This window comes from Hemitrygon akajei, chromosome 11 (genome assembly GCF_048418815.1).
Source record: "Hemitrygon akajei chromosome 11, sHemAka1.3, whole genome shotgun sequence".
In the NCBI taxonomy this organism is placed as follows: Eukaryota; Metazoa; Chordata; class Chondrichthyes; order Myliobatiformes; family Dasyatidae; genus Hemitrygon; species Hemitrygon akajei.
The window spans coordinates 144,813,890-145,102,247 of record NC_133134.1 but is presented as its reverse complement, the minus strand read 5'-3'; the positions used below and the strand labels follow the sequence as shown (position 1 = coordinate 145,102,247).

At 39.4% G+C, this 288,358-nt stretch overlaps 2 protein-coding genes across 10 annotated transcripts; one reads left to right on the top strand and one right to left on the bottom strand.

Moving 5' to 3' along the window:
- The first annotated feature begins 60,158 nt into the window (after window positions 1–60,158).
- plagl2 (pleiomorphic adenoma gene-like 2) lies at window positions 60,159–192,018 on the top strand. Of its 9 annotated transcripts, none has more exons than XM_073061875.1 (5): window positions 60,159–60,309; window positions 149,858–149,984; window positions 150,556–150,593; window positions 169,593–169,653; window positions 186,274–192,018. In XM_073061875.1, the coding sequence occupies exon 5, from the start codon at window positions 186,278–186,280 to the stop codon at window positions 187,529–187,531; it is 1,254 nt and encodes a 417-aa protein (XP_072917976.1). In that variant the 5' UTR covers window positions 60,159–60,309; window positions 149,858–149,984; window positions 150,556–150,593; window positions 169,593–169,653; window positions 186,274–186,277; the 3' UTR covers window positions 187,532–192,018. The 9 variants fall into 9 exon arrangements, with proteins under 9 accessions (XP_072917976.1, XP_072917971.1, XP_072917970.1 ...); XM_073061870.1 differs by having other exon boundaries at window positions 169,593–170,029; XM_073061869.1 differs by having other exon boundaries at window positions 150,556–150,612; window positions 169,593–170,029.
- Window positions 192,019–193,029: 1,011 nt separating this feature from the next.
- Window positions 193,030–256,380, bottom strand: tm9sf4 (transmembrane 9 superfamily protein member 4). The gene is made up of 18 exons (XM_073061866.1): window positions 256,148–256,380; window positions 233,869–233,982; window positions 232,242–232,341; window positions 231,545–231,713; window positions 229,677–229,806; window positions 228,777–228,900; window positions 221,514–221,632; window positions 220,646–220,757; window positions 213,994–214,064; window positions 209,976–210,108; window positions 209,804–209,885; window positions 206,912–206,987; window positions 204,046–204,129; window positions 202,769–202,944; window positions 199,451–199,514; window positions 197,795–197,914; window positions 195,377–195,466; window positions 193,030–195,286 (listed from the first exon to the last, which is right to left on the bottom strand). The coding sequence occupies exons 1-18, from the start codon at window positions 256,160–256,162 to the stop codon at window positions 195,137–195,139; spliced, it is 1,929 nt and encodes a 642-aa protein (XP_072917967.1). The 5' UTR covers window positions 256,163–256,380; the 3' UTR covers window positions 193,030–195,136.
- Window positions 256,381–288,358: the final 31,978 nt, after the last annotated feature.

Sequence of the window (288,358 nt, the reverse complement as noted above, 5' to 3'; positions counted from 1 at the left end):
TTTGTATTTCACGAGAAGTTTTGTAAAGTTTGAAAATATAGTGCAAGAATCATTAGTTTCAACTTGCGGCTAGAATCTTGGAAAAGAAGCTTTATTGAAATACTGGCTTATTCAGCCTTCTTGATATCCTGCTAAACAGAGATTGGTTTACGATTCAGGATTGGTTGAGGATGAATTTTGTAAATTTGTTGAGTTAACCCTGATTGATTGTCAGCAGACAAAGTGGGGATGTCACACTGGCCCTTGCAAATTGTAAGCTACCAGATATATCATAGAGAATGCTCCAAAACTTGTTAGGTATAGAGGGATTTTGTAGTCTATTGCTGCAACCTATAAGCTACAGGATGATTCATACTGCTTTGTCCAGCAGTAAAATTATTGCAGATGAAGTTCAATTTGAAATGCCGCCCAAGTGTTCAGTGTGATCAACTGTAAACTCACAACATATTCAGAGGCTCTTTCAGTTTCCATCTACATACCAAGTCTTCAGATTGTACAGCAAGGTGGTGGGCAGCACTGTAGTGTAGTGGCTAGCTAATGCTTTACAGCACCAGCAATCAGGGTTCAATTACCCCCATGTCTATATGGAGTTTGTACCTTTGCCCAATGACTACATGGGTTTTCTCTGGGTGCTCTGGCCTCCTCCCACCTTCCAAAGACACATGGCTTAATAAGGGTTAATAAGTTATGGGCATGCTATGTTGGTGCCGGAATAGTGATGCTTGCAGGCTGCCCCTAACACATCCTCAAACTGGGTTGATCGTTAACACATATAACATATTGGACTGTATGTTTTGATACTTTAATGTGACAAGTAAAGCTAACCTTTAAAAAAATGATATTTTAGAAAACATAGGAACAATTTACACTTGATATTGTCTGTTCTTGCTTGTCCTAGTAAGAAAAGAAATGTTATGCGAATGTGAAATCTTTGCATTATTTAGTCTTTTGCTATTTTGGGCTGGTGTAGGAGGCTCCTGCACAATTTAAACTCCTCTGTCCAAATGTTGGGCATACCAATTAGGTTTACAGATTCATTCCTCATTTCAGTCACTCATGTAAATTATCTTAGAAAGTTTGTTAATATTTTTTTGCTAATCATATGACCATGCTAATAACATCTTGCATTTTCCTTAGCAATTTCTGCTATGTGTAATAATTAAGCCATCATTTGCTTTGTGCTGAGGTATCGGTGTGGTCTGAGCCTACACATGTGAAATCAATTCAGGGAAAATAATTCCAAAATTAATGACTTCTGTGAAAACAACATTTCACAGAAAACCCTCAGATTAAAATTATGATTGATTGTATGCCATTTGATTCTTCTGTAGGGAAAATAATCATGCATCAGGAATGTTTTGCTCTTGAAACAGCACATATAGAATCCACAACCATCTATTCTAAAATCACAACCATAGTAAACAACAAAACTTCAATGAACTTCAACTGTTTTCTCAATTTATGAAGTTGGTACAAACTCATAACTTCCATTTCATTGTCTCCTGACAGTGAACTATTCTTTTGTGAAGAGCCTAACTTGATCAACTTCAAAAGAGGTACTTGAGGAGTATAAGAAATGCAAGAGAACACTTAAGAAGGAAAACAGGAGGGTTAAAAGAAGACATGAGGTTGCTCTAGCAGACAAGGTGAAGGACAATTAGAAGGGTTTCTACATTTATATTATGAACAAAAAGATAGGAAGGAACAAATTTGGTCCTCTGGAAGATCGGAGTGGTAATCTATGCGTGGAGCTGAAAGAGATAGGGTAGATTTTAAATAGACTTTTTGCAGATGGAGACAGAGAGAGTTTATAGATGTGAGGCATTGTGTCAGCTAGGTCATGGACCCTATACAAATTACAGAGGAAGAGGTGTTTGCTAACATGAGGCAAATTAGAATGGATAAATCCCCAGGGCCAAACAAGATGTTCCCCTGGATCCTGTGGGAGGCTGGTGCAGAAATTGCAGGGAACTTAGTAGAAATATTGAAAACATTATTAGTGACAGGTGAGGTGCCAAAAGATAGGAGGCTAGCCAATGTTGTTCTATTGTCTTTGATTGGGGGTGTAGTGGACAGTAAGGAAGACTATCAAAGCTTACAGCAGGACCTGGACCAGCTTGGAAAAATGGTCTGAAAAGTGGCTGTGAAATTTCACACAGATAAGTGTGAGGAGGACCATCCAGGGTAGGTCTTACATGGTGCGCTAGGGAACTGAAGAGTGCAGGAGAACAGAGGGATCTGTGAAAATAGATCCATAATTCCTTGAAAGTAGTGTCACAGGTAGACAGGGTCAAAAAGAAAGCTTTTGGCACATTGGCCTTCATAAATCACTATATTGAGGTGGGATATCGTGCTAAAATTGTGTAAGATGCTGGTGAAGCCAAATTTGGAGTATTGAGTTCAGTTTTGGTCATCTACCTACAGGAAAGATGTAAATAAGATTGAAAGAGAGCAGAGAAATTCTATGAGGATTTTCCTGGAACTGGAGGACCTGAGTTATAAGGAAAGATTGAATAAGTTAGGACTTTATTCCTTGGAACATAGAATATTGAAAGGAGTTTTAATGGAAGTACAGACTACAAAGTTATGAGGGGCATAAATGCAAGCAGGCTCTTTCCACTCAGATTGGGTGAGACTACAACCAGAGGGAATGTGTTAAGGTTGAAAGATGAAATGTTTAAGGGGAACATGAGGGGGAACTTCTTCACACAGAGGGTGGTGAGAGTGTGGAATGAGCTGCCTGTGCAAGTGCTGGATGTGAGCTCAATTTCAACATTTAAGAGAAATTTGGCTAAGTACATGGATGGGAGGGGTATAGAGGGCTATGGGCGATGTGGCTAGGCAGATTAATGGTCCATTATGGGGCAGATGGGCTAAAGGTCCTGTCTCTGTGCTGCAGGGTTCTATGTTTCCATGACTCTATGACAAATCATAGTGATTTCCTACCACAAAATCCAAATCGTATGAAAATTTATGGCTCAAGTTGGTACTTTAGTTGCTATTTTTATGACTGTTTTGTTAAAATAAATGTTGATGTAATGAGCAAACTACTGGCTTGTGGTGATTGTTATAGTGATTGACAGTTGGCTCAAAGGACCTAAATGAATCAGTGTAACTGCAAAGATGTACATCTGACTCATCATAATTTAACAGCTATTTACATCCACTAATAATATGTAATTTAGACCTTATTAGTAGTCCAATTATTGGTGTGTTAACCAATATATGAAATTTTAAATGTAGTTGAATGAATCACAAAGTTGATATCAATGTTAATCAAGATTGAATTTAGAGAAAGCATATCATGTAATGGTAAACACATTTATTTCGACTTTACTAAGTTTTAGGCAATGAGGAAAAGCCCCTTGCACCAGAAACAGAATTGACTTTGCAACAAAATAGTGGGTTTGTATATAGTACAATTCCCCGACACTGTAAATGCAGGTAGATAAATCTACAAATAAAGGCATTTTTAAGTTCATTCCCTGTAAGATAAAATGCAAAAACAATTGGCCATCAGAGTTGTATAAAATGGCCAAGTCATTGGCTTTATTTATCAGTACTTGAGATCTGTGAGTTGTTTTCAAAACCCACTCTCTTCTTCTCCAGTCCTTTCAGAATCACAAAGTTATGTGCAAAACAACCTGTGACAATAGAAAACAAATGACCAATTATATTTGATTCAAATAACATCAACTTCCTGTAAGTCAATACAGCAAGACTTCAGTCATCATCACTCTTTTGCAATCACACTTGTGTCATCAACCAATTTTGACTTCATTTTCTCAACTTCAAATTATCAATGTATCAAGAACAAAGCACTGTTTAAGTAGCACATATAAAATTATTAGTATCAGAATTAGAATCAAGTTTATTATCACAGTCTTATATTTTGTGCAAAAAGAAAGGAATTATGAGGTCGTCTTCATGAGTTTATGGACCACTCAGAAATCTAATGGCCAAGGGGAAGAAGTTGTATCTAACATAGAAAACAGACAGCTCAATACAGGCCCTTCGGCCCACAAAGCTGTGCCAAACATGTCCCTACCTTAGAGCTATCTAGGCATACCCATAGCCCTCTATTTTTCTAAGCTCCATGTAGTCATCCAGGAGTCTCTTAAAAGACCCTATAGTTTCTGCCTCCACCACCGCCACTGGCAGCTCACCACTCTCTGCGTAAAAAACTTACCCCTGACATCTCCTCTGTACCTACTTCCAAGCACCTTAAATCTATGCCCTCTCGTGCTAGCCATTTCAGCCCTGGGGGAAAAGCCTCTGTCTATCCACATGATCAATGACTCTCATTATATTGTATACCTCTATCAAGTCACCTCTCATCCTCCATCGCTCTAAGGAGAAAAGGCCAAGTTCACTCAACATATTCTCATAAGGCATGCTCCCCAATCCAGGCAACATCCTTGTAAATCTCCTCTACCACCTTTTTATGGTTTCCATGTCCTTCCTATAGTGAGGTGACCAGAATTGAGCACAGTACTCCAAGTGGGGTCTGACCAGGGTCCTGTATAGCTGCAACATTGCCTCCCAGCTCTTAAATTCAACCCCACGATTGATAAAGGCCAATGCACCGTACGCCTTCTTAACCACAGAGTCAAACTGCACAGCAGTTCTGAGCACCCTATGGACTCAGACCCCAAGATCCCTCTGATCCTCCACACTGCCAAGAGTCTTACCATTAATACTATATTCTGCCATCCTATTTGACCTACCAAACTGAACCACCTCACACTTATCTGGGTTGAACTCCATCTGCCACTTCTCAGCCCAGTTTTGCATCCTATCAGTGTCCCGCTGTAACCTCTGACAGCCCTCCACACTATCCACAACACCCCCACCAAGAGCCCATTCTTCTCCACCAAGAGCCCATTGTGACTGCTCTGTGTACCATTTACAAAATGCACTGCAGTTACTTATCTAAGCTGTCCAAACAGCACCTGTAAACACCACAATTTGTAGGTTCTGTTCCAAGTCATGCACCATAATCACTTGGAAATGCACTTTATTGCTTCTTTGTTTCTAAATCCTGAAGCTTCCTCCAACACACTGAGGAGAAAACTTCTCCAAAGGGGCTGCACCAGTTCAAGAAGATGGCTCATCACCACTTTCTCAGATGACAATTAAAGAAATAAATATTAGCACTGCCAGCAGTACCCACAAGCCTTAATATATGTATTTTTAAAAATCAGCATTTGCTGCTAGGACGCTGTGGAATGGCACAACATTCTGAATTGTTCAGTTGAGAAAATGAGTTACAACAAACCTACAACACAAATTTTAAATAAATTCCTGCTTTTGTTTCCAAGAAGACTCCTAAAGCACGTGAAACAAAAGCCCCACAGGGACTTAAGCTAATATTATTTTTGTAACTGTATGTGCTATCATAACTATATGTGTTGTGTGCTATGTATGACCATATGTTCTGTGTTTTGCACCTTGGCCCCAGAGGAACGCTGTTTCATCTTAGCTGTATGCCTGTATATGATTGAATGACAATTAAACTTGAACTATAATTCAGGAGAAGGCTATGAAGAATTTTGTGTAACTGTTAGTTCATTGTTAAGACAATCGAAAGCCCATTTCACTGCCCAGATTCTCCACAGAACATTTTAATTCTCACCTTCATTATTTTTTCAAACGTACCCTTTAAAGGTGTAGTGATTCCAAACAGATCTACCTTGTGGGGCAAAATTTATTTGTTTAGAGATACAGTGCAGAACAGGCTCTTCTAGCCCTTCAAGCTGTACTGCCCAGCAACCCCCAATTTAACCCTAACCTAATCATGGCTCAACTTACAACGACCAATTAACCTACTATCTGGTATGTTATTGGACTGTGGGGGGGAGAGCTGGAACACCCAGAGGAAAACCACATATTCCACAGCGAGAATGTACAACTCCTCACAGAGGATGCTGGGATTGAACTCTGAACTCCAATGTCCCAAGATGTGATAGCGTCGTGCTAACCACTGCCCTACCATGATCTACTTAGATAAATATTTATCGTACCTTTAGTGCCTCAATAACAATTTAACATTCATAATTATTTATCATTTTCTTAAAATGCCTTATGGTGGATATAAAATCATTGGTAGAGATAATCAGTTACCAGCCACACAAACTTTAAATAGTCACATATTCCTTCATTCTTAACAATTGTCAATGCACAGGTCTTCACGAACTTCATAAGTAAGCATGATTATGTTCACGTGCATTTGATAGTTGACAGTGGCACTACAGTCCTGATGTATTCACAAAATTTAATCCATTAAACACTGATAATATACTTTTTAAATACATTGGCGCTAGATATAGTAAAATATAACAACTATTCATTTATTTAGCAACACTTGAGCAATAGTATTACACCACATCGCATTGTTATTGTGGTTGTCTCGTGAGTTAGAAACATTATCATCAGGCCAGCAGAGAGCTTGGGTCTCACTCAAACATATAGAGGCACAGGACTATCTGCCTACAGTAGAAATGGAAATACAACACCTCAGATTTGGGGGAAGGACTATTCCTGCTGTCTAAGCATGCAAGGAGCAATAGACTGTTTTAAGAACCAACCAAGAGTCCCAACACATTTCCTGGGGGTATTATACAGGTATATACAGTATATATGTCAAAATGGTTGTGATGTGTCTAGTGTGGTAGTGATGTGCATGGTGCTTGTTGCTCTCACTTTCAGCTTCCACCGCTGGCTTGTGATCTTGTGAAAAGGAGAGCTGAATGTGCAAGCCTCTCCAACAGCAAGCCTCATGTAGTGTCTCCTCGCTGGCAACGCATGAAAACTGAACTCCTTTCGGACTCAGGCTGAACTGCAGCGAGCAGGGAGGAGGTCTGGACCCGGCACATGTAGCATACAGGCCCCACCAGTGTGTGGACATACCCCGGTGCTTGTGAACCAGACACTCCCCCCCCCCCCCCCCCCCCACTATGGGTAAATAGCCCCACTGCCTTGAGGGTAGCTTTGGGAGAAATGAAGGCTATGGGAGTAAACACAGACAGCAAATCTGGAGTTCAGCTTCTCAGGCAGCTGGGCTTAATTGAACATCTTCAGGCAGCTCCTGCAGCCAAGCTGATGCTTCATAAGCTTTCCTTTGGAGTATACCAGTGAGACCGAGAGGGGGAAGTTGACGACTGGGGATCTCAGGATCTCCATGCCTTCTGACCAGGCTTGTGATGATGATCATCCTCACCCATTGTCCTCCGAGACAGACGGATGCCAACCACCACTGTGTATATATATATAGTGTGTGTTGGTGTGAAAGTAGCAAGAGGTAATCCACAGTGCGGGAAATAAGAGCTGGGTTCTCGAAATAGAAATAGAAGGCTGTGGATGTGGCAATTACACTGTGTGTATGTCCATGATCATCTGCTGCTATAGCCCACTCACCTCAAGATTCAACAGTCTGTGTGTTCAGGATGCTCTTCTGCAAACCACTGTTGTAAAGCGTGATTATCTGAGTTACTGTTGCCTTCCTGTCAGCTTGAACCAGTCTGGCCTTTCTCCTCTGATCTCTCTCATCAACAAGCTGCTTTCACCCAGAAAACTGCCACCCATTAGATTTTTTTTGTTTTTGCATCTTTCTTTGTAAACTTTCAAGATGGTTGCATGTGAAAATCCCAGAAGATCAGCCATTTCTGAGATACTCAAACCACCCTGTTTGGCACCAACAATCATTCCACGATGAAAGCAACTTAGATCATATTTCTCAGTATTCTGATATTTGGGCTGAACAACAACTGAATCTCTCGACCATGTCTGCATGCTTTTATACATTGAGTTGCTGCCACATGATTGGCTGATTACATATTTCCAGACAAACAAGAGAAAATCTGGAGACGCTGGAAATCAAAGTAATATACATAAAACATTGGAGAAACTCAGCAGGCCAGGCAGCATCTATGGAAAAGAATAAACAATTAACATTTTGGTCTGAGACCCTTCATCAGGACTGGAAAAAAAAGATTAGAAGTCAGAGTAATAAGGTGGAGGGAGGAGAGGAAGAGATACAAGGTAGTAGGTGAGAGGTAAAACTGGGAGAAGTAAAGAGCTGGGAAGTCAATTGGTGAAAGTGACTAAGGGCTGGAGAAGGGGGAATCTGATAGGAGAGGACAGAAGGCCATGGGAGAAAGGGAAGAGGGAGAAGCACCAGAGGGCAGGTAAGGAGATCAGATGAGAGAGGAAATGGGAATGGGGCGTGGGGAGGAAGAGAGGTGGGGAGCCAACTGGAAGTTCAAGAAATTGATGTTCATGCCATCAGGTTGGAGGCTACCCAGACTGAATATAAGGTGTTACTCCTCCAACCAGAGCGTGGCCTCATCACGGACTGACATGTCGAAATGGCAATGGGATGTAGAATTGAAATGGGTGACAATTCTGGTGGATGGAGCATATGCGCTCGGTAAAACGGTGTCCCAATCTACATCAGGACTCACCAATATACAGCAGGCCACACTGGGAGCACTGGATACAGTAGATGAACTCAACAGGCTCACAGGTGAAATGTCATCTCACCTGGAAGGACTGTTTGGGGTCCTGAATGGCAGTGAGGGAGGAGAGGTAGGACAGGTGTAGCACTTGTTCTGCTTGCAGGGATAAGGGCCGAGTGGGACACATGGTCAAGGGAGTCACACAGGGAGTGATCACTGCAGAAAGTGGAAAGTGAGGGGGAGGAGAAGATGTATTTGGTGGAGGGATCCCGATTGAGAAGGTGGAAGTTACAGAGAATTATGTGCTGGACTCAGAGGCTGGTGAAGCGGTAGGTTAGGACAGGAGGAACCCTTTCCCTGGTGGGGTGGCGGGTGGATTCAGTAAGGGATGGTGATGTGCGTGAAATGCAAGAGATGCGGATGATGGTAGTATTGATATTGAAAGCCCTTTTCTTTGAAGAAGGAGGATTTCTCATAATTTCTGGAATGAAAAGCCTCAATCTGAGAGCAGATGCTGCAGAGATGTAGGAATTGAGAGAAGGGGATAGCATTTTTAGTGGGAAAAAGTATAATCCAGATATTTGCATCAATGAGCAGGTGTAGAGGTGTATCTATTAAAAAGGGCACTGAGTGTACGTTAGTGACCTGGAAAATTATGAAAGGCTGGAAAAGTTATAGGGCCTTAGACAGTGATCGTGGAAGGATGATATCCTTGCAATATATGTTCAAGAGCACACAATTTTTCAATTTCCATCAGGTGTGCTCATTGCATGGCTGTGTAGATCTGTCAAGAAGACGGCTGTTACTAAGTACAGTAATCCTTCTCAGTATTGTGTGGATGGGGACTAAAGGATAGATCAATCCCAATGGAGTGCCATTGATGTGCTGGATTCCGAGAGGAAAGAGCCAAGATTGGGTTTGTAAACTGGAATTTACTGCACACGTGCAGAGGGAGTTACTAGCAAAACATTAGTGCCCTCCTTTTCAACTGAGGACTCCATGATCTACAAACTGTAAAGCAAAATTCTGAAAATTCTGGAAATCTCTGCTTTTATTGCATTTTATTTATCTTTAACACTTGCCTTTCGGCCTCCTTACCTCCAGTGAAAATAAATTCAGGCTATCCATTGTCTTCCCATAATAAAGTCCTTCAAGTTCTTCAATGAGTTGGGAGGGCTGATAAGGAGTTTACCATCCTGCAATATTAAAAGCATTCTAAGACTGCTTTTTGAAAATTCGATACTCATGAATTTATTAATGTACCTACTTCACTGCATGGCAGCAAGTAAAACAAAAGCTGCAGTACCATAGATGTGAAATATTTGGGCAGAAGGTGTCTTCTATTGAACAGGTAGGGAGGGAAAGTTAATAGAACAACATCGAAGAGACCAGTAGTGCAGACCAAGCTGACAGACATCTTAATGACTATATGTAGAAACATAGAAAATAGGTGCAGGAGTAGGCCATTTGGCCCTTCGAGCCTGCACCGCCATTCAGTATGACCATGGCTGATCATCCAACTCAGAACACTGTACCTGCTTTCTCTCCATACCCCCTGATCTTTTTAGCCACAAGGGCCATATCTAACTTCCTCTTAAATATAGCCAATGAACCGGCTTCAACTGTTTCCTGTGGCAGAGAATTCCACAGATTCACCACTCTCTGTGTGAAGAAGTTTTTCCTCATCTCGGTCCTAAAAGGCTTCCCCATTACCCTTAAACTGTGACCCCTCGTTCTGGACTTCCCCAACATCGGAAACAATCTTCCTGCATCTAGCCTGTCCAATCCCTTTAGAATTTTATATGTTTCAATAAGATCCCCCCTCAATCTTGTAAATTCCAGTGAGTATAAGCCTAGTCGATCCAGTCTTTCTTCATATGAAAGTCCTGCCATCCCAGGAATCAATCTGATGAACCTTCTCTGTACTCCCTCTGTGGCAAGAATGTCTTTCCTCAGATTAGGGGACCAAAACTGCACACGATATTCTAGGTGCGGTCTCACCAAGGCCTTGTACAACTGCAGTAGAACCTCCCTGCTCCTGTACTCAAATCCTTTTGCTATGAATGCCAACATACCTTTTTCACCGCCTGATGTACCTGCATGCCCACCTTCAATGACTGGTGTACAATGACACCCAGGTCTCGTTGCATCTCCCCTTTTCCTAATCGGCCACCGTTCAGATAATAATCTGTTTTCCTGTTCTTGCAACCAAAGTGGATAACCTCACATTTATCCACATTAAATTGCATCTGCCATGAATTTGCCCACTCACCTAACCTATCCAAGTCACCCTGCATCCTCTTAGCATCCTCCTCACAGCTAATACCATCACCCAGCTTCGTGTCATCCGCAAACTTGGAGATGCTGCATTTAATTCCCTTGTCTAAATCATTAATATATATTGTAAACAACTGGGGTCCCAGCACTGAGCCTTGCGGTACCCCACTAGTCACTGCCTGCCGTTCTGAAAAGGTCCCGTTTATTCCCACTCTTTGCTTCCTGTCTGCCAACCAATTCTCTATCCACATCAATACCATACCCCCAATACCGTGTGCTTTAAGTTTGCACACTAATCTCCTGTGTGGGACCTTGTCAAAAGCCTTTTGAAAACCAAATATACCACATCCACTAGCTCTCCCCTATCCACTCTACTAGTTACATCTTCAAAAAATTCTATAAGATTCGTCAGACATGATTTTCCTTTCACAAATCCATGCTGACTTTGTCCGATGATTTCACCTCTTTCCAAATGTGCTGTTATCACATCTTTGATAACCAACTCTAGCATTTTCCCCACCACCAATGTCAGACTAACCGGTCTATAATTCCCCGGTTTCTCTCTCCCTCCTTTTTTAAAAAGTGGGGTTACATTAGCCACCCTCCAATCCTCAGGAACTAATCCAGAATCTAAGGAGTTTTGAAAAATTATCACTAATGCATCCACTATTTCTTGGGCTACTTCCTTAAGCACTCTGGGATGCAGACCATCTGGCCCTGGGGATTTATCTGCCTTTAATCCCTTCAATTTACCTAACACCACCTCCCTACTAACATGTATTTCCCTCAGTTCCTCCATCTCACTAGACCCCCAGTCCCTTACTATTTCCGGAAGATTATTTATGTCCTCCTTAGTGAAGACAGAACCAAATATATGTAGGTAGTTACTATTGTAATACTACAACATATACTACAAACTGTAGTATATGTATGTAGTTACTACTACCTACATATATGTAGGTAGTTACATATGTAGGTAGTTACTACTGGTTTGTTATGATGAGAAAAGCAGTGTAGTATATACAGTGAATGTTTAATTTTAAGACCATAAGACTTTAGAAGCAGAATTAGACCTTTTGAACAATTGAGTCTGCTCCATCATTTCATTATGGCTGATCCATTTCCCTCTCAGCCCCAATCTCCTTTCCTCTCTTCATAACCCTTCATGCCCCGACTATCAGCTTCTGCCTTGACTACACCAATGACTTGGCCTCCACAGCCACAAGTGGCTTCGAATTCCACAGAGTCCTCACTCTCTGACTGAAGAAATTCCTTCTCATCTCAGTGAACTTCTCGCTCATCTCATTTTAAGAACTATTCTTAATATGAAGTATGACTGTCGATTCACTGTTGCACTAACGCTGAGAAATTATAAACTAAACTTGTCCAAAGATGCATGAGAATGACATGTCCAGGAGTCTTACCTTGAACTCACTCTATGGTTACCGGTAATTATGTTCTGATTCAAACCAGTGTCTTTGCAAAACTATATGCAGACATTGAACTTGCAGTGTAAATGCACCAAAAGAGAAATGACCAACATTTCAGGGAAGCTAATTACCTTTTTCCCCTATATTCCCTGGCATGATGGATCTGTCCTCAGAAGTATCATTTAGGTTACTGAATGATACTTCCTGCCCCGCTGGATTTCTTTTTTTCCCAACCTCTGGTCCATCTTTTCTTTTAAAAAAAATTATGGCAACCACAAACATTTAAACATTTAAAATTTAACTGCACAGAAAGAAGTCTTGCACAGGAAAATGTTTAAAGTGAAACATATCCTACAAAAATATTGTCTGGGCTCTGCAATAAAAATTTTAAGTGAAAATTCGAAAGCATTTTATTAAAGAAATTATACGTCTTTTACAACCTCTGTATCAGGTTTCACTTCATGGTCTACATACTTCTGGGGAATCTGTTGCCCTAAAATTACTATACAATGGATTATCCAATTTTAATCAATTTTATAATTAGCACACCCTATTTTATGTTAATAGAAATAAACAGTAGATTTATCCAGTGAGAAAATATAAAATAACCAAAAGAAGAAAGAGAATTCAATGAATAGTTAGATGTGATAACTGCTGCCAATGATTTCCAAACTGAGATAATTGATTCTTTTTGTTTCATCAGTACATTGTAAGTTATTTGCAAAAACATTTTAACATGATTGAATATGGAATTCTTTAAAAAAAAAAACTGGATAGCCAGTAGTTCATAAAATTAGGGATTGGTGGTTGAAACTTGGATTCATACTGAAGTTAAAATTGTGTGGTCCAATACAGCTTTCACTTTCCTTTTTCTTGTTTGTCTTGGCTCTGTGATGTATAAGTTCTGACATTCAGAAAACCCCAAATATTCATCCACAGCATACAAAACTGAAACTGGAGAACTATATAGTCACATCATCAAGATGCTTTTTAATGCAAAGAATAGGATTTGAATGGAAAGAGATGTGAATTTGTCAAGTCCCTTCTGCCCTTCATTTCCAAACTATTAAGATCTTTTTGCATTGTAGATATCTGTGTGACTGTATGACCATAAGACAAAAGGAGATAGGAGCAGAATTAGACCACTTGGCCCATCGAGTCTGCTCTACCATTCCATCATGGCTGATTTATTATCCCTCTCAACCCCAGTCTCCTGCATTCTCCCTGTAACCTTTGACACCAAGAATGACTAACCAAGAATCTATCAACCTCTGTTTTAAATATACACAATGGCTTGGCCTCCACAACCATTTGTGGCAATGAATTCCACAGATACACCACCCTTTGGCTAAAGAAATTTCTTTTAATCTCTGTTCTAAATAGATATCCCTCTATTCTGAGGCTGTGCCCTCTGTTCCTAGGCTGTCCTATGATAAGAAACATCCTCTCCAAATCCTCTCTGTTTAGGCCTCTAAGTATACAATAGGCTTCAATGAGATAGCCCCTCATTCTTCAGCGAGCACAGGCTTAGCATGATCAAATGCCTCTCATACATTAATCCTTTCATTCCTGGAATAATTCCTGTAAATCTCCTCTGGACTATCTCCAATGCCAGCACATCTTTTCATAGGTAAGGGCACAAAGCTGCTCACAATACTCCCAAGTGTGGTCTGACCAATGCCTTACAAAGCCTCAGTGTTACATCCTTGTTCTTATATACTAATCCTCTCAAAATGAACGCTAAAATTGTATTTGCCTTTTTTTACCACAATGTCAACCTGTAAGTTAACCTTTAGGGAATCCTGTATGAAGACTCCCAAGTCCCTTTGCACCTCTGATTTTTGAATTTTCTCCGTTTAGAAACTATGTCTTTATTCCTTCTACCAAAGTGCATGACCATACACTTCCCTAAACTATATTACATCTACCACTTCTTTGCCTATTCTCCCAATCTGTCTCAGTCCTTCTGCATACTCATTGCTTCTTCAACACCACCTGCCCTTCAACATATCTTTGGATTGTCTGCAAACTTGGCCACAAAGCCATCAATTCTATCATCAAAATCGCTGCCTTATTGATGCACTATCAATAACTCCAAAAGGCTGGAAGTAGAATAAATACTGAAAGGCTTTTATTAGCAGTAAAACAGAGCACGTCCATGCCGGATGACTGCCCTGGACTGTGGGAGGAGCAGTGACACAATCACCTTTATACCGGGGTCTGTGGGAGGAGCCACAGGAGCAGTCAGCAGAGGGGTGTGTCCAGACAGGTATACATGGTTTACCACACAAGTGGTTCCAATACCAGCCCCCATGGAACACCACTTGTCACCAGCAGCCAACGAGAATAGGTCCCCTTTATTCCAACATTTTGCCTTCTGTCAATCAGCCAATCCTCTATCCATGCTACTACCTTTTCTGTAATACCATGGGTTCTTATCTTGTTAAGCAGCCTCATGTGCAGCACCTTATCAAAGGCCTTCTGAAAATCCAAGTAAACAATGTCCACTGACTCTCCTTGGTTTATCCTGCCTGATACTTCTTCAAAGAATTCCATCAGATTTGTCAGGCAAGATGTCCCTTTAAGGAAACCGTGCTGATCCTGGCTTACTTTACTATGTGCCTCCAAATACCCCAAAACCTCATCCTCAATCAGCGAGTCCAACATCTTCACAACCACTGGTTAAGGCTAACTGTCCTATAATTTTCTTTATTTTGCCTCTCTGTCTTCTGAAAGAGTGGAGTGACTTTTGCAATTTTTCAGTCCTCCAGAACAATTCCAGAAATCATTGCTACTTGGAAGATCATTATTAGTGCCTCCACAATCTCTTCAGGTACGTCTTTCAGCAACCTGAGGTGTAGTCCATTTGGCCCAGGAACCTCTTCAGACCTTTCAGCTTCCCAAGCACCGTTTCCTGAATGATAACAGCTATACTTACTTCAGCTCACTTCTGCTCTGACATACTGGCATACTGCTAGTGTCTTCTGAAAGTACTTGTTAAGTCCATTTATGATTTCTTTGACATTCATCACTACCTCTCCAGCATCATTTTCCAGCAGTCCAATATCCACTCATACCTCTCTTTTACTCTTTATCGGAAATATTATTTGCTATCTGCTTTGACATTTTTGACTAGCTTACCTTCATATTTCATCTTTTCTCTCTTTTTCAATTTTAGTTGCCTTCTGTTGGTTTTTAAAAGTTTCCCAATCCTCTATCTTCCCAGTGCTTTTTGCCATATTATATGCTCTCTCTTTTGCTTTTATGCTATCATTGACCTCCCTTGTCAGTCACAGTTGCCTCATCCTCCTCTTTAGAAAATACTTCTTCATCTTTGGGATGTATCTTTCCTATGCCTTCTGAATTTTCACCATCAACACTGGACATTGCTGTTCTGCTGTCATCCTGCTAACGTCCTCTTCCAATCGACTTTGGCCAGTTCCTCTCTCATGCCTCTGCAATTTCATTTACTCTGTTATAATACTGGTACATCTGACTTCAGCTTCTCTCTCTCTCAAACTCAGGGTGAACTCAGTCATATTATGATCAACGTCTCCCAAGTGTATTTTTTTTTACTGTAGGCTCCCTAATTAAATCTGGTTCATTACACAAAATCCAATCCAGAGTTACCTTTCCCCAAGTGGGCTCAACCACATGTTGCTCTGAAAAGCCATCTCATAGGCATTCTATAAAATCCCTCTCTCGGGATCCTGCACCAACCTGATTTTCCCAATCTACCTGCCTAATGAAATCCCCATGACTATCATAACACTTCCTTTTTTACATGCCTTTTCTAATCTCCTGTTGTAATTGGTATATTAATCCCATCAGGGTCTTTTTTTACCCTTGCAGTTTCTTAATTCTACCCACTCTATCCTATGTCATTCCTTTCCAAGGATTTGATTTCAATTTTACCTACAAAGCCACCCACCCCTTCTGCCTATCTGTCTGTCTTTTCAATACAAGGTACATGATATCCTTCGTTGTTAAGCTCCCAACAGTGATCTTCTTTCAGCCACGACACAGTGATGCCCACACAGCCATACCTGCCAATCTCTAACTATGCTACAAGACCATCCATTTTATTCTATATGAGTGTGCATTCAAATATAACACCTCCAGTCCTATATTCATCATCCTTTTCGATTTTACCCCGATATTGCATTTTACCTCATTCCACTGACTGTAGTTTTCCCTTAGCATCTGCCTGTCCATCCTCACTGTCTCAGTACACACTGCTTCGACTTGTATACCAAGTAGCTGGTCATTATAATCATTGTAAACATCATCATCACAATTTGCAGGAAAATTCAATGGAAAATGCAGAAAGCACAGCAGAGTACCATTAATATCATAACCTTCCATGTTTTTTCATTCATCATCAAGCATTACGGAGTTGGGTGCAGAATATGAGAAATAAAAGGACATCATAGACACTAAAATGTGGCTAAATTGATATATATATTAGCCAAATGGAGATCATGAGTATGAATTTTGATTTGGTATGCGGATTTCTTGGAAAGAGATTTGCAACAATCTTCTTGCCATATATGGTGGTTTGCAGTGATATGCTGACAGATACAACAGCCTTAAGAATGATAACTGTTAATATCACACATCATTAACTTGTATTGTCTTATTTCACATTGTAGAATCATTTGTTTGGACAATTCATAAAAAAAACTTTAAAATATTTTTTTTTTATTCAGTAGACTCTCTTTTCTGCCATACAATTTGATGCATATGTTAACACACAGGTTAATATGTATTGCATTTTGGATCCTTTACAATAATATCCTGAAGGTGGTTAGTTCACTTTTATGTTGGGATTGTGCCAATTGACCAATTCAAATGATTCAACATTGACTCAGTGATGATGGCAATTTCACTTGCTTTTGAGAAACTTGGACAAAGACATCTTGGGCAGTGACAAACAGGGAGCTAGCTGTATGAAATTATTTTGTGAGATCTGGATAGAGCTGCACCTTCTGTGAGAATCATCCTGCGATACCACAGGCACTTCCTCACAACAAGCCCTGTGCCAGAAATATCTCCCTTGCCCACTTAGGCTACAGTGACTCATTGATTTCAGACCTCTGGCTCAATTGCTTCCTCACATAGTTCTGTCCTTATGAATCTTCTTTGATATTGTTGTCCTACTGCAGAGTTTAGTCCAATCATATGCTTATCAATGTTAAGCTCCACATTTTACTCTACAATTATGGTTCAAGGATTCATCACTCTCACTCAGCCAAGAGAGATAGCAATCATGTTATTTTCCATCCTGACTTGTTAAATATCACATCACAGAGGAGTGAATGTGCTACATTGTGGTGAGGCTCCCAATGACAAATTTGCTCTCTTTTTCAATATTCAGGACATGCTCTTTGCTCATTACTACCATCAAGGAGGTACAGGGGCATGAAGGCACACACTCAACATTTTAGGGAACAACTTCTTCCCCTCCACCGTCAGATTGCTGAACAGACCATGAACCCATGAACATTACCTCACTATTTGGCTCTCTTATACTTATTTATTTTCATGTACTGCTGCTGCGAAATAATAAACTTCACGACATATGTAAGTGATAACAAACCTAATTCTGATTCAGATTCACTTGAGGATGAGTTGCAACTGCTTTAGTTCATTGAGTTCTGAGGTGAGCTGTAGAGACTGTTGTAAGATGCACAGATAATGCCCCAGTGGGCCCAGTGATGTTTGACTGCGTGGGTGCATGCCATGTTCTATTGTCCTGATACTGTTTGTGCCTGGCCTCTGCATGTTTCTATGCCAGCGATTAGAGAAGCTCAGTGCTTCGTCTCCATACTGAGAGCATGGAAGTCAATGTGGGTTTTTCAATGGGGTTGAGAATGGCCTTGAAAGAGTTTCTATGTATTCTTAGCAGTTTTTTGCTGTAATGCAGCTCAGAGCACAGGGCTTATTTCAGAAATACTGGTGGGCATGCAGATAATATGACCCAGCCATCAGACCTGGGTTTAATATACTCAATGTGACAGATGCTAGGTATGTTGGCCTGATAGTGGCTCACATTGTTTCACACTGACCTGGTATTGAAACACGAATGCCCTTGAATGGAAAATACTACAAAATGTAGTGGGAACAGCCCAGTCCATCACCGGTAAAGCCCTCCCAACCATTGAGCACATCGACATGAAACGTTGTTACAGGAAAGAAGTATCCATTATCAGCGACCCCCACTACCCGGGACTGGTTCTCTACTTGCTGCTTCCCTTGGGAAGAAAGTACACGAGCCTCAGGACTCACACCACCACGTTCAGGAACAGTTACTACCCCTCGACCATCAGGCTCTTGAACCAAAGGGGATAACTTCACTCAACTTCTTTTGCCCCATCATTGAAATGTTCCCACAACTGATGTACTCACTTTCTAGAACTCTTCACCTCATGTTCTTGATATTTATTGCTTATTTATTTATTATTATGATTTCTTTCTTTTGCACAGTGTTCTGCATTCTGGTTGAAGACCCAAGTTGGTCGATCTTTCATTGATTCTGTTATGGTTATTATTCTATGGATTTATTGTGTATTCCCACAAGACAATAAATCTCAGGGTTGCATATAGTGTCATATATGTACTTTGAGAACAAATTTATTTTGAACTTTGATATCCTGCCAATCAATCTGGAGTAATTGGCACAGAGCGTTTCAACAATACCTTTCCAATTCTTTGAGGTATCTGATACAAATTTCTATGTGTCTGAAGCTTAGAAAAGATTGAAGATCACTCATGCTCAGTTGAACTTGAGCTCATTACTTGGTTTGAGATTAATTTTCAAACACACTTCTTCACAATCGGATAAAGGTCTCGCTGACGCATGGATTTGCTGGAAAATGTCATCCTTGAAGTGTGCCTTCACTGACCAATTCTGATGGAAAGTTATCAATACTTTGGAGAAGCTCTTTGTGGGTTTTAATTATAAGGGACGTTACTGTACAGTCTGGATAAGTTAATAGATGATCTTTGTCTTCCAAATGTTCAGCATAATACACTTTTACTTGCTTGCTTCAAAGTTCTTAAGTTCAAAGTTGAAAGTAAAGTAAATATATGTCACTGTATACAACCCTGAGTTTCACTTTCCTTTGGGCATTCACAGTAAGTACAAGAAACACAATAGAATCATTGAAAGACTGGATCCAGCAGGACTGACAAACAACTAATGTGCAAAAACCAACAAACTATGCAAATACAAAAAGAAAGAAAAAAATAATGACAAGACTACGTCTCAAACTTAGCAAAGAGCTGGGCTTCCATTGTAAGTGGGTTGGTGAGGAGTCACAGCATCGTACAAGAAAAGTTAGAGAAGTATCATACACATGAACAGCACAATAGTTGGCACAATGCACCTTATGGCTAATGACTGGACCTGAGCTGTGCTATATTAGGTAGTGCTCATTAGCCCACTGTTGTACATTTAAGACTAATGCCCTGGAGAATGGATGCCCAAGTCTTTTCAGACCCATGAGAGTAGAATCTGTATAAGGGAAGATTGTAGGTAAACAAACCAAGGACCCTGACGTACTTACTGCTGCTGAGCCAGATTTAGGCAAGCTGGTCTTCTGTCACTCAGAAGATGATTATAAGCTGGCACCTTCCATTGAAGACGAGGTCTTCCTTTGAATCATGAACAAAGAGTTCAGCAAAGACTAGTCAAACAATTGGGTAGTTCCCCATGCATTTTGCTTACCACGACAACTCCTACCAAACAACAGAGAACAGTTGACTCATGTTCCTTAGTCACACATTGAGAACAAAACAGAAATGAGAGATCATTATGTGGAATTTACGAAGAGACTCTTCTAGAACAATCCATCAGATCCCTACAGAGAGAACTGCTATTTGCCCAATTTTGGCGTTTACCTCCCCCAGAAACCTGAACAAATATGAATTGCCTTTGATTCAAGTGTGCTGTCCAAAGGCATATCACTGAACAATGTGCTCTTGCTGGGTCCAGGTCTCAATAACAGTCTGCTCGATGGTCCTCATGCACTTCAGAACTGATTCTATCACAGTGATGGCACACATTGAACAAATATTTCACAGCTTCCTAGTGAGAGAGGATCATCGAGACTACCCCAGATTCTTGTGGTTTCATGGCTACCAACTGGATAAAGAGATTCTGGAGCACAGCATGAGAGTTCATGTATTTGATTACTGTCCATCAACAGCAATTACCTTAAGAGAACAGCTATCAAAGGAGAGAAGGATTTCAGCACTTGATGAAGTCTAATCTCAGACTGCATCCAACAGGGCTGAGGTCATGCAACGTTTCCCATCCGAAGATCTGGCCAAAGGTCTACAGAATCTTGACCTTGGACAGGACCTCCCTTCTATATAGTGCAGTCTGTGACTTGGATAGGACCTTGTTACTGACACTCAGGTCACTGATACTGAAAGACTCTTTACATGTCATGGCATGCTATTGACTATCAACAGCCTATTTGACCCTCTTGGATTTTCTGGTCCAGTCAGTATGCAGGGACACTTTATGTTAAGAGAGTTGACCTTGGACACTTATGGATGGGACATCTCACTCCCAAAACAGAAACTTAAGTAGAGGTGGCAGTGGTATTCTTTCCTTCAGGACCTTAAAGGCTTGAAAATTCCAAGAACCTATACAACAATTCTACTGTCTACAGCTCAGAAGAATGAGATGGGCATCTTCTGTGATATGTCAACTGAAGCAATTGCTGCTGTTACATACCTGAAGATCACAGACACTGCAGAATAGTGAAGTTGGATTCATCCTGGGCAAGACAAAAGCTTGGTCCTAAACCAGACCTCACGATAACAAGGCTTGAACTCGGTGCTGTTGCTCCAGCAGTTAAGATGGCAGAGATGATAACCAAAGAGGTGGTGATCATGATATCAGAACTACATGATATCAAGTTCTTTACAGACAGTTATGTGGTGCTTGGTTATACATTTCATGAAACAGGGAAATTCTTTGTTTATGTACATAATAGGATCCAGTGTACCAGGCAATCAACTCAGAGAGTTGAGATGGCTTTTAGAGACAGACAGACGACCATACTTTATTGATCCCGAGGGAAATTGGGTTTCATTACAGTCGCACCAACCAAGAATAGTGTATAAATATAGCAATATAAAACCAGAAATAATTAAATAATAATAGGTAAATTATGCCAAGTGGAAATAAGTCCAGGACCAGCCTATTGGCTCAGGGTGTCTGACACTCCGAGGGAGGAGTTGTAAAGTTTGATGGTCACAGGCAGGAATAACTTCCTATGCTGCTCAGTGTTACATCTCAGTGGAATGAGTCTCTGGCTGAATGTACTCCTATGCCTAACCAGTACATTACTGAGTGGATGGGAGACATTGTCCAAGATGGCATGCAACTTGGACAGCATCCTCTTTTCAGACACCACCTTCAGAGAGTCCAGTTCCACCCCCACAACATCACTGGCCTTACAAATGAGTCTGTTGATTCTGTTGGTGTCTGGTACCCTCAGCCTGCTGCCCCAGCACACAACAGCAAACATGATAGCACTGGCCACCACAGACTTGTAGAACATCCTCAGCATCGTCCGGCAGATGTTATAGGACCTCAGTCTCCTCAGGAGGTAGAGATGTCTCTGACCCTTCTTGTAAACAGCCTCAGTGTTCGTTGACCAGTCCAGTTTATTTGTCCAGTCCAGTATAGAGAGCAGGAAACTCTCTACTTAGCCAATCCTGAGGCAGATGCAGAAATACAACCTCAAGTATTGACCAATATCTAAAAACACAAAATGTTGGCAGAACTCAGCAGGCTGGACAGCATCTATGGGAGGAGGTAGTGACGATGTTTCGGGCCGAAACCCTTCATCCTGAGTTCTGCCAGCATTTTCTGTTTTTATTTATTTTCAACATCTGCAGATTCACTCATGTTGCTATTGACCAATATGACTCATTTATCACTGCCCCAATGTAGCAGTGTGTGCTTTGAGTGTTTTTCAAGCTGGAAGTTGCTTGCCAGAGCAATTGCCCAGCTCTCACATATTGCATGAGCAAGTATGTCATCAAGGCTGCCATTTTCAAAGTGAGAGTGGTTAAAGACTGTGTAGTAAGACTGCTTTCAAGACCAGTCTCTGGGACTACCTTTTACCAAAGATTTAATGATCATAGACACAAAAGCAGCTGCTGGAAATCTCGAGCAATACACACAATTTGCTGGAGGAGATAATCAGGGCAGGCAGGATCTATGAATGGGAATAAACAGTCAACATTTTGGTCCAGGACCATTCATCAAGACTGGAAAGGAAGAGGGAAGAAATGATCACTTGATTTTTAGTTTCAGTACTTTGGTTTGACATTCTATGGATGCCAGGCAGGAGTGTTCTGGCCTCTAGAGGTACAGTTCATTTTGTATGGACATCACTTCTAAGAAGTAAGCTGGTTTTTTTGCATCATTTCCTGCACAGGTTAGTTTTGATTTAATTTGAAGCACAGGGTGGAAAGACACACGTCCTTATTGACCTTTTATTGCCCTTGAAACAGCAAAATCTGAGAGCCTTAAGTTTTTATTAACATTGGTAAACATTTAGTATATTTTGAAGGAAGCATTATGTTTAAATTTATCATTGCCCCTTGTGTTTACGCATTTACACTGTGCAGTTATGGAGTGTTGCGTAAGTGTATAACCTTGGTCAACACCAGTAGTGAAAATTATCGACAGTATTAGTATTTCAGGTGCATGACAATTCCGCATTGAATTGAATACACATTTGAATTAACTTCCTAGTGTTTTACAAGTAAAATCCCATTAAAAACTCTGGGGAAAACTTCTGCATCGGGTGATTTTTGAGAAGTTGTTTAAATCGCTGCATGGCTGTGTACATATGCACTGAGAGGGCAGTAGAATACTCATCGAACCTCTCAAAAGATGGATTCTGCATTGTGACTCCAGGGGGTTGGTGCTTGATGCGTGTTCTTGCTAATAGTTTGCCCTCTGTAACTATTACAAATGGACTCGTCTTCTTTGGCATCTCTGAGATGCCAAACACTGTGTGTAGGAGTTCAAGTTTAGAAAGGAGATCTGCTGATATTTTTTTCCTAAGTTCAGTGCAATGTGCTCCTAGCTTTCTGGTGACTATTTGATAAAAATGTTAAGTTACATCAAACTATCGAGTTTATGTCAATAAGGGAGGAAACGTGTGATACCCAGCTTTAATGTAAACAGGTATGCAATCGAGAAAAGATAAGAATCAAGCACACTAACACGAATTATGTATGTAAATGCTCAGGCAATTTCCTTAAGGGGAAGATTTTTCTTGGAAATGATTGATAACACCTTCTAATTTGGGTTAGAGGCTTAATTTGAGCATGAAGAACAGACTTGAATGAATCCCATTTTTAGTATCTGATTTCTCTCTTAAGCATCTACTGCAGTCAGCAAAAAATAAAATCACAGCAAAAACATAAAAAAGGATCAATGCACAAAAGAAACTGTAAAAACTTTAAATTCTTTGGTGTTTTCATTGCCAGCTGGTAAAACAAGAAGTACGCGCATAGCCAAGCATTTTCAATTGTGAGGAATTTTCAGACTATTCTAGTGGTGTTTAGTATTGTGGCTTTTTGAAGATTTACATAGATATTACTGCGCAGCCCTATTACGTAGTGCCTTTGGGATGACACCAGTTGTAGATACTGCTATTGGGACAATGCCTACCTTGTTCAGGTTCCAAAGTATTTCTATTTCCTCTTTTAATTCAGTATATTTCTGGTGATTTTCACTTATTAATTTTTGTGTTATGTGTGTTTGGAATGGCTATATCTATTAAATAAGTTGTTAATGCTATTTATTCTATATTACTATATCCAGATGGTAATTATGGATTGTCCTATTTGTAATAAATGATCAGTCATAATATATTCTGATTCCGATTCTTTAAAACTGGATGAGGCTTGTATTTATAATAAGGTGTGATTTCATTTATGAGTTTGTGTTTTAAGGCAAGATTTTGATGAAAGACGTTTGTCACTTCATTGTGCCTGTGTAAGTAATCAGATTGAGTTAAACTGCTACAGGATCCTGTAATGTGTTGGATTGTTCATGGCTTTTGTTTTAGCATTTTCTACATTTATCATATTAAATTTGTTGGTCTTTTATTATGTATTTTTGATCATTTTTGATGTTAATCACCTGGTCCTTTATTGGCCCAAGGAACCCTTCCATTTCTTGGAAGAGGTCTCCAATTCTGAGCCAGGTATTCAATGTTTTCTGGCCCACATCTAGTCTTCTCAGATTGTGGGGATGTCTTCCATGGAGGGTCATGCTCTTCCATTAGCTTTTACTTCAATAGTGATAATGTCTTCATTTTTCTGGGTTGTGGTCTCATTTAAGTTTAGTGGTGTATAGTTCTTAACAGAATTGATGAAAGTATATCCGACTGTTGAGTAGATTTTTAAAGTCTGTTATTCCTCTTCCCCCTTCTGTTCGAGGTAGTGTTAATCTAAGCCCATTCGAGGGCACATATTGTTTTCTGAAATTTGTCATTTTTCTTATTTTTCTTTGTAAATTTTCCAGATCAGTTTTGAACCAAGACATTGTGCCAAAAGAATACATTAATATAGGTACGGCGAAAGTATTTATTGCCTTTATTAAATTTTTACTGTTGAGCTTTGTTTTTCAGATTTTCTTAAGCTTTGAAGTATATTCCGTCAGAAGTTTTTCCTTTATCACACTATGATCTATTTTCTTTCCTGGTTGATATCGCAGATACTTGTATGTTTCATATTCATCCATTGGGTGTATTGTATCCTTCATTATTTTGTTTGATTTTTTCTTTTAGTATTTGCACAGTTTGTTTCCTTTGTTGGTCCATCTTGTTGTTTATGGTTTTTCATTGATTCTATTGTGTTTCTTTGTATTTACTCTGATTGCCTGCAAGAAAATGAATGACATATGTGGTGACATATATGTACTTTGATGATAAATTTACTTTGAACTTTGACTTCAGTTTAAAATCACTAAAGACCCAGCTTCAAAGATTACAAGATTGAACTAAAAAATCTTGCAAGTGGAATGTGAGACTCAGAGTGGTACAATTGACTACATCTGCATCAACTATATAGCTATGGTGCCTGTAAGCAGCAGGGTATCATATTAAATCAACTCTTATCAAGGTCTTTCTGCCTTATGAACTCACAAGTCATGAACATTAATGGAATTCCCTTCATTTTCTCAAATGAGCTCAGACTCAACACCAATCAAGAATTTCAACATCATAGAGGACAGCTCATTCAATATTTCATCCACCCCTTCCATCAGGAAGGACTGCAGTTGCAATATCTTCTCCTTAAGCATTACCTTAGAATTGACGATGACTTGCTTCCACTTAAGTTGTATTGTAGCTCAGGGGAACAGTAGAATACTCCATAGCCAAGGTAGGAGATGGCTAACATGGCTGATAGAGTGAACTTTAGTTGGAATTCTAGTGATTGGACAGGATGGTGCCTTCAGAATCAGAATTAGGTTTAATATCACCAGCATTTGCTGTGAAATTTGTTGTTTTGTGGCAGCAGTACATTGCAATACATACTGTAAAATTAAAGACTATAAATCACAATATATATTAAGAAATAAATTAAATAAGTAGTACAAAAAGTGAGGGGGAAATACTGAGGAAGTGTCCATGGATTCATTGTCCATTCAGGAATGTGATGGCAGAGGGGAAGAAGCTGTTGCTGAAATGTTGAGCTTGTGGCTTCAGACTCCTGTACCTCCTCCCTGATGGCAGTAATCAGAAGAGGCATGACCTGGGGGATGGGGGGCCTTAATGATGGATGCCACCTTCTAAATGTGTCCTGCATGCTGGGGAGGCTAGTGCCCATGATGGACGGCTGTTTTTCCAACTTTTTCCAACTGTAGCTTTTTCCAATCCTTTTAGTTACCCTTCCATAGTAGATGGTGATGCAACCAGTTAGAACGTTCTCCATGGCACATCTGTAGAAATTTGTGACCGTCTTTGGTGACATACCAATTCTCCTCAAACTCCTGAAGAAATATAGCCACTGTCATACTTTCTTTGGAATTGCATCAATACGTTAGGCCCAAAATGTTAGACGTTGACACCTAGGAGCCTGAAGCTGCTCACCCTTTTCTCTTCTGATCCCCAGATGAGAACCGGTGTGTGTTCTCTCAAGATATCCTTCCTGAAATCCACAACCAATCCCTTGGTGTTACTGATGTTGAGTATAAGGTGTTGCTGTAACACCATTCAATCAACCAGCAGATCTATCTCACTCCTGTACACCGTCTCGTCACCATCTGAAATTTTGCCAAAAGTAGTTGTGTCATCGGTAAAGTTATAGACGTCATTTGACAGTGCCTAGTCACACAGTCATGGATGTAGAAAGAGTAGTCGGCTAAGCACACGTCCTTGAGGTGTGCCTGCATTGATTATCGGCGATGAGGAGATGTCATTTCTGATCCACACACACTATAGTCTCCCGGTGAGGAAGTCAAGGATCCAGTTGCAGAGGAAGGTACTGAGGGCCAGGTTTTGGACCTTTTTGATTAGAATTGAGGGTATGATTGTGTTGATTGCTAAGCTGTATCAATAAACAGCAGGCTGACATAAGTATTACTATTGTTCATGTGATCCAAGGCTAAGTGGAGAGCTAATGAGATTGCATTTGCTGTAGACCTATTGTGGCGATGGGCAAATTGCAGTGGGTCCAGGTACTTGCTTAGGCAGGAGTTGATTCTAACAATGACCAATCTTTCAAAGCACTTCATCACAGTCGAGGTGATTGCCACTAGGCAATAGTCATTGAGGCAGTTCACCCAGCTCTTCTTGGGCACTGGTATAATTGTCACCCTTTTGAAGATGGGGATGTCAGTGAGAGATTGAAGATGTCCTTGAACAGCTATGCCAATTGGTTGGCACAGGTTTTCAGAGCCCTACCAAGTACACCATCAGGACCAGACACCTTGTGATGGTTCACCCTCTTGAAAGATGCTATAACGTCGGCCTCCGAGATGTAGATCATAGGGTCATCAGATACTGCAGGGATTCACATAGATGTAGTTTTATTCTCCCTTTCAAAGCATTTATGATGTTAGGTTTTGCTTTGTAGGAAGTAATGGCCTGCAAACCCTGTCAGAGTTGAAATGCATTCGATGCCGTCATTAACCTCAATTGGAATTTCACCTTCTGTGGGTCATACCTGGCCCTCTTGTACAGTTCTGGATCATCAGTCTTGAATGTTGCAGATCCAGCCCTCAGCAGACTATGAATTTCCTGGTTCATCCATGGCTTTTTATTTGTGTATGTCCCAGATGTCCTTGAAGGCACACATTCATTTACACAGGTTTTTTTGAAGTCTATGACAACTGTGGTGTGTTCATTCAGACTCAGATGGATCCCTGAACATTGTCCAGTCCACCGACTCAAAGCAGTCCTATAAGTACACCTCCACTTCCCTTGACCATACCTGTTGGTCCTCACCAGTGGTGCTGTGGTCTTTAGTCTCTGCCGATATGCTGAGAGTAGAAGTATAGCCAGGTGATCAAACTTTCCGGTTTGGGTGTGGGATGACACAATTAGCATTCTTGATGGTAGTATAGCAGTAGTCAAGTGTGCTGGCTTCTCTCGTTTCACAGGTGATGTAATTGTGGTAATTGTTGAGAGACTTCTTCAAGCTGGCCTGGTTAAAACCTCTCGTAGTGATAGGGAAGGCATCAAGGTGTGTTGTTTTGTGACTGCTGATTACGTTGCTCAGCTCCTCCAAAGCCTGTCTGACATTGGCCTGAGTTGGAATATACACCCGTATCAGGATCAGGACGATGCTGGAAAACTCCTTCGGCATATAAAATGGATGACATTTCACCTCAGAACGTCCCAGGTCTTGACACAGCACAAATAAGTTTTCTGTCGCCCATCAAATGAGTGTTTAAAAAACCTGGGCAAAGAACAGCACAAAACAGAAGCTTCAAGGATTGGCTTTATCTGCCATATATGTTTTCAAGAATTCGGAATCTGCAGTGGTGTGTTAGCACAACAAGCAGCAAAAAGCAACATTCAACAATTATAAAGAATAAAGAATTAAATAAAAAAACAAAGTTAGAGGTTAAAGCATGATTAGTGAATAAAATGTTTATAAATACCAGCATGTATTTACAAACCTTGTGTGTTTATCACATGTAAACAGTGATGTAGTGTTTACTGTGCAGTGCAATAGATGAGGCAATAGAGGGAAATGTGGAGACTGACTAGAAGGGTTGATCAGATTAACTGCCTGGGGATAAAAAGTTGTTAGATGGCCATATTTTTTCACATGAAGTAATCCTATGGTGCCTGATGATAGCCCCACTTGCCCTTGCATGAAAAAAGATAATAAAAATAAATTACTGTAAAAAATGCATGACAACTTATTGAAATTGTTAGTTTGTGAATGTCAGTGCAAGAAATCGAATGATCTGGGACATGTGTGAACAGCATAGGCAACTAAGAATCTCTGTGGAATAAACAGTACAGGGACTAAGGAAGAGGTGTAAGTCGTACTGGCTGATTTCACTGTTAAGTCAGATAAGAAACAACTAAAGATCAGAAGAGAAATATTAGATTAAGAGAATAAGAAAACAAGTAAGGAAAACTTAAACAACAAGTTGTTTTCAAATTTTTGTTTTGTCCCAATAGTAATTAAATACTTAATTATTAAATTAATTCTAAGATCAATAAATCTTACAAAGCACATTATTAGAAAAGTACTTAGAAAATGGACAAGATAATTGCCTATGGTTAGTTATGTCTGTATTTTTGTCATAAATATACCAACTTCACACCACTAAAATAAATTGAAGAAGTTGGTTTCCATGAAGCTCATAGAAGTAAACTGCATCTCAAACAGAAATAATTGGACTTCTGCTTTTAGTCAACTATCAGTGTTTCCCTGAAGTTGCTATAATGTTTCCTCATAAATAACAGCAGGTTTTCTTCAATATCCAAAGCCTGGACTGACACCTTACCCTATTGTCCTGTTTATTATTTATTGTAATGCCTGCACTGTTTTTGTGCACTTTATGTAGTCCTGTGTAGGTCTGTAGTCTAGTGTAGCTTTCTCTGTGTTGTTGTTTTTTTTACGTAGTTCAGTCTAGTTTTTGTACTGTGTCATGTAACACCATGGTCCTGAAAAACGTTGTCTCATTTTTACTATGTACTATACCAGCAGTTATGGTCGAAATGACAATAAAAGTGAATTGACTTGACTTCTTGACAGAAATTTTTTGTGATGAATTTTTGCTTTCTAGGTCTCTTGCATGTTTGCTAAATTTGCTCTCTAAACACAGCAGCTGCAACTTGTAATATTTTTATTTTAAAATCTTTTTTATTAATTATTATTGAAGATTAACGAAAAAAGATACATTAAGTCAATATATCATAATGTACAATAAGGAATTAAATTAGCAAATAACTGATTAACAAAGATAAGCAATATATCAATAATAATAAGAGAAAATAAAGTGTTAAGAATTTTTTTGAAAGAAAAAGAAGGAAAAAAAAGAACCCCTACTAACTAAAAAAAATCCCCTACTAACTGGAAAAAAAAGCAAACAAAAAAAAAACCCATTGAGAGCGCACATCATACAAGCTTCTATATAAAAAAAACATCAATCCGCCAACTCAAATCCACTTAAAGAAAAAAATCGGCAGGAAACCATATTAATTAACTCAAATCAGATAATAGCAGCCGGTGAATGAACCCCAGCTTTACTCAAAATCAAATCGAGGATCAAAAATTCAACTTCTGATTTTCTCCAAACTGAGACATAACATTACCTGAGAAAACCATTGTATCAAAGTAGGAGCAGAAACATCTTTCCTTTTCAACAAAATAGCCCTTCTGGCCAATAATGTAACAAATGCAATTCAATGTTGGTCTAATGGAGAAATACCATGAATATATTGAGGGATTATACCAAATAAAACTGTCAATTTATTAGGTTGTAAATTAATTTTTAAAACTTTAGAAATTGTAGAGAAAATAGACTTCCAAAAATGTTTCAGTACATAACACGACCAAAACATATGTGTCAATGTGGCTGTCTTGGTTTTACATCTGTCACATTAGGAAACATTTTAGACAGTCTCTCCTTTGTCAAATAGTAATGATGTACAATTTTAAATTGAATTAGAAAGTGATTGGCACAGATTGAAAAAGAGTTAACCAACTTCAAAATCCGCAACCAATCTTCTGTTATCAGGGTCATGTTAAGCTCTCTCTCCCAATCTTGCTTAATCTTAAGTGAAGGGTAATTATGCTGTTGTAACAATAAATTATAACTTTTCCCAATAGAACCCTTCACTAAAGGATTTATTTTAAAAATAATATCTAACAGGTCAGAATCTTGTATATATGGAAAATTACTTAAGTATTTTTGTAAGAAGTGTCTGACCTGAAGATATTGCAGGAAATATGAATACGAGAGAGAGTATTTAGTTACTAATTTCTCAAAGGACATCAATTGGCCATCTTGGAACAGATCTGTGAAGGAATGAATTCCCTTATCCCTCCAAAGAAGAAAGTTAGGTTCAAATAAATAATTTTGATAAATTAAACTAAAAAGTTTAAGCTTTTTGAGATTAAAAAAATTATGAAACTGGAACGAAATTCGTAACGACTGCTTAATCACAGGATATAAATTTAAATTAGTAATTTTGGCCAGTTGTACAGGTAGAGTAGCTCCTAATAATGAGGTTAAGTGAAACTGTTTCACAGCATTCAATTCCAAATCAGCCCAAGGAGGTCGTTCATTTCTATCACCTCAATATAACCAAAAACACACATAACGTATATTAACAGCCCAATAATACATTCTTAAATTAGGCCAAGCAAGACCTCCATCTTTTTTTAATTTTTGTAAATGATATTTACCAATTCTTGGTCTTTTATTATTCCAAACAAAAGATGAAATAATAGAGTCAACCTGATCGAAAAACTTCTTAGTTAAAAGGATATTTTGAAATACATATAAAAATTTTGGTAAAATCATCATTTTAACTGCATAAATTCGGCCGACTAACGAAAGTGTAAGTGGATTCCATCTACAAAATAATTGCTTCATAAAATCCATTAAAGGAACCAAATTAGCTTTATAAAGGTCTTTATGATTTTTAGTGATAATAATACCTAAATATTTAAATGAGTCGGTAACTCTAAAAGGAATGCCATCATATATAGAAGCAGAATCATTTAGGGGAAATAATTCACTCTTATAAAGGTTTAGTTTATATCCCAAAATCTTTCCAAAATCGTTTAATAGTTTCAATAAACTAGGAATGAATTCTTCGGGATTTGAAATATAAACTAAAAGATCATCAGCATAAAGGGAGATCTTATGAACAGTCCTATTTATAAGAATTCCATGAATATCTTTAGCTTCACAAAGTGCAATAGCCAAGGGTTCCAGCATCAAATTAAATAACAAAGGACATTACAGACATCCTTGTCTCGTACCCTGTGGAAGCTGAAAAAAAGGAGATCTGCAATTATTAGTAATAACAGTAGCAATAGGTCTTTTATATATCATTCTAATCTACTCATTAAAATTAATACCAAAGCCGAATTTCTCTAAAGCATTAAATAAGTATTTCCACTCAACTCTGTCAAATGCCTTTTCAGCATCAAGAGAGGCAACACATTGGGGAGTCTTGGAAAAGGATGAATATATAACATTTAACAGTCTCCAAACATTAGAGACGGAATGACAGCCCTTTACAAAACCTGTTTGGTCTTGAGAGATAATTTTAGCTAGAACATTCTCCAGCCGATTAGCCATTATATTTGAAAGAATTTTAGCATCATTTAATAATGAAATAGGTCTATATGAAGCACAGTCAGTAGAGTCCTTATCTTTCTTAAGAATTAAAGAAATAGAAGCTTCATAAAATGTGGGAGGTAACTCTCCTATCAAAAAAGAATCTTTAAGTGTCTCCAACATATATGAAGAGAGCAATGTATCATATTTTTATAAAATCCTACAGAATAACCATCCAGTCCAGGAGCTTTACTAGATTGCATTGAAAAAATAGCTTTCTGAATTTTGTTTTCAGTAATAGGAGCATCAAGAGTTTGTTGATCTTCAACAGAAATTCGAGGAAAATCAATCTTTTGGAAAAAGGCATTCATTTTAGAAGAATCAACTGAAAACTGAGATTTATAAAGTTCAATATAAAAGTCTTGAAAAATTTTATTAATATCTTCATAATTACATGCTAAACTACCATCTCCCTTACAAATTTTTAAAATTTGTCTTTTAGCTCTAGCTGCTTTTAATTGAGATGCTGACAGCTTATTATTTTTATCTCCAAATGCATAAAATTGACTTTTCAATTTAAGCAAATTTCTTTCAAGAGGATAAGTTAATAATAAATTATATTGTGATTGGTGTTCAACTCTTTGTTTAAATAAATCTATGTTAGGAGAGATTGCATAAATATTATCCAAGTCTTTAATTTGTTTGGAAATCTTATCTAACTCTGTTTTTGTCTATTTCTTAAGCTTAGCTAAATAGGAGATTATCTGACCGCGCAAAAATGCTTTAAATGTATCCCATATAATCAATTTTGACCCATCTCCCGTACTATTAAAAAGAAAAAAATCTTATATCTGAGTCTCAATATACTTTACAAAGTCCGGACTTAGTAATAAATTTTCTGGAAAATGCCAAGGCAAATTTGCAATAATGACATCATTCAATTCAAAAGCTAAACTTAAAGGTGCATGATCCGAGAGAACTATAGCATCATATTCACATTTCTGGATCTTGGACAAAAATCGGGGATCAACTATAAAGTAATGAATTCTCAAATATTTTTTGTGAATGTGTGAAAAAAAGAATAATCTCTATCATTAGGATGTAAATGTCTCCAAATTTCAACCAGGCCAAAATCAATTAAAAAAGAGTTAATAAGTGATGCAGAACAACTTGGAAGCTGCTGATTGGTCAAACTCTTGTCAATCAAAGGATTTAAACAACAGTTGAAATCACCACCCATTAACAACATATTTCTTTAAAATCTGGCAATAAAGCAAATCCATTTTTAAAAAAGAATCATCTACATTAGGTCCATATAGGTTAACAAGAACAATTTTTCTATTACAAATTGTTCCTTTAACAATTAAAAATCTACTATTAATATCTGACACAATGTCTTCTTGGATAAATAAAATATTAGATCTAATAAAAATAGATAGTCCCTTTGTTTTATTTTGACAAGTAGCGTGAAATTGAAGGCCCTTCCACATTTAAAAAAATCTATTTTGATTGCCCGTTTTGATATGTGTTTCTTGAGCAAAAATTATATTGGGTTGGAATCCATTAATAATTTTAAAAGTCTTCTTTCGCTTAATAGGATGATTCCAATCACATACATTCCAACTTATAACATTTATCTGTTTAATTGCCATAAAAAGTTATTTTACTTAACACATAAATACACGCATACCAGCAAAGGCCAATCAAACTGGCAGTGTTAAGTATAACCATATACAAAATACGTCTGCTCCGGAACTCCATAATGGGAAAAAAATACAAAAAAGAAAACTAAAATTAATCTTACAATTAATCCAATAAATCAAAACTAACCCCAATCCTCCCACCACCCCAAAAACCCGAAATTCGGCAAAAAAAAGCTGAAATGCCTCCCCATATTGTAAAAAAAGAGAGACTCTGCAAGCTACCCATTTTATAATAGTGGTTTTAAAAAGCTTTCCTTAATTCCTCCCCACAGTTACAAAAAAAAGATAACATACGGCACATGGTGGATTGGATAGTGGACTACTTGACAGATAGACCTCAGTATGTGCGGTTGGGAGACTGTAGGTCTGACACAGTGGTCAGCAGCACAGGAGCGCCACAGGGAACCGTACTCTCTCCGGTCCTGTTCACCCTGTACACATCTGACTTCCAATATAACTCGGAGTCCTGCCATGTGCAGAAGTTCGCTGATGACACGGCCATAGTGGGGTGTGTCAGGAATGGACAGGAGGAGGAGTATAGGAAACTGATACAGGACTTTGTGATATGGTGCAACTCAAACTACCTGCGTCTCAATGTCACCAAGACCAAGGAGATGGTGGTGGACTTTAGGAGATCTAGGCCTCATATGGAGCCAGTGATCATTAATGGAGAATGTGTGGAGCAGGTTAAGACCTACAAGTATCTGGGAGTACAGTTGGACGAGAAGCTAGACTGGACTGCCAACACAGATGCCTTGTGCAGGAAGGCACAGAGTCGACTGTACTTCCTTAGAAGGTTGGCGTCATTCAATGTCTGCAGTGAGATGCTGATGATGTTCTATAGGTCAGTTGTTGAGAGCGCCCTCTTCTTTGTGGTGGCGTGTTGGGGAGGAAGCATTAAGAAGAAGGACGCCTCACGTCTTAATAAGCTGATAAGGAAGGCGGGCTCTGTCGTGGGCAAAGTACTGGAGAGTTTAACATCGGTAGCTGAGCGAAGGGCGCTGAGTAGGCTACGGTCAATTATGGAAAACCCTGAACATCCTCTACATAGCACCATCCAGAGACAGAGAAGCAGTTTCAGCGACAGGTTACTGTCGATGCAATGCTCCTCAGACAGGATGAAGAGGTCAATACTCCCCAATGCCATTAGGCTTTACAATTCAACTGCCAGGACTTAAGAACTTTTTTTTTTTAAAGCTATTATTAATGCTTTTTGAGTTAGTGATTTAGATGCATATCATATTATTACTGAGTTAAGTATTGTATGTAATGAGTTTTTGCTACAACAAGTGTATGGGACATTGGAAAAAATGTTGAATTTCCCCATGGGGATGAATAAAGTATCTATCTATCTATCTATCTATCTAAAATAGAAAAGTCCTGCAAAGGAAAGAAAAATATTTTGTTAAATATAAAAAGCCAAACACTACAAAGCAAAACACCACCATATCAAATCATGTTAACTGGTTCTCCTGCCCACTTACTGGCCTTGCTTCTAACTGATATATATATGCAATTTAAATATAATTTGCTTTAATGCCTTCCATTACTTTACAGGGCATTATTGTGCTGGAACAATGGATACTGGGTGAGGCTGGGTAATCATTAAAACATGGAACAGATTCCCAGCTGAAATGGTTAATACATGAGGGCACAATTTTATAGTGATCAGAAGAAAGTATAGGGATCTCAGGGATGTTTTTTTCCCTAGACCAGTGGGTCCATGGAAAGATCTGCCATGGGTAGTTATAGAGGCAGACACAACAAGTACATTCAAGAAACTCCTAAATAGGCTCATAGTAAAAGACAAATAGAATTATCTACTTGTAATATCACAAACAGTAGTAAGTAAACTTCCAACCAATATTGTTTTGTTTAACTTCTTGTCATAAAAGGGAGTCAAACTTCAGTTCAGAAACTGTAAATGGAAAGCAGTAATCTGATTCAAGCTCAAACAAATGATTGTCTACAAAGCAGCTTTGCAGATAACCTGTCTGTAAAAGTAAGATTTTACTCACTGCACCTAGTTTATTACTGCCTGAGATGCAGTATAAGACAATGGGTTATTTTATTTGGTTTGTCTCAAATAGACAAGCTGACTCTGAGTTTCTTAGTTCAAGAAGGGTTGCAGTTCAGATAGATCATAGCATTTAGCATATCAATAACTGATTTATTAATATTGGAAGGTTTATGTACTCAATTAAGTTAGCTTCTCAGCACTTACAGTTTTAGCTGATGTCTCTCTATGTCTCCAAGATGCTTTAAGACTGTTAGTGTAAAGAGGGTATCTGAGGGAATATCATATGTGTGTGAAGTCACCCAAGTAGAAGAAAATGTGTATAGAAGTGTATAAATGAAGAAGAAGAAGAAGAAGAAGAAGCAATGAAGAAACACTGGGTGAACTAGAATCCATGGCTCTTGTGTCAGCTTCTATGATGAGTGATTTGTTAATTTGCATCTTTGGTATATCTTTTTAGTTTCTAGTATTGTCCCTATGTTTTGGAAATCTTTTATTATTTGGAAATGTTCAAGATAAAAATCCTCTGTGAGTTTTAAAGCTGTTTTAAGAATATAGTTTATATTTAAATATGTATCACTGAAAATAAATGAACTGTGTTTTAAACTAATTTGTTCGCTGGTTTGTATCTTTTCCTTGGTAGGGAGAGGTGATCCACTGCTCGAATAGTGGGCATTGGCAGCTAAACTCACCCTGGAGAATAAACGGGGAAGTGAACTAGTCTTCGAAGATTCAGTAGTTACACTATAATCTCCCTCTAATGAGAGTACTCGTGGCTATTTACATAAATCCAATCGGGTTTAAGGTCTTCATTTGAGGTTTAGATTTTATGTAGAGCAAACCCAATACCATCACATTAAAATTTAATAGGTTTTTTTTGGAAAAAGTGCAGATAGTGAAACCACTTTCTCTTACATGACCTTTTGATGTATTTGCTAAAGCTGCTTATGGAAATGGAGTTGTGATTTTGACAAAGGGATGATCAACAGCAACTCCGAAACTAGAAACAAAGCAGAAGATCAAAGTATGTTAATGAGGCTAAAATATTTTCCAACCCATAACGTTTTCATTTCTTTAGGTACTTCAGAGAGTATTTACTTTTACACATGTGAATCATATAACTTTTGTTCATTTTCAACTAAATCTTAACGCAATAACCTACAATAATTTATTTCTGGATGATATAAAATGTTCTCAAAAAGAAGTCAGATTGCCCTGGAGAATATGATTTCCATTGATCATTGGCGCCAATGTACAAAAACCTGATCTTTGAAAATCGACTCTCAAATTGCAGTGTCCCAAAGTATGATAACTTGGTTTCCTTTCAATAAATTATTGATTATTCTATTGTTAGGTCCTCTTTCAATAAATTTTTAATAGAATCAGAACTTTGTAAAATATTCAGAGTCAGAATCAGAATCAGGTTTATTATCACCGGCATGTGACGTGAAATTTGTTAACTTAGTAGCAGCAGTTCAATACAATATGTAATCTAGCAGAGAGAGAGAGAGAAAAAATAATAATAATAAATAAAATAAAACATAATAATAAATAAACAAGTAAATCAATTACGTATATTGAATAGGTTTAAAAAATGTGCAAAATCAGAAATACTGTACATTAAAAAAGTGAGGTAGTGTACAAAGCTTCAACGTCCATTTAGGAATTGGATGGCAGAGGGGAAGAAGCTGTTTCTGAATCACTGAGTGTGTGCCTTCAGGCTTCTTTACCTCCTACCTGATGGTAACAGTGAGAAAAGGGCATGCTCTGGGTGCTGGAGGCCCTTAATAATGGACACTGCCTTTCTGAGACACCACTCCCTGAAGATGTCCTGGGTACTTTGTAGGCTAGTGCTCAAGATGGGGCTGGCTAGATTTACAACCTTCTGCAGCTTCTTTTGGTCCTGTGCAGTAGCCCCTCCATACCAGACAGTGATGCAGCCTGGCAGAATGGTCTCCACAGTACAACTAAAGAAGTTTTTGACATGCCAAATCCCTTCAAACTCCTAATAAAGTATAACCGCTGTCATGCCTTCTTTATAACTACATCGATATGTTGCGACCAGGTTAGATCCTCAGAGATCTTGACACCGACGAATTTGAAGCTGTTCACTCTCTCCAATTCTGATCCCTCTATGAGGATTGGTGTGTGCTCTTTCGTCTTACCCTTCCTGAAATTTATCCTTACACTGTACATTCAACCTAATTTTTTATTGTTTTGCTTCCAAGATTATGACTTTCCTCACCCTCAGAAAACACATTAGACAGCAAAGCGATTTTAATGATCACATTTGAAGTTTGAAATATTTTAACATAATTTTCCGTCACTGAAGTTGTTTTGAACAAACCCCCAAGTTGAAAATATCCCTACACAATAAATGACATAAAAATAAGATACATTGGGAAAAAAAGTTTATAACTTGAATAGAAATAGGCTGAACCATTGTGTTGAATTTGTAATTTATTTTGTTTACCTTTGGGTTTAGTTTCATCCAGATGTCTAATGTTGCATTTTTAAAGAGACAGCCTGAAAACATGCTTTGATGGCAGTTTTGGTCCCTAAGCTATGAAGATCAGCCAGAAATCACTTAAGATTAGGCAAATTAATGAATGCTCTTTCATCAATTGAAGCAGGCCCAAGAAAAGAGCTGTTGGGGGACCCACTAGGTCAGCATCTGCAGAGTGAAATGGACTGTCAACTTTCTAGGTTGAGAGCCTTCATCTGTACTGGAAGAGTAGTGGGGAAGTGGACTGAGAAGGAAGATGGGGGAAGAATCTGGTAAGGGATAGGTAGATCCAGGTCAGGAGAGTTGATCCAGGTGTGGAGGGATTGAGGGAGAGATATTTCTATCCTTCCCTCCCCCACCTGCCTCCATCTTCTAATCAACCATTCTGACCTGGATCTCCCTCTAGAAATTGGTGGCCATTGAAAATGCATTCCATATTCACCTTTTGCCTGTCTCTCCACGTCTGCTTGAGCAAACAGCACTCAGCTGAGTACAACTGTTAAACTTGGAGTGGCCTTCTAATTTCTGTGTCTCTAACCTTAAGTGTACACTTGGTTTTTGTTGCATTATGTCATTTCTCAATTCATACAGTGAAAAAAGTATCCAGGTTATTTCTATTTTCTGAAGTTTCTTAATGTTTGGCAGATTAATATTCTTTCATCAGCTGGAATAGGACCAAAAAACGAACTGCTGGAAGACCTGGTAGGTAAAAGTTGAGGGGGAAATGGAATTAGATGTATTTTTTGATGGAACTTGGCAGCTTATCTATTTTTGTTTTAATGGTTATACATCATACCATAAATTCTGTAACCAGAAAATACTGAAATAAAGAAAAATCTTTTTCAAGTTATTCAGTGAAGCATTATTGCACTAAATGAGCATATCTCTTATTTATTTGTTGCAATATTATGTATTTGCATCTTATGTGTGTATTTCAATCATCCAAAATGAAAACTTTTAATAAATCTTTCAAAAAGATTCCATAGTAATCAGAAAACAATATAATCAAACAATATAACTGTCATATCAGATTGCACAAAATGACATTTGATTTCATGAAAATGAATTAAGCAATGTTATATTGCTCACTGTTGAAAATAGATTAAATGAAAAATAAACACAAATTACTGGCAGAATGTAAACTTCTAGAGAGAAATATTTTACAATACTATATTTATAAAAATATAAACATATTTTTACTTCTTATATTTGCAATTTCCTTATGCTTTATTCTTTTTTCCACAACTTCCAATTGCATTTTCTCCAAGAATTGCTATTTTTATTCAGTAGTTTAGTTTTATTTTTCAGAAATGGTATTTTCTTTGCTACCTCTAAGATACTAATACCTTCAGTACAGTACATGCATCATTTTATTTTTACATTTATAACCTTTACAACCATTCTTCTCTTACTTGTTTGATTCCATGTTGACAATCTAGTATGAGTAATGTCATATAAAGTTGTCCAGTAAAATATACAATTGGATATTGATCCTAGTTATTTTGATACCGAGTTCGAGTTTGATATTTTGTTCAGCCTTGAACTTGATAACAGGCTCTGGTGCTAGACTGGTATGCATTTCTGCTGAATAGCCCAACTAATGCTTTTAAGGGAAGGAACTTGTCCCCTCTCCATTCTCATGTTAGGTAGCTCTATCTTGATACCTTCTGGGCAAGTGAAAAAGAACAGCTCACATCCACGGAATAAGTCATTCAATTCTTAAACACTAATAAGTGGAAGAGAAGTGGAAATGATTGATGTCCATTCTATGACGTGGCGTAGTTAAAGCTGTGGAGCTGAAATGGTGATAGTGCAACAAGCATGGCATAGAGCCAGTCATAAAACACAATTCATTATCATTTCTGAAGCACTGCTGGTTTGTAGAGTGGCACCAGAAGCATGCACCTTTGCAAATTTGGAATTCGTCGATCCTTGTGGAAAATGAATCTCAGGGTAGTGTATAGTGACATATACTGTACATACTTTGATAATAAGTTTGCTTTGAACCTTGAACTTTGATTTTATTTCACCCCGTGTTTCTCCTGCTATTGTGTGAGAAAACAGTAAGAGGTAGAAGCAGGAGGACAAAGGAGAGGACAAAGAGGGAATGAGGGAAGGGACAGAGGGAAATGAGTAACTGAAGCATGAAGGTCAAACCAAACCAAGATAAAACACATGGATTAAAATAATTAACAATGAAAACTATGAGGTACAAAAAAAATGAAGGAAAATGAAGGAAAAGTGCAAGAGATATACAGTGGGAATTATGCAAAAAAGTAAAGGGAAATAAAAGAAGGAAACAATGAACAAATGTATGTTAATCTTAAAATTTAATAACCTACTCATGTCTTAAGGTACTCATGGCTGATAAAGTACTTTCATTTCTTGCAATATAAAACAGTAGATAAGAGATTGGCAACTGGGAGAAGTTGACTGCAAAAACAGTCTTTGAGAACCACGAACAGATTCACAGCAGTGGTACATAGACAGATGTTATCTAAGAAATATTTGGGTAATTATTACTAAATTCTTTTTATGTATTGCTACAATTAGTATACAGTATTAGACATCATTATTTAATAATTAGAATTATTCGATGTGGCATACTAGCATCAAGGTTTTTATTATTGGCTTATTGCTAACTGATTGAATTTTCTTCTCATATCCAGACTGGCAATGCAAGATGAGTTTTGAGTGGTAACATTACTTTTCATTTAATTACTATCATAAGACTGCTTCTGGTGGGATGCACATTTTATATTGCTTCCAAAAGACCTGAAGAACAATATATATATATATATTTTTAATTGGCTAAGTATTATTGACAGAATCTATATAGCTCTCAATGCCTTTGATAACAAGATCTACTCTTGCAACTTGTCTCCTTTCCTACTTCCACCCAGTTTTTCCCACAGAAAGGAAAGGCTTGCTTTCTTTCTATTAAAGAGTGGTTAGTATGCTAACTCTCCTTATCTTCCCAGGAAACTGCTACACGTTTGTCATGGAACAATTTAGCATACATTTCTTGTTCTCTCTAAGACATGAACTGGTACTTCAGGGAGCGCAAAGTGCAGAATCAAATATTGCTGTGATGGTTATACGCTCTAGTATTGTTTGGTGACAATAAAGTATAATGGTTAATAAAAATGAATTGGAATGGGTAAAGGATCTGTATAAGTTCAGCAGAATGAAGTGTAGTTTGCAATGAATGAAAGTGTATGTAAAGGTGCATCAAAAGGGTCATCAGCAAGGCAAACAGAGACCCATGAGAAACATTAGCTATAAACACAAATTATATTGGTCAGAGTTTCCTCCATTGCTTCAAATTTTAGGGGGAAAGTAGTTAAAGAAAGGATGGTAGCCATATCATATACAAGCAGGGTTGAAATGAAGAATCACAGAATTACAAGAAAAACTGTCTACTTACTCCAGGTAGAAGATGGGATATTATGAGGACCATGCTTATACCCACCTGTCCAGATAAAATGAGTAACTTGGACACAGGAAAGTTGGCACTCAGAGACAAAATGGCTCAAAAACAATAAATCAGAAGGACTGGAGAGTGTTTATCCCAAAATGCTAAGAGACTGTCAGTGTTAAAACCAATCCAAAGAAAAACCAAAAGGCTGTTTCCTTGGACAAAAGTCTACAGTTATTAGAAACATGAACACATTCAGTTTTTAAACAATGTATTGGAGGTATGATATTGTAGAAACATCCAAATTAGTAAGAAGTATAAAGAAAGTAAAGCCAGGAAATAAACTACATTATGAGGGAAAGGCAGAAGTCAAGATTCAAAGTAGAAAAACATACAATTAGGATTGTTGGAATTTTTTTTTACACAGACGGTATTTATTGGATGAAATGGGCTTCTGGTTAGGAGTGCAGATTAAAGAAATAAAGGAGACCTCTAAGAATTAAATAAAGAGACTTCAGAATTAATGAATTTGGAAAAGCTGAGTTAAAATTAGAGAAGCATTCTACAGTTGAAAGGTAGAGATTTGACTAAATGTTAACACGATAGACAAAACTGACAACACACTTGCCACAATATACACTTCAAAATTTGCAAAAGTTTATATTTTTTATTTTTACTGAGGAGCAACATCCAGTTGTGTTACAATATGTAACTTGAAGCTTATTTGATAATAGTTAAACACAAAACAATGATAAGTTTTAACACACTCAAAAATGCTGGAGGTCAGGCAGTATCTATGAAGAGAAATAAAGAGCTGACATTTCATGCTGAGACCATCAGCCCTGATGAAGGTGCTCAGCCTGCAACATTGCCTCTTTATTCCTCTACACAGTTGCTGCCTGACATGCTGATTTCCTCCAGAACTGTGTGTGTTTTACTCTGGATTTTTAGCATCCGCAGAATCACTTGTGTGAATGATGTTTTAGCTGATTTATTACCAATGAAGTTTTATTTAATTATTTATAATTAAAAGCTACATTAAGCTGCAAGAGGGTTATAAGATAACATGATCTTATGAATTCTTTGCCATTGAATTTAAGTTGCTGAATGATGTGTAATGTAATTAATATTTTGTACATCAATTTTGTAACTGCATAAACCATTCATTGTAGAGGTTTTTAATTGCAGAACTTAAGACTTGGATATGTTACACACCCTTGTTCAAAAAAGGGTGGGAGGTATACTCAGAGACTTTAGTCCAATAAGATTAATTTGTTAATGAAAGATAAAATTAGTTGTCACTTGGAAAAATGAACATTGAGTTAGAAAAGTCAGAATAGATTAGATAAGTGAAATAATGTTCAGATGCATTAAATCTCCTCTTCTGCCATGATGAGGACACTTTCAGGTTGAAGGAAAATCACCTCATTTTCCGTCTTGGTAGACTCCAACCTAACGGCGTGAATATTTATTTCTCCAACTTCCAGCAATGCTGTTTTTTCTCCTTCTCCTTCCCTCTTCTTCATTTCACTACTCTGGCCCCTTAGCTCTTCTCCTCACCTGCTCATCATCTCCCTCTGGTGCCCCTCCTCCTTCCTCTTCTCCTATGATCCACTCTCCTCTCCCATCAGATTCCTTCTTCTCCAGCTCTTTGCCCTTTCCACTTATCACCTCCCCTACCCACCTTGCTTCACCTATCCCCTTCTAGCTTGTCCTTCTCCAGCTCCACTCACCTATTTGTTCTGGCATCTTTCCCTTTCCTTTTCAATCCTAAAGAAGGGTCTTGGCCCAAAATATTGCCTGCTTATTCACTTCCATAGCTGCTGTTGACCTGCTAAGTTCTTCCAGTGTTTTGTGTATGTTACATTAAAAAGAGCAAAGAATTTCTGATGAATATTTAGAAGATTATGGTTTGGTTACAGGAGGTGTACTGTGTCTAGTTAAGAACACAAGATCATCAGAAAGATCATCATTTGCATCAGAAAGCAAATATGAAAGAGGTTGAGAGGTGACTGACTTGAGTTATTTTAAATTAACAAGTGTAGATAGAGAATAATTGTTACCATCGGCAACAGAATGAGGAACTAAAGGATAGATTGGAGGTCATTGGCAAAAGAATGACTAGTGAAATGAGGACAGACTTACTTTTGTAATGAGTGGTTTGGAATTTAGTGTCAATATTTTGCTACACAGTCGATTCCGGTTAATTGGGACACATTGGGACCAGTACATTTTGGCCCAATTAAGTGGCTGCCCCAATTAGCTGAAGTTCCATGAAAATAGTTAAAAGAGTACAGTATATAAAAAAAGACAAACTCCCTTTTAACTGAGTAACAAATTATGTTTTTAAATGAAATACATAACAAATTACAACACTACAAACATTACTACACTATTATAAAATGGTGTACTAGTTCCTAATAATTATCAATGGTGTATTCTATTGATTGACTATAAATAAACAATTTCAGTGTAGAATTCTAGTGCAAATAATGGACTATCTTCATGTAATGCTTTCAACAATTGCATCCCCCAAATCTTCTTTTTCATTGCAACATTCAAGACGATTCTCGATACCTTCAAATTTTTCATAGTTCCTAACTTGTTAAAGTAGTGACATCCTTTCTTTTTCACTCCTGCCAATTGCTGGCATCTCCAAGCCTGTGAGCAAAGCAGTTCTAAATTGTCTTACTGCTTATTTCCTGCCATCTATCAGTGACAGAAATCACTGCTTTTTGAAGACAAACACTTGCAAATGACACTATTTAAAAACTGTTAAGTCTAAGTATGGTGTGGTGTCTAATGTCTAACACACGAGTGCAGTTGACTGACACTATTAGAGACTGTTCAGCAACAGTCTACTGCCCAATTAAGTGGCATAGTGTCCCAAATAAACGAGGGGAATCCAGGTATTTTCTCAATTATTTTTGTTCTTTAAGAGTTGTCCTATGTAAGCGACTGCCCAGATTTAGCAATGGCTCAATTAACCAGAATCCACTGTATTATGGTAATGTTACATATTCAGCCTTTCATAATAACTATTTTAAAAAATCAATCTTGTACTTTCACCTTGGTAGTATTCTTAAATACCTGACTTTTGGGTAAATAGCTGTTAAGTTTAAATATCAGATTAACTGTGAAATGCTATTAATTTTTAATCAGTAGTTTTTAATACCGAGAAAATTTATACATCAAGTAATATTCAAATAAGTAAATGACTTCATGTGTAAAACTACTTGATGGTATTTTCTATTTCCTGTATTTTTCATGATTTAACACAGTTCATGCAGCCAGATGTCTTTCACTTTTGCTCAATCACTCTATTTATTCCATAGTTTCTCCATTCTGGCAATATTGTTTACTGAATGTTGTAACATATACCTGAATGGTACTTTATCATATTCACAACATTCATTATTGAATAGTTTAGCACAACATGAATAGATTTTAATATATTCAGTGTATTTAATTATTGTGCTTAACCTACAAGATTATGATAGAGTTACATGTATTAAGTACAAACTAAAATTACTGGGAGAGAACCGAAGGGTTAACATTTCACATTGACCTTCCACCAGAGCTGGGAAAAGTTAAGGAGTTGAACTGGTTTGAAGATGGAGGTTTGGAGTGATTAGGTATAGAGAGAAAAAAGGGATGATCTGAGAATGGGTGGAGTTAGATTATTACCATCAGAGATTACAATGTGAATTTCTCCGCATTTAAGATTGGTTGATTACTTTCCAAAGCACCTCTGTTCAATACACAGGAGTGACACTGAGTTCTGGTTACTCATCATTCTAATTCTCCTTTCCATACCCAGTCTGACTTTTCTGAATTTGATCTCATACTTGTAACAGAGTATAAGGTAAGTTCTACAAACAACATGCATCGAAGTGCAGAGACTTGTCTCTTGGCATCTTAGAGGCTTTCAGATTCAAAATAAAATTCAAATTATCTAGTTTGTTTGAAACTGACCAGTCCTTGTGAAAGGTCATCAATCTAATACATTCACTCTGTTTTTCTCTCTGCAGATGCTACCTTACCTGTAGGGTCTTTCTGGAATATTTTTAATCTCAAGTTTCCAGCAACTGCAGAGTTTTATATCGCACATTTTCAGTATTCTTTTCTCTCCTCTCTCTTCTCATTCTGCCAATTCTATTGATACCTCCTCCTCAATTGGCAATGATTAATATGTCTGCATCACCCTCTCTCATCTGGTATAACCAACTCTGCCTCATCTATTCTCTCTTGTTTTCCACCCTATCACATACATTCCCTTTGTTCTCTTCACCATTCCAGTACATTTTAAGTCATTTCAGATTTCCTGAATATGCAGTTGTTTTTTTCTTTTTATATACTGTGTCCACTTAATTAGGTATCTCCTATACTAAGTGTATATTTGTGGTCTTCTGTTGCTGTTGCCCATCCACTTCAAGGTCCACCATGTGTTGTGCATTCAGAGATGCTCTTCTGCACACCACTGTTGTTATATGTGGTTACTTGTCACCTTTTTGTCAGCTTGAACCAGTCTGGCTTTTCTCCACTGACCTCTCTTGTTCACAAGGCATTCTTGCCCACTGAACTGCTTCTCATTGGATGTTTTTTTTTTGTTTTCTCTCACCATCTTCTGTAAACTCTAGGAACTGTTGTGTGTGAAAATCCCAGGAGATCACCAGTTTCTGAGATACTGACAAACCACTCATCTGGCACCAATGATCATTCCAGAGTCAAAATCACTTTGATCACATCTCTTCCCTGTTCTGATGTTTGGTCTGATAAACAGCTGAATATCTTGACCACCTTCACATGCTTTTATGCATTAAGTTGCTGCCATATGATTGGCTGATTACATATTTGCATTAATGAGCAGGTATATAGCTGTACCCAATAAAGTGGCCACTGATTGCATATTTTGAATGTTTTCAACTTTTTAATGAATCCAGTATTTAGTACTTCCATGCTAATTGAACTAACATGGATAAGGCTGAATAATGGAAATAAAAAGCAATGCTGGTTTATGTATCTGTTCATCTCACAGCTGTTACATGCCTTTATCTGTCATTAAGAAGACACATAATATGCTCAGTTTTATGATGATAAGATTTGACTACAAGGCAAAAGATGTCTAACGGCAATTTATGTTCTCAGCTGGAGAATTGTGGTTGCTTTTGGTCTCTTGCCTTAACAAAGATGGGGTATGGTGAAGATTTATGAGGCTGGTTGCAGGGATGGTGAATTTGAGAGATTTCAAATAGATGAGACCCCTCTACTCAAAAATGGGAGGAAATCTCTTTGAAACCCTCAACGTTTTAACATTGTTCTGCAAACTAAATACAGAGAAGGATGAATCCTCTGCTTGAAGAGACTATATCAGCACAGGAAAAACTACCTCAGAATCATGGTTAGGTTATTTGGGAGTGAGATGAGCAGAGATTTCTTTACTCAGAGGGAGGTGAATCTTTATAATTCCCAACTCTGCAGGGCTGTGGAGACGTACTTAGAAAGTTCATTCAATCAAAGAGATCAATATATTTCAAAACATATGTGGTTTGTGCAGGATGGTGGCATTGAGTTAGAAGATAAAGCATGATCTTAATGTATCACAGAACCATGGAAGGACCAACTAGCCTGCTCTTTTTTTCTTATCTTTTTACTTTTGGCTCACATAATTTTCTGGATCTATTTGTTTTGAATTAAGAAACAACAGAGATGTAATTACACAATTGGGATTATTCTACAGGTCACCAACTAATGGGAAAGAAATTACAGAGCAAATTTGCAGAGAATTGCAGTGGTGTGTTAAAGACTAACTGTATTGATAACAGCAGATTTTATCCGAATACAGACCGAAATCGGCACTACTTAATGGGAAAAGTGTAGGGGGAGTTTCTGAGGTATGTTCAGGAGAACTTTCCAGATCGATGTGATTCTGGCACAAGGAAGGCAGCATTGTTGGACTTGTTTCTGGGAAATAAGCCAGACTGAGTGACATCAAGGAAACAGTGATCATAACACCAAAAGCTTTGCTGAAGCTATGGAAAAGAATATAGGGAAGGCAACACCAGTTGACACTAATTGGAATCAGAGGCTGGTAAGCAAAAATTTAATTGAATAATGGGATGCCTTTTAATTACAGATGATACAGCAGAGATCTCAGTGCACTTTTATAATAGCACAGAAATAAAAACTTAGGAATGACGTTAAAAAAAATAAAAAGTAGAAAAGAGCAGAAAAGAACAGCAAAAGACAATTGAAACTTGTTAACACAAGTGAGTTCAGAAAGTTTGAGGCAGAACGAGTTTAAAAAATGGAAACAGAAGGTGCAAAGGGACAGCATAAAAATTGAAAAATACATTCCAGGTAAATGACCAGGAGGAGAGTTGTAACAGGAGAAATTTTGCACATTGGAGACCAAAAACACAATAATTTACTCATGGAGTCAGAAGGCACGGCTGAGGTGCTAAATGAATACTTTGCTTGTTTACTACTTCGTGAAGATGTCATTGAGATTCTGAAATGGATAAGAACTGTGAAAAAGGTTAGGAAAGGCTAACTGTACTTAAAAAGGGGCAAACAACCTGGTGTGGCACCTTTTTCAAAACAGTAAGGAAGATTAAATTCAGAATCACAAAGCAATTAGTTCAACCTCAATTGTGGGGTAAGTTCAAGAAAATATAACCAGAGTCAGAACTAGCAGTTACCTGGATCAATATGGATTGATTAGAGAAATTGAGTAGCCAGCCAGTGGTATAGAGGCATCAGCACCGGACTACGAGGCAAACCTGGTCCCATGTTTGAATCTGGCTGGCTCCTTGCACGCCTTCCATCTGTGCTGGGCTGAGAGTTGAGCTAGCAACTTGGCCTCATTAAAGAAAACAGGCAAAATGCTAAAGAAATGGTAAGGTTGCCGCTCGATGCAGAGCGGAATAACAAAAACGACAGAGAAATTAAGCAAGGAAAAGGGAAGGCGAAGTAAATAAAAACCAAACTGCTGAACGAACTCAATGGGTTATCAGCATCTGTGGAGGCAAAAGGATAGTCAATGTTTCAGGTCAAGACCTTGCTTCACAACAGAAAGCCAGTATAAAGAGATGAGACAGAGGCTGGCACGTAATAGGTGGAAAACCAGGTGGGGAGGGGGATAAAGCCAGGAGGGGGAGTGGTAGAGCTGGGAGATAATGCGTAGAGAAGTATAAGGAGATAAAAAGATGGAGCCAGGTTGGGGGGGGGGGGAGGGTTGGTGGGGGAATGTACAGACAGAGATGGAGTTGGGGGGGGAATTGGAGGCATAAAAGACTGTCGATGTTGCAATCTGTGAAATAAAGATTGCAATAAGAAGAGCCAGGTAAGGGAGGGATGATCGGCAAATGGAGCCAGTTGTGGGTGGTATAGAATGTACTTGATTGGCAGGTGGAACCAGGAAGGGTAGGGGATTGAAACAAGGTCAGGAGTGGGTGCTCTGGAAGAAGCACTGTGAATCAGAAACAGAAAGAAATACAGGGGTGTGAGTTCGCTGAAATTGGGGAATTCAATGTTTGTACGATTCGACAGTAGACCACACAAGTGAAATACAGTGCTGTTCTGCTAGTTTATGTTTCCTGCACCCAGGCCTTGGAGAAGGTTAAGGACAGAGAGATCATTGTGGCAGTGGGGAGTCGTAGTAGAATGCAACTGGAAGGGCAAGATGGACACTGTGGACAGAGTGCAACACAGCCACCTAGTCTATGTCTGGTCTTGTTGATGTCACATCAAGAGCACCAAGGTCAGAGGAGGTGCATGTGAGCCTTTGCCTGACCTGCTGACTTGGAAGGGCTGTTTAGGTCCCTGGATGGTGGTATGGAAGGAGGTGTTAGGACAAGAGTTTTCTGTGGTTGCAGGGGAAAGTACCGGGGGGGGGGGGGGTGGGCGGAGGAGAGGGGGGGGGGTGCTGGGAAGTGTTGACGGAAAAATTGATAAGCAGGAGAGTCACCGTGAAATGTTATACAGTAATTTTAGACTGTTGGTGGAATTGATTGAACTTGATTGTAAGGGGGAACATTTTCAAATTTGTAGGGGTATAGCAAACTGTGAGCAGGATAAAGGCAATTTATCTACCCATTCCATCAGCCTGGTTTCTTTCCACAAAGTGTATTACTCTCTTTGCTCACAGTTTATTATGTAATAAGTCCAGTTCTAAAAAAGGTTCTGTTGAGAAATGTTAAGTATTATATGTTTGTAGGAAGACTAAGACGAGCAATATAAATGGATGATAAATTCTCTAAGGTTCTCCCTGGGTTCCAGGCATCTGACTTTTAAGCATCTTGTACATACAAATGAGCAGCTGGGGGACTCTCTCAACCAATTTAGTAGGGTAATGCTTTAATGGCATTATGTGTAATTGGTATCTATTCTGACAGATCATGGATATATCTGAGACTTTTTTTTTGTCACTCTCCAATACCACATTCTAATTTTTGTCCTGTCTAACTTGGTATTTGGGAATACAGTACCTTTTTTTTTTCCTATTGGGTATTTAATGTGTTCCAGCAAATTGCAAAACGCGGAATAAAAATTATGTTGAAATTCTGCTTTTCATATTTGGCATGGCATTTGCATTCTTTTCAAAAGTTTGAACCATGCCCTCAATATATTGTGCTATTTGATACCATATTTCATTCCTGTTATTGCAATTTGATATTATATTTTCTACTGAATATTTGGTACTCATCAAATTCTGTGTAGGATCTTACACTGAGGACCAATTCTATTGTAGGTATTGGGATTCTATGTTTAGCATTCATGACATGCTAGTGCCATTGATCAGATATGCACCCTTCCAGGCATTTAATACCTCACACTAATTAATAACACTCTAAAACCAATTACTATTCTATATCATACATACTTTGCACCAGATTTGCACTAATGACCTTTGGGATTCAGAGAAAATAATCCAGGATCTTGTTTCTCTTATTAACTCTTCTTTTTCTTTGGGTCCACAAGGGTAATGTGTGACTGTGGGGAAGCTGAGACTTGTGATAGGATGATGATGGTACTGTTACATTTTTGGACAGACTTCAAGGACTATTTGGCCTTTTCACCTTTTCATGCCATTTTAAGTGTTTGGTACGGATCTCAGACTAGTTTACAAAAGAGTAGCTCTAAAGCACTTTAGATCAGATAAAGAAGAGGTTATACCTTGATGAGAAAATGGGTAGACCATTGCCATGAGTAGGATTAACACTCAACATCCAACTAACAAGTCTTGAATAAAATTTAATGGAAGGCAAATGTGATGAAAAGCTTGCTCTTTATTTAACTACCAACTCTGCTACTTTTAGACCTGCTTGTTAATACATTCACAGACTCCTTTTTTAAAAAACTGGAGCATTTTAGAGAAAAAAAATCAAATCCAATTCAGTTCTGAATGCCCTTCATTATGTTCCAAGTTTACGTATCTTGTTTTTATTCCACATCACACCACATTCAATTCTGCACACTTCGACATCTTAATATGTTCTCACAATTTGAAGATATTTGATATTACAGTTAGTATGATAGTTGCTATCAGTTTGAACTGGATTTGAAACCACTTCCTAAGGATGATAAGTTAACTCAAACACAACTTGGTTTCCACCTCATGTATTTGATTATTGCTGCTTATATTTTGTCCTCCATTTTATCTTGATTGAATATTTCATATCTACTTATATCTTGATCCAGTTGGTGTTCTGCATCATTTCTCATTAGTAGTTTCAGGTATGTCTACATTTTGTATTTGAAATATTCCTATAATCAATACTTAGGATGTTCCAATTCTATTTTCAATTTTTACTGTGTTATAAAACATTTCTGTATCAATTTACACTCCTGTTCAAATTCTGTATAATAACTTGGATTTATTTGTTAATAATCAATATAGCCTACCAGTATTTTAAGCTGTTGTGTGTTGGAACCATCTTATTAATATGCGTTGAACATTGGTACCATATTTCAATGGCATTACGGTCATTGCTTGTATATACCAGTTGTTATATTTTCAGTGTCTTATACCACTGAGGGCATTCTGTGCTTTTGATGTGGAAATTGCCCTACAAAATATTTGGTGATTTGATCTTAGTCTGATCAACATGTTAATTGTGCTCTGGGTAGTCAATGCCGTATAAATCCTGATACACTGTATTAATTTTGGTGCTCCAGCTTTGTTTTGGACAATTTACAATGGAATAAATTCCATAGAAATAACACAGGAAAACAGAGGGTGAATAACATGAGAAACTAAGGATGAACGCATTGCTGGCTGCAGGATAGAAATCAAAGTGGAGGTAAAGGGTAGTAATTTCTTGTGGATGAAAGTAGGTGTTCCACAAGAACTAGTTCTGTTCACAATTTACATTATTAATTTTAATTTTGGGATTAGAAAGGCAAATTTCTAAACTTGCAGCTGACACCAAATTTAAGTGGAGGGGGTGTTTGACACTGAAAAGAATTGTAATTGATTATATTAATAAACTTACAGAATGGACAAATAATTGGCAAATGAAGTTCTGCACTGGTAGAAGGAGGTTGAATGCCTTGATCAGGAGGAAGGTGAGGTCAGTTTACTTGGAAGGTGTACTTTGTCCAAGTGGGACAAAGGAACAAAGATTTCCAGTCACAGAAGGCTGCACCACAGGTTAGTGAAACAAAACAGCGGGGGTTATTTCTGGAGGGCCAGGATTGAAATATAGGAAAATTATTTTAAACCTTGGTTATTTCTTTTCAGCCCACTTGAGAGAAGTGTGTCCAATTCTGTTCACCAGTAACATTTGACAGTGTGCACAGAAGATTTACAACAACAATACCAGCAAAGCAAAGGTGTACATATCAGGAGGGTAAAGAGTAACTCTGGAAAAATCTTTGTAATTCCTAAAGATTTTGATCAGATGCATCCAAGATGGAATATTTCTGCTTGTGGGAAAGGCATTGCTAAACACCATCAATACAAGATGATCTTCAATAAATCTACTTATGAAATTTGAATAAACTTCTTTACCTAAAGTGTAAACATTTGCAGATGATCAAATTGAAGGAGAGGGTTGTTCCATACTGTAAAAAACTGTGGCAAATTATACGAATAAACTAACAGAATGGGTAATTCATAGTGCATACCCACCAAGATGTGGGTACTCACATCAGTTCAGGAGAATAGCATAGGTTAAGGGAAGGCTAGAGAAGTTATTGGGGGGGGGGGGGGGAAGGGAAGAAAGATTTACACTGATAAATTTAGATGAAGCAAAATGGAAGAAACCTCAGCAGATCATAAATTTTGGCATTGGCTGATTAAACTTAATAGCATGCACCCATACTGTAAGCTCTTTAAGAGGTAAATATACATCTTCCAGTTCTGTTGCAAAATTTAACTTTACACTGAAGTTGCATTGGGTATCTATTCCATTGTTCATCTTCTGATAGGGTTATGTTTTGTAAATCATCCTAATCTTGAATCTGACCATATAATCTGCTTTTACTGTGGGTGTCTTGATATTTGTTCACATCGGTCTTCCAAATTAGCTGTGTGCATTGTGACGAGATTATATTTGGGCTGTGGGTGTATCTTTGCTATCTTCTATTTTCCTCAAGGGCATTCTGACTTTGATGTTGGAGTAGTTCCACGTTTTTGTTCTTCCAATATATATTGTAGAAGTCTTTAATGTTTTTCATGCCTACCTGGTGCAATGTTTGGAGTCCGTTATGGGTATGAGTCACTGTATCTTGATTCATTGGTGATTTCTTTTTTCAAGTGGTCAAATTCAAAAGTAGCTGCAGGGCTTTTAGTCCTTTGGGTAAATTTGGCACAATTTTCATTTGGTTATCAGACTGAATCACTGTCTTAAAATGAGAATTAGTTGTTTTTAAACAGCAGTACGGTGTAAAGACACAAAACCACTGTAATGCAGGAAATAAATAAATAGTGCAAAAAAGGGATAAGAAGGTAGTGTTCATGGACCATTCAGTTATCTAATGGCTGAGGGGAAGAAGCTGTTTCTGAACTGTTGAGTGTGGGTCTTCAGTACCTTCTCCCTGGTGGTGTAGTATTGCTATTCTGGGGATATCTAGGATTTCTGATAATTTGTTCTTTAGTTCTGCTGTGGATCCTTGCTGTTATTTATATCCTGATTCCAATGTAGATATTTGGTATGAGAATTCCATTGTTTAACATTTATTGTAAAGTTTTTATTATCACTCAATATCACTCACATATTTTGAGTTAGATGCACTTTCCATTTATGCTGTGAGGGATTAGTATTATACACTGATATGGTCAAGGATTTAATAAATTATTCCAATTTTATAGAATAAGGAATTCTAATTCAGATGTGGATTCTGAGTGTAACATTTCGATTCTTGTCCGGATATTAAATATCACATTGGTATTCAGCGCTGTTTTGTAACCTTTCATGGGAATTTGGTATCATTTTTCAATTTTATTTTGTACATTTGGTGTTATTTTCCATTTCTTCTGTGTATATTTAATATTTTATTCAGTTTTTTCCATGCATATTTAGGACCACTTCCAAATCATTTGTGTATATTTAGGGAAAAATTCTGATTCTCTTGTGCATTTAAAGCACCATATTCATATTCTGTAGAAACATTTAATAACATTTCTAGTTCTTTTGTGGCTAATTTGCATCCTTACTTGATTCCAATGTATTTACTTAGCATTGTGTTCCATTTCTGTCATGCATACTTCTGATTCTATAGAGACCTTTTTGTATAATTCTTCAATTCTGTTGTAGATAGGTAGAATCATATTCTGATACTGTCATGATTTTTATACAATATTCAAAATCTGTTGTGGATACTTAGCTGTATATGTTGATTCTGTTGTAGCTTCTTGGTAGCTCCCCATTCGTTAGTATTTGTATAATATTCTAATTGTGCTGTGAATACTTAATACCAAATGGTCTTCCATTTCTGTCATAAAAATTGTAAGCTCTTCTCGCTTCATTGTGTGCATTTAATATCATATTTCAGTTTCACTGTGGATATACTGTACCTAATTTCTAATCTCTTGAGGATGCATGCATCATACATTGATTCCATAAGGAATGCTTAATGTCACATCTCCTGTGCATATTTCCATTTTGTTTCTCAATACGGGTGTGCATATCTACTACAATATCTGAAGCTATGAGGATATCATATGCCATCTTTTGATTCAATTATAGAAAACTAGTATTGCATTTTAATTCTCCTATATATATTTAATTTAGCATTATGTTCCCTTTCTGTCATGCACATTTATAATCCTTTTTCAATTCTACTGTAAAACATAAGCATCATATTCTGCCATATTTAGTAGAACATTCTCATTTGCTAAGTGATGTATAAAATCACTTTTCAATTCACGAGTTAACAAATTTCATGTCACATGTCAGTGATAATAAACCTGATTCTGACTCTTTGTCATTACCCTATGATTCGATTGTGTTAATTTAGAACAGTTTTTGTGATTGTGTTGAAGATCTATCATACCATTCTCCATCCAATTGCAGATTTGCAATGTTACTTTCGGATTCCACATAGGATATTTTGTACAACATTGTGTTTCCATTAAGAGCTGCAGCTCCAGTTCTTCTGTAGATATTCTGGTGATGTTGCACAAACATCGGGTTGCTGTTGCAGCCATGTAATTAAATTTCTGAGAGATTTAGTACTATATTCTGATACTGTTGTAAATAGTTAAAATCATATTCCAATCCTGTAATGTATATTTGGCATTATGCTGTATTGTATGTGTATTTAGTATAATGTACTAACTCTTTAGTATATATTCTAATTTTGAACAATTTTATGATATTTAGTGTAGTATTCTGATGCTGTTGTGTTGTAGCACTATAGTCCAAAAACACAATGGATAATATAGTCCAGTTCTATCATGCTCATTTCACTCTATATTCCAATTTTATTATGCATAGCCATCACTGAAATTTGATTAAGTTCTGGATAATTGATACAATATTCTGATATTGTGGATATTTAGTCTCATATTTCAATTTTATTATGGGTATTTACTGACATTTGGTATAATTTTTCGTTCCATGGAATACACATAGAATCATGTTCTGTGCATTTCATATCTTATTCCATTTCTGACTTGCAGATTCAATTCCATATTCCGTGCTGGAAATTTTAAACCAAATCAGATTCTGGTGTTGATATTTAGCATAGTACTCTCATTCTGTAGTGATTATTTTGTATCATATTCTTGTGGTGTATATTCAGTACCATATCCAATGAAATCATGAATTAGATTCTGGTTTTATGTACAGTACCAGCTTTTTCTGATTCTGTTGAGTTTTTTTTAAACTATACGCTGAATTTGTATTTGGTTTAGTAATGCAAAAGGATTTGGTCATAATTTACTCTCTTATCCTGATTTATTTTGTGAATATTTAATACAACATTCTAATTGTGTTTTGGACATGTAATGCTTTTTTGCCTGTTCTATTTTCAATCCTGTGTCAATCTTCCTGCAGTTATTTACAGCAATGTTCTGATAACAGTGGTTCTTTAATGTCATATTCCATTTCTTTTTTGTTTACTTAATGCTACAGTGGATTCTGGTTAAATGGGCCATCAGTTAATTAGGTTAGTCAGCCGCTTATTTGGGTAACTCTTAAAGAATAAAAACTGATCACAAAAATAGCTTGGATTCCCTTTGTTTATTTGGGACACTATGTGCTGAATTGGGGCAGGAGACTGTTGCCTAACAGCTTCCAAATAGTGTCAGCTGTGTGCACTTGCATGGGCATTAGACACAACACAGCGCTTCGAGTGAGCAGTTTTAAAATAATTAGTTTTGTGTTTGTGTTCAAAAAAGCAGTAATTTTTGTCACTGATAGTTGGCAGTAAGATAATTCAGAACTGTTTGACCACTTTGGTTTCAAGCATTCAGGCTTGAAGATGGCCAGGAGTGAAAATGATAAAAATTCACTACTTAAAGAAATGAGAAACTAGTGCAAAAATTGAAGGTATTGACAAACATCTTGAAAGTTACAATGAAAATGAAGATTTGGAGGATACATCATCGATAGCATTGTATGACAGCAGTCCATTCTCTACACTATGTGTCTGTGCAGATTTACAGTTCACTTAACAGTCAAAAGATTATAATGCGGATAAATTCCTCTGTTGATAAGTATTAGTAACTAATATAAAGTTTTAGAGTACTGCAGTAGTATTAGCATTCTCATTTGTTCTGTATTTCATTTACATAAATGATTTGTTACTCAGTAAAATGGTCGTTTGTCTTATACCTTTTAAACTATTTCCTTGAAACATTGCCTAATTGGGGCAAGTGCTTAATTGGACCAGAATGTGCATGGAAACGGGCATTTAATATCTTACTGAGTTCATTTTTGTAAATTTTTAATCTTATTTTCAATTCTGCTTTCGGTATTTTGTGTCATGTTTTAACTCTAGCATGGATGATTATGTTGTGGATTCAAAGGAGCACATCTAAATAAATAGTGCATTTGAAACATATATAATTGGTACAACATTGTGTTTTAATTATGAGTCCTTAGAGCTAGTATGCACATTTGACAGCAAGTTCTGATAAAACTATTTACTATTTTTTGTTTGATCTTGTTTATTAGCCCTATCTATGTAGTGTCTTCATGAATTTTTATTTAATTTTATTGCAATTTTTACTCTATTTCCAGATTCTGAAGTGTGTATTGGATATTTTGTTCCAATTTTCAATAAGGCATTCTTTTTATCTGTGAATAGTTCGGATATTTTCCCCCTAAACTTATTTATTTTGACATATTTTCTTACTCGGTTTTGATGTCATTTCCATTTCGATCGTGTGTTTGGAGCCATCCTCTGATTTCCTTTTATAACATCTGATCCACTTTTTCGTTTCTGTTCCTAGAATTTTGAAGATGTCATTTAAATTTGGTTCTATTTAGGATATTTGGATAATTTTTTGAGTGTATTTCAAAAATATAAATTCTGTTTAAGATATCAGTGTCTCAGGCATTGTCCTAATTAGGTTGTAAAAGTTTGGTACTGTGGGCTAAACAATGCTGAGTATTAAGTACATCTCTTTAAAATTTGAAATGTATTTGGTTTTATATTCTGATACATTATCTGATCTTTCTTTCTGTTGCTATTCAGTAAAACATTCTAATTCCTTCAATGTATTGGAAGTGTTTTGTAACAATTCTGTGTGTGTGGGAAGATCTTTCTCCCCATGCAGGAATATAGTTGACCAAATTGCATATTACACAACAAAAATACATATTTAAATTCTGTTATTAATATTTGATACTATACTTGTATACTCTGGATTTTTAAACCATACTCTGAATGTCTTCTGGTATTTGAAAATACACTGCATTTCTATTAATTAACTATGATATTCATTGCTGAATATTTGATACTCTGAATTTTCTTGTAAGATCTTATACCATAGATTAATTTTGTTGTAGTTTTGGGATGCTGTGTTTGGCATTTAGTCCTAACTTCTTTGCTTCTGTTGCAGGAAACTGGTATCTCACATTGATTACGTTGTTATATTTAAGATTAAAGATTATTCTACCGAATTAATTAAATTTACTGGGAGATACACATTTCAATTTGTTTGAACAAACATTTTTGAACAACATCATCAGTATTAAAAAAGTCTTTTTAAAAATGAATGTAATTTTAATCAGCTTGTTTCAATTCTTGATTGCAAAGTCTAGTATATTCCCACAGTCATAATTCAGTAAGTTTAGTATTTGATTTTCCTCAGTTCAACGTGTTTTACATTCATACTGCTGACTGCTTCTTAGATGAACAAATTCAACTCAAGCAACTAAGTTTATTAAGGATCTTGGAACAATAACAAATAATAATGTTGTATAATACTTCTGTTTTCTTTACACATTATTTAAATCATTAAAAAATTTTGCTTGTTGCCTAAAATGGAATATGCTAACAAAAATTTGTTTGTTAAAATTTTTTTGTTACTATCTTTGTGCCATTTCATTTGAGTCTTCTCAAATGAAAATATTGGTGAGCTCTGTGTTACAGTTTGCTCTCCAGTATCTGACCCTCAGCATCTATTTCTAAATTAAGAGAAACACTGAATAAAAGCATCTGGAACACAATATAGTAGAAAACAACAAAGGCATCATCTACAACATTTATCTATTGACAAGCTGCGTGTAGAGAAGAATGTCTGAATACAAATTTGTAAACCACAGCTCTGAAGACAAGATAGTCACGTGCAAGAGAGACTGAATCTCTAAATTTCTGTTCAGTAGTTCTTTGGTCAGTTTTCAATAGACTCATACATTTAATTTCAATGACCCACATAGTTTTAACAATTATTTTCTTTATTATTAGGCAAAAATCAGCAACGATATGACTGTGGAATCAATGGAGTATGACTATCACATTCTCTTATTATTTTCTATATTACATTTCAAACATACAGCAAATTTAAATTATATAGGAAATGCTTTTAATTGTACCACTTTCAAAAATGGTTAGTTGATTTCAGTGCCTTGAACTGCCAGATGCCATTTAACAATTTAACAAGAGAACAAAATCTGCCTTAATTTAAACAAATATGAATCATTTATTGTTATTGCATTATTATACAATGTAAAAGACCAGCAATAACTCAGTACTTCACTGCTTGTTCACGCTAAGTCTTCACCTACCCAAGTTTTTCAAGTACCATCAACTAATGCCAAGGGGGAGGGGAGGGAAACACAATAAGCATAGTGAAATCTGGAGTACTCAGCAGGTCAGGCAGCAGCTGTGAACAGAGAAGACAGTAAACATTTCAGGTTAGTTCCCAAGCTAAAACATTGATTTGTTTACTGTCTCACATATGCTCTTCGACTTGTGTGCTTCCAGCACCTGCAGTTTTCGTTTGGAAGAAATAGGCTTCTATCAGATTTCATTAGAGATGAAAAACAATTTCCTCCAATGAGGATAATTCAGCACTATTGACCATTGCTTTGTAATGAAACATCTTCTATCTACTCAGCGGCAATGATAATCCAGGTCTTACCTGAACTGTTCGTTCTTATTAATGAAGGTAACATCCACCTATCATTCCAGTTGATATGCTTGCCTTAAAGAATGAGCGTGGAGAGATGTCCATCTGATGGAGCAGTTGCAGATGACTGCAACCTTCACCGGCCATCGGTCCGGATCCAACCAAGAGAGAGGCAGGACTGAGCAACTTGCATTCACAAATCCATGCGCCCGGTTGGCACGGTGCGGGGTGGTCAGTTAATTGAGATTGTACTTTGCTCTCCCAACATCACACCCCACCCCACTACCCCACATCCTTCTCTCTCTGCACACACACACACAAGAGGGGGAAGGAAGGACAGGGCGAGGCAGCATCGTGCCATTTAAAGGGACCCGTGCACGCTGGCAGCGAGCAGCTGGTGTGCGCGGCCGGACCGATGGATGGATGGATGGATGGATGGGGTTGCAGTAGTCCACCTCCTATCTCCTGGACGCCAGCAGCAGCAGCAGCCTCCAATGTTGCGAAACCCCCTGACGTCACTCCCAGCATTCTCCGCACAATGGCTTCTGAAAAGAAGCTGGGGAAAGAATTTTTTTTAGGCCGTGAAAAATAGAGAAAAATAATTTCCAAAATTTGGAAAGTGCAGCTCGCGTGCAAAAACTTACCGGAAAGAAATGCCGAGTCAACGGCGGTGAGTTTGTGCTAAGTGCAGGAACGAATGGTGCGAGTTGTCGGGATGAAATTGACTAGTGAAGTGCTGGGAAGTTTTGCTGGGAGTTTGTGTGTGTGTGTGTGTGTGTATGTGTGTGTGTGTAGGGGAGAGAGGAGAGGGAGCTCGCGTTTATTATATTATACACACAGCCCTTTCTCCCCCCGCGGGGTTGCCAATTAAATTGCCCTCCCCTTCAACCCACTTTAAGACATTAAAAAATCTGGACTGTAGTAAGCTTTCAAAATTTGCAAGAATTCATTTCTTCCTCTTTGCCAGTTCTTCATTTCTTGGGTGATTTTTTTTTAAAAAAATTACGCGATCAAAAAAAGTTTTCAGGGAGTGAGTTTCGTGTTTGCAATAGTGTCCCTCCTGATGCTCTCGCCGCGCAGTTGAAATGCCTTCTGAGTTGTTTTTGAGGGGGAGCGTGTTTCAAAGAGTGAATTTTCTTGAGATCATGAATTGGAAGCCTCTAAACTTGTGAATTTCGTTTGGGAGACGGTGCCGAGAAGTGGGTAAATAGTTCGGAATCGGACAGTTTCCCAGAAGTATTTTGGTATTTATTCCCTCTTCCCTTATAAAAGTTGCACGCTATGAAGTTGGTTCACGGTATTTTTGTGGTGGCTCGTATCATGGTTTTGTTGCTGTGAGTCAGGAGTTGGGAGGTGGTCACGCTGCTGGGCTGTGACAAAATACATGGAGATAACTCGTCGTTCACAAAAATATCGTTTTGTTTTAGAACGTCTAACTATTGCACTTGTTTACTCCCGGGTTGTTTGGCGCCAGCGCCTCGTTGAGTTTCATCGACCATTACACTTAAGAGATACAAATATTGCCCAGTGTTTTATGAAAAAAAAACTTTTGTCTTTACCCCAGTATGTGCAGCAACACGTGAGCTCGTTGATTTGTTTGGGGGAACTGTGAGAAATGAATATTTAAAGATAACAGTTCTGTCTCTTTAAAAAGTTGAAAAGTTCTATGTATATCACAAATACTGATCAACCTCATTGGGAATTGTGTTGTGCTGGCATTAAGTTATAAAGATTAAAGGAATCTATTAATATAGTAAATAATATTTAACTATAGATGAACAATTAATAAATTTCTAATAGTGTGCAACTTTAGTTCAGTACTATAATTTCAACATGTTAACTTTGAAATAGGACAAGTAGATTTGCATTTGCTAAGCTATATTTAAAGTATTAACCTCACAGTTCAGATTCTGTGGTAGTATGTTTATTTCTGAATTTGCATATGACCAACACTATCAGAAATTTATTGCTCACATAAATGTGAAGTGTGAGATTTCCATGATTTGTTTGTAACCAAAGATGGGACATCTCTAAAAGGAGTAAAACATGTTTACCTGGCAGTCTATTATATGGAGGTTATAGTAAACAAAATAGTGATTAAATGTCTGTTCTGTTACAAGAGGAGTTATGTGGTTACTATTTCATGTTGCTGACAAACTAGTTCAGAATGTTTGTATCATATGTTTATTCTTTGAGTAAGGAGCATTTGATGTTATTTATGTAATTCATGAGCAAGAAATACTGTATGTTAATATTGGAATCAAGTAGAGATGGTAATATTAAATATATGAACCTCAGAAGTAAACAGACCTTGATCTTTTTGAGTGTTACTCGCTTTTAAATATCTGAATTGTCATTCTTCGTAAAAAATTGAGATTTATCGAAGTGTTGCTTAAAATAATGGACATAAAAGCAGCTTCTTTGAAACTTGATAGTTATAAAATAACTAAACATATCACAATATAATGTTTAAACTGTAGAGATTCAGTAAAATCAAATTAGATAGAAAATATGATTTGGTTTGTTTGGTCTTTTAATGATGGTTATTTTGGACATTTAATCATTTAAATGATGCTCTTCGTTCTGTTGCTGTAGTGCATTTGTAAAATTGCAATATCGGAATACCTAGGAAGCTTAAATTTGTTCCAGCATTAATTAATCCTTCTGACTTTGTGTCTGAAATGTTGGATTTGATCTGTTTCAGAATGTTCTATCCTTTTTCTCTGTTAAATATTACAAAGTGTAGATAATTAGAAATATTTTTGACAGGTTTATGTATTGGGGAAAACATTTGAAAGATGTTCTTTTGCTTATATTTAATTTAACAAAATTGTTGAGATTTCGATAGCAAAGTAATTTGTTTGAAGCATCGAATTTCTCAAGTGTTTGGAATAATTGTTGAATTGCATGCCAGTTGTATATTTCAAAGTAGTTTTAAAATGAAAATTTGATCAATGCTTTGGTGCAAATTGTAAAGAAATAGATTGTGGAATTGGGTATCCTTCAAAATATTGTCAAGATTGCATTGAAGTAATTTGAGTGAAATGTATAACAAATCTATGGAACAATCAGATTTTAATGTGATATTTTTGACTTCAAATTTGTTAAAATCTTGCATTTGAGTATTAATGATAAAATTCAAACTTTTGGTGTTAAATATTTGTTAAAACATTTACAAATGTTATGCTGTTCCTGGTCAAACAAAGTGGAAATTTGTTGAATGCTATCTTGGGGAATAAGCTCAATCAAATACATGACATTTTGTTTTAAATTATTGTGAATAGAAATACATTCCATAAAGCATTCTATTTAAATTTTGTTCTTCTGATTAATTCTAACATTTGACATTTGCCTATCACTTTTGATACTTTGCTCATTCTAACATTGAAGTAAGAAATCTAAATTGTGTTGATAGGAAAATTAATCAATTGAAGGTGACCTAAAATTGGTAAATAAATAAATGTTTAGACTTAAAATAGTTTTGCAGTAATGAAAAAGGTGTACACAATTAAAAAGTTATCTGTGAATTGCTATCCTGTTACATAAAATAACTATAGAAACAGAGGTGTGTTGTGCATTTTTTCTGAAGTTCTTATTGTCACTTTTTCCATTTGTAACATGAAATGGAGGGAAGGATAAGGATACTTGTTTCTTTAGAATATTTGTACCGGATTTTGTAATCTTTTAGCCATTTTGTTAGTCTAAAAGATTCAAGGAAACACTTGCAAAATTCTGAGAAAGCTAATGGGGAAATGTTCACTTGTAAGGTTAGTAATTTGTTCATTGTCAAACAATGTGTAGGAGAACCAGTTTTATTGAGATAATGTGGTGCCCTATTTGTAACTTTTTTTGTAAATTTTGAAGTTAAATTTAACTCTTTCAATTTTCTAGTTTTCTTTTTAAATAGTTTCTGTTTGCTATTGGTGATAAATGTAGAAACTGAAGTTCTTGAAAACAATCTAAATAAATTGCAGAATGAAATTAATTTTGCAAATGTATATCAAGCAACAATTTCTGTAAGATCATTTGGACAAGTAAATTTTCTTTACCTTTAATTGGAGACTTCAAACTTATTCAAGATTTGCTGAATAGTTTCAAATACTTTATCATAATTTCATAAATTTAAAATCTGCTTTGAAGTTTTAAAAACAAAGGATATCTTATTTGTATTTTGCATTTCCCCAATTCATTTTTAATTGAAAGATCTTGTAACTTTTTTCCTTTAACCTTAGAAAATGAATATGTTGGAATTAAAATTTAAAGGGGGTCTTGAAAGATGACACAATTGTTTTGAAGTATATTTGAAATTCTTTTTGAATGAGCTTGTGCAGTTTTAAATCTGTTGCATTTAGAACCAAATTTCCAGAACTTGTAGTGGTCTATGGCTAATATGTTACATTTAAAATATGGTTCTGGCAATACTTGTGATATCAACAAGGAATCATGGCATCCAGTATATGCCTTGATGGGGAAAAAAGGTGTTAGAAACAGGCTTTTGATAAGAACTGAACAAGTGAGAGTGACTTGTGTTTCCCCTCACTCTCCAATGCTATAATTTAGATCATCACTAATCAGGTTATACTTATCTATAAAAACAGTTCGTTATCACTGATCAATCATGATTTGTAAGAGTAATACTGTATCTATTGAGACTATTGCCTTCAAATTCTCAAGATTAGTATTAACTAATTTTTGTATTTCATGGATTCTACAAGATTAGTATCCTAGATTTTTTAGGTGTGCGTTGTGGCAGGTCATTTTGCTCAAAATTGGCTGGAAATGCTGTTAGCTGAATTATCATAACATGCAGAATTGCAAGTGTAAATTTGTTTATATCAATATCAATGGCTGACATTAAAGCAATTTATTCAATTGAAATTGTTTCCTTTTTTCCCCCCTTTGAGTAATGTTAATTTGATAACCTTCATGCTTTTCATTAGCTGATAGGCAAAGGAATTCTGAAACTTATGGTGGTCCTCTAGGTGAATTACTTTTGTGCTATCATTTATATGAAGTTGAGCAATTAAACAACCATAACCAACTTGTACCAAACTTTGCTCCTGGTCCAGTAACTTCAAAAGGAGAATGGTACTAAATGGATTTTGCAAATTAAAATTTCAGTGGTATAGGAAACTACTTGAAAACTCAATGCAATATCTTACTTTCCACAATAACCAAGTGTTTAGTACATGCTTTGGGAAGCACCTTGAACTTTGTTTAAAAGATGCCATACATTTCTTGAGGTATAGATCTGTTCATCTTTTCACAATATGTAGCAATGGTGTAGTGGGAGTTGATTTCTGTAGCTCAAAATTTGCACAACATCATTGTTCTGCACCTTTAAAACTTTTAAATTTGACTCTAGAGATTTATTGAAAGTAACCTTTTTAAAATTTGGGATCTTCAATTACAAATTATGGTGGGAAACTGGGGGAAAAGACTTTGGAAGGACATGTTGCATGGAAATCATCAATTTTACTGGTTGTATTTAACTGAAATTTGACAGCCAGATGTATGCAGTAAATACAAAAGAATAAACGATAGATTAGTGCCTGGGAGAGGGGATTTAATTGAAAATGATGAAATGGACTTCATTAGTGATTTAACAGGATGGATTTGTGTTGTTGTAACAATCCAGTTACCTAAAGATTTGCATACCAAGTTTTGAAGTATTGATGTTTACATAACTTTTTGAAATATTGTGGTTTTAAACAAAAGAAATAGGAAGTCATAACCAAGTCACTGGTGGAGGGAAGTCTTTGTTTATCCTTAATTTGTTAGGAATCTAAAGTGTTAGGAAAATTGTAGAAGTCTGTTAATTTGTTTTGGTTTGTAAGCTACTTATTTAAGGTGAAGACTTCAAAAGTGAAGTATGGTCAACTTTGGAGAATACGATTTTATGTTAATGAGTATACCTGCTTTCAAGTATTTTTACAGTTCATTGTAAACTCACTGTTGTGGAGAAATGACTGGTAATTAAATATTGGATGAATGTAATTTCCCTTCAATTCTATTCTTTGTCAACAACAGTCATGTTGGTGAAAAGGCTTTCTTGGAGTAGCTTGTATTTACTTTTTCTCCTCTGGTTTCCACAGTTAGTTGTATATGTTGTATTTGCAATTATAAAAAGCAGTTTAGTTGCTGATACAGAATTTACTTCCTCAGTTCAATCTTGATTACTTATGTTTAAACCACAAGTTATTATACATGTTATATACATAATATACATGTTATTTATGTATATTTATTCAGTTTGCTGGGCATCACCTTGTCAAAGATGATAGAAAATTGGAATTGTAGGTAAAAGATATGATGATCAATATGTATCAATCTAAGTATATTGTATCAGGTCTGCAATTCATTGATTTCCCAAGGTCTAATGCAGTTTAGGATTGGCCAATAGTAGTTTCCCAACTAAATTTTCCAGAAATAAACTCAGAAATATACGAAGAGAGTATGGAGCAAGGCTGATGCACATCTTGTTTGGAATGCAGCACAATTTTCCTGACTGGTTAACACTTTGCTGTGTGGAGTTGTGGTTTGTGGTGCTATTGATTTTGGTATTGACGTGGTTGTAAATTTTATCCCCTATTTCAGGGCATTCAAAAAATTATTTATTTTTAAACCTGTAAAGTCTGTAATTCATAGAATCTGAAGGAGAAATATCATCTTGACTCTTTTGAACGTTTTTGCTTCAATTGTTCCTGTCAGGACTGTTATGTATGATTGCAGCTGAGTTTCTGTTAGACTCTGAGTGACAGTGGTCAAGTTGTTATTACTTATTTAACATGGGCTAAGAAAACACAATTGAATAGCTATTCCCTCTTTTCATTTGCATCTATAGTTTAAACAGCTTGTAAATTTGTAATATAGGTCATGTATAAAAATATCCAAAGGGTAAAGTTAACTACGTTAGGTCAAGGTGAGACTTAACAGTCCTAACGTTTATAAACCTAAGAGTTTGAACTGATGAAAAGCTAGAACAAAAATGGGGTAAATCCAGTGAAAGGGCAGAGATTCTTTGAGATTTTGCAGAGATTTGTGGTAGTGATGTTTTGTCCAATAAAGTAAATAATTTTATTGCATACCCAAAGTTTGGTTTAAAAGGAATGCCAACCACTGAGGTTATAATAATAATGTTATTCATGTAGGCACTGTAGCATGAAGGATGAGGGCAGAATGTAAAAATGGCTTGAGTTATTGCTTACTATATAGGTTGATATTTTAGACAAGACTGAATCGTTTAGGTTCACACAATTGTGTTGATATGAACTCAACTATGAAGATCCACTGTAATTCTTTTTTCCCCATACTTTTCTGGCTTTCATTTAATAAGCCAACTTCCCTTGAAATGATAGCAACCTTGACAGTAAATGCCTAAATGAGAAACTCTACTTTGCTTGTAAGAAGAGACAGGTATATATACATTTTCAGTGGGACACGTATGAAATGAAAATCAAAAAGAATGCCTGTGGTGGAAATCTGAAATAAAATACTGGCAATACTGATCAGGTCAGAGAGCACCAGTAGGTCTGAGTCCCTTCGTCAGAATTTGTGAGGAAATGTCTAAGTTTTCTTCTCTTGGTTTGCAGAGCCCTAGAGAGGTTGTTTTTGTTAGGTTAGTTGGGTTATAGTTTCTGCCCGTAAAAGCCATCTGTAGTAATGCACAAATGTTTCAATCATCTTGTTTGATGGAAAAATTAAGCTAATTTCCCCCCATTGTTCCTTCTAACCTATGGAACAAACTTTCTTGTAAGTTTTCTTTAAAGTGATTTTTTTTTGAACATTTTCTATTTCCCATTTGTGTTCCATAGAAGTCTTTAATTACAGGTGTTCCCCCCTCCCTTTACAATGGTAGAACGTTCCTATGAAACCTTTCTTAAGCTGACATAGTGTAAAGCAAAGAACCATTAATTTATATGGGAAAAATTTTCTTAAAAGCTTAAATCCTCTTTGTAATGCGAAAACAGGTTGCTCATGTAGGTCTTTTGTAAAAGCGAAGCGGTGTAAAGCGAACGTTCGTAAAGTGGGGGACACCTGTACAACTGATTGGTGTTAAGATCTTAATCATGGCTTTCTTCCATATTAGTGATTTAAGTGCGATATTTTGCAGTAAATTTTTTGTGTCCAACTCTGGGTTGAGTTTGGTAGATGGGCACTTCAACTTTTTAATATTAATGTTGATAATTTATTTCATTTACGTAAAATTATGCAGATGCTGGAACTCAGCAGGTCAAGCAGCATTTATGGTGGGAAATGAACAGCGGACATTTTGGGCTGAGACCTCTCATTAGGATTGTCAGTATCTGCATCTATAATATTGTAATTGTTTTAGAAAATAATACTTCCCAGAGAGTTTCATATTTTAAATATTTTGAAAGATTTTTATATATCTACCATTGACTTCTTCTTAAGTTAAAAGTATGATACTATCGATACTGCGTAGAATAAGTATGATATTGTCAAAGAAATTCAAAGAATACCAATAGGATAAAGGACTTCAACTCACCTGGGACCTTCAATTTATTAAGATTACATTGAACAAGGTGGTCCAAATGTGAGTGACTATTTGCAAAGTTAGAAGTGTACCTCTACCTCCCAATTTTATAATAAGAATTACTTCATTTGGGAACTGTTTGTCTGCCAATTCCATCAATCACCAGTGTTGTAAACCATATTTAATTATAATTTTTTTTGGATTTGCTTAAATGTGGTTACTTTAAAAAAAATTGTGTACTGTGCTCCAAGTTTCTCCAATCTGTTTTATGTTTTTATATTTTGCCATTTTCATTTTGTTTTAAAATGATCAAATAGAAATGCACAATGTTTTGTTATTTGTTCTGCAGATGTCTTGTTGTGATATCATGCAAAAGTCACTGGACACTTTAGAGTTTTCATGTAGATTCTATTTTAAACCTGTATGTGTTATGATTTGCCACATTACAGGTCTCATGAAAGGCCAGCATTATGAGAGGCATATACAAGAAGGGTGTGCCTCTGTATTCTTGCATGTCTTATTTATTAGGTATATTTTTGCTTCCCAGAATTATGAAGTTCTCTGCACAGTGTGACAACGTTTCAATATTGTAATTGTGTTGCTTTGTCTAGAATTCCAAAGCCTATGGGTGATTGTGTACAGTCACCTGCTTTCAGAACCGAATGCAAACACACTGAATTAATGCACTGACCCCAGGCATTCCATGAGGTTGATCAGAGTTTTGGATTGAATCTCAAGATCCAAGATCATAAAATCTCTTGAAACTGATTCACTTTTTGAAAAGACAGTGGAATTGTGTGTGTATTTTCTTCCTTGGGGAATTGAACTTAAATATAATGCATTGGGGGCCATTTGACTCATAAGTTGATGCTTGCTCCCAACAGACAAATGCTATAAATTCTATTTCTCGATTATTTATATTTAAATGTGCAACTTGCCTTCTGCGACATGCTTCTCAACAAATCTTCTTCATGCCTTCTCTTCACTTTGATTCTTTTGCATTGGTATAATATATAGAGAACCCAATTAAAATGCCAGCAGGTCTTTGGGATGTGGTGCACAAACCAATGAATTTCTAGAGGAATGTACAAAGTCCACTCGGATAAACCAGAGGTTAGATCCCGAATCAGTGGTGTTGCAGCTGAGAGCCATATTAAATTGAGGATCTATTAGCTGCTTAATGATATGGATCCCAGACCAAATGTGTACAAATATGGCATTGATGTAATCTGTGTTTCACAGTAAATGGTTGATGTATAAGTGCAATGTAAACCTGAACTTTTGGCATGGCATTACAGTAAAATAATCTAGAAGTAAGCAGAAGATAAGCTTTGTCCTTCCTCTTATTGATAGCTAGTCCAGTTTTAATGTTAACTTCATGCAAAACTGCTTTTGTACTCATTAAATGCAACCTCAGCAACAGGAACAAAATGCTGAGTTCTTCCTGCATTTTGATTGTCGCTTTGGATTTCCAGCATCTGTAGATTTCCTTGTGTTTGAAATGTATCCCCAGATAGCTTGCCTAAGGAGATTCTTGCTGCTCAGAAGTTGCTAATGCTTCTGTCTATGATTGTTACTGTAGAAAAGGTTTGGATAAAGTATCTTTACCAAGTACAGCTGGAGGATGAAGTTCTCAACACAAAGTATACTTTGAAAAGGAATAATAGTTATCTGTAAAAGAGTAATATTGCATAGAGAATGAGCTAAAGGCTGGGGTTAGAAAATATTGGTTAAATGTGAAAAGAAAGTCAGCAGAAAGGGTTTAGTGCGACCAATAGCCAGTGTCTCTGCATCCGTGCTCTATAATTGGGCATGTTTTTCTGGTCATTAAAATAAGTTATGCAACATTAGCATTGAGTCAACTATAACTGTAATTTGAAATGGGGTGAAATGTTGAATGAGATTGTCCTTGAGAACCAATTATAGTTGAATTATGAGCAGTTTTTGCATAGCATGTTCATTCCATTAGTTTGTACAGAAGTGGGTGGAAACTGGCAAAAATAATATTGTCCATATAATGCCACGCTGTAATGAAATTAAACCCGATGCCAAAAGGAAAAGAACAGTGATTGTATCCAGTACTGTACACTTTTGATCATATTTCTCCTCTAATTCAATAAAATATTATAGAAACAAAAGCAGTATCAGCACTTTTTTTTGAAGGAATGTAAGGACTTTGAGAGTAGATCAGTCATACTTTAATAAAGAATAACCATGATAATCGAAGGATAGATCTTCATTTAATCAGTTACAATGTTTGAAGCTGCTTTGTTGATATGGTATACTGTTCATGTTATACATGATTTAAACATCAAAAAATGGATCCACCAGAGAGTAAACTGAGTAGGGCATTTTGGGACTACTGTTTGTCTCCCATGCCATTCAGCCCATTGCTCCAACTACCATAATTTATTTCTTTTCTCTTTTCTGCTGCTTATTATTTTCTTGTTTTTCCAATGGAGGGCTTCATGATTGTGTCTGTAGTCCATGTGATCACTTCTAAAAGTGAGGGTTGTGAATAGATATTTGCAGAACAGAAGCTTGAGGTTCAATATTCCGCCGCACGTGAATTGTTATATCATACTATCAGATCTACAGAAAATCTTCGTTAATGGAGGAACTAAATATACTAACTTGAACCATCTCTTTGTAAGATGATTAAGAGACTGAAGATGAAGTTAATAGATTTATCCCCAGTTCATTTATTTTGTTGAAACATTTTCACTTTTTTAAAATGTAGTTTTAATAGAATTAGTGCCTCTGCAAAACCTTGACAGTACATGATCTTTTCTGAGTTAAAGTAGTCTAGACTCTTTGAGGAATACCAGAATATAAATTTTAAGTGCAAATTAACATAATATATTCCATCAAGTCAACTAACAGCTGCTCATATGACACAGACTGTTTTCATGTAGTTCAGTGTAGTTTTTGTACTGTTTCATGTAGCACCATGGTCCTGAAAAACATTGTCCCGTTTTTACTGCGTACTGTACCAGCAGTTATGGTCGAAATGACAATAAAAAGTGACTTGACTTGAGACTGATGATTAAACTATGAACTTAATTGTGTCCTGTCCTAGAATTGTTACTTGTACCTGCTGCTCTGATTATTGCTAACTTTGTGGATTCCATATTTTTCTTTCTACTTGCCATCAGTGTGTTTGCTGGCCTCACAATTAAATCGCAAAAATTTGACCCAGGGTTGGGGGCTCCAGTAAACATTTTATATTTTTCTTCAAAACTTCATTTTATATTTTTCTTCAAAACTTCATTTTGTCTTGATATCCAATGTTTAAAAAAAAAAATTTGTGGTTCAGACTGAGTAGGTGGACAACTTAAAGTTAAAGTGCCTGTACTGACACTCTGCTAGAGTGAACCGAATCTTTTCATGGCCCAGTTCTCTATCTTGATGTTGTGTGTTTATGCTGTGATAGGCTTCTATCCATTGAGGAGATTATTCTTTGTCTGAATGACTGGGTGGCAAAGCAGAACATTCCATACCCCTACTCCCTTGAAGAAATTTCTCTTTTGCCCTTCCCCCCCTTTGTTACAATTCATAAATTGATTCCCTATTGGACTTGTAATTTGACTGTTAAAAGCTGACCTTGTTGTCTGTCCTTTTATCACATGCTTGAATTGGGATCAGGTTTTACTATTTCCTAGATCTTATAAATAATGCATATTGATTGTTTTCAACATCCACTTCTAGAGTACACAATGCCCATTTCTGTAGCCCGAACCTTGTCCTTTGTTCCCCCTTGGTTTTGATCTATACTTTTATTTAAATACTGTATGATAATTTTAATAGTAATATTTTTTCAGATTGCATTATGTAATACAGAAAGTTAAATATAACAGGAAAGAACTGTCCAATAAATACACTTATTGAATTAGTCTATAGGGAGTCCCAACTCTTCCTGCAGCTTGAGTTGCTGGGTTTCTGTTGTGTTGCATTAGGCAGTTCATGATGTTATGATATCATGAGTTTTTGATTTTCCTGTTTTGAATTTCCACATAACATGGTGAATCAGAAGCTGGCTGATGAGGTTAATTCTAAACAATTAACCCATTTGTGAAGGCTCTATCCAGATAGAAGGGAAGCTGCAGTGGATAGTCTTCACCTCTGCTATAGTGTTGTTGACTCACCACCAGTTATTATACATCTCGCTTGGTCTTTCACCTTGAACATTACTTCCAAAACATCCTCAAAATTGGTATCACATTCATCAACCTTTGTGTTTGATGTGGCGCTGCTGGAAAGCATGGTATTTGCAAAAGTTCTTCTGTCTTTTGTCATGTGACTGGCTGCTCTGTGCTGTGTGGCCATTTCTTAGTTATCTTGTGTTTTGCATTTGTGTTAGTTTCTCCTTTTTCTTCATCAGCCATTTATGCCTGTAACTGTTCTGAGAAAAAGTGCTTGTCCTAATGGCTGTACACCTTGTGTTTGTCAGAGGCTGGAAAGGACAAAGAAAGCTTGTAGACTCTGGATTTGTTAGAAATGGCAGTGGATATCTGCATGAAGGTTCCAACCAAGTCTCTCTAATTCTCAGATTTAATTTCTTCCTTTCCCCCCCCCCCCCCCACCACCACCAATCGTAAAGCAGAGTCCATCCCAACATCACTTTCTGCAGGGAGAAATTATAGATGTCTTCTTCAATCCTTCCTGGTTATGGCACTCTAGTGTACTTGAATTTCTCATAACCATCTTCAAAAATCTACTGCAAAGAGCAAGGGTTTAACGAACTGGGTGTGAAAACCTCCAAAGAAAGTGCTGTGGATTGGCATTGACCCTCCAAATAGCAGGTGTTAAATCCTCAGTGGGTTCTTGCTCCTGCTAACAAATGTATTGACACCCAGTTAAATTCTGCAGTACAGGTTGTCATGAGAATCCTGAACTTGACACTTTAATACTTGCTGGTCCTGACCATAATTGTTCCTCCAGGTATGTACTGTAACAAAGCTACCTCCAGAGAGGCTGTTCATATGAATGATTGCCCAGACTTCCCCATCAATAGGACTTGAATAAGCCTCTGTTTGCCACCTGTGCTCAATCCTGTTCTTGAGATGTTTTGTTATTGCATTCTTCGTTACAGATTCCTGCATTTTCCTCCTCATGGCTGTTATGCCAGGAGGTTGATAGTTCCCTGTTTTCTCTCTTTCCTCCTGAATAGTGGGGTTACATTTGTCATCTGCAATCCACAGGAACAATTCCAGAATCTACAGAACAATGGAAAGTGATAATCAGAACAATCGGAACTCAAAAGCCAGTTCTTTCAATGCTCCAGGATATAAATAATTGGATCTTTAAAATTTATTAGCAACTTATTTTGTATTTTTTGACAAGTTAGTTTGTTCCATTATTTGGAGTGAGCTTTTGTAAAGAAGAACATGACCTGCTGAGTATTTATAGCCCTTACAGTTTTATTTCATTTCAACAGCTATACTTCTGCACTGCTGTCAGTTTAAAAAATGTATATACAACTTCTATTTTCAATTCCTCCTAGATACAAATCTTGTGTAAGTCGAGCACATTTTGTTTTTGCAGTTTGCAGTGAGTCTTCATTTTGGAATCTATTGTCACATGATGAGCTGAAAAGCATCAATATATCTACCTCTTCCTCTTAATCTAAACCTTGATCTTTTTCAGAGTTCATGTGCTCATTCCTTTTTCTCCCCCTCTTGGTCTTTTGTGTTTCTTCAAGGACTAGGAGATCACAGAAGTTACACCCTATCATCCCAGCTGTGTCTTTTACCACTGCCAAACATTGTTTTCTATTAAAATAATCTGTTTTTATTTAAGATTTAAACCATTTCTCTGTACTTAAATAACATGGAGCGTATTGGAGGTTCTGTCCAATCTCTACTAAACTACTTCAAATTGATTTCCTTGTTGGTTACTGTTTACAGAAAAGGTTTCATCAGCGTTTCAGTTTTATTTTGTCTCAATTATTAGCCATGTTTAGAAAAACGGCAAGTTTTTTTAAATATCGCATAATTTTCATCCTTCCACGTTGTGTCCTATCTTCCTGTAAAATTTAGCCCAAATAACTTGCATCCATAACAATTTTTTTTACAATTCAAATGCTCTCATTTTATCTCTTGTGTTTGGTGCAATTCTCTCTCATGCTAAAGTGGTTTCGACTTTAAAGTCTTTGTTGTTCAAAGACTTTAAAGTTCAAATATTAACTCGTGATTCCTGCAAAGCTAAGTGTTGTTAGTTTACTGAACAGCTTTTAATGCTATCATAAGGATGTGTGTACAGTTCTTGATGAGAACCAAGGGGATGAGATTGGCCTTGTCTTGACTGATGAAAATGTGTATTTAAATCTTGCCGAGGAGCCTTTTGACTTGCTTGAAAAGTTCAGAAGGGCATGTCTTGCAAGCAGGGAATGAATTTTTAGGAGAAGCAGGATGCTTATGCAGAAGTATCAAGAATGGACTGGAGTAGGACTGTCCCTAAGTGCTTGTTTAAAAGACTGAAATAGTTTGAGCTCAATGTCCAACCTTTGACTTCCTTTCTACATGTTAAACAGGATCTTTTTATTAACGTATATTAAAAAAAATCTCTGCTCAGATTGGTTAAGAGATTAATTTTTATATGTAGTTCTGCTCACTCAGTGAAGATCATTGGTTGTCAGCTACTGACTTTAAAAGACCTGTTCATCATAAGAGCAAAGAGTTGGAAAAATTACTGCTGACTCCACCCACCCACCCACCCACCCAAGCTGTCACCTATTCATCAAATTGGGAGATGCTACAAGTCCATCACCACCAGGACTACAAGTCACCTCTGAAGCTTCATTCTTGTAGCTACGCAGTTTCTTAAATAAACTCACTCAGGCGTAATACTGTCCCTGCATAACACCTGCTTAAATGGTCTTTCCTCTTCCCTTGTTCTGTTGATAATTATTTAGTCTGTTAATATGTTCACATATATTCAAGTTTGATGACATTTGCACTAATAGTTCATGGCTGCCTGCACTATCCTCTAAGAACATTATTGGTTGCTGTTGTGTTGTCTGTTATGGTATTGTCCTGTGTTTTTTGCTTGGCACCGAACCGCAATCAATTCTGGTGAGTTTCACACAGTAAAAAATAAAGTGATTCTGTTTCTGCTCTTGACACATTCATTGTTCTGAACTGTCAGTAGGCAAAATCATTTGAGATTGATCGATAATTGCACAAAATTAAAGCCTCAATTTTAGCACTACCCTGCAAATTCATGTTTTCTTGTACAGCTGCTGGTGAGAAATGTTTAAACCTTTTTAATTGAAGTATTTTGGAATCCCTTGATTTCAGCTTGTCCTAATGTTTTGTTTTACTGAAGTTGTTGCCTCAGTCTGGAGTTCAGTGTCCCAGTGACTTGCAGCTTTCCTGTACCTGAATCCTGTCCGCAATTCTCTGTGAATGGATTTGACCAGTTACTGACTGCAAGTGGAAAATTTGTCAGTGAACCTTTGTCAAAGCTATTTCTATATTTATTTTTGTATTATTCTTCTATTTATTTTTATTGACTAATCATGCATTGAGTACTTTCTGATGGCTGGTTGTTGGGATAGGAACCTGGCTGGCATTCTGATGGAGATGAAAGGTACTGAGTGGCAGTTGTTCAATTAAGGATCATCTGATTTGGCACAGACAAGCAATTCAGTGAAGAGTTCTGATTACTTTGGTAGCCACAGAATCTAAATCACTTGGCAAGTAAAATAGCCTTTGTTTCTTAATATCAGCAAAGACTAAGTTTTGTGATTGGTATGATGGAAATTTAGTTTTAAAACAATGAAATTGAGTACCTTAATGCCGACACACAGGTGCTCTCCCCATCCAGGATTTTGCACTGTTGGTTTGAATTTTAATTTTAATCCATTTGTGCAATAGTCGATGTTTTGAACACTGCAAGGTGCTTAAGCACTTTTGCTTATATTAAAGTCAAAGTTGATTTCTGAAGCTTGGATGTGAAGAATCTAGCCTTCTGCCTCCACTGTGTAGACAACTGACTATTAAAAATGGTTGTTGCTTTGTTAAATGTACCGTAATCAGTCAATGAAAGATAGGTGTTTGTTGTTCTGCATTGCACAATTTTACCAAGTTGAATTTAATTGCCCTTGTAATGGAGTTCTGAGATTTTGATAAAAAGGATGAAAAGTGTGATTACAATGCCAAGTCAAATTGTAGTGCAGAAGTAAACATTTATGACAAATTGGTATATGTCAGCCGGATCTAAGTCCACTGGTCTGAGAGGAATAATAGGACATTTAGAAATTATAAAAAACTTTCAAATCTAGAGTATGTTTGTTACCAAAAGGTGATTTTTTTTTTGGCAGGGTGAGGTTTGCTTGTCAAGCATTTAGTCTAGCTGTGATGCCTTACTTAATGGTCTTGTAAACAAATACTGAGAATGAACAAATTTGCCAATATCATTCAATGCTTACTGTGATAGCTGCTTCAGAACCAGCTTAGCCTGGCTGTCAGAGTACTGATCCATCAACCACTATTTGCTCTGGCTTTCCTCCACCAAGAACTTCAATGACTGTATGCCCTAAAAACAAAGTGTCCTAAAACAAAATCAAAAGTCCTGTTGTCTATTAATTAAAACGGCGACTATATTTGTAAATTCTGAAAGTAAAGGTACAGACCGCAGTCAATGAATACTTTTAAGTTCTCTTTGGGCAACTTTTTTTGTTTTGACATCATGATCCTTCTCCATTTTTACTAGTCATTTTAAAAGTAGTTTTAACTTTTACGTCTTAACAGTTATTCCTAATCAGTTTAGTTGAAACAATTTGAAGCAAAGGTGTGTATATGTTAATGCTAAGAAATTTTGTTTCGAAGAATTATTCTTCAGTCTTTCAGAGATGCTGGTTTGTTTCTTAAAGTTGGTTTGTGCTTTATTTTGCTGTGATAGTGCTGGTTCCTTCAATTAGAAGTTTCAGTTTTTAAAAAAAATTAATGCCTTGAAGCAATTGCCTCAAATCTAGGAAAGATTAACTGTTCTACTTAGATAATTACTGAACATTTTGCTTCTTTACTGAACAATATTTTTATTAGATTGCAATGTGTTTGTTGAAAGGCATCCTTAAACCTACAAGATTAGTTTGTTTCTTAACAGAAATCAGTAGAAACCAGTTGTGGATATTTGGGTTTATCTTCTGCACTGACCAAAGATAAGAGGAAATTATACAAGATTAATGTAAGTTTGAAAACAATAATCGGTTATTTAGGCAAATCAGTTATCTGGTTATGAAAAGAGACTTGAGAATTAGTGGGAGAGGTTAGAATTAATTTTCCAAGTGTAATTATCTACTACAAAATAGTACTGAGGCAGAAAGCACAATCATTAAATAACCTTTGAGTGAAAGCAAGAAAAAAAGTGAATATTTTTGGATTGATGGCAAATCTTGATGAGCCAATAGAATATTTCTCAGTTAGAATGCTTTCTGATGCTATAAATGAACTGCTGGTTTTTGACGGTATTAAGAAATTATGAATATGAAAAGAATATATATAATGTAAGCTGTTCTATTTTATTAATCAGACTGTGCTTTGTAGAACTTGATTGCTGCTACCAGTTATTGATATTTGTAAGAGAGGGCTGAAGAGGAAATAGTTGCCCCTTTTGTGCCTGTTAACATAAATGTCACCAATTATAAAATTCCTTTCTCCATCTTAAGACAATCGGAGAGTGATTAGTAATGCATTTTGTCTGTTCTTGTTTAAATGATGAGCACTCATGTGGCTATGCAGGCAGGAAGAAAGTGAATTATTGACCTTAGTTATCTGAAACTGAATTAATAACGGAAGAAGTTAACTGAAAGGTTCTTGATTGCTATTGACGATATCATCAAGTAAGTATGTTTATTTTGCATATCTTTGCTTATTTAAGGGATGTTCATTCATTTATATGAAATAATTTAACATCTATGAAAATAGTTGCTGGTCCACACTTGCATATTAACAATATCCACAAAAATTTCAAGGCTATAATCATCGATCCAGAGAAAACTTTAGTTAGAAAACTAAAGCTGACTTCAATCTGTAGCATTAGTTCCTTACACATTCAGAAAAGGACTTGAAGGTCCTACAAAATATTAAAAAGGGCTGTGCTGCGTACTCCTTGCTAGTCATTCAATCATCTCCTTCACTGTTCCTTTAATTCTGTTTCTTCACCCAGTCTGGATTTGGAGTTGCTCCCAGACTTCTGTCTGAAAGGTTGATTCTTTAGTGTTGTACCAGTGCTACAGACCTGCACTTACCCAAGTTGGATTTGGAGAGGTTGGCTGCAGGGCAGATATGGGGCAGCAAGGCTGAGCTGGGATGTAGTATACCAGGTTAGAACTGTAACAAATCTTAGTGGTTTTGCTTTTGGCTTTAAGCCAGGTGCACCTGTCCTGTGTTAGAGGAAACTGAAACCAGCTTTGTTTTTATGCAAGGTGAGTGTAATTGGTGTCCTTAATACTAATTTATTAATATCTCTAATTACATCATTAAGTTTCAAAATAATCCCAGGAGTTAGTTTGAAGTTTGTTTGTGGCATGCAAACCTTTTGACACTTGATCTGAAATATTAACAGATTGTGCTATTTTAGCAGAGGGATATGGTCCACAATAAAATATGGGTTAATTATATTCATCTAAATTCTGCAGAATTCTTAGGACACTTTTAAGGCCCTGCTTTTTGCTATAACAAGAATCGGTGACCTAATTAAACTTTTCATCCTCAATGTTGAGATAGGTGTATTATTTTGTTTTGAAAATGCTGAACTATTTCCTTTCTTCATTAGACTAATGAAAGATGCGACTGGTTGTCGAATCCAATTCCTTTTTCCTGTCGTATTGAGTAAAGGTTATACAATGTCAACGTTTGAAGACTCTGACATTTCACTTATTGATTGTTAGCACCATCTAGCTTCTCTGCCAAGTGTTGGAGCTGTTTGTGTAGCTCTGCCCTCTACTGCATGTCTGTGTCCAGCGTGACTTAATCACAGGTCTGCATTGTTGCTGATGTGTTCTTTGGGATTCAAAAGATTTCTTCAAAACTTTTTCACTGGTTGCGACACTAATAACTGTACGTTTTATTAAATTAGACTTCATTTCAAAGTAGTTTGGTATAGCCATTGTGTTCCAGAGCCTTTTCAGTGTCAGTGCATTTGAAACTTTTCCTGTTTAAGTACGTACAGTACAATGATCTGACAAACTAAATACAAAGGCTAGAGTGATCAAATTGAATGAATAAGGCTCCTCAACTAAAAAGCAATGAGATTTGTTGTAATGGACAAACACTCCTGTATCCCTCTTGAGGAGTAAAACAGCTGCCAAACATTTGCAAACAGTACTCTTTTGCTGAAAGACAAAGCTCGAGTGACAACTATGAACTGCTTTGAGGTACGGTGTTGGTAAGGTTTGCTGTCTGATTGAAGGCTCTTTTCTGCTGAGCTTGGTGTGAACACAGACTTAATTGAATGATAAATGCATTGAGAGAGACGATGAATAATAGTGAACAATACTGACCCTGTGTGTGGTAGTGGCATCTTGGTCTGTGTCCAATGGTTGCTGCCCTTCTCCAAGAGACTTGTATTATTTTCTGTCTGCCAGGCGGTCGGATGACCCTATCTCGCCAATAAGCTGCAAGAAGACAGTGATACAAGTTAGCAGTCCTGTGTGCTTTGAATTGTTTCAAGTTGGTCAACCTAATTCCGTTGCCTTTATGTAGGTTTGCAACTGGCAGAAGCAATGCAGCAATTTTTTAGTTTGAGTGGCTTTATGCCATTTTATTGCGAGCTTATGCTCTTGCCTAGAGAAGCCTTCATTATCCATTATTGATATGGAGCTGACTCTCTTGGAGGAGTGCCTGTTGGCAGTATGCCTAAGGTTGTACAATCATTGCTCAAGCACATCTGTCGTTGTGTTTCCCTTCTGAGGAGGGATTCCCAGCTTACTGCAGTAGATTAACCAAGTGGGTTACAGTGACTTGTTTAGAAAATGTAATGGATTTGTTCTAGGGGATGAATTTTAATTAATACCAGTTTCATTTATAATTTTGTAATGAATGCAAAGTTTAATGAACAGTAAACCATTATGATGGGACAATAAAATTTCTATTGAAATGCCTCCAGAATTGGTGATGGTGAAAGTGAATGAAATTCAGTTTTACAAGTTGACTAAATTAATATAACAGGAAGATAGTTACAAGTCAATAGAATAAATTATGGCTATCATATGTGTATGTCCAAATACAGTAGATTCCATTTAATTCAGCCATTGGTTAATCAGGTTGGGACAAATCTTAAAGAACAAAAACTAGTTGAGAAAATAGCTGGGATTCCCAGTGTTTATTTGGGGCATTATGTCACTCGGTCGGAAGAGTGTTGCCAAGCAGTTTCTTACTAGCTTCAGTTGCATGCACTTGCATGACCGTTAAACTCTACACCATACTTAGATCAATCAGTTTTTAAATAGTCAGTTGTGGGTGTTTGTGTTCAAAAAGCAGTGATTTTTGTCACTGATAGTTGGCGAGAAATGAATATTAAGACAATTCTGAGCTGTTGCTCACTGTGGTTTCAAGCATTCAGGCTTGGCGATGCCATAAATCAGGGGTTCTCACCCTGGGGTCCATGGACCCCTCGGTTAATGGCAGTGGTCCGTGGCATAAGAAGGCTGTAAATGGCTGTGAATAGAACTGAAATAATTCCAATGCTTCAAGAAAGAAATTGAATACATTGGCAATCATCTTGAATATTACAATGAAAATGAAGATTTGGAAGATGCAGTTCTTGAAAGCTTTACTTGAAGGAAGTCCATGATCTGCACTGAGTTTGTTCATTTACAGTCAATCAAAAAATGGCAGTGCACACTGGATGAATTTCTCCGACAACTTTTAGGAACCAACACGGTTTTATCGTACTAAAGTAGTATTGGCAGCGTCCTAATTTGTTCAATATTTCATTTAACTATATAATTTCTTGCCCAGTTAAATGTTAGTTTGTATTTTTTAATATTTTTTAACTATTTCCATGAAATTTTGGCTAATTGTGGCCGCCATTTAATTGTGCCAAAATGTACAGGTCCCAATGTTGTCCTAATTAACTGCAGCCCACTATATTTGTGTGTGTGTGTGTGGTTTGTTTTGAGAATTGCTGCTTCCTTTATATACTTAGCTCCATTTTAAAGGGCTTCTCACAGCATCCTTGGCACTGTAGTTAGGAATGTATACTGAGTTGCAATTTAGGATAGATGGGAAGAATAAGGTAAGTCAGCATACTTTGTTTTCCTAATGCTGCTTCCTGTGTGTGAAGGTGAAATATTGTGAAGTCAGATAAGTAGAATGGGTCTACTCCAATTTCCACGTGAATGATTTCACATATCTTAAGGTTAGTATTCACAGTCCAAATAGCCAAGGAGAATTTTTGCTACCCTGCTATTAGAAATGAGGACCAGTGCATTTGTTTTAAAAGGGCATCATTCATATCAATGTCCAAGAGGAGCAGCATGAACTACCTTAATGTCTTCTGCCCAATTACACTTACAAACGGTGTGATGAAGTGCTTTCAGAGGTTGGTCATGGCCAGAATTAACTTGTATCTAAGCAAGGACCTAGACCCACTGCAATTTGTTTACTGCCACTGTAGGTCTCACTGGCTCTCCACTTGGCCTTGGACAGCAGCAATACCTGTATCAGGCTGCTGTTTATTGATTACAGCTTAGCATTCAACACCATCATACTCTCAGTGCTAATTAACAAGCTTCAAAACTTGTACCTCGCTCTGCAACTGGATCCTTGACTTCCTCGTTGGGAGACATCAGATTCAGATCTATATCATTGGCATATGTTGTGAAATTTGTTAACTTTATGGCAGCAGTACATTGAAATACATAAATTTAGAAAGAAACAATTATAGTAAGTATATATGGCTATTAAATATTAAATTAAAATAGTAGTGTGGATTGGGAATAACATCTCCTCCTCACTGACAGCGAACGCAGGCACACATCAAGAATGTGTGTTTAGCCCACTGCTCTACTCTCTACACCCATGACTGTGTGGCTGGGTATAGCACAAATGCCATCTATAAATTTGCCAATGACGCAACTGTTGGTGATGTAATCTCAGATGGTGCCAAGGTGGCATACAGGAATGAGAAAATGTGGCTGCTTGAGTAGTGTTGCTATATCAATCTTGTACTCAACGTCAGTAAGACCAAGGAATTGATTGTGAACTTCAGGAAGGGGAAGTTGAGGGAATACATACTAATTCTCATTGAAGTGTCGTAGTGGAAAGTGTGAGCAGTTTCAAGTTCCTGCATGTCAACATCTCCGTATCTATTCTGGGCCCAACATATTGAAGAATGGTCAAGTGGTAACTGACGTGTTCTGGTCTGGAAGTTGAGTAGATATAGATGAGAGTTGAAGAATTGTGGGAAAAGAAAGATTGGCATTGGAAGTGGACTGCAGTTGTGGTTTAAAGGAGCATAAGAAATAAATAGACATGTTTTTGTTCCTTTGGGTCTGAACCTACACTTAATAATGTAATGAAAGCATGCTGTTTTCTTATACTAACCCATGTCTCTCAATTCTCAAAATATCTAAAAATCATCTATCAATTTGAATATGCTTGGCATTTGAGTCTCAATGTTCCTCTTGGTAATAAATGTCAAGAATTCACTAGAAACTGGATGAACCAGTTTCCTCTAGTCATTTTTTCTGAAATGACCTGTCCCTTATTTTGAGATCGTGGTGCATTTTTCTTGACATCAGAGCCGAGAGAAATCATCCTTGCATCTATACTTTGAAAGCCCAAGGAATACTTTGTAGATTTCAATTAGGTAACTTTGTATTCTTTGAAACACCGAATGAAGAACTCAGTTTATCCTGTGATTTTGTAGATTTGGTGATGGTAGTTGAGAACTGCCTTAAAGGCCAATGCAAGTTTTTTTCTGATTTTCACTAATTAGCAGGAAGATGTTGTGGTATTCTAAAGAGGCATTGGCTGGGTGTTGTCCACATCCAAAGCCAAAAACAGCTATGTCTATATCTTTTAGCCCAGAAAACTGCAACTGGTTAGATAATGAATTATGAAAATGAGCACGTGTAGACATTTAGCCTTCGAACACTGAGGGTTAGATTGATATTTGGCCTGAAGGATATGGTTGAGACATAAGTGAATAGAAATGGAATAATCCATTATGGTTGCCAACAGTCTTACATTTGGATGCTTTCTGCCTTATCTGATCTTTATCTAAAGCACTATTTGTATAAATTAAATATTTTTTAAAATAATCTTGTGTTAAGTAAAAGTGACATGGAAGTACTCTGGAGTGGCATGAGACAACCGTGCTGAGGGGCTGTTGCATTGAGCCCTTCACCCTTGTTGTGGATCCTGCTATACTTATGAAGAGCAAGGAATTTCATAAGTATCTTCAATACTCTTCAAAAAAGACCATGCAAGATTTAATTTATTGCTGTGTCAAACTTTTTTTTTGTTTGCAACAAAGATACCCCATTGACCTACAGTGCAATAACTCCGATAAGCTAATGCATAGCTTACAAAGCACTGAAAGGAGTTATGGGTTTGGTATAAATGTTGTTTATAAAATAGGAGATCAGATTTGAGTTGTCACTGCTGTAATTTCTATAAAACTGTAAGTTTGCATGTGTAATGGAAACATTCTGTAATGAAGTTTCATGGTGTTGTGAATTTAGTACATCTTTTGTCGTAGTGTAGAAAGAAATGTATTGCGGGACCTCAAACAGTACTTGAAATAACCACGTTTTTTTTAACCCCTCACTCCCTTCTCATAGCCACAGCTTTTGTAATGGCACAGAATAGATTGAGAATTCAGTGGTAAGATTTTACAATGTTTCGCTGATGTTGTATAAAATGGCAAAGGAAATTAATACAAGAGTCATGGTCCAGAAATGTATTAGTGACTGTGCTAATAGAATTTCAGTTTAATGTTTTAACTAGATGCATATGTTAAGAAACGCCAATGGATTGTGCTTGTGTATTAAAATAATGCACTTGTCAAAGTCCTTTTTGCCATACCAACTCAATTTACTTCACTAATTAGCTTTCTTGGGGTATGTAAAGTTGAATATAGACAATTACTGCAAAAATAGTAATTGTTTTATTGGGCTGATGCCCAGGAGGGATTGGATGAGGACTTCCCAAACCAATTTTCACACAAGACCTACCGGTATTTAGCCAGGCTGAATTTGAACTCCGGTTCTTCGAGGTGGGTACCTAATTGGTCTTTACTTTTCAAAAGTTAAACAAATTTGTTGATTGCATTTTTTATTTTGATATTCTCTTTGCATAATTTATTGCCTATGTGCAGGTGAATAAAAAAATGTTAAAATTATTCTTGCCTGCCTTTTCTCAAATGCATTTATTTGGTGGCTTGATGAGCCACAATTTGGCCATGATTCTAGGTCTAATTTCTAATCTGAAATGGGCAAATAGAAGTTGATTTAAGAGAGAGAGAGAGAGAATAGTAGTCTGAAACATTAGTGCTTATTATTACCCAATAAATCGTTCTAGAGGTGTATATTGTCATTGTACAATGAGAAGATGGCTGTGGTTGTAAGAACTTATAAAATGGTCACACTTTTAAGTTAAGATCTTTCAGCAAAGGGGGCAGTTTTACATGCATTTAAATTAACTTTAGTTGTAATATGTATTCAAATCTGCTAACTTTGATGCTCAAAACTGTTCAAGTTAATGCCATAACCTTCACAAAGATCTGGCTGAATTTCGCGACGTCGGCTTGCTGAGGGGAACGGGCCTACATTCCTTGGACTTGCGTGATGCTGGTAGCTGGAGACGGACGTCGAAAGCGATGTGCAAGGAAGCAGAAGTGAGGCAAACGAGTAGGGGTCCGTGCCAGGCTAAAAGCAAACCCCATCTGGCCGGCTCTCCAGTCCATTCTGCGCTCCAATGTCCGCTCCCTGGACAATAAAATGGACAACATCCGACTCCAACGTAATACTCGGCGGGAGTACAGAGTTTGCTCCGCGTTTGTCTTCACAGAGACATGGCTCACTGATGGGATTTCAGACGCTGCCATCCAGCTAGACAGGCTAGTTTTGTTTCGTTCGGACAAAGATGCAGCCGTCTCCGGTAAGGCTCGCGGTGGTGGTGTCTGTGTTTACATCGACACGGAATGGTGTAAGAACTCTGTGCTGGTTTCCAGACACTGCTCATCGTTAGTGGAGTTTGTGGCAGTTTGACACAGACCATTTTATTTGCCACGGGAATTCACCTCTGTCCTTATATTCGGTGTCTACATTCCCCCCAGCGCTAAATCTAAGGAGGCACTCTGTGAACTGTACGGGGCTATTAGCGAACTGCAGAACGCACATCCTGATGGTCTGTTTATTGTCGCCGGTGATTTTAACCACGTGAACCTTAAGTCAGTGCTCTCCAAATTCCATCAGTATGTGGACTTTGCAACGAGGCGGGAGAACGCATTGGACCTGGTTTACACAAACATCCCCGACGCGTACCGGGCAGAGCCCTGCCCCCACCTCGGATACTCAGACCACATCTCTGTTATGCTAATCCCAGCATACAGACCGCTCGACAGGCACTTCAGACCAGTTCAGAAGCAGGTGAAAACCTGGCCAGCAGGAGCCATCTCTGCTCTTCAAGAACTGTTTTGAGCACACTGACTGGCACGTGTTCAGGGAGGCTGCAACCAATGGCGACTCTACCAACTTAGAGGAGTACACAGCATCAGTGACCAGCTACATCAGCAAGTGCATTGATGATGTTACTCTGTCCAAAACCATCACTATAGGCGCTAACCAGAAGTCATGGATGACCGCAGAGGTGCGTGCGCTGCTGAGGTCCCGCGACTCCACCTTCAGAGCAGGCGACAAGGCAACTCTAACAACAGCAAGGGCCAAACTGTCCCGAGCCATCAGAGGGGCAAAGTGTGCACATGTCCAGCTTAATCCACAGTCACTTCCAGGACAGCAGTGACATGTGGCGCATGTGGAAGGGCATCCAGGACATCACCAATTACAAGACAACATCACCTGACTCTGCAGGTGATGCCTCCCTCCCAAATGCGCTGAATACCTTCTACGCCCGGTTTGAGGCGGAAAATGACGTGGCGGCGGGGACGTCCACCCCTCCTACAAATGACCAGGTGCTGTGTCTCTCCATGGCAACGTGAGAAGATCCCTGTGCAGGGTCAACCCACAGAAGGTTGCTGGACCAGACAACATCCCTGGTAGAGTGCTCAGAGGATGTGCAGACCAGCTAGCAGATGTTCTCACTGACATCTTCAACATCTCCCTGAGCAGCGCCACCATTCCAACGTGCTTCAAGGCTGCCACCATTGTCCCCCTGCCGAAGAAGTCTTCAGTGTCCTGCCTAAATGACCACCGTCCCGTTGCACTTACATCCATCATCATGAAGTGTTTCGAGAGGCTCGTCATGAGGCATATCAAGACCCTGCTGCCCCTCTCACTGGACCCCCTGCAGTATGCGTACCGTCCCAACCGTTCAACAGATGACGCCATTGCCACCACCCTCCACCTGGACAAAAAAGACACGTACGTTCGGATGCTGTTCATAGACTTCAGTTCAGTATTCAACACAATCATCCCTCAGAAACTGATTGGAAAGCAGAGCCTACTGGGCCTGAACACCTCCCTCTGCAACTGGATCCTAGACTTCCTGACTGGGAGACCTCAGTCAGACCGGATCGGGAGCAGCATCTCCCGACACCATCACACTGAGCACGGGGGCTCCCCAGGGTTGCGTGCTCAGTCCACTGCTGTTCACTCTGCTGACCCACAACTGTGCTGCAACACACAGCTCGAATCACATCATCAAGTTCGCCGATGACATGACCGTGGTGAGTCTCATCAGCAAGAACGATGAGTCAGCTTACAGAGAGGAGGTGCAGCGGCTAACGGACTGGTGCAGAGCCAACAACCTGTCTCTTAAAGTGAACAAAACAAAAGAGATGGTTGTTGACTTCAGGAGGGCACGGAGCGACCACTCCCCGCTGAACATTGACAGCTCTTCGGTAGAGATCGTAAAGAGCACCATATTTCTTGGTATTCACCTGGTGGAGAATCTCACCTGGTCCCTCAACACCAGCTCCATAGCAAAGAAAGCCCAGCAGTGTCTCTACTTTTTGCGAAGGCTGAGGAAAGTCCATCTCCCACCCCCATCCTCATCACATTCTACAGGAGTTGTATTGAGAGCATCCTGAGCAGCTGCATCACTGCCTGGTTCAGAAATTGCACCATCTCGGTTCGCAAGACCCTGTAGCGGATAGTGAGGTCAGCTGAGAAGATCATCGAGGTCTTTCTTCCTGCTATCACGGACATTTACACTACACGCTGCATCCACAAAGGAAACAGCATTATGAAGGACCCCATGCACCCCTCATACAAACTCTTCTCCCTCCTGCCGTCTGGGAAAAGGCTCCGAAGCATTCGGGCTCTCACGGCCAGACTATGTAACAGTTTCTTCCCCCAAGCTATCAGACTCCTCAATACCCGAATCCTGGACTCACAGCTTGCCCTATTGCCCTGTTTATTATTTACTGTAATGCCTGCACTGTTTTTGTGCACTTTATGCAGTCCTGTGTAGGTCTGTAGTCTAGTGTAGCTTTCTCTGTGTTGTTCTTTTTTTATGTAGTTCAGTCTAGTTTTTGTACTGTGTCATGTAACACCATGGTCCTGAAAAACATTGTCTCATTTTTACTATGCACTGTACAAACAGTTACGGTCAAAATGACAATAAAAGTAGACTTGATAAAACATCAGCATTTCCAAACATCTGAAAGCTACGGAATTTTACCTTGTGATTATTTGATGGTTTATCCACAGTCATGTAGTTGACTGTGTTTTTAACCTGTAGCAGCTAGGAAGCAGATTTGTCTGGTTGGGTTTCATGATTAATGGGGGGAAACCACTATTGCACCTTGGAACACAAAAATACTATTAAGTGCTTAAACTGCTGCCAGAAACAACACAGTCTCTGGAATGCTATTAATCTGTTTTTAGGTTTTGGTTGTTATTTGTGGAATTGGCATAAACTCATGTCAATATGTGTTCTGAGCTGTCTTTTTTTTGTGTAGAGCAAAAGCACAGAACAGACAATATTCGATCATAAGCATGAGAAATTCTGCAGATGCTGGAAATTCAAAGCGCACACAAAATACTGAAAGAACTCAGCAAGTCAGACAGTATCCATGGAAATGAATAAACAATTGATGTTTTGGGCTGAGACCTTTCATCAGAACTGGAAAGGAAGGGGGAAGACTAGAATAAAAAATTGTGGCGGGGAGAAGGATAGCTGGGTGATGGGTGAAGCCAGGTGGGCAGGAAAGGTAAAAGGGTAGAAGTGGAAGGAATCTAATAGGAGAGGAGAATGGATTGTAGGAGAAAGAGAAGAAGGAGGTGATAAGCAGTTTAGAAGAGGAAAGGGGCCAGAGTGGGGAATAAAGAAGGGGAGGAGGATTTTTTTTTACCCCAGAAGGAGAAATTGATATTCATGCCATCAGGTTGGAGTCGACCCAGACAGAATACAAGGTGTTGCTCCTCCACATTTTCAATCATGTTAGTGTATTTAAAGACCTTTTTTCTCCCACAAGTGTTTCACAATACAGAACAAGACTGGAAAACAAGCCAGTCAAGTCAATTTTATTGTCAAATGCACAAGTATGTTGAGGTTCAGTATGATGGAAGGCTTGTAGTAGCATTATGGGCACATAGGTACATACAATGCACAGAATGCAATTTCTACATAAAGAATTATTCCATAAACTAACAACAGACTTCCTGCTTTGCACACTTTATGCAGCCACACAACAAAGGCACAATTGAAGACATCCATTGAGTGCATAAGAAATTTTACCTTGCAAATAATCTCTCACTAGTCTGATTTTAGCTATTTCCATTTTTGCATTGCAAATCATACTTGATTTAGATGCTGAATCTTTATTATTCCAGAGGCTAAGTCATCAGATTCAGTTCTCTAAATGCTGGCCTGTAGATCTAATAGGCTATTTTCCCTAAACTGGTCAAGTTCTGTATATATTTGTAAATTCAGAAGACTGGAGATAAGTCCCCAAAATTAGCAGTTGCTGATAGAAATTATGCTCCAAACTGATTTTAATAGATGAAAATCTTTAAAATAAATTTTAAATACTTGAATCTTGTTTCCTGAAGCTTTTTAATGGTATGCATTAAAACTTCCAACAGAATTATTCATCAATATGAACTTTACCAGAAGTAATAAACTTTAAATCTCATTGCTTCAACTGAGAGGACATTCTAAATAGTCTCTCAGATGCTTTCCATTGCTAAAGTAAGTTTTATCACAACCTGTTTTTTGAGAAGGTTAAAGTGCTTGAGTGCAATGATATGCAGGACCTGAATTAACAAATATAATTGCAAAAACATGATCATTTTTGTTTAGCTCCAGTGATTGGGCCACCTTGCATTAAGGTGTTCCAGATACAAGCTAGTTTTATCTGAAGAGTATCCCGTGACTGTATTTCAGTCTTTGTCATGGAATAATTTCTACTGATGCTCAGGGTATGGAATCTAGATGTTACTTGAATTCTTTTGATTATGTCTACAGTTTGTTTGTCCCATTAGTGAGTCATTTTGGAACGATGTGCCATCTGCAAATAACACTGGCATTACTATTGGTAATGAGGCAAGAATAGTTATTCTTTTTGAATATGACAAAAACCCTGCATTTGTATCGATACTTTTGTGTTTCTAGAATGGCAGCTTTTTTTTTGGGAGCGCTTCCAAAGCAGGATACAAAAAATGAGACTGCTCTGTTCTTGTTGAATTGAAGAACTGCTGTTAACAGTGATACTGGGCAAGGTCTGCACTTAGGTTCAAGAACCTATTTTAAACTTAAAATTCCCCTAAAGATTTGACTTGAGCTTGCTGTTTGCAAGAAGGCAAACTTTGATTCCTTCTGAACAAATGCTAATGTAGTTGTACTGACAATTAGGAAAGGAACTTGAAGCTTCTGCTTCTGACCCTGACCTTTTACATAGTTTTAATGGATATAGGAAATTTGATAATAGTTTAGATTGCTGTATTAGTAGACACCAATATGAAAGATGCAAAGTAATGTATACCATCTTTTTTATGATTCTCAAACTTGCACCATATAAATTGCCCTTTATCATTGCGGTATGATTTGTGACTCTTCTTCCATGTCGCTTGCCTCATTGTTAGAAGATAGTCAGTTGACATTAGAGTTAGGTGATTTAGTTCAATATTATAAGGCATATTTCATTGGAGTGCTGTACCTCAAATAAGATGTTAATATAAACATCTGTTTGCCTGTTCCAATTAATGTATTCTATCCTGTGACATATTTATGAAAAAGCTGTTAAAACCCTTGATATTGTGGTGTACTTCCCTTCCTGAAATTCAAGTTAACCAATGCTAGGCAAGGGGTTCAAAATTATGAATTCTCTAATGTTGAAGTAGTTTAATAATTTTGTAATTATCAAGTTAATAATTTATTCATCTTTCGGATAATATGTAAAACAATCCTTTTGAAAGCATGAGAAGTGCACCACGAGTGAATTTAGGGAAAGTTGTAGTAGGTTGCTGTTGGGGCACTTATTCTAACCTATTTTGAAAATGCCACTTTCTAAATGTTTTCTTCTTGACATAAATTCAGAAAATATTGTCACATTATATGCAGCTTTGAAGAAAATGCCGTAAGGTTAACACTAACCTAGATTTGAGCATGTGCTACAACAGTCATATTTCTTGATGAAGGGTCTTGGCCCGAAACGGCAACTGTTTACTGTTTTCCATAGATGTTGTCTGACCTGCTGAGTTACTCCAGTATTTTGTGTGTGTTGCTTGGATTTCCAGCAACTGTAGATTTTCTTGTATTTGTAACAGTCGTATTTTCCTTGTTTGTATAATTCCATCTGTGTGATTCTTTGAATAAATAGCATGTAATTTCGGAACAGTTTAAGAAGTGACCTTTAAAAACAAAGTGTAATTATAACAGTTAATTATCAAATTAGGGTCCAGCGTAGGTGCTTATTTTTGATATTCATGAATTGGCATATTGATGTCATTGGGAAATGATTCCCCCCCCCCCCCCCACCCCCGACAGTCATTTTGTCATTTCAGAATTTGCACTTTAATTTGTGCAACAAATACAAAAGAGTAAAACTTTTGGAGGAATTGCTGAAACCTGTGAAGGGACATGCTATATAAATTTTGTATCAAACTGTTGCTTAATCTACAAATAATAATTGTTAATTAAGTTTGAGCTGGTGAGTGGGGAGATGGGAAATACCAAACAATAGTTGATTTTTTTTTCGCAGTGGGTCTTCTGTTTAATCACTTATTTCGAGTACAGAGTCTCATTAGAGCTTTACAAATCGGAATGATGTTAACATCTCTTGGCAGTTTTCAGTGTCTCAAAATGCCCATCACTTAAATGAAGAAGCAAGGGAATTTTAGGTTTATTACTCAGCACAATAGTGTGGGATTCCAGTATCCCTGGGGCAAGGAAACATCATCAGTCCTGATCTCGTTCCACAGTTTCTGATCACAGGTTTTTATGTAGCATGAACTAGAGCAATTCAAGAAAATATCTGAGAACAATCTGCTTAAAAAGACCAATAATATTAATATTGAAGCCCAATAATATTGAATTTATTTTAAATTCATTTGAAGTTTGCTTTCCAAAACGAATTTAAAATAAAAACCTTTTTGTGTTGCATTCAAAGTTTGTATAGTAATTTAACTCAAAGTAGATGGTAGCATGTAGAAGTGAGGGCAGATAGTCAAACTGCTGGTCTTAGAAGGAGCATAATCGGGATCTAAGTTTTTTAAGGTCAGCTTGCTTTATTGTAAGGAATTAAAATGGCATTGTATAATGCTGGAGTTTAGGCTGTAATAAAAACATTGGCGTTGTGAATTTCAAATGGTCTGATCTGACAATAACTGAAAAGGCTTCTTCATGCATTAACACCAGTGAAAAATTGCAGCTTTTCAGTAGGTACAAAGGATGCAGCAAAGGGGTTAAATTCAGGTTCAGAAAATCAAGTGTCTAAAGTTAATGGCAGAAGGCCTGCAGTACAGTGCAAATAGCTTTACATTTCACCATGGAAACAGAATCTTGCAACATTGCATGAGAAGGCCTTGGATCTTTTCACTCAACAGACAGTGATGTCAAGTTGGTAACACAAGTCATTTCTGGGTCTTGGTGCTAGCAGAGTGTCCTTGCAGTTGCCCTTGTTGAGTGATGGTGACTAAGGTTATTAAGTAGGTGCATTATGTAGGAGTTTATAAGTTGAGTTGGCTTGATTAATAATGAGGTTTAAAAAGCACTTTCTGTGTGCAAGTTTTGATGTTGAATTGTTATATTTGCCCTATCTTGCCCTTAAAGGCATAACATTTGTGGAGGCACTGTAGCACAGTGGTTCGCACACCGCTTTACAGTGCAGGCAGCCCAGGTTCAATTCCCGCCACTGCCTGAGAGGAGTTCATACGTTCTCCCGTGACTGTGTTTCCTACGGGTACTCCTGTATCCTCCCACAGTCCAAAGACGTACAACCTGGTAAGTTAACTGATTAGGCTAGGGTTAAATCAGGTTCAGAGGACCAGAGGGGTCTATTCCATATTGTATCTCAATAATTAAATAAAATAAATTTGAGGTAAATTATCAACCCTGTGGGTGATTGCAGAAAGAAGTTGTTGTCAACATCAAAGTTTCTACGACAGATGAAAAGGTAAGTGTTAATGCTGAATATATTCTGATGTCTGAGATGGAATTTCAATTCTTATTAGTACTTTTAAATTTATTAAATCATCTATATGATTGAACCAAAGAATAGTAGTGATAAAGTAAAGAAGTGGACCCTTTGACCCAACAAGACTATATCACGTATTTTAATTCTGCACTAATCCTGTTTCCCCGACATTATTTCCAACTGTCCCTATATCCTTCACACTAGGAGCAATATACAGGTGCCAGTTAACTTACAAATCTTTGGTGTAAGGGAGCAAAAAGAGAACACCGAGCGGACACCCCCACAACCACAGGGAGAGCATGAAAACTCCAAAACGGATAACACTGGAGGTCGGGATGTTGCTGTGAGACTGCGACTTGGTATTGATATGTCTAATTTTGTGAAAGTATTTTGGATTCTAAATGAATACCTCTCGGCCTCTATTTCCAGTATTTAACCTTATTTTTTGGCCAATGTGAATGTTAGGATGGATTCCCTTAATGGAAAGCACCTGTGTGGGATTTTGTTTAACATGGGGAGGCTGATGTACAGGAGGCCACCACCCACTCCTTAACAGATTGGGGTGAGAATCTAGTAGTATGGAGTACTGAATACAGGTTTCCCCTGCTATTCGAAGGTAGAGTGTTCCTATGAAATGGTTCGTAAGCCGGAATGTCGTAAAGTGAAGAGGCAATTACCATTTACTTATATGGGCAAAATTTGTGAGTGTTCGCAGACCCCAAAAAATAACCTACCAAATCATGCCAAACAACATATAAAACCTAAAATAACAGTAACATGTAGTAAAAGCAGAAATGATCTGATAAATACACAGCCTATATAATGTAGGAATACCTTTTTGCAATTATTGCTTTTCCAATACCTTAGAACTCATCTTGCTAACGGATGCACAAAATAAATCGACATAAAACACAAATGCTCACAGGCACATGTTTAAGCAACGCCGGCTAGAATGCAGTTCCGGGGGAGGAGCTTGGCTGCTTGGCCAGTGAGGTGTCGTAAAGCGAACGTTCAAAAAACGGGGGACACCTGTACTCCATCTTGAAGAACATTCAACTTCAACTAAAAAGTATTTGAACTTGCATAATTTCTGATTACTTGATTACATTACACGCATTTTCAAAACTCTTGTTGTCATCATTTGTCATGTAATTTTCTCGGCTTAGAGCGGCCAGTTTCCAAGTAGGTTAACCCAGAAGTTAAAGCAGCCAAGCATGCGTGGCACTGCTGGTAGTTTTAATTGGTCAAGCTCCAGTCAGCTTATCCCCATTTTGAGCAGTAGGAAATGTGCAACCGGGCAGCCAGTAGGACCACTTGACTATCTTGGAAATCTTTTAGGGTTATAAAAGATGTCATTAGACATTTTGTCTCTGGAGTTGGTGAGAGAGAGATTGAGAAAGGGGTGTCAGAAATGGACAAAGTGGAATTAGATAGATAGATAGATACTTTATTCATCCCCATGGGGAAATTCAACTTTTTTTCCAATGTCCCATACACTTGTAGCAAAACTAATAACATACAATACTTAACTCAGTAAAAAAATATGATATGCATCTAAATCACTATCTCAAAAAGCATTAATAATAACTTTTTAAAAAGTTCTTAAGTCCTGGCGGTTGAATTGTAAAGCCTAATGGCATTGGGGAGTATTGACCTCTTCATCCTGTCTGAGGAGCATTGCATCGATAGTAACCTGTCGCTGAAACTGCTTCTCTGTCTCTGGATGGTGCTATGTAGAGGATGTTCAGAGTTTTCCATAATTGACCGTAGCCTACTCAGCGCCCTTCGCTCAGCTACCGGTGTTAAACTCTCCAGTACTTTGCCCACGACAGAGCCCGCCTTCCTTACCAGCTTATTAAGACGTGAGGCGTCCCTCTTCTTAATGCTTCCTCCCCAACACGCCACCACAAAGAAGAGGGCGCTCTCCACAACTGACCTATAGAACATCTTCAGCATCTCACTACAGACATTGAATGACGCCAACCTTCTTAGGAAGTACAGTCGACTCTGTGCCTTCCTGCACAAGGCATCTGTGTTGGCAGTCCAGTCTAGCTTCTCGTCTAACTGTACTCCCAGATTACTGACAAGGGTGGAAGTTGGAGGCAAAGTTGGTGGAATTGACGAGCTCAGCATGGGTACCTGGAGCTGCACCAATTCAGTTGTCAATGTAGCACAGGAAGATTTGTGAAGCATTACCAGGGAAGGCGTGGAACATGGACTGTTCTATCTTGCCATTGAAGAGCAGGCATAGCTGGGGCTTGTGCATTTCCCTGTGGCTGCCCCTTGAGTTTGGAGAATGTGGGAGGAACTGGAGGAGAAATTGTTGAGGGTGAGGACCAGTTCTGCCAGATTGAAGAGGGTGGTGGTGGAGGGGAACTGGTTGGTTCTTTTGTAGAGAAAGAAACAGTGAGCTTTAAGACCTGGAGAGTTAATGTTTCAGGGTGAGAGGAAAGGAGGGGATGAAAGATTAAATGAGGCAGGAGATTTTTGAATGATAAAAGGGTGTACTGCTAAATACAATGGAACCCATGTAAAAAATGATGTCTGGAGAAAGTGTAAATAGGCCATGGTGAATCAGTGGCTCAAATTTAAATTCTGATTAACAAAAATTCTGGAAACATTCAATTGGTTAGTTAATTTCCCTGGAAAGTAATTTAATGTTCTAGGTCATAGGAATCAGAGAAGTATGGAAACTTGTTTTTAAAAGATCTGTTCTTCTGAAGAAAGTTGCCTAATTTGCCTGATTTCAGTTTTTTATTTATTTACGATTCCACGGGTTGACCATTTCAGCTTTTGCAGCATTACTTATTACTGCTGAAGTTATATTCTGAGCCACTAGGTGGCTGTACAGCTGAATGGTCATTTCTTCCACTTGACTCGAAAGAGCTTCCATTTATCACTGAACAATAGTCATATAAATTATGCAAACATTAAATTTTAGTTTTGGGCCATTTTAAATAACAAAGCTCACGTAACTGATATTCTCCCTTGAAACTTCCCTTTTTGGCTGGATTCGGTGTGAATATTATTCAGCCTCAAGGAGCATCTCTGGTTTCTGATCACTTAAAGCAATGTGCTGTGTGTCCACAGCTCCACTTCATCCTCTTCACACTCATGTTTTCTCAGAAAATGTCTGACCCTTTAAACTAAAATGTTGGCACATTTGTGAGCAGTTTGTTCTGCATCCTCACTTGTCTAAGAAGCCAGGTTCATCCCTGAATTGAATCACCATCTTTACAAAATTTGCACATTCCCTCTGTGATTTTTGTGAATATTCACCAGATACTCCAGTGCCCCTCAAATTCCAAAAATATGCAGGGCATTTAACTGATGAAGCACTCAGGCAACAGTTGTTCTCTGCACAGTCTCTCCCATCTCAGCAATTGAAGCTTGTAACTCCTCCAGAGTTGTCGTAGGTCTCTTGGTGACCTCCCTCACTCGTCCCCTTCTTGCACGGTCACTCAGTTTGTGAGGACTACCTGCTCTAGGAAGATTTACAGTTCTGCCAGACTCTTTCCATTTCTTGATGATTGACTTAACTGTACTCCAAGGGATATTCAGTGAGTTGGAAATTTTAATATATCCAATCTCTTGACTTGTGCTTTTCAATAACCTTTTTGCAGAGTTGCATGGAGTATTCTTTTGTCGTCTTGGTGCAGTTTTTGCCAGGATACTGACTCACCAGCAATTGGACCTTCCAGATAGAGGTGTATTTTTACATCTTGATTGCACACAGAGATCTCCATTTAACTAATATTGTGTGTTTTAAAACCAATTGGCTGCACCAATGACAATTTCATGTGTCATATTAAAGGGGGTGAATGCTTAGGCAATTAATTATTTTGTCTTTTATATTTGTAATTAATTTAGATCACTTTGTAGACATCTGTTCTCACTGTGACATGTAGATCAAAAATAATCAATAGAGAGCTAATGGGCATGTTTGACAGAATATTTTGTGAGAGTATAGAAAAACATTTAGAGAGGAATGGAGCGAATAGGATTCCATTTCTGAGTACTAGCATTTGCCCAATGAGTCAAAAGGCTGCCTCCCATTTTGCTATGTATAGGATAAGGAAAAGACACAAATGATCAATTCACAAGCTACCACCCGCCCCCATGTCAGTCTCGTAACACCAAAGAGAGATTTCAGCAGCATTGTGCAGATATTATGCTCTAACTCTTCCTCTAATTTCTTAACCCTCATGGAATTTTCAGGAAGAGATGCATCATGTGTGGAAAGAAAAATAGTTAGAATTAATCAAAAGTCAATGACCTGAGACATCAAATACGTTTTTCTCTCCCTTCTCTCCGGTAGTTGGTAGGAAGTGAGCAGTAAGACAATTCAGAACTGGTTTGCTCACTGTGGTTTCAAGCATTCAGACTAGGAGATGCCAGGAATAACCATAAGGAAAGTGAAATTATTTCACTACTTCAAGTTAGGAACTACGAAGAATCAACAAGTGAAGATATCGGTAGTCATCTTGAATGTTACAATGAAAATGAAGATTTGGGGGGTGCAGTAATCAATAGCATTGTGTGAAGGCAGTCCATTATACACACTAGGTGTCTGTGCTGATTTTGTTCATTTACAGTCAATGAAAAGAATGTGCACTGGATAAATTCCTTAGTTGATAACTATTACGAACAAATGCAGAGTTTTGTAGTACTGTAGTAGTAGTAATTTGTTACTTGGTTAAATAGTAGTTTGTCTTTATTTTTATACCTTTTTAACCATTTCCATGAAACTTCAGCTAATTGAGGCAGCCACTTAATTGGGCCAACATGTACTGGCCCGGATGTGTCCCAATTAACTGGAATCCACAGCATACTCTGTTCAGCAGACAATGTCAATCTCTTCCAGCCTCAATCCTGTTTTCCTGCCCTGTCCTTCCCACCTCTCTGTAAAACTGCTTAGATTGAAAACTCGGTTTTTGGTCTTGACTCCCAATGGCAAATATATATCCATTATCACATACCTCTTTTAGATTAGATTAGATTCAACTTTATTGTCATTGTGCCAAGTACAGATAGAAAGCCAATGGAATGCAATTAGCATCTAACCAGAAATGCAAAGAATAGTGTTATTTACAAAATAACTGCAAATAAAAAGTGTTATAGTATACAAATATAAAAGTAATGAGACAGTACTATATAGATGCAATACTGCTTAGCGCTGGATGTGAGGTTCAGCAGGGTCACAGCCTCAGGGAAGAAGCTCTTCCTGTGCCTGCTGGTGCGGGAGCGGAGGCTCCTGTAGCGCCTACCAAATGGGAGGAGAGTAAAAAGTCCATGGTTAGGGTGGGATGCATTTTTGATAATGCTTTTTGCCCTGCCCACGCAGCGTTTATGGTAAATGTTCTCAACGGTGGGCAATTAGGTGCCAGTAATCCGCTGGGTAGTTTTCACCACCCATTGGAGTGCTTTGCGGTCTGATACGGGACAATTGCCATACCACACAGGGATGCAGTTGGTGAGTATGCTCTCAGTGGTACAGCAGTAAAAGTCTGTCAGTATCCTGGGACAGAAGTGAGCTTTCTTGATGCTTCTCAGGAAATAAAGGTGCTGTTGCACCTTTTTGATCAGGATGGAGGAGTTCAGGGACCAGGTGAGATCATTGGAAACGTGGACACCAAGGAATTTGAAGCTTGATACACACTCCACTACAGCTCCGTTAATGTAGATGGGGACGTGAGTGTGGCTTCAATCATTGTGGACTTCAGGCATGCTCTCCTTGGTCTTCCGGGTGTTAAGGGCTAGGTTGTTGTCAGCACACCATGGGGCCAGGTGCTGGACCTGGTCGCTGTAGGCCGTCTCATCATCCCCTCTGATCAGACCAACCTCCGTGGTGTTGTCTGCGAACTTGATTATGGAGTTAGAACCATATACAGGAACACAGTTATAGGAGAAAAGGGAGTACAGAAGAGAGCTCAGCACACAGCCTTGAGGCACGCCGTTCAGGGTGAATGTGGAGGAGGAGAGGTTGTCTAATTTAACAGATTGGGGTCTGTTAGTCAGAAAGTCCAAGGTCCATTTGCAGAGGGATGAGCTGATACCAAGCTGGCGAAGTTTGGTGATCAGCTTGGAGAGGATCACAGTATTGAATGCCGAACTAAAGTCAATGAACAGCATTCTGACGTAAGAGTTGGGGCTGTCCAGGTGGGTCAGGGCAGAATGAAGTGCCGTGGAGACGGCATCCTCTGTTGACCTGGTGGTGCGATAGGCAAATTGATTGGGGTCCAGGATAGTGGGCAGACAGGATTTCAGATGTGATAGAACCAGTTTCTCAAAGCACTTTACAGTGATGGGGGTGAGTGCAACTGTGCGGAAGTCGTTCAGGCCCGTGGCAGTGGAATGCTTCGGCACTGGCACGATGGTGGCGATCTTGAAGCTAGTGGGGACAACTGCCTGGTAAGTGAGTTACTTTCAAGCTATGCAGTCATTAAAATTCAATTTGGAATAAACTCGAGCAATCCTTGAAGCAAATTTTATGAAGTATTTGGTGTTTTATTTCAGATGTGTCAATTTTATTTAATTAAACTATGGCTTAATAGATGGGGCACAGGTGTGTTCATTTAGCCCATAAGGAGTTGAATATTTATTACATAAGAATGAACAGCAGAGCTGAAAGATTAGACTGTATGAAGGATATTTTAATGAAGTGAATTTCCTTGAATGACATCACTGAATACAATAAACCCATTGTTGCAATACATGCACTATGCTTTATTCTCTATCAGGTCTCCTGACAAAGGATTTGGCCCTACAAAATTGGTATCAGGAAGTTATTAATGCCAATAGCTACAACTCAGTGGGATTAGTGATTCAGTAGAGTCATTGTATAAATAGTAGCTTCATTACTACTGCTTGTAACTCTGGTTAAAGTCATCAGTGGCATGAATGTAATTGCTCGTTTGCATTGCTGGTTCAAAGATCGCTGTGTTACAGTTGGATGGAATGGTGGTGCTTTTAATTTGTTCTCTCATTGAGCTGAAATTAGGCATGCAGCTGCTCTTGAATAGAAGTCAAATTTACATAAGTGCATTTAAAATATACTTGGTTTATAACTTAGTTGCTTGTATGACTTAAATTTAGAATTGCAAGTATTCCAGAGATTTCACTCAACTCTGATCTCTTACCAATTTTCACCATTTACTAAGTGTATCTGAAAGTTCAAAGTGCATATTATTGTCGAAGTACGTATAAATTATACTGCCTAAAGATTTGTCTGCTTAACAGGCAGCCACAAAACAAGAAACCCGAAAGAACCCAATTTTAAAAAAAGACCAACACCTAATGTGCAGAGAGAGGGAAAAAAACCAGATCAAATCATTGAACAGTAAAGCATTGTGGCCATCCATATGCTCATATGTACAGTATCTAATTGGATGTGTACAGATTTCACAAAGCATTAAGGTATTGTGGCATTAACCCGGTAAGCAGCTATCTCTGAACACTGAATGTCAGCCCTATTATATTTGATGCAAACTAATTGTAATAAATATTTTATAATTAAGTCATGAATAAAAGAGCTAACCTGAATGCTTAACAAACTGTTGCTGCAGATTTCATGTATGTTTTTTTTGTATATTAGTGTAATTAGCCGAGCAGGTACAATGCAGATTAAATACTGATGGCTGCTGGCGTTGTGCATTCCGTGATTAGCTTTGTTCTTCCTTGGAGCACTGCAGTTTGGTTTATTTTTTTTTGTGTGTGTTTGACCTTGGCAACAATATTGGTTAATACCTCATATGGAACTTGCACGAGGCATTAAACGACAAAAGAGTAAGTGAGCAGGGTGATTGCATTGTTTAGGTTGGCATTGTGTGCAAAGTAAATTTCTAAGTGCTGCAATTAAACCTTTACACGCCAGCAGTTGCTAAACATCGTGGGATTTCCCAGTTCATGGTTGCTTGCAAGCAACCATTTCCGTATGAAATTAGAGACTTCAAAGGGCTCAAATGCATAGAAATCCTTGCACCTGACTTGTCAGATACAGTCTCTTGGCCTTAAGGAAATAAAACGATTCAGAAAGGAAATAGAAATATTTTTGTCATTGAGCTGTACAGTTATGAAGATGGTGTTGGACAGAATCCAGTCAATGACATGCATCAAAATTGATAGCTTAGTAATGAATGAAAAATATCACCGTCTAAAGTAGTGCCTAGCTATGTAATCACAAACTCAATCAGCTGTACGCAGCACAAACAGTATTATGCTGTCAAAAATAATAGCATTCGCTCGCCCTGTTTTTTTTTGCATGCTTTGTTAAAACTATTTTGTATCTATTGAAGGATAGATACAAAATAGTTTTAACAAAGAAATTGAACCAGCATTGTGCTAAAAGCTGTGGCTAATACATTACTATCACATTTCTGTTCTTCCTCCTAATTCTTGTAGTCAATGGAAATCTGTTTGGCTCAAGCCTTCTCCCAAGCGAATTAGTCACTTTTTGCTGATGCATCTAATTGCCTCTTGGCACACAAGCATTTTAACTGTATAATCAATGAGCTTCCTGTATGACTTGCAAATATATTGTTTATTTATTTGATGTATACAAAATTGCTTTGAATGTTGTCAGCCACTTTTAAACAAAACAAATGACTGCAATCTTCAAATATTAGAACAGATTGAAAAAACATTCATCATTCAACTTCTTCTTTGAGTACAATTAAACCTCCTGAAAATTTTACAACAATGACATCAGGATCTTCCATAAATTTCCTGAGTACTAATGTAAATAAAAATATACCAAAAGGGAAAATTCAAAAAAATTGATAGAAGATGTTTATTTAGCAATAAAATTGGATAGATTTCCCATGGTAGGTTTGGCCTCACCAATTCACGAGATGAAGTAGGGGTAATGAGTTGTCCTTTTTTATTCAGGAAAATCCTGTATTCTTACTCTTCTCTAACTTTTTTGAATTTACTTAATGGGTTATTAATATCCTCTTGAAAACTATTGTTGATTTATCTACTGCTCTCGTCCCGCTTTCTCTTTGGAAATTTGATAATCAAAACTAATGTGATTTGTAATTGGGCTTTTGCACTTAAATCATCTTATTGAACCAGGTTTGAGTCATTGTTTGGTCTTCTCTTTCTTGTGTCATGGCAGATTTCTTATGTCCTATCTATACTTGCTCAGTAGCACTGAATAGTGATCAAAAATGGTCTAAAGCACAGACCTGCTTGGTAACCAAATATTAGCATGATGATTTTGTAACTGCTTAATACTAAAGCCTGTGGATTATCTGAGATGACTGGATCCACCGGGTCCAACAGTCTACTTTTCTAGAACTCTTGGTGTCCTTCTGAGTCAAATGTTTTATAAAATAAGGCATTTCTTCATTTTGGTGTTTCAAGTTATATTTTGCTCTGCGAATATTAAGTCTGTAGTGACAAACAGTGAATGGTAGTATCTGAGGTGGCGATTACAACATTCCCTGATGCCATCTGCCTCCGATGCTCATTCAAAGTGATTGACATAGGTGCAGGAGTAGGCCCTTCGGCCCTTCGAGCCAGCACCGCCATTCAATGTGATCATGGCCTATCATCCACAATCAGTACCCTGTTCCTGCCTTCTCCCCATATCCCCTGACCCCGCTATCTTTAAGAGCTCTATCTAACTCTTTCTTGAAAGCATACAGAGACTTGGCCTCCACTGCCTTCTGAGGCAGAGCATTCCATACATCCACAACTCTCTGGCTGAAAAAGTTTTTCCTGAACTCCATTGTTACCATTTATGTGCTATTGGATAAAGCCATTGCCATTTCATGCCACTGTGTTTGTGGATTCTTATTCCCTGGATTTAAAAGCTGTCCCAGTTATGAACATTTGACCTATCACCATCCCTCCGTACGAACAAGTTCCTATAATGTTAAGTTCAGAAGTCCAACGTACATTCATGCCTATGAATTAGATAAATTTCCACTCTCCAATTTTAGTAATAGTTCTTTCTTATCAGTCATGTTTTTTTTTATGCCGTTCATTACAATATTGTGGCAGTATAGTCAGTCACTTTTTCTGCCCTTTATGCTGCTGGTGTTCAGGGCAGCAGTGAAGGTCCATTGTACACAGATAGAAGAATTCTTCATTGCTGTTACCATAACAATACTTCTTGACCAGGCAGGGTTATTAGCTCTAAGCTGAACTCCTGAACCTGGAGGACAGGTGGACCACTCTTAGCCTGGCCTCTACACTTTGACCTGTTTGGCATAGGTGACCCTACCAAGAGCCAAAACACAAGCCCCTGACTCCAGACAACATAGCTCTCTGGGACATTTGAGGCATGCAAGCCTCCAAACTCTACCGAGGTTGTGGTCTGCTTGGAGAATAGTTAATGTATCAAATGATTTTTGTGCATTTACAGATGTTTGTTTTTTAAACAGAAAAACAAAGCTTGGTTAATTAACCAAGATGGTGTGTAGAATTGATGCCATCGCACACTTAATTCTGGGGTGGCAATCATAAACCTCTGACAGAAAAGTGGTTCATGTCATTTGATAGCTTTCCTATTAATTTAGAAGTATTTAAAGATACAAGCTGTAATAGTACTTCACTGAAGCAGCATTTCCCTGATTGGGTATCTCAACGTTCAAAGGAAAAGTTATTATCAAACAGAGTATATGTTACCATATACTATCTTGTGATTCATTTTCTTACAGCATTAACAGGAAAAAATTGCAAAAGATTTTTTTATAAAATTCTACATAATCTGACTATACAAACAATAGAAAAAAACTGCATGCAGGCAAACAACGTGAAAAAGATGAACTGTGCAAATAAAAATACCGTGAATATGAGTTGTAAAGGATCCTTGAAAGTGTGTCCACAGATGGTAGAATTAGTTCAGAGTGCAGTCGGCCCTCCTTATCCGTGGGGGATTGGTTCCGGGACCCCTCGTTGATACTCAAGTCCCTTATTCAACCTGTCTCAATCCGGTGGACCTTAGGACCCAGTGGAACCCCAGAATTTATTTAACCTGTCTCAGAGCGGTGGACGTTTGGACCAGAGCTTTGAATGCGCAGTGTTTCTGTTCACGAAAATAATCACGATTGAGAATAAAGTGGAAATAATAAAAAGATCGGAAAGAGTTGAAACGCCATCGGTCATTGGAAAAACGTTAGGCTAGGTCGGTCAACGATGGGAACAATTTTAAAGGATAAAGTGAGAAAGGCTGTGCCCCGATGAAAGCTACAATTATTACTCAGCAACTCAGTGGTTTAATTATTGGGTTTTGGGGTTTTGAGTTTTTGATCCTGCACATCAACCCGGCACGGTGGAGAGCGCACTAGGGAGCGATCTGTCATGAGTCCCGAGAACTTCCGTTCCTGAGCCTGGGGCTGAAACATACGTTCTTAAGTGTTTTATATGCACAGAAAGGTAAAATATATACTATATTCTAGGACAAACGTTTGACTAACTGACGCTAAATAATACCGGATGTACCTGTTCCGACTTAATTAGTAAGAGAACTTGTGATTTTTTTGGATTCCGATGCACGATAACCCATGCACATCCTCCCGTATACTTTAAATCATCTCTAGATTACTTATAATACCTAATACAATTTAAATACTATGTAAAATGGTTGTTATACTGCATTGTTTAGGGGATAATGACAAGAAAAAGAAGTCTGTACATGCTCGAACAACAAGTGCTGCAAGAGCACTTCCGGGTTTTTGTGATTCGCGGTTGGTTGAATTCACGGATGCGGAATCCGTGGATAAGGAGGGCCGACTGTAGTTGTAAATGAAGTTATACATGTTGATTCAGGAGCCTGATGGTTGTTGGGTGATCTGGGGCTTAGGGTGGTGAGAAGCAGGACTAACCTGCATGGTTGAGAGTCTTTGATGGGTGATGTCTTGTGGCAGCACTCCATGTAAGTGTGGTCAGTGGTGGAGAGGGCTTTACCTGTGATGAACTGGGCTAGACCCAGCCTTTTCCATTCCTGGATACTGGTATTTTGATACCAGGTCGTGATGCAACCAGTTCGGATAGTCTTCGCTGTGCATCTATAGAGGTTTTAAAAAGTTTTTTGTAACATGCCAAATCTACACAAACTTTTGAAGAAAGAAGAGCCACTGTTGTGCTGCATTGTGATGACAATTCAGTAGTGGTCCAGGGCAGTTCCACTGATATCTTAAAACCAGGGAATTTAAAGCTACAGATCGTCACCACCTCTGATTCCCTAACAAGGACTGGCTCGCGGACTGATGCCTTCTTCATTCTGTAGTGGATAATCAGCTCCCTGGTTTTGCTGATGTTGAATAAAGAGGTTGTTGTTGTGGCAGCACTCAATCAGATTTTCATTCTCCCTCCTATAATGCCCATTTGTTGCCAGCTTTGGTTCTGCCTACAACAGTGCAAGATGCTAACCAAAGCTATTTTTCAAATTGCACGGGAATTCAAGAAACCTTTGAAAGATTGGCCAATATTCTTGCTTCAATCAGCCCAACGAAAGCAATTCGTAATCATCAGGGGAAGGATATTAATAGGTTTTTTTAAAAAAAAGATTTTGTTTTGCTTCAGTGAGTTCCACATCCTTAATTGACTCTTGGTAGGCAAATCCTTACTCTTGTGAGCTGATCCTTCACATGCTTAAAGTTAGTCCTCACAAAATTGTTCTTTTTTTTGTGTGGTCTATGTGTACCTTGGTTATTATTGAACTTGATCTTATAATGAGTAGGGGAGTCAGAAACTATTGAACAGTTAAAATTACTGATAATTTATTTTAAATATTATGCAAATCTTTACAACTTCTCCTGTATTAATCTGTGCTGTTAGAATTTATATTACATGTTTTTTGAATGCCCTTGCATAAAGTGGAGAGATCCAGCATAAAGCAGGACTCCAATGTCTGTTCTGTTTTGCTGTCATGAGGATGCTTCAATTGAACTGTACTAATGCAAAAACTTAATCAAAAATGCCCTGTACATATGGCAGCAGCTGGAAAGAACAGGGCTCACATTTACATTGACTATGATTCATCGGAACTGGGAATGAAAGCAAGCTGCTTTGTTTTAAGTTGCAGCAAAATAGGAGAGTGATGGATAAGACGAAGAGAATATCTCTAGCAGGGCAACACCAGGGTTGCTGTGGAAGTGAGCTATACATGGAGTCATCTGGGTGAGGTGTAAAAAAGAGTGGTTCGAACAAACAGAAGTAGAAAGTAAAACCTGTAAACTGCAGAGATGTCGGACATATCCAGTACCTGGGCCACGCTGGTGATGAGAGAAAATACTTAGCCAATATTTTTCTTAGTCCTGACGAAGGGTCTCAGCCCGAAACGTCGACAGTGCTTCTCCCTATAGATGCTGCCTGGCCTGCTGTGTTCCACCAGCATTTTGTGTGTGTAGCCAATATTATTGATGACTTGTAGCAGAATTAGCTAGGTCTGCTACATCTTATTTTAAGATTCTACAACTGTGTACTGTTACAATGTGCAGAGGAAAATTTGAATAATGCTTACAATATCAATAGCAAACTGGGGCAGATTTGATTTCCATCTGAAGCAAGAGCATATACAAAGGCCACTGTCAGGTGAGGACGAGGTGCCCAGACAGAACCTGAGGTGCTGTTACATGTTTGTATTGAGCCTTGTTGAACAACGCAGGAGTCCACGTACATTAGAACGCGATGGACAAACAAATAGCAGGCAGCCGAAAGCTCAGTGTACCTCTTGCAGGCTGAATTGTGCTTCACAGAGCTATCACTCAAAAGTGTGCTTGGTTTCTCTAATGTAGACAGCATTAAGACCACCTAAAGGAGGACACACAATTGGAAGCGATACATGCATCTCCCTCCTCCTTCACCTGGAAGGACTGTTAATTACTTAATCAGGTGCTGAACCACACTTTGATTCTCAAGTATCATTGACTTCTCTAAGGCTACGTCCACACTACGCCGGATAAATCCGTAACTGAAGCCTTTTCTCTTCGTTTTTACCCTCTGTCCACACTAAAACGGCATTTTTGTCCCCCAAAACTGGAGCTTTTCAAAAATATTTTCCAGGATGGGCATTTTTGAAAACGCTGCTCGGGCAGATCAGTGTGGACGGGGTAACCGGAGACTTCTGAAAACGCTATCAGGCGGTAGCGCGCTATTTCATTGTTTTCTTGAATGCAACCTAACAATTTTAGAACAGAGGGCAACAAAACTGACGCCAGAAGAGTTAGAAATGTACTCACCAAATACTCTGACCCATAACTTACTGAATAAATAAGTATACTCTCTTTGCCTTGTTTTCTGTCCTTGCTTGTAAGAAGGTGGTTTACCTATTTATGCAAGTACTTCTCTGACAATAGATGTGTAACAGCCTGATGTAACATTGTACGGAAATACAAGATAACACTGATGCAGACATGTTTTATACATTTAACAAGGTGCTTTATTAATGCAACACAGTTAGTCAGTTTTTCAATGTTCGTCGTCAGCCGGGTCAATCTGTCCATGAACTCCCTGTCTGTTGCCTCCATATGCTTCAATATTTGTTTTTTTTTACTTTTAAGTTCACCTGCGCGAGAGCCAACAGCTATCCGTTGTTTTAAGTTTTTCTAGTCTGTAACTACACAAACGCGCACTTTCACACCGAGATTCGATAACCAAACACGTCACTTGTTTTCGGTAGATGTGTCCTGCGCATGCGCAGGTGGAGGAGATTTGCCGAAATCTCCGTTTCACTGTAGACAGAGATACTTTTAAAAATGCATAATGTGGACGCCTATCGTTTTTACACAAAACCGGCGTTTTTAAAATTATCCGGGCTAGTGTGGATGTATTTGATGTAGTGTGGATAATTTTGAAAACGCCGGTTTCGCGTAAAAACGATAGGTATCCACACTATGAGTTTTTAAAAATATCTCTCTCCACATTGAAACGGAGATTTCGGCGAATCTCCTCCACCTGCGCATGCGCAGGACACCTCTACCGAAAACAAGCGACGTGTTTGGTGTCGAATCTCGGTGTGAAAGTGCGCGTTTGTGTAGTTACAGACTAGTAAAACTTAAAACAACGGATAGCTGTTGGCTGTCGCGCAGGTGAACTTAAAAGTAAAAAAAAACAAATATTGAAGCATATGGAGGCAACAGACAGGGAGTTCATGGACAGATTGACCCGGCTGACGACGAACATTGAAAAACTGACTAACTGTTGCATTAATAAAGCACTTTGTTAAATGTATAAAACATGTCTGCATCAGTGTTATCTTGTATTTCCGTACAATGTTACATTAGGCTGTTACACATCTATTGTCAGAGAAGTACTTGCACAAATAGGTAAACCACCTTCATACGAGCAAGGACAAAAAACAGGGCAAAGAGAGTATACTTATTTATTCAGTAAGTTATGGGTCAGAGTATTTGGTGAGTACATTTCTAACTCTTCTGGCGTCAGTTTTGTTGCCGTCTGTTCTGAAATTGTTAGGTTGCGTTCAAGAAAACAATGAAATAGCGCGCTGCCATCTGATAGTGTTTTCTAAAGTCTCCTGTTATCCCGTCCACACTGATCCGGCCAATCTGGCGTTTTCAACAATACATACTTTGGAAAGCATTTCTGAAAAGCTCCAGTTTCGGGGGAACGAAAACGCCGTTTTAGTGTGGATGAAAGGTAAAAATGAAGAGATGAAGCTTCGGTTACAGATTTATCCGGTGTAGTGTGTATGTAGCCTAAGGCTCAATCCATGATTTAACTACATGTGTTCGAAGGATGAGAAAAAAAAACTTGGTCTGGTGTGATAACCCCATTAGCTGAAAAGCCTGTTCGTATTGCACTGGTGGGCACCCAGAGTGAGCACTTTGGGCAGCAGCAGTTTTCTAAAATAGCCAGGGCCAGTACATCTGTAGGAAGCAGTGTGGCATGTTTTGTCCCACAGCGATCGGCAGGATGTAGGTCGGAGTGAGGCACTCTATGGTGTCTACAAAATATAAATAAATCATGCAAAGGATTTATCACTTATGATTTTTTTTTGCTCCAGTAAGATATACTAATGTATTTCCTTCCTGAATCCCAAATCTATTGCCAGTGTGCGATTAGTCACTGTGGAACTTGGGACTGGAGGTGTTTTGCTGAATCATCTGGAGTATTAATACTTGGTGCAATGTGTGACTTGAATCAAGTCTTTCTAAAATGAAATAACCTTTATTTCTTAAGTTAATGCTGGGGGACATCCATCAATGCTTTTAACTTTTGGAAAAGTTGGTTCATGATGTTGGCAGGCAATTTGATTGGATCTCAAATTATAGTTTCTATTTTTGAATTTGCAAAGAAAGGACATAGTAAATTGGATTTCCTCTGAAATTATACTCTGGGACATCCTGAATCATCATGATATTTAGCACATGAATCAGTTTATTGATATATAGTCTAATGTAAATACAGTCATGACCAAAAGATGAGTCTGTTCCTGTTTTATCTTTACTTTTACAAACCAAGAAGAATTTTGTATTTTTCTCAGATCCACTTCCACCATGTTTTTTTCCTCTCACCCCAGGCCACCCAGTGCCTCTATTCATCTGTTTAATTCTCCCACCCCTTGCTTTTTATTAACTAGACTTTGTATTCCCTCCCACCTTGTAATGTCTGTGTATCAGCCACATATTTATCTATGTGGATTTTTTCCTCCCCTTGGTTCAGCTTTTCTAACCCCTCCCCATTCTGATTCCACCTACCTTGATTTTTTTTTAATGTTTCCATTCAATACCTACCAGCTTCTGTCTCATCTCTCCTATGTATTGGCTATCTTCCCTCTACAATTTCAGTCTTGATGCAGGGCCACGACCTGTAATGTTGATTTATCCCTTTTCTTGAACAGATCCCACTTGACCCACTTGTTTTCTACCAGCTGTATGTTTTTGCTTTGGATTCCATCATCTGCGGTCTTCTTGTGTCTTCTGATAATTTTATTGTCTCCAATTAAAGTTCAAGCGTTATTCTTTTTAACTTCATATCTGAAAGGTATTTTTCAAAAATATGTTTACAGCCCTGTTGGACGCAAGTTCAAGAAGACTGTTAAAGGAATACATTGGTCAATGTGAGAGCTTCATTCTTACATTAATTCGATGGGGGTGTCTGTTGTTTGCTCTGATAGCAACCAGCTAAGAAAGCAAAAATTCTCTTTAAATTGATGACATTGACGAATATCTTTGATTACTGTATTTCAAGTGCAGGGAGGAAGTTCTAATACCACTTTGAAGAAGTCCATATATATAGTGTATTTAAAGCCCTACACTCAATTTACTTCTTTGAAAGAGATAAAAGCACCTTAAGCAATGGCAACTGTGGTGACCATGATTCCACCTGACGTTTTTTCTCCTCTTGGTCTTTACTTCAACTGACTGGTTGTGTTTGCTATATTTCTTGTTTCATTTCATCACTTCTTCACTTCAATTCTTTAACGTATTTGACAACTAATAGTCTTTCATTTACTAATTCTATTTGTTTTTATGAATGATTCTTCATATTGGCGATTTCTTAGAACTAGATGTTTTGAAGATTGAAAATAAAATGATCATCCAGTTCAGTATGTCATCAGCCTTTCACTCTGTCACTGAGATTTCACGTTTTGAAGCAGGTTTTATGTACTGATACTACATTGGTGTATTCTCTTGATTTTAATGGTGATTAGTAATTAATGCTTTTTTTTATTTTCTAATCTATTTACAGCAGGGATTCTTGCTTAATTGTAGTGATCCGTGGCATAAAAAGGTTGGGAACCCCTGCTCTGCAGATACTATAAATTGGTTTATCTCATGTTCTCTTTGAATTAATGTCTAAAGCATCAGCTTATCTGTACTACTCAGCTTCTGCCTGACCTGAATATTTTGCATGTTTAATCTTTCAGACCAGCATTAGATTAGTCCTGTATATATTGTATTTTAAGCATTCCTTTGAGATTATGATGACTTTTCCCCACTCTAGTTTTGTGCATTCTCAGATAATTGAGGCTACAGTGCAGACTGCAGACTCCTCCACTTTTGGGATCTGATTTGGTTGGCGAGTATGCAGTTTATGAGATGTTGCCCTCCTGCTTGCCCTGGTGTTCCTGATTCATGTATGATTCCCGGTACCATCATGAATACTCCTGCCATTTGATTGGGCTGAAGACAGGGATTTCCCTGAATCAGAATCAGGGAATATTGCTAACTTTACGATGTGAAATTTGTTTGAAGCAGCAAAGACATAAATCACTATAAATTACAAAATTAAATAGTGTAAATAAAAGAATAATGAGATAGTGTACAGTGGGTTATTCAGAACTCTGATGGTAGAAGTGAAGGAGCTGTTTTGAAATTGTTCCTCCTCCTGACTATAGTATTGAGAAGAGAACATGGTGAGGATCATTAGCATGTCACTGTCTTACAAAATTTACAAGAGTCTTTGGTAACATACCAAATTTGAAATTCTCTATAAAATAGAGATGGTGCTCTTTCTTCATTTCTCATTAATGTGTTGGGCTCAGGATAGATACTGTGAGATGTTGATGCCTAAATACTTGACGCTGGTCACTCTTTCTACTGCTGAACCCTCAAAGGGGACTGGGTTGTTTTCTTCTGACTTTCCCTTTATGAATTTTACCATCAGTTCCAATGTCTTGCTGATGTTGAGGGTGAGGTTATTGTGATGCCAGTCAACCAGCTGATCTAGCTCACTCCTGTATGCAGTCTCATTGCAAATTTAAAGACGCTTTTGTGAGCTGTCCTTAGTCACACAACTGTCAGTGTGATGAGAGTAAAATAGTGAGCTAGTCATGCACATCTGAAGCATGCCTGTCTTTCTTGTTAGTGAAAAGGAGATGTTGTTATTGCTCCACACTGACTGTGGAATGATATTCTGAATTTCCTCAAACTCCTAATGAAGTAGAGCCACTGGCATGCTGCCTTTGTGATCACGTCAATGTGTTGGGCCCAGGATAGGTCCTCTGAGATGTTAAATCTGGCTCTAAATCTGAGATTCTCAGATGTTGATGTTGGCAATGTTAGCCTGGAAGATGGCACTGACATTGGGTTTGATTTTTACTTGCAGTGAATTTGGAGCATTTTTCTAATCTTTGTGTGTGATGCCCTTCCTGTGTCTTCGAGTTCTTGCCTGAGGCAATTTGGGTCTCAAAACCATATGCAGAGGAGGCTCACTTTTGTCCAGTAGATTGAGTGTCAAACCTCTGCTTCCAGTTCCTCTTCTGCCATCACCCTGACAACCAAAGTCCGTGCAGGGCGTTGCAAATGATGGTGAATTTCATAATTTCTTCAGTTCAGCATAAATAACAAGATACAATAGTTTTAATATTAATTATGCTTGTCTCATTAATTTGCTGGATTCTTTATCTTTCATTGAACTTCCTTACCAATATGTATACTTAACTCAAATAGTTACAAGTTTTGTTTCGAGGTTATGAAGGCCTACCTGCCAAATTTATGATTTGCTGCTGCACATTACCGAATGCTGGTGCTGTACTTTGATAGTTTCTTGGTGATGGTTTCTGATTCATCAGTTGGGTCTTCACCTCTTGGTCCTGGGCCCATTAAGATGAGGCACTGGCTAAATTTCAGAACTTTCAAGTTAGTGCAGTAGGATCCATGTCAGTAACTGAGGAATCTTGGTGGGTTCTCTTTATATACGGTACTAGTTATCTTGTTTTCTTCTGAATCAGTGCCTTTAACAATTGATCAACAGCTTGTTCATTTTGTTCATGCTTTTTGTGGGTCAAATTATGGTTTTTACTTGTCTGCATTAATGGAGTTCACAGTTATAATTTTCCAGAAACACTGCGCAGACTATTCTATAAATGCAAATGTGTTTTGAATTAGTGGTTAAGAGTGCTAAATGGTGAGTAATTACACGTGCAATTTCTTGGATTTGAAGTATTATGTCTGCAGGCATATGTTGTGCATGCATAATAGTAGGATTTTGATGTGAGGGAAACATAGCTTATTAATTCGACAGATAAACTCTTCTATTGCTTGAGACGGTGGTTAATATTATTTAACATAATGTATTCGCCATTCCATTGTGAGTGAGCCTTGCATCGAAGAGTTTAACTTAAATGATGTAATTGTAGTATAAAACACTACCATTTGTCACTCTATGACTATCAACTAAGCAGCATATTTGGTTTCTATTGTATTTAAGAATGTACCTTTGATGATGATGCTTTAGAAAAGTCAAAGATTTAAACTCCTAGTGGTAGAGTGTCACAAAGTGGTAAGATAATTTGTGTCAAAGATAATTAGGGTGGGGAAGGATGGATCATGTACAATTACCGTAGATTCCGGACTACAGAGCGCACCTGATTAAAAGCCGCTGGCTCTAATTTTAGAAATAAAATCAATTTTTTACTTGTAAAGGCCGCACCGGATTTTCGGCCGCAGGTGTCCCACGTTGTAATATGAGATATTTACACAGAAAGATATTACACGTGAGGATTTTTTAACTTTTAATTAAATCCATATGGTAACAAAAACAAATACATATTGCAAATGCTTTTTTTCGAACCGTGCCCGTAACGCGGCTACTTTTAAATATACGTTGAGTATACTTCTTTACTGAACAACATTCCAATATCTCCTAACGACTGGTAAAAAATATATATACTGCAGCCTACCAGGAAAAGTTATTGATCGCCTTTAACTTAAAAGCAGCGTTCGCTCAGATCCAATGCCGCTCGCGTAATGCGCTCCCCCCTCCTTTCCGTTTATCGCAAACGGCATTTTTCCCACAAGACGCGGCGAAACCGGGTGTGACGTCATAGCATCCCGCGATGTAGTACAGAAAACAAATATAGTTAAAACTCTTCTAACTTTAACTAGAAAATGAATTACTAAGCGAAAATATTATAAACTAAATAACTGCCATAAAGGCAGCACAATGCTTTTCTTCGAGTGTTTTCCATGTTGATGAGGGTGAGTACAAATGACTGATTTACAATAATTTAATTGTGAAAGTGCGCTTGATTTATCGTACAATTTCATTGGACCTCTGTGAACTACTCATCAATTTTGTTGGTCTACTGTTATGAGGCAAAATGTTTACGAGGCGGCATGAAAAAAATCATGTATTAGCCGCTCCGTTTTAAAGGCCGCAAAGTTCAAAGCTGTTCAAAATGTGGGAAAAAAGTAGCGGCTTAAAATCCGGAATCTACGGTAATTGGATTTTTGGGACTGAAGTAGTAGTTATGTGTTGTTATGCAAAACTGGGCTGAGAAGTGGCATATGGAGTTGAACTCAGATAAGTGCGAGGTGGTTCACTTTGATAGGTCAAATATGATGGCACAATATAGTATTAATGGTAAGAGTCTTGGCAGTGTGGAGGATCAGAGGGATCTTGGGGTCCGAGTCCATAGGACACTCAAAGCTGCATGTGCAGGTTGACTCTGTGGTTAAGAAGGTATATGGTGCTTTGGCCTTCATCAATCGTGGGATTGAGTTTAAGAGTCGAGAGGTAATATTGCAGCTATATAGGACCCTGGTCAGACCCCACTTGGAGTACTGTGCTCAATTCTGGTCACCTCACTATAGGAAGGACGTGGAAACCATAGAAAGGGTGCAGAGGAGAATTACAAGGATGTTGTCTGGATTGGGGAGCATGCCTTATGAGAACAGGTTGAGTGAACTTGGCCTTTTCTCCTGGGAGCAATGGAGGATTAGAGGTGTACAAAACAATGGGAGGCATTGATCGTGTGAATAGTCAGAGACTTTTTCTCAGGGCTGAAAATGGTTGCCACAAGAAGACACAGGTTTAAGGTGCTGGGAGTAGGTAAGTTTTTTACTCAGAGAATGGTGAGTGCATGGAATGGGCTGCAGTGGTGGAGGTGGAAACAATAGGGTCTTTTAAGAGATTCCTGGACAGAAACATGGAGCTTAGAAAAAGAGGGCTATGGGTAAGCCTAGGTAGTTCTAAGGTAAGGACATGTTCGGCCCAGCTTTGTGGGCCGAAGGGCCTCTATTGTGCTGTATGTTTTCTATGTTTCTGTGTTTCACTGTGATGACTAGCTCAGCAGAAGTTCCTCTCACAAGTTCCTAAATGTGCATGTGGAATAGCCCTGTCGCTTCCAGCCATAAGCCTGTGGTTCAATTGACATCTATAAACTGTTGGGAGAGTTTTGTTTTCATGCCTCACAATGCCATTTGATTGACTTTATTACATGACAGCCTAGCAATTTTCCTTTACTATCACTCCATGAGTATTTGGGTACAATCAGCAACCGCAGATCAGGAAAACCCGTAAGTTCTCTCTCCAGCACTCATTGTTTGAGCATGTACAGACTTTTTTTTTCTCATCATTATTCCCTAAGCAATACAGTATAACAACTAGTTTACATAGCATTTACATTGTATTAGGTATTATAAGTAATCTAGAAATGACTTAAAAGTACAGGTAGTCCCTGGGTTATGAATGAGTTCTGTTCCTGAGTCCGACTTTAAGTCGGATTCGAAGTTGGAACAGGTACATCCGGTATCATTTAGCGTTAGTTAGTCAAACGTTTTTCTTAGTATATAGTACATATTTTACCTTTCTATGCATATAAAACACTTAAGAAACATATGTTTTTCAATAATTAAACCACTGCATTGCTTAGTAATAATTGTAGCTTCACATGCTCTATTAAAATTGTTCCGATCGTTGACCGACTGTAGCCTAGTGCTTTTCCAATGACTGATGGCGTTTCACCTCTTTCCGATCGCCTTATTATTTCCACTTTATTTTCAATCGTGATCGTGATTATTTTCGTGAACACTGCGAACACCGCGAACACTCTGAACACTGTGGATTCAGAGCAGTACCGCTGGGTCCTAATGTCCACCGCATTGAAACAGGTTAAATAAAGTCCGGGATTCCGCTGGGTCCTAAAGATCACCGCACTGAAACAGGTTAAATAAGGGACTTGAGCATCCGTGTTTTTTTGGTATCCGCGGGGGTGGGGGGGGGGGGGGGAGAGGTCCCGGAACCAATCCCCCACAGATAAGGAGGGCCGACTGTATTAAAAACCTGCTGAACCAGATTCTAGCTTTTACCCTAAAATAAAGGCATTCTTTTTCACACAATGAATGTTGAGATTTAAGAAGCATCTTGCACAACTAAATACGTTGTGGAAAGAAGGAGGTGAAAGGTGATGTGATTAATAATTGATGATCTAAACATGGAAATTCAGGAACAGAAATTTATTACATGGTTTTGCTGCAGGTAACGAATGTTGGCCTGCTAAGTAGCCTGTGCTTGCTATTATAATTGAGCTGAAATTTTCTTTGCAGTGTTGGTGTGATTATATTTGTCTTGACATTTCAAGTGGAATCATTCATTCTTTGACAATCCCTTGTTGTCGAAGAGGATTACCTCAAGAGAACTGATTAGACCAGTCTAAGAATTGCTGCAACATTGGCACATTAATGACCAAGATATGTGTGCCTGGTTGGTTGATTCATCCACATTATTTCTGCTACTTTTCTATTTGATGCCATTGATTCAAAGTATTGAAGTTCTTGCAATGAGCTTTTTTATTACTCATTTAGGGTAGTCCTGAGTCTCCCATTGGTCGGTGTCCCTGTGGCATTAATTCACATACCAGCTGAAGAATGGTACTGATAGATCTGATAGAAGATGGTGTATGTGTTTTCATTTGGTTCTTGCAAATTTTTTTTGTTTTTGGTGCCATTGAAATTCCAATCGTATATATTTCTTTAAAGCTGCCATAGATGAATCAAAATGGATCTTCTTTTCCTTAAATAGCTGAGCAGGTGGGTGATAATGTATAATGTGCAATGTATTAGATGTTGGATTCCTGAAACTACTATTTATAATTGTACTTCATGCAAAAAAATTTGGAGCCTGTAATAAATTTGCGCATGTTTTAAATACATTTGCTACAGATTTGCAAGGTCTCCTGTGCGCTGTGCATTTCTATCTGATAATGTGTGTATCTTTCACCAGTGGTATTCCAAATGAACAGTTTCCTTTTAGAAAGGATTAATTCTAGCATGAATCAAGTCTTCGGTGCTCCTTGAACCAAGGAGTTACACTGGCAATGCTCATGAGATGTCAATATCACTTCACAAATTGATCAGTGGCAATGTGTCCCATTTTGGTATAGGAGGAAAAATGTAATCAAGACACACATTTTAATCTTTTACTGTTGTGTGGCAACAGTACTAATGACTACAAAAGTAACGGAATTATGGGAACCAGAAATAAGGTAGGTGGTGGTGGCACAATAAGACCGTACTGTTGTACAGAAGGATCCTTTGGAACTTTTGTTCTTGTGCTGACTCTCCAAGGAGCAAGTGCAATTTGTCCCATACCTTTTCTCATTCTGTCTTTTCAAGTGGAATACTCCACATGCCCAAGTAACTGCTAGACTTCCTCTTCAAGTTCAGTGCTGCCTTTTATAGCAGAGAGTTTCAGATCTTGGCAACTCCTGAATGAAAAGTTTTACATATAGACCACTTGCCAATTGTTTTATAAATCTGAATTTAACTCACTTACTGGAGGAATGGAGTTTTTTTTTAGTTCTGTAAATCCCTCAACACTTAACATCAATCCAAATTTGTTTCTTAGTCTTGTGTGCTTGAGGATGAAAATTGCCATCAGAATCATTTCTACAAGGAATCATGTTGTGTTTATTTAAAACCTTTCACACCTGATCAAGAAATGCTGGTCACTTGATGGAGAAAACTCTGCATCAGCTGTGGGAATGCTTGAATCAAGCATTAGGCATAGAAAGATTTAACAACTTGGTATGTCTTGGCTTTCTGATACTGTACTGAATATTCTCTGTGGTTGTTTGATAGAGTTCTTCCACAGAATACTTAACGCAAATTGGCAACTTCTTCAACAAATACTGAATTTAAAAATACCTGTCATTGAAGCAAGGTAGTAATGATTGATCTTGTACTCACAGGATGTCAAGTGATGAAAACTCAAGTCCTTATAAGGTGTTTGTATTAAATATTTGAATATATGTGAATGAATATTGTAACATTGTAGCAATATGCAGACACTTGCAGCTATACACAAGTTTACTATTTCATTTGTATGTGTAGTTTTGCTTTGAAACAATTTCTGGTGAACCTTTCAAGTTTATTTTAGACAAGGGAAATCAGTAGGCTATTGCATTTTGATTATTTTCAAACATATACAGTTGCAAGAAAAAGTTTGTGAACCCTTTGCAATTAACTGGTTTTCTGCATTAATTTCTCATAAAATGTGGTCTGATCTTCATCTAGTCACAATAGTAGATAAACACAGTCTGCCTAAAGTAATAACACAAACAATTGTACTTTTCATGTCTTCATTGAACTCATTGTTTAATTATTCACAGTCCAGGCTGGAAAAAGTATGTGAACCTTTGTACCTAGTAACTGGTAGAACCTCACTTAGCAGCAATAATTCCCACCAAACATTTCCTGTAGCTGCTGATCAGACTTGCACAATGGTGAGGAGGAATTTTAAATCATTCCTCCATTCAAAACTGTTTCAGTTCTTCAATATTTCTGGGATACCTTGCATGAACAGCCCTTTTCATGTCATACCACGACATCACAATTGGATTAAGGTCTGGGCTTTGACTTGCCCATTCCTAACACTTTTTTTTCCTTTTTAAACCATTCTGTTGTTGATTTACTCTTGTGTTTTGGATCATTTTCGTGTTGCATCATTCAACTTCTAATAAATTTCAGGTGACTGACTGCTACCCTGGCATTCTCCTGTAAAATGTCTTGATACAATTTTGAATTCATTGTTCCCACAATGATTGCAAGCAGTCCAGACCCTGAGGCAGAAAAGCCACCTCAAACCATGATGCACCTTCACCATGCTTCACATTTGGGGTGCGGCTTTGGTGTTGGTGTGCAGTGCCCTTTTCCCTCCAAACATAGCAGTGTGCATTTCTGCCAAAAAGTTCAAGTTTTGTCTCATCTGTCCACAGAACATGCGGCAGAAGCGCTGTTGAACATCCAAGTGGTCTTTTGCAAACTTGAGATGTGCAGTGATTTTTTTTTGGGGAGAGCAGTGGTTTACTGTATGGTGCCTTCCATGAACACCATTCTTGTTCAGTGTTTTTCTTATAGTGGACACATGAACAGAGACTTGAGCAAGTTCTAGAGATTTCTGTAGGTCTTTTGCTGTTACCCTTGTGTTCTTTTTCACCTCCTTCGTTATTGCATGTTCTGCTCTTGATGTGATCTTTGTAGGATGCCCATTCCTTGGGAGATTAGCAGTCGTTCTGAGTTTCCTCCATTTGTAGACAATTTCTCTTTCTGTGGACTGATGAACTCTCAAATCTTTAGAAATGCCTTTTCCAGCTTCATGCATCTCTACAGTTCTTCTTCGAAGGTCCTCTGAAAGTTGTTTTGATTGAGACATGGTGCACATGAACCCATCTTCCTTGAGAAGCGCAGGCTCTGTCAGTAACCTGACTTTTTTTATAGGGTAGGGCACCTCCACAACCTCCAGTCTCATCTCACTGATTGGAACACCTGACTCCAAATAGCTTTTGTAGAACCCAGAGGTTCACGTACCTTTTTAAACCTAGACTGTGATTGTTTAAATAGTGTACTCAGTATTGATAAGAAGCAGTACAATTGTTTGTTATTAGTTTAAGCAGATTGTGTTTGTCTGATATGGTGACTTAGATGAAGATCAGACCACATTTTATGAGTAATGCAGAAAACCAGGTTAATGCAAAGGGTTCACAAATTCTTTCTTGCAGCTGTATCTGTCGCCATATAGCATGCACACTCAGTAAATCTAAGAAACTTAGTATGATCAATGAAAGACTGCACCCAACAGGATGGACAAACAACCAATGTGCAAAACATGACCAACTGCAATACAAAAAATAAACATAATAAATAAGCAAACAATGAATATTGAAAATATGAGATGAAGAGTCATTGAAAGTGTTGTGGGAACAGCTCAGCGATGGGGCAAGTGAAGTTTTTCCTATTGGTTCAAGAGCCTGATGGATAATAACTGTCCCTGAATCTGGTGAACCTCCTGTACTACCTTTCTGATGGCAGCAGCAGCAGCGAGGAGAGGGCATGGCATGGGTGGTGCAGGTCCTTAATGATGGGTGCTGCTTTCCCGTGACAGTGCTCCATGTAGATATGCTCAATAGTGGGGAGAGCTTTACCTGGATTGTGTATGGCATCTGTTAGTCTTGCGAGACCATGGATCTGTGCCTGGAAAGTCTTCTCCAGGGCGCAGGCCTGGGTAAGGTTGTATGGAAGACTCGGTGTTGCCCATGCAGCAAGTCTCCTTCTCTACGCTACTGATACTGTCCAAGGGAAGGGCAAGGGCTGATGCAGCTTGTCCTCAGGGTTTCACTCCCGAAGCCTTTCCTATGAGTGGCTATGGCCGCAAGGCAGTGGAGGTTTGAAATCAGAGTTTTCCCTCTCTTAGATGGTCTGCCTTCCCAGGCTGACGAGCTCCATCTGGAGTCGGATTGTAGTATTTTACTTTCAAGGGCATAGGTGCTTCCATACCAGGCTATAACTGTTGTTTAGTATTGCTAAAAGGTTCGTTTTTCCCTTTGGACCAAGTGATTTCAGAATTTCAGTGGTAATCTTACCTTCACTGGCTGCCTTTCTGACTTTGACTCCAAATCGCACTTTCCATCTCTGAGATCAATATTTTAGGTTGATTAGTCATTTGATTTAATTGTGGTAAATCCTCAATCCTCCTATCTTCAAATAATTCCGAGATGTACTCAACCCATCTGAGACCCATGATCTCTTTTTCATAGCATGGATTATCACTACCGTCTTTGATATACCCAGCTGATGGCACAGTCCTCTTTAATTTTGTCGTATCCTTTGCCTTTTGGTGAAGGTCTCTATAATCATGACTTCGTTCTTACTGCTCAGTTTCTTCGCACTGTTCATTCATCCAATTCTCTTTCGCTTCCTTGCATTTTCTTTGAATCAAGCGGTGTAGGGCTTTGTAGTGTTCATTATCCCGATGTTTTACCTTTCCTCTTTCTTTACTTAACTTTCTCAACTTATCAATGAACCAAGGTTTATGCCTTTTGCTCTTTTTCCAATAACCAAAGTCAGGAAATCTTCCGGAGGACTTTCTCAAATCAGTATTGTCTTACCAAAAAAGCCAAAGACGATAAAATGTAACGAACACAGGATGATAAGCATAATGTCTCACTGCGTCAAGTTACTGTTTAAAATAGTGTTCGGCAGAATGGAAGGTACAATCAGCGATGAAATTGAAGAAACAGTTTGGTTTTCGTCAAGGCTCAGGAACAAGGGAAGGAATATTTGTGGTGAGGCACAAAAGACCATCTACTTGTGCTTTATTGACTATGAAAAGGCTTTTGATAAAGTAAGACATGAGAAAGTAATAGAGGTGCTGAACAAGTACAGTCTGGGATGGGAGAATGTGCAGATAATAAGGAACTTGTATTGGAAACAGAAAGCAGCGATCAGGGTAGAAAATGAGCTATCACCATGGGCATGTATTAAACGAGGCGTAAGGCAAGGCTGTGTTAGCTCACTGGATTTGTTCAACCTCTGTGGAGAATGGATTTTTCAGGAATGTGACCATCAAGAGACAGGTATTCCAATTGGAGGCCGGAAGGTGGATAACATTAGGTATGCGGATGACACTGTGTTGTTAGCTGACAGCGAATGTGAACTGCAAATTATGCTGAATAAAGTGAATGAGAAAAGCTTTGAACACGGACTAAAAATCATCCCTAAGAAAACAAAATTGATGGTAGTAAGCAAAACAAACACTAAAGACTCATTCATGAAGGTATCGTTACAAGTGAATGGACAAGACATTGAACAGGTGCAAAAGTTTGAATATCTTGGCAGTTGTCTGACACAGTGGTTCCCAACCTTTTTTTGGCCATGCCCCACCTAATCACCTCTAAAATCCTGATGCCCCCTGTGGTGATATATAATTCTTATTATTCAAAAAGTGAACTCCTATTCACCTGGAGGAAGCCTAAAAGACCATTAACTTGGCTTAAACAAGCTTCCAAAGAACATGGCATTCATGAAAGAGAAAAATAAAAGAACCAAAGGATTGTTGAAGTTCTGAGGAAGAAATTACTAAGAAATTGTAAAAAAAAGAACATTAAGTGATATTAAAATAATAATAATAAATAAATAAAACAATGCCAATTCGTTTCTACAGCATACAAAGACAGATACACCGTTTAAGAGAGATAACGCAATGTACACACCTTCACACCACCAAGAACCGAAAGCTACTGCAAAAAGCAACATTGGCGCGACCTCGTACGAGTTTCTTACGCGTTTGGACTTGTTCATTCGTTCCTTCCTACATCAGTCAATTCATTAATTTAATTATGAATGCCATTTGATGGTTGTAATGATGGTGATACACTATATATACTGTACATACGCAATTACACATGTACATACACACAAGTATTTTTATGTATGCATACTGTATATACACATGTATTAACTCGCACACACTCATACTCACACAGACTTACTAGAAAAAATTCACTGTTAATAACTCATTCTCGAATTGCCCCCCTTAAAAATCAAATTACCCCCCTGTGGGGCGTACGCCCCACGTTGGGAACCACTGGTCTGACAGATGATGGGCAAGGTGAAGTTGAGATCAGAAGGAGAGTAGGTATGGCTAAGACCCAGTTCATGAAGCTAAAAGATCTACTATGCAATTGGAAGGTAGACATCCAAAGTAGAACCCGCTTTCTTGAGTGTTACGTATGGTCAGTGCTAAGGTATGGATCAGGAACATGGACCCTGAAGAAGGATGACATGAAACGAATTAATGCTTTTGAAATGTGGTGTTATCGATGAATGTTGAAGATCAGCTGGGTAGAGAAAGTTTCAAATGAGAGAGTTTTGTCTGAAGTTGATAGACCACGGATATTGCTGGAGAAGATCATGAAGTTAAAAGTTGCGTATTGTGGATACGTTACGCAGAGAGATGACATCTTGTTGGACTTGCTATATGGAAAGGTGGAGGGAAAGAAAGGAAGTGGAAGGCAAAGAACAACGTGGCTGGATAACATCAAGGCTTGGACCAAGCTGGACAAGACTAGGGATGTTGTGGACAAGTGTCGGGACAGAGCGGCATGGAGGGAAATCGTCCGCCAACTAGAAATTCCAGATGCGACCTAACTTCGACGATACTAGGCTCTGATTTAACCAGTCAATGTACTCTCCAGCATACTTGTCAAAATGTTATATGCCGCACTAAATTTTTGCAAACTTTTAAGGAAGTAGAGGTGTTGCCATGCTTTCTTCATAAGTGCTAGGCCCAGGACATATCCTCTGAAATGATAACTATGTTGACCCTCTTTGCCTCTGAAACCCCAATGAGGACTGGCTCAAAGACCTCCAGTTTCGGACTCTGAACCTAGGCAAGTTTATAAATACCAATTGTATTCTGACAAAGTGAGGAACTGTCACATTTTATCAAATGCTGCAGGAAAGGCTTTGAAGTATAACAAATATTTTAAAAGATTTTGTGTAGTTATTACTACTTTGAACGTCCATTATTTAGCATTTAATTCCCTGAAAAATCTGATGTATTTCAAATCACTTCCAAAGACTTATGTGCGGTTTGTTTGCAGATAGCAAAGGAACTTACTCTGCTGGCAATGAAATTACAACTTGCATGGTTGGAAAAGGCTTCCACATTTTGTGTATTTGTTTTTGATAAAACTGAGTTAAATTGCAAGCAGCTAGCTGCCGAAGGAAGCTACAGGATTGCTTTTATTGGAATTTCTGAAATAACTTCAATATTCACTCCGTCACCATGGAAATGTGATGATGGTAAAACTAGATTAGAAATAATAAGGCAGGACGTGTTCAAACTTGTTTTGACACAAGTGCAGACTTATTCTTTCAGATCCGTTGATGTTGACTTGCAGCCTGAATGCACCCTGATTCTACAAACGTTTGTAAATACTGAGGTTTTGTGGTGAAAGGGGTCTTGCATGGCATAATGCCACCAAGCCAGGCCAATCAACAAATGAGGAAAATTTTGATAGTCAACTAATTCATGCTCGCAAGCCTACCCAACCATAGTAACTTTTAAGGATTTTGAGTGCTATTTTTCTCAGTTCATTTCCATTAAAATAAATGGACCCATTTTTCTTGCGGTGGCTAATTTGGCCCAGATTCAGCAGATGTTACTTTGTGTGAGAATTAGGGAATTTATAGGAAGTTTGTGTCCTACGTCTGTCCTCAGGGAGTCCAGAGCTGTTCACACTTAGCAAAGTTCCAGCAGAGAGAAAGTAGCCAGTAAATTTGATGCAGTTCAGAATGCACATGCCAGCATTTCCCAGTTGGTTCTGCAGCAATTTGTCATTTATAAGATTCTTACTGTGCCATTGATGATGTGCAACTTTTGCAATGCTGAACATTGTGGAGGGCAGAGGTCATGAGGCCAGGAAGCCAGCAGGTTACGTCGAGTGCCACATATGACTTTTCTGATTGGACTGGGCACTGTTGACGTCTAGGCGCAGACCGAAGTTGGGATGTCAAATGCCATTGTAAAACTTCGCCAATTCTTGTATTGCAGTTGGCTTGATTGGTTTGTAGAAGGGCTGATATCAGTAGCGAGGTTAATGGAAATTTTCATACAGATGGAAAATAATGGCTTTGGGTTTTCAGTGTTTAAACCGAATGGTTATGACACATCTTGACCGTGGATGTTGGATACACAAGCTGACTCACTATTAACTAGACAAATTATGGTTTATCTAGCTGCAGCCCTGACGCACAGTCTGGCAATTTTTCTTTTCCTCAATTGACAAGGCTTTTTCCAGTTTTAATAGAAAATGGTCAGTTTTCAGGGATGATAATTCAAACGGTGATTTAATAAGGCAAAAGATAATATTTCACTTCTAATCACGGTAAAGGGCAGGAGCATTGGATAAGTGCTACTGTTAGTCAAATTAAATGCTCAGTAAAAATTGTGGGCTGGATGATCTACTATAATTTCTAAATTATCTTTCACTAAATTAATAACTGAAAAGCACTGTCAGCCCTGAGCTGATCAGAAACAGTATTTTACCATTTGTACAAGGGATATTGGTCCAATAAACCTAGTTAAATCTGCTCTCTCACTCTTCAGTCAGAGGTGGTTTTCTGTAAATACAGTGCTTGAAATGGTTCTAGCCTAGCAATATAACCCATCACATTTTTATGTAGTCAGATTTTGAGCTTACCCTTTTTTTCTGATCTTGCACTAGATCTGCTCAGACTTTCAACAAAAGTAGACACTTCCATCGATGCAGATATGAACTAGCGGTTGCATGTAGTAAAGTCTAATTCAGACAATGCAGACATCAGGTTTTAGCAGTGTAAAATGCCATGCTGTGTAAACTTTTTTTAAATTTTAAAAACATGACTGAAAAATTTCAAATATCAAAATGTAAACTATAGTGTCCTTTACATCCATGCTAACCTTCTGTTTCACATTCTTAGTAGCTGTAATTCATGAACAGATTTTATCCATTAAGTTGGAAATTAAGTTGTTCTCAGACAACTACCTGTGCAGACTGGATTAGTGGAGCTTCAGTTCCTGAGGAGATTGGAATCTTATTGTGGTCCACCATTCATAAAATATTTGGGTTGTGTACAACTTTTTGCAGCACATTTTCTTTGATTCATTTCTGAGTTTACCTTCGACATTGTTATGCTTCAAAGATAAAGAAACTCCATAGCTATGCGCCAGCATGTTAACAGTTTCCGAATTGGTGTTATTGTAAGAAGTATAATTTCCCAACACTTCTTATCTTGCATTTCTACTAACATTAAGAAATGTCTGAGTTGCCATGGGCAATATCATTGGAGATCCATATACAGTTTCACTCCGGCTTACGTTTGCCCAAGTTATATACAGAAGTACGTCCGTTGGAGTGCTTAGGGTACTGGCACATTTGCTAGCTGTTCTGGGGTCTGCAGCCTCCTTCTGCCAGGTGGGAACACTGTTTGCATTTGCATTTCCAATTTGTGAACTGCTCAAGTTACAAACAAATCACAAGACAGAACTGTGCTGTACAAAGTGTAAGTGAAAGTAATGCGATCAGCTATGCTTTATGCTAATTGAAGTTATTTGAATGAAATAATAAATGAAACTTTACAGAAGAGTGGATTTTCATGGCCAGAAGTTGTACAGATGTAGCAAATCAAAACCAATCTTATTTCTTCTACTCATCAGTTTCATGATTACAGATTAATCCGAAAGTTATTATTAAGCTTGCATCAATCTTTGTCTTTTGTTTCCAAATGTCTGACTGACTCTCAAAAACTGGACCCTGCAGTTGGTTATTTTTTTCCAGATTGAAATCTTGTCGGATTCAGGGATTTATGAATTAAAACTGAATCTGCAGTTCTTCAGATGCCAGTTTCTGGTCGTGCGCATTAATGTGACATTTCGGGATTCGGATCAAATGAGGAAGGAAAATTTAAGTGCAATGCTTATTACCCATCGTAATTACTCTCGAGGAGATGGTGCTGAGGTGCCTTGAATGCAGTGGCCCCATTTTTGGATGATTGGAGGAAAAACTGATGTTTAAATTGTCATGAAATGAATGAGAGCTGGTTAGAAATTATTCATTATTCTCTCCCAAAGCCTTCAAAGTCTACTGGCAGGAAAAGGAGAATTAATCTGAGGACAGCACACACGAAATGCTGGTGGAACACAGCAGGCCAGGCAGCATCTACAGGGAGAAGCGCTGTCGATGTTTCAGGCCGAGACCCTTTGTCAGGATTAATCTGAGGTCAACACGTGCAGCACCAAAAGGCACTTGTTAAACTGTCTGCTCCAGTGGGCGTAGTACGTTGTTGACATGCCTGAGACTAGACTTGAAATAGTCATTGAGCTCCAACTCTGTCACAGTTTGTCAGAGGAAATGATTTAATAATATAAAGATGTTTTTAAAGCCTTTGGTTGGGAGTGGAGGAGAGGGGTTGGGTGCAGGGAAGGGATAAGGAGAAAGTAATGCTTCCGCTACATTGTGTGAATTTCTTCTCCACGATTGCTCAAAGTGGAAAAGGAACATTTGGTATGGCAACGAGGACTTCCAGTCCTTTTGTCAGGAGAATACAAAACACTGCATAAGCTACAAAATAAATGCACCACCTCCTGAATTCCCTTGTTACCTGCTGCTCACATGTTGCTGAAACTACAGATCCCACATTGACCTGTTCAACACATTAAAATCCACAGAACCAGCATGGAAACAAGTCATCCCTGATCCCATGTTTGCTTGTCAGGGAAGTTGATGGTAGCTTGCTTAATATGCTATTTAAATTAAACATATTTCAGCTGTTTTTGTGAGAAATAGAACAACATCTGCACAAGTGTTCTGCTTAGTAGCAGAAACTATTTGCTATGAATGCATAAAATGTTTTCAAATCCAAATCTTTGGAGGCAAAGAATAGAAGTGTATCCATGAGCCACAAACGTAAGAGTCGGTATTTCTTCAATAAGGTCAGTATTCTGTCACTTGGTGCAGAGCAACCGTAGTACAATTTTATCCACTGTAATTAGCTCTAAAACATTTAGCATTTAACATGTGGACAGAGAAAGTTGAAATCTGTCAACTACTTTGATCATTGGAAAAGCTAATCTCTTGCATTACCTAGAGTGTGAAATCTTGTGTATAAATTATGAGAAAGTTCTACAATGTACATGTTTGAGGGATAGAGTGCAAATTCCTTTTTGGCTTAAAATGTAGTTTTGAGAGAGACACATTGTTCTAAAAAGATTGAAAGAATCAGGTTTAATATCACTGGCATAGATTGAGGTATTTGTTAACTCTGTGACAGTGGTACAATGCAATACATAATAATAGAAAAAAGTTAAATAAGTGGTGCAAAATAGAAATTTAAAAATGCAATGAGGTAGTGTTCATAGTTTCAATGTCCATTCAGAAATATGATGGCAGAAAGGAAGAAGCTGTTCCTGAATCATTGATTTTATGCCTTCAGCCTCCTATATCTCCTTCCTGATGGTAGTAACAAGAACAAGGCATGACCTGGGTGATCGGGGTCCTTAATGATGGACACTGCCTTTTTGAGGCATCATTCTTTGAAGATGTCCTGGATACTACAGATGCTAGTGCTCATGATGGAGCTGACTGAGTTTACAACTCCGCAGTTTATTTCAATCCTCCCCCCACCCCCACCAATACCAGACAGTGATGCAGCCAATTAGAATGCTCTCCACAGTACATCTGTAGAAACTTCTGAGTGTATTTGATGGCTTACCAAATCTCCTCAGACTCTGAATGAAATATAGTCGCGATTGTAATAAAATAAGAGACTTGTGCAATGTTATGGGCTCCATGGGTAAATGACATGAATCCCTTTGCCAGAACCACCAAAGCTGATGAACTGACTATCCATACAACAGTTTGTAGATCTTGGTTTTGCTTGTATCTGTTGATATATTTCTCATTTAGCAATAATGGCAGTTCAAAAGAAATTTAATTGCTATTCACTAATGATAAGGTTATAAATGTCCTTTAAATTTTCTTATTTTTATAATGTCGTACTACTACTGAAATTGTGGATTTTTTTTCTCTCTGTTGTTTTTATAAGTTGATTGTTTCTTTAATTTGCATTATAAAGGTACGTGCTATTCTTAGGAGGGGTGCGGAGATGGGTAGAAGAAAAAGGTGATATGGCAATTACAGGCCAACAAACTACTCAATAAGGTTTTGACTCGTTTCTGTTGATGTGGTGTGGAAGAATTCAAGGGGAATATGCAAGTGCAGCTGCTCACTCTACCTCTCCCATGGCATGTTAAAGCTGCAGCATCTGGTGTCCGATCATCTGTATGTACCACATGGTTTTAGGATGAATTAATAGGAATTGCTATTTTCCAGTTCCAGGAGGGAAATGAACACAATCAAAAGGCATGAGTAACTTGAAGTGAAACCAGTTCTCAGAGGAGACTGAGCAAACTGGTGAGACTTGGGCATGAGTGTACAATAACTTAATTTCTTTTGGTACACAAGCCAAAAAGACAATCAGGAGGAAGCTGCACACTGCATCATGAAGTATAGATTTACTTTAAGACTGGGTATTCTAAACTTTCATTTATTAATATTAGCACTATTCCAAGGCTAGTAATTCTGTTTAAACTAATTAAATCTCCTGAAACAGCAGCGGAGTTCATCATGCATGAGACACTGCAGCTGGGAGCAGTTCATGATTATAAATGATCTTTGCTGTTGATTTTGTGAATTTAAATCTTACAAAAAAGTGCTTATTTTTATTGGTACTGGCTCAAATTGGGGGTAACTTTATTTAGCAATGTTTTTAAGAGTAATATCTGCAGTGATTACTATTGGCCTAGATAATGGTGAAGCAATATTTGCCAGCAGTACACCATGTAATTGATAGTGATGTGAACTACATTAATCACGAATTTAGATAATGTCACTGATCCTCCCACACCGAGCAATTCCCCACTTTAAAAATAAGTAAATCAATATGGCTTAGCACAATTTCTAAACATGAGAAATTTTGTAGATGCTGGAAATCCAAAGCAACACACAGAAAATGCTGGAGGAACTCGGTAGTCAGGCAGCATCTATGGAAATGAATAAACCGTTGATGTATCAGGTTTAGGCTCTCCTTCAGGTCTGGAAAGGAAGGGTGGGGTGGGGAAAGGAAACGTAGGGGTAGGGAAAGGAGGGTAGCTAGAAGGTGATGGGTGAAGCCAGGTGGGTAGGAAGAGTAAAGGGCTGGAGAGGAAAGAATCTGATAGGAGAAGAAAGCAGACCTTGGGAGAAAGGGAAGGAGGAAATGACCCAGGTGGATATGATAGGCAGGTGAGAAGAGGTAAAATGCCAGAGTGGGGAAATAAAAGAAGAGGGGATGAGGAGGGATTTTTTTTTACCGGAAGGAGAAATTGATATTCATGCCATTTATACAGAGTATTTTAAAAATAAAATCCTTGGTTCTAGTGTTTAATTTGTTCAAAAAATTCAGTCACTTTTTATTTTTTGGAATACAGTATTCTTTGGTTCTTGAACGAACGTGATTGGATGCTGTGCCAGCTTGATGATGTTGCCTTTGTGGACATGGAGATATGTTGGAATCGTACCTGATAGCAAGGGACAGTAGTGAAAGGGAAGTGCAAATGTTGCTGGAACTTCACATTGAGAATTCAAGATTTTTTTAATTGTCATTGTTCAGTACACAAGCGCAAAGGAGATCAGAATTATTTTTTACTCTGGTTCTGATGCAGCATAACTAAACAGAATAAACCTTTTTTTAAAAAAAAACAACAGATATAAGTTGTGCCTGTGGCGACACAGATTAGCTCATATATATTGATTGTATGTCCATGAAGTGACACGAGGTGCAGGGGTATTTGTATGTAAAGTGCATGCAACCTAGAGATTGTAGCAAGTGCTCATTTTATCACAGGTGGGAAGAGACGATAATTCAACAACTAGGTCTATGATTTCTGATACTGCAAGCTTTCAAATTAAAACATAGTAAGAACATGTTATGGTAATGTGGAAATATGTTTATTTAATTTATCCAGCGATTCACAGTCAGCCTTGGAGTTTATTCAGTTGCCATTGATTTACAAATAGATAATAGGTATTGAGAGCAGTGATGGTCTTCTGTAGTATGTTAGTGCATAATTAAATATTTTTTCTTAAAATATTATAAAATAATGCTTAAGCACAACTTATTGTGTCACTTGCCATTCATTAACCTCTTCATTAAAGACCAATCTAATTTATGCATCTTAGAGCCCCAAAACATGAAATACATATGGAAGACTTCCATGCAATAAGTTTAAAAGGAAAGTTGTATCAAGAATTTTTTAATTTGGTATGTCATTGGACATTGTGGCTTGGTATAAGCTGTGTGAGTGTGAGAAGAGTCGGTGTCAATTGGGAAGATGGATTTTGCATTTGTAAGAACATATCAAAGAATTGATGCCAATTGATCCTCTTCTGTGATGCACTGGGAATAGGCTAATCTCTGACCTAGTTCTACGTACTGTATGTGTCTTTATTCAACATCCCTTAAAATCACTGGTAATGAAGCTTTGCGTGTTTGTAGATGGATGTTACTGGACAGCAATATTTCAAACTCTGAATGTATGCTTCTGAGAACTGACTAGCTCGAACCTTAGCCTCAACACTGGAAAAATATCACTTTTTCCAAGTTCACTAGAAAAACATGTGAATCAATATTTTTGTTCTCTCCCAGGTCAACATTCTCAACAGGTGAAGCCCTAGTTTTGCTTAACCAGCTAATTCAGACAGGGCTTATCATTTGCGTGCTTGAAACCAAATTCTAGAAATAATAGGTATTTGGACCACTTTACCAAGAGGACAGAGGAAAAAAATCCAAGGGTTTTCAAAAAGGTGCCGGTAGCACTCATCAGGTCTGACAGCAGCTGTGAAATTTGGAATACAAGTTAGCATTTCAGGTTGAAGACCTCTGTCATAGGAATGAGAGAAAACAAGTTGCAGGGAAGATGAAAGGAGCGAATAGGACAAAGGGAATAGCATTCATAGGCTGAGACCTGGGTTTTTAAAATAAGTGGCGTAAGTCAAGCGGCCCAGGGTAATGGAGAGAATTGGAAGGAAATACGTGGTACAAAAATATGAGATGAGGGCATTTGGAGAAAGAGAAGACAGGTAGATGAGTATGAAGAGGTGCAAAATGCAGTCAGATTTGCCCAGCAGGTCAGGCCATTTGAATGGATAAAGATGGAGACAGATGGCTTCCAACAGAGATGGATGGTTGTGGTGTGGAGAGTTGTAGAATTTGACTTCAAGACTGAAATGCACCTAGAAGATGAGGTATTGTTCACATACTTATTTTGGGCATCATGTGGAGAGCTCAGACAGGTCAGAGTGAATGGAGACCCAGCAGAATGTTTCCGGCATTTTTTATTTTAAATTCAGGTTTCCAGCGCCTGTACTATGAAATTTTCAAAACAAAATGCATGAAAATTTTCTAAGCTTCCTTTTCTTGAAGAAATGCAACATCCCTAATGACCTTGAGGGATCTCAGGCCATAACTGAACAAATATGAATGGCATTGAGAGTCTAGGGTTCGTTCATACATCAGGCATAGAACTCTTGTAGTTCAAAGTTGAAAGTAAATTTATTATCAAAGTGTGTATGCAGTGGTGCTAGAAACTTTGAACCCTGTGGAATTTTCTCTCTTTCTGCATAGAATGACCTAAAATGTGATTAGATCATCACACAAGTCCTGAAGCTAGATAAGGAGAACCCAATTAAATAAATAACACGAAAACCATTATACTTATTTATTGAGAAAAATTGTCCAATATTACATGTATTTGTTTGAAAAAGTATGTGAACCTTTGCTTTCAGTAACTGCTGTGAACCCCTTATACAGCAGTAACTTCAGTCAAACATTTCCTGGAACTGTTGATCAGTCCTGCACATCTGCTTGAATGTATTCTCAGCCATTCCTCCTTAAAAAAAACTGCTGCCACTCTAGGATGTTGGTAGGTTTCCTTGCACGAACTGGATGCTTCAAGTCTTTTCACAACATTTTATATGTTTAAGGTCAAGACTTTCACTCGGCCATTCCAAAATGTGAATTTTCTTCTTTTAAAATAATTCTGTTGTTGATTTGTTCTTGTCTTTCGAATCATTGTCTTGTTGCATTATCCAACTTCTACTGAGCTTCAGGTGACAGACTGCTACCCTGACATTGTCCTGTAAGAAGTCTTGATGCGATTTTGAATTCATTGTTTCCTCAACGACTGCAAGCTGTCCAGACTCTGAGGCAGCAAAGCAGCCCCAAACCATGATGCTCCTTCCACTATGCTTCACAGTTGGAATGAGGTTTTGGTGTTGGTGTGCAGAGCCCTTTTTCCTCCAAACATAGCAATGTGAATTTCTGCCATAAAGTTCAACTTTCTTTTTCCTCACCTGTCCACAGAATATTGTCCCAGAAATGTGTGGAACATCCAGGTGGTCTTTGCAAACTTGATGTGTGGCATTGGGTTTTTTTTTGGAGAGCAGTGATTTACTCCATGGTGTCCTTCCACAAACACCATTTTTGTTCACTGTTTTTCTTATAGTGGACACATGAACAGAGACTTGAGCAAGTTCAAGAGATTTCTGTAGGGCTTTTGCTGTTACCCTTGTGTTCTTTTTCACCTCCTTCGGCATGGCACCCTGTTCTCTTGGAATGATCTTCGCAGGATGCGCACCCAGGAGATTAGCAACAGTACCGAGTTTCCTCCATTTATAAACAATTTCTCTTACAGTGGATTGATGAACACTTAGGTCTTTAGAAATGCTTTTGTAGTCTTTTCCAGCTTCATGCATCTCTCCAGTTCTTCTTCTAAGATCCTCTGAAAGTTGTTTTGATTGAGGCCTGGTGCACAAACAAATCTTTCTTGAGGAGAGCAGACTCTGTCAGTAACCTGACTTTGTGCGTCTTTTTTTGTAGGGCGGAGTACCTCTACAACACAGACCTCCAATCTTATTGATTGGAACACCTGACTCCAAATGTCTTTTGTAGAGGTTCACATACTTTTTCCAACAAATATGTGTAATATCATTTTTCTCAATAAATAAATGAGCAGGTATAATGTTTTTTGAGTTATTTATTTAATTGGTTTCGCTTTATCTAGTTTTAGGACTGTGTGAAGATCTGATCTCATTTTAGGTCATATTTATGGAGAAATAGAGAAAATTCTACAGTGTTCACAGACTTTCTACCACCACTGTATGTCACCATCTACTTCCTTAGGGATCATTTTCTTGCAGGCATTCACAGCAGAACAAAGAAGCACAATATAATCAATGAAAAACTACCCACGCAAAAAAGACTGGCAGGCGATAATGTGCAAAAGACGACTGTGCAAATACAAAACAAAAAGGAATGGGTGCACAATTACATGCAAGCATCCAAATTTGTCACTTATTTTCCCATTTGTAGAAGGGTCTGTAGTTAGAAACATAGAAAATAGGTGCAGGAGTAGGCCATTCGGCCCTTCGAGCCTCTACTGCCATTCAGTATAATCATGGCAGATCATCCAACTCAGAACCCTGTACCTGCTTTCTCTCCATATCCCCTGTTCCCTTTAGCCACAAGGGCCATACCTAACTTCCTCTTAAATATAGCCAATGAACCGGCCTCAACTGTTTCCTGTGGCAGAGAATTCCACAGATTCACCACTCTCTGTAAAGAAGTTTTTCCTCATCTCGGTCGTAAAAGGCTTCCCCTTTATCCTTAAACTGTGACCCCTCATTCTGGACTTCCCCAACATCGGAAACAATCTTCCTGCATCTAGCCTGACCAATCCCTTTAGAATTTTATACGTTTCAATAAGATCCCTCCTCAATCTTCTAAATTCCAGTGAGTATAAGCCCAGTCAATCCAATCTTTCTTCATATGAAAGTCCTGCCATCCCAGGAATCAATCCGGTGAACCTTCTCTGTACTCCCTCTATGGCAAGAATGTCTTTCCTCAGATTAGGGGACCAAAACTGCACACAATACTCTAGGTGCAGTCTCACCAAGGCCTTGTACAACTGCAGTAGAACCTCCCTGCTCCTGTATTCAAATCCTTTTGCTAGGAATGCCAACATACCATTTGCCTTTTTCACTGCCTGCTGTACCTGTATGCCCACCTTCAATGACTGGTGTACAATGACACCCAGGTCTTGTTGCACCTCCCCTTTTCCTAATCGGCCACCATTCAGATAATAATCTGTTTTCCTGTTCTTGCAACCAAAGTGGATAACCTCACATTTATCCACATTAAATTGCATCTGCCTTGAATTTTCCCACTCACCTAACCTATCCAAGTCACCCTGCATCCTCTTAGCATCCTCCTCACAGCTAATACCGCCGCCCAGCTTCATGTCATCCGCAAACTAGGAGATGCTGCATTTAATTCCCTCGTCTAAATCATTCTTGCATTGGACTTGTTGTTCACCTGCAACCCTCATCCCTGTTACTAATCCTTGGGAGAAGAAAACTTAAGTTTGGAGAAAACCCTGTGTATGTGTTCCGTCTTTCCTTTTATCTCTGATGTTTTGTTTGAACTTCTGATACTGTTCTTTAGCTCTTTTCATAGTGTACCAAGTTCTTGTAGCACAGAACTTGTTTCTGATATTTTTGAATTACAACCTGCTAGAGCAGGGGTGCCAATGCTGTACGTCAGGTGAGAACCTAGTGGTTTACATATTTCTCACAGAACCATCAAAATCAATAGCGAGTTTGGTAATTGGATCAACTTGATTTTATTCTTTCCCTCAGTCCTCCAAATGGTGTTTCTATGTTCACCATTTTGTTGATAACAAGAATTAAATGAAGCTCTGCCTCATTAGGTGTTCACTGAAACTTAGTTCAGTGGAACATGATATCTTGGATTTATAAAGTTGTCTTCTTGCAAATAAAATGACATTACATTTTCACAGGGTGGAGAACACAAAAATAGGGATATTGAGGAACTGATTTGTACTTTTATTGTGTGTGATGCAATACTGGCTTAAGGTGACAGATTTGGCAAAGAAATGTATATTAGGCATTTTTACAAATGTTCCATTCACCCTTGCTGCCATTCTGATTTTTCTGGACATTACTTCATACAGTAGGTACTGTGTTCTCGGAAACCTTAGTTGAGAATGAGAATTTAAAGTTGGCTTTAATCTTTAAAGTGGACATTCTCCCATTGTCATTCCAGGGCAGCACCATCAAGAAATAAAACTCAGCACTTAATTATCATTCATTGTACTGAGAGATTTCTGCATGGTAGTTATCACATAGTGACTGTATAACAAAGGTGATTGATTATGTATGTTAGCTATATAGTTGGATTAACTCGGGGCACATTGTGGTTGGCATAGGCTTGCTGGGCCGAAGGGCTGTATCACCAAGTATTGCTATCAGAATGACACTGATACGGAGATCTTGCAGGAATACGAAGGTGCTATTTAAATGTGCAGTTGCCCTCAGGTACCTTAAGATTTCAGAATTGGATTATTTAGCAAAGTGTATGATGAATTTTGCAGAAATGCTCACATGTTTGTATAACTTAAGCTTGCTTTCATTTTGCTCATTTGAAAATATAGTGAATACTAAGACCATAAGATATAGGAGCAGAAGTAGGCCATTCAGCCCATCAAGTCTGCTCTGCCATTCAATCACGGCCTGATCCAATTCTTCCAGTCATCCCCACGCCCCTGCCTTCACCCCATATCCTTTGATGCCCTGGCTAATCAAGAACCCATCTATCTTTGCCTTAAATGCACCCAGTGACTTGGCCTCCACAGCTGCTCGTGGCAACAAATTCCACAGATTTACCACCCTCTGACTAAAGTAATTTCTCTGCATCGCTGTTCTAAATGGACGTCCTTCAATCCTGAAGTTGTGCCCTCTTGTCCTTGACTCCCCTACCATGGGAAATAACTTTGCCATATCTAATCTGTTCAAGCCTTTTAATATTCAGAATGTTTCTATGAGATCCCCCTTCATTCTCCTGAACTCCAGGGAATACAGCCCAAGAGCTGCTAGACATTCTTCATACTGTAACCCTTTTATTCCTGGAATCTTTCTTCGAATCATTCTTGTGAATCTTCTCTGAACGCTTTCCATTGTCAGTATATTGTTTCTAAAATAAGGAGCCCAAATCTGCACACAATACTCCGTGTGGTCTCACGAGTGCCTTATAGAGCCTCAACATCACATCCCTGCTCTTATATTCTATACCTCTAGAAATGAATGCCAACATGGCATTTGCCTTCTTCACCACTGACTCATCCTGGAGGTTAACCTTTAGGGTATCCTGCACAGCGACTCCCAAGTCCCTTTGTATCTCTGCATTTTGAATTCTGTCCCCATCTAAATAATATTCTGTTCGTTTATTTCTTCCACTAAAGTGCATGACAACATTGTATTTCATTTGTCACTTCTTTACCCATTCCCCTAAACTATCTAATTCTCTCTGCAAGCTCTCTGTTTCCTCAACACTACCCGCTCCCTCACCTATATTTGTATCATCGGTAAATTTAGCCACAAATACATTAATCCCATAGTCCATATCATTGACATACATGGTAAAAAGCAGTGGTCCCAACACCGACTCTTGTGGAACTCCACTGGTAACCAGCAGCCAGCCAGAATAGGATCCCTTTATTCCCACTTTCTGTTTTCTGCTGATCAGCCAATGTTCCACCCATGCCAGTAACTCCTCTGTATTTTGCTGTAGGTTTTCAATGTTCTCTGTTCTTTATAACTTCCTAATCACTGATGTCAGGCTAACAGGCCAGTAGTTTCCTTTCTGCTGCCTCCCACTCTTCTTAAGTAGCAGAGTAACATTTGCAATTTTCCAGTCATCCAGTACAATGCCAGAATCTATTGATTCTTGAAAGATCATTGTTAATGCCTCAGTAATCTCTCCAGCTACATCCTTCAGAACCTGAGGGTGCTTTCCATCAGGTCCAGGAGATTTATCCACCCTCAGATCATTAAGCTTCCTGAGCACCTTTCAGTCATAATTTCCACTGCACCTACATCACTTCCCTGATACTCTTGAATGTCCCATATACTGCAGATGTCTTCCACTGTGAAGACTGATGCAAAATACATATTCAGTTCCTCTGCCATCTCTGCCTCTCTCATTACAATGTTATTTTCTATTGGTCCTATATCTACCCTCAACTCTCTTTTACCTTTTATATACTTTTAAAAAAAGCTTTTAGTATCTTCTTTGATATTAGTCACCAGCTTCCTTTCGTAATTCATCTTTCCCTTACTAATGACCCTTTTAGTTTCCTTCTGCAAGTTTTTAAAAGCTTCCCAATCCTCTGTCTTCCCACTAGCTTTGACTTCCTTGTATGCCCTCTCTTTTGCTTATACTTTGGCTTAACTTCACTTGTCAGCCACAGTAGTGTCCTTCCATTCGAAAATTTCTTATTTGGAATATATCTGTCTTGCACTTCCCTCATTTTTCACAGAAACTCCAGCCATTGCTGCTCTGCTGTCCTTCCTGCTAGTGTCACTTTCCACTCAGTTTTGGTCAGTTCCCCTTTGGCTTGGTTATAAATGAGTTCTTCATTTATCTTTGTATCTAAGCTTTTTGGAAACATTTGAATGTTAGCAATCTTATTAAGTTGGTACTTTTAAACTTGTCCAGTGCTGCAAGGTTTGATTGCTTCAGTAACTTGTGGATATGGACTCTCTTTCAGCTGTGGTTTAATGTCTAACGTCCTTAGTGCTGAACTTACTTTATTATTTGCGTGGTTTGATCGAGGCGCTTTGGTGCAGAACTGGATATGTAGCTGTGGTCTGCAACCATCGACACAGTGCTGAACTGAGTGACTCAGTGGCCATTGGCTTCTGGGCTGTCTTCACTCGCGGCAGTGACTCCTGACTGTGGACTCATTTTTGAGGATTCTGCAGTTTGATGTTTAATTTTTTTGTGTGTTATTTGGTTTTTTTTTTGGGGTGAAAGTTTCTTTTTTTCACACCTTTGGTCTTGTGTGAGGTTTTCCTTTAAGGAGTATGGTATTTCTTTGTTTTGTGGCTGCGTGCAAGAAGGTTCAAAGGTTCATTTATTATTGAAGTATACAACTCTGAATTTTTTCTTCTCCATTTGGCCCATGAAACCAAGAAAGAAAAGAGTGGTAGCATGATGATCGACCCCCAAATCACTCTTCCTGTGCAAAAAAAAAATGAACAAAACAGAACAGGCACATTGACCCTCAAATCCCCCTGCCTACACAAGAAAAACGAGAAAGATTTTGTAAAAAAATACAGAATATTAAAAAAAACTTTAAGACTGAAAAAAGTCTGTCGTCCAAAACACTCTTCCGAGCACAGCAACAGGCTCTGCCCTCTCCAGTACAGAGTGATCAAAAGACAGACAGCCGGTGCTCACCCTCTGCACTTGCCTCGATGCTTCATTCTCCTTCAGTGCTTCAGTTGGTGAAATGGAGTCAAACATCAGCTTGTGCCCATCCCGCAGTCTGCCCGCCATGAGGTTTTGCACATGCTGCCTCTGCTTCCCTGAATCCTCGGAGACTGCAGAGCGCTGGAGCATCCGGACAATCTCCAAATAGCAAACCACAGACTCCAACAGTTCCAGAATCACATCCAAGATGAAGAAACTAATGTAAAAGACAAATATGAAGTGAAATGTATGGTTTCATGATCTATCCAGAAGATGTTGAGCAAAGGAGCGTTATACGCAGGCACCATCTTGACCAGACGAATTTCAAGGTTGCATACTGCATACGATCTTTAATAAATGCACTTTAAACTTCAAATTCACATTTTCTGTTCAAGTTGACCAGCCAGTAATGTTTGCAGAGTCAAGTTTCATTTTCAAACTGAGACAGACATGTGGCTGGTTGCATCAGTCCAATTCGACATTAGGATTTACTTTTAAATGATGTAGGCATAATCCTGAATATCCAGTGTTTTACCCTTCTACTTTTCTTTGTTGATCTTTGTTCTTAAGCGTTGGCATAATCAGGTTTTCAGCATGGTAAATGTTTGAAAGATATTTGGTCACATCTGGTTAGTAACCGTGAGCCTGAACTAGGTCAGAGTTTTGTATAATTTATTCTGGGTTTTACAGAGGTTATCTTTCAGTGTCAGGATTTATCATTTGATCTGATAATGATAATCTGATCGGTAGCATTTTTATGTTTGAATATGTGCCCCTTTTTGATTCTTCAACTAAAATGTCAATAGATTGATCCTGATTCCATTAGCAGAATTTCAATCAGATTATCATACTCCACTAATGGCAGCCATACGTTTCATTGTGCCTCGGATGTACTCTGAAAGACAAAGCAATTACTCTCCTCTGAAAAGGCCACTAATCAACAATTACATCCTTTGATGCCCTGCTTTGATTGTCTTTTATGTTTCTTGAGTAGTTAAGTGCTGCTTATTTTGACTTATTATGTGCCAAACCAAGTTCCTGGTTGCTATTGACTTGACTGTTTGCATGGCTTGAGGGCCTTTGTTCTGGACTCAGTCCAGGCCATTTTACTCTATTGCCTTTGGCAGGAATTGGTATGCCAGAATAACATCTTTTTCACTTCCTTGTGATTGGTCAAAACTAGAATTATTGTTACTTGCCTTAAGATGAACAGGAATCTCACTCCACAAATTTGAATCTGTCCTGTATACTTACTGTGTCCTATTCCAGATTCCTTGCTTTCCCTTTGCTTTTTAAAAATTGGTTTTCATGAGATGAATAAGTACACAATTTCATTTTTTATAAATACTCCCTTTTCAATATTATGCCAACCTTCAATTTGTCACATCTCCGGTGACAGCATTCATGTATGAACTGGGTACAAAAAGAACATGTTAGGTTCCCCCCCCCCCCCCTGTAATATTTCTGTAAACAAAGAATTCTAGAATAACTAATCTGTAACCCGTGCATTCTCAGAGGGTGGTCTTGAAGTTATATCAACAAGTACTTGTGATTGCTTGGAAGCAAGCTTTACCTTCAGAAAAATTCACAACTTCGAAGGATTGAAAATCATAATTTGATAAGATGTTAAAAGCAGAGTGAAAATTGTTAACATCAATGAAAAAGATGATTTTTGCTTTGTTTGTAGTTTGGGCATGAGGATTTTATGTTACTATAATAACTGCTTGTCAGAGATGAACCCTTTACTTTGTTCCTCATTGATGTTCCTGTTTAAAATCAGTTTCTTGCATCTTTGGAGGAATTTTAGACCCTACAGGAAGTGATGTTGCTGCAGTAGCATAAGGAGTTTGATTTCAATTATGTAATTTCCTATGTCTTTCGTTTGCTCATCCAACTTCATGTGATTTTTATCTGGATTAATGGTGATTATTAATGCAATTGGATTTCTTTGCAGTTTGTGTGTGAGCAAAATGTTGATTGTTACCTGTGTTGTGGCTGATTTGAAGAATGTGTAACACAGCCTGAAAGTACTGCCAAATTATTGGTGTAGGGTATGTGTTGCCTTTGTGAATTTGCTTCTAGGTTCTGAGACTACTACAGTCTCTGAATGGCTGAATTCAAGGCATTAGCGTAGATAACTTAGCTGAAGAACTTGAAATGATGCATTAGATCAGTTAAGGTTTTGTTTCTAAGAATATGTTCTGGTTTGTGGAAGTGGGAACTGAACGTATGGTAGAAGGTTCAAACAGCATGAGAAAAATTAATCCTCCTACTAAGCAAAATGGAGGGCCAATAATTAACTTGCAATTAAAGGGCAAATAGTATAAACTTGTACAAAATCTGAAATATTCTGCTTTTGTTGTAGTTACAATATGAAAGGTAACATATGAGATTGTGATGTCTAATGAGGCCAAGAAAATGGAGGTATTTAAGCTCTTAACTGCATGATAACTTGCTCAAACAATCAGAGCTTCTTAGTCCAAATGAAGAATTGTAGTACAGTTTGTGAGGTAAACTGACAGTGTGATTGTCTAAAGAGCCCCTCATGAAATAGTTCAGTGACTATGCTGTTAACTGAAAGACTGAACAGTATTTCCAGCCTGAAATGTTGTTTTGTAAGTCGGTTGTGGTCTTCTGGTTACTCCAGAAGTTTGTACTAAGTTGTGGATTGTGGCACTTTTGCAATCATAAAATCAGGACCTTCTACAGATTATCAAATAGGCTTTTCTTTGTTGCCTGCTGCGATTGCAGGGTAACAATTCCAGGATTTAGTTCTGAATCAGTAATACTGATAAAAGGTAATTAAACTTCCATTTGTGTTCAGTGGTGTCAAAACTGCTCACATTGTGAGCAGTCCACTGTTCTTTAATGCTGATTGATGGCACCTGAAGTATAAATTTGTCTTCACGCTCTATTCAGGATACCTTCTGTATATAACATAATTCTAACAAGGGAATGAGATGATATGCTTTTGGTGTTGATGGATGGGAGTGGAATCTTGTTTGTGGCATTGTTTTCTGTGCTATTTTAACGAATAATCACATGAATGAGCAAAGATGGCACATTTCATAGATTCATATTTGAATTACAATATTTTCAGAATGACTTTGGGGAAGGAGAGAACAATCTAGATTAGAATGTCCAAATGTAGTGGATTTTGGTTCATTGGGCCTTCGATTAATTGGGCAAGTGCTTATTTGGGATAATGCTTAACAAAAAAAAATCCAGAAAATGATTCCCTTGGTTCATTTGGGACACTATGCTGCTTAATTGGGACAGGAAGCTGTGGCCAAGTAGTTTCTAACTAGCATCATTTATGTGCATTCGGGTGGCTGTTAGACACTACACCATGCTTAGAGCAAACAGATTTTAAATAGCATCAGTTGTATGTTTGTGTTCAAAAAGCAATGATTTTTGTCACTGACAGTTGACAAGAAATGCACAGTAAGACAATTCTGAACCGTAGTGCTCACTGCAGTTTCAAGCATTCAGGTTTGGAGATGCCAGTAATGTCCAGGAGTGAAAATGAAGCAATTTCATTACTTAAATAAGTTAGGAACTATGAAGAATTTGAAGGTATTGAAAATCATCTTGAATGTTACAATGAAAATGAGTATTTGAAATTCGTAACTATTGATGACACTCTAGGAAGAAAATCCACTCTTTACACTTGCTGTCTGTGCTGATTTTGTTCATTCATAATCAATCAAAAGAACACGGCAGCATACACTGGATGAATTCCCCGATGACTGTCAGGGGATAATACACAGTTTTATAGTATTATAGTCGTATTAGTAGTGCTCCAATATTTTTATGTATTTCATTTAAACACATAAATTGGTATTCTATTAAAAGGTAGTTTGTCTTTTTTTTATATATTTTGAAACTATTTCCATAAAACTTCAGCTAATTGGGGCAGCTGCTTAATTGGGCCAGAAGGTACTGGTCCTGATGTGTCCCAATTAGCCAGAATCCACTGTACTTCAGCATAGAGAGGGTCATTTTCAGCTTGGAACAAATAACTATGTGCTAAACTTTTCATTTTTGGACTTCTCAGTACACAAGTAATTAATGCATAAAGAGCTGCTGGCTGCCACACTTACAAACCAATGAGTGTACACTGACAAGTTTTGAACTGAGATTTGATTTGCTGACTACCAAAGAATCCAAGGTGTGTGTCTTCGGCTGGATAGTTCTGCCCATCGTACCTTGACTACTGATCTCTTCAAGAATTATCCCAATCATTTGCTTAATCTTCCCCCTCCCCATCAACTTCATACAAATGCTTTTCTTCTCGTGCCCCCAACCCCCCCCCCCCCCCCCCCACACACACACACACACAATCCTCTGTGCATTGTGGAGATCTTGGAGGAAAATCTTTTATAACTGTTTGTGTGACATATGCCAGTGATATTAAACCTGATTCAGAATCAAGTTTATTATCACCGGCATTTAATGTGAAATTTGTTAACTTAGCAGTAGGAGCAGCAGTTCAATGCAATATGTAATCTAGCAGAGAGAAAAGAAATGTTAATAACAAATAAAATCAAAATAATAATAACAAATAAGCAAGTAAATCAATTACAACATGAGTGAATCTGCTGATGCTGGAAATAAATAAAAACACAAAACGCTGGCAGAACTCAGCAGGCCAGACAGCATCTATGATGAAGGGTTTCTTATCTCCTGATGAAGGGTTTCGGCCCGAAGCGTCATCACTACCTCCTCCCATAGATGCTGTCTGGCCTGCTGAGTTCTGCCAGTATTTTCAGTTTTTAAGTAAATCAATTACGTGTATTGAATAGGTTTTTTAAAAAGTTCAAAAACAGAAATACTATATGTTTAAAAAAAATGTGAGGTAGTTTCCAAAGATTCAATGTCCAGTTAGGAATCGAATGGCAGAGGGGAAGAAGCTGTTCCTGAATCACTGAGTGTGTGCCTTCTAGCTTCTGTACCTCCTACCTGATGGTAACAGTGAGGAAAGGGCATGCCCTTGGTGTTGGGAGGTCCTTAACAATGGACGCTGCCTTTCTGAGACACCGTTCCTTGAAGATGTCCTGGGTACTTTGTAGGCTAGTATCCAAGATGGAGCTGACTAGATCTACAACCTTCTGCAGCTTCTTTCGGTCCTGTGCAGTAGCCCCTCCATACCAGATAGTGATGCAGCCTGTCAGAATGCTCTCCACGGTGCAACTATAGAAGTTTGTGAGTGTATTTATTGATAAGCCAAATCTCTTCAAACTTCTAATAAGGTATAGCTGTGCTCTTGCCTTCTTTATAACTACATCAATATGTTGGGACCAGGTTAGATCCTCAGAGATCTTGACACCCAGGAACTTGAAGCTGCTCACTTTCTCCACTCCTGATCCCTCATGAGGTAAGATGAGGGATCTATGAGGGATCCTTCATCTTACCCTTCCTGAAGTCCACAATCAACTCTTTCATCTTACTGACGTTGAGTGCCAGGTTGTTGCTGTGGCACCACTCCACTGGTTGGCATATCTCACTCCTGTACGCCCTCTCGTCACCACCTGAGATTCTGCCATGGTTGTATCGTCAGCAAATTTGTAGATGGTATTTGAGCTATGCCTAGCCGCACAAGTTATGTGTATATCGAGAGTGGAGCAGTGGGCTAAGCACACACCCCTGAGATGCATCAGTGTTGAACATCAGCGAGGGGGATATGTTATCACCAATCCATGCAGATTGTGGTCTTCCAGTTAGGAAGTCGAGGAATTGATTTGCAGAGGGGCTGGTTCTGCAACTCCTCAATCAGGATTGTGGGAATGATGGTATTAAATGCTGAGCTACAGTCGATGAACAGCATCCTGACATAGGTGTTTGTGTTGTCCAGATGTTCTAAAGCCATGTGGAGAGCCATTGAGATTGCATCTGCCGTTGACCTATTGTGGCGATAGGCAAATTGCAATGGGTCCAGTTCCTTGCTGAGGCAGGAGTTCAGTCTAGTTATGAAGAACTTCTCAGAACATTTCATCACTGTCGATATAAGTGCTGCCAGGTGACATTAGGATGCTGTTCATTCTGATGGTAACATGGCAGATCTCCTTGCCACTAGTGCAAGTCTGTGTGGTCGCGGGGCTGCAGAACCCACATGCTTACAGAACCAGTGCCCTGGCATCATTGACCTTAATTTGGAGTGGAAGCAAGTCTCCTTGACCACAAGATCATCCATGCTCAGACTCTTAGTGCAAAAAACACTTAAACTGAATGTATGACTGGCTTTTATGGAAATCTGAAATTGTATAATACTTGTACAGTGCCATTAATCATGTTGTAATGTGTTTTATATTTTAAAACATACTCAAACTATCTTGAATAATGCAGCATGTATATGTTGAAATACAGTATTTGGTGACTTAGAATTTGTGCTGAATTTGTTCACTGTTGACCTCCGAAATAAAGTTCTGCACAACGGTCTGGTGATCTGTCACAAATGCTTCCCCTTTTCCAAAAGGAAACATTTATTCATTTTAGAATATAATGCAGAACACAATAACTGATCAGCAAAGATAGTAATGTACCATTGCAGTAGATGAATTATCATAAATGCAAAAATAAAATTTTTCATGTTAATGCACTACATACACTTTGGAGAGCAAATAGTTATGCTGAACTACAAATGATATTTTGCCATTGAAATCTTGCTTGGATTAGACTGAACAGTGTCAGGTTTTCAGGATATTTCTGCTTTGATCTACTTTCCAGACAGAAATTCACATCAGCCAAAGTAATTTCAACTCATTACATTGAAGAAAAGTGTAAAGAGTCCTGCCTAGGAAGTCATGCTGAATCGTTGACAACATCCTTGAGATTTTTATATTGTACAGTTTAATGGAAATATTCTGCAATTTCTTCATCAAGTAATGATGGTGAACACCAATAGCTTTCCTGTTAATTCTATATGCAAATCTGGTCTAAATGCACTACATTCTTGCCAGTTTACAATGATCAACTGCCCATTTTGCTATGCCCGCTTTGCTTTTCAATTAGCATTTGAGTAATGTGCAAATACAATGAAGTAGTCTGATTTTTCAACTGGCTGAACGAGTTCTTTTGCTGAGCATACAACATGTAACAATTTGCAGATATTTTCATACACATATTTTCCAAATACTGTATACTATGACTGTAATCTCTCTGCCTTTCACAACTATTGCTGTGTATTAGCTGAAAACCAAGTGTTATATATGATACAATTGTGAATGTATGTGTATAGTTATTTGAAGGAGGATCTTGTATTTGTATACTGCCTTTCCCATAGTAAATGAGCCAGGAATTTCCACAGAGATGTCGTGCAAAGTTTAGCATTGAGAATATGGGATAGTGAGCTAGCTAAAGCTTATCCAAAAAAGATAGTTTCTAAAATAGTAAAGGAGAAAGTAGAGAAGGAGGGATTGACGAAGAGAATTTCTAACTCTGGGACATAAGTTAACTAAGGCATGATCATTGGTATCAGAATGAGGACATTGGGAATGAGCAGGTGGTCAGGTGCAGATGTACTTGATTTTTGTATGTTTAACCCGACTATGCATGTAGTTGTATCTTTTATGGGTGAACAGAGACCTTTAGTGAAATAACTTTTATCCTTATTACATCTGTTCAGTCTTTCTACCACCTAGTGGAGAAAATATATAATTAACACAAATGGAAAATGTATTCTGTGTACTTGGCACATCTTTAGGAAATGTCTTGAAAATATATATTTTGAAATTTAACAAGCCAAATGCGCTGTGAATGCCTTTTAAAATTTGGTTCGCAAATAGTTGTTCTGTGTGGAAAATTTTTAATATTGCTTTACTCCTTAAAACTGACTTATTTGAAATTAACTTATTGATCAAAATAATTTCAGAAGTGATTCATTGAAATTCCAAATGACTTGAACTTCATCCATTGGTGCTCATCATTGAACAGTAATATCTTTTGTTAATAGTATTGAATATCTGTATTTGTGGGAAGAGGTGTAATGTAGTTGAATCTTCTTAACTTAAGACTCTCCATTATGAACAAATTCCTGCTCTTTTGAGTTCAGTTAGTTACCTCATCATAAATTGAAACCACTAATGAACACAGCAGTTTATTGGTGTATGTACAAAAGTAACATTAGAGAGCAGATTGAATGTATCCTGCAAATATTTGGAGTAATTCTGAATGCTTTGTGGTGACATTCAGCTCAACTCCAACCCCATCATTTCCCCCCTTACAGATGAGGGAACTCACTGTCTCATCCTTGCCCACAATCATGCAGCAACAAGGCCTCAAATGGTGTACTGCAGAAGTTTTGATCCTTTGGTGCCTGAACGGCCATTGATCCTGGGTAAGGCTTGGAACTAGCAGATGGCATGAAGGTTGATCACGTTGTAAATAGTGCAGAAGGTTGTTGACTGTTACAACAGAATATAGACAGGAGAAGTGGTAGGTAGTGTTAAATCTGGGAAAATGTGAAGTGACAAACTTTGGAAAATTCAGCTTGAAGGCAGTAAAAGGTTAAATGGCAATATTCTTAGTGTGGAGGAGCAGAGGGATTTTGGGGTCAAGTTCATAGATCCCTCAAAGTTGTGTTGCAAATTGATGGGCTGATTAATAAAGCATGTGGTGCACTGCCTTTTTGTTAGTTAGGGGGAATTGAGTTCAAGAGCCACGATGTAATGTTGCAGCTCTATAAAACTCTGGTTAGACCACACTGAAATGGGGAGAGAGAGAGAGAGCCTGTGGTATGTTGAATTACTGGGTGAACGAGTAGTCTTTAGGGTATTGCAAGTCTGTGACTTCATTGATGCTTTGCTGCACACTTGAATGCTTAGTGTGGGGTGCCGATGCTTTTTTCTTGCTGGTGGGGGAGGGAGGATTGTTGCTTTGCTGCTAACATGTGGGAGGGGGGAGCTGGGGAGGTGCTTTGGGGTTCTAATATGTAATTGTTATTCATTCTTTGGGGCACTCTTTTTTTTGTCTGGTTGTGAAGAAAAAGAATTTCAGGATGTATATTGTCTGTATTTCTCTGACATTAAATGTACTTTTGAAACTTGGATTATTGTGCAAACACGAGGAAATCTGCAGATGCTGGAAATCCAAGCAACACACACAAAACGCTGGTGGAAAGCAGCAGGTCAGGCAGCGTCTATAGGGAGAAGCGCTGTCGATGTTTTGGGCGGAGACCCTTCGTCCTGTTACTTGGATTATTGTGCTTGGTTCTGCTCGCTTCATTATTGGAACAAAGTGGACGATTTAGTGAGGGTGCAGAGGAGATATATGAGGCTGTTGCCGGGATTAGAGAACATCTTTTAAGAAGAAGGTTGAGCGAGGTAGGTCTTTTATCTTTGGAGCAACTTAATATGAGAGGTGACTTGATAAAGGTGTGTAAGATTGAGCGGCATGGATAGAGTGGACACACAGCACCTTTTACCCAGGATGATGAGTGGGAGGAAAGTTTAAGAGAGGTGTCAGAGGTTTTTTTAAAAGAGTTGTAACTGTAAAAGAAAGCCGGGGGTAGAGGCTAATATAATAGGGGCATGTAAAAGACTCTTAGATAAGCATGGACATAAGAAAAATATAGGTTTATGGGTTTTGTAGATGGGAACAATTATACTGATCATAGGGTAGGTTTTTAAGAGGTTGGCTCAACATAGAGCCTGTACTGTGCTGTACTGTTCTATGTTTTATGACTAATTATGTAAAAATTATCTGCTAATACTTAAGCATTGAAAATCCATTAAATCAATTTTAATAGAGTAAATACATTTTTTTAAAAAATTGTTAATCAAAAGTAAAATAAAAGCTGACGGACCTGTTCCAAAACAAGAGAAAATCTGCAGATGCTGCAAATCCAAGCAACACAAATTGCTGGAGGAACTCAGCAGGCCAGGCAGCATCTGTAGAAATGAATAGGCAGTCGACACTTTGGGCTGAGACCCTTTGGCAGGACCTGTTCCCGTGCTGTATGACTAGGACTCTTTTTTTTCTTAAAGAAAAGAGCTTACTTTAATTTCTAGCTGTGAAGTCCTATTCAGATAAATGGGGATTCTGGTCCCCATGAGGTATGGGTTGTTGGGTGTGAGATTTCAGGGGCAGATTTCCCAAGATGATGCTGAGGAATCCCAACGTGTGTTCCAGCTCCACCAGTACCCTCCATTTGGCAAATATCATTCAGTTCATCCTGGCCAGAAGCCAATGAATGCTGGAGGGATTTGACCCAGTGTATCCATTAATGATTTTGAATCTTACTGTTTGCATTTTCCCAATTAAATGCTGCCTATTAGCTATTAGCCGCACCACACATTGTTCTTATTAATGTAGTAATTTGATTTAAGCTGCTAATGGTGATCCATTGTGCTCCATTGAACAAAATGTTCCATTTCGTGAAAACTGTATTTGTCAGGCTAACATAGTAACAAAGTAATTTTGCATTGTAGGGGAATTAAGGATTATGAGAAAAAGGCAGGTAGGTGGAGATGAGTCCATGGCCAGATCAGCCATGATCTTACTGAATGCCGGAGCAGGCTTGATGGGCCAGATGGCCTGTAACAAAATCACTGGTCACTGCATGGAAGAAAATTGTTCTTTGTGTCAAGTCCAAACAACTCTCATATCAGCAATCAAGTCCTATACTCCCCTGACTCTGATCCGTAGTATTAAAAGTTCTCTCCTTTAAAGTGCTCATTCAGATCTCCCTTGAATGCTACAGTAGGATTTACTTGTACTTAATTTTATAAGTTTCCATTGAAACAAGTTGTAGATATTGGTCACTGGTGATTATCCTTGCATTTGAAAAAAGTTCACTGAATAATGACAGGTAATTCTTTACAAATGGTCATACTTGAAATTAATTAATTATGGAGATCTGAATCCTTTGTGACAACGGAAACCATTTGGCAAGTTTGTTCTTTCCCTTCCAGAAATCTTTCTTGGTAATAAGGGTATATAAAAACTTTGAAATTTAGCCGTTTGGTTCAGACTGTGTCATTAAAGTTATAGCTGCTTTTCTTCATTAAAGAATGCTGCTTACTGAAATTAATGTGATGCTTCTTATTTGATTTGTTTTTTTTATGCAGGTCCGTAAAGATGTACAGCAACACTTTCTGGTCTCCTCCAACAAGAATTGTTGGAACTGGCTGAAAAGGGATTGTTTGTGTAGAACTGGAAGAGACTAATGCACATGTGGAACAAATCATGCCAAAGGTAAATCTGTTACTGTTCTAGATGTTCTTTATAGAGTACATGGTGGAATTGAAGAAAATGAAGTTAATTTTTAGCAGTGGTATGATCTCATGATGACCTAGAATTCAGAAATCCCAGTAGTTACAGGTTTTTTGATGGTACAAGTCTGCCAGTAAGATAAATGGATTGGTACACGTACAATAATGAACATTTGCCTCTTAGAGTTGCCTAACTGGTGACGGCATTTCCAGTGAGTGTGAATCTCAGGGCAGTATATGGTGACATATACGTAATTAGAAAATAAATTTACCTTGAACTTTGGTACCTCTACTATTATCAATCTGCTCTTCAGCTGAGATAAAGTAGAAGTCCCGTTGGGCGATCTTTGACCGCCTGACAGTACTTCCATTCAGGGGTGATCCTGTTTTGTTTTATTTTATCAAATGTGTTCATTTTGAGAATGTTGTTTATTTCTTCCACACCATTAAAAAGAAATTGAAAGGCCAAACCAAGTGAAATTGGGTGTAGAGCATAGGATGTTTAATTGCTTTGTGCGAGGCAGATTGAAATCTCTGTGTTTTACCCTGTGCAGGTTTCGTTGGGCCAGGCGTCTCCTGTGACAGAGAGAAGGTGTGCAGTTGCTTCCCAGGTCTCTGCTGATTCCATTTATCAGTGGTTGTTCAGAAGTGTAGAGCTGTGGCCTGCCCCACATTCTCTGCCTTTTTAGGTAGATAATAAGTGCAGGTCAAATATTTACCACAGAGTTATGACTGAGAACGGGATAAATTTGCAGGGGTGAATTTGAACCACTGTCCTTCATGACGTCTCCATGCTGTAAGTTTTACTGTTATCCTCTCACAGTCACTTATCCTAACAATATTTTGTCAGCTTAAGGACACTGGAACACTGGAAGCTTTACATTTAAAGGCACAGATCCAGCTAAAGTGAGGATTGTGGTCAGTACATTTCCACCACCTCTTTCAGATCGTATGTAACATTTTTTGGAAAAACACTTGAGGATAAGGTACCATGATACCATGTTGTATTCAATATTCAGTCATCATAGGTACAACCACTGTAGGTATGACTTGAAGCATTCCTTTTTAAACACAACAGCCATCTATTGAGCAAAAGTTCTGCAGCAATGCTCGAGTAAGAGCTCAGGAGCAAAGTAATAAGAGAAAGATTTCAATTTTTATAGCATCTTTGAGGTTCCTATGATATCCCCTGGTCATTCATACTTACAAATAAATCTTTTAACACACACAGTTGGAGGAGATGTTAGCGGTTAGTGTGTGCTTAGTTGTCACCAAAAACTTGATAATCAGAAAATCTGCTTGCAGTAATCATGGAAAAAAAATTGGCCAGGGCACAGTGAAGAACAATTCTACTATGGAAAAGTGCTATGGGATTGTTTGCATCTGCTCAAGAGGGCAGTTAAGTCCTGCTATTAAATATCTTATCCTAAAGCTGGTGCTTCCAACAGTATAGCACAGTTTCAGTGTTGCTGTGAAGTATCTGACTGAATATTGTGCTCAAAGCACTGTGGTGTGAACCTGCATCCTTCTGGGATGAGAGTCATGGCTCACATGTATCATGGATTAGTAAAATGTAATGGAGTCCAGCATGGTGGAATTGTTAATGATCTTTAACTGGGCCAAGAAATGTTGTACCAGATGAAAGGATGTGTTAATCTAAGATCTTTATTTGTGATCTGTTTGTTAATAAAATTCAAGACCTTGAGGCAGAGGATCAGGGATGAATTTAAATTTAGCAAATGCAAGTAAGTGCTTTTAGTTTCTTAAGTTTAGTTTTGGGAAATGGTAATTGTATGCTCTCTGGTGGGTATTTTTTTTCTGGGGAGACAGTTTTTTTTTGTAGACACACTAGACTTTTCAAGCACAGTTCTGTGCCTTGGTCTTGCAAAATCTGTAACTGCTTTGTTACTGTCAAAGGACAGATTAGATTTTCATGAGACTTTCTACTTCATTGATGTATTGATTCTTCACCACATATTATGAGGATCCCAGATCTCTCTTTTCCTGACGGACACAGGAGGGTGGATGCGCTGGCAACAGAAGTTTTACTGTAATTACTTTGTTACTGTCAAAGGGTAGGTCAGCTTTCTGTGGTCTGGCTCCGAAGTTTCAGCTACAAAAGTTGCCATGTAATTGAGAAGACCCAGCAAACTGCTAGTATTTAGATCATGTCTTTAAGCACGAAATAAAAATGAAGAATTCTTTTATTGGTTACCATGCTAAAATGCTGCTGTGTTGTGCTGCTCACTGGCAGCTTGTAAGTTCTGTTTGTACCATTGCATATTCAAGATTCAATCTTGTTTAATGTCATTTCCTGTACGCAAGTGTACAATAGTGGTTCTTAGCATCTTCCTGTGATAATGTGAACTTTTCATCGAAGCTAGGCCAGTTTATTTGACAGCTCTTAACTGGATATTATTTCATCTGATATGAGTCACAGCTCTGCTACTTTTACCAAGGCAACAGATCTGATTAATATCATTCTTTAAAAATTCTACATCGATTCATGCAGTGCCTTTTGAAATAGTAAAATACCCCATAGTATTTCATTCATTGGAGCTAAGTTCATTTGTTATATTTGGAGATTTTGGAGATGATAACGAAAAGTTTGATTAAACAGCTAGGTGTGGAAAAAGTGAACTAGAGGATGAAAGAGTGATAGAGTGAATACTTTGGTTAAGGTAACTAAAAGGGTGAAACATTAAAATAAATGTAATAAATAAGCCATGGCTGAAGGAAAGCAGAGGGCTGTGTGTGACTGATTTGGGTTAGAATATGGACTGTATAATACAGGCCCTTTGCCCACAATGTTGTGCTTATCCTTTAACTTACACTAAGATTAATCTAATCATTCCCTCCCACATAGTCCTTCGTTTCTCTTTCATCCATGTGCCTATCTAAGAGTCTCTTAAATATCCCTAATGGATAAAAGCATAGAAAGCCTACAGCACAATACAGGCCCTTCAGCCCACAGAGCTGTGCCGAACATGTCCTAACCTCAGGAATGACCTAGGGTTACTCATAGCCCACTATCTTTCTGAGCTCCATGTACCTATCATATCTGCTTCCACCTCCATCGCCGGGAGCCCATTCCATGCAATCACCACTCTCTGTGTAAAAATCAAAAAAACAAAAAAATAAAAATAAAAAAAAAACAACAACACAAAAATAGCAACAACTTACCCCGGACATCTCCTCTCCACCTACTTCCAAGCACTTAAAACTGTGCCCTCTCGTGCTAGCCATTCCAGACCTGGGAAAAAGCCTCTGACTATCCACATGATCAATGCCTCGCATCATCTTATATACCTCTATCAGGTCACCTCTCATCCTCAGTCGCTCCAAGGAGAAATGGCCGAGTTCACTCAACCTATTCTCATAAGGCATGCTCCCCAATCCAGGCAACATCATTGTAAATCTCCTCTGCACCCTTTCTATGGCTTCCACATCCTTCCTGTAGTGAAGTGAGCAACACCCCACCTTGGTCCAAAGGACTCCGACGGGCTAAGATACTCTCCACCCTCCTGTCCTTTTTTCCCCCTCCCTTTCTTCCCCAAGGGAAGGTAACCACACAGAAGCTGATTCAAAGGGTGACTCACTTCCCATGTAGCTTTTCACAAACCTCCGATAGTAACCACAGAACCCGAGGGAAGAGTGCAGAGCGCTCTCTGTTTGGGGCCTTGGCCAAGTGGTAACCACCTCGATCCTAGCTGGGTCAGTATCTACCCCATCCCATGAGGCTATGTGCCCAACATAGCTAACAGACGTTTGGCAGCACTGGCCCTTGTCCAGGGAAAGTTTTAACCCTTCAGCTTTCAGGAGGCCTAGCACCTTCAGCAGCCTCGCTTCATGTTCTTCCAAGGTGGATCCAAATACTATGAGGTCATTCAGATAACCCAGTACCTCAAGCAAGTTCATATCCCCCACCATCTTCACCATGACCTACTGGAAGGTTGCAGCAGCTCCCGAGATCCCCTGGGGCATCCTTTTGAACTCGAAAAGTCCCAGGGGACATATAAATGCCGCTTTCTCTTTGTCAGCCTCACTCATGGGGAGCTGGTCATATCCACTACTCAAGTCCAGCACACTGAACCACTTCGCACCACTCAGGGAAGCCAACGCGTCTTCAATCCTCAGGACCATATACTGGTCAGGGATGGTGCACCTGTTCAGAGTCCTATAGTCCACATACATCCGTACCTTGCCATTCTTCTTTCAGGCCACTACTATTGGGGACACAAAGGGGCTTCAGGACTCGGTGATGATCCCAGCTTCCTTCAACTTACACAAATACTGCCGAGCGTCATCCGCCTCTGCAGGGACCAGTCGGCGCGACCTTTCTTTGAACAGGGTAGCCTCAGTCACCCAGATAGTGTGACGCGTGCTCTTGGAACAACCCACATCAAACTCATCAGTGGAAGAGACAACTTCCAGCTTCAACATCTTCTCTACCAATCTCCTCTTCCAACCCGCAGGAACCGGGGAATCCCCGAAATTGTATGACTCAACGGTCAACTTTCCCCCTTTTTCCAATAGTTTTTCCCCAGCGTGTCTCACAAGGACACAAGACATTACCGTCACCAGGAACAGATGCACCTCCCTGTTTGTAGTGTTCCTGACTATCACTGCCATCCCAGTTGCCTGTACAACTGAGGGCTTCTGCAATTCGGGCCTCACCAGTACCCCAGCAGGAAATCTCAACTCCCCCTCGTAGTCTTCCAGAGCATCCACTAAGAGGGCTTTGCCCTCAGGTACTCCGGGAAATTTGGGGGTCCCCATCACTGTTGCTACTTCCCCGTGCCGTACCGCCATTGGCTTCAACTGGGTGAACCATCAGTCCCTCGTCTAATTTTGGTATCCGGCCTGATGCAGCCACGCACTTCCTCAAAAGCTGCTTAAAACACTGGATGCATGGACAATGTTCCCAGAAAGCTCTCACCCACCTTCTCCTTGCAGGCCCCCATGAGCCTCCTCACAAGAGGGGTGTTGGTCCCCACCAGAATTAAAACACCGCCCTTCTCAACAGGGTCTGGACAAACCAGCACCAATGTATCCAGGACCTCAGACACTCCCGCATCGGCCTCCAAGAACTCCAACTTCACTGACAAATAACTGTTGAATGGAGAATCACTAGCACTAACTCCCAGATCTCTAGTGCCCTGAGTGGTGTCAGTGGTACATGCTTCAGGTACCGGTTGTAAAACGAACTGTACAACAACATGTCCTGTGACCCAGTGTGGAGTGTGGCTTTAGCATAAATACCCTCTATCTGCAGCGACACACTGGAGCATGGACCCACTAAGCCTTCAGGAATTGGGCCTTTTGATTTCGGGGGTTCCTTGGTACATTGCTGGGAACATGTTCCTCCAGAGACCAGGCCATTCCCTCTCTGGGTCCCTAGGTTTTCCCAACAACTCTCCCTGTTGAGGTACCCGGGGGCTCACTCTCCTTCTGGTGTGACACCTGCTGCCAGCAGCCCTCCGCATTGTTTGTCCCCTTGGAGAATACCCCCCCCCCCCCCATCAGCTCCATCAAATGAGGGAGTTCACATCCACTGATAACAGCTGACATATCTCCGTTCTCAACTCTGCCACAGTCTCCTCTACTGCTCCCCAGGGTAGGCTGTCTGTTGTCGCTTCACGGCAGGGGACTACTACCGAGGACAGTACCCTGCTGACGGAGTCCTCCCATGCTTCCAACGCGTTCTCCTCTTCCCATACCTCTCTGATCAGCTCAATAAAAGATGGAGGGGGGCGCGTCTTACGAGACTGTCGGAGACTCCAAGTAATCCGGTCCTGGGACTGGGCGCCCCTAGCTATCTCGTCCATTCTTAACTGATCCACCTCAGCTGCCTGAATAACTCCTCTGGGCTGCAAGCAATTTAGCTGCCTCTCTAGCTGAAAAATGTAAACAGAAAACTTCTTCCCCCTTCTCCTGAAGCATGTTCTGAAACCCCACCATGAGCTCCACTGGGCTTCCAGTCGGGCCAAAAGCATTGTCCAGTGCTTGCATGTAATTGACAGCTGTCGCTACCAGATATTTCAACCTGACAGCTCTCTCAAAGTCAGCGGCCCACCCATTCAAACTTTCAACCAATTTCTGTCGCTTTTCATCATCAGAGCACTGCCACTCATCTAACAACTGAGAGGTCCACTCCGCCCAAGTCTCATACTTCTCCCCTTTAGGGGTGGGCGTTATGCCAGAGAAAAGGCAGAGCCTGCCATAGCTGGGACTTTGAATCTGATTTTTCCATTTATTTGCCAGAGAAGTAAGGGCAGATCTTCACCGCGGGACGTGGATTAGTTAGACATTCCAAATCCGACCACTCTTTCCCCTCACTCCTCAGAAATGAGGGAACCCTGTCTTTGAAATCTCTGCCCCCAGCTACCGCTACCTCAGCACTGGTCTGCATTAAAATGAGAGCTGCACCAGCCATTTTATTAAACCACTGCCCACAATTGCAACTTCAACAGTACTTAACAGGCGAATTAACAATTCATCCGGAGTACAAATATCTGCCCCACTGGTTCATTGCTCAAGGTAATCACACAGCATCCAATGGAATCACTCCCAGACGAGCACCCAGAATTGTAACTCTTGCCTTGGCTAGCGGCTTAATATAGGGGGGTGATAGCCCCCAGCCCGGTCAAACTTAAGAAATCTTGCTTGGGTGGATGCTGCGCGATGTGTCCCCTATGACAAATCAGTACCCCAAAATAACAAACAGTACACAATAAGCGATTAAACGATTGAGCTTTATAATTCTTACTTAGACTATATGGTTAATAAAGAAAATGGAAAAAAGAAAAAGAGCCCAATCTTATGAAACAGTCTGTTGCGCAAAGTTGGAGCTCACTGATAAGCCAATCGTCCACCATTGACCTCCTCTGATCTTCGCTGCCCTTCGGACCCTCGCTCCAAGTCCACCCCGTCCGGTGGTCTACCAACTCTCTCCATTCGCGTCTTCTCTCTTCATCCCTCCCTGGCAAAAGATCGCGAAAATTTCTCTTCCAGACTCACAAGGAAGAACAACCGTATTCCAAACCCCGTTATCTCTAGTCATAACCCAAACATTGCTGCTACAGAGAAACCAACACATTATCAGTGAAACCTTACAGCATGTTACACAGCAGTGATGATGGTACACCTCCAATCCTCCGGAACCTCTCCTGTCCCCATTGATGATGCAAAGATCATTGCCAGAAGTTCAGCAATCTCCTCCCTTGCCCCCCCACAGTAGCCTGGGGTACATCTCGTCTGGTCCAACTTGATGCTTTCCAAAAGCTCCAGCACATCCTCTCTCTTAATATCTACATGCTCAAGCTTTTCAGTCCAATGTGCTTATCTCAGGGATCTGATTAAGATCCAAGATAAAAACTGGGTGATGTAAGGGATTCACTGAAAAACAAGAGAATTCTATGATGAAAACATTGCTGAACAAAACACTGGTACATGTCAATGTGTAAGGGCACTGGGAGAACAGGATTTAATGCAAAGTAGGATACAGACATAAAATAGAATGGGCAATTGCAATGAGCTTGAAGCAGAGATGAGACAGAAGTTGTGACAGGTGTTACTGTGAAAGAAATAGATAGTTTTGTTGTTGTCTTACTTTGTGATTGAGCTACCATGGTTGGCAACTGTATTTTGTTTGCTCTTCGAAAATGGCCATGGAAAATGACAGAAATTGGCTACTGCACAAAGATTGCATTGGGATTGAAAACCAGTTACTTTGAGCTCTTTTTACAGCAAGATGGAGGGGACATTGTAGCTAATTCAGGACTGGACGTCAAATGTTAGCACATTATATGGGATAAAACGGGTACCCTGGGTTAGTGGGGTATAGCTGGGTACCATTACCATTAACCTGATAGTGTCTTAATGATGCTTCTGATGAGAAGTATGTTAGAAATCCACAGGAGAAAAGGTAGCTATTCTGGGAGGATTTTTGACATCTAGTGTAGGAATGCATGAGAATCCATTGTAAGTGATAATCTATTTACCTTTCATTAATTAAGTAAGACATTAACGAATAATGTATAGCTGGCCAAGCCAGAAATGTCAGATAAGTTGAGGACTGAAGTGGAAGAATTTGCTGTATTTGCTCAAATTGTGGACACTTGTGATTTTCCTCCTTTCCCACCCTGCCACACCCAGCTCCCCAATCCTCCAGACTGTGGCAGGATAGAAACCTGTGAGGAAATGAAGGGATTCAGGGAAAGACAGCCATATGCAAGAGTTCTTGTCAAAGAAAAGGAGGTTGATGTCATCACCTGAGGAACCAATGATTGGTTTCATTTGGGCGATATGTGCAAGTAGCATTTGAGAGAGACAGGACCAGCCGAGAATGATCCAATTAACAGGATCAGCTACCAGAACGAAACGTTAGATAGGTACGGGTAAGGTGGAAGGTATCAGAGTTTGGTCTTCTGGACAAAATGACCTTGGCAAAGGCACGAGGGAAGATGGGAGAGAAAGCAAGCAATGTTGTGAGCTCAGAATTGCAAGCAAAAAGAGCTGAAATTTTGTGAACCATGTCCAGGTAGGCTTAGTTACATTCAGCTTTACCTGAATTATCTCCTGCACTTGCAGAACGTTTTGTGTCCCTTCTGGCTGCCCCCCCATAAAAAAACTCCTTTTGTATGAGTATTTATAGAACTTAAACAGATGTCTGATCTCTCTTGGAGAGTAATAATATCAAGAATGAAGAGCCACTTCATTGTTTGCTTAAGTCCTACATCTATACTGTGTAATATTCTTGTCCTGATGAAGCAGCATAATGTTGTTGATGCTGTTTCAGTAAATCCCCTAATAATATCTGAGCCAATTTCCATGCTGTGTTACTCCATTTAAAACTGGTTCGTTTAACATTTAATTTATGTCTGGCATGCCTTTTAAATAATAAATGGGGAAGCTCTGTAGGTATAAAGGTTTCCAAAATATGAAGTTTATGGATATCAATGTGAACTTGTGCACTATTCAATTAACTTTGGTAGCTTTACAGAGATTCTGCTGTGTCCTGTATCGGCACATCCTAATTACGAGTGATTTTGGAATAGAAAAACTATCCAGTGCCTTTTTGTTTGGAACGTGAAACCTGCAGATATTTTCTTTGCATTCAGCTTATGTCACCAATTTACATACCTTGATTCCAGTTGTTAGCAGATCAGTTTAGCATCATAACAGCAGTTCATTTTACCCATAAGCAAGTTCATAGTTGATATGATTATTGTGACATCACAATGTCTGCCCTAATAGTCATTTATAATTCTGAAAGACTGGTAGTTTACTTGTGTTGTATTCCATTCATATTTAATTTTATTTTATTGTTCTCATCACAAGGAAGGGATGTCACTGAAATTCTGTATTACAACCAACAGAAAGCATGCTAAACTCTCTAAGAAAATATCAGCCAATATTTCAGTGAAGTGAACATTTGGTGGAAAGCAGAATGAAGTAACCCAGTGGTGAACTGAAATGATTTGTAGTACTATCAGATCAGTGAAGAGGTGTTGTGACAGACATGGATTTATGAGGGAACAAACCTTCAGTCAACCCAATACAAGATAATCTCTTAACTTCATGGAAATTTATTATGCTGTAAGGAGATTGTTATAGCCATTCTCAGAATACTGCTTTATAAAGGAGCTGTATACGTTCCCACATCACAACACTGTTTCAGCCTTCAAAGGTGCCTGTTTTAGTACCTGTCCAGAATGTTTAACTTGTGATTCGGCCCCCTGTCCCCATTGCCATTTTGGACAGCAACTTTCAAGCCACCCATTATCTCTCTGAAAAATATTCCTCATCTCCCTTCTATTCCTGACAACTATGGAATTATTTACAAACCAATTTCAGGATGATACATTAATTTTGCATGACAGTCTCTGGCTCTTCATTGCTGAACAAATACATGCTTTTAGAAATGTGAGATTTAAGGTGAGAGTGAGGTTGATGTTCTGGAGCATGTTGATATTAAGGGAGAGGAGGTTTTGGAGTTGTTAAAATACATTAGGATGGATAAATCCCTGAGGCCTGCAGGAATATTCCCCAGACTGCTCCACGAGGCAAGGGAAGAGATTGCTGAACCTCTGGCTAGGATCTTTATGTCCTTGTCCACGGGAATGGTACCGGAGGATTGGAGGAAGGTGAATGTTGTCCCCTTGTTCAAAAAAGATAGTAGGGGTAGTCCGGGTAATTATAGACCAGTGAGCCTTACGTCTGTGGTGGGAAAGCTGTTGGAAAAGATTCTTAGAGACCCACAAGGATTTTACGCCTTCCTATCCTCTCTCGCATTTTTTGTACTGATTTGATGCCATTCTTTACCAGTAGAGCCACACCACCCCCCTGCTTACTTTCCTATCCCTCTGATACAGCGTGAAACCTTGGACATTCAGATCACAACTACAACCATCCTTCACCACGATTCAGTGATGGTCACAACATCATACCTGGCAATCTGTAATAGCGCAACAAGATCATCCACCTTATTTCTTATACTCTGTGCATTGAGATATAACACTTTAAATACTATATTTGCTACCCTTTTTCATTCTGCATCCCTAATGCACTGATACTCACCCAGCTGACTGAAATTTTGTCCTGTCATCTGCTTGCCCTTCCTGACAGTCTGACAGCACACACTCTTTTACCAACCTGAGTCGCTTCACGTCGGTTCCCACCTCACAAATTAGTCTAAACCCTCCCCAAAAGCTCGAACAAACCTGCCCATGAGGATACTGGTCCCCTCGGGCTCGAATGCAACCCATCTGTTTTGTGCAGGTCATTTCCCCCCCGGCCTCCCAGCAGAGATCCTGGTGATCCAAAAACTGAAGCCCTGCCCCCTGCACCAGCTTCTCAGCCATTCATTAATCTGCCAGGTTGGAGGAAGGTGAATGTTGTCCCCTTGTTCAAAAAAGATAGTAGGGGTAGTCCGGGTAATTATAGACCAGTGAGCCTTACGTCTGTGGTGGGAAAGCTGTTGGAAAAGATTCTTAGAGGTAGAATCTATGCGCATTTAGAGAATCATGGTCTGATCAGGGACAGTCAGCATGGCTTTGTGAAGGGCAGATAGTGTCTAACAAGCCTGATAGAGTTCTTTGAGGAGGTGACCAGGTACCCTGAGTGCAAGGGGGATAGATGGGGCTGAATTCATCAGGGGTGTTCAAGAAGGATTCCTGACACAGTATGTGGACCGGCCGACGAGAGGAGAGGCTATACTGGATCTAGTTCTGAGTTATGAACCTGGTCAGGTGACAGACTTCTTGGTGGGGGAGCATTTTTGTGAGAGTGACCACAACTCCCTTAGCTTCAGCATAACTATGGAAAGGGATAAAATCAGACAAAATGGTGAAGTGCTTAACTGGGGAAGGGCTAACTTTGAAGGGATGAGGCAGGAACTAGCAAGAATAAATTGGAACCAGATGTTCAAAGGGGAAAGCACAGAAGTAATGTGGGAGAAGTTTAGGGACCACTTGAGCTGGGTTCAGGATAGGTTTGTCCCACTGAGGCAAGGAAAAAATGATAGGAAAAGAGAACCATAGCTGACGAAACATGTGAGGCAACTTGTCAAGAGGAAAAAGGAAGCACGTGTTAGATATAAGATGCAGGAAGTAGGAGGGGTTTATGAGAAATATAGGGTAGCCAGGAAGGAGCTAAAGAAAGGACTTAAGAGAGCTCGAAGGGGGCATGAGAAGGCCTTGGCATGTAGGATTAAGGAGAACCCCAAGGCGTTCTATGCATATGTGAAGAATAGGAGGATGACGAGATTGAAGGTGGGACCGCTAAAGGATAAAGAGGGCAACATGTGCCTGGAGGTGGAGGAGGCTGGGGAGGTCCTAAATGAATACTTTGCTTCAGTATTCACAAGTGAAAAGGATCTTGATCAGGATGAGGTCGAAGTAGAGCGGGCCTGTGTGCGGGACAGTTTGGAGATTAGGGAAGAAGAAGTGCTGGATTGTCTTAAAAACATTAAGATTGATAAATCCCCGGGGCCGGAAATGATACATCCCAGGTTGTTGTGGAAATTGAGAGAAGAGATCGCAGGAGCATTAGCCATGATCTTTGAATCCTCTTTTTGCAGGGGAAGTGCCGGAGGACTGAAGAATGACAAATGTAGTTCCCTTGTTTAAAAAAGGTAATAGGGAGAAACCTAGGAGCTATAGACCGGTGAGTCTTACGCCGGTGGTATGCAAACTACTAGAAAGGATTCTTAAGGATAGGATCTATGAGCATTTGGAAAAGTACAGTCTACTCATGGATAGTCAACATGGCTTTGTGAAGGGAAGATGGTGCCTCACGAGCCTGATTGAGGTTTTTGAAGAGGTAACAAAAGAAATTGATGAGGGTAGGGCAGTGGATGTGGTCTACATAGACTTTAGCAAAGCATTTGACAAGGTCCCTCATGAGAGACTCATCCAGAAAGTCATGAGGCATGGGATAAGTGGAACCTTGTCTGTTTGGATAAAAAATTGGCTTAAAGGAAGAAAGCAGAGGGTAGTTGTGGAAGGAAAGTATTCTGCCTGGAGGTCAGTGACTAGTGGAGTGCCGCAGGGATCTGTCCTGGGACCCCTGCTATTTGTGATTTTTATAAATGACCTGGATGTAGAGATGGAAGGATGGGTGAGTAAGTTTGCGGATGATACGAAGATTGGAGGAGTTGTGGATGGAGCTATAAGTGGTCGGAAGGTTACAGGAGGATATAGACAGGCTGCAGAGCTGGGCAGAAAAATGGCAGATGGAGTTCAATCCGGACAAGTGTGAGGTGATGTATTTTGGAAGGACAAACCAGAAGACTGAGTACAGGATTAATGGTCAGTTACTTAAGAGTGTGGATGAACAAAGGGACCTTGGGGTTCAAATCCATACATCCCTCAAGGTCGCTGCACAGGTTGATAGGGTAGTTAAGAAGGCCTATGGGATGCTAGGCTTCATTAACAGGGGGATTGAGTTCAAGAGTAGAGAGGTCATGTTGCAACTCTACAAATCTCTGGTGAGACCGCACAGAGTATTGTGTTCAATTCTGGTCACCTCATTATAGGAAGGATGTGGAAGCTATGGAGAGGGTGCAGAGGAGATTTACCAGGATGGTGCCTGGATTGAAGAACAAGTCATTTGAAGCAAGGTTAGCAGAGCTGGGCCTTTTCTCTTTGGAGCGTAGAAGAATGAGAGGGGACTTGATAGAGGTCTACAAGATTATGAGAGGCATAGATAGTGTGGATAGTCAGTACCTGTTTTCCAGGGCACCAATAGCAAACACCAGAGGGCATATGTACAAAATTAAGGGAGGGAAGTTTCGGGGTAAGTTTTTTACACAGAGGGTTGTGAGTGCTTGGAATGACTTGCCAGGGATGGTGGTAGAGTTTAAAATATTAGGGGTATTTAAGAGCCTCTTGGACAGGCACATGGATGAAAGAAAAATTGAGTGTTATGGTGTAGTGTAGGTTTAGTACTTTTATTTAAGGATTATATGGGTCAACACAACATGGGGGGCTGAAGGGCCTGTACTGTGCTGTAGTGTTCTATGGTTCTATATAGATGAGAGTAGTGCAGTGGATGTGATCTACATGGATTTTAGTAAGGCATTTGACAAGGTACCACACGGTAAGCTTATTCAGAAAGTCAGAAGGCATGGGATCCAGGGAAGTTTGGCCAGGTGGATTCAGAATTGGCTTGCCTGCAGAAAGCAGAGGGTCGTGGTGGAGGAAGTAGATTCGGATTGGAGGGTTGTGACTAGTGGTGTCCCACAAGGATCGGTTCTGGGACCTCTACTTTTCGTGATTTTTATTAATGACCTGGATGTGGGGGTGGAAGGGTGGGTTGGCAAGTTTGCAGACGACACAAAGGTTGGTGGTGTTGTGGATAGAGTTGGGGATTGTCGAAGATTGCAGAGAGACATTGATGGGATGCAGAAGTGGGCTGAGAAGTGGCAGATGGAATTCAACCCAGAGAAGTGTGAGGTGGTACACTTTGGAAGGACAAACTCCAAGGCAGAGTACAAAGTAAATGGCAGGATATTTAGGAGTGTGGAGGAGCAGAGGGATCTGGGGGTACATGTCCACAGATCCCTGAAAGTTGCCTCACAGGTAGGTAGAGTAGTTAAGAAAGCTTATGGAGTGTTAGTTTTCCTAAGTCGAGGGATAGAGTTTTAGAGTCGCGGGGTAATGATGCAGCTCTATAAAACTGGTTAGGTCACACTTGGAGTACTGTGTCCAGTTCTGGTCGCCTCACTATAGGAAGGATGTGGAAGCATTGAAAAGGGTACAGAGGAGATTTACCAAGTTGCTGCCTGGTTTAGAGAGTATGCATTATGATCAGATATTAAGGGAGCTAGGACTTTACTCTCTGGAGAGGAGGAGGATGAGAGGAGACATGATAGAGGTGTACAAGATATTAAGAGGAATAGACAGAGTGGACAGCCAGTGCCTCTTCCCCAGGGCACCACTGCTCAGTACAAGAGGACATGGCTTTAAGTTAAGGGGTGTAAAGTTCAAGGGGGATATTAGAGGAAGGTTTTTCACTCAGAGAGTTGTTGGTGCGTGGAATGCACTGCCTGAGTCAGTGGTGGAGGCAGATACACCAGTGAAATTTAAGGGACTACTAGACAGATATATGGAGGAATTTAAGCTGGAGGGTTGTATGGGGGGGGGGCAGGGTTTAAGGGTCGGCACAACATTGTGGGCCGAATGGCCTGTACTGTGCTGTATTGTTCTTTGTTAAGATTAGATTTGTTCTTTGTGTGTACATCGAAACATACAGTGAAAAGCATTTGTGTCAACATCCAACACCCATGTGTAAAATACTGTAACTTTGTGTACAGTGAAAATCTTCGAAGTACAGTGGCCTTCATTTTGTAAATGACTATTTTGTGCACATCAAAGCTCCTTATTAGACAGTTACTTTTGTTGCATGAGGGAGAAATGTTGACTGGGGTTTCAGGGGAACTTCCTGTTCTTTGAATTGTAATCTAGACTCTTTCATTAACTCATTTGAAAAGTAACAATTCCAATAAGACCATAAGACATAGGAGCAGAATTAGAGCATTCACTCATGGATCCTTTTTTCCCCTCCTCAGCCCCACTCCCCGGTCTTCTCTCGATCAAGAACCTATCAAGCTCTGCCTTAAATATAGCCAGAGACCTGGTCTCCACAGATGCCTGTGGTAATAAATTCCATAAGTTCACTGCCCTCTGGATAAAGAAATTTCTCCACGTCTCTGTTTTCAATGGACACCCTCTATCCTGAGGCTGTGTCCTCTTGTCCTAGACTCTCTCACCATTCCACATCTACTCTGTTTAGGCTCTTCAACATTCAAAAGGCTTCAATGAGATTCCCCCCTCATCCTTCTAAATTCCAGTGAGTACAGACCTAGAGTCATCAAACATATCTCGTATGACAACCCTTTCCTTCCCGGAATCATCCTTGTGAATCCTCTTCAATGCCAGCCCATCTTTTCGTAGATGAGACACCCAAAACTGTTCATAATACTCAAGGTGAGGCCTCTCCAGTGCCTTATAAAATGTCAGCATCACATCTCTGCTTTTGTATTCTAGATCTCTTGAAACGAATGCAAACATCGCATTTGCTTTCCACACCACTGACTCTACCTGCAAGTTAATCTTTCGGGTGTTCTGCAGAAGGACTCCCAAGTCCCTTTGCGTGTCGGATTTTTGGATTTTCTTCCCGTTTAGAAAATAGTCTGTACATTTATTTCTACTACCAAAGGGCACGGCTGTGCATTTTCCAACATTGTATTTCATTTCCTATTTTCTTGCCCATTCACAACATCGACCCCTGCAGAGCACCACTTGTCACTGTCAGCCAACCAGAAAAAGATCCTTTTATTCCCATTCACTGCCTCCTACCAATCAACCAGTGCTCCAACCATGCCAGCAACCTTCCTGTAATACCATGGGCTCTTAACTTGGTAAGCAGCCTTGTGTGTGGCACTTTGCCAAAGGCCTTCTGTAAGTCCAAGTATATAACATCTGCTACATCCCTTTTATCTGTCCTGCATTTAATCTCCTCAAAGAATTCCAGCAGGTTCGTCAGGCAGGATTTTCCCTGAAAGAAGCCATGCTGATATTGTCTTAACTTGTCCTGTGTCACCAAGTATTCCATAAGCTCATCCTTAACAATTGACTCTAACATCTTCCCAGCCACTGATGTCAAGCTAACTGGTCTATAACTTCCTTTCTGCTGCCTTTCTCCTTTCTCAGAGTGGAGTGACATTTGCAATTTTCCAGTCCTCTGGCAGCATGCCAGAGTCCATTGATTTTTGAAAGATCATTACTAAAGCCTCCACGATCTCTACCACTACCTCTTTCAGAACCCTGGGGTGCAGTCCAGGTGACTTATGTACCGTTAGGTCTTTCAGTTTTTTGAGCACCTTCTCCCTTGTAATAGTAACTGCACTCACTTCTCTTCCCTCACACCCTTCAACACCTGACACACTGCTAATATCTTCCACATGAAGACGGACGCAAAATACTCATTTAGTTCTTCAGCCATCTTTGTCCACTGTTATTATTTTTCCGGCCTCATTTTCTAAGTGTACCTATATCCATTCTCATTTTTCTTTTATTTTTTACATACTTGAAAAAGCTTTTCGCTTTGTTATTGTTTGCTAACTTGCTTTCATATTTCATCTTTTCCCTCCTAACGATTCTTCTAGTTGCTCTCTATAGGTTTTTAAAAACTTCCCATCCTCTGTCTTCCCACTAATTTTTGCTTTGTTGTATGTCCTCTCTTTCACTTTTAGATTAGCTTTGACTTCCCTTGTCAGCCACAGTTTACTATTTTGCCATTTGAGTACTTTTGTTTTTGGAGTACATCTATCCTGCACCTTTCTCATTTTTCCCAGAAACTCAAGCTATTGCTGCTCTGCTTTCATCCCTGCCAGCATCTCCTTCCAGTTTACTTTGGCCAGCTCCTCTCTCATTCCACTGGGATTTCCTTTACTCCACTGAAATACTGCTACTTCACTTTACTTTCTCCCTACCAAATTTCAAGTTGAATTCAATCATATTGTGATCAAGGCTTCCTTAAGGGTTCTTTTACCTCCTGTTCATTACATAACACCCAGTCCAGTATAGCTGATCCCCTAGTAGGCTCAACAACAGACTGCTATAAAAAGCCATCTGGTGGGCATTGACAAACAAAAGATGCTGCCTGGCCTGCTGAGAAGGCATTCAACTAATTCACTCTCTTGAGATCCATTACCAACCTGATTTTCCTGATTGACCTGCATGTTGAAATCTTCTATAACTATCATAACATTGTCCTTTTGACATGCCTTTACTATTTCCTCTTGTACCCTGTGGTCCACATCCCAGCTAATGTTGGAAGGCCTGTATATAACTGCCATCAGGGTCCTTTCACCTTTTACCCTTGCAGTCTCTTAACTCAACCCACAAGGATTTTACGCCTTCCTATCCTCTCTCGCATTTTTTGTACTGATTTGATGCCATTCTTTACCAGTAGAGTCACACCACCCCCCCTGCTTACTTTCCTATCCCTCTGATACAGCGTGAAACCTTGGACATTCAGATCACAACTACAACCATCCTTCACCACGATTCAGTGATGGTCACAACATCATACCTGGCAATCTGTAATAGCGCAACAAGATCATCCACCTTATTTCTTATACTCTGTGCATTGAGATATAACACTTTAAATACTATATTTGCTACCCTTTTTCATTCTGCATCCCTAATGCACTGATACTCACCCAGCTGACTGAAATTTTGTCCTGTCATCTGCTTGCCCTTCCTGACAGTCTGACAGCACACACTCTTTTACCAACCTGAGTCGCTTCACGTCGGTTCCCACCTCACAAATTAGTCTAAACCCTCCCCAAAAGCTCGAACAAACCTGCCCATGAGAATACTGGTCCCCTCGGGCTCGAATGCAACCCATCTGTTTTGTGCAGGTCATTCCCCCCCAGCCTCCCAGCAGAGATCCTGGTGATCCAAAAACTGAAGCCCTGCCCCCTGCACCAGCTTCTCAGCCATTCATTAATCTGCCAGATCATCCTGTTTCTACCCTCACCGGTGCCTGGCACAGGCAGTTATCCAGAAATTACTATGCAGGAGGTCCTACTTAACTTTCTGCCTAGCCCTCTAAATTCTCTTTGCAGGACCTCATTGCTTTGCCTTCTTGTGTCATTGGTACCAATATGTATCAAAACATCTGGCTGCTCTCCCTCCCCCTTCGAAATGCTGTGAGTGTAATCCAACATGTCCCTTACTCTGGCAACCTGGGAGGCAACATAACATTTGGGTGTCCCGTTCACGTCCACAGAATCTCCTGTCTGTTCCCCTGACCATTGAGTCCCCTATCACTTTTGCCTCTTCTTTACCTTCTGCACCATGGACCCATGCTCGGTGCCAGTAACCCGGTCTCCGTGACATTCCCCTAAGAGATGATCCCTCACAACAGTATCCAAAACAGTACACTTATTATTGAGGGGAATGGCCACAGGGGTGCTCTGCGCTAACTGCCTGTTCACATTTCCATTTCTCCAGCCAGTCACCCAGCTACTCACCTCCTGCAACGAAGGGGTGACTACTTTCCTCACTTTTCTCACTCTCCCATACAAGCTGAAGGTCATCCAGCTGCTGCTCCAAATCCCTAACATGGTCTTTAAGGAGCAGCAGCCAGATGTACTTCACGCAGATGTAGTTCCCTGGGAGACTCTGGGTCTCTCACGACTCCCAACATCTAGCGTGAAGAACACACAACAGCCATTTATTATGCTAGATACAGTAAGAGACAAAAAAAGGGGGATCCTTAACAGAAAGTTACCTAGAGCCAATGCCTCTTTCGAGTCGGTCTCCTTTGAACCAAAGCCTGACACTCCTACACTCACTACCAACATTGGCAGCCCTGCTCGTCCCTTCTGTACTTTTAAACAAGTGTTGGAGACCATTTCCCCAGTACATGTCCCAGCCTAGATTTATAAAGTCAGGGTTGAGTTCTGGAGTTTTCTAAGGGGTTTATTGAAAGAAAACAGTTTGTTGATTTTGTTATTTTGCAATTTGTTTCTGTCAACTAATTTTGAAGGATAAAACATAGATTGCTTCCAGTAGAATCTGAGACCTAGCCATTAGGATTAATTATATATATTAATGTGGCACATTTTCCCACTTTTGGTTGTTGCCTCCTGACGTTTCACATCTTAATTTCTAAGCAAAATTGGATTAATTTAACTGCTTTTGTGCCTATTCTTGTCTGAGGGACAGCATATTTGCCCTTTGACCTAGGAGGGTTTTGCTCATAACTGATAATATTTAGAATTCTGTACTCTTATAACTGAGCCAAACTTTGCTAAATGTGTGCTAAGTGAAGATGGCTTTAAGGATGTGGTATACATATAAGGATTAGTATTGTACCATTTCATTTTAAATTTTTTTTAAAATTAGCTGTTCTATAAAAATGCCCATGTTAGAAAATCTATTCTTCATGAAAATGAGATCCTGAATATCTGACATTGTTGGTCATTACTAGCTGAGAAATGGTTAATAAATAAAGATAAATGATTTTTATGCTGTGTAGAAATGTTAATCTTTGTATTTAATTTGACTTTTAGGCCTAAAAATTGTAAACTGCTCCCATATTGCTGAAGCAGCCTTAAACTCTGGATGCAACAGGTATCTATCAACTGGAAGTGATCATAATACACAGACTGAAAACACAGGAAATACACTTGGTAGCGAGAAGGTGGGTAAAGCCCCATTTTTCTAGGGACTTGGCCAATAAGGCTGCAATGGCAGCTGTTGCCACTGATGACCTAAGTCAAATCACAATAACAAAACAGAAGGAAGATACGCAGAAGGTTTTAGAAGCCAAATGGAAAGGGAAGGAATCAAAGCCAAGGAGAACCCTTGAGTGCCTGATCTGCGGAGCATTCTTCAGCAGTGTTGACAAACTTAAAGTCCATTCATACTCTCACACAGGAGAGAGGCCCTACAAGTGCTCACACCCGGAGTGCACTAAAGCCTTTGTGTCCAAGTATAAACTTCTCAGGTATGGGAAGCTGAATGGGAAAACTGCCCTAAAACCTGTTTATCAAATGTATTTAATCCTTTGAGGACGCACCTTTCTAAATTAATTGTGTTATGTGTATTTTTTTTCCACATTAAAAAAAAAAGTTTTGGAAGATTTGTAAATCCATTAAGAAATGTAACTGAAACAATGTTAAAATGGCAATTAATGTATTTTTGAGTAACCTCAAATGTGAATCACCTTTTCAAGAAATATTGCAGAAATGCAACTGCAGTCCTCAAAGGGTTAACTTGAATATATACACCTCCTCTAGGCTTACTGAGGATTCTTGCAAACCATCTGCTAAAGACCACTCCACTTCTGACCATTGCCTGCTCCAGTGATTTCTGCTTAAAATCATGTCACATAATACAGCAAGGATATAATATGCTGCTTGGCTACCATTACAAAATAAGTATATGCCAAATTATTTCCAGGCCCCCTTCTATTTTTCTTTAAAAAATAGTAAATATATTATTAAATTGTGCATTGGCTGGGAACCTTGTGATGGTTTCTTTAGAAAACAATGCCAAATAGCCATCAGTGTATCATATCAGAAATATTGGGCTTTATTTAGATTAGTCATGAATTTCCACTTTTTGCTTTGAATTCGTTAGACACCTGATGCACGTACTGGAAATACTTTGAAGCAGAATGGCAGCATTTGATTGAATAAAATTGTATATTGCTTCTGCCCAACTACCAGGTGATGCTGGAATGCAAAATTCATAGCAGTTTTATTTTTAATTTGGAAAAGGTGAAAACCAGGAGAATATCATCTAGAAGGAAACAATTACAAGAATCTCTTTGGACAACTCTGATGCTCCTAAAAATTAAATTTTATATAAAGGAGGGAAAAAAAATACCCGATAGTCAATTCTACCTGTGAAATAAGGTGTTTAATTGCTTTTTTATAACATTTTTAAGAAGGTATAGGAAGAGAAAACTTTTAAGGGCCAAAGAAAACTTTGTTACCTGTTAATCACACTGAGAAATCCAATGAGCAATGTGGTAATGGAAGGCGTTTAATGTTTGCACTTCTCTGGCAATTCAGATTGGATCCCCAGATGCAGAGGGTGGCATGTTAACCAGTGTCAGTAATGTATAGTGGTAATAAAGGAAGTAGAAGAACATGCAAAAAGAAATGCTTGTTTTACCAATGAAGTTTTTATTGTTATGATTTTTTAAATTCTAAAATTGATTCAAATCCCATCCAAGAGTTAGTTGTTTGTCCAGAGGGTAGCTGAGTTGAAGCCTGTTTTGTGTTCAGTTGAGTGAAATGATTGATGAGGCTAGTGGAGTGATCCTTGGGAGTGCATAGCTAAAGATTATGGATGAGCTTAGTATTAAGTTGTAATAGATATCCTTAGAGTTATAAAGCTGAGAGAAACCTACTATCAGGCTTTTCAATAAATAATTGTTTTTTGATTTGGATAATGGAGGACAGTAGACAATGAGTCAGTGTTGGGATCTTTTTCTGGGCCATAGGGGGATTAAAGATGCTGAGAATTAGAGAGAGAAGGGGAGATGCAGCCAAAGGTCAGCCTTAATCTTTGTGAATGTAAAACATTTTGAAGAAACTGCTTGTCCTGAGTCAAGTTCTTGTGTGCACATTTAGGGGATTGAAGCTGAGAAGATTTATAAAAGAAAAATTAGAATGGTTGTTTGTGCCATTCGATCAGTGTAGGCTGGTCCTGCTGATGTTGTTCAATCTGAGCTGATAACCAGATTGATCTTTCCAGAACTCAATTTTTTTTTATTGTATTTCTCTCCATGAATTGGCAGTTGCTTGTAATTTTCAGCAGTGTATTTGTATTTTGACAGGTAAAAATGAGATAACTGTACTTTACAAAATGTACATTTTTATCATTACTTAATGTGCAAGTATAGGACTCTAGTTCTCTTTGCTGGTACCGGTCTTCTCATGCATGATCACCTGTCCCAGCTTTAACTAATCAAATGCAGATCTTCATGCTTTCCATGGCTCTGTATACTTGACTGTTTCACCTTGTCATAGAACCAGCAAGAAGCTGAACATAAGGCAGTAGAAAACTTTCAGTTCACTCAAATTTTAGCTGGAAATTATCAACTGGATCATGAGTTGTTTAAGTTTGCCTTCATCCTGCCCACAGCTTTAAGGAAGCAAGAAAACATAATAAACAACCAGAACTGCCAAATGCAAATGTCCTTGTACTGGCACAGATGAATCTTAAACCATAACCCACAGTATTTCTTCACCACTTGACACCAGCAATAGAAAGAAGACAGCCAGTAGAAATGTCAGAACCCACAAAAACAATTTGCATCATTGTGTGGTTCAATATGAACACTACTGGAGTTTGGTCATTGTTTTTTTTTTGACATTTTCCACTTTTCTTGGTGAGAAAGCAAACAATTTTAACAAAAGTGTAAAAGGTGTATATGTTAGAAATCTGAAGAGTAGTGGAGTATAACCTTGCTTAGCTATCACAAAGTTCCTTAACAACAGCTGAAGCTTTAACTGTTAGCTTGGCACAAAGAATCATCTTGTAAATGAGTACAACAGTATAATAGAGAAAGGCTGTTTGGCCCCTCTATTCACAGTTTTGCAGTTACAATTGAACAATCATGTGCTTGAAGCCTGTGCCATTCAGACTCCTGCAAGGAGTACATAGTGTGGCTGAAAGGTTGCAAGGAAAACATCATCTCCACATCTGCTCCATTCAGTGTTCCGACTATACTTCCCTGGCTCCTGCAGCAGAGAAAGCAGAACATCACATGCATAATTTGATTACTTCAGGCCCATCATCTTGTCTTCAGTTTGCAACCTCTGGTTTCGATGGTATTTGGAGACAAACGCTACAAAGCAGTAATCAAGTAAGTGAACAGTGTTGCCAGATCAAATCAGTGGACTCTCAGGCTGTCTAAAGAAACTCTTTGGTGCTCTTGTCAGATCACACACACCATTTCAGCAACATTTCTGTTCTGCTTGCAGAAACACAAGGAAGTAATGCAGAGAAATTAAGTCAGGATACCAGAGATGTGAATTTTTCAGACAAATTGAAGTGGTTAAAGAATGGAGTGTACAGCTAGGGCACTTTATCAAGTTCCATTGCGGCAAAATAGAAGTCAAAAAGCAATAAAGCAAGTTTATCAGTGAATTTTCATACACATCTGCACACCATGATTCAGTGCTGGAATCTGATTAAGCCAATGGAAGAAAAGCAGGGAAGTTGCGAGCAAGAGAAAATCTGCAGATGTTCGAAATCCATGTAACAAGAATTCAGCAGGCCAGACAGCATCTATGGAAAAGAGTGAACAGTCAGTGTTTCGGGTTGAAGCCCTTCTTTAGGACTGGTGGAAAAAAAGATGGAGTCAGAGTTAGAAGGTGGAGGGAGGGGTGGTTGATTGGTGAAAGAGATGCAGGGCTGGAGAAGGCGGAATCTGAAAGGAGAGGACAGAAGGCCATAGAAGAAAGAAAAAGGGGAGGACCACCAGAGGGAGGTGATGGGCAGGTGAGGAGATGGGAGTGGCACTGTCCATGTAAGGGAGTTAGACTGATCGCAACATTCATACTCGATGTGTAACACTTCATTGTATTTTGAGCTTTGATAATCAGTTCATATTTTACACAGAAGTCCCAGCCATTTGAGTAGAAGACATCTTGAGATCTTGACTGAACTATGGACAACCAAGAGTTTGTTCATGATACACACAACTCCACATTTCAGTCTCTCAAGACATATATCTTTACCATATAATGGTGCTGTAACATTCCTTACTAAGGTCAGAAATTACATCCATGCCCCTTAATACCTTTGTATTTTACCACTCTCACCTGCCTTTCGTCTAACATTCAACTCGGTGAATCTAAACTAGCAGTAGTCAGGAAAGCACTGTGATCATAGCAGCTTCTAAAAAGGGCTTGTCTGCTTGTTTCGATATCATCATTACCTGAAACCCCAAAGATCAATATCCTCCTTTAATTTCTTATCTACAAGCTGTACTGTGATGACAACATCCTAAGGTTACACATCTGAAAGCTAATCTGCTGACTATATCCAACTCTACTTGTCAACTTTATCACCAAACAAAGGTCATCAGCTTTCTTGTCTGACGTCCAGCCTAAGAAATTCATTGTCATTGCCTCGTTTAAATATTGGAAGGAGGGGATCATTCCCTTTGGCCCTCTTTGATTACAAAATTCACCTTGCTTACCTATTGGAAATGAACAGATTACATGGAAACTTTAAACTGTGAATTTAATGACAATTTAAAAACAATCAAGTTGTAGAGCACTATAACACAGAAACAGGCCCATCAACTCATCTAGTTTATGCCAAACTATTCTACTTGTAACTGGACCTTAGCCATCCATACCCCCTCCTATCCATGTACTTACCCAAACTTCTCTTAAATGGTGAAATCGAGCTCACATCCACTCACGCCACTTCCACTGGCGGGCCATTCTACAGTCTTACCATCCCAGAGTGAAGCATATCCTCTCATGATCCCCTTTAAGCATTCCACCTTTCATCACTTACCCATGATCATTAGTTCTAGTCCCACCCAACCTGCTTTATCTATACCCCTCATAATTGTGTATACCTCCCATCTTTTCTCCTACACTCCAGGGAATAAAGTCCTAACCTATTCAACCTTTCCTTTCTAACTCATGTCCTCAAGTCCTGGCAAAATCTTTGTAAATTTTCTCTGGACTCTTTCAATCTACTTGATACCTTTTCTGTAGGTCGGTGACCAGAACTGCACCCTGTTCTCCAAATTAGGCCTCACCAATGTCTTATACAACTTTAACATAACATCCCAACTCTTGAACTCAAGGCCAGTGTGTGAAAAGCTCTCTTTGCACCCCTATCTACTTGTGATGCCATCCACAAGGAAATGTGGATCTGTATTTCTAGATCCACACCATCTAAGTCCTACCCTAGTTTGTCCCTCAAAGTTCACACCTCAAACTTATCTGCATTTTTTGACCTATTTTTCCAGCTGGGCTAGTTCTCACTGCAAGCTTTGATAGCCTTCCTCACCGTCCAGCGTGCTCCCAATCTTTGTGTCATCCACAAATTAGCTTATATAGTTTCCCACATTATGATCCAGATCATTGATATAGATGACCAACAACAAGGGACTAGGCAGCATACTGCTGGTCTCAGGTCTCCAGTCAGAGAGGCAGCTATCTACTACCACTCTCTGGCTTCTCTCACAAAGTCAGTTTGCTATCTCATTCTGAATGCTAAGCGACTGAACCACCTTGATCAACCTCCCATTCAGGACCTTGTAGAAGACTTGTCAATGATGGAGAATTTACCAGAATTAGTCAGGCTTGCTCTTTTTGGTGATGGATTTTTTTTCTTCAAAGTTTTCAGATATCAATGGAATTTTTCGGATCTGGCTAGAAAATGTTCTTGCCTTAGAAAATCCTAAATCTTTTGCCATTATTAGAACATAAAAGGTCTGTGAGTGTGCAGATGTTATCTGGAACTGGGTAATTAAACTATTAATGAGCTACCAAGTCACTTGTGAAGTCTGCATTGTCTGACTAGCTTGACTGAGTTTCTTAAATCATTTGCAAGGTGGATGGAAAAGTGCCTGCAAATGTTAGCCACGTAAGATTTCAAAAAATTGTTTGTAAGATGAGCAAAAAATTTGAATCCACATAACTGGATTTGAAAATCAAGTTGGTAAGTATCAGATGGAGAGGATTGGTAAAATTGACAGATGTGATAAATGATATTCCCAAATGATCTCTTTATAGGGATTCAATTGTAATTACTTTGACAGGTAAAGAAACAGACAGTTACACTGTAGGTGTAAATTTCAGTAATTAGGAGGAACATAATGTTCTGTAGATGGAAATCATAAGTTACACTCTGATTATAAACAGGTTAAGCATATGAGCAAAACTATGAGAAATGGGATTTTAATGTGTGTAAATATGAAGTTCCATCAATCCAGAATCACATTGGAATATTTTGTGTTTGTTGAAAGGTCAGAAACTATGGAAGGACAAGGAGATTTGAAATCTAGTTTCACAAATTAAAATAAGATTATAAATTTAAAGAGCAAATAAAGATCCAGAGCAGGCAGAAGACCAGAATGTCTTGACGAAGGGTCTCAGCCCGAAACGTCGACAGCACTTCTCCCTATAGATGCTGCCTGGCCTGCTGTGTTCCACCAGCATTTTGTGTGTGTTGTTGTAAGATTATAAATATTGGGCAGAAGTAGGCCATTCAGCCATGGCTGATTTATTTTCCATCTCAACCCTATTCTGTTGTTTTCTCTCGTGATATTTGACACCCTTATTAATCAAGAATCGTTCATACTCCTAAATATATCCAATGACTTGGCTTCCACAACCATCTCTGGCAATGAATTCCACAGATTCACTACCCTTCTGCCTAAGGAACTTCCTCCTAAATCTCCGTTCTAAAAGGATGTCCTTGTATTCTGAGGATGTGCCCTCTGGTTCTAGACACTCCTAATGTTGGAAACATCCTCTTCCCATCCACTCAGTCTAGGCCTTTCAATATTTGGTAGCTGTCAATGAGTTGCCCTCTTATTCTTCTAAACTCCAGCCAGAACAGGCCCAGAATCATCAAACATTCCTTATACATTAGCTCTTTCCTTCCTGGGATCATTCTCATAAACCTGATTTGGACCCTCTCCAGTACCAATATATCCCTAAACACAGAAACATACAGCACATTACAGGCCCTTTGCCCTGCAATGTTGTGCCAACCAACTACTCTAGAAACTGCCCAGAGTTTCTCTACCACATAACCCTCTATTTTTCTAAGCTCCATGTACCTATCTAAGAGTCTCTTAAAAGGCTCTATTGTATCCGCCTCTACCACCTTCACTGGCAGTGCATTCCATGTACCCACCACTCTGTGTGGGGAAAAACTTGCCTCTGACATCCCCCTTGGACCTACTTCCAAACACTTTAAAACTATGCCCCTCCTGTTAGACATTTCAGCCCTGGGAGAAAGCCTCCGGGTATCCACATGATCAATGCCTCTCATCATCTTGTACATCTCTACCAGGTCACCTCCCATCCTCTGTTGCTCCAAGGAGAGAAGGCCAAGTTCACTTAACCTAATTTCATAAGGCATGCTCTCGTATCCAGGCAACATCCTTGTAAATCCTTTCTTAGATTATGGGGCCCAGAATCTGCGTGCGGTGTGACCAATGCCTTATAATTTTTTTTGGTATTTCACCCTTCTTATATCCTAGTTCTTTTGAAATTAATTCTACATTACATTTGCTTTTCTTGCTACTAACTCAACCCTCTGACTTCTGAATTCACTCCGTTTAGAAAATAGTCTACACTTTTATTCCTTCTACCAAAGGGCATGACTGTGCACTTTACTACATTTTATTCCATCTACCAATTCTTCACCCATTCACCTAACCTGTCCAAGTCCCTCTGAGGATTCCCTGCTTCCTCACACTACTTGCCTCTTGGTATTGCTGCAAACTTGAATACAAGGCCATCAATTCCATCATCCAAATATTAACATATAACGTAAAAAGTAGTGGACCCAACACTAAACCCCTGTGGAGCTCCGTGAGTCGCTGGCAGCCCACCAGAAAAGGTCCCCTTTATTATCGCCCTTTATCTTCTGGCAGTCAGCTGTCCACGCTAGTATCTTTCGTGTAACACTGTGGGCTCTTATTTAGCATCCTCATGTACAGCACCTCGTTAAAGACCTTCTGAAAATCCAAGTAGATAAAAAGGTTAGGCTTATTTTGTCACAGTGAAATGTGTCATTTGTTCTGGGCAAGTGTTGGATCGTTTACAGAGCCAACATAGCATGTTTGTTACTCACTCACCCTTAACTGTATGTCTGATAAATGTGGGAGGAAACCCACATGGTCATAGAGAGAACATACAAACTCTTTGCAGATAGCAATGGAAATCGAACCCCAGTCTAACAGCTGGATGCGTGGCAATAGCTGCCTCACTACCTCATCCCCCACTGACATTCACTGACTCTAGTCTTGTCTCTTTATTTCCTTAATGAATTCCAACAGATTTGACATGCATGATTTCTCATTTAAGAAAACCACGCTGACTTTTTCCTATTTTATTGAGTGCATCCACATACCATGAAACATCATTAATAATGGATTCCAGCATTTTTCCAACTACTGAGGCCAGGCTAACTGATTTATAATTTCCTGGTTTTTTTCCTCCCCTCCCTCCCTTCATAAAGAGTGGAGTGAGATTTGAGATTTTCCAATCCTCAGGAATTATTCCTGAATCTATTCATTCTTGAAAGGTCACTACTAATGTCTCCACAAACTCGTAAGCTCTTTTAGACCCCTGAGCAGTATCCATGTGGTCTAGGTGACTTAATCTACTTTCCGAACTTCCAGCTTCCCAAGCACCTCCTCCTTTATCATAGTGACTGCATTCACTCTGACACTCTTAAATTTCTGACATGGTGGCTGGTGTCTTCCACCATGAAGACTGATGCAAAATACTTATTCAGTTCACAAAATCTTTTGTGCAGGCTCCAAAAGTGTTTGTAAAGTTTAACACAGAGTTAGGTTTTGTTTTAATTGAATAACAGATCATTGGTTCTTGCCCACGTGAATATTGCAACCTCTTTTGGGTACTGAACTCCAGGAGGAAGAAGCCAAAGCAGCCTGTGTCTATGCTTGCTCTGAGCATTCCCACACGTATTTATGTACAGCCAATTTTCTCTCATATGCCAATCACCTTCCAGTTCTTCTAATGCCCGTGTAGACTATGTAGAATTTACAGTAGTCAGTTAGCCCACCAGCACAGCTTTAGGATGGAGGAAGCACACATAGTACCAGGGTGACTGGGCAACTGCATATATTCAGCACCCAAGATCAGGATTGAACCCCAGCCACTGAAACATGTGGTGTTAACTCTTAACTGCTGTGTCCAGACAACAAAACTATAGACCTTCCAATATAAAGTCTTCGGCTGATTTCCTCAAATTTTTGATGGTGAATGGGTATACCTAACCAGGATCTTTAATCAAGAGGAGGGGCAAGCCATTTCACTAGCTTGTGATTCCTGTATATAGGCTATATAGATCTGTGTTATCTAGTACCAGAATCTGGAAATGCTATTTCACACTGCCTTGTTGAAACATGACCCTTTTCACAAAGGCTGTATTAGATAGATTAACTATAGTTTTAGAACTAATCAGCAGTTAATTGTGATTGGGTATGATGGCCATGGATTCAAAGGAGCCAGTCACTACCCCCTTCTTGTCAAGTTTTCATGTTGACCCAGACTTTTACAATGTATTTCTTTAAATCCTAACTCTTGATCTGACCCTAGTTATCGCCATTCCGATTCTGCTATTTCCTGTCTTTGTAACATTGCTTGCATCGACCCATGATTCATTCATTTATATTACTTTTGGATTTGACAGTGGCATTGTTCTTATGGTCAACCTGCACACCTCAATACTTTGGTTCATCTGAAAATTTGTCCCCATGCCCTGTTCTATACCAGAATCCCGGCCTTCTGCATCTCCTCGCCCTACCATTGGTAATCATTCATCAATTATTACCCACTCTGTGAAACTCTAAAGTCCTGTTTTTATAACCCCCGTCTGCTTTTTAAGAACCAACTGTCCAAATCTTTGGTTACTGTGCCTAAAACATACTTTTACAGAACAACATCTAGTTATGTTAGCTGATATCTCTGTTCCTCAATAGAAATGTCCAATTTGCCACAGGAGAGATTAAGTCATATACTCTGGGCTTCTGTGGAAAATACCAAATACACTGTATAGCTAAATGCATAAAACTTGCTTACCAGGTAATATATACTATATAATTTTATATATAATATATATAATATAATATATATATATTACATAGTTTATATATATGTATATATCACAGTTCAGCATGAAAGTTGTAAGTTTCTCTGACTAACATTTAAAATTCCATCAGGAATGCATGATGCATGTCATACCTTAATTCAACTTGTCAGTTTTTGAACTGTAAAAGGTAACATTCAACTTTTTCAGAGTGTTGAAATGTTGTCTTCATCTAGCAGTAAGTTGAAAGCTGCTTTCTACCTTTTGTATTGCTACTGTGTTGGCTAGGCTTCCTTATTCCCCACATTCCCACAACAGTTACACAAATTGGCTGAGCAATTATGAACTCTTCCATACCTTGTAGTGAAACAGCAATAATGTTATTTTTAAAGAATACATGCAAAAATCAGAAAGAATATGCATACTCTACCTTTCATCTTGCAATTTTACCAACAAGTACATGAAGTTAAAGTATAATTGTGGCAGTTCTTTGCAAAAACCAATTTTTTACTTACTGAAAATTTTAAAGTCACATCTGGATTATTGATTGATGACATCTGGCAACTGCCAACATGGTGGAAAACATGGCCTTGGGGCATTTATCTAGATTTGAAAGCACTACACAAGTGTGACTTTTATTGAGTGCAAAATGCTTTTACCACTTGACTAGGAACAGAAGAGATACCATAAAAATATATATTTAAGGTCCTGGTCACACTTAAGTTACACCTGTGTATGTGAAGCAAAGCAACAGCTGCATGTCATGTATCTGAGTGCACATTCTCTATCTGTGGCAGTCTCCTTCAGAGTTCCCAAACACTTTGCACCTCAAAGTATCTCCTGGTTTCTGTTAATTAGGCACAACCTCCTGCATTCTTTATTTATGTGTAATTTTATATTGTAGTTGTTCCTCTGTTCTCTGCAGAACACACAAATATTGCCTTATCTCCAGCTTTGTAACTGTATTTACTTGCTACCTACCTTCCTTATTGCCGCAGGTGATTTCTCCCTGCTTAAATGAATGTTCTTTCAAACTCTGAGAGCCTCTTCTCACTAAAGTCAGACTAATCCTTGTGATGTCAGCTAGCCATCTCTACATAACCGTTCTGCTCTTCATTAGCCTTTACCACCACTGCATCATTTAGAACTAACCCCATGAAAGCTCTCTGGGTCCATAGGAGAGGAGTACTTAACAGATCTACCCATTTTTTTCCAGAAGAGATAGAAGCTTCACTGGGCGAAGGAAGATGGGTGGGTGGTAGTGATGGAGGAAATCAGATTGTGTTTGTGACCTTCATCCTGCAACCAAAATTCTATTTTTTTTAAACCTTCCCTCTGAAAGTTTCCTCTTCTGATCTCCAACTACTACAGGAATGGACTGCAGCATTGCCAAACTGAGTTCATTGGCCTTTTACAGTTCTGAAGGGCTTAGAGAATAGGTTTAGAGAGAATGTTTCTGTTTATGGGAAGAGTCCACGATTTGCAAATACAAGAGTATGTAGAAAATTCGGAAATGGCGATCCACTTTGAGTATTAATGTGGAGCTCATGGCCACAGAGTGATTACACAGTCTTGAATAATTAATAGGAATGTTTAAATAGGAATGAGGTGGGAAAATATATTGATTATGGTGAAGTGAGATAAAGTAGGAGGGACATTCTATGGAACATTAAGGCTTGCATTGAGCTAATGGGTGGGAAGTTTATCTTTGTGCTGTTGAAGTTTTATTTCAATGATCTAAAAATTTCCCTTTTGATGATAGTGAACTTCCAAGAGCTGCTTATTTCACACTGCCCTGAGGAAAGCTTAGTTTGCCTTCCATTGATCAATGTAATTACAATTCATAATTCCAGCACTTTTTTAACTTTAGCTATCATTTTCCCTTTCTATCTCCATTGTTTATCATCTTTATTTAATTTCTTTATTGTTTTAAATATAGTCCTTTCCATTTCATAATCCTTGCATCATTTCATAACGTGCTTTTACTTCTCAACATCTGTTCTCCACACCTTTGCTTTGCACGCTGCGTTTTTACCCCAGAGCTTCAAATTCTTTAATTGTCTGTGATAGCTTTTTGACTGACTTTCATTACCACAGATGATGCCCAAGTTAGTAAAGAGAAGATGAAGCAACTTTCATCAGTATTTGCAGCAGACCTGGGTGGTTCTGAGCTTATGCAGATTGACCATTGTTTTAATTACCCCACTGCCATTTGACTTGTTAATGATGTTGACAGTCAGTGCTACAATAGTACTATTGCTATTTTTTGCAAATAGTTTTAACAAAAAAATTCTCAGCTTATTATAATTTGTATTACAGCATTTTTAGGTTTTTAAACTTCTTTTACTCTTGAATGTGTAGCAAAACATATAAATTTAATCCATTTATATTCAGCTTTGGCTGAATTGAACATTGACGTGTTAATGGTGTTGTGCTTCCTCCGTCAACCTGTAAATTTTAGACTGTTTATATATTAGTATTTAAAGGAATGCAGCAGGATTGTGTTGGATTGTTCAATGTACATTCTGCCCATCAGAATTCCTCACTTCTAGAAGAAAGGAATTGCTGAAGAAATATTAGATGAAAACATTAGGAATTTATTAAAAGTTTATTTTGATAGATTCAGTTCAGCAATTGAAATAGTCTGTGAATTTTGCTTAACAAAATCACCTGGATACACAAGTATGATGTGAATTTTACTTCAGAACATCAGATTGTTTCAAAAATAAAAACTGATTAGACAACAGAAACTAAATTCTGTAAAGCAAACCATGCCCAATACCTACCCACCTTCCATCCTGCAACTACTCTAAATTTTGAATGTTGTTACAGCTGATGAATCTGTTGATAATATTGCTACAGGCTGGCACATCCCACCTTACCTGCTTATGTATTTGTAACAAAATTACAATTAAATACATTCATAGTTTTTAATTAAAGCTATTCACTATGTTCTAATCAGTTCAGTCTGCCATTAGTTTTCTGCTTGCACTGTAACAAAATCATAACCTCTTTAAAAGTAAGTTATACTTTTGTTACACAAAATATATGGTGGAAGTTTTCTCACTGTTTTGTGTTTGAAAAATGACAGCACTCTTTCTCTTCAGCAATATCATAGTAACAAATGATTGCTGGCACACAATGCTTTTGATTTAAATGTGGTCTTTTTTATTCATAGTTGATTTATGTTTTAAAAAGTTAATTTCTATCTCTTTTTTGCACAATTGGGGTTAGATAATGCAGTACTGAAGCAAAAATAAACCAAACTATGGTGGTTGTTTAAAGCATTTCTTTGGTATGACCAGAGCTGTCTGCTAATTGATTGTTAATCTTGGGCTTATTTATATTCTTCAGAATCAGTTACACCAGCTAAACTCCCTAGGATACCAAAGGATCATGGCACAGAAAGAAATGGCCTCATTTTGTTACAGATAGTATTAATACCAGATGCAATTATTGTGTTAAGCAGTTAAGTCCTTGGTACACTGATTTGATGTTCATTTAAAGAATGTATAACTTATTTAAAGTAAGTCGATTAACATCATTATTATTGTGTGCATAGGAATATATAACCATATAACAATTAAAGCACGGAAATAGGCCATCTTGGCCCTTCTAGTCCATGCTGAATGCTTATTCTCACCTAGTCCCACCAACCTGCACTCAGCCTGTAACCCTCCATTCCTTTCCTGTCCATATACCTATCCAATTTTTTTTTTAAATGACAATATCGAACCTGCCTCTACCACTTCTACTGGAAGCTCGTTCCACACAGCTACCACTCTCTGAGTAAAGAAGTTCCCCCTCGTGTTACCCCTAAACTTTTGCCCCTTAACTCTCAACTCATGCCCTTTTGTTTGAATCTCCCCTACTCTCAATGGCAAAAGCCTATCCACGTCAACTCGATCTATCCCCCTCATAATTTTAAATACCTCTATCAAGTCCCCCCTCAACCTTCTACACTCCAAAGAATAAAGACCTAACTTGTTCAACCTTTCTCTGTAACTTAGGTGCTGAAACCCAGGTAACATTCTAGTAAATTTCCTCTATACTCTATATTTTGTTGATATCTTTCCTATAATTCGGTGACCAGAACTGTACACAATACTCCAAATTTGGCCTCACCAATGCCTTGTACAATTTTAACATTACATCCCAACTCCTATACTCAATGCTCTGATTTATAAAGGCCAGCATACCAAAAGCTTTCTTCACCACCCTATCCACATGAGATTCCACCTTCAGGGAACTATGCACCATTATTCCTAGATCAGTCTGTTCTACAAAACTACTGTTTTCCACATTTAAAATATGTACTTCAAAGTGGATATTTGTTGTGACTACTCAATTCATCATCTCAGTGAACTTTAAGAAGTAACTTTCCAGTAGAATAATCCTATAATGAGGATATTTAGCAATTCATTAAATAGAAACAGTATATCAAAACTTTTTGTTCGTGTAGAAACATTAAAAAAAATTAGGTGACACTTTTTGGTAATATTCCGATTTAAAAGATCATCTAGATAATGCAGGTGGTCAGACCTTTTGAATTTGCAGAACCAACATAGTATTTTGAAAACTAGGTTATTCTGTCTGTCAGTGTCCTGGTAGAAAATACTTCATACAGTGATTCAGGCCATTAAGAACTGAATTACTAACATGGGAAGTTTTTCACATGCTAAATAGAAAAAAAATTGGAATTCTCTACCAAGAAAATTCATTCATTATACTCTGTTAGCTGCACAAAACAATAATTCTTAAATTTATTTCTCCTTTCTTGCCATTACTACAAGTTTAAAAGAATATTTTCAGCAGTCATGTCAATCATTTTCACAGCAGTCTATAAACCTATCAGACACATCTTGTGAAATGGTCATGCCCCTAGCACATCAAGCTATTTACCATTATTGCAATAATATCCAAAGATGTGAGTCTATTTAGTTCTGTTTACTTTCGTACTTTACAAGTTATCCTTATTTTGTAAATCTAGATGCCTAAAAAATGTTCATTATTAATACTATTGCTTTGTTGTTAAATATCTCGTTGATACTGGTCAAAACCCATACATTGAGTTGTACAAGTTAATAGGAATATTGAACTTTGCATGTAGCCCCACCCCCACCCCAAGATTGCATGGTGTGAATCTATGAAGCCCACAAAAAAATGTCTGTTGTTTTGTATATCCAGACAGCCAGGCAGTCACTTGATAATATTTGGGAATTTCTATCAATTTGTGTTTAATTTAGCATCTTTGCTTGTGAACATTTACATGGCTTTTCAGCCTCCCACAATTCATGCATGTTAGCTGCCTTGTGAAGGTAGGGGACAAAGCACGATTGGATTTCCTTATTTGACAATGAGCAGTTAAGGTTCTTAGACCATTAGGTTAAATCAGGAGTTGATCTCACTGTGATGCAGGTAATGGCACTTCAAACTGGGTTTCTTTTGGTTGGGAGGCTTATCACCTAATTATCAATTGAAATCATTATCCGTTAACTCCTTCTGAAAGTGTACATGTATGGACGGACATTAAGTGATAATCAGGTCTGGGCTCAGTTGTAGTGCCTGGTCAGAGTCAAATCTCATTTGGATAATGGGCACTAATGAAGATGATGGAGGTTATAGAATCCCCGTGTAATGTGACAATGAAAAATGAATTTGGCATTGAAAATTTGGCAAGAGAGCAAAAATCAGTGTATAATAAAACCAGGAATGTAAAGGAATTATTTACAATAGCAGACAAATCTGGTTGATATTTCAGCCTAGTTTGGAAATGCAACTTGACAACCCAAATGCTCTGAAATGTCAGATGGCTTAATCTTTTGGCTAATGTTCAGTCATCCCTTGGGTCTTAACTCTATGCACTCGTATCCATTGATCTGTCTCCACTTCCTTTGCTATCTTAAATAGAGTAGGCACCCTCTGCCTCGCTCTGCATGGCTATTTTTCCTGTGTTTTCTACATGATTGTTATTTGATTGGCTAAATACTAATGTTATGATGTGTGCAATTGTTCACAAACAACAAATAGTATTTTTTTGTTAGGTTTACATAAGGATTGCATTTCTGTGCTTTGTATCTCCTAGAAAAATAAAACATTGTTAACAAAATGAAATGGAAAACAATTTTGTATAATTGAGTATTGTAATGTCCATTTTAATTTCAAAATGTTGAATAATATTTTGCATGTTCTTGTTTTAATTCTAAAACATTTTTATAACATTAATAATATAAATCATGTCTGTATACTTGTGATTTGAAAGGATTATTTTTAGGTAATTGAACTTAAGTACCAAGTCTACAGCTGTTTGTAATCAGCAGTAAATTGATCTATTCTGATCATATTACTAATTATTTTTAAGTAGATTGAGAACTGCTCACAGTCCTGATTTGTATTCACTATTGTTTTGTTTAGGCACATGGCCACACATTCACCACAAAAAACACACAAGTGCACCTACTGTGAAAAAATGTTCCACCGGAAAGATCATCTGAAGAACCACCTTCAGACTCATGATCCAAATAAAGAAGCCTTCAAGTGTGAAGAATGTGGCAAAAACTACAATACCAAGCTGGGCTACAAGCGTCACCTAGCACTGCACGCTGCTACCAATGGTGACCTGACCTGTAAAGTGTGCCTTCAGACATTTGAGAGCACAGAGGTTTTGCTTGAGCACCTGAAATCACATTCAGGCAAGTCGTCAAGTGGAGTCAAGGAAAAAAAGCACCAGTGTGACCACTGTGACCGACGGTTCTACACTCGGAAAGATGTTCGGAGACACATGGTAGTCCACACAGGAAGAAAGGATTTTCTTTGTCAGTATTGCGCTCAGAGGTTTGGGAGGAAGGACCACCTGACGAGACATATGAAGAAGAGTCATTCGCAGGAGTTGCTGAAAATTAAGACTGAGCCATCTGATGTAATGGGTCTGATTCACTGCAGTCCACCTGTAACAGTGAAGGAGGAACTTAGTCCAATGATGTGTATGGCTTCTAAGGAGACAGTAAGTAAGCCATTTACTAGTTTGCCAATGAGCATGTACAGTTCACACATTCAAGCCATGACAAATTCAGGATCATCACATAGCCTGGTTGCTAGTTCTCTAGCTATGGGAATGGGTTGCCAGATGGAATCCCCGTCCTCAATTCATTCAGCACCTCCTCAACCCCCTTCTAAGTATCAGATTGGATCTACCTCATATGCCACTGGCTTGCCTGAGAAGCCAACAAAAATTGAAATGGAAAGTTACTTAATGGACTTGCACAGCAGTTTGCCACTTTCATCCCATGAATCTCAGCCTGCACCAACTAAAGTAGGCTTAGATTCCCAAACTGGGCCTCTGGATGACATTTCTGGTGAACATTTACTCTCCAAAGGCCCTGCTATAATTACTGACTCCCTCTGTACAGCAAACATGGATTTTTCCCATTTGCTGAGCTTTTTACCACTGAACCACCCTACATACAATCCACCTGTTTCAGCAGGGGGGCTGGTAATGGGCTATACACAAAGTGAGCCTCAGTCTTTACTTACCTCTCTTCAGCCTCAACTGCAGGACTCCCAAGGATCTGGAAATGGCCTAAGCCTTGGGCCTCTTCATCCATTGTCTCCGGTCTTTACTACCAGTTTGAGCACAACAACATTGCCGCGTTTCCACCAGGCATTCCAGTGAACTGCTGTTGGATGTATTATTTAGTAGTCTGTGCTTGGAGTGGAATCTACTGAAGCGCACAAAGCTTTCTGGAACTCGAGGGGAAGCTGAAGCTTTGATTAAGGCAATTTCCGTTATCCAATCTAATCCATAATATGGCGTTTTAAAAATCCGTTAGCAACTTAGGCATTCATAAACAATGAGCCTTTTGCTTTGTACACTTTCAACATGGATACAAATCCACATGGGGACTGAACATATCAGAACTCAGAGAAGTGGATGAGTTTTAATGTGAAAATTACTCCCCAGCTAGCTAGATGATTCATACTTTTTTAATGTTCATTGGAGATCTGTTACAAATGTCAAGTTATTCCGTGAGTTAAATGTCTGAGAGAATTTTAGGGAAAAATTAGTGAAGGATAGGATAAATTATAAATCTAGTTATTATGGCATTATGCAAATACATTGGCTTCTGCTTTGTCAATCAGGCTTGGCCAGCTGTCCATATTAAGCCGTGTTTTTTAACAAATATTTTGTCCCGCAGTAAGATTGCTGTACGAAAGAGGTTTTTGCATGGCCAAAATGATTGTGCCCATAATGTGAATCGTTAAAATGATCTAACAAACTAGACACATTTTGTACATATTAACTTGCAAGTTCTCACGAAGCATAATTGAGCTCTTTAACCGTTCTAAAGATAGAGCCTAGATGTTGTGTGTAATATCTGTAGGTAATTGCTCAGCACGTTCTTGTGGCTGTCTTCATTTTAACAGTAGCATTAAACCATTTTAAGTATAATTATCAATGCAGATTAAAATAACCATCAGAAACAATCCCTATGGACACTAAGTTAAGAATGTTGGAAATAATAATCCTAGCCTTTTTTATATGATGATATTTGTCATTCTGGGTTTATAAAACTTACCATTGATTCCTATTTTTTTTGATAGGAAAGCAGCGGTTTTCATATTTAAATATTTTTCATGAGGGTAAATGTCATTTATTTATATGATCACTTTAACCCATGGTCAATACATTAATAAACATCTTACTGTGTTGCATGTAGCTGTAACAAGAACTCGTGCAGTAATCTGCTTTTGAGAGATTTGAACAACACCAGTAGCTCATTTACAACAAAGATAAAATGTGCAACATGTTTAAAGAAATCAGTAGTTGTAAATTCTACTGCTGATTAATTTAGGGTACAGATTGAGCATCTAGGTGATCATTAGATTGCTACATCAAGGAACACGCTGGTGTTTACTCCAAGCACTGTAAAGCAGTATTGAAAGGAACAGACTTAAGTTAAAGTAGACCACATGGATTGCAACAAAGGTACGCACATGTACAAAATAGTCCCAGCTGTTTGATCAAATTTAGATGCAGATTTTTACACAAGTCTGGGTCTTTTTTTCTAAACTATTTCAGGTTTTTTTCTTGCCTCCAGATTTGTGGCACAATTAAAATATAGTATTTTAAATAAAAATTTTAATGTCATAATAGCCAGAATGTAAATGTGTGTGGTGGAGTTTTCCTTCCAACACTAATTTTACTGTTAAAGACACACTGAACACTCTCAACTCATAGCTTAACGGGGAGGTATTATGGCTTTATTATAATGCAGTTGCTTCTAATATTTTAATCATCCTGCCTTTTACACCTGAGTAATAACCCTAAATTGTTTTTGCCTATTCATTTAAAACCCAAATGTATCTTCAAAAGACATTATGATATACATCTCTGTATGATACTTATAATGCATATTTTAGAAAATTTAGCTCCAAATAATAGTTAAACACAAGCTAATTGAACTCTTAACCATTTTCTGCGAGAAATGCATTGTTGGCTTGTAGATGTAGTAATCTTAAAAAATTATTGAATATCGCTAGACCTTTATATAGTGAATATGTACTTTGAAAATATTGTATCTTTTCTTTGTATTTAGGAACTGTGAGATCTAGAAAGGATACAGAACAGGGTGTTTGATTTAAGTATACCCTGATAATATTAAGTCAGGGTCTCAAAGATTTTTATGTTATGCTTGTGTTTTTATGTCAAGATTTTAGTTCCGTTACTATTTTGCCTCTCCTGACAGTGCCTTATTCTGGCCACCTGAGGCTTTGAGCTATTTGATTCCTTATTTCACAGTTGTTTTTGAGCAGGACCTCACAAAGACACAACACACCACCTCATGCATGTTTCTTGTTATAAAACCTAGGAAAAGAACTACACGTGGCTTACAATGAATATGAAGGCTAGTTCGTGATCTATTTTGAAACAAATAGAAGTAATCTTTTTGCTGTGGATATGCAAAAGCATAAGTCTCCATGACAAAATAAATGCTCCTCTTGTAAATCACACATATTAGTTTTTGTATAATTAGGATTAAATAATATCACTGCCAAATTATTCTACTTAAGAACTTTCATGGAATTCCTCTGTCAGTTGAAATGCAGACAATTAATTACAGCAATTGTACAGTAATGTATTAACAAATATCTCGTGGATTTCCTAAATTCAGTATTTTGAGAAATTTTAGACATGTAGTATGAATGGAAAAATTGTTAATTTGTATCATGCTTTAATCTTCCCTGCATCAGAGGATAATTGTTTACATCAAGAATATTTTGGAAGGAAATATGTTAAGACAACTGTGGATAGATATGTCTTAGCTATCCTTAAGGTCAAAATCAAGTGCAGTGAAACTGATAATCTGGCATCCTCATCATTATTTTTGGATTTTCTGGACTATTTAATATTGTTCTTATTAATATCTTGGGATATTTTTGGTTCATTCTTTTTTGATACTTCACAGTAGCTATACATTTTCCAGTGAACCTGGTATGTTTAAAGGGAGATTGGAAAACAGGACTGCAGGAATTTGGAACTATCGGATACCAGATTATCAGAATTGTACTCTAGAAATTCTGTTCACACTGGTGAATACTGCACATTCAACAAATGCTTAATTTTCAATGAACTTATTTCTTGTATTCATTGTAAGGCTCTTGTGTGGTTATTTTGCAGTTCTAGCACTTTCAGAAATCTTTATAGGAGAGTATATCTTCAGCACCATAAACTCGTAATTAATCTTTTATAAAGTGCCGTTTTTGTTAGATGTTTTAGTATTATGACAGAGCATTACAGTGTTCTTGTATTACTACCATTCAGCTGCTCATTCTTTAATGTTTGGGATGTCTGATGCATAAACCAACTTATTGTGTAAACCAGACTCACTCAAATCCTATTCTTGTTTGAACCTGGATGGTGGAGACACCAAATGTTTTAATTATTGCTGCAAGTCTACATTATTCAAAGGTTTAATCACCGTATTTGGAGTTGTACAAGTTGTATCCTCCTTCGGAATTGTTTACTAATGATTTATACATCAGATGGCCTAGAGTCAGTGTGCTTCCATAGTTGCACAATTTCTCTGTATTTTGTAAAGTTCTTTACAGTTAAGAGTATCGTCTATATTTGTACTGATATTTTAGGACTGAATGAAAGCAGATCAAGATAAAGTAATTTGCCCATTTTATATTTTTTCAAAAAATAAATGTGCCTGCTTCTAATGAAAGTTAATTATCTTTGGGATTTAAGGCACAGCCATCATATTGGTATTTGCTGGATTTTTCTGCAGTGGATGACCGAAGACTGAAAATGTTTTGCTTCCTCAGAAAGCACTAATTACTGCTAAAATATTTCCTCTCACTCTACCATGTGCCAAGCCTCACCTAGGACTAAAGTGAATGTGTAAAACACTTGATATGTGGAATCCACAAAGTGTCAACAGATCGCTAGTAAAAGTTAGAAAAACTGCAGTCCATTTCTGTCCTTTATATATTGTATAGTAAATAGTATTTTCCCTGCATTTTGTTTATAAATTACTGCATTCTGTCATGACAGAATGCTTGCTTCATATGGTAATCATTATTTTTATATAGCATTTTATTTACATACTACTGGTATTTGTACAAATGTATTTCAGGTTAAGAGCAATATAATCACATTTTTACATGAGTGTTTTCAGGTTTCATTTGCAATCTGTTGCTGCAGTTGAATTTGTTGGACATTTATTGGTAGATCCAAAGAAGTACTTCAAACATATTTACTTATTGTACATTATACATTGACTGCTACCATGTTACTTTTGAACAATTAAACAATGGAGCTTGAACTGCTAAATGTTCATTATTTACATTCATTCTGATTCCTTCTGAAGGCAAGCATAATTTCAAGGTTTGCATAAACTACTAACAGGACTAAATTTGCTCTCTTAGTACAGAGAAACCATGCAGAGAGATAAATATATGCTTGGTATTCATTGAGCATTGGAAACTTTCTGTTGTGGAGTACAGAACTTTAACTGCATTGCTGAATGTATTTTTTGATACAGTAGTCTTCCCATTAATTGTCACAATTCTTCTAACTTCAAAGTAAGGTAATTGCCTATTTATGGATCATAATAAGAGGTATAACTAAGCCAGACATCTGATTCAATCAACCTTTTATACAACCCACTAGTCCAATGCTGCCTGATTTATTTAGTGGCACCTAGACCTTTTGGAGAAATTGGCACAATAAAACTGGCAGATACCGCTTTTCGTATGAATGGGTGGTTTTAAGGCTTTCTTAATCTACATTCAACCAGGTTGTCAACAGATAATTAAACCACACCCAAGCTATTCACCCTACATCAAAAGGATATAAACTGACAAATTCAGTGTTAATTGTTTTTGCATCTAATGGCTATTGTATTTTGTTCTTACATTTCCTGAGTTGTTAATCATTTAACTGTTTAGTAACAGGCAGCTATCCATATGGAGGCAGTAAGTCTGCAGTCATAAGCTTTAGTTAGTTGGTCTTTACCACAGGAACTGCAAAAAGCTTAAGGGTGTATTAGGAATTCTGTATTTTTAGAATATCTACATTTAAATTGTGCAAAGAGGTGTTTTAGTAAGGAATTTAAATTTCAGATTTTTTTAAATGTATATTTGTCTCTTTCCAATTAAGGTAGTGCAAGTTTATTAAATAACGAAACAATTTTTCACAATTTTCAGAGGACACTCAAGTTTTGTTTTGACAAAAGCTGGATATTAGAATAGCTTCCATGATGTGTATAAATATTTCTAGTTAAATGAACCAACTTGGAACAAAATGTTATTTGTACAGAATATTAAAATGTAACACTAACTGTAAGCTAATGTACATCAAAAGTAGTAATACATATGCTGAAAATAGAAAATAAAACTAAACACATCTTCTAGCATTCATGCCAGGCTATCAGATCAGTAGGCTCTACCTTGTTCTTAGAAATGGTCATAAAAAGTCTTGTAAGAATGTATATGCCAACTTCAAAAATGTGGGGTGCTACCCATCCCTCTTTTAAAGGTGACCAATGATAGAGGTATAAAGGAATGAAAAGAGAAGTGATTTATGTAGATTTATCTCTGAATAAAATCAGCTTTCAAAAATTCTTTACTCAGTTAACAAATTAACTACAAGCTTTGTTGTTACTGTAGTCTGTAAAATTTGGTTTATTGCTTCTTGGTCATAATCTTCCTGTTTTGATGAGGCTAAAAGAATGATCCAAGTAGCTATACTTAAAAATCCAGCTTTGCAAGAGGCAAGGATTCAGAAGAAATGTTCCTGCAGTTTAGCAATGACAACCTATCTTCACCTAAAGACCCTAAATGATTAAAATTTTTGGATTATGCATTTTTCAGATTGGACTGTGTAGTTTAATTTGAGCAACCATCTCCAACCCATACAATGATTAAAAACTGAAGCATTATGGAAAAAATACAAAACATGACTGCAGAAATGTATAAAAGAAAGTTGAAACACTTTTATACTCATTCTATGAAGAGTAGCATGCCTTTGGAAACAATTACATACTTACAGTGCCTATGACCAAAAGCAAAAAGTACAAAATTGTTTATTTACACCATTGCATGAAAATCACAAAATCAAATGAATCCCATGGAACTGCTAAAGAAAAAATAATCTAATGCAACATTTAAATATTTAGAAATGTACAAAATTTAAATCACAGTAAACTTAATATCAGCCATTTTCCCTTGTTGAGAGCTATTTTACCATCAATTATTAAATAAGTGTACAGAAAAGCTAATCTATTGATTAACTGTCAAACAGCCAAAAAAAAAACTGGTGGTCTCTGTCCTGAATGAAGTCAGTGCAGTATTTTGTAATACTTCAACAGCAGACTAGTAAATAAGCATTGTGGTCATTTTCTCATTCATTTCAATAACAGATTCCAACACAGTAAGAAACATGTTTACTCTTTATACACTTCCAATCATGTAAGTTATAATTCATTTTCAAAAGAAGTGATCCAAGGGAAAAGGAAAATATGTAAAAAGCTAAGTTAGTGCTGGAAGGTATCTAACACCATCTCCTTACTGAATTACCCATGCACTTCATAAAGGAAGTGCAGCTTTTTTCTCCCCAGAATGCTGTTTTGCAGGCATTTAAATCAGCACTTCACAGAAACCATGAAATGAATTTAGATGTACTCAAACTTTTGTGAATACTTCAATATTTCTATCAAAATTTGCAGATATGCCTCTATATTCATGTTTAGAAATACACCATTATCTGTTAATGAAGGTGCATGCCAAAATGCTGGTCAGTACAGCAATTTTAAACCCTTAATAAACCACCTTTAGAATCAACAAATCTGTAGGCATTTTAAATATGCACCTAAAGAAATTTAAGTCTTCTGCTTGTATGATTGTTTCAATCACTAGGGGAAATATTATTTACATGTGGACAAACTTTTTTAGTGTATGATCTACTTCAATTGTTTGGCTCAACGCTAATACATGTTCAAACATAGTGCACTTCAACTGGATGTACAAATATTGAAAATGGGAAATCCATCAAATTATAGGCATTTCATTCCAGGACACTGAGCATCTTGGCTTTTTTCACTAATCAATGGAATGGACATTCATAATAAAAGATGAGTAAAGTAGGTCACCATGATATTTTGAGTTACATGTATTCTGTGCTTATTTAAAAAAACACTTTCTTCAAGTTAATAGAGCTGCATTCAAATTACAAGTAATGGATTTCTTTGATCAAACAAAAATTGCAATTTATTTTCTAGGATTGTTTTGTGAATTGGCTCTGGCTACAAAGTATTTCTATTTCTAGACACAACCATTTCCTACCTATCTGTAAAATACTTCAACATTTAAGATATGGCTACTTAAGAGGCAAACATATTTCCAGTCATAGATTTTTAAACTGTCTGGCATTTCAATAATCAATATGAAGTAAAACTCATTTTTAATGTATAATTATAATGACACTGGGCAGAATTGGGATAGTTATTTCTTTAAAAAATTAATATTTATGCAGCATTCTATGTCTTTTCTCCAAAAGGGGCCCCGTTTTTAAAATCAAACAGGTATTTAAAAAAAACCGCTTATAAACATTGTTGCCCACTCACACCAAAAGTGAACATCGTGCATTTCCCCAAGTTGAAAGAATTTTTTCAAAATAATAATCTTCAGAATCTAGAGTTGCTTGTCAACATGTTCATTAACTTTTATAGTTGGAATCCCATCATAAACCAAACTCATCATCAAGCTCATCTTTTCAGTCTATTTTTACAGCAGCATAGATTTTGCGTATGAACATGTATGCAGCATAAAATCCAATCGTCCCAGTAAGTAGCCAAAAAGAGAGCACCATCAGGGTTGTGTAGCCAAAATACAGCAATGATGGGATGAATTCCACAATATCCAACTATAGGGAGAAAAAAAATAGTATTTAAATCAAGAATTGTTTGATTTTTGGATGTGGATGTCAAAATAATAGAAAGTAAACCATTCTTACCTTATTAACAAAATAAAATATGGCGTAAACAAGCACATAAAATGCAGACCCTCCAGACACCATGAATGTTCTCCACCACCATCTATAATCCTGAAATGTTAAAAAGAAAAGTTAGTCTTAATCAGAACCAGATTTGCTTTAATGGATGCACCCCAACAGAAACTTATTACTCATCCAAAGATTATCCCAGCTAAACAATTAACTAAAACAGACAAATTCTGCCCAGGTATATTCTGGTAATGTGGAATTTGGTACTAAACAGCTGATGGAGCTAATATAGAAATCTGACTTGCACTACTGGCAGCTTGTTTTACGGTTAGCTTACATTATTCAAGATCATTGAGGTTTGCAGATTAATTTTAGTAGCTGTGGAGGTGACTCCCTGCTTTCTTCCACAGGCAAAGTTATTGCAGTGATCCCACCCCCGTGATTAAACAGCTGTTCCCAAATCACAGACTGGATTCTATCTTCATGAAGCAGTATGGATACCATCTTTAATGCACAATTCCAAAAACAATGCAGGGAGCAACATCAACTACTATATAGGGGCTTTTCTGCCTTAAATCTTGGGCACATCGATTGTGAAGACCTGTGTAATGTTTTGATCAGAGCTTAAATGGAACAACACGTAACAGACCCAGTTGACATGTAGACACATCAAGAAAGAAACATGATCCTCACAAAACTTCCCAATGTTTCCCTTCACCCCTAACAAGTTTAGTCGAAGGAACAAACAGGCAAGTTTTCAACCTTAATCACTTCTGCTCAGGAATCCTGGTCTTTCCCAATTATAATCATTGAGCTACTGTGCAGACAACACTTGCCATGTACACGATGGAAGCTCAACTCCAATTTCTCTGACTCATACCATCTGTTAAACTAAGATTCTCTACCAATCTGTTGCCTACACCAAAGGATAAGTTATAACAGCCTATTAATCTACTGGCATCTTTCAGACTTGGGAGTAAAATGGAGCATTTCAAGAATACGAGAAAGTCTGCAGATGCTGGAAATCCGAGCAACACACACAAAACGCTGGAGGAACTCAACAGGCCAGGCAGCATCTATGGGAAAAAGTACAGTCGACGTTTCGGGGCTGCTGAGTTCCTCCAGCATTTTGTGTGTTGCACCGCAAGAAAATATAGGAAATCATAGGAAGGTGCCGGGATTAGATGACGTACTATAGGGCAAAGTTGGAGAAGCTATGATTGTTTTCACCGGTAGAGCAGACACTGAGGAGAAACACCACCCCCATCTTGTTTCCCCACGTTCAAAGCATCTAGTACTAGCGTGTGAGAGGGTATGGAAGCACATATGAGGGATGTTCTTAGGCACAGGAAGGTGCAGAGAATGGGGTGGGGTAAGAGAACATGGAGATAATGTAGGCAGAAGGGTTACTTAGGAGTTTAATTAATTTAGCACAACATAGTGAGCTGAAGGTTATGTTCCTTTTCTGTGCTTTTCCCTATTAACATAAATCTTCCACACAGTCAGTACCAAGATCAGGATCAAACCCAGGCCCCTGGAGTTGTAGAGCAACAGCATTACTTGCTGTGCCAGTATGCTACCTTATTGGAGGAAATTTCTGCTCATTCAATACTGAATGTCAGACAATCTTAGTTTATTGACAGTGGAGGGAAATAACAGCACTACTTTCATGTCATTCAAGATTGGAGCTAGTACAAATGTATGGTCAGTTTTATTAACCAATTACATCTTGAATCAAGACTTCACTTTAAGTTAATGGATTACGCAGACCAAGTTGGTTGGTGCAGAGTTAGGTTGAAGTTATCTTATTTGGTACAGTTCACCAGGAAATTCAGCTCTACACTTGCTGGGAAATGGACAGAAGATAATAAAATGTTGATTGGATTCCTAACAATAAGAGCAACACATCTTGAAGGAACACAGCAGGACAAGGAGATCATATAGATGAAACTGAACAGTTGATATTTTGGGTTAGACTGATGAAGATCTTGCTTGAAATGTCAAATGTTCATTTACCTTCATAAAAGCTATTTGACCTGCAGCAGTTTGTGTTGCTCCAGATTCCAGCATCTGTTATCTCATGTCTCCTTACAGTAAGAATTTTATAAGCAAATTTAAAATCACTATGCCCCCCCCCCCCCCAAGTTAATAAATCCTCAGTACATCAAGTGAATTCGCTATTTGCAGGTTAAAAATACCTGGGAAGGCAATTACTTCCACTAGTGACATCATATGGGATTAGGACTATTTAATGATGGTCTGCAAGTTGCTTTATCAATACTAATTTGTAAAAAATGTATACTTAAAGGTTCTGTTGAACACAAACTATATCTAATAAAAGCCATAAAGAAAACAAAATAACAATTTCACTTTCTCTTGAGATGAAAACTAAGGAATTATACTCAGAGCTTAAGTTATATCTGATCATACCTCTGCACAGAGTTGGAAGTAAACCATGACAATGCTGATTTGAGAGCATGACACTACCAAGATAATGAATACCAAAAATAAGAATCCAAAGAGATAATAGAATTGGTTCTCCCAAATTGCCTGTAAAAAAAGAAGTAAAATAATTTAATTCCCTGTGACTACAACGTAGTTTACTTTGATTGGAATTACAGCATCTGGGTCAATAGGGATATTTTACTTTTAGACCACAAGACCTAGGAGCAGAATCAAGTCATTCACCCTATTGTCTGCTTTTCTATTCCATCACGGCTGATTCGTTACTCCTCTTAGCCCTGTTCTCCTGCCTTCTCACCGTAATCTTTAACGCCTTACTAATCAAGAACCTGCTCTTTAAATATACTGAGTGACTTGGCCCCCACAGGCCTCTGTGGCAATGAATTTCACAGATTCACTGTCCTCTCGCTAAAGAATTTTTTCCTCATCTGTTCTGAAAAAATGTTTCTCAGTTCTCTGGCTGTTCCCTCTGGCCCTAGACTCCCCCACTTTAAGAAATATGCTCTCTACATCCACTCTATCCAGACCTTTCAATATTCAACAGGTTTCAATGAGATCTCCCTTCAAGCCCAGAGCCAAATACTCCTCATATTAACCTTTTCCCTTGAACCTCCTCTGGACTCTATCCATGCCAGCACACCCTTTCTTAGATAAGGGGCCTTAAAACTGCTCACAATATTCCAAGTGTGGTCTGACCAATGCTTTATAAACCTCCAGCATTACATCCTTGCTTTTGTTTTCTAGTTCTCAAAATGAATGCTAACATTACGTTTGCTTTCTTTACCATTGATTCAACCTGCAAGTTAACCTTTATGGAATCCTGTACAAGTTCTCCCAAGACCTTCTGCACCTCTGATTTTTGAATTTTCTCCCCATTTACAAAATAGTGCACACATTTATTCCTTCTGCCAATGTGCATGACTATGCACTTCCCTACATTATATACCACCTGCCACTTCTTTCACCCAATCTAAGTCTTTCTGCAGACACTCTTCTTCCTAAATACTACCTGCCCTTCCACCTCCTGTCTTTGTATCATCCACAAACTTGGCCACAAAGCCAGCAATTGCTTCATCCAAATCACTGACATACAACATGCAAAGAAGCAGTCCCAACACTGACCCCCACAGCACGCCTTTATACCCACTCTTTGGCTCCTGCCAGTCAGTTATTCGTGTATCCTAGTACCTCACCTGTAATATTATGGGCTCTTATTTTGTTAAGCAGCCTCATGCACAGCACTTTGTCAAAGACCTTCTGCAAGTCTAAATAAACAACATTCATTGACTTTTATCTTTCCTGTCTGTTCTTTCACATCTTTACTGTATATAACCCTGGGTAACAAAGGATTCCATTTACAAAGTGCACAGAGCAGATAAAAGGTTCACCAAATATGATTTTTTATCTTGATAAAAAAAACTTTTTATGTCTTGCCAAATAATAACAGAACAAAAGCAGAAATATCAAGGATAAAAGTGATAAATGAACACTCGCTTACAAATCGCTACATAATTTTGGGGACAGCAATACATGGGCTTTCATTGGTTAAAAACTTTAAAACCTAAGAATGAGAAAAAAGAAATTACACATGTATGCAATTAGCATCAACTAAAATTTACTCACACTGAAAATAAAGAACAGTTCGATAAACATGGCACCAAACGGTAGGATACCAGCCATAAGAATTCTGCAAAATACAAGCAGTAAATTTAGATATGGCACAAATACAATAAATTGGATCAGTACATTTTTAAATTCAGAGTAATAAGGCACATTTTGATATTAGGGACGTAGTGATGTTGGGTCTTTTGAAGAATATTAAGGTGGCCAAAACCCCAAGGCTGAGATCTTTGTATCCACAAGGTTCCAAAAGCCAGTGTTCTTTTGAGGAAGACACTCAGGATAATCCAGCAAGTTGTAGGATGATGGGCCTTAAACAAGTGGTAGAGAAATTACTAAAGATTCTAATGGACAGGGTTTAGTCAATTTTGGGAAAGCATTGACTTTTTAGGGATAGTTAAAATAGTGCAGAGGATGTTACGCTTTACAAACCTGATTTGATTTTTTTTTGAGATGTGTAGGGTTGTGTATGTTTTACATGGGCTTTAGTAAAGTATTTAACAAGGCCCCATGGTAGGCAGATGCAAAAAAATAAGTCTCAGCAATCCACAACAACTTGGTGGAAGGGCTGCAAAGTTGGCTTGGCCATAGATGATAGAGGGTAGTGGTGGAGGGGTATCATTCTAACAGGAGGTCCATGACCAGTCATGGTCTACAAGGATCAGTACTGTAATGGAAATCTGGGGAGAGAAATGGCAAGTGGAGTTTAATGTAGACAAGTGTAGGTGATGCACTGATGATGTAATAAGCAATAATGCAAGCAGAAAGTATACAAAAAATGGCAGGACCTTTGGGAGCAAGTCCATATCTCACTGAAAGTGGCAACAAATGCTGAATGTGGTATAGAAAGCACACAACATGCTTGCCTTTATCGGTCAGGGCACTGTGTATAATAGTTGCTAAGTCATCTTGTAGTTGTAGACTACACTTTGAGTATTGTGTGCAATTCTGGTTGCTATACTATAGGATGTGGATGTTTTGAAGAAACTTTAGAAGATCATTACCAGGATTGCAGAGTATTAGCAGTAAGGAGGGGCTGGGCTGGAATAAGGAAGGCCGACAGGTGACCTGATAGGAATACATGAAATTGTGACAGGCAAATAGGGTAGATGGGCCAGTCTCTTCTCTTCCCCCCCCCCCCCCCCCCCCATGGAAATCTTAAATACTAGACTTATGAAGTGAGTTTTTACATCGAATGGAAGTGCCTGGAAAGTACTGCTAGGACATGCAGTGGAAGCAGATGCAATAGTAACAAAGAGGCATTTAGACACATGAACCAGCAAGGGAATGGAGGGATACTAACCACATGGAATTAGCCGATAGAATTAGTTTAGTTTGATATCATGGTTAGCACAGATAATGTGAGCTGAGGGCCTGTTCCTGTGCTGTACTGTTCTATATTTAATGACTAATAATAGACCATTAGTATTGACTGGCAGGACAACCACAGAACACAAATTTGAAACTATCACAAAACTGAATTGATGCCTTTTCCTACATGGCAGATAATTTTAATGACACCTGCCATAAATCCTTGTTGAAACAAGTTTATAAAGATTTAAAATAAAATTATATTGTTGTATAAAGAGCAAATAAAGCATATATGGAGAAAAGAGAGGGTGCTTAAGCTAGTTAACCATGTGGAGAAAAACAATGACAATGATTGGGTGATGATTCTGCTTGCATAATTCAAATGGACTTGGAGCAGATCAAAAGATAAATTAGTACAATCATTTTAAACTTGAAACAAAAAACTGAAATCTGTAACAAAATGAGAATATGTTAGAAGCACTAAACTGGTAAGTCAACATCTATGAAGCAAACACATAACTTTATTAACAGCTGAGCGTTTCCAGCATTTTTATTAAACTGTTAGAAAGGCCATGACTACCTTCTCAGAGCATTTAGGAACGGACAATAAATGTCAACCTTGCCATTGAAGCCTACATCCTGAGAAAACAAAATAGTAAATTCCAGAAGGATTGTAACATGCAGTCTGCAGTGTAACATAAGCCTTTACCCCTAAAAAGCAATTTTAGAAAATCCTGTTGGGAAATGTAGAAATCTTTTATCTGTCCTTAATCTCCAGAAAAGTCTACTCACTTCAATTTCTGCTTCTGTAGCAGATCAATTTCTGAATGGAATTACTTTTGAAATACAATCTTGTGAAACTTTCTGGGCAACTAGCTTTAAAAATCTATCACGCATAAGTTGACAATTAATTTGCGGAAATACAAGCTCATCTGCCTTGAATCAGAGAAAGGCAAGTTGGAATATTTTCTCAATAATGAGACCAGCAGCTGCACAACTGCAGCATAATTTAGATGTCAGGCAAGATAAAATGTGATCTTAAAAAGCCAAATGAGTGTTGACTATTATCCCATGAGGAATAAAATGCAAGTTTGACAAAACTGGGTGCCACAGTAGCATAGTGGTTAGCGCAATACTATTACAGCTCGGGGTGGTCTGCAGCTGGAAGTTCAATACCAGTGCTGTTCTGTAAGCTGTCTCTGTATATGCTCCCTGTGGAATGCATGGGTTTTCTTCAGGTGCTCCAGTTTCCTCCCACAGTCCACAGATGCACCGGGTAAGTTAACTGGTCTTTGCAAATCGTCCCATGGTTAGGTTAGGGTTAACCAGGGTTGAGAGTTTGCTGGGGTGGCATGGCCTGAAGGGCCAGAGGGGCCTACTTTGCGTTGTATTGCTAAATTTAAAATATGAATAAATTCAAGATGTTTAATGCCATTTCCTGTACACGTGTAAGGAGAACAAATTAATTTTTGCTCGGGATCTAATGCAGGACAATAAAATGTTCTGGGACCATGAGAGGATGTACATGATATGCACTCCCAGGAGTCTGAAACTGCTTACAGTTTCCACTGCTGTGCCAGCAACATAAAGGGGGATGTGAGTGGTGCGAGTTCTCCTGAAGTTGATAACCATCTCCTTTGTCTTGTTGACATTAATTATTGGCAGGCACCAGGCCTCAACTCTGGGGGGGGGGGGGGGGGGGGATTCACCTGTGTCAAGGATGATGATAGAATGGGAGGAGTGGTTGTGCAATGTGACTATCTGAGCACTGTTTGTTAGGAAGTCCAACACCCAGAAGCACATTAGTGTATTTAGACCGAGGAATAGGAGTTTGTTTGCCAAGGTCTGTGCGACAATGTTGATGCTGAACTGAAACCAGAAACAGTATTTTGTCCTTGGTTTTTTTTTAGGTGTATCAGGACCCAGTGAATGACAGATCACATATTCAATAAAATTTCAAATTATTATAGAACTTTATAACATCTAAAATGTTATAAATCTGTAACTTACCCAACAAATTTGTTCATGTACCATCGCTGCTCAGGGACCTGGCGTGGTATTTGATTGGTTCGCACAGGGTTGTCATAAGGTTGCTTTCGAAAACCAAAATAATAGCCAAGGTAGACTAAAGGGAGGGAAATGCCAAACCACATGCAAAGAAGAGCCAACATTGTAGGAAAGGGAACCTTTAAAATAAAAATACAAAATAGCATTAACTGTTAGATAAGGTTCCCATAAAAATGAAGAAATGGACCTAGAAAATAAAATGTTCAGTTATGATTAAGAGCATTTGCAGACTTTAACCTTATAAAACTATGCTATGACCCCCTTATTGTATAAATCGACATTTATAGTTTTCAGCAACCAACTGGAAGACACTAAACCCATTTTACTTTTGTGAAATCAGAAGCAGACACGGATGATCATCAGGCAAAATAAAGCCTTAACTGAAAACATAGGATGCTTTGCAGACAGTAAAGTATATTTCATTCCTCAGTATTATACATTTAAGAACAAATATCTAACTATATCAGTATTCTACAAGAAATCAGAGATTGAAATTTTATTCATGACTGGACAAAAATTGCATACCATTTGTGAATAAAAGTTCAATCTCAGCACTATTCTTTTTACTATATTTAAAGAGGCAATGACAGTGAACACAATTCAGTGCAGTATTTGGCTTTACTGTCAGCCTTCATCATTTGGTGTACATCTTCTGTCTGCACTCTTAAAGTGAACACATATTGCAGCATTACATCACATGCACCTTGCAGGGTCACACAATATGTGAACTCATAACATACAAATTGTTCCCTTAACCCTGACCTCCAGGGCAGCTTGCTGCTTAATTTCATGTTTTTTTTTGCATAGTAGGGGAATTAAGCATTATGGGGGAAAAACAGGTAGGTGGAGATGAGTCCATGGCCAGATTAGCTATGACCTTATTGAATGGTGGAGCATGCTCAATGGGCCAGATGGCCTACTCCTGCTCCTATTTCTCGAGTTCACTCCTATTTTAATGGATAGCATGCTGTCGGCCCTTCTACCCTGTTGCTATCCCATGCCTTAATTTGCTGTTTCACCATATGACCCGCATAGAGGCAGCAGCAGTATGGGATAGCCCAGAGGGCAGGAAGGCAAGGACAATGTATACTAATTTCATACTTTGAGATTTCTCATAAATAAACAGTTGTTCATAAACCTCCAAGACTATCACATATGAATAGCTGTGAAAAATTATTCTGGACATAATCTAATTACAATCAAACCATATTAATACTTACAGCTCCTGATGAACGTTCTCCCCATATAAAACAATTTAGGATAAAACACAGTCCAAACACGATGCCAGGATATAGTGTAGCAGTCTGTAAAGAGGAAAACACAATTAACTATAGGGATGCAGTAAAACACTTTAAGCTCACTATTTCTTTGATGTTGCACAGTAAAAGACTAATCCCAACCTACTTGCTGCTTTACTGAGCTAGGTATTATTCCTTTGAGTTCATAGGCATATTCTCTGAAAAATCTATTACATTATTGTCTGACTTTTCCCAGAAAATAAATTTGAGTTTGTAATTCTGCACAAAATACCTATGGTCATTTGAAATCCTATTCTTAAGCATTTACTTATAATCCAGCTGATTAGAAAATAACTAGGCTAACAAGGATCCTTGCAGAACAAGGATAAACTGTAAAACTTTATTTGCTGCTTTTATTCACAATAACTTTATAGTCAAAGTTCCTAATCACTTAGAACACATTTCAGCAGTTAAGATTTTACATTTTTTTGCACATAAGGTACTTTAATCCCAGTGCCCAAGGCAAAAATACCTAAAATAAAGTACTAATGATAAATTTACAATTGATTTTTAATGAATCATTATTAGGACTCTTAGCTATTAGCAGAAAATCTAGACCTCCATGTGAAATGCCATAATGTTTATTACAGGCACTATTCAAACAAAAGGTATTATTGTTCAATTAAAGCCACTATCCCAAAAACAATTACTTTGTTAACATTTCTGGCAAGTTTAACACATGCCATTTGACTACTGCGGTGATAATTTCTCTTTACCTTCTCTCATTTAATTTTACTGCACTTTGTCAACTGAAGCCTTGTCTCTTGTACTGCCTGCTCTATAAATGGAACTTGCCAATAACTTTCAACAATAAAAGCTAAACCTTGCAAAATTTCCATGTTTATAAACACAGGCAATTCTGCAGATGCTGAAAAAACAGAGCGCAGACACAAAATACAAAGCAACTGAAGACAAATGGCATCTACGGAGGGGAAGGAACAGTTGAGACCCCTCACCAGAAATGTAAAGGGGGAAAGAAGCTGGAAAAGTGAGGGGAGGGGAAGGGGTACAAACTGGCAAGAACAGGTAAAACCAGGTGAGGGGGAAGATAGGTGGGTGGGGGAGGAAGATATGAAGTAAAAAGTTGGGAGGGGACAAGTGGAAGAGGGAAAGGTTGAAGGAGGAAACTGACAGGAGAGAACAATGGACCATGGTAGAAAGAGAAGTTCATACCATCAGATTGGAGGTGGAAAATGAGCTGTTGCTCCTCCAACCTGAGAGTGGCCTCATCGCGACCACAGAGGCTGTCACAGACTGACACGTTGAAATAGGAATGGGAAAAAGCATTAAAATGGGTAGCCACTAGGAAATCCTGCCTTTTGTGACAGATGCAGCAAAGATGCTCAATGAAGTGGTCCCCATCTACCAATGTAGAGGAGGCTGCACCAAGAGTACCGGATGCAGTCAATGACCCTGAAAGACTCACAGGTGAAGTGTCACCTTGCCTGGAAGGACTGTTTGAAGAATTGAATAGTGGTGAGGGAGGTAGTGTAGGGGCAGGTGTAGCACTTCAGAATCAGAATCAGGTTTATTATCACCGGCATGTGACGTGAAATTTGTTAACTTAGCAGCAGTTCAATGCAATACATAATCTAGCAGAGAGAGAGAGAGAAAAAAAACATAATAAATAAGTAAATCAATTATATATATTGAATAGATTTTTTAAAATGTGCAATAACAGAAATACTGTATATTGAAAGTCAGGTAGTGTCCAAAGATTCGACGTCCTTTTAGGAATCGGATGGTAGAGGGAAAGAAGTTGTTCCTGAATCACTGAGTGTGTGCCTTCAGGCTTCTGTATCTCCTACTTGATGGTAACAGTGAGAAAAAGGCATGCCCTGGGTGCTAGAGGTCCTTAATAATGGACGCTGCCTTTCTGAGACACCACTCCCTAAAGATGTCCTGGTTACTTTGTAGGCGAGTGCCCAAGATAGAGCTGACTAGATTTACAAACTTTTGCAGCTTCTTTCGGTCCTGTGCAGTAGCCCCTCCATACCAGACAGTAATGCAGCCTGTCAGAATGCTCTCCACGGTACAACTATCGATGTTTGAGTGTATTTGTTGACATACCAAATCTCCTTAAACCCCTAATAAAGTATAGCCACTGTCTTGCCTTCTTTATAAATATATTGATCTGTTGGGACCAGGTTAGATCCTCAGAGATCTTGACACCGAGGAACTTGAAGCTGCTCACTCTCTTCACTTCTGATCCCTCTACGAGGACTGGTATGTGTTCCTTTGTCTTACCCTTCCTGAAGTCCACAATCACCTCTTTTGTCTTACTGATGTTGAGTGTCAGGTTGTTGCTGCGGCACCACTCCAGGAGTTGGCATATCTCACTCCTGTACGCCCTCTCGTCACCACCAGAGATTCTACCAACAATGGTTGTATTGTCAGCAAATTTATAGATGGTATTTGAGCTATGCCTAACCACACAGTTATGAGTGTACAACAGTAGAGCAGTGGGCTAAGTACATACCCCTGAGGTGCGCCAGTGTTGACCCACTTGCAGGGATAAGTGCCAGCAGGGAGATCAGTGGAGAGGGACAAGTGAGTCACGTAAAGAGCAATCCCTGAGGAATGCGGGGATGGGGGGGGGGGAGAGAGGGAGGGAAAGATGTATTTCGTAGCAGGTTCCTGTTGAAGACCATGTTTACTCAAGTTTATATCATCCTTGAAGAGCACATTGAACCAGTTCATAAGAAATTTACATGACTTAAAATGCCCTGAAAAATAGCTAAAATGTTTGAAATATTTGTATCAAATAAGAGCAGACAAATGTACATACACAAAAAGCACCTTTCCTCCATCGATGGCCTTTTAGAGTGCGGTACAAACGACCAGCAAAATAACCACCAAATAACCTGAGAGGAAAAGATGACAAATTTTAATATTAAATAACTATTAAATACAATCCCCTCGGTATCCTGTTGGACAGGTATAAAACTACACTAATATGTCTCACATCAAATCTCGGAAATTCATCTAGCCATTGCACTGTTGACAAACTTATCAAATTTATAGCAACCCAACAGGATCTTCATAGATGACTTGCACCTACTGGAAAGCCATTTCCTGACCTGGAATTTCTGGTCCAATTCATGTCAGAAAGAAGTCCCAATGCTGCACCCAACCAAAATCTTGGTTGAGGAAGTCTTTTTGCAGAAGACTGTTCATCTATGAGCCTGCTCTGAATACCTGGCTGTTATCCTCGATAGGATTGAAAGCTGAAAATAAAAGCAAATCCAGTCCAGACAAACTAATGCCAGGTCATTTCACCTCGTTAAATCCTATCTATCTACCCTTTTCTCCTTCATTCATGACATTTCTGCAGCTGGTAGACTACATCTTTAGGTAAATGCTGCCATCAACATCATGACTTTTCATAATGGCATTCTTCTGGAACAGCTTTCATCTGTTCTCTTTATGCTGACTTTTAGGGATATGGCAGAAAACGGAATTGACCATTTAATAACATTTTTAGTACGAAAGGTCATCCTGTATAAGATAATTATGGAGAATTCTCTACATTTGCCCTATATTTTCTCCCTATGAAAGCAACTGCTGATTTGTTGCAACCCAACTACAAGGAACTCATGGTCTCAAACTTGCTATCATGGATCTCATCATTCTGTCTCTTTACTCATCATTCAATATCCCAGCTTTTCCTCTTGATAATTCAAGTAATCTGAAACTCTGCAGCCAGTATCCCAACTTGCAACAAACCCCATTCATTCACTACTGGATGTGCTTAATATACTGATCTCCTGGTTTTAAAATCTCAATCTGACCTTTGCACCTCTAAATTTCTTCCAGCCCTACTACCATCACATCTGCACACCTCCAGTTCTAGCCTCTTGCACATCCTGATGTTAATAGCCCATTAAGTGTTGCGACTTTAGCTACCAAGGACCAAGTTCTGCAATTCCCTCCCTAACCTTTCCTTCTTATAAAGCCCAGTAAAATCTCTATAGAACCTCATTTGTGTCATCTACACCACGCTACAAGAAACTGTGTACAGCGATTTTGTTGCTGGATTCATATCAAGACACCTAGACAAGTTTGAACCTCACCCTGGCAGCCAGGAATAAATAAGGAATTTAAAACAACCTTGTCTCAGTATCAACCACTCACTGTAAAACCTCTACTATTCACCCAGGTATTTCAGGAAGGAAACACGCTGTTCTTATCCAATCCAACCTACATGCCGCTCCTCAATGAATGATATGATTAAGCCTTAAATGTCTTCTAGAATGGTCTACAAACCATAATTCAAATTGAAAGAAAGTACAAAATCCAGAAGAAATTAAGAACTATAAATGTTGAAAATCTAAAACAGAAGAACTGCTGCAAACACTCAGATTGCCAGGCTGCATCAGTGGGAAGAGAAACAGATTCAACATTTCAGGTCTGAAACCTGCCATCAGAACCAGAGTCTTCTCAAAGATGCAGCTGATTATTTTTTTTAATCATTTTGGTTTTAAATAAATTGCTGATTTTGCCAGTGACATCCATATCTTGCAACAAATAAATACCTGACATTTTGTTAACAATCATCTTGTCAAGAGACCTAAAACAAATTATGTTACTGACACTATTCAAGTACAAGCTAGTATTTCCACTCCCCCTAAACAGTTACTTTATTAACAATGCTAGTGAGTTAACACATGCCATTGAGTTATCATGGTAATATCTTTCTCTTCACCTCATCTCACTTTACTATAAAAGCCACATATTTATTTTATACACCCATTCAATTCTGCTTTCTCCTTTTCAGAGAATTTCCATGTAAAGAATTATATTCCAATTCTCAGTAATTTTTGTACAAAGGAAACGTTAACAACTTGACATTCATAGGAGAATTGGACTACATTTTTATGAAATGCTTTTAAGAAGAATAGGAAGAAAGGCAAAATAAATGTCTACACTTATAAACAACTTTATAAGTTCATTACTTTTGCTGGCAATCTCCAATCTACCCTCCTACAGATTATTCCATTTCTGGATCTGTTTCTATCTGGATTAGTGAAAAATCCTTTACAGACTCCCACAGCTATCTTGACTATACATTTTTCCATCATGCTTCATGCAAGGATGCATTAAGTTCTACTAGTTCCTATGTTGGCCTTATTTATTCCACAGATGAGACTTCTATACAGATGCCTCTGAAATAATTTCCTTCTTCCTGAACCATGGTTAATGCATTTTCTCATGCTACAAACCTGCTGTGCCTAGCATATGCTAGATAATTTTATAAAATGAAATACCTGAAATGCAATCTCTATGAATGGGTTTCAGCAAAAAGTTTTAAAGCCAGCTTTTCACTTAGCAAATAAAAGTGAAGCAACCTGAGTTAAAAGCATAAACACAAGAAAGCCCGCAGATGCTGGAAGTCCAAAGCAACACACCCAAAATGCTGGAGGAACTCAGCAGGTCAGGCAGCATCTGTGGACGTGAATAGAGAGCTGATGTTTCAGGAGACGCTTCTTCAGGATTCTTCTTCAGTTAAAAGCAGCCTCAGAGACAGAAGAGGGAACCACAAAAATCTAATTTTTGTAATGCTCATGCACATATTGAATAGTTGGCCATTCATCTGCCTGACAATCTGTTTATGTACAGAAACAAAAGATGAAGGAAGAACTGATAAAATTGCATAATTAAAAAATATCAAATAACATACCCCATGAACACGAAGAGGAAACAAGCAGTTGTCATCAATGCCCCTCTGCTGGATGGGGACAGCATTCCTAACATGGCAACAACTGAAAATGAACATATATATACTATATTAGAGAAAGTGTATAAAATTCTGTCTGTTTCCACTTTGAAAGTAACTGATTTCAAATACTCACTGATAACAATTAGTATCATGCAGAATAACTGGATCCCAGATCCTAAAAGAGAGCTGAGAATCATGGGATAATGTGGTGGCCTGAATACATCACCATGGACTAGTTTCCAACCAGATTCTTCCATCGTGTCTTCCTAAGAACATAAAATGTAAATTTTTTTTGGGTGCACTTTGTATTTGAGATGCTAATTAAATGAAGTTAAAATAAAGTGCAGTGGATTTCGGTTAACTGGGACACATCGGGGGCAGTAGATTTTGGCTCAATTAAACAAATGCTCTAATTAAATTTCTAACAGAAGCTTAATGGGAATAGTTAAAAAGTATAAAATACAATACAAACTACCGTTTAACTTAGTAACAATTTATGTATTTAAATGAAGTACAAAACAAATTAGAACACTATTAAAACTAATATAGTACTATAAAACTGTGTACTAGTTCCTAACAGTTATCAATGAAGGAAGTCATCCATTGTATGCTGCTGTGTTCTTTTGATTGACTATAAATTTTGATGATTGCATCCACCAAATCTTCATTTTTATTGTAACATTCACGATGGTTGTCAATACCCTCAAATTCTTTGTAGTTTCTAACTTGTTGAACTAGTGAAATTATTTCATTTTCACTCTCAGCCGTTTCTGGCATCATTAAGCCTAAATGCTTGAAACCGCAGTGAGCAAAACAGTTCTTAATTGTCTTTGCTCATTATTCACCAACTATCAGTGACAACATCATTGCTTTTTGATCACAAACAAACGCAAGTGAGGCTATTTAAAAACTTCACTTTAAGCACGGTGTCATGACTGACACCAGTTAAAAACTGTTTGGCAACAGTCTCCTGTCCCAACTAAATAGTATAGTGTTCCAAATAAACAAAAGGGAATCCTGGCTCTTTGCTTTCACTCTTTTAAAAGAGTTTTCCCAAACAAGTGGCTCCCGATTATCCGATGGCCCAATTAACTGGAATCCGTTCTACATCATGAAATTAGATCGCCAATGGCTTGTCATCTAGTAACCAGCATGGCACATGAAAGAAAACCAAGTAAGAGGACAGAAAACCAAAAGAATCCACAGGAACAAAATCGCAGAGGATGTGGTGGCTTAGCAAAAGTAAAAACTGTATATACTGTATTAAGTATCTGAAGTAAAAGAAGAAATAGCAGTTACTCAACCAGTCAGGCAAAAGAAGACAGAATAGCAGATAATTTCCCCCACTGACTCAGAACATTAGTGCTTGATTTTCTCACTCTCACTACCAATACACCATGGCTGTGCAGTTCTGGAATTATGTATTAACTTGATGATTTCTCACTGCTCAAGTGTCTTTGCTGGAGAGCAAGTTTAATGTTAGCAGATACCTCCTGAGCCATTTCATTGTTTTTGACAAGGATGAGTTAATTTTCTGACATATTTCTCACACACAATTATTTCTGTTCACTCATGTGAGAACTTAACGCCTGCAATAACAGTCTTGACCAGCTGATGGCAAGAAGTCTTCTTGAATCACTGTAGTTTTTGAAAATACCCAATAGTATAATGAATGAAAGGAATTTTAAAATGTTGACATATTAACAATGAAGGAAAGATCAGGTGGAGTGATTTGGTGGACAACTTGCAGGTAGAGGCATTTCTGGTACTTCAAAATGGAGACATCCTGTTTGATTGGTATTGTTGCAACAGTGCATCTTGTAGATCAGGGATGGCCAACCTCTGGCACATGCGCCAAAAGTGGCACACTGGATGATTAGAAGTGGCGCATTGCACCCCAGTGATAATAATAAAAAAGTAAGCCTACTCATGCAAAAAGTATTAACCAAAAACCGATTTGTAGAAAAAAAAATCTATAACAGGAATTCAAGTAGCTCAGAGCTAGAAATGGGTTTTACTGAAAATAAATCTAAAACTTAGCAGTTATTTTTAGCAATTTTATTATTTTCTGCATATCTTTTGGCGAATGTTATCTTCTTTCACATTAATCTGTTTTCAATTTTTAAAAATGTTCAATGAGTCAAACTAGGAAAGAAGGACTTTTGTTTTGCAGTCGTTCCGTAACTGTTCAATACATGTTTGATCCTGAGGCTCCAGGCATTTGCACCAGCGGTGCGTCGAAGGTTTTTCCAGTCAGTTTACAATTGATACTCATGCGCTACGGAGTTGTGCTTTGTTCGTCCTTTGTGAACATTTGCAGTTTTGTACTTTTTCGAAAATTAAGCCTTGTTTTTACATTCAGTTACCCATCACAGTGCAAAAGAAAATCAGAAAGTAACAGAAAGCGTGAATTCAATGAAGAGGGAAAATGAGTTCTTATTTATAGTGGGTCCGTCAGGAAAACAGTTGTTCACTGTTTGTGAAAACACTCTCTCACGTAATAGAAGACATGATCTTAATAGACACTATAAAACAGACTGAAATAGAAGTAAAACTGAAGCTAGTGCTTGGGTCTGAGTTACGGAAAGAGTATGTGATTAAGAAAAAGAAAAAATCAAAAGACAAAATATATTTGTTAAATTAAGGTAAGTAATATTTATCTTGTTTTTATATTAAATATATCATGTAAAAATGCTAAATATGTCTACATTAACATATTTTTACAAGAATTGAATGGGGGTACAAGAGTTATATGGTGCATCTGAACTCGTGCGTGAAAAATTTGACGCATGGAATGTAAAAGGCTGGCCACCGCTGTTGTAGATGATACACTGTAGCTGTGCTTCATCTGTAGTGAAAGGGTGAATGTTCAGAGTGGTGGAACCAGATGCCAATCAAATGGCTGATATGTGCTGAGTTGCATCAAGCTTCAAATGTTTTGGGAACTGGTCATATTTAGGCAAGTAGATAATCTTGTATCCTGCCAAATTCCTTGTGGAAATGCTGGGGGGAAAAATAACAGGTGACAAAGTATTTTCAGAATACCAAATGCATAATTAATCTTGTTGCCACAATACCTAACTGGATGATCTGGTTAAGTTTCTAGCAAATGATCCAAGAACATTTGGCATGAAGGACTTAGTGATAGTAACTCCATTGAATGTCAAACTGAGATGACCATTCCTAGGACTAGTGTGGTAAAAACTTTGTTGGCTAAGTTAGTTCATGCTTGCATTTTGACTAGGTCGTACTGCATGAAGGTACAACTTATTTCATTACCTGAACAACAATGAATAAAACTGAAACTATAATCATCTGTAAATGTCTCCTGTTAGTGAACTTGATGAGCAGTGGTTTTTGTCACATGAATTGTGTTGCTGATTTTGAAAAGAATTTGTTTTTCTTATGACAGTTTACTCAGTGAATAAGCTTTAAAATGCTATGCTCAATGTTTTAAATCTATTGCACCATAAATTTTCTTTTATTTGTTGGAAGCCACATCAGTTTTCAGGGAAAAAAATGTTAGGCTCATCATTCCCACTGTCATTGGAAGAATAAAATCAAATTCCAGAAAATTAAGTAAAGCATTGAGTTTTGCAGATTACAATGGACCAATTCAGAACTCTAGAAATATACTGGATATTTCCAGAACACAGAAAATCAGTTACATCTTGTGAAAGCAATGAGGACATAGTCTACAACCCTAACAGAATCACAACTAAGGTTTCAGTAAATAATCTAAACAAGAGAAAGTGCAAGCCTTATATGTTATTAAAAAATAGGAGATGACCTTATTACTTAATTTGATTTTTTCTTGGCTTTAAGAACTGTTAAAGGCTTTTGTTAATTTTTTAAAATTCAGTTTTTATAGTTGAAAAGGTAAAGGTTTTAAAAGAACATGAATGTTTAAATAACATATGATTTAAGTAAGAGGTACCAAAATGCAAAAGAATCATATAGATTTATTTTTTGGCATAAAGATGCAGTATACTGTATGGAAAAATTTATATACAAAGCCATATTCTCAAGAATGGAATATGCAAAATGAAAATCTAAACTTAAATCAAGGCAAGAGAAGAATTTCCTTGCAAACACCAACAATTCCTATTCCCAGTCACCTTCAATTTTAGATCACTGGGCAAAATACATACAATGTCATCTTCTCTGTTGTAGTTTGCTATGTCCTTCCTGAGGGTTCGAATGATTATCATGCTGAGAATCCCTGAGGAAAGAAGAAAACTTTTATAATGTGGCTTTATGGAAGTTAATGTTAATATTTTAAAGACTGTTGGAGTAGAGCTTTAATTTTAGCTTAATGATCACACCAAGACAGTAGCAAGAGATGGAATTGTGCTTTTATAAAAGTATGTGGGAAAATTACACAGGATTTTAATAAACAATTAGCTGTGAAACTTGTTCTTGATAGCTACTTCTCAAAATTCAAACATCTGAGCAGATAGAGGAAATGTATCAAAAAGCAAACGAGTTTCATTTCATAACGATGTTGATGTTCAAGGTACTGATGCTACACTACAGCACCAACTTAGTTGTACTGGTGGGAGTACATATGTGATTCACTAGGATGTGGCTTGCAATGGAGTAGTTCAGTTCCAGAGAGAGGCTGGATCAGCAGGGTTTGTTTTCTCTGGAGTAAACTGAGGCTAAGGGGTGGATCTAATGGATGTGAATTAAATTGAGTGACACAGAGTAGATTGTCAGACCCTTTTTACTCCATGGTAGGCTTATCAAAAATAAAGGGGTATAGTTTGGTAAAAGGAAGGTGTTTTGAAGGCGATTTGTGGGAAAATTTTGTTTTTAATGTGGTTAATATTCAGAATTCAATGCCAGAGATGAAGATGAATATAATAATTATGTTTAAGTGACATTTACAGATATTTAAATAGGCAAAGCATAGAAGAATATAAATCTGATATAAAAAAGTGGGATTAGTGCAGGCAGGGAGAAAGATTAATGTGGATGTGGTTGAAGAGCTAATTTGTGCTATACAATTCTATGATAAAAGTGACTGGCAGAATCAGCACAACCATAAAACTTTAACTGTGAAAAAGCAGGACCATCCTGTTTGCATAATTTAATCATTAAATAAAAATTCTATGTGCTGCTTCAATATCAGTTACTATTCCAATGTTATGGATACAATCCCAACTATACTGGTCCCAAGGAAAGAATGGGTAATTAAACATTTACACACATCCACAAACACACAGATATTTGGGACGAGACCAAGTCTTCTGAAGATTCCCATTATAGAGCACTACAACATGGAAAAAGGCCATTTGGTCCATCTAGTCTGTACTGAACTGTTACCTTGCCTTGTCAGTTGACCTGCACCATGGCCCTCCATACTGCTCCCATCCACACATCTATCCAAACCACTCCTAAATTTTGTGATTGAACCTGCATCCACCACTTCCACTGGCAGCTTGATCCACAATTGTATCACCACCTAAATGAAGCACAGTATTTCCTCCTGAGACCCCATAAATAGTTCACCTTTCACCCATAACCCATGACCTCTAGTTCTAACCTCAGTGGAAAAGTGCCTGCTTCTATTTACCCTATCTATACCCCTTACAATTTTGTATCCCTCTATTGAATCTTCCCTCATTCTCCCAACATTTGAAGGAAAAGTCCAAACCTATTCAACTTTCTCTATAACTCAGTCTTGGCAACATCCTTGAAAATTTTCTCTATACTCTCAATCTTATTGATATCTTTCCTGTAGGTAGGTGACCAGAACTGCACACAATACTCCAAATTCGGCCTCACTAATGTCTTGTACAACTTCAACATAACATCCTAACTCCTGTCCTCAATACTCACATTTATGAAGGTACAGAGCCATGTTCTTCTAGAATTCATTAGGAATGCTCTTTAGGCAGAAACTACATTTGTTGAACTGAGCATCTAGAGAAGAACTTGTCTTAGTGGGTGTTTCCAATGTAGAATGCATATGTTTCATTCAACTGACATTAATTTGGGAAGAACGTGGAGTGGGAGAAAGAGAATCCAGTTGTCACGGTCTATATAGTCAAAACAGGTGTAGGAAGGTGATTTTAATAAAGGCATTAACAACAGCTCATGGCAAAATAGAAAAGATCACAAAGATAATAACTACTGGATTATTACACAAGACACAAAAATATGGAAGATAAATAAGATTAGCTTAAAAATGAGTGAGGGAGAAATGGATGTTCATTCACGGGTCACCAATACCAGTACAGGGCATTATAAAACTAAGTTGTTCAATTGGGACCTGCTTCATCCGATCTTTACTATTGTACTGGGACCAGTGTCCTGGTAAATCATGCAAATCGGCTCATAAACTAATTGTGCGTGTGGACCCGTTTGAGGGATGAGGGTGGGTTGGGAGAAAGAACAGTTCAAATAATGTGACGTGAGATTTAATAAATCAAAAGGGAAAACACAAAAGTGTGGTAGAAATTGAACCCAAATTAAAAACTGTAAAAATTAAAGGCTCCTTATCTGAATGCAGGGTGTAATTGTGACAAGATGGTTGAACTTGCATCGTAAACAGATATAAAAGTGTTATGTAGCAGAAACATTTAACAAGTACTGACAACTCAATATTCCAAATAGGCAAAGAGAAAAAAGAGGTAGGGAGCACTGTTAATCAAGAAAGGTATTAATGAATTGCTGAATAGTGATACAGATACAGTGGATCGGGATATACTTTTGATTTGGGTGAAAATAAGGAATAGCGAGAACAGTCAATAGCCAAGTGTCTCACGGTACAATAAGGCATAAATTATAAAATATCAAATGGCATACAAGGAGAAAACTAATTGTTATGGATGATCTTAATCTAGATATTGATTGGACTAATAAAATAGACAAGGTGGCAAAGGAAGAGAAATTTGTGGAGCGCATCAGAGGTATTTATTGTGGATCTTAGCCGGGAATAAATTATTTTAGATTTGGTCATAGGTAATGTGGAAGTATTAATAAGAGATCTTATAGCTGAGGGTCTGGTAGGAAGTAGTGCTGACAATCCTGTAGGGAATAGTGTTGACAAGATTGTAGACTTCCACATAGAGTATGAAGGCAAACACAGAACTATACAGGCCAACATTTTAAACTACTCCAAGATCAAATTAATCCTTTCCTCCCCCATAGCTCTCCCTTTTTCTTTCATTCACTTGCCTGAGCCCCTTAATTGTCCCTAATGTTGCTGCCTCTACCATCACCCCCAACAGTGTATTCCATGTATTTTACGCTCTCTAGGTGAAAAAAATCCAACCCCCATTCTTTCCTCCAAACATCTTAAAAGTATTTCCTCTCGTGTTCGCTATTGCTGCCTTGGGGAAAAAGACCCTGGTTGTCCATTCTATGCCTCTTATCATCTTGTATGCCTCTATTAAGTTGCCTCTCATTCCCCAAAGAAAAAAGTCTCCTGAAAGTAGCAAGATAGATAAGCTAGGTGAGGGATAGATTATAACCGAAGGGAAGTCATATAGCAGTGATAGAAAACACCAACTGCTGGAGTCCTGCATGCAGTTCCAGCTGCCACAAAAGGTGGAGAGATGCAACTGTATGAATTAGAATGCACAGAAGGTTTTAAAGAACATTGCCATAATAGGGAATTTAAATTACAAGGCGATTTTGATTAAATTGGTGTTCTTTGCTTTGTGAGAGAGGAGACTGACGGGAAATTGAACTGTACAAAATTATGAGGGTTTAAAAAGGATGAAGGGCCAGGAGTTTAGATCAGTGAAGGACATATTCACCATTTGGAAAATAGTGGTGGAAGCAGACAACCTCATTCTATTATGTAACTATTAACTGGATTAGGATCTAAAACATTATGAATACCAAAGGCTCACTTCCTGTGATATAAATTTCCTTCCTATCATTTGGTGTTATTAGGGGTTGGTAGTAATCAATTTTGTTAAAAAAACATTAGAAATTCCTCTTCTCCACATAATATTTTGCCATCTTTTTTCAAGTGTGTTTTGAATCAACAGCAAAGATATCAGGAAATTGTAGTGTTTCACTGACAAGAATTTCCTGTACTGATGCAAACAGGCTACTGCATTTTGGATTATATTTTAAGCCACTTTCAAAAGGTGCTAACACTGATCTTAATGGCATTGTCAGAGTAGATAGTTACTCCATCCACTGGAGCTAAATGGGAGGCACACGTAGTGTTGTTTGTTTTCCCTGTTTCATGCTGCCTTTGAAATGGCTGCCTTGAGAGTATGCGGTTGGATGCATTTGCTGCCATATGACCTGAAATGACCCGACCACTGCTGGTGTCTGCGCTTTCTGACAGACCACATTGTATTAATTGAAATTCATGATGGCAGATGGCCAGCACTGGCAGCAGAATTTTCCTAGGAAAAGCCTTGAAGAACAGACTAGCCAGCAAAAGTGGAACACACTTTTAAAATATTCTCAAAACAGCAAAATGCTCAGAACTTTAGTGGTGTCTAACAAGTTCTCTGTCTACTGGATGTTATTCATATTAATCCTCCAACGTACTTTTAATTCATTTCATTTTAGACAGGATAATAAATTTTCCAGTGAATCCAAGGATCAGACCCATGGTGAATGCCCAAACATCAACATTTGGACTTCCAAATAGTCTACTGGAATTTTATACTTTGCTATAAAAAAAAATGTAGGTGCAATCTTTCTCGCTTAGGAAATTGAATTTCTATAAAAGACACTGTATTTTTTAGTTCAAGTGCAGGAAACACGTGTATCATAGCCATGTGATACACCAAGATATTTGCATACAAATGTCATAAGTTCCTCAGAACCAATCTGCTGCTTTTATAAATATGTTAATAGTAATTTAATTTTAATTGTCAAATAGTTACACAGTCTCTTCACAAACATGGGGAATGTAGCATGAAGATAAAACATCAATCTCAACTGACAAACACTGGACATAAATCCTCTCACACCCATGTTCATCTAATTGACTCAAAGGTTGTTTCCTTTTATTTAGCTTCTTTTTATATGAAAGCACATCTTTTACTTCAAACATATCTTGTGGAAGTTCAAATTTTTAACCATTCCCTAGATAAAGAAGTCATTCATAATTCTTCATCATTTTTAGTAGTGTATACCTTATAATTATAACCCTGAGTTTTGGACTTCTCTATAAATTGAAACATCTCCCAAGATAGATAGATCGATCCAGGTCCAGATGGTCTGCATCCTAGGGTACTAAAGGAGGTGGCCCTGGAAATTGCGGATGCATTGGTAATCATTTTCCAATGTTCCTTAGATTCAGGATCAGTTCCTGAGGATTGGAGAATGGCTAATGTTATCCCACTTTTTAAGAGAGGGAGGGAGAAAACAGAGAACTATCGACCTGTCAGTCTAACATCAGTAGTGGGGAAGATGCTAGAGTCCATTATTAAAGATGAAATAGTGGCATATCTAGATAGCAGTGATAGGATTGGGCCGAGCCAGCATGGATTTACCAAGGGTAAATCATGCTTGACTAATCTATTGGAGTTTTTCGAGGATGTAACCAGGAAGTTAGACAAGGGAGATCCAGTGGATGTAGTGTACCTCGATTTTCAGAAGGCATTTGATAAGGTCCCACATAGGAGATTGGTGGGTAAAATCAAAGCTCATGGCATTGGGGGGAAGACATTGACATAGATAGAAAACTGGTTGGCAGATAGAAAGCAAAGGGTAGTGGTGAATGGGTGTTTCTCGGAATGGCAGGTGGTGACTAGTGGGGTGCCACAGGGCTTGGTATTGGGACCACAGCTGTTTACAATTTACGTCAACGATTTAGATGAAGGCATTGAGAATAACATCAGCAAGTTTGCTGATGATACTAAGCTGGGTGGCAGTGTGACATGTGATGAGGATGTTAGGAGAATTCAGGGTGACTTGGATAGGCTGGGTGAGTGGGCAGATACTTGGCAGATGACGTTTAATGTGAATAAGTGTGAGGTTATCCACTTTGGGAGTAAGAACAGGAAGGCAGATTATTATCTGAACGGTGTAAAGTTAGGTAAGGGAGAAATACAAAGAGATCTAGGAGTCCTTGTTCATCAGTCACTGAAGGTGAATGAGCAAGTGCAGCAGGCAGTGAAGAAGGCTAATGGAATGTTGGTCTTTATTACAAAGGGAATTGAGTACAGGAGCAAGGAAATCCTCTTGCATTTGTACAGGGCCCTGGTGAGACCACACCTGGAGTATTGTGTACAGTTTTGGTCTCCAGTGTTAAGGAAGGACATCCTGGCTGTAGAGGAAGTGCAGCGTAGATTCACAAGGTTAATTCCTGGGATGTCAGGACTGTCTTACGCAGAGAGGTTAGAGAAACTGGGCTTGTACACGCTGGAATTAAGGAGATTGAGAGGGGATCTGATTGCAACATATAAGATTATTAAGGGATTGGACAAGATAGAGGCAGGGAGAGTCCAGATGTTCCTGTTGCTGGGAGATTCCAGTACCAGAGGGCATGGTTTGAGAATAAGGGGTAGGTCATTTAGGACAGAGTTAAGGAAAAACTTCTTCTCCCAGAGAGTTGTGGTGGTCTGGAATGCACTGCCTCAGAAGGCAGTGGAGGCCAATTCTCTGGATGCTTTCAAGAAGGAGCTAGATAGGTATCTTATGGATAGGGGAATCAAGGGATATGGGGACAAGGCAGGAACCGGGTATTGATAGTAGATGATCAGCCATGGTCTCAAAATGGCGGTGCAGGCTCAAAGGGCCGAATGGTCTACTTCTGCACCTATTGTCTATTGATAATCATTTCTTCCACAAAATTAAATAACTTAATAATCAACTCACCAGAAAGGAAGAAGACTACAACTACCGAATTCACAATTGAGAACCAGTGTATCTGTACATCACTCATGGTTAAGTAGGTGTCCCAGCGAGATGCCCATTTAATAGGACTACTCTAAATGTACAAGTGGAAAATTATGTAAAAATTTGTACATTGTTACAATATAAACTGACTGGATTTTAACTTGATATCAAGCGATTTTAACTTGTGACAGTTCTATTGCAAAGTCCGAAAAAACTTTTTTTAACAATAACCAGAGACCAGATTAGCATTACAGAAGTCAATTGCAAGACGGCTTTCAGGTCATGTTGACATATGTTCATACATACAAACAAAAGCAGATGTCTTCTGGTGCGTCATAAATGAAATAAGCACGCATAACTTTGTGGTTCATATTCTCTAATTTTAAGGCTCAGACTTTAAACCAACAAAACCTCCCAAATAATTCCAAATTTGGAGTCAGCCCATTAAAAGCAAATGAGTCAGAGCAAATGCTGCAAAAATAATTCATTTCTCTTTGCATGTTATCATTATCACTGCACTGCCCATTCCTAATTGCTTCTAATACCAACCAATTTCAAAGGGCAGCTAAGAGTTAATCACATTGTTGTGAGTCAAAAAGGGGAAAGAGCAGATTTCCTTTCCAAATTAACCGAATTCATTTTCACAACAAAGTTACCATTAACGATATTTACTTTACAACTTTCCGCAATATTATTTAATTTATACTTTCTTGCTGATACAGAGAGTTTTGAAATAGCCTATCTTGTTTTTTTTAAAAAAACTGAATCACTAAATCAGTGACCATGATGCAAGACATACTGCATCAAGGGCTCCATACTGACCATTGATTTCTAACATTATGCTCACCTCCCAACGGACTGAGTATGTAAAAAGCACATCATTTTCTTTGTTGGGATCAATCTCTTGGGGAAGAGAGCCTGCAGCCTCAGGTAGAATACAGTTTCCATTCTCATCAGTTTTTAGATCTGGAGTAAAAAATGTGAAAAATACCAATTCAGTGTGATTTTACAGTTAATGTTCAAAGAATAAATATTCTAAATCACATTAAGTATTCTTACAATAAGAAACTACTTAAAATTTATCATGCAATTAAATGCTGAAAATGATCGTGCTTTAGTATTATGGTCACTTATGAATTAGTTTTTCCTCTTTAGGATAGCACCTATTTGAAATGTTTACAAATCTCTTTGGACTGAAGAAATTCCTCTCTCTAATACTATGTTTGAGAGGGATGGGGTTAGCGAGTAGTACTTAGTACAACTGACCATCTTAAAAATACATCTTAAAGTAAAATAACGCAGGCACTATTCCCAAGCAGCAGCATCATTATGATCCTGAACACAATTTCACAATAATTAATTATTTTATTAACTTGCGTGAGAAGAAATACATGGGCTTGGACATAACAGAATATCAAAAAGGATTGCAATAGATCCCTAATCCTCACCTGAACTAGCACACAGTCTTATTTTACGATTTCATCTGGAGGAAAGAACCTCTAGCAACACAGCATAGATGTCAATCTTGCACAGAATGGTTATAAAGCATTCAGGAATTACCAACTAAAACCTTGTTTTCCAATTTAGTTGCTAATTCATTTATCTTTCTCTGTAATAAATGATAATATGCATTCTTTTTATGGGACAGAGTAATAGTATACAATGATAATGGTGTAACTAGTTGAGCTGCTGCCTCATAATACCCAAGACTTGTATTTTCCTGACTTTCCAGGTTCTCCACACATTAAAAAAAATGTACAACTTGATAGGTTTATGGGCACTGTAAATTACAAGATAATCTACTACTCTCTCACCCATCCAGAAAAATCATAGGAATCAGCAAGTTATGTAAAAAGAAGAACACCCACATTAGAGGAAGAGCTAATTATTGCATCCCACTCCCTTGCAGTCATACTGAAACTTTAAGCCATGTCAGATGAAGTGGTAGCTTCACAATGAAGGTATTGAATATGTGGGAAGATTCATGGAATGTGGATGCTGATGGGATACAAGGACATGATGAAAGGAGACACTATATTTGTTCTAAGTGAGAAATTGGGGGATGAGAAAAGGAACATGGGGTTATTCCCTCCAATACACTCTCGTTAGCTGTTCATTTGCCATCAGCATCCATTTCCTTTGTCATTCTGATACAACTATAGGAGACACAACTACTGCTTTTTCCCTCATCCCTTCCTGCCATCCAGCAAGCATTTTCCAGGCACAATACAGGCCCTTCGGCCCACAATGCTGTGCCGAACATGTCCTTACCTTAGAAATTACCTAGGGTTACCCAAAGTCCGCTAATTTTCTAAGCTCCATGTACCTATCCAAAAGTCTCTCAAAAGACCCTATCGTATACACCTCCACCACCATTGCCAGCAGCCCATTCCACGCACTCACCACTCCCTATGTAAAAAAAACTTAACCCTGACACCTCCTCTGTACTAATCCCAAGCACCTTAAACCTGTGTCCTCTTGTGGCAGTCATTTCAGCCCTGGGAAAAAGCCTCTGACTATCCACACATCAATGCCTCTCATCATCTTATACAACTTTATCAGGTGTATAACTTATTGATATTAGATTATTATTGTCATATGCAGCGCCTTTCAAAAGTATTCACCTCCCTTGGAAGTTTTCATGTTTTATTGTTTTACAGCATTAAATCTCAGCGGATTTAATTTGCCTTTTTTGACATTGATCAACATTGTCAAAGTGAAAACAGATCTCTACAAAGTGATCTAAGTTACCATAGATTCCGGATTTTAAGCCGCTACTTTTTTCCCACATTTTGAACAGCTTTGAACTCTGCGGCCTTTAATACGGAGCGGCTAATGCATTATTTTTTTTCATGCCGCCAAAAACATTTTGCCTCGTAACAGTAGACCAATAAAATTGATGAGTAGTTCACAGAGGTCCAATGAAATTGTACGATAAATCAAGCGCACTTTCACAATTAAATTATTGTAAATCAGTCATTTGTACTCACCCTCATCAACATGGAAAACACTCGAAGAAAAGCATTGTGCTGCCTTTATGGCAGTTATTTAGTTTATAATATTTTCGCTTAGTAATTCATTTGTTAGTTAAAGTTAGAACTGTTTTAACTATATTTGTTTTCTGTACTACATCGCGGGATGCTATGACGTCACACCCGGTTTCGCCGCGTCTTGTGGGATACCGGTTTGCGATAAACGGGAAGGAGGGGGGCGAGCGGCGGAGCGAAAACGCTGCTTTTAAGTTAAAGGCGATCAATAACTTTTCCTGGTAGGCTGCAGTATATATATTTTTTACCAGTCGTTAGGAGATATTGGAATGTTGTTCAGTAAAGAAGTATACGCAACGTATATTTAAAAGTAGCCGCGTTACAGGCACGGTTCGAAAAAAAGCATTTGCAATATGTATTTGTTTATGTTACCATATGGATTTAATTAAAAGTTAAAAAATCCTCACGTGTAATATCTTTCTGTGTAAATATCTCATATTACAACGTGGGACACCTGCGGCCGAAAATCCGGTGCGGCCTGTACAAGTAAAAAAATTGATTTTATTTCTAAAATTAGAGCCAGCGGCTTTTAATCAGGTGCACTCTGTAGTCCGGAATCTACAGTAATTACAAATATAAAACATAAAATAACAGATCGCATAAGTATTCACTCCCTTTAATATGACACACCAAGTTACCACTGGTGCAACCAATCGATTTTAGAAGTCACATAATTAGTTAAATGGAGATGTGTTTTTGGAGACCTGTGTGCAGTCAAGTTGTTTCAAAAAATACACCTGTATCCAGAAGGTCCAACTGCTAGTGATCAGTATCATGGCAAAAACTGCAGCATCTCTGCAAAAAGGTTATTGAAAAGCACAAGTCAGGAGATGGATACATGAAAGATTCCAACTCACTGAATATCCCTTGGAATACAGTTAAGTCAATCATTAAGAAGTAGTAAGAATATGGCACAACTGTAAAATCTGCCTAGAGCAGGCCATCCTCAAAAACTGAGTGACCATGCAAGAAGGGGACTAGTGAGGGAGGACACCAAGAGACCTATGACAACTCTGGAGGAGTTACAAGCTTTAATGGCTGAGATGGAGAGATTGCACGTACAACTGTTGCCTGGCTGCTTTCTGGAAGACTGGCAAAGAGAAAGCCACTGTTGGAAAAAAACCCCACATGAAATCACAACTAGAGTTTGCCAGAGGGCATGTGGAAGACTGAAGTCAGCTGAAAGAAGGTTCTATGGTCTGATGAAACCAAAATTGATCTTTTTGGCCATCAGGCTAAACGCTATGTTTGGCATAAGCCAAGCACCGCACACGTGGTGGCTGCATCATGCTGTCGGGATGCTTCACTACAGCAGGCCCTGGAAGGCTTGTGAAAGTAGAGGGTAAAATGAATGCAGCAAAACACAGGGAAATCCTAGAGGAAAAACAACAATGCAGTCTGCAAGAGAACTGTGACTTGGGAGAAGAATTGTTTTCCAGTAACATAATGACTCAAAACATAAAACCAAAGCTACACAGGAATGGCTTAAACACAAAGTTAATATCCTGGAGTGGCCAAGTCAGAGTCCAGACCTCAATCCAATTGAGAATTTGTGGCTAGTCTTGAAAAGGGCTGTTCACTCACAATCCCCATGCAATCTGACAGAGCTTGTTCAGTTTTGTAAAGAAGTATGGGGAAAAATTGCAGTGCCCAGATATGTAAAGCTGATAGAGACCTATCCAAACAGGCTTAAGTCTGTAATTGTTGCCAAACGTGCATCTACTAAATACTGACTTGAAGGGGATGATTACTTATGCAGTCTATAATTTTATTTTATATTTGTAATTAATTTAGATTATTTTGAGACCTGTTTTCACTTTAACACAAGTCTTTTTCTGTTGATCAGTGTCAAAAAAGCCAAATGAAATCCAATGTGATTCAATGTTGCAAAACAATTAAAACATGAAAACTTCTAAGGCAGGTGATTACTTTCTTATAAGCACTGTATACCAAGATGCAGTGAAAAGCATGTCTTACACATTGTTCAAATCATTATACAGTGCATTGAGTTGGAATAAGGTAAAACAAAAAGAATGCAGAATAAAGTGTAAATGTTATGAAAAAAGTGCAGCACAGGAAACAATTAAGTGCAAGATCATAACAAGGTGAACTGTGAGGCCAATCTTATCGTACAAGATGTCCATTAATTGTTTGATAACAGCAGGATAGAAGCTGTCTTTGAGCATGGTGGTACCTGCTTTCAAGCTTTTGCATCTTCTGTCTGATTTGGGGGGTGGGAGCGGGGGGAACAGAGAATGTCTGAGATGGGTGGAGTTATTGACTATGCTGGCTGCTTTACTGAGGCAGCGAGAAGAATAAACACAGGCCATTTCCAGTGATGCACTGAGCTGATCTTCCACTACCTTCAATGGGATGCTACTACCGAACACATCTTTACCTCTCCCACCACTGTCCACTTTCCACAAGGATTACTCTTCCCATGATTCCACTCACATGATCAGGCCCCTCTTGGAGTTTTGGTCACCTCACTAAAGGAAGGATGTGGAAACTATAGAAGGGTTGCGGAGAAGATTTACAAGGATGTTGCCTGGATTGGGGAGCATGCCCTTATGAGAACAGGTTGAGTGAACTCGGTCTTTTCTCCTTGAAGTGGCGGAGGATGAGAGGTGACCTGATAGAGGTGTATAAGATGATGAGAGGCATTGATTGTGTAGATGGTCAAGGCTTTTTCCCCAGGACTGAAATGACTTAACATGAGAGGGCACAGTTTTAAGGTGCTTGGAAGTAGGTACAGGAGATGTCAGGGGAAAGTTTATATTTTATGCAGAGTGGTGAGTGCGTGGAATGGGCTGCTGGCGATGGTGGTGGAGGCGGATACAATAGGGTCTTTTAAGAGACTCCTGGATAGGTACATGGAACTTAGAAAAATAGAGGGCTATGAGTAACCTTAGTTAATTTCTAAAGTAAGTACATGTTCGGCACAGCACTGTGGGCTGAAGCGCCTGAATTGTGCTGTAGGCTTTCTATGATTCCCTTGTCCATTTGTCCCACTCCGCTCCACTCCTCTCCTCCTGGCAGCTCATTCACCTTCATTCAGGGCCCCTAACAGTGCATCCAGGACACCCCCTGCTATTGGGGTCGCCTACTGTACCCAGTGCTCCCAACGTGTCTTCCTCTACAATGATGAGAGCCAACATAGATTGAAGGAGCACTTTGTCAAGCACCTTCACTCCATCTGCAAAAAGCAGGATGGCCTGGTGGCCAACCTTTTTAATTCCAATCCCAATTCCAACATGTTGGCCCAAGGCCTCCTTTACTGCCAAGATGAGGCCACTCTCAGGTTGGAGGAGGAACACCTCATATTCCATCTGGGTAGACTCCAATCTGATGGCATGAACGTCAATTTCTCTTTTGGTAATTTTACCCCTTTCCCCATTTTCTTACATTCCCTACTCTGGCTCCCCTCCCACCTCTCCTCTATCAGCTACCCCATCTCCCCCCACCCCTCCACCTCGGTGCACTCCTGTTTCCCTTTCTCCTATCATATTCCTTCTTCTCCAGCCCTTACCTTTTACACCCATCACCTCCCTGCTTCTTTCTTTGTCCTTTCCTTCTCCACCCATTTGGCTTCACCTATCACCTACTAACTTGTTCTTTTTCTCCTCTTCCACGTTCTTATAATGGCTTCTTCCCACTTGCTTTCCAGTCCTGATATAGGATCTCAGCTCAAAACATTTACTTTTTCTTTATTTCCATAGATGCTGCCTGACCTGCTGAGTTCTTCCAACACAAAAATGGGTAAAAACTTGATGGGGATATGCCGAATTTATTTAGCCTCCTGAGGAAACAGGAGTTGATGAGCTTGCTTGGCTATGACATCAGCACGGTTGGACCAGGACAGACTATTAGTGATGTTCACATCCAGTACTTAGACATTATACTGAAATTGAAGTCGTAATCTGTGTTTACACTATGGTCTCCTTCGATCTGTGAAAATAAAGTGCAGATTGACTGACTACAAAACATCTCTATTTAATCATGCTGAGCTGCTAGCTAGCTGCATGACACTCAAATTCTCTACTCCAACTTCTGTGTTTAGTTTCCTTCAATCTTTCAACACATTTTGACAATTTCAGATACAAACCATTGCCTTTACATTTCAAGGCAATTTCAGACTAACACTGATTTTTCCTGTACACCCTTATCCCTGATATTAATATTTGCTAGCCTTTACCACTCTTTCAGCCAGTAGCAGCAAAACTAGTTTAATTCAATTTGTAGCTCTTCTTCCATCACTTACCTTCCCTTTTGTTCTAATTGCCCCTTACTATTTTCTCTGCAATTTAAAGCTTACTTCCAACCTTCCCTATCCTCATGCAAGTTTGAGAGTCCAAAACATTAAATCCATTTCCCTCTCTCTGCAAGGTACAGTTTAATCTGCAGAGTGTTTTTGTATTTCCAGCATCTACAGTATTTTGCTTTAGGGAAAGCAATTACATATTTTAAATGGAAGACTGCAGAGCAACTGAATGACTTGAAATAAGAAACAAACATAAACACACATTTTATTCCTTAATAAAAGTCAATGGTCCAAAACAGAATTCTGTGCCCCAAACATAGATGTTACCTGACCAGATGTACATCTGGAGGATTGTTATTCTAGATTATTTCCACATTATTTATAACTGAACCTGTGCAAAGGTCTGAAAATACCTATAAATCAACAAGCATACGAATAGTTGGACAAGCCAACCTGCTAGCTTCCTTCAAAAGTCCAGCACCCTTCACATTAACAATAAATCAATAAGGCTAAGTCAATATAACAAAGGAATCAAATTGCTTAATCAAAGTTCAATAGCATTCAATAGTATTCAGTAAATTGAAAATGGAATGAAGCTAGACTACATTACTAAATGTAGAAGATAAAAATATTTTTCTAAGCAGTTTACTGGTATTTATAGATATTGAACAGCTACAAAATAGAACAGTTTTGACAATGCAAATTTCAGTTTTTCTTTTACATACGTTTTCATTTACCTTGCAGCTGTTTATTTGCTACATGCTAATACACTCATATCATATTCAAAAGATAATGCCTTTACCTTCATATTTTACACTTTGTGGTATAACTTCAAAGCGCACAACTCTATATGTAGGTTCTTGGTCTTTTTCTATTTCTTCTTTGTGGTAATAGATAATGAAAGAGAGATGGTTGTGGAGATAGAACTGAAAAATAGATAGATAGATAGATAGATAGATAGATAGATAGATACTTTATTCATCCCCATGGGGAAATTCAACTTTTTTTCCAATGTCCCATACACTTGTTGTAGCAAAACTAATTACATACAATACTTAACTCAGTAAAAAATATGATATGCATCTAAATCACTATCTCAAAAAGCATTAATAATAGCTTTTAAAAAGTTCTTAAGTCCTGGCGGTAGAATTGTAAAGCCTAATGGCATTGGGGAGTATTGACCTCTTCATCCTGTCTGAGGAGCATTGCATCGATAGTAACCTGTCGCTGAAACTGCTTCTCTGTCTCTGGATGGTGCTATGTAGAGGATGTTCAGAGTTATCCATAATTGACCGTAGCCTACTCAGCGCCCTTCGCTCAGCTACCGATGTTAAACTCTCCAGTACTTTGCCCACGACAGAGCCCGCCTTCCTTACCAGCTTATTAAGACGTGAGGCGTCCCTCTTCTTAATGCTTCCTCCCCAACACGCCACCACAAAGAAGAGGGCGCTCTCCACAACTGACCTATAGAACATCTTCAGCATCTCACTACAGACATTGACATTAAGTCAGCATTTAAGCAGACAAGTTATGATGTAATATAAATACACCCTCTACTCACTGTATTGACCAAAACTGAATAATTTAAGTTAATTTTAAAACATTTTTATCATCTAGGACCAAACAAATAGCTATATCAGTGATGTGTTATTTATTTTCCTCCAGATGCCTACTACTAAAAATTCCAAGCAGTAAAGTTTACCTTATTGTTGTCAATAAATCCTAGTCTGTAACCATGTTCAAACTGCACTTCTTTTTCTTTCTTTTTGTCATTGTCTTCAGAACTTGGGTAAAATTCTAATCGTGTTGCAACAGGCAAGTTATCTGCAATCCTATAAACAATTATAATTCATATATTGAGAAAAGGAATGCGTCATGCATTAGGTCATACAAATTATAGCTTTAACAGTCATGTGTAACAAAGTAGCAAAAGAGTTTCAACTTTCTCCTTATGCTTCCAATCATAATCTTGTATCTACCATCACTAATAATTCCTGCTTTCAAAATAATTCCAAGTAAAGCAGGCAATAGTGAAATAACTCATTAGAAATGTTAAACTTGCTTCTCTCCACAGATTATGCATTTCCCCCATTTATTTCAGGTTTCATCTATTTGCAGATTTTGCTTTCAGATCATTGTTTAAAAAATAATCCGATCTTCTTCTCATCTTCTTAGATGCTATGTAATGCCTCAATAATTGTAACCTCACACTTATGATACGATTCTAGTGATTTGAGCTAGATTATAATAGCAGTGTTGTTTATCCAACATTTGGAGTTTGAAAAAAAGCTACAGCTTCTGGCTATAAAATATACCCTAAAGTGCCAGTTTCAAGTATTTCAAAGCCATAAGAAATAATACAGCTGGTGTAAAACTTCTCTATTCTTATTTTAACAATATGAGAAATCCCAATCTTAGAGGAACCATAGTAATGTTTTCCAGAGTTTTTATTTTCTCCTATTCCTCCCTACCCCGAAACTTGATATTCCATGGATATTATTACACATTTGAGTACTTACACCTATATTAGTTTGATGCTATTGTAAAAAGAACCTTTGTGCCCATTGTGAAAGTTCATCCATTACACATTGTCCATTGTTTCATTTTAAGCATTTTCTTAGTAATTACCAATGATTTTAATTTGTACTTGAAAACCCAAAATTAGACACAAATCATCCATAATTATTCTATTAAAATGTAAGTTCCATTATAAAAGTTCCATCAGCTAAGCTCAAAATTCATTCCATAATAAACACATTTTACAGTTAAAATCATTTTGGCCTGTGCGAGCCTGCTGTGCAAAATAGGTTGTCATGTTTCCCAGCACTGTTTTGGCTGTGAATACGAGTCTGCTTAATTAGAACCACCTGCATGAAGGGTAAGACAAGCTAAATTACTATCCAATACCTATTATCAGACTCTGATTCTGTTCACACTTGTCACCTTGCCATATTTTAACAAGAATCAGAAGTTCAATGAAACAAGTACATCCCATGACTTAAGACTGTGGAGGCAGAGTACAATTTATGAATTGGGAAAATAACGGGCCTCTTGCTGTTGAAGTCTTTTAATTCTGCTTTTATTAGAGCATATTTGATGGCCAAATTGCTGATCCTATATCTTATGGTTGTAATGCACAAACACATTGTCACATCAGCTCCAGCATATAGACAATTTAAATAGAAAAACTTAGAAAGGTATTATCTACTAAAGCAGCAATTTATACAGCTATATAGGCCTGAAGATATCTAGTTCAATTTCAATTTGCTGAAGACTTCCAAGTTCAATTTCAGTTTGTGCTGGTTATCGAATCTTAATCAGGGAAGGAATGCAGGCATCACAGTTTCAGCATTTCCCTCCTACCAACAATATAAACATGCATAAACTGGCCTAAATGAAATCTGTCAGCTCCAAAGCTGCATTGTGGAATAATTGCCTGCCATTTGGAACATAACAGCATGTAACAAGGTTCACTTATGAATGCAGCAGCAATAAAATGGCTTAAAAAAATTATCAACATATAGAATGCACAAGACCGATGTGCAATAAGAAAAGAATATTTCGACGTACAGATGGACATAATATTCTTCCCGTATCCTTTCTACGACCAGTTTACTTTCGGCTATTCTAAACTTGACAGGTTTGTTTGGCTTGTCACAGAGCACTTCACATTTCTTTTCAATGTTCATATGCAGGTCATATGGTGTATTCACAATCCGATCACCCCTTAACACCTCACCTGTTTAATGAGAAATGCAAGAAGTTATTTCTTTTTGAGATTCCACTTTGTTATTTTTTGTATGTTTAATATTACTAATAATCGCAAAGTGAATAGAACAATAAAACAATTTCAGCATTGCTATGGTAGTATACTTCTATTAATGAAAAAACATTAAGTGGTGTTTAAATTCTATATTCTTCACCATGACAACAGTTGAAACATACTAGAACAAAAATTAATAGTTTTTTTTGCTGATTCAGAGGTCACTGATGATCAAAGAAAGAAAGAAAGATGATCAAAATCAAGCTTACAAGCAGATTTTTAAGAACTGAATTAACATGAACAATAATGAGTGGCCGTTACCTTTAATATTTGTTATTAAAATAATTTCCAACCCTCATCTGAGAAATCCAACACTGAAAGAACAGGGCATAGAAAGAACACATGGCCAGATAACTAATGCTACAATGGTAAAACTATAACTTCTCTGGAAGAGTTCAAAATACTAAGTTAGTATTATAGCATCCGCAGATCAATTAAACTTACCAAGATTTTCTGCCTTGTATTCAATTTTTTCAGGCCGACAGAAAGGGAGGGAATAGTATTCATATGGGAGCTGTGTCCGTGAGCTAGTCAATTTCACAGCCTGAAATTTACATATTAAAAGCTCAAGATTTTTCTATTACAACAAGCAAGATAATGCAAGATCACGTACTCTGGTGAAACTACCATGCATCGATGATTAATAAGACAACACAGAACAAAAAGATCAGATGAACTGTTATACCAAGTATATGTACAGATATTTGGTCCACATAATGATAATCTCAATGGCTCATCAGTTTTTGGAATTAACCATCACAACCTTGATGCTCCATGATTAAACATCATTTAAATCTTTTCTCCCCCATTTTCTTGGCAACTTTTGCTACTTCCTTTATGTCCAAGATGTCCTTTAACATCTGCCAGACGATGCTGAGGATGTTCTACAAGTCTGTGGTGGCCAGTGCTATCATATTTGCTGTTGTGTGCTGGGTCAGCAGGCTGAGGGTGGCAGACACCAACAGAGTCAACAAACTCATTCGTAAGGCCAGTGATGTTGTGGGGGTGGAACTGGACTCTCTGACGGTGGCGTCTGAAAAGAGAATGCTGTCCAAGTTGCATGCCATCTTGGACAATGTCTCCCATCCACTCCATAATGTACTGGTTAGGCATAGGAGTACATTCAGCCAGAGACTCATTCCACTGAGATGTAACACTGAGTGTCATAGGAAGTCATTCCTGCCTGTGGTCATCAAACTTTACAACTCCTCCCTTGGAGTGCCAGACACCCTGAGCTAATAGGCTGGTCCTGGACTTATTTCCACTTGGCATAATTTACCTATTATTATTTAATTATTTATGGTTTTATATTGCTATATTTCTACACTATTCTTGGTTGGTGCGACTGTAACGAAACCCAATTTCCCTCAGGATCAATAAAGTATGCCTGTCTGTCTGTCTGTCTTCACTAACCTACTTTTGTGTGGTCCTTTCATTGACCCCCCCCCCCCCCCCATTGTTGCATGTATTGACGTGCAATGCATTAGCTCAATTACTGGTTTTCACACACTCAGATTTTTTAAAAACTATTCGCAGAGTACTGAATTTTTTTAAGTGCCTCTAACAGTGCCAGGCCTATTGATGTGAACTGATGTGATAGCACTTGCTTAGTTAGTTTGTTTTCTAGTTCTTGGAATTCTAATATTCTATTCCATTTTTATAAAGATTCTTCAAATTAATTTTTCGATTTTAAGGTTACAGATAATGTTCTTCAAACAAAACAATAAACAGGATAATCAAATTAAAAAGTTGCACAAGATCGCAATTCAGCTAGAGGGAAATGCATATCAGAGGAGCAAATGACATTTTCTGCAAAGGCTCCTGTCTGAAGAAATACAAGGCTATCAAGAAGCCACATTAATAAAGATGTTGTATGTTGTATTGAACACCTCAGATCAAGAGAAATCCTCAATATTTTTAAATTCCAACAGTCATTAAATCATACAGCCACACTGCTTTTGTAAAGGCAGTTTCTCATCTCCAGATAACTTAATATGGACCATAAATGTTGGCCTTACTAATAATATCAACATCATAAGAGTGAATGATAAATTATACCATATATATTTACCTTAATTTCCACAGGATGATTATGATGAAAGTCAATTGGTGCTACACCTGGCACATAAAAAGAAGATGAAGTATGCAGGTCTAGGAGAAGCATCAATGGCCAGATTGATATTGCCTGAATAAAAAAGGATTAAAACTGGTTACAGAATATCTACATATCCTTACCAAAATTAAAAGTTAACATTTCTAGACAATTAAATAAAAATATGAAAATGTTTGATAAAGAAAACCAAAATGAATTATAATTGTGATAAGCATCCTGTAATACAGAAACTGCTGCATGAGTTGGGGTCCAAATGCAAGGTGGTACAATTGGACAACAGTCAGCACAGCTCCCTCACAGCTCCAGAATCCCAGATTTGATCCTGAATTTGAGGTTCTCCATATAGAATTTGCATGTTCTTTCCAAATGCCAAAGATATGCTGGTTGGTAGGTAAATTAGTTTCTGCAAAATGCGAAAACAATTAGCAGCAGGAGAACTGTTTCACGTGGAAGTGGAGAATGGTGGGGTTTGTATAGTGAGGTACTTCGTGGTCAGTACAGATACTGTGCTGTACTTCTCCGACTGTCTCTTTTCTTAATAGTCCATCCAGTAAGCTATCTCTCCTTCCATTTCCATCCCTAATCCTGCAGATAGAAACGCAAAGGGACAATAGGGCAGGCACACAGTTAGACAAGCTTTAAAAGGATGCCAGAGTGAGGCCAAACACAAACTAAAAGAAATGCACCTCATATTTAACCCGGATAGACTACAACCCAAAAAAGTACAAACACTGAATTTTGTAACTTCAGGCAACCTGAACTCCCAGTGCACTTTTCATCTGTTTCCCCTCCAACCCACCACAGTCAGTTTTATTTCTCACCCACCCACACAACAGATTCCTCCCTTATTTTGATCTACATTCCTTTATTTTTCAAATTCTATACAAACAATCTCGTTTCCACATTACCTTCAGCCTGTCTCTACCTACAACCACAACTTTTTCTCTCCCCACCTGCTCTTTCCTCCTCTCCCCACTCATTCACTTTCAAAACCTGTTTCTACCCATCACTCACCTTCCACTCTCTCCCATCTCAACCCTTCCCAGCTCCATCTCCTTCCTCACCTGGTACCATCTGCCAGGTAAGGCACTGCCTCATACCTGCCTCTCAACTCTATATTGGCCATCTCTTCTGCGGATCTTGATTCAAAACATTGACTGGCCCTTTGCCTTCACTGAGCTGCTTGACCTACTGAGTTCCTCCAGCATTTGTGGTTTTTCTTGGCTGAAGGTTTCGAGGGATATGGGTCAAACACAAGCAAACGGGGCTAGCTTAGGTAGGCACCTTGGTCAGCATGGACGAGTTTGGCAAAGAGCTTGTTTCCATGCTATACAAGCATGAGAACTATAATAAAATTTTGGCACACTTGGAAATCAATGATGATCTGCAGTTAATTCTGCTACAATAAAGAATAAACTCTATTCCCCAATCACAGTATTAATAAATATTTTTAGCCACTCAAAATAAATATGTGGAACAACTCTAATAAAGAACTTGCCAATGCAGCATCAGTTTCAAAGCACTTAAGAGAAAGAATCTACTTCTCAAAGCTCTCGGAGAGACTCTAGTGGTACAAATCATGTACTGCAAAGTAGTGCTAATAACTCCCAGTCAAAATTCTCCAAATGACTTTGTGTTATAATTTTACAATTACACTCAATTCCAAGTACCGGCTTAGTAAGAAATGTCCACAAGAGGAAACAGTGCAAGAATATTCTTTAGTCTCCTTTGAAACTACTGTAAAATTCCAATTCATGGGTATTCCTGGCCTGTTGTTGTAACGGTATCCAGAGAAGCATCAAACATTTCAAGTCTCTACTTAGGATCATATGTAAACACTGTTCTACAGTTTTAACACCATTTCCACTGAGCACACTAATGAACACCGCATTAACCTATATCAGTGCAAGAAACTGCAGAGTTGTGCACACAGCTCAGTGTATCACAGAAACTACCCAACACGAAAGATCCCAACCAGACTGTACATGCTTTTCATCCCTTCCATTCAGGAAGAAGATACAAAGGCCTGAAAAGCATTTACCAGCAGGCTCAAGGACAGCTTTTATCCTGCTGTTAAGAGACTACTGAATGCTACTCTAGGACAATAAAATGGACTTTTGATCTTAATCTACCTCATTGCGACCTTGCACCTTTCTGTCTACTTGCCCTACACCTTACCTGTACAGAAACTCCATTCTGCACGCTTACTGTTTTATTTTGTACTATCACAATGCACCACTGTAATGAATTTATCTGTATGCAAAAAAGTTTTTAATCTTACCTTGGTATACGTGACAATAATAAATCAATTTAATTTACAGAAATAGCATAACAGCAAGGTAATGTTGATGCACAGAAAATGTAGCAAAGACAAACACAAATATAAACAAGAGATTACATTGACAGTTTATTACAATATGCTCCCTTCAATTCAAAACTACCTAATGCAACTGGGGTAAAATATTATTCTCTCCTTTGAGATGTGATTGACATTTGTGCAGCCAAAACCAATTCCAATGAAATGAAACCTGTTTGGTAATATTAAACTGAAAGGATAATTCCTGCCATAATAAAGTCCTAAAATAATTTACTACTGTTTACTATTCACAATATCCTTCTATGCTGTCCACTTATTGAACTGAGTGCCACTTCATTTTCTTCCCCCCTCGCCCGTCAGATTTCTGAATGGTCCATGAACACTTCCTCATTATTCCTTTACTTTGCATTATTTATTTGTTTTTGTAATTTATAGATCATCTCTTTACACTACTGCTGCTGCAAAACAATAAATTTGCTGTGAAAATTGTTTTGTAGCAGTAGAGTGCAAAGAGATAACCAGATTCTAAATAATAAAGGCACTACTTCCTTCATTTCCTAATTTGTTTTTTTTTTGTAGTTTTTTTAAATTTAAGTTCATCATCAAACAAACATTTCCATAAGATGTATTTCAGACATTGTACATATATATCATATAATTATATATATCACAAATCTCCATATATTTATCTGGAGTATACACTTATAGAAAAGAGTGGAAAGGAAAAACAAGCAAAAGGAAGAACTATGTACAAGTAGGGAGTGACCTTTTTTTAAACAACAGATTCATTGATTTGTGAGAATAAAATCAGGCCTATGAGGCATTATGTACGGTAGTTAAACCATTTTTCCCAGTATGAATCAAATTGTTCCAGCTTATGATTAACAGATGCTGTTATCTTCTCCATTTTGTAAATGTCCATTGTAATTTCCATCCATGTATTTAAAGTTGGGCTCTCCTGTGATAACCATTTCCTAGTAAGAGTCTTTTTACCAGCTACCAACAGTATATTCATTAAATATTTATCTCTTTTCAACCATTCTTGAAGTATATATCCAAAATATATGGTCTTACTCTCCAAGGGTATTTCACATTTAAAGATGTCTTGTAGGGCATTGTGTATCCCCCTCCAATAGTTTTTGATAACAGGGCAGTCCCAAAAAATATGATAATGATTTGCATTTTGATTTCCACAATTTCTCCAGCAAACAGGGAGGTTACTATCATAATGGGATTTCTGAGAGGGTGTAATAAAATATCTTATCAAGTTTTTCCATCCAAACTCCCTCCATTTCTGTGAATTGGTACACTTCCATTGATATCTCCATATTGTTGTCCATTCTTCCTCAGATATAATTATCCCTCCTTCCTTCTCCCATTTTGTCTTAATGTATGAAGTCGAATGTGTTTTAAGATTTGACAACCCCTTATACATGCTTGAAATGATTCTACTACCATTATCTGAACTATATGCTTTTCTAAAGAGCTCTATCAAGCATGTATTTGCCTTGGTTACATTTTTAAGCGTCTTATTAACATATTGTCGGATCTGTAATTACCAATAAAAATCTTGTTTTTCTAATAAGTGTTTCTCTTTAAGCATTTCAAAACTGAACAGTGTTCCTTCTTTCATTATGTTGCAAAGAACTGTTATTCCTTTAGATAGATAGATAGATAGATAGATACTTTATTCATCCCCATGGGGAAATTCAACTTTTTTTTCCAATGTCCCATACACTTGTTGTAGCAAAACTAATTACATACAATACTTAACTCAGTAAAAAAAATATGATATGCATCTAAATCACTATCTCAAAAAGCATTAATAATAGCTTTTAAAAAGTTCTTAAGTCCTGGCGGTTGAATTGTAAAGCCTAATGGCATTGGGGAGTATTGACCTCTTCATCCTGTCTGAGGAGCATTGCATCGATAGTAACCTGTCGCTGAAACTGTTTCTCTGTCTCTGGATGGTGCTATGTAGAGGATGTTCAGAGTTTTCCATAATTGACCGTAGCCTACTCAGCACCCTTCGCTCAGCTACCGATGTTAAACTCTCCAGTACTTTGCCCACGACAGAGCCCGCCTTCCTTACCAGCTTATTAAGACGTGAGGCGTCCCTCTTCTTAATGCTTCCTCCCCAACACGCCACCACAAAGAAGAGGGCGCTCTCCACAACTGACCTATAGAACATCTTCAGCATCTCACTACAGACATTGAATGACGCCAACCTTCTAAGGAAGTACAGTCGACTAGCTGTCCAGTCCTTAAATCTAGCATCCAATTTATTTGGTGTAAAATTCGAGTCATATGCACACCATTTAAGAATTGCAATATCTCCCTCTAGATTATATTCTTTTATAGTAGTTCGCCATATTTTAAGAGTCAATTTCACCCATGAGTTATCAATAGTACTTATGTACCTTTGCAGGTTGTTATCAGCCAAAATTGCTTGTATGGGGATGGGAAGTACCCGCTCCTCAATGTTTTTCCATTGAGCGTCATATGATGGGTTGCACCAACATATCACAGCTCTCAACTGTGCTGCAAAATAATAATCTCTTAGAGAAGGTAGGCCCCATCCCCCCTTTTCCTTTGCTAATTGCAAAGTTTTGAGATGAACTCTAGGCCTTTTACCCTGCCAAATAAACCTTGATAGCATCTTGTTCCATTCATTGAATTGATTTTGATTAATCTCTATTGGTAGGGTCTGAAAGAGATATAACAGTCTGGGCAGTATATTCATTTTAATAGACTCAATCCTTGAACTGAGACTGAAAAAAGGAATCAGGTTCCATCTTGCCACATCTTCCTTTTTTTTATATAAAGGCTGATAATTACATTCTGATAATTTTGCCAAATCTTTTGGCATAATGATGCCCAAATATTTGAAAGACTCTGTTTGCCATGCCCAGGGGTATCGACTTTCAATTTCTCTTGGTGGGCTATAGTAATATGGAAGTAATTGGGTTTTATCTATGTTGATCTTGTATCCTGATAATTGACCATATTGTTCAAAGGACTGCATCAATTTAGGTAAAGAGTATGTTGGTTGCCCTAGATAGATCAAAATATCATCCGCATAACAAGCCAATTTATGCTCTGTCCCTTTAATAGTAATTCCCGATATCTTCATTTTGTCTGATGTATTGAGCTAATGGTTCCAGATATAACGCGAAGAGTAGTGGTGACCATGCACAACCCCGTCTCGTGCCCCTTTCTAGGGTAAGACTATTTGATAAATATCCATTGATTTTAATCCTAGCAGTAGGATTGTCATATAGTGTCTGTATAGTTTTAATAATTGTGTCTTGGAAACCAAATCTATGTAAAATTCTGTAAAGAAAATTCCAATTAACTGAATCAAATGCTTTTTCAGCGTCCACGCTTATCACTACTGCTTCAATTTTTTTTTGTATATGATCCATAATGTGAAGTGTCCTTCGTATATTGTCTCGTGTCTGGCGTTGTCGTATAAAACCTGTCTGATCGTTACGTATCAGTATGGGTAGAAACTCCTCTAATCGTTTGGCCATGATGGAGGTAAATAACCTATAATCTACATTAAGAACGGATATTGGTCTAAATGATCTGCATTCCATTTTATCCTAGCCTTCTTTCGGAATAGCTGAGATTATAGCTTCCTTCCAACTGGGTGGCATTTGTGCCTTTTTTAGAGCCCAGTTCAGTGTGGGGAGTAAAACAGGAATTAACTCATTTTTAAATTCTTTGTACCACTCTGCCGTATACCCATCTGATCCTGGTGACTTGCTTAATTTAAGCCTACTAATTGCAGCATTTAATTCAACTTCAGTTATGTCAGCAGTCATCATTCTATTTTGTTCTTCGCTTAAAGTGGGTAACTCTAGAGAATTCAAGAAGGTGTCAATTTGGGTTATGCTTCCCCCTGGAACTTTGGAATATAGAGTTTTGTAAAACACTTCAAAAGTTTCTTGAATTTCACTTAGCTTATTTTTTATCGTTTTCATTCTTAGGTCCCTAATTCTATGAATTGTATTTTCTGCTATCTTTTTTCTCAGTTTCCATGCCAGTATTTTCATAGATTTCGATCCAATTTCATAATGTCTCTGTTTCGTTTCTTAATTTGTGCAGATTGGGTATTCAAGCATCTTCAACGAGCAGTGTCTCATAAAGGCAGTTTCCATCTTTAAGGACCCCAACACCCAGGACATGCCCTCTTCCCATTAGTACCATCAGGAAGGAGGTGCAGAAGCCTGAAGGCATGTACTCAGTGAATCAGGAACAAGTTCTTCCTCTCTGCCAAGAGATTACCAAATTAACATTGAACCCATGAACACTACCTCAATTTTATTATTTATGTTTTTGCATTATTTTTAATTTAACTATTTAATATATACATACACACACACACACACACTGCAGAACTACCACAAGACTTCAAAGATGCATCAATCATGACCATCTACAAGAACAAGGGAGACAAGAGAGACTGCAACAATTACCGTGGCATCTCTCTTCTATCAGCTGTGGGAAAATGCCTCAAGAAGATCATTCTTAGATGCTTGGTGTCCAACATCAGTGACAATATCCTTCCAGAAAGCCAGTGTGGTTTTTGAACTGGCCGTAGTACAGTGGACATGATCCTCTCACTGAGGCAGCTCCAAGAGAAATGTGTTGAGCAGCAGAGAAGTCTCTATGTCACATTTGTTGATCTAACCAAAGCGTTTGACACTGTTGATAGAGATGCCCTGCGGAAACTCCTACCAAAATTTGGTTGCCCCCACGCCTAACCAACATCATCCGTCAGTTTCTCGAAGATATGGAAGGCCGCATCAACATGTGTGGTGAGTTGTCAGACTCAATTCCCATCAGCAACGGCGTAAAACAGGGTTGTGTTTTGATTCCTACTCTGTTTGGACTATTCTTCGCTGCTGTTCTTCAGGATGCCACATCAGACCTGAAGTCAGGGGTCTTCCTACAAACGAGGGCTGATGGCGGACTCCTCAACCTTGCAAAAACAAAAGTCAGGGACGTTGTGGCGCATGAGCTACAGTTTACAGTGAGCCACAGTGATAACTATGCACTGGTTGTCCACTCTCTCGAAGACTTACAAGAGATCACCAGTCGCTTTGTGCCACTGCAGCCAAAAGCTTTGGACGGACAATCAGCCTGAAAAAGATGGAAGTTTTGTACCAACCGGTTCCTGGCTCAAGCTACGAAGAACCAACTGTCCTCATTGATGACACTCGTCTCAATGCTGTCAACAGGTTTTGCTACCTGGGCAGCATAATAACATCCTCAGCTTCTCTGGATGTAGAGATTGAGTCAAGAACCAGAAAAGCCTGCTTTGCCTTTGGTCAGCTGAAAGATCGAGTTTGGTCACAGAACATCAGGTTGGCCACCAAGTGCAAGATATACAGGGCCACTGTAATATCAGTCTTGCTATACGGAAGTGAAACACGGTGCCCATATCAGAGTCACTTACGCCAGCTTGACCAACTGCAGCAGCGTCACCTACGTTCTCTGACAAAGAACTTGGCGTGACAAGGTCTCCAATACCGAGGCCCTCTCTCGAGCCGGAATGCCAGCAGTTTCAAGCTTGGTGATGTCAGCCCAACTGCACAGGGCAGGACATGTTGTCAGAATGCCTGACGGAAGACTGCCCAAGGACATCTTGTACAGCCAACTGTCCAGTGGTACCCAAAAACAAGGAGGCCAGCGACTATGGTACAAGAATGTTCTGCACAGGATCCTCAAGAAAGCTGACATTGCTCCATCAACGTGGCAGGATCTAGCTCAAGATCGCTCACAGTAGAGGGATGCCATCAGAAAAGGTTTGGACGCTGCTGAGAACAAGCTCATAGAGGCAACAGAGGAAAGGCACGGGAAGCGCCACAACAGAGCTTCTGCCCCTGCTGCCCCTCCAGGCCTCACCTGCCAAGTAAGTGGCAAGCAGGGCCTGTCAATGATTGGTCTGTACAGCCACTGCAGGACGCACATATCAAACCCCACTGACTGACTGAAAGGAACCATCATCATCCTATGGGATGGATAGCCAGATCATTCATACACACGCACAGTACTGGTACGTTAACAAATTTCATGACCTATGCCGGTGATATTAAACCTTATTCTGATTCTAAACAAAGGGGTCTAAGTGCACTTAAATCAAGAAATAAAATACTGAATTATAACTTGCATCTTAATTTACACACTGTTTTGTATAATTGGTTACTGCTTCAAACAAAAAAAATGTACTGTGCACTGGGGTCAACATTCTAAAACTGACAGCTCTTCAAAAGAATAAGCTATCCAAACAACCTAAGTCTTTCTAAGTTTCCACCAAATATTCCCTTCTAAACAGCAGTAACGTTGAAAAAAAATTGAACAGTAGCCTGATCTGGAATGGAAAAGAAAGCAATTCAACTTTATCTATCCATATCCAAGCAAATACATTTTTGACAGGTAGCTCATAGATTTTTTTTTGAGGACAAAATAATGGATAGTTTGATGAACAGTGTAAATTGTCTTGCTTGACTTGCAAAAGACAACATCAGATCAGATCATTCAATTCTTAGCAAAGTGGAAATACAAACGGACCAAAAATAAAAAGTTGCAGCATAATTCAATTAATTAAATTGAAAAACAAAAATGATTTTAAGATGTGCTGATAAAGATACATTACATATATGGTAACTTATGTCTAGATTTTTAAGTGGAAGGATGCAATATATAAGTCAATAGGCAAACATCAGCATAAATTACACAATCTATACCAATGACAGCAAACCTAATTACACAATTAAATACTTAAACATTGTACAGAAAAGATATTTAGCTGTCCAATACAGCCATAGGATGAAGGCCTTTTAAATATCAGTTTCAATGTCAAACATTCTTTCAGTGTACAATACAGAAAGATGTAGAAGCTTTGAAGAAGGCACATTAAAAGTTAATCAGAATATTGTGGCGACCCATTTCCTAGCACACTCGAACCGGCTCACAATTAGCCAGTGTGCAGGCACAAAGGCTAGGTCCGCAACAAAGGGAGAAAAGCCTGCAGGGTTTGCGAGTACGTGTCTCTTGGAACATCCGCGCCTGGGGAGGGCGGGATGAGGGAGGCTTTAAAGCAAGGCTGTGGAGTTCGAATAAAATTAACTTTGACTGCAGTTTATCGACTCCGTGTCATTAATTTAGCGCTGCGTGTAGCACACCGCTACAATTGGTGACCCCGACGGTCCAAATGATTTTTGGACCGGAGATGACCGACGCCGCATCTGTTCATGCAGTTTCGTTGAAACTGCCAAGCTTCTGGACGCTACGACCTCACCTATGGTCCCAGCAAGCAGAAGCCCAATTCCACGTTCGGCAGATAACCTCAGAGGACACCCGTTACTACTACGTGGTGAGCTCCCTCGACCAGGACACAGCGGCTCAGGTTGCGGAGTTCGTACAGTCTTCCCCGGCGGACGGCAAGTACACGGAATTCAAAGCCCTGCTCCTAAGGACTTTTGGACTCTCACGCCGCGAGCGAGCTGCCCGTTTACTGCACCTGGATGGCTTGGGAGACAGGCCTCCATCAGCTTTAATGAATGAGATGCTGTCTCTGGCCGACGGACACACACCCTGCCTCATGTTTGAGCAGGCATTCCTAGAGCAGCTGCCCGAGGACATACGCCTGCTGCTGTCCAACGCAGATTTCAGCGACCCCCGGAAGGTGGCAGCCCGGGCGGACTTGCTGTGGAACGCCAAGAAGGTAAGTGGGGCGTCCGTCGCACAGATCACCAGGCCACGCTCCCAGCAGCAAACCAGACCAGGCCTGGCCGCAGAGCCCGCTAACCCCAGAGGCAGGGGTAAGGAGACCAACAAACAATGGTGCTTCTACCACCAGCGGTGAGGCGCAGAAGCCCGCCGTTGTCGCCCGCCCTGCCAGTTCCCAGGTAACGCCAGGGCCAGCCACCGCTGATGGCTACGGCGGCTGGCCTTCAGGATAGCCTCCTGTATGATAGATAGATAGATAGATAGATACTTTATTCATCCCCATGGGGAAATTCAACTTTTTTCCAATGTCCCATACACTTGTTGTAGCAAAACTAATTACATACAATACTTAACTTAGTAAAAAAAATATGATATGCATCTAAATCACTATCTCAAAAAGCATTAATAATAGCTTTAAAAAGTTCTTAAGTCCTGGCAGTAGAATTGTAAAGCCTAATGGCATTGGGGAGTATTGACCTCTTCATCCTGTCTGAGGAGCATTGCATCGATAGTAACCTGTCGCTGAAACTGTTTCTCTGTCTCTGGATGGTGCTATGTAGAGGATGTTCAGAGTTATCCATAATTGACCGTAGCCTACTCAGCGCCCTTCGCTCAGCTACCGATGTTAAACTCTCCAGTACTTTGCCCACGACAGAGCCCGCCTTCCTTACCAGCTTATTAAGACGTGAGGCGTCCCTCTTCTTAATGCTTCCTCCCCAACACGCCACCACAAAGAAGAGGGCGCTCTCCACAACTGACCTATAGAACATCTTCAGCATCTCACTACAGACATTGAATGACGCCAACCTTCTTAGGAAGTACATTCGACTCTGTGCCTTCCTGCACAAGGCATCTGTGTTGGCAGTCCAGTCTAGCTTCTCGTCTAACTGTACTCCCAGATACTTGTAGGTCTTAACCTGCTCCACACATTCTCCATTAATGATCACTGGCTCCATATGAGGCCTAGATCTCCTAAAGTCCACCACCATCTCCTTGGTCTTGGTGATATTGAGACGCAGGTAGTTTGAGTTGCACCATATCACAAAGTCCTGTATCAGTTTCCTATACTCCTCCTCCTGTCCATTCCTGACACACCCCACTATGGCCGTGTCATCAGCGAACTTCTGCACATGGCAGGACTCTGAGTTATATTGGAAGTCTGATGTGTACAGGGTGAACAGGACCGGAGAGAGTACGGTTCCCTGCGGCGCCCCTGTGTGGGACCAGCGGTCGGGACGCTGTTTTTTGGTCGACACCGGTGCCGAGATCAGCGTCTTACCTCCGACGAGTTATGACATCCGCAACAGGGCACCGGGTCCCCCCCGAGGGCCGTGAACGGCAGCACAGTAAGCACCTATGGCACCCATCAGGTGCAGCTACAGTTCGGCTCCAGCCAGTTCACGTGGGACTTCACACTGGCCGCCGTAGCCCAACTGCTTCTGGGTGCGGATTTTTTGCAGTCTCACAGCCTACTGGTCGACCTGGCCAGGAAGAGGCTGGTCCACGCCAAGACCTTTCAGACGTTCTCCCTGGGTGCAGCCCAGTTGCCAGCCCCTCACCTCGGCTCCATCACGCTGTCCGACAACGTATTCACCAGGGTCCTGGCGGATTTCCCATAGGTTCTGGCACTGCAGTTCGCGGCAGCCATGCCCCGACACAGTGTACAGCACCACATCCCGACCCAGGGACCACCCCTCCACGCCCATGCTCGGCGGCTTCCCCCGGACAAGCTCCGACTGGCGAAGGAGGAGTTCAAGAGGATGGAGGAATTGGGGATCATCCGGCGGTCCGACAGCCCATGGGCCTCCCCCCTGCACATGGTGCCCAAAGCGACAGGGGGCTGGAGACCGTGCGGCGACTACCGCAGGCTGAACGAGGCTACCACACCGGACCGCTACCCTGTGCCGCACATTCAGGACTTTGCAGCAAACCTGCACGGCGCACGGATCTTCTCCAAGGTAGACCTCGTCCGAGGGTACCATCAAATCCCGATGCATCCGGACGACGTCCCCAAAACGGCTCTCATCACCCTGTTCGGCCTTTTCAAGTTCCTCCGCATGCCGTTCGGCCTGAAGAATGCCGCACAGACATTCCAGCGGTTAATGGGCGCGGTGGGACGCGACCTGGACTTCGCATTCATCTATTTGGACGACATCCTCATAGCCAGCAGCAGTCGTCAGGAGCATCTGTCCCACCTCCGTCAACTCTACGCCCGACTGAGTGAGTACGGTCTAACAATCAACCCAGCCAAATGCCAGTTCGGGCTCGACACTATTGACTTCCTGGGCCACAGGATTACTGCAGACGGGGCAACCCCTCTGCCCGCTAAGGTAGATGCGGTCCGCCATTTCCCCCGACCCACCACGATCAAAGGCCTTCAGGAATTCGTAGGTATGGTCAATTTCTACCACCACTTCCTCCCTTCAGCTGCCCGGATCATGCTGTTCGCCCTGCTGTCCGGTCCGGGCAAGGACATTACCTGGGACGAGGAGTCCGCCGCCGCTTTCATTCAAATGAAGGAAGCCTTGGCAAACGCCGCGATGCTAGTGCACCCCAGAATGGACGTCCCTACCGCCCTCACAGTGGACGCATCTAACACGGCAGTCGGTGGGGTACTGGAGCAGCTCATCACGGGCCGCTGGCAACCCCTGGCGTTTTTCAGCAAACACCTGCGGCCACCCGAGCTCAAATACAGTGCTTTCGACCGGGAACTGTTGGCACTATACCTGGCAATCCGGCATTTCAGGTACTTCTTAGAAGGTAGGCCCTTCACCGCGTTCACGGACCACAAACCGCTTACCTTTACGTTCATGAAGGTGTCCGATCCCTGGTCATCCTGCCAGCAGCGCCATCTGTCCTACATCTCTGAATACACGACGGACGTTCGGCACGTCTCGGGTAAGGACAATGTTGTGGCGGATGCGCTCTCTCGCCCTAACATTCACGCCCTTTCCCAAGGGGTAGACTTTGAGGTGCTGGCAGAGGCACAGCAGACAGATGAGGAGATCCCGAGTTACAGAACTGCATTCTCCGGTTTGCAGCTCCAGGACCTCCCCGTAGGCCCAGGTGAGAGGACCCTACTCTGTGACGTCGCCACCGGCCAGCCCCGTCCCGTCGTCCCGGCACCTTGGTGGCGACGTGTTTTCGACTCCATTCATAACTTGGCGCACCTCTCCATCCGCACTACCGTCCGGATGGTCTCCAGCAGGTTCGTTTGGCACGGACTCCGCAAGCAGGTCCGTGAATGGGCCAGAACGTGCATGCACTGCCAGACGGCCAAGGTGCAGCGGCACACCAAAGCTCCACCGCAGCAGTTCCACCCCACCCACCGGCGTTTCAACCACATTCATGTGGATATCGTGGGACCCCTGCCAGTATCGCGGCCTCCTGACTATCCTGGACCGGTTCACAAGATGGCCAGAGGCGATCCTGCTCACCGACACCACCCCCAAAACTTGCGCCCAGGCACTGATCGCCACCTGGGTGTCCCGCTTTGGTGTACCGGCCCACATTACCTCTGACAGAGGCGCCCAGTTCACCTCCAGTCTGTGGTCAGCTATGGCCAGCCTTTTGGGGACACAGCTGCACCACACCACTGCCTACCACCCACAGTCGAACGGACTAGTGGAGCGTTTCCACCATCACCTAAAGTTGGCTCTCATGGCCCACCTGCGAGGAGCTAACTGGGCGGACGAGCTTCCCTGGGTCCTACTCGGCATCCGCATGGCGCCCAAAGACGATCTGCACGCCTCGTCGGCCGAGTTGGTGTACGGCGCACCCCTGGTCATCCCCGGGGAATTCATACCAGCCCCAAGGGGGCAAGAGGAAGAACCCGCAGCGGTCCTGGGCAAACTACGCGAGCGGCTCGGTGACCTGGCCCCCATACCCACTTCGCAGCATGGGCAGAACCCGACCTGCGCACCCAAAGACCTGCAGAACTGTAAGTATGTGTTTGTATGACGGGGCGGGCATCGGCCGCTGCTGCAACGGCCCTACGAGGGGCCGTTCACGGTGCTCAGGAACAACGGGTCCACGTTCGTGCTGGACGTTGGGGGGAGAGAGGAGGTTTTCACGGTGGACCGACTGAAACCGGCCCATGTGGACCTGGCGCAACCGGTCGAGTTTCCAGCACCGCAGCGCAGAGGCCGACCTCCCAAACAGGGTCTGGCCCAGACTGTGGGCATTGGGGGTTGTATCGCCGGTTCTGGGGGGGGGGGGGGGGGGGGGGGGTTATGTGGCGACCCATTTCCTAGCACACTCGAACCGGCTCACAATTAGCCAGTGTGCAGGCACAAAGGCCAGGTCCGCAACAAAGGGAGAAAAGCCTGCGGGGTTTGCGAGTACGTGTCTCTTGGAACATCCGCGCCCGGGGGGGGGGGGGATGAGGGAGGCTTTAAAACAAGGCTGTGGAGTTCGAATAAAATTAACTTTGACTGCAGTTTATCGACTCCGTGTCGTTATTTTAGCGCTGCGTGTAGCACACCGCTACAATATTGCCTGGGTGAGAGAGTATTAGCTATAAGAAGAGGTTGGATGAACTTGGATTGCTTTCTCAAGTTCAACTGTCATTCAACTACACACGTGTATACAACTAAATGAAACTGTTCCTCCGGGACCAAGGTGTAAAGCACAGTACATACAGCATATGTAGTTAAAATACTACATGCTGTCACAAAAATATTAGCGCAAGTCCCTGAGTGGCATGGCTTGAAGATTAATGGTGCATGTGATGGGTGTCCTGAGCCACCTTTTTTTCTCTTAAGTATAGGAGGCTGAGAGATAGCCCAATAGAAGTATATAAAATTAAGAGAGACAAGGATAAGGTAGACAGTCATTTTCCCCAGGGTAGAAATGTCTAATATTAGAGGATGTGCACTTAAAGTGAGAGGATAAAGTAAGTTGTGCCTTTTTTATACATACATAGAGAATGACAGGTGCCAGGGAGGTGCTATAAGCAGATAGAAAAGTGACTTCTAGATAGGTGCATGAGATATTAGGGAATGGAATAATACAGACCACATGCAGCAAGAGAGAAAATACACTTTTTCCCTGAAATTTGAAGAGACCCTAAAATGAGGAGAACAAAGGGTGATCAGATTAAAAGAAAATCAAGTTAGTCAAACAAATCCAGAACTCCCTGGATAGCAACAGAGATGCACAGGACAATAATGACAATGACAATGCAGAGTTACAAATACGTATGCAAACCAGATTGATTATAAGTCGAATCACTGCGGAAATCAAAATTAAAATAACAGACAAAGGGAGTATATTAGAAAGTTTTAGCAACTGACACAAATTGAAGTCCAAAAGCATTCTGCAGGCAGATACTTCACTACACTGAGAAGTGATGGTCAACAAGGACAAAAACGGAAACTTGCACATGGATGTTGAATACACTAATACGGTACCAAATGAGTATTTTGAATCTTTCTTCATTCCACATCTGTGAGTGCTTTTAAAGTAATAGCAAAGAAGGTAGTTAAGACTTGGACATATTAAAAAAGAGATAACATGGTTGCTCCAGAAATGTTGGCTGAACCCAAGTACGTACAGTCGGCCATCCTTATCTGTGAGTTCTACATACATGAATTCAACCAACCACGAATCGAGAAAACCCGGAAGCACTCTTCCAGCACTTGTTGCTCGAGCATTGTTTGCCTCGCATCTCGTTCGTTTGCTACTTTGTTCCTGTGAAAAAATGGCTCCTAAAAAGCAATTACGTGGTCAAAGCAACTCCTCAAAGGCTAAGAGGGAGCATAAAGTGCTATCTCTCACCGAGAAAGTAGAAATATTAGACCTTTTGAAAAGTGGCATGTCGCTTTCCGAAGTGGGCTGCAAGGTCGGTAAGAACGAATTGAGAATTCGCACAATAAAGCCGAAAGAAGCTGCATTTCATGGAAGTGTTAGTGCTGCCCCTACAACGCAAAAATGGTCTCTCTGGTTGGTGATAAAGTGCTTGCGAAGACTGAGAAAGCATTAAGTGTGTGGCTAGAGGACATGTCACAGAAGCATATCCTTGTTGATGGCCAAACTATACGTGAAAAAGCTCTTAGTCTCTATGAGCACTACTGTGATGGGGTTGATGAGAACGAGAGAAAAGAGTTTAAGGCTAGTAAGGAATGGCTGGCTATGTAAAGCACTCCAGCCTCAAGAACGTAAAGATCACGGGAGAATCGGCATCTCATTCATTCACTGTTTGTGTTGTGAGCGAGAGGAACATGTACAGTTTTTTTCTTGTCAATATTCCCTAAACAAGACAATGTAACAACTATTTAGATAGCATTTCCATTGTATTAGGTGTTATAAATTCTGTAATCTAGAGATGATTAAAAGTTTTACTCGTTGCTTGATCATTGTTTGCCTCGCGTCTCGTTTGTCCGCTGCTTGTGTTGTGAGCAAGAGGAACATGTAGTTTTTTCTTCTTGTCAATATTCCCTAAACATTACAGTATAACTACTTACATAGCATTTACATTGTATTAGGTATCATAAGTAATCTAGAGATGATTTAAAGTATACGGGAGGATGTGCGTAGGTTATAAGCAAATACTACGCCATTTTATATAAGGGACTTGAGTATCCACGTTTTTGGTATCTGCGGGAAGTCCCAGAACCACTCCCTCACGGATAAGGAGGGCCAACTGTATGATCTTCGATAAGGAACGAATTATGTGAGGAAAATACTTGCAACCACCCAAGCAGCAAGGGGGAGGAGTGTAGGAGATTGGAAAAGTCCTTTGCAGTTAGACAGTTCGTTAGTTTCACTAGCAGCTATCAGTGGGTATGCCACACCTCAGACATGATGGTAGGGAAGCAGTCTGGTCTGACCACTACATCTGCATGAAGTGTATCCAGCTGCAGCCGTTATCAACACACATCAGCTGGGGCTGCATTTGGACTCACTGGGCATACAGGAGGTAGAACGGCAGAGTAGTTTCAGGGATAAGGGCACACCAAATTCCAGTCAGATAGACGGGTGACCACCAGAAGAGGCAGGCAAGTATTGCAGGAGTCTCTTGTGGCTCTCCCTCATGCCAGTCTGAATACTGCTGGTCTATTTGGAGGGAGGGGAAGGGGAAATGGACTCTCTGGGGAGAATAGCAGCAGGACCCAGACCAGTGGCTCCATGCCTGTCAAAATGTAAAACAACATTGGGGAAAGTCTAGGTGAGCAACAGAGATACTGAAATTTTAGTCAGGGGCACAGGCTGAGTTTTATGTGGTTGTAAGCAAGACTCTAGCATGGCATGCCACCTCCCTAATGCCAAGGTCAAGGCTTTCTCTGAGCATCCACAGGAAATTGTGCAAGAGGGTGAGCACTGGTAAGTTATAGTTTAATTGGCAAAAATGACAGGCAGAAAGATAGATGTGGTTTCACAAAGAGGAGTACTGTGCAGAAATCTTAGATTTTTTAATATGGTTTCAGACGGCATGGCCTCCACAGAGCCCTGATCCCATCATCAAGGTGGCCTGGGATTACCTAAAAAGACAGAGGCATGTGAGACAACCAAACTCTGCAGAACCATGGCAAACTCTCCAAGATGATTGGCACAACCTACCAGCCAATTTTCTTATAAAACTGCACAACAATGTACCCAAGTCAACTGATGCAGTTTTAAAGGCAAAGAGTGGTCACACCAAATATTGATTTGATTTAGTTTTGTACTGTTTACTGCTCTTTACAGTAATTGTTTGATATTTAGAAACTTTATTTCATTATTTTTGAAAACATCTTCACTTCACGGATTTTTTTTTACATGTGCCTAAGACTTTTGCACAGTACTGTACGTAGTAAATTTTAAAAAAGCAGGACCTCCAGTATTGTAACTTCAGGATTACTCTCTGTGCCACAGCTAATGAGGCAAGATAGTACAGTTAAATATATGGCCAAGGAGCTGGTACAGGAAGGCTGCAGGTACACAGATCACTGGGCTCTCTTTCAGGGAGAGTGGGGCCCATACAAAAGGACTGGGTTGCACCTAGAATGGAATCAACAACCTGGCAGGGAAAATTGCTATTTATCACCCCTCACCATCTACCTGTGAACCATGCACTTGCATTCCTAAATCCCTCTGGTCCAAACACTCAATGGGCCCTACCTACCTTCACTGTATGTCTTACCATCTCCCAAAATGCAATATCTCAGTTTTCTGGACTGAAAGCAATTTGCCAATCCTCAGCTCATGTACTTAGCTGATCAAGTGCCACCACCCCCCCCCCCCCAGCACCTTCTGTAACTTTTCATAACCTTCTATGCTATCTACACCACCTATTTTAGTATCACACACAAACTTACTAACCATGTCTTGTACAGTCACAGTCAATATGTTAATACAAACTAAAAACAACAAAGGTCTCAGCACCTGAAGCAACATTTAAAGTACTGTGTACAATTATTAAACTAGAGAGAAAAGATTAACCAGAATGGTGCCTAGACTCGGGGGCCTGAATTACATGGAAGAATATATAAACTATATTCCCTAGAATGTAGGAGACTGTGGTGAGACCTGCAGTACAAGGTAATGAGGGGATTGTGCTTTTTCATTGTCCACAGTCTTTTCCTCAAGGAGAAGCTATTAAAAACAAGATTGGATGGGTTTAAGATCAGAAGGGGATAAAAGGGGATATTGGATGCAGCTTCTCCATACAAAGGGCATAAGGTATTTGGAATGAGCTGCCATAAATAGTGGCTGAGGCAGGTTCATTAGCAATATTTAAAAACCCTGTTGAGGTGGTACGGTAGCATAGTGGTTAAAATAATGCCAACAACCCAAGTTCATTTCCACTGCTGTCTGTAAAGACTCTGTACGTTCTTCCGTGACCTTGCGTGTTTTCTCCAGGTGCTCTGGTTTCCTCCAATGAAGTATAGGTTAGTAAGTTACTGGGGTGGAATTGGGTGGCACCAGCTTGGTGTGCCCGAAGGACCTCTTAGCTATAAATAAATAAGCACATAGAGAGGAGGGCTATGTGCTAATTGTGGTCAAATGGGACTAGTTCACTGGGCAACACAAAAGGCATAGGCAGGCTGAGCTGAAGGACCTGTTTCCACACTGACTGACTACTGTTAGGCCAAATGGCCACCAACTGTTCTTTATAAAGAAGGAAACTTGACAGGGTTGACAAACAGAGTTGTTGGTAACTACTTCCACTGGTTCTGGAGTCCAACATCAGTGAGTAGACTTTTGGAAAGGGAAGATAAATGGTAGATTAAATTCAATAATGCTAAAGTCTAAACTGAGTAAGAATCAAGGAAAGAAGAACCAAATGAGCTTTAAAAAAAATCTACCAAGAAAGCTGTAATTAGAGGCAGCAAAACAAATTTGGAAGTCTACAAAATACTTTCCCTGAAAACAAGGAGGTACAGAACTCTTGGAACATAAATCATGAATCGTGCTTGACTACAGAAAGTGAATGCTCTCCATCCCCAAAAATAATCTTTCAAATAGAAAAACTTATCCTTTTAAGTATGGACACTTTCTGGGTTCTGCAGAAATGCTGCCAGATGAAATCGTAAAAGTTGCATTGGTGGGTTAATTAGCTACAGATATTTGATCTTAAACAGATCTTTGTTAGATTAGTATAGGGCTATACTACAGATTTAAAACGTGCTGAACCATAGGAATTGACATACTAGCGAATTTCACCTTGCTATATTATATTTATAAAGAAACAAGGTTCAATTATTGTTGGAAATTCTTCCTGCAGTTCTGGTCCACACATAACAAAATCAATATTGGAACAATGGAGAAAACACAGAAATGTTAGCAGAATTAAGAGGATCCAAGTCATAAAGGAAAGACTGAATTGTTTGTGCCTTGTTTCCATGAAAAAAAAATCTAAAGGCCTTTAAAATTATGGATGTGTTTCATTAAGTCAACAGAGTAATTTCAACTTGTGTGCAAGTCCTGAACAAATGCAGAATAAAAGCTTTTATTTATAGAAAAGATAGTAATTGCATCCAAATGGGACTTGTTCATAATTAAGATCTTGATGTATCCATGAGGAGGAAGTGAATAATAATATAGAGAATGAAATAAACAAAAGCTGCAGACGTTGGCATTCTGAAATAAAACAATGCCGACCAAGCAGCAATCATGGAATAAGAAACAACTTACATTAGAGATCTGAAACCCTTCATCAGATTCCACAGGAACTATTTGACCTGCTCAGAGAGTTTGCAATATTTACCGTTCTTATTAAAGAGTTGATAGAAATTAAGAGCTGGTCCTTAGGCATCCATGTGGAATATGAACTACAGCATTTACTCTAATTTCACCTACAGTTTTATTGTTTCTCTGCTATTATCATGCTGTCGCATTTTCTAAAAATGTAGTTATTGAACACATTATTAAATCCTCAATTACATCTGAATATTCTATGATGAGATCTACTTGGAACATACAATTTCTTTTACATTTATAACCTTTATTCTGAAAATTCTAAAGCCAGTGGGGGGAAATATCTAAATACAAGTCTCAATCCTCACCCTACCTAGTACTGTCATTCTCTTCTAACCTGTACCACATGCAACTGATGGAATATGCAACCAGACATTTAATTGTTAATATTCCCATGCTGTTCTGAACTATGCATGTTACCCTGTCTCTCGTCTCTAAAGAAACAGCAAAGTGACAATTAGTAGTGAAGTCATTTTGCATTCCTACATCATATCTAGTACTTAAAAAGTAAAAACTCCCAAATGAAGATATGGACTATAGTTCTAAAAAAATTAAAAACAAATATGTTTACAGTTAAAAAGCTGAATGCAATCTGGAAACATGTCATATTGCTGGAATCAGCTGACCTGCTACATGGGTGAAAGTTATCAAGCTTTGACTTTTAAAAACATTCAAATAAGAGAAAACAAAGCAAGAGAGATCCTCAAGAGTTAATTTCAAAAGCATACTTAAAAATACAATATCCATGTAATGCAGAATTGAAATCAAGAACTACTACAGAGTGTACTGCTAATGGATGGAAAACTCTAATGCCAAGGAATCACTGGATGCCAATGGTCACTTAGGCAGAAGATAATAGCCTTCCACATATAATCTAGTCATCAGAAAATAAATGATACTTAACCATTTAACATAAGTTAATCAAAACTGTTTAAAAATCACGACTGGCAAGGTTTCATTTTAGAATGCAAGAACTCCAATCAATTAAATACAAGATGATTTTATATGAATACTCAAAATTCATAAAATACCAATTGGTAAGCAGCTTCCAAGGTTGACACAAGTAGATATCAAAATAAGAACACCTACAGAGACAGGCAAAACACCTTTCATAACTTTGACACAAAATACTTATGGATGACATGCTTGTCAACAAGACACCAAAATTATATCAAGAATACTTTTACACATTATATATTCAGTTGCTCTGACACAGATTTGCACATTTAGCAATTAGATGCTAATTTCTAAATTAGACAATCATTTCAAAGAAGTCTGTTTTATTCATTAAATAAAGCACCTACAAACTTACATTTTTTTTCCAAAACAAGATCTAATATTCTCAAGATCTGCGCAGTTATCGTGTTATTTGAATGCAGAAACTAGATACATTTTCGTATTATGGCCAATATTTTCAAGATAATGTTTGGGAGCTTACTTAAAGGCACAATAACTTCTCAAGACCCTTGTCCAAATGTCAAACATTCCAAACTTGGTTAATACTAATAAAAATTCTCAAAAAGTTCAAATCCCGCTGGTAAATAAACATTACACTTCAGAAATGCCACCAGCAAATACCTCTATTAACACGGGGGGGGGGGGGGTAGATTTGAACTGAAATCCTTAAAATTTAAAGTGGCCCATCAAAACATAAACCGAGGAAATGACTGCTAGTAGGTGGCCGACACACACGAGTTGCTGTGAGGGGATTAAACAGGTCAGCCGAGTCCAGCCCGTACCCGCTCTGTCCTAGCCTACAGTAACTCCTGAAGAGCTGCTTCCTTTAACACTCAGCCGCCTGGTGAGAGTCAACAGACAGCTGATATCTTTAGGCCGTCGCCATCTAACGGCACAGCACCACCCGAAACGTGACTCCCCGCCGCTTTGCAGCCCCAGTGCCCCCCGGGGCACAGTCCCATAACCCACCCCCACATCGGATGATGCCAGCCTTGCCCTCCTGCCAACGAGCTGGGGGAGGGGGGAAGACACCTTTACTCTTACCCTCCTCTGCGCCATCTTGGAATCCACGTGTCACACACAACGTCATCGGATGTGTGATCAAGCCCCGCCTCTTACCAATGCAGCCGCTGCTGTCAGTGTTTCAATTCTGGAATTGTTAATTTGGCGAAAGTTTGAGGAAGTTGCTGCTATTAGTTTTCCTTTTCTCTTGAACTGGGCACTTGCAGCTGAGCACAAATCGTAAATGAAAGCACGTATTTAAACTGCTTGTCTGACAGAAGGATTGGTGTTGGAGCAAAGAACCGAGCCTACAGTTGGGAGTTTTCTCTCAGGCAAGAAGGAAGTAATGAACGGGAGGAGGTATTGGTTGAATGGAGGAAGACGAATGGCAGCTTTCTGGGAACCGGAAAGATAAGCGGCCGATTGAAGATTGGCTTCTAAAGTGATAAAGACAGTAGACAGGATTTTTTTTAAAAAGGAAGGAAGATTTTAAGGTTTTGTTGAGTTTTCAACGTGATCCTATTCCTGATATAGAACCATTAGATATAGGAACAGAATTAAGCTATTTGGCCCATCGAGTCTACCCTGCCATTTTATTCCAGCTCATCTATTTCCTTGTCAGCCCTAATCTCCTGCCTTATCCCCATATCCTTTCATGCCCTGACTAATCAAGAAACTATCAATCAGGGACTAATCAAGGACTGACTTCGTCCTGATGAAGGGTCTCGGCCCGAAACATCGACAGTGCTTCTCCCTGTAGATGCTGCCTGGCCTGCTGCGTTCCACCAGCATTTCGTGTGTGTGGCAGATAGAAAACCGTGTTGGGAAATGTATGACAAAGCATTTTGATAAAAGGAATAATAGTGTAGACTATTAACTAAATGGGGAGAAGATTCAAACATCAGAGGTGCAGAGGGACTTGGGACCAAAACTCCCAGAAGGTTAATTTACAGGCTGAGTCTGTGGTAAAGAAGGCAAATGCAATGTTGGCATTCATTTCAAGCAAAATAGAATATAAAAGCAAAGACATAATGCTGAGGCTTTGTAAGACTCTAGTCAGACCACACTTGCAGTATTGTCAACAGTTTTGATCCCCATATCTCAGAAAGGATATGTTATCATTGGAGAGAGTCTGGAGGAGGTTCACAAGGTTGATTCTGGGAATGAAGGGGTTAACATAGGAGGACCATATTGCAGCTGAGGGCCTGGATTCACTGGAATTTAGAAGAATGCAGGGGGATCTCATTGAAACCTACAAAATATTGAAAGGACCAGATAGGGTGGATGTGGAAGATATTTCCTGTGGTGCAGAAATCCAGAACTAGAGGACACAACCTCAAAATTGATGGGCAACCTTTTAGAACAGAGGTAAGGAGGATTTTTTTTTTTTGCCAGAGAGTGGTGAATCTTTGGAATGCTCTGCTACAGATTGGTGGAGACCAAGTATGTGGGTATATTTCAGGCAGAAGTTGATAGTTTCCTGATCTGTCAGGACATCAAAAGATATGGCAAGAAGGCAGGTTTATGGGGTTCAGTGGGATCTGGGATCAGCCACAATAGAATGGCAGAGCAGACTAGATGGGCTGATTGGCACAATTCTGCTCCTATGTCTTATAGTCTTAGGGACTATCAATCTCTGCCTTCAATATACTTAATGACTTGGTCTCCACAGCCGCCTGTGGCAACAAATTCTGCAGACTCTGGCTAAAGCAATTCCTCCTCATCTCCGTTCTAAACAATCATCCCTCTATTCTGAGGCTGTGCCCTCTAGTCTTAGACTCCTCCCCCATTGGAAACATCCTCTCCATATCCACTCTATCAAGGCCTTTCAACATTCAAAAGGTTTCGGTGAGATCCCTCCTAATTCTTCTGAATTCCAGTGAGTACAGGTCCAGAGCCATCAAATGCACCTCATAGCAATACAATTAGACTAACTCAGGATTTTTAAAAAAAAGAGATATTGTGGGCACTAAATCTTTAAGAAACGAAGCACTCTTTGCATTTTTAAACCCATTCTTTGGGCATAAAAGCTGTGGGAGGAAGGAAAATAACACCAAGAAATTATATTGAACAACTGTGTATTTAAGGAGTAATCTCTGGAATGCCTCTTCTAGATATATTCATGGACCAAGTTAAAAATAATTTAGGCGGGGAAAAATTGTGGACATTAAACGTTTGAAAGGGTTTAGTGGTGAAGTTAGAACAGGTAGCTTATCGGTGTCAATTAAATTTGATGGAAAAAAAGTGCTGGATAGAGTTAATTTGGGTTATATGAGTTATATGGTTCAAATCTATGTGCCATCCCCTCTGAGGTGTTTTCAATGCAAAAAGTTTGGACATGTAGCAGTTGTGTGTAAGGGTAAAATTTGTGTGGTAGACATGATGGAGAACGTGATTATGGCAATTGTGGAGAAAGCGTTAGGCTGAACTGCAGCAACAGCAGAGGAAAGCATAGCTCTGCTTATGCAGGGTGCACTGTATATAAGAAAGCTGTGGAAGTGCAGTGTTCAGGTGGAAATGGGCATATCGTACACTGAGGCTGTGCAGAAAGTACAAAACACAGTGTCAATGAAACCTATTAATATATAGAATACAGATAGTTTAAACAGGGTGTGTAAAGTGTATAATAAAGGATTCTCTGATGATAAACTGAATTTTCTCACTTTCATGGCAGATGTGGTAAATTGTACAGTACAAACTAACAGTAGGACAGAAAAAAATTATATTAAAAGCTGCAGAAAAAAAACAAAGATAAAAGACTGAACTATAGAAATTATTAATGATGCCTTACAAGGAGGAATAAATAATATTCAGGCTTTAAAGGAGGATTGGTAATGGTTTTTCTAGTCTCACAATTGAATGCTAGAAGACTGTTATGGTCAAGGGCATAAAAAATTTATTGAAGATTTACCAAATAAACCTGGTGTTATATATGTATAGGAAACCTGGTTGATATCTTGTGTACATTTTAAGATACAAGGTTATGTTGATATAAGATGTGATCACAAAATGGGAAATGGAGGAAGATGGATAGATACTTTATTGATCCCAAAGGAAATTACAGTATCACAGTAGCATTATAAGTGCACAGATATGCAAGCATACAAATATTACAAGAGAAGTAAGAAAGAATAAAAAAATAAGTAACCTCAAACAGTCTAACAGGAGGGGTTCATCACTTCCCCGGCTATAGGTTGACTCATTATAGAGCCTTATGGCTGAGGGTAAGAAAATCTTCAGATAGCGTTCTTTGGAGCAGCACAGTTCTCTTAGACTATTACCAAAAGTGCTCCTTTGTTCAGCCAGGGTAGGATGCAGAAGGTGAGAAACATTGTTCAGAATTGCCAGGATTTTCTGGAGCGTCCTTTGTTCTACCACAGAATCCAGTGTTATCAGCTTGACTCCTATAACAGAGCCAGCCTTTCTAATCGGTTTATTGAGCCTGTTGGCATCACCCGTGTTGATCCCATTGCCCCAGCACGCTACTGCAAAGAAAATCTGTGGTACGTGGGTGGTGAACATATCTGATGTTCTGATGAAGTGAATATATCTGATAGTTTAGTCCAGGTGACTAAATGTGGTAATTAATAAGTAGCAGATACAATCACATTGAGGTTCTTTGTGTAAAATGTTGATAATTTTAAGGACGTGGGACAAGCCAGATAGTATATAAAACTGAGTGAAAATGATGAAGCAGAAATAGCCACTCTGTTACAGAGAGAAAGTCAGAGTGAGTTATATTAAGATGAATAATTCTATAATTGTGCCTGGATCTGTTGTGGTAGACATGAGGCAAGTCATGTCTCACTTGATGTGCATTCCAGAGCTGTTTACCCTTGTGCCACCGTGGTTTCCATTTCCATAATGATTTTCTACACCATACAAATGATAGTAAATGCACTTTTCACCCATTGTGCTGCTACTTTTTTTTGTCTGGCTCTGTGATTCCAACATTCTCTATAGCTTTATTATCATTGACTTTTAGTAATATTTTAAAAAAAAGGAATAACCCAAGATCAACATTGGGCTGGGGAGAATTGTAACCATAAGAGATTCTCTAGATGCTGGAAATCCAAAGCAACACACACAAAATGCTGGTCGAACTCACTAGGTCAGGTAGCATCTATGGAGAGGAATAAACAGTCAAGTATCTGGTGAGTATTATTCGTGATTAAATGTGGACGCATTTACCTCTTAAAATGTTCTTAATTCTATACTGCCGGCTGGTGGCGCTGGACTTCAGGGCAAGGGGTCCTGAGTTCGAATCCGGCCAGCTCCTTTGCACGCTCTCCATCGGGTTGAGTGTTGAGCTAGCAATTTGACCTCGTAAAAAAAACCTGGAGAGGGATGGGCTCCACCAGTTTTCAGATGCCCAAGACACGCCGTACGATGAGCAATCACCAAAATGATGCAAAAAAGTTTGTGCATCGGTGCCCCAACGACTCAGGGTGGGGTGTGTCTCACTCTCACACACACACACACATTTCTATGCTGCTTAAATATTGTTTATATATTAGGGTCATTAATAAGAAATTTAAAATTAATTGGCTGATAGTAATGCAGAGCGAATAGAATTCCTGGTTGCCTCTGGGGTATTGAAAATAAACACATTATCAGACAAAGTATCAGCATTCAAGTCCGCGATGGTTGCTAAAATTTTAGCCTTGGAATGGGTCAAAGGAGTACTCGCTGATTATATACTTCTGTGCTCTGATTCGTTGCTGGTCTGGACATCTATAAAACAGGTACTTCAAACTGTAGGGCAGATTTTCTTCTTGAGATTGGACAGGCTCTGTTGAGGCCTCTATATATGGGTTTAATATGGGTTCCTGCTCCACCCACACTCCCCATCCTTTTATACTGGTTCCTCTCCACTTTCTCTCCATTCCTGAAGAAGGGTCTTGACCTAAAACATTGACTGCCCATTTTCTTCCACAGAAGGTGCCTGACCCGTGGAATTCCTTCATTATTTTCTGTGCTGCTCCACATTTTCCAGCACCTGCTGTCTCTCTGTGTCTCTCATTATGGTGCAAAAACAGCTTGGAAAAGTCATCGACCACAGAGAGTACAAGCTATTGTTGCATGAATGAAGTCACTTGAGAAAAGTACTGATAAGTATGAAGCAGTCTCTTAGTTCGACAAAGCACAATATGGCAGGTATCCTATTGAGATTCTTTTGGAAAGGTATGCCTGTCCCAGCCCTACATCACTTTTTGTGCAAATAAAAATGCAGGACAATTCAAACAAATCCATACTTACAACACTTCCTTTGAAATACACACCCCTTTCACACTTACCTCATTCGCAGCAGACACCCTAATACACACAAATAACAAATTCAAATCAGGGTAGCCTATCCATTGTTCAGGGTTGCATTTTAGATTTAATCTTCAAAGCATATTCAGATCTGAAGGTTGATCACTGAAGTCAATATTCACTTTATGTTCTAACCCCCAAAACGCCCAACAGTCCCTACTCTTGTGCTTCCTAGACAAAATAAATTAGTACCAGGAAAGGCCAACCTTAAGGAAAATCTACTCAAATAGGGCCGCAGGAATGCCTTGCTTCCGAACCCTCCCAATTACTCTATGTGTATCTACGTCTACCTCATCATCCCTAATGGTTACCTTGTGGCGACCCGCTTTCTGCGCAGGCGAACCGGCTCACAAATAGCCAGCGCGCGGGGGGAGACTTTGGAAATGCACCCCTGATGTCATTTCCGCCCGGAGAGGGCGGACACTAGGGATTAAATGCCAGCGCCGCGAAGTTTAAATAAACTAGTCTCGAAACGACTTACCGACTGCATGTCATTATTTCAGCGCTGTGTGTAGCACATCGCTACATTGGTGACCCCGACGGTCCAAACGGGATTTGGAGCAAAGATGACCGACTCTTCATCTGGTCACGCAGTTTCGCTAAAACTGCCGACTTTCTGGACGCTGCGACCACGCATGTGGTTTAGCCAAGCAGAAACCCAGTTCCAGATTCGGCAGATATCTTCTGATTCCACACGTTACTACCACGTGGTGAGCGCCCTTGACCAGCAGACGGCCGCCCAGGTTGCAGATTTCATACAGTCGCCCCCGGAAGAAGGCAAATATGAAGCATTCAAAGCGCTGCTCATTGGGACCTTTGGCCTCTCACAGCGTGAGCGGGGTGCCCGCCTGCTTCACCTGGATGGTTTGGGAGACAGACTGCCGTCAGCATTGATGAACGAGATGCTGACCCTGGCTGATGGACACAAGCCCTGCCTCATGTTCGAGCAAGCATTCCTAGAGCAACTGCCTGGGGACATACATCTGCTGCTGGCCGACGCAGATTTCAGCAACCCCCGGAAGGTGGTGGCCCGGGCAGACGTGCTGTGGAAAGCCAAGAGGAAGAGCGTGGCGTCCGTCGGTCAGATTACCAGGCCATGCGCCCAACAGCAGACCAGACCAGGCCCGGCAGGGGGGCGCACACAACACAGAGGCAGGAGTGAGGAGGCCAGTGAACAGTGGTGTTTCTACCACCAGCGGTGGGGCACAAAAGCCCACTGTTGTCACCCACCCTGCAAGGGCCAGGGCCTGGGCCAGCTGCCACTAATGACTATGGCGGCTGGCCATCAGGACAGCCTCTTGTACGTCTGGGACAAACAGTCAGGATGCCGCTTCTTGGTCGACACCGGAGCAGAAATCAGCATCTTGCCCCCGACGGGGTACGACACCCGCAACAGGAAGCCAGGACCCACCCTGAGGGCCACAAATGGCAGCACGATACGGACCTACGGCACCCGCACAGTGCAGCTGCAGTTCGGCGCCAGCCGGTTCACGTGGGACTTCACACTGGCCGCTGTGGCCCAACCACTCCTGGGGGCGGACTTCTTGTGAACTCACAGCCTGCTGGTCGACTTGCAAGGGAAAAGACTGGTACATGCCGAGACTTCCCAGACGTTCTCCCTGGGTGAAGCCAAGTTGCCGGCCCTACACCTGGACTCCATCACGCTGTCGGACAACGAATTCACAAGAATCCTGGTGGACTTTCCATCGACTCTGGCACCGCAGTTCACGGCAGCAATGCCCAGACACGGGGTTCAGCACCACATCCCGACCAAGGGACCACCCCTCCACGCCCGCGCACGAAGGCTCCCCCCGGAAAATCTCCGCCTGGCGAAGGAGGAGTTCAAGAGGATGGAGGAATTGGGGATCGTACGGAGGTCCGACAGCCCATGGGCCTCCCCCCTGCACATGGTGCCCAAAGCAGCTAGGGGTTGGAGACCATGCGGCAACTACCGCAGACTGAACGAGGCTACAACTCCAGACTGCTACCCCGTGCTGCACATACAGGACTTTGCAAAACAGCCCCAAAACAGCACTTATCACCCCGTTCAGCCTGTTCAAATTCCTCCGAATGCCATTTGGCCTGAAGAATGCCGCACAGACGTTCCAGCGGGTAATGAATGCGGTGGGACGTGAACTGGACTTTGCGTTCATCTATTTGGACGACATCCTTATAGCCAGCAGTAGTCGCCAGGAGCATCTGTCCCACCTCCGCCAGCTCTACTGCCTGAGTGATTTCGGCCTCATGATCAACCCGGCCAAATGCCAGTTTGGTCTCGATACCATCGACTTCCTAGGCCACAGGATTACCAAAGATGGGGCAACACCTCTGCCTGCCAAGGTAGACGCGATCCGCCACTTTGCCCAGCCCAACACGGTTAAAGGCCTACAGGTGTTCGTTGGTATGGTGAACTTCTACCACCGTTTCCTCCCCTCAGCAGCCCATATCATGCGCCCTTTGTACACCCTGATGTCAGGTAAAGGCAAGGACATTACTTGGGACGAGGAGGCCGCGGCCGCTTTCGTCAAAGCCAAGGAAGCCTTGGCAGATGCCGCGATGCTGGTGCACCCCAGAATGGACATTCTGACCGCACTCACAGTGGATGCATCCGACACAACAGTTGGTGGGGTGCTGGAGCAGCTCATCGAGGGGCGCTGGCAACCCTTGGCATTCTTCAGCAAGCACCTACAACCACCCGAACTCAATTACAGTGCTTTCGACCAGGAGCTGTTGGCACTGTATCTGGCAATCTGGCATTTCAGGTACTTCTTAGAAGGCAGGCTGTTCACCGTGTTCACGGACCACAAACTGTTGACCTTTGTGTTCACGAAGGTGTCCGATCCCTGGTCGGCTCGCCAGCAGCGACATCTGTCCTACATCTCCGAGTACACGACGGACATCCAGCATGTCTCAGGAAAGGACAACGTCGTGGCGGACGCACTCTCCAGACCAGCTGTCCAGGCCCTGTCCCTGGGGGTGCACTATGCAGCACTGGCAGAGGCGCAGCAGGCAGACGACGAGATGCCCAGCTACAGGACCGCAGTCTTGGGTTTGCAGCTGCAGGACTTTCTCGTAGGCCCAGGTGAGAGGACCCTCCTGTGCGACGTGACTACCAGCCAACCTCACCCCATTGTCCCGGCAGCCTGGAGGAAGGGAGTTTTCGACTCCATACATGGTTCGGCGCACCCATCTATCAGGACAACCGTCCGGCTGGTCTCCAGCAAGTTTGCGTGGCACAGACTTTGCAAGCAGATCAGTGAATGGGCCAGAACGTGTGCGCAGTGCCAAACAGCCAAAGTGCAGCGGCACACTAAAGCCCCGCCGCAGCAGTTCGAACCCACCCACCGGAGGTTCGACCACATTCATGTGGATATCGTGGGCCCCCTACCAGTGCCCGAGGAGTGCAGTACCTCCTAACTATGGTAGACCGGTTCACGAGGTGGCCAGAGGCGGTCCCGCTCACCGACACATCTGCCGATTCCTGCACCCGATCACTGATCGCAACCTGGGTAGCATGCTTCTGGGTACCGGCCCATATTACCTCCAACAGAGGCGCCCAGTTCACCTCCAGCCTGTGGTCGGCTGTGGCCAGCCTGTTGGGAACGCAGCTACACCACACTACTGCCTACCACCCACAGTCGAATGGACTAGTGGAATGCTTCCACCGTCAGTTGAAGTCGGCTCTCATGGCCCGCCTGAGAGGACCTAATTGGGTGGACGAGCTTCCCTGGGTCCTGCTTGGAATTCGCACAGCGCCCAAAGAGGATCTGCACGCCTCGTCGGCCGAGTTGGTGTACAGTGCACCCCTGGCCGTCCCAGGAGAGTTCATACCAGCCCCAAGGGGGCAAAAGGACGAACCCACAGCAGTCCTGGACAGACTACACGAAAGGCTCGGCAACCTGGCCCCCGTACCGACTTCACAGCACAGATGGACCCCGACCCATGTACCCAAAGACCTGCAGAACTGTAAGTTTGTGTTTGTACGAAGGGGCGGACACCGGGCGCCGCTACAGCGGCCGTACGAGGGGCCGTTCAAAGTGATCAACAACAACGGGTCCACGTACGTTCTGGACATTGGGGGGAAAGAGAAGGTTTTCACGGTGGACTGACTCAAACCAGCCCATGTGGACTTGGTGCAGCTGGTCGAGGTTCAGGCACCGCGGCGCAGAGGCTGATCCAGACTGTGGACATTGGGGGGGTGTATTGCCAGTTCTGTGGGGTGTTATGTGGCGACCCACTTTCTGCGCAGGCGAACTGGCTCACAAATAGCCAGCGCGCGGGGGGAGACTTTGGTAATGCACCTCTGATGTCATTTCCGCTCGGAGAGGGCGGGCGTTAGGGATTAAATGCCAGCGCCGCGAAGTTTGAATAAACTAGTCTTGAAACGACTTACCGATTGCGTGCCATTATTTCAGTGCTGTGTGTAGCACATCGCTACAACCTACAAAATGCTAAGCAGAGAGATTGTCCCAGAATTTTGAACAATAGTCTTAAGAAAGGCAGCTTCATTTGTATGCCTTTTGGCTCTTTCCCTGCTGGCCGATTATAGCTTAATCACATTCCTTGTCTTAACCCCTTCATTCTCCGGTAGCTAAAGCTCTCTCTCCAGGGACACCAGCAAGGTAGATGTATCAGGCTCATAGGTCCTCTCATCGATGTATAGGAAGGGGTTGGTGCCGTCTCTATTTGAATGACTGCTGGGATCTCTCCCCATTTGTACCCCCTTCTGAACTGTCCAGTCAATCGCTAGCCAAACCACTGAAACTCAGCTCATTTATATTCACTTCCCCTTCCAGCTGGGTGTAGCTGCCTTCAGATGCCATGTGAAATCTTTCTCAGTCTGCCAATGCATCGAAGTGGTGGAACCTGATGTGTCTGCCTTAACTTAATCCCTCTCATCCATTTTCCACAGTATCTTTTCTATTCTATGCTGTTCAACTAATCATCTATCTTCAGCACGCAGCCTTCATTACAGAGTACCATCACCATCACTTTACTTAACATCATTTCTCAATCTTTTTATTGATTTTCCAGTAAAAAATATATACAAATCAGAGGAGGAGTTTAGCAAACAGATAATACAAAAGACATATAAACAGCAATAAAAAAAAGTATATATTGTCAAAATCAGATAGGTATAATGTTATGCTGTTATATATACAATATAATCAAGAAACCACAACTCCTTTTAACAAATCGTGAAAAAAAAAGATTGGAAAATTTTATTTAATAAAAGGATTTTTTTAAAAACCCACTAAACTAAATTGGAACAAAAAAAAGAAAAGAAAGATTAGGCAGTCCATTTGAGGATAAAATTAGAAGAAAAAGAAAGAGAGAAAACATCCTTCCAGTCACATCCGAACCTTCACGGATAAGGATTTTCCCTAAAGAAAATAAAGAAAAATAAATAAATAAATAAAATGATTTGAAACTATTGAATAGGATTTGAGTACAGGAGCAGGGAGGTTCTACTGCAGTTGTACAAGGCCTTGGTGAGACTGCACCTAGAGTATTGTGTGCAGTTTTGGTCCCCTAATCCAAGGAAAGACATTTTTTGCCATAGAGGGAGTACAGAGAAGCTTCACCAGATTGATTCCTGGGATGGCAGGACTTTCATATGAAGAAAGACTGGATCGACTAGGCTTATACTCACTGGAATTTAGAAGATTGAGGGGGGATCCTATTGAAACGTATAAAATTCTAAAGGGATTGGACAGGCTAGATGCAGGAAGATGGTGTCCGATGTTGGGGAAGTCCAGAACGAGGGGGTCACAGTTTAAGGATAAAGGGGAAGCTTTTTAGGACCGAGATGAGGAAAAACTTCTTCACACAGAGAGTGGTGAATCTGTGGAATTCTCTGCCACAGGAAACAGTTGAGGCAGGTTCATTGGCTATATTTAAGAGGAAATTAGATATGGTCCTTGTGGCTAAAGGGATCAGGGGTATGGAGAGAAAGCAGGTACAGGGTTCTGAGTTGGATGATCAGCCATGATCATACTGAATGGTGGTGCAGGCTCGAAGGGCCGAATGGCCTACTCCTGCACCTATTTTCTATGTTTCTAGGACATGCATTTCTGTGGCACTTGCAACAACCTCAAAATGTATTAAAACATTTCACTGTTAATAAACTGCTCATCTGAAGTATAGTCAATGTAAGTAATCAATTTTTTCTCTTGACATAAGGATCCCTTCCATTGCAATGTTCTAAATAATCAGGCCTACTCCTGCACCTATTTTCTATGTTTCTATGTTTCTAGGACATGCATTTCTGTGGCACTTGCAACAACCTCAAAATGTATTAAAACATTTCACTGTTAATAAACTGCTCATCTGAAGTATAGTCAATGTAAGTAATCAATTTTTTCTCTTGACATAAGGATCCCTTCCATTGCAATGTTCTAAATAATCAGGCCTACTCCTGCACCTATTTTCTATGTTTCTATGAACAAAGGGTCACCAGACTTGCTCAAAATTAAAAGATGTATCAAACATCCAGCTTCTAATTTTCTCCAAGCTTAGAGATGACATAATGGAGGAGAGCCAATAAAAAGCAGTAGGCGGATTAGAATCCTTCCAGTATAACAAGGTAGCTCACGTAGCCAGTAAAGTTGAAAAGGCTATCACATACAGGTTTCTGTCACACTTCCTGTGTCTTCTGCCTTCATGTTTGCTGTTGATGTGTTTCCATCAACTGTGCTCAGGTCTGGTGGGGCGGGTGTGTTCATTTCTTAGGTTCTCTGTAATAACATGGTTAGTGGGTACACCTGATCCACTGCTCTGTTCGTGGGGGCAACAAGAAGGTGAGTCATACGGTTTAACCAGAATCTAATGTTTCCACTGGCTGCCTCACAAGTCTGCACAAGTGTCACTTGTTAAAAGTACCATTTATGGTCTTATCCATCTGGGAGCAAACCTGCCCCTTCAGGCAGCACCCTCACCATGACTTGGTCACCCGGCTGTGGGAGGACAATCTCCTTTCCCTCCGGCTCTCTCTGATCAGCAAAGCGCTGCTGTTGTTTTGCTCGGTCCTTCAACACTTTAACTTGGTGACAAAGGTCTTTCACACACAGTGTCCTTCTATCCCTATAAGTCCCAGACTGACTGCAACCTCTAATTACCCCTTAAGGGGTCACATTGCTCCCTCCATCAATAATTCATAGGGGCTTGTGGTTGCTTGCAATCTCATCAGAATTCCTGTTAATGCATTAACCTTTGTCTTTCCCGTCTCAGTTACAGCTTAGGCTGAGGCGTTCTTGATTGTTTGGTTCATCTTGTCTACCATTCCTAAACTCTGCGGGCGATAGGCTACGCAGAGCTGTCATTGTATCCCCAACAGTTGGCAGTTTACTGTGAGATGTGCTCCCTGATCTGAGTCCACCAGAACTGCAGTTCCCCACCTTGGGAGGATTTCCTGAACTGGCATCCAGGCAGCGGTGCTGGTGGTACAGTCCTTGTTGGGAAAGCCTCTACCCACCCAGTGAACTGATCCATAATTACTAAACAGTAGCTTCTCCCCTCTGTTTTTTGACAGGGCCCCATCTGGATGTTTTCCAAGGGTCCCCTCAGCCATGGTTGGTTTGACAGCTGTAGCTTTATGCCCGTACCAGGCAAATGGCAGCAGAATTTCTCAACATCCCCACCCATCCCTGGTCACCACCAGTCCTGCCAGTGAGTTGTGATCATGCTTTGCCTTCCCTGATGCATCATCCCATGATATAACTTTAGTAGCATCTGCCTAATACATGGTGGAGCCACCACGACTCCTTCCTCCCTCTGGGTCCATCTACCATCTGGTTCCTCCTTCGCTCTCTTTCTCCTTCTCTTTTGCCTCCACCTCTTCATATAATTTTACTAAACTGGCTTCAGTCGTTTCTTCCTACACACTTGCAGTTTCAATTGCCTCTTGTTCCTCTGCCGCCTTCTTCGCACTAATGTCCATCCACTCATTTCCTTTCTGTACCTCACTCTCCCCTTTCTGGTGAGCTTTTACTTTAAGTACTACCACCTCTGCTGGCAGACTCATCGCTTCCAGCAGTTATTAAATTAGGTGCCCGTGATGAATAGCTGCCCCTGCTGAAGTTACAAATCCACAACATGTCCATGCCATCAGATAATCAGATTTATACCAGTGTCCCTAGCTATCACCAGTCTTGTGAACAGCTGTCAGCTCATCAGTTTTTATGGGATACTGCTTATTGGGTTAATGCCCCTCTATTTTAAACAAGAGAACATCTGCAGATGCTGAAAATCCAAGTAACACATGGTGGAACTCAGCAGGTCAGGCAGCATCAATGGAAAAGAGTAAACAGTCAATGTTTTGGGCTGAGACCTTCATCAGGACTGGAGAAAAAAAGCTGAGCAGTCAGAGGTGGGGGGAAGGGAGTAAGAAGTTTTTTTTATTTTAACAGGTTTACCTTTACTCAACCACAATCTTGCTAGTGTCTCGCCCACACTGCTGGGGAATGCTGACAAAGTAATCCTTGGACACCGTCCTGGCTCCAGTCTCTGATTGGAGCTGCTGCAGCTACACTGGCTATGTTGGGTACTCTGTTGGTTGTAGGAGTTTGCTGCCCCTGGCTTGTCCATATCAATTCTCCCTTTCCTGAATCTATAACGGCCCCTGCTTCCCTTAGGATGCCTAGTCCAATGATGGTACCCTCATTACTTGGACAGACACAGAAATACATTGGAAGCTGCAGCCCACCGATTTTGAGTTTGTGTGACTTGCACCATTTTCCCTCCTACACGCATATACAAATAGCCTGCCCATTTGGCAAGGGTAGGTCAGTTACCAATCCTGACGCCACTAACATATCGCATTGCCAACCCCCTAACAATGCTGTTGTGTACATCCGTGGGTCACCAGCGCTGGCAGTGGGGGCCGCCGCCTGTTCTATGATCTGATTGGCAGTCAGTTTGTTCAGACTAGGCACAGATAGGGTGAGAGATTGTGTGTCTGCCGTGATGTTCTCCTGTTATTCTTTCCTCCTTTTTCGACATTGCCTCCAACCATGTCCTGAAAGGCCACGGCTGTAGCATATCAACTGCTTTACTGTTGTGTGCCTGGTTTGGCAGTCCTTTGCTAGGTGCCCTGGTTGTTGGCACATAAGGCAAATCCTCTGTAAAGTCACAGCAGCTGTATCCACTATAGCTGCCTTACGATTTCTCTTGCACTTTCCGTGGTCTATCTCATTGTCCCACGAAACTATCGCAGAGTAGGTCGACTCCGCCGCTCTCCCTAAATCTCATACTCCCTGGTGGGCTGAGCTCAGACCTTTCTTTTTAAATCTTTTTATTAATTTTCAAAAACATAGGCATAATAACAATAATGATACAGAGCAATTGGGAATACATAGTTGATAAACAGTATATATGAGTATAATCTATAGATAACACAAACGTACTAAGCCTCCTAAACTCTTGATGTGTTTAACATGGTAGAAAAAAAATTAAAAAACCCCCCCAAATTAGAAATTAAAAAAAATTAAACTAAACTAAACAAAACTAAACAAAGCTGGGTTATTATATTGCATCGGATACAATCAATAATGTCAATAACTGCGCTCCTCTATCCAAATATTTAAGGATAATAAAAAGGATTTGGAAAAGGTCAAGTTACATCCTATGAAAGTGTTGAATAAATGGTCTCCAAGTTCTTCGAATTTAACCGAAGGGTCAAAAGTGACACTTCTGATTTTTTCTAAATTTGAACAAGATACAGTTTGGGAAAACCATTGGAATGAAGTAGGAGGATTAATCTCTTTCCAATTTAATAAAATGGATCTTCTGGCTGTTAATGTAACAAATGCAATCATCCGATGAGCTGAAGAGGATAGATAACTATATTCCGCCATTGGTGAGCCAAAAATTGCAGTAATAGAATGAGGATGTAAATCAATACTCAAAACTCTTGAAATAATCTTAAAATTGTCTTTCCAATATTTCTCCAAAAGAGGGCAAGACAAGAACATATGAGTCAAAGAGGCTACTTTGGAATGACATCTCTCACAGACAGGATTTATATGGGAGTAAAAACGAGCTAGCTTGTCTTTAGATATGTTGGCCCTATGCACCACCTCAAATTGTATCAACGCATGTTTAGCACATATAGAGGAGGAGTTAACTAATTGAAAAATTTTCTCCCATTTCTCTGTAGGTAAGGAAGAGCTCAGACCTTTCTGCATCATGTTCAGGAAGACAGGGTTGTCCCTCCCTGGATTATCCAACAGTGAATACTCCTTATATACTCAATATTTACGTTCTGCGCACTCCATGGCTGTCTCATCAGCTCTTTAAATCTCTGCCATTATCACTCCGCAGATAATCTCACCCCTCACCAGTCACTGCCTCACTTCCCCTTTAAAAGAGCACTATCTTTCTTCATTGACGGCATTCCCGGTAATTGCCCATGTACCGCCAGGCACTCCTGGGCCGTACTGTCCCACATGTTCCTTGGACACTTCACTTTTACCAACATGTGTATGTCTTTAGGGAGGATCTAGTGAATTTCAACCACTTCCTTGGGCTTGTGCCAGAGCTCTGCATTCCCACATGCAACTTTAAGTAAGGGCAGCTCCAACAAAATGCTCTGTTTCTCCCCACAGTTGGAGGGCTTATGACTGGTTGTAATCCAGGTAGAGAACTGGATCGGATTATCGGGATTCTCGACCTGACATTGCTTGACCTCAGTAGGTGCCATCCTGACAGATATATCTGGGTAAAACCTCTCCCTGAAATATCTTCACATCATTTCCCATACAATGCAAAATATAAATGATGAATACAAGCTGAACAGTACACACGTAAAACCACAGAGTATATAATCCGCAATCTGCCATTTATGTGCATCTAAACTCATGATGCCTGATGTATTCCTTTGCATCACACACACAAAACACATATGCTTAAATGGACTGGCATCCTGAACCTTCAGTAACCACTAGTGGCTCCAACTCACCAAATTAACACACAAAATTTCATCTCTTACATAAACACACATGCATGCACTACCAGTTCAGCTCCCTGTGTTCGTGATACTCGCATTCCCGCCCACCACTGATCTGAACAGGTCCAAGAATGTGTGCTGATTTGAAGAATACTCACCCACTTAGACTGCCAAGATTGCTGGCCTCACGATGTGCTGCACGAAGGTATCCCACTCCTGACACCAAATGTTGTTGAGTGAATTAAGTCACTTGAGAAAAGTATTGGTAGGTATGAAGCAGCCTCTTTATTCAACAAAACCCAATACAGTAGGCACCATATTGAGATCCCTTTTGAAAAGGTCTGCCTAGCTCAGTCCTACACATCTTTTTTTGTGTGCTAAAGATCAAAGAAAAATTCAGGACAATTCAAACAAATCCATACTTACAACACTTCGTTTGAAATAACCACCCCTTTCACACTTCCCTCATTCGCAGCCATACTACAGACAGCCAAATACACATAAGTAACAAATTCAAATCAGCTATCCATTGTTCAGAGTCGTATTTTAGATTTAATCTTCAATGCATATTCAAATCTGAAGGTTGGTCACCAAAGTCAATATTCGCTTTTGCCCCAACCCCAAAAACGCCTGAACAGTCCCTCCTCTTGGCTCTCATGGACAAAATGATTGTGTACCAGGAAAGGCCAACCTTTAGGAGTATCTACTCAAATAGGGCAGCAGAAATGCCCTGCTTCCGAACCCTCCCAATTACTCTATGAGCCCTCTCTTTCCAGGGACACCAGTAAGGAAAATGTATTAAGCTGACAGGCCCTCCCATCAACATACAGGAAGGGGTTGGAGTGGTCTCTATTTGAATGACTGCAAGGATCTCTTCCCGGTGGCTGCCCCTTCCAAACTGTCCAGTTGATCGCTGGCCCAGCTGCTGAAAGGGCCCAGCTCATTTGTAGTTCTCTGGCAGAGGGTATTTAACTTGTATCACCCTCCCACTTCTCAATATCCTGGCATCACTATCACTTTACACTTCACATTTACGTTTCACAGCACACTTCAAATCAACATGTTGTTGTGTAATGAAGACACAAGAGACTGCAGATGCTGCAATCCGGAACAACAAACAATTTACTGGAGACAGTCAGAAAGCTGCCTGGGAAAACATTTCCACATTGAAGGAATGTACATAGTTAACTATCTTAAAATATAAATGGATTAAAATTATATTTTAAATTTATTAGTTTTTTTGATTTGGGGATAAAAAAATCGTTAACATTTAACACACATCCTGATTTGTCTTAGAAAAGGTTGTGAACCTCTGTCAACAAACTTCACAGGGAATGCACAAACAAATCCAGTCAGCTTTGCGAAGTAGGTTCAGGACTTTGCATTGCCCTACACCTGTACAAGTCTCAGACCTGTTGACATATTTTTCATTGTTTCTTATTGACTCTCCTCTTTCTTTCACTTTCTATTTCCCTGTGGGCTTACCGTATGCAAGCCTATTCTCACAGCAAAATTTAACTTGGGTGCCAATGAGTGTTAAATTATGTGTTGTTTGGCCAGAAGTTCAGTTACCGGTACTTAAATCACAGTTACTTTTCTTTCCAATGTTATTATTCCATATATGTTTAATCATTCATTTTATAGATTGTAAATCTTATTGCATTTATTTGTAACGTATGTCAAATGTTAATTACATACACTCTGTTAAACAGTGTTAGTAGTGCCATTCCTACATTCCCTGTGCAGTATTATAAATACTATAATTCCATATTTAATTCTTTGTATAAGCTTATAATCCCTGGATATTCAAGTTATTCAATGAATATGCTGTTTTGTAATACTAGGATTGAGAGATCAGCATTTGTATGGTAAATTGACAGGAAAAGTCATTAGAAGTTTCAGTGTGAGTTTCATTTAGGAGTTTAATTGTATTAGTGTTAGAGTGATTTTTGGGTTTAGGTCATTTACGTTTAGCAAATGGCCTTGGCTACCAGTCTTCTGTCCCTTGAAAATGTATTGTGGATTTAATTTGGAACAGTGCATTCCTAAAAGCTGTGAATCCCAGTCCAGATGATGCTGGTGTCTGTGGGATGGATGTGAATCAGAAGGTGTGAAGTTTGTATGCAGTTTCAAAAGAAAGCATTAGCTATATTTTGTAAATATGGAATTGTCCTTTGTGTTTAGTACATAAATATCGAGCACCATGTTAGGCCAGCAGACCTTTCCACCGAAAGCATCTCCATATGATACTGCTGTACCTAATTTTATAACCACATAACAATTACAGCACAGAAACAGGCCATCTCGGCCCTTCTAGTCTGTGCCGACGCTTACACTCACCTAGTCCCACTGGCCCGCACTCAGCCCATAACTCTCCATTCCTTTCTGTCCATATACCTATCCAATTTTACTTTAAGTGACAATACTGAACCTGCCTCTACCACTTCTACTGGAAGCTTATTCCACACAGCTACCACTCTCTGAGTAAAGAAATTCCCCCTCGTGTTACCCTTAAACTTTTGCCCCTTAACTCTCAAATCATGTCCTCTTGTTTGAATCTCCCCTACTCTCAATGGAAAACGCCTATCCACGTCAACTCGATCTATCCCCCTCATTATTTTAAATACCTCTATCAAGTCCCCCCTCAACCTTCTACGCTCCAAAGAATAAAGACCTAACTTGTTCAGCCTTTCCCTGTAACTTAGGTGCTGAAACCCAGGCAATATTCTAGTAAATCTTCTCTGTACTCTCTATTTTGTTGATATCTTTCCTATAATTCGGTGACCAGAACTGTACACAATACTCCAAATTCAGACTTACCAATGCCTTGTACAATTTTAACATTACATCCCAACTCCTAAACTCAATGCTCTGATTTATAAAGGCCAGCGTACCAAAAGCTTTCTTCACCACCCTATCCACAGGAGATTCCACCTTCAGGGAAGTATGCATCATTATTCCTAGATCACTCTGTTCCTCTGCATTCTTCAATGCCCTACCATTTACAATGTGCGTCCTATTTTGATTATTCCTACCAAAATGTAGCACCTCTCACTTATCAGCATTAAACTCCATCTGCCATCATTCAGCCCACTCTTCTAACTGGCCTAAATCTCTCTGCAAGCTTTGAAAACCTACTTCATTATCCACAACGCCACCTACCTTAGTATCATCTGCATACTTACTAATCCAATTTACCACCCCATCATCCAGATCATTAATGTATATGACTGTTGACTAAAGAAGCTCTTTTGTATTTACCTGTAATTTTCTCCAGTGATTTCATTCACGCAACAACATTTGGAGTCAGAAGTGGGAAGAGGAAAAAGTGTGACAAAGAAGAAAAAACAGCACTGGTTTTGTGAGATTTTAAACAAATTCTGCAAACATTAAATTACTCTGTATTCAGTCTTCATTAAGTTATATTGCATAATTTGTAATGTTTCTCTTCACATCAGGCCTTACCTAATCAGGCTCATCCTCATTACTGGTTCTTGTGTTATGAATTTCTCTCTGAGACCATTTTTAGTTCATTTCCATTGATGCTCTGGACTATTAAACCCACCCCCTCCTTGCTTGCCATTCTTGACCTCACACACTACTTCTGGGCCAACCATTCTTCTTTTCTTCTTGTTCTTTTTCAATATCATGCCTCGCTCTAGTAACTATTTCCCAATCTACTTTTTCTTCCTACATTCTTTCCCAGAGTGACAACAGCCAATACTGTTTTTCTATTTCTGGTGGTCATCATCTCTATCTAATTCTCATGAATTAATTTTTTCTAAATTGCATTACATCTTTTTGAATTCTTCACTTTGCTTCCCCAAGATGAATGTTGCAGATCCCCTTTCATTGCCCTCTGTACATATTCCTTTCTGAACAAGTCCCTTGCCAAGCTTCTGTTTAATGTGAAATAATCTATAGTCATTATGGAAATGATGTAAGAAAATGGAAAAGTGCTATCTGATAAACCTGATTGAACTCTTTGATGGAGGTATCAAGAAAGAGCAACTACTGCATTTAATTTAGACTACATAGATTCTAGTAAGGTACTTGACAAGGTTTTATATGGCGGATTGACCAGAAAGCTAAGAGTCCATGAGATTCAAGGAAAAGTATTTAATTTGATCCCAAATGGAAGCAAAAAGCAAAGGGAAAATTGCCAAACATTATTTTAGTGAGCAGAAGGCACACTTAATTTAGTTCTACTGGCTCAATGCTAGGTCTAATGAACAGTTTCTTGGGAGGATATCAGTAAATCAGGCAGTATCAGTGGGGGAAAGGAATTCTCTCCACCCCAGAGTTTTTTGATATTTCGGGGGGGGGGGGGGGCGGGGGTATCTCTGTATTTGGACACCTTTCCTCTTACAGATGCTGCTTCACCCAATGAGTTCCTCACCAGGTTTCATAGTGCTCCAGGTTCCATTATTTGGAGTCTCTTGTGCCTTCAGAGTGCAATCTGTTGCTTTAGTGAGATATATATATCACTCATTTAGATGGAGATGAATGGAGAAAATAAGAATTTTGCAGAAAATATCACACTTGATATAGTAGTTGATTGTGAGGAAGAAATGTATAGTGTGCAGGGATGATTTCAACAGGAAGATCAAGTGCAAATGGACTTCAATCTGGAGGAGTGTGAGCTAATGCATTTTCAGCAACAAGGCAAAGCAAGACAAACAAACAAGTAAGTAGATTCTGAGAAGTATAGAAGGAGCTTGATAGTGTCAATCTTTTGATTCCTGAAGGTAGAAGAATGGGTATATGGGTATAAGGGATGTTTCCCTTAAAAGAGCAGGGAGGTCTGATGAGAATAGTGAACATTACTTAGCCCGCAATTAGAGTACTGTATAATTCAGGCCATTACTTTGCAGGAAGGATGTGCAAGCACTAGAGAGGATGCAGATAAGATTTATGACAGTGTTACATGTCTGGGATTTACTGCTCACATGAACAGAATGGATATGAAACGATTGTTTACTTTGGAATAAAGGAAGTTGGGTCACAGGGAGTGCAACAGAAAGGTCAATAACTAAAGGACATATACTTAAGGTAATTAGTAGCGGAATAGACATAAATTGAACCATTGTGGGGCACTGGAGTCTGAAAGTCTGGACAAAGCAGTAACACTCAAATTGTTGAGTATTTGTTATATAGGACTAAAAAATGAAAGACAAGAGGTGAGATTAGCCTATATCATTTATTTATGAGCAACATTAACATAATGGGCTGAATGGCCTCCTGAATAGTAAGTCACTGTAATTCTGTGACATGACTGTGGCTCATGACTGGCAATATTTTCTCTCTTATCAAAGCATTTCCACTTGTCTTCCACACCCAAGTTATCACAGTGATGGTGAAACTCTAAATTTCAATCGTATGTTATTTCTGATTATACTGTAGCTGGGCTCCTCACTCTGTTCCAAAGTGCCCAGCCACTAATTGTCTACCGCTTTCCAATCATTTTCTTTATTTATCTGCTTCCCATGTTGATGTCACCCTTGGCTGTTTAACATTGACATTATTGAGTTACGATTTCCTTCACTGAAAATCAGAGAAGACTGAAGCCTTTGTTGTTTGCACTTATTGAAAACTGTTTCACTGCCAATGACTTAATTCTGTTGTCTAGTCAGCCAGGCAATGTGGCTGCCTGCTCAGTTGACCTTAAAAAGTCCTACTCACAAATATCTGGGGAATAATGGTGTCTAATTTATAACAGCTTCCTACAGATCAGTGAAGCATCAGCCAGGGAAAGATATCCTTACAGGATCAAACCTTACATACAATCTGCTATATTCCCCCATTATAATCCCTGGCTATATCCTGTGTCACCAGCAAGACAGTCTAACTTGAGGGATAATAGAGTTATATGCTGGCAGAAGAGAGTCATCCCAGAAGTTTTAAGTATTGACTCTAGACCCCTTTAAGTCTCATACAGTCACAGAAAAGCATGGCACAGAAAGAGGCCCTTTGGCCCATCTAGTCCAAGACGAATGATTTAAACTGTCTAATCCCATTGACCTGCACCTGGACCATGGCCCTCCAAACCCCTGCCATCCATATACCAGTCCAAACTTCTCTTAGAAATTGAAATCGAGCATGCACACACCACTTCCGCAGGCTGCTCATTCCCCACTCTCGCGACCTCTGAGTTTTCCCCTCATGTTCCCCTTAAGCATTTCACCTTTCACCCTTAACCCATAACCTCTGGTGTAGTCCCACCCAATCACAGTGGAAAAAATCTGTTTGCATTTACCCTATCTATACCCCTCATAATTTTGTACACCTCTATCAAATCTCTCTCATTTTCTACGTTCCAAGGAATAAAGTCCTAACCTATTTAATCTTTCCATCTTTCCTTATATCTCAGGTCCTCCAGTCCCAGCAACATCCTTGTAAATTTTCACTGTACTCTTTCAACCTTACTTACATCTTTCTTGGAGGCAGGTGACCAAACCTGAAAATATTCCAAATTAGGCCTCACCAATGTCTTATACAACTGCAACATAACGTGGCATCAGGTTAAAGTTTTTCAAAGAAACCTTCTCCTGATTGTTACCAACTGCTATCCTTCATCGATTCCCTGTTGAACACCATTTGGTAGCAGCACTGAAACAGCAAGGATGTAGAATGCTGTTGAAACCCCTTTTTATTGGGCATCTCTAGAGATGCGGCTTGTTAGCCCCTTGAAAACAGCCACCAGACTCAGTGGTGAGAAAGCCATCTTTCTCAGACCCTGTATGTCTTGGGTTGATATGACTTGGGTCCCACCAAAACCGGGAAATTGGGATGTCCTGCCCACTCGAAACTTGATCTGTGTCAACTGAGTTGGCCAAGACTTGAAGGGTATGTGTAATTATTGGATTAGGCTGCACCGAGCATGAACCCCCAGGAAATATAAACCTACTTGACCACATTCTCATCCATCCACTTGCGGAAAATGCAACAGTCTGTGATAGGACTGAGAGGAGTGACCACTGTAGTGTTTGAGCAGATGAAATCTAGTCTTCACATTGAGGGCCCCTTTTATTCAATCTGGAGGCACTTCAGTCAAGATAAATGAAATAGATTCAGATGAGTTCTGGCAGCCTTATATTGGATGACCATGAAACACCCTGGGCCATCATAAGCAGCAGAAATGTGTCGCTTCATGGCCTGGCATATTCCTTATTGATAATGTTATCAAGCCAGGAGTTCAATCCTGATTCAGCGGGGAGGGCAAAAGTGAATAGAGTCATATAGCTTGAAATCGTGCCTTTTGGCCCAGCTGTCCATATTAACTAAGGCCCTAATGTAAGCTTGTCCCATTTGCCTGCTTTGGCCTATACTCCTATAAACTTTTCTATCCATGTACCTGTCCAAGTACATTTTAAGTGTTGTAAATGTACCTTCTTCAACCACTTCCTCCAGCAGCTCATTCCATAAATTGGGATGCTGGTTAGAACAGTACCAGGTACACCTAAAAATGAAGGATAAATATGGTGAAGCAGGAATCCAGGACGTTCCTTCTTAAGTGGTCCCTTGGAAAGAACATAACTTGTTTTCTCTCGGGCTCTGGAGATTCTGAAGTAACTGATGAGATCAATGTGGGACCTGCAGACTCTGGCAGAAGTAGGGTTAGAGGTTCACAAGGGAGTAAGTGAATTGTTTGTGAGATGGTGCACTTCTCCTGCCATTTGTGCTGGAATTCTTTGTGTTTCTGATGCATGGACTCAAGGTTTAGTCTATCATCCTGAATGATGCTCCTCCATTTATAGCATGTGTGGACACAAGATTCCCATGTGGGAATGTTATACTTTTCAATAAAGGTTTGAGCATGTTCTTGAATCATTTCTGGTAATTTCTCACCCCGACAGAGCTTGAAGAAGAATATTTCTTTAGGGAATTTGGTGTTGGGCATGTGAGTGATGTGATATTTCAGTTGGAATTTATTGACCACAATTAGGACTTCAGTGGTAAAGGATATTGGCCTGGGAGAGAGTGATTTTTATGCTTTTGTGGAGACAGTGTTCTCCAGTGCATCTCTCAAGGACAAAGGTGAAGGGTCTCAGCCTGAAATGTCAACTATTTATTCCCCTCCACAGATGCTGCCTGACTTGCTGAGTTTCTCCACAGTTGTGTGTGTTGCTGAAGACTTCCAACATCTGCAGAATCTGTTGTGGTTTTATGTTCCTAGCTTCACTGACATTTCAGGCAGCTGCTGCTAATCTCACTCGCATTTCACAGTTTGCTATTATTGCTGCGTTCGAGGGGCACACAAATCTGGTACACAAGATAGAATTTTAATCACCTTGCCTTTAGCTCACAGAGCATGCTGAATGGTCAAGGACATTTTCCTGTAGTGCAGACTTCCCAAAGCACAGGTATTTATGACTGCATTTTGTATGATTACAAACATCTGCAGCCTCCTGTTAGGAGTGCCTGGACATCATCTTTGAGAGGTACTGTTTCCCATGGCACAGTCCTTCCCCAGCCTGTCCTCTTACACTACACCTTCCTCTCCCTCCACTGTAATGGCAGGCATTCATTCAGGAGTAACTCTCCCCAGAGGTTGTAACTGACCTTTTAAGACGTAGGTTGTTGGTATAAAACGTAGAATAGGGCTACAGCACCGTATGGGCCCCTTAACCCACAACGTTGTCCTGACTTATATACACATACTCCAGCATCAGTCTAGCCCTTCCCTCCTACACAGTCCATAGCCCTCAACTTTTCTTATGTCCATGTTTGTATCTATGAGACTCTTAAATGTCTCTATTGTATCAGATTCTACCACCACGCAGTGCATCCCAGACACATACCACTGCCTGTATTAAAAAACCTTCCTCTGATATCTCCCTTAAACTTCCCTCCACTCATCTTAAACATCTGTCCAATTAGCCATATGAAAAAAGTTGCTGGTTGTCCACTCTACCTATTCCTGGGATTATCTTATCCACATCTACCAAGTCACCTCTCATTCTCCGTTGCTCCAAAGAGAAATGTTCTAGCTCGCTCAACCTTTCCTCATAAAACATGTCCTCTGATCCAGACAGCATCCTCTGCACCTTCCCTAAAACTTCCCGTCCTTCCTATATTGAGGCAACCAAAACGGACACAATTCTCTAAGTTCAAAGATTCAAAGGCTAATGTATTATCAAAGCACGTATCCATATATGACTCTGAAATTTGTCTTCTCCAGATAGCCATGAAACTTAAAGAAAGAACATGGAAGTTGTTCAGAGAGCAACATCACACTCCCACACAAAAATGAATGGCATTCTGATCATCAACACCTAAAAATCCTTCGCATTAAACGGCACAAGAACATTGACCCCCAAAAACAACCCCACCCCCACAGAAATAACTCATAGAACACAACAGAATATCACCCCCAAATTTCCTCCTCTGCACAATTAAAAAAGAAAAGGAACGGGCGATAAAATCCACGGTGCATAACCACAGTAGTCCAATCCATAAATGTAGAGCCATGATACCATCCTATGATATCACCAATACTTATCAAAAGAGAGGAACACCACATGAGGCATACAGACCTAACAACAGCTGCAGAGAGCCACACAACATCAGAGCTGCAATATAACCTCACGTCTCTTGAACTCAGTCTCTCAGCTAATGAAGGCCAGCACACCACACACCTTCTTAACCATCCTATTAACTTGAGCAGAAACCTTGAGGGCTCTGTGAACTTGTTCCCCAAGCCCCCCTGTTCCTCCACACTATTAAGAATCCTGTCATTTGTACTCCACCTTCAAGTTCGATCTTGCAAATTTTATCACCTCACGCTTTACTGGATTGATCTCCATTTGCCATTTCTCTGCCCAACTCTGCCTCTTGTCTATATCCATTTGTAACTTACGACAACCATCTACATTATCATGCATCTTCTACCTTTGTGTTATCTACAAACTTGCTAACCTTTCCCTCCATTTCATTGTTTAAGCCATTTATAAAAATCACAAAGAGCAGGGGCTGCGATACACCACCAGTCAGAATACTCTCCATCTACTCCATCCTCTGTCTTCTGTGAGCTAGCCAATTTCAAATCCATGCAGCCAAGTCTTCATGGATCCCATGGCTCATCACTTTCTGGAGAAGCCTAACAAAAGCCTTACTAAAATCCATATACACCACATCCATCACTCTACATTCATCACTTAGTTTTGTCATCTCCTCAAAATACTCAGTTAAGCTTGTGAGGCATGATCTGCCCCTGTGGGGTAACATAATTGGTAGAAATGTACATAATTCACAACCACCGACATTGGGTTGGGGTTTCACTTTAAGAAACCCCATCAATTCCATTATCCGAATCATTGACAAACAATGTGAAAAGAAACAGTCCTATTACTGACCCCTGAAGAACACCACTAGTCACTGATATGATGATGTAATTATGTAAAGGATTTTTAGAGCACTTTCAGTTCAGTTTTTTGGTGTTCAGTAAATGAGCTGCTGCAGCTTTTCAGAAACATAAAACACCTCTGCCATTTTATTTGCGAAAGCTTAAATTGGTATCCCCGATGCTCTAGTATGATTCCAGAGTTATTGAACATGTCGGCCAATGCAGTTACTTTGAAGCTGCTGGAATTCTGGGAGCAAAATGCTGTTGCTTGGTTTGTACCTCCCAACATGGCACACAGCCCTCTTGGATCCTTTTGACCTACATTCCGCTTCAATTGCTGTCATTCATCATGATAAGATTGTAAAACCATAAGATAAAGGAGCAGAATTTGGCCATTCATCCCATCGAAACTGCTCTGCCATTTCATCATGGCTGATCCTGGATCCCACTCAATCCCACACACCTGCCTCCTTGCCATATTCTTTGATGTCAATCAGGAAACTACCAACTTCCACTTTAAATATACCCATGGTCTTGGCCTCCACCACAGTATGTGGTAGAGCATTCCACAGATTCACCTCTCTCTGGCTAAATAAAAATCCTCCTCAGCTCTGTTCTGAAAGGTCATTCCTTAACTTTGAGGCTGTGCCCTCTAGTTGTGGACAGCCCACCATAGGAACCATCTTCTCCACCTCCTCCCTAACTAGTCCTTCCAACATTTAGTTGGTTTCGATGTGATTCTTCTAAATTCCAGTAAGTATAGGCCCAAAGCTGCCTAACGCTTCTCATATGTTAATCTCTTCATTCCTCGAATTATCCTCATGAATTTTCTTTGGACTCTTTCCAATGGCAACACATCCTCTCTGAGATATGGGGCTCAAAACTGTTGACAATACTCCAAGTGTGGCCTGACCAGTGTGTTACAAAGCCTCAGCATGATCTCCTTGCTTTCATATTTTATCCCACTTGAATGCATTGCATTTGTCTTCTTTACCACAGACTCAACTTGTAGATTATCCATCTGGGAGTCTTGCATGAGGATTCTTAAGTCCCTCTGCAACTCTGATGTTTGAATCTTCTCCCCATTTAGATAATAGTCTACGCTATTGTTCCTTTTACCAAAATGCATTGTCATACATATCCCAACACTATATTCTATCAGCCACTTTTTTGCCCATTCCTCTGATTTGTCTAACTCCTGCTGAAATCACATTGTTTCCCCAGCACGACCTACCCCTCCACCTATTTTCATATCATCCTTGAATTTTGCCACAATGCCATCAATTCCATTATCCAAATCATTGACAAACAATGTGAAAAGAAGCAGTCCTATTACTGACCCCTGAGGAACATCACTAGTCACTGGCAGCCAACCAGAAAAGGCCCCTTTTATTCCCACTCGCTGTCTCCTGCCTGTCAGCCATTCCTCTATCCATGCCAGTACCTTTCCTGTAATGCCATAGGATTTTATTTTGTTAAGCAGCTTCATGTGTGGCGCCTTATCAAATGCCTCTGAAAATGATACACAACAACATCTCCTTAGGCCCCCTTACGATGGCCTGTTCCGCTTTTTGGAACGGGAAGCAAAGACTTTTATCATACATAAGGGTATAGAACCTGAACCTATTTCGGTAGATTGCCTTAAACAGGCCCACCAAGATTTGGAGAATTCTGCTACCATGCCCCTGCCATCACGACATGACCATGAGCATGACTAGCACCTCTGGATGAGCCAGAGGCACATGCTGTTCCACCATCTTTGGAACATAGGACCCGAGCCAGGCAGCTCATCTGAGCTCTGGACAGGCTCACGATGTCGGCTTTAGTGAAATCTGGGGGTCCTGTGTAGGGTAACATAATTGGTGAAATGTACGTAATTCACAACCACCAATATTCAGTTGGGGTTTCACTTTAAGAGCCTGGTCTGACGTGATGACGTAATTATGTAAAGGGTTTTTAGCATGCTTTGTGTTCAGTTTTCTATTGTTCAGCAAATAAGTTGCTATGAGTTTTCTTAAACATAATATGCCTCCACCGTTTTATTTGCAAATATCTACACCCCTAATGAAGCCATACTGATGATCCCTAATACAATTCTGCTTCTCTAAATGCTTGTAAATCATGTTTCAAAGAATCCTTTCTGTAGTTTGCCCAGCAATGATGTAGGATTCATTAGTCTATAATACTCAGGATTATCCCTATTTCTTTTCACAAGCAATGGAACAATATTTGCCATCTTCCAATCCTCTGGTACCACTCCTGTAGCCAGGGAAAATTTAAATATCGTTGTCAGTGCCCCAGCAATCTCTTCCCTCGCTTGCTGTAGTAACCAGGGTTACGCCCCATCTGGCCCCAGATACTTATTTATGCTAATGTTTTACAGAAGCTCCTACATTGCCTCTTTCTTAACCTCAGTACTGTATGTTCCAATACACTAGTCTGTTCTACGCTGACCTCACATTCATTAAAGTCCCCCTTGCCAGTTAACATTGAAGCAAAGTATTGATTAAAGACCTCCCCTACCTCCTCTACCTCCATGCCCATAATTTCCCCTTCATCTCTGAGCAGTTCATCTTTGTTATCCTCCTGTTCTTCACGTACATGTAAATGCCTTTGGAGATTCCTTGATCCTAAATGTCAAGGTCTTCTCATGTCCCCTTCCAGCTCTCTTAAGTCCCTTCTGAAGTTCCTTCCTGGCTTCATTGTAATCCTCGAGCCCTGTCTGATTTGTGCTTCTTAATTTTAAGTATGCTTCATTCTTCCTTGACAAACTGTTCCATTCTCTTGTCCACCATGGTTCCTTTACCCTACCATCCTTTCCTGTCTCAGTGGGACAAACCTGTCCAGAAACCCATGCAAGTGCTCCTTAAATAACTTTCACATTTCTGCTGTGCATTTTGCTGAACATATCTGTCCTCAAGTTCCTGCCTAATATTATGGTAATTAGCCCTCTTGCAATTAAATACTTCCCCACATTGGGGAAAAGGATGGAGGTCATTAGGGAAGGGAGGATAGGCCCATTTCCCAAGGCAGAAATGGCTAATACCAGGGGGTATAATTTTAAGGCAATTGTGGAGATATAAGGGAGGAGGGTGTCAAAGGTAGGTTTTTACACAGAGTGGTGAGTGCATGGAATGCCCTACCAGGAGTAATGGTAGAGGATGATACATTGGGGCATCAAAGAAACTCCCAGTATGGCCTCCCCTCTAGTTGGGCTGTCCACATACTGTGTTAGGAATCCTTTCCGGGCACACCTAGCAGATTCTGCCCCACCTAAACACAGATGCTGGAAATCCAGAACAACACACATGAAATGCTATAGAAACTCAGGTCAGGCAGTACCTATGGAGAGGAACAGGAGGTGATGCTTTGGGCCAGGACCATCCATCAGGACTATGTCCCATTTAAACCTTTGGCACTAAGGAGGTTCCAATCAATATTAGGGAACTTGGAAGTCACCCACAACAACAACACTGTTATTTTTTCATCTTTCCAAAATGCACTTATTTTTCTGCTCCTCAGTGTCGTGGTGGCCACTGAGGGACCTATAAAATACTCCCAAAAGAGTTCCCTTCCTGACTTCTACCCACACTAACTCAGTAAACTACCCATCCTCCCTTTCGCATGGTGATATTATCCTGATTATTCCCTTTCTCGTTTTCCTCCCTCACTATCCCTTTTGAAATATCTAAATCCTAGAATACTGAGTGGCCCACCTTGCAGTTGTGATAGCCAAGTCTCGGTAATGGACACAACATTGTAATTCTATGTATGGGTCCATGTTCTAAGTTTATCATTTTTATTCTGTTAAACATATATCGACCCATCCAGTTGAATGCATTTATGTCCTATCCACTGCTTATCTTTCCTCACAATCTCTGTCCATTACATCAACCTTTATACCGATTGTTCCATTATCTGACTGAACACTTTGGTTCCCCTCCTTCTGCCAATCTAGTTTAAACACTTCCCAACAGCTCCATCAATCCTGTCTGAAAGGACATTGGACCCTCTTGAGTTCAGTTGTAACCTGTCCCTTTTATACATGTTATGCCTTCCCCAGAAAAGATCCCAATGACCCACTAATCTAAAGCCCTATCCCCTGCACCAACTCATCAGCCACACATTCATCTGCCATATCTTCCTATCCTTAGCCTCACTGGTCTGTGGAACTAGCAGAAACCCGGAGGTTGCTATCCTCGAGGTCCATCTGATTAGCTTCCTTCCTAACTCCATATATTTCCTTTTCAAAACCTCATTGCTTATCCTATCTGTCGCTGGTACTAATGTGTACGACAATTTCTGACTGCTCACCCTCTCCCTTAAGAATGCTGTGGACTTGATCCGAGGCATCTTTGATCCTTGCATCTGGGAGGCACCATACCATGTTTTTGCGGTCAGTTAGTGGGCTACATGCTGAAAATTGCAAGCATTTTCAATGCATCAGTGCTGAAGCTGATGCTGACTTTCAGCATTGCATTGTACTGCACCAAGAATTAATTCTGAGAGCACCATGCTCTGTGTACCTCAGAATTGAAAACTGTTCATGTAACTTTCATAAAGCGCAAAAGAACGATCCAGAATGTTATTTTAGTGGCAAAAAATAGTGCAGGGAAGTTGGGGGAGCATGCTAATACTTCATAAGACAAAGGAGCAGAATTAGGCCATTCAGCCCATCAACTTTGCTCTGATGTTCCATCATGGCTGATTTATTATCCCTCTCAACCTCATTCTCCTGCCTTCTCCCTGTAATGTTTGGCTTATTGATTGATTAACAACCTATCAACCTCTGCCTTAAATATACCCACTGACTTGGCCTGCACAGCCTTCTGTGGCAATGAATTCCACAGATTCACCACTCTCTGGCTAAAGAAATCTTTCCTCCTTTCTGTTCTAAATAGATGCCCCTCAATTCTGAGGCTGTACTAGATGTTCCCACTATAGAAAGCATCCTCTCCACATTCACTTTATCCAAACCTTTCAATAATTCATAGATTACGAGGAGATTCCTCCGTCATTCTTCTAAACTCCAGCAAGTACAGCCCCTGAGCTATCGAATGCTCCTCGTGTGTTAACCCTTTTATTTCTGGAATCATTGTCATGAACCTTCTCTGGACCCTCTCCAAAACCAGCACATCTTTTCTTAGATAAGGGGCCCAAATCTGCTGTGGTCTGACCAATGCCTTAAAAAGCCTCAGCACTACATCCATTCTTTTGTATTCTAGTCCTCTCAAAAAAAATGCTAACATTTCATTTACCTTCCTTACCACTGACTCAACCTGCACGAGGACTCCCAAGTCCCTTTGCACCTCTGATTTTTGAATTTTTGAATTTTCTTCCCATTTTCAAAATGATCCACACCCTTACTCTTTCTGCCAAAGTGCATGATCAGACACTTCCCTACACTATATTCCATCTTCCACTTCTTTGCCCATTCTACTAATCTATCTAAGTCCTACTGCAGACATCCTGTTTCCTCAACACTACCTGCCCCTTCACCTATCTTCATATCATCCACAAACTTGACTACAAAGCCTTCGTGTAGGTGAATAGATGAGTAGGTTACATGGTTGCACAACATTGTGGGCTGAAGGGCCTGTAATGTGCTGCAGATTTCTATGTTCTATGTTCTAAGAAATCATTGACA

What these genes read in the sequence shown, in the direction of transcription:
- plagl2 (XM_073061868.1), top strand. Translation starts at nt 169,770, where the DNA reads ATGGCAGCTGTTGCCACTGATGACCTAAGTCAAATCACAATAACAAAA. An exon ending in TCCAAGTATAAACTTCTCAG is followed by an intron (nt 170,030 to 186,273) that starts GTATGGGAAGCT and finishes TGTTTTGTTTAG; the next exon opens with GCACATGGCCACACATTCAC.
- tm9sf4 (XM_073061866.1), bottom strand. An exon ending in CATACTCAGTCCGTTGGGAG is followed by an intron (nt 220,758 to 221,513) that starts GTGAGCATAATG and finishes TTGTACATTTAG; the next exon opens with AGTAGTCCTATTAAATGGGC. An exon ending in GAGAACGTTCATCAGGAGCT is followed by an intron (nt 202,945 to 204,045) that starts GTAAGTATTAAT and finishes TTTATTTTAAAG; the next exon opens with GTTCCCTTTCCTACAATGTT.